This window comes from Microcebus murinus, chromosome 23 (genome assembly GCF_040939455.1).
Source record: "Microcebus murinus isolate Inina chromosome 23, M.murinus_Inina_mat1.0, whole genome shotgun sequence".
Taxonomy (NCBI): domain Eukaryota; kingdom Metazoa; phylum Chordata; class Mammalia; order Primates; family Cheirogaleidae; genus Microcebus; species Microcebus murinus.
This window is the reverse complement of record NC_134126.1, coordinates 10,656,364-10,944,721: the sequence shown is the minus strand read 5'-3', so window position 1 is coordinate 10,944,721 and position 288,358 is coordinate 10,656,364. Positions and strand designations below refer to the sequence as shown.

The 288,358-nt window shown below is 37.0% G+C and overlaps 1 protein-coding gene across 1 annotated transcript; it reads left to right on the top strand.

Annotated features, from left to right (window-relative positions):
- Positions 1-71,720: 71,720 nt before the first annotated feature.
- PLA2G4A (phospholipase A2 group IVA) lies at positions 71,721-205,033 on the top strand. Its single transcript, XM_012736544.3, has 18 exons — positions 71,721-71,816; positions 96,961-97,063; positions 111,163-111,244; positions 131,852-132,000; positions 132,637-132,750; positions 143,070-143,107; positions 147,232-147,373; positions 157,936-158,072; positions 164,913-165,135; positions 165,847-165,961; positions 172,427-172,564; positions 172,654-172,746; positions 176,667-176,738; positions 181,499-181,741; positions 187,055-187,239; positions 195,581-195,776; positions 197,291-197,448; positions 204,441-205,033. The coding sequence occupies exons 2-18, from the start codon at positions 97,031-97,033 to the stop codon at positions 204,570-204,572; spliced, it is 2,250 nt and encodes a 749-aa protein (XP_012591998.1). The 5' UTR covers positions 71,721-71,816; positions 96,961-97,030; the 3' UTR covers positions 204,573-205,033.
- Positions 205,034-288,358: the final 83,325 nt, after the last annotated feature.

Sequence of the window (288,358 nt, the reverse complement as noted above, 5' to 3'; positions counted from 1 at the left end):
CCCTCTTATCAATATCTATTTCTTTTTCTTCTTTTAAATGGAATCTAGATTTTTTTTTCAGGTATCAGATAAGAAAGTCTACACACATTCTAGGAAAGACTCCCCAGTTTCCACTACCAGTGATTGATTTAAGAGGGCACATGTGATCTAGTGCTTGCCGATAAGACACAGGAAGAACTCTGTTAGAGGGCTATGGAAAGATCTCTCAGCCCTTGAATGAGTTGTATGAGGATGTGATGTTTAAAACTCTGATAGTCATAAGTAGAAAGCAGAGGCATTATAACATCGTGATTAGGGGCAGGAACTCTGAAGTCTGATGTTAAAGATCCAGTACCCCAACGTGCTATCTTACAACTTGGGTAAATTACTAATTTTTCTGTGCTGACATTTACCCATCTATAAGCTTGAAAAGATAATAATAGTAGTAACCACCTGGGAGGGTTATATGATGTTTAAATGGTTGATTTTTCCAAAGCATTGAGCTTGCTATAGGATAAATGTTTGTTAAATACACTTGAGAACAAAACCCAATAGGGTGAGATGTACACAGAGGAAAAGAGCTTGGGTTCTGGAAGCCCCATTGAACTATTGAACTGACTACTTTCAGATAACTTGATTTGTGGATAATAAGTCCTTACTTCTAAAGCTATTTTGTCATAGGATATTCTTTTATTTTTAATAAAAAGCATCCTAATAATACTTCTCACCAACTTTTCTTTTTTATGTTTTTAGTATTTAGTTCTTTCTTTGTCATATTTGAAGATGCCTCAAGTATTGTCTATCTCTTGGCTTATAAAGGATTTATAACTGTTCTGTTGTTTGGTCCACTCCCGAGTTATCCCAAGTTTCATGGCTCCAATTAGTATATAATGATGACTCCAAAATGTAAATGTAAAATAGAGATCTCACTTCTCTACAAGGACAGTCATTAGATAGGAGCCACCTCAAATTCCTAATTATGTATATATATATATATATATAAGTTACCTTAAACTTATAAATTTTCCATCATATCAGTGGAAAAGATAACGACCTGACATTTGCTTCCTCAAATGATTGCTGTATTTATATAGATGTCTCAGAGGCAACTCAAATTCAACATTTTAAAAACTAAGCTCACTGTTTCTCCTGTCAACTCCAAAGCCAGTATTCCATCCATACTTCCTTTCTTGGTACATGCATTAGTTTAGGCATCATCCTAATTCCTTCTCTCCTTCGCCTGTCTACTAATATGTCTAAATCAATCATTTGGTCTTGTCAAAAAGTTCTAGAAGCAGCACAGAGACTAGTGTGGCTAGAGCAAAGTGAGCAAAGGGGAGAGATGGGAAGGAGATTAGGTCAGAGAGGTGAGGTAGGACCCTATCACAAAGGCTGTTTTAGCCTCTGGTTTTTCTCTTGATGAAATGAGAAGCCATAGGGATGGGGGGGCACAGAAACAATGGCATAACATGGTCTGGCTTTTTTGTTGGTAATAGACAGATTGTGGAGAAGGACAAAAGCGAGCTGGCAAATTAATACACTATTAAAATAATGTAGATGAACCGTGAAGGCGGCTTGTGCTAGGGTTGTTGCAGTGATGTTGGTGACAAGTGATTCCATTTTGGATATAGTTTAAGAAAGAGTTCATGTGATTTGTTATGGATTCATGTGAGATGAAAGAAAGAATCAAAGCTTTTGGTCCTGAGCAACTGGAAGTACAGAGTTACCATCAACTGACATCAGGAAAGACACAGAAAGAGCAGATTTAGGAGGGTGAGTTAGAAGTTTATTTTTGAATATGTTTATGTTTGTGGTGTCTATTAGTAATCCAAGTAGAGAGTTTGAGTAGGCTGTTCAGTAGATAATTCTGCATCCAAGAGAGATTGACCTGGAAATTATCAGCACGTAGATGACATACAAGACCATGAAACTGGTTGTATAACCAAGGAATTGAGAGCTGAGAGGAAGGAGAAGCAGTCCCAGAACTAAGCCCAGAGGTACTCCAATATTCCTCAGAGAACTGTCTGGAGACTGAGAGAGACAGGAGGAAAGCCAGGAGTGTATAATGTTCTAGAAGCCAAGTGAAGAAAGCTTTACAAAGATGAGGAAGCAAGCAACTACATCAAGCCTGTTGATAGCTAGCTCAAATAAGATGAAGATTGAGAATTGACCATCAGACTTAGCACCACGGAGGACTATGGCGATCTATGCTAGACTCTATTTACTTTAAGGTCTCTGCTTAAACTTCACCTCCTCTGGGAAGTCTTCCGTGACTGTACAAAGAAGGAATTAAGTCCTGAATTATTGGCTTCACCACATCCACCCTCTCCACCCCAAAATGGCACAAAGAAACAGCTACCATACCCTGCAAACCTTTTGGTGTAAAAGAGGTGATAATGGACTGGGGTGGGAACAGGTCATGAAGATCTGTCTAAAAAAGTCCCTTTTAGGTGAGTTTGTACACACCATCAAGCAATCAGCCTCTCATCAATTAGGGTTAGGAAACCAAGGTTCAATTCTCAGGAAGTCAGGATTTCATTCATTTACTCAATATGAATTTACAAAGTGCCTACACATTGTCAGCTTCCACTTGTAGCCATTTCTAGATAAAAAAAAAAAAAAAGAAACCTGGCATCTGTAGAGGAGGCCAAGTTTTCTCCAAGTCTACAGCTGAAAAGACCTTTTTTGGAATCGGGTTTCTTTTGTACCTCTGAAAGGGTAACACCTTAAAGCTGCATCCTCTTTAACCTGGAGGTTTAACATGATATTAGCAATACTTGCATCCCAGACATACAACATTAAAAGATACACTAAATTCTGAAGGTAGCTATGCTGCAAAGTAGTTTAAAATTAAACAATTATACAGTATTCATTTATGCTTGAAATTCCACCCCTCAATGTGCACCATATCATGCCTTTCATTTTACACTCCTCCTAAGGTTTTAGAATTGTCCCTTTACTTTTCTTTCTCCTCTAAACAATATACACCTCAAGGGCAAAGACTTGAGCATGATTACCATTGTACTTTGTATACCATCTGCCAAAAAGTAAGGATGCTATTTGCCAAGTGAAATTTAATTGAACTGACTATCATTTGTGCCAGAAGTCCACCCCTGCCAGGTCAAAAAGAAAGGGGGGCGGTGTTGGTTATCAGGGAGTAGCCAGGTCTACCAAGTGTCGTGATGCATACTTGATGACAAAGACGAATGTTGATTTACCTTAGATTCAGAGAAGCTTGTTAGAACAATCCAAAATGAGCTTCCAATGGAATATCTAGAATATCTAGGTGTGTCAGTTACCTGAGGGCAGGAGAACAGCCCAGAGTCAGCCAAGCAAATTAGTGAGTAGTTGTCATTAGTCAGCCATGCCCACCTCAACAAAACCTTATCAATGGATAGTTTGTAATTTTCCTAAAGCTTTCAGGGGACAGCTGGGAACAAAGGGAATGCAATGTGCATAGCTCAATTATACACATCTACTAATGGAAAAGTTGGCCAATGGATACTAAATTGTTTTGCTGGAATGAAAGATTATGAATTGGTTTCCTTATTATTTCTAAAGATTTATATAATTTTTCTATATTTATCTTGAGGGTGGAAATATTCCTAAAAGTAGTCTGTAAGACTAATTATAATAGTAATTAAATTAGTAATTACATAATAAAGTTATTGATAATTACATGATTAAATAGCAATTATAGTAGGTCATTTTAAGAAAAGTAAATGATATACATTAATGATGAATACTACTATAATTCTATAGGTTTTATTTATAGGATTGTGGAAGACTAGTTAAATTTCTTTCTATAGGTAAGAGTAGACCTCTAATTTTTAACTTTTATATAATAAGTAAATTTTATATTAGGAGTAGGGCATGCCTTACTAATTACTAAGTTACTCTCTTAAAAAAGCATCTTCAACATACTGAGTTTACATTACATATCTACAAATACACCAATATCTCTCTAATACTATATTATATATATACACATAATATAATATCATATATGTATTTATAAATATAAAATATTGGAGATATATTGGTATAATTAAAATTAAAATTAATTAATCCAATTAATCTATAATTAATCGAATTAAAATTAGAACTATAAAACTCTTGCTAGTTTCATTATAACTATACAGTATAACATGAATGACAAAACATAGAAGTAAAAGATTTCTAACACTGCTTAGGAATGGTTTAAAGTAGACTAGGAAGAGAAATAAGTAAAAGTAAAGTGGTAAAGTAGTAAAGTAAAATGATTCTTTTTTTAATTTAATTTTTTATAGCATCTCTATAAAAAATTAAATTAAAAGAAAAGAATCATAGGTCTCACTATGTCACTCGGGCTAGTTTCAAACTCCTGGCTTCAAGCAATCCTCCCACCTTACCTCCAAAATTGCTTGGATTACAAGCATGATCCACCACACCCTGCCTGATTCATTTTTTAAAAACCAAATTTTCAGAAATTATTCATCTCAATGAGTACTAGTCTATTCAAGGTAGTAACTTTGTTAGCTACTTTGTTATTAGTAACTTTGTTAGTTAGTCCATTGTTTGTTCAACAATTTCTGACCTCTTTGGGAATTTTGAGTAGTGGCAATGTCATTTTATTAAATGTCCAATATACTAAGGGTATTAATTTACTAGAAAATATTTATTTGAATGCATTGATAAAGAGGTAAATGGTTAAAAGTTCATTTACCTCTTTATAGTTATGTAGAATTCTTTTAGTATCTCTGCAGTGGGGTCTTACCTGAAGAACATAATCTCTGATCATTCTACTTGCATTAGATTGAGTAGCTTTATGGATAGAATTCACTTTAAGACTTATATTCCTTGTATTACCTTTCCTTACTCACCTCTCCTCTTTTCTAGAACTTGTGCCACAGCACAGTGAATTGGAAGATACAAGAATAATGACATCCACAAACCAGAAACAAACAAAACAAATACACCCACAATAATACAAAGTGAGACCTTATCAGAGTTTAAGCCAACCCACATAAAATAGCTTCTCCCTATACTCACTCCTGCTTTGTTATCCATAGAGTATGTTTTAGACTTACCCCTATCAAAATTATCTCATGTATTGATTTATTTGCTTGTTGTCTATCTGTGTGGTCATCCTACTCTTCTTTTACCCAGGAGTTGTTTTTTCTAAAAGCAGATGATCTATCTTGGCAACTTGTCTTATTCTTGGCTCTATGCTTTGTGTCCAGAATAATGCCTAATATATCCTAAGTGTTCAGTGAACATGAGTTGAATGAATGAGGAAATAAATGAATACTCAAATGACAAACAAAATAAAATGCTGCTGGGCATAGTGGTGCAGGCCTGTAGTCCCAGTTACTCCTACTTGAAGGCCTGAGGCAACAGCACTGCTTGAGACCAGAAGTTCTGGGCTGTAGTGAGCTGTGCCAATTGGAAATCTGCCCTAAGTTCAGCTTCAGTACGGTGACTTCCTGGAGCTGGGGACCACCAGGTTGCCTAAGGAGAGGTCAACTCGCCCAGGTGTGAAATTAGCAGGTGAAAACTTCCATGCTGATCAGAAGTGGCACCACGCCTGTGAATAGCTACTGTACTCCAGCCAGGGAAACTCAGGGACACCCAGTCTCTGAGAGGAAAAAAAAAATGCTTGATACATTATTGCTTCTTCAAAATGATACTGTAGCTTCTAAAACAATACAAATAATACTAGAGAGCAATACAATTTTATAGTCACTTAGTAACCTCAAGGATTTTTTAAAAAATATATCAGCTGCCGCTTACTTTTCCCTCTGTCTCTGCTTCCAGGTACCTCCCCAATTCCATTTTAAACACATTCTGTAATAAAAGCATCTTTAAAATACTGAAGTTTACATTAAACAGCTGTACACTTAGACCAATAGCTCACCTTTCTCCCTCACTTTCTCTTTCCTCTCTCCCTTCCTTCCATTCCTACCTTCTCTCTTGAATCAATCATCTCTCTTCCATAGCAGGCAACATTTTTAAGAAAGTTCCATCAGCTTAGAGGAAATGGATTCCAACTTCATACTGGAGAAAAAGATTAATAACTTCATTTTTGTTGCCTATGCTTGCTACAGAAATATTGGGCAACCGTTTCTGTATAAGCTTTTCAAAAGAGTACTGAATCCTCCTCTTTCTTCTTGAACAATAGGATATATTTAGGGACTTGCTTCCAAAGAACAGAGTGGAGAAAATTGGCAAAAGCTATCTTAACCAGCCATCGTGGTTAACTTCCCCAGTGATATAATGTTGATACTACCTACCTGTGATATGATATGATGAGAATGGCATTTTGCCTCTGCGATATTCTTCCCCAAAACCACAGCCCCAGTTTAACAATGAGAAAAATATCTGAAAAACACAGAATGCAGCTCATTCTGCAAAATATCCAACCAGTACTCTTCAAATCTGTCAAGGTCATCAAAAACAAAGAAAGGCAAGAGATTATCACAGACCAGAAAAGGCTAAGTAGACATGACGACCAAACGTACTGTGGTGCCCTGGGTGGGATCCTGGAACAAAAAAAGGACATTAGGAGAAAACTAGTGAAATCCAAATGAAGTCTGGAGTTTACTGAACAGTAATGTCCTAATGTTAGTTTATTGTGATATATATACTATGGTTATGTAACATGTTAACAATAAGGGAAAGTGGATGTACAAAGATAGTACAGAAACTCTCTGTACTATCTTTGCAACTTTTCTATAAATCCATAGAACTCTTCTGATATAAAATTTTGTTTTTTTAAAAAAAGCAGTTACTAAATTCTAGTGTGATGTCTCCTAAAACTTTGCATAGATATTTTTAAAAATATTACATTTCTTTATAATCCTATTTCTATGGTAATCATAATTTCAAAGTCTGATTTTTTTTGGTGGCATAATAAGTAATGTAAGAATCTGGTACAGATATTTCAGCAAATGAACTTAATCATCAGCAAATTTAAAAATTCTACAAGAGTTGTCATTTTCACTATCCCAGGTTGTGTATATTTAGCTAGGGACTATTTGTCTAGGGACTAGAAAAATAGTCTAGGGACTATCTAGACAAATGTCCCTAGTTTAATATGTTATTTGAATATCTCTTTGATAGGTTAATTTCTAATGTACAATGTTAAGCCAATATCTACATTTATTGGTAGAAAAAGGGGAAATACAGTTGACCTTTGGACAAGAGGGAGGTTAGGGACACAGACCTCTTGCATAGTTGAAAATCTACACATAACTTTTGACTTCCCAAAAGCTTTAATATTAATACTAGTATACTGTTAACCGGAAGCTTTAGCTGTAACACAGTCAATTAACACACATTTTGAATGTTATATGTATTATATACTCTATTCTTATAATAAATAAAGCTGGAGAAAAGAAAATCTTAAGGAAGAGGAAATGTATTTACTATTCATTAAGTGGAGGTAAATCATCATGAAGGTCTTCATCCTCATCAACTTAAGGATGAGTAGGTTGAGAAGAAGGAGAGGAAGGATAAGTCTCGCTGTCCCAGGGGTGGCAGAGGTAGAAGAAGTGGAAGAGGTGGAAAGAGAGGCAGGAGAGGGAAATACACTCCATGAAACTTTTATTTAAAAAAATCTTCAATTCAAACGTGTATTGCTTAAGGGTCGACTGGTATTAACTTTTCTTTATTCACTTTTCTGTTGTTTGATTTGCCACATGAACTTGTATTCTTAATAGAATTTTTTTAATAAAAAAAGTAGTAATGAATGATTATCAATCCAGACAAAATTTACTGGTCATCAATGGACATTTTCATGTTGTTAGAGTAACCACAGTCTGTTTTACAGGAAATTACATAAGAATAAATATTGTAGATGTAAAAAAAAAAAGAACAATTGTTTGAAATGGACACTTACAGAGCTCCATTTGTGAATTAATTGAGTAGATTTATAGTGTCCTAGGATGGCACACGTTAATAAGGTTTTGAACTTCAATTTTGGCCTTAGTTAATAAGTAATTTTTTTCGCTACGTCAGTTCTGTTTTATATTTTTCCATTAGCATGAGCCTTCAGAGGAACAATTATTTATGGTTTTGAAAATTGCTGGATTGCTACTATTTATATTCATTAACTGCTAAATACTCAGGGACTATGTGCCTCAGGGAACTGGGTAATTGTCCATGCTAACCCAGTACAGTGATAAAATGTTTAACAAATGAAACTTTCCACTTCTACTTCCCTTGTAGGAAGTTTATTAACATTTACAACCACCATGATGTTAGGAACCAACACTTATTAAAAACCACTTTGTGTAGAAGTACCGTCCGCTTCGTGCCAACTCTTGAGACTGAGGAGACTAGTTGGCAGTAAGCATGAATGGGTTTTGCTCTCAGCTCTCGGAGTTACCTAGACTTTAATTCGGAAGTGACCACAACAAGAACTAGTTCATAGAGCTAAGGCAGCCTGTATTTTCCACACATTTCAGGACTGCTTGGGAATCTTGGTGAAAGGCTTTGCTCATTTCAAGACATTTCAGAAATGAAAGGTATTAAAGTGGCCAGGCTTTGATCTGAAAGTCATGTATGATATTGTGTCTTTTACAACAAAAAGTACAATGTGTTATCTTTATCTTTCTCTCATATAGCAGCTGTGTACACACTAGATGTAATATCTATTACCATCGATTTAAAGATTGCAGAAATTTGGGAAAAATCATTAAAGCTTTCTGAGTGTTTTACCTCATGTCTAGTAAATGGGGCAAACAATAAAAAATTTTCTAGGACACAGTAAGGAAAATAAAAGTCAATATATATTTAAATACTTTTTAAAATGTAAAGCCAGCCTGAGGAACATAGTGAGACCCAGTCTGTATTAAAAAAAAAAAAAAAAAAAAAAACAAACTTAGCCTGGTGTGGTGGCATGCTCCTGTTTTCCCAGGTACTTGGGAGGCTGAGGCAGGAGGATGGAGGATGGCTTGAGCAGTGAGCTGTAATTGCGCCACTACACCCTAGCCTGGGCGACAGGGCAAGCAAGACCTTGTCTCAAGAAGAAAAAAAAAAAAAATGTAAAACATGTGTTGGATTTTCTTCCTGATATTACTTAGTAGATACAGGAGAAAGATGAAAAAAGAAAGTGGCTTTTCATCTTCCTTTTTGACTACTTCCCCTTAACCCATGTGAATGCAGTACTAACAAAAAGATAGCAAAATTGTTTCAATCATGGACAAAATCGCCCATTGAGTTTCTTTCGAGAAAATTGAAACAAATGACTCAGTGGAAACTTCTGTGTTTTTGTTGTTTGCTTTGGTATATAAAAATTGTGGATTTGCAAAGACACTAGATTCTAAATATTTAACTTAATACAAGACATTTGATTAGTAATTCCATCCAATCACTTCTGAACATTTGGTGCCAAATTAGGCCTTTTATTACATAATCATTTCTCCATTTGGATCTCAGAGTATAAACCCAAACTCCTGTTTTGGGTGCGTTTGTGTGTGTTTGTATATGTCTGTGTGGGCTTGAGTGTTTTATAAATATTTGGTACTTAGCAGATTTTTTTTTCCCAACAGATGTTCATTGGCTATTTCCATGAATTTGTACTTATCATGATTCAACTAACTTTAAGAATAACATTTATATATGGAAAACAGATATATTTTTTATAAAAAGAAGTGGCTCACTACATTCCATTTGGCAAATTCTAGTATCATCATTCCTAATAAAAACTTATAGACTAGAGAGATTTATGAATATCACCATTCTGGTGATTTTATTTAACAAGAGTTTCAGATGAGTAACATTTTTGAATGCTATTAACTCACATTTTGCATCTGCATTCATTATGCAATATAAATGTATAGTTTTTTCCTTAAGTGAAAGATACTGTCCATCCACCAATTACAGACTGATTGAATGTCTATTTTCATGTTTTTCTGTGTTTGGCCTATCCAGGACGGATGAGGTATACACATCTTTCCTAGCTGGAGAACCACCCATTTCTTAGATATTTATTTCTAAACTAAAGAATAGAGAAGAGAAAGTTCAAAACATCACAGTCCAACAAAATATGTAGCTAAAATATGTATATAAAATACTGCAACAAAATAGTTCACAGTCATTAATAAATGTATATCCATTAACTGCTACGTTACCAAATTCATACCACTCAGCAGCACTGCAATGCTGACTAATAAAAACATCAGCATTTTTAGTAAGCATTATGGTATTCTCTGATCTGGCATGGACATAATCAGGTGTTCACATGCCCTGGGTGCGTGCTAATAGGTGCCTCCCAAATTCTTTCTCCACTTTTACTTCCCCCGGGAAAATATCAGTTAAAGTTTGGAAATGTAGAAGGCAGCAATGTAATTTGAATTTTAAATATCTTTGTCTCTTCATAAACTGACATTCATCTGTTGATCCTCATTTGATAAGTAAGTTGAATTATGACTTTCAGCTGGTCATGTGTGGTATCAAACTCCTGCTTTAGTTTAAATTACAACTTAAAACTAGGGACTGGTTGAGAAAACTGACTACACAGCACATTGAACACTTCAAGCAATGTATTGATTCCCTAAGATCTACTGAATAGTACGTGTCCAGGCTGAATCAAGAAATGTGATATTCTAATATAAACGTCATGGAACTGCTTTTAGTCACTGAGCATTGGAATTCAGGCCCACCCTGTTCTCCTCTCTCTGACCACAGCAGAACAATAGAAAACATGATTCCCGCCCTTTGCTAACATCATATACACATGGATAAAACAGGAAAATATTTAAGATTGAAATTATAAATTTCTTTTTTAAGACAACCAGAGTTTAAGAAGTTAAAAGCTGTGTGTAGGGAGAGTATCAAAAAAAAAAAGTTTACTGAAAAAGTTAGACCTATAAGGGGCCTAAAGAATGAGTAAATATTAGTCAATTGTTCTCAACTCTGGCATTAGAATAGCCTAAGGGCCTAAGGATCCTTTAAAAACTGTCTTATAAAAATATCCTTGGCCCCACCCTCAGAAATTCTGATTTAATTGGTCTGGGGTGGGGCTCAGGATATTTTTATAAAGCTCCTAGGTGATTTTAATGTGCTGGCAGGTTGAGAACCTTGGATTAGGACAATGAAGAAGAAATAGGGAAGAGGGAAAGTAAAAGCTCAAGAACATATGGCAATTCATTCACAGTTGACTTACTCAATAAAAACATTTATTGAGTATCTATTTGATGCTAGTCATTGAACTACGTGGTGGGTCAAACTATAGTGACTGAGAAATGACCCTTGAAGTTTTCCATATAATAAAGAGATTCATACATAAACACATAAATACAATGCAATATGATACTTATACACACACACACACACACACATTTCTCTTGTGCTTCACAGAACATTACAGGAGAATGATTATGGTGTTTTATTGTTGCTTAGAGCACCTGAAGAGCTTTAAAAAGCACTGATGTTTGGGTCCCACAGCAAGAGCTTCTGATTTGATTGATTTTGGAATCAGAAAAAGAAAGAAAGAAAGAAAGAAAGAAAGAAAGAAAGAAAGAAAGAAAGAAAGAAAGAAAGAAAGAGAGAGAGAAAGAGAGAGAGAGAGAGAGAGAAAGAAAGAAAGAAAGAGAGAGAGAGAGAGAGAAAGAAAGAAAGAAAGAAAGAAAGAAAGAAAGAAAGAAAGAAAGAAAGAAAGAAAGAGAGGGGGGAGGGAGGGAGGAAGGAAGGAAGGAAGGAGAAAGGAAAGGAAAGGAAAGAAAAAAAGAAAGAAAAGGAAAAAAAGAAAGGATAGAAAGGAAAGAAAGAAAGAAAAGAAAAGAAAAGAAAAGAAAAGAGAAAAGAAAAGAAAAGAACCCCAAACCCCAAACCTCTCTAGGTTATTCCAATGCACAGTGCTGGAATAGAGGGATTTGCCTGACAGCAGTGAAAGGTGTATTTGAGAGTCAGGTGAGATTTCCAGACAAAACAAGACTTCTAAGCAGAAGATCTAAGGATCACTACACTTGAATGCATGGCTTTCTTTCCTTGAAGTTCTCTGCGATCCAATGAGAGAGAAATTTTTAGGAGTATTCTTTGGCAACAGAATGACAACTAGACCATGGGAGGGGATTTCCAAAGGTGATTTGTGTATTAGGCACAGTAGCTACAGTGCTTAGGGCCCCAAGAAAACGTTTTAATGTTCTTCAAAATCAGAAAAAAACCCAAAAAACTTCTGAGTAGAAGAAAATGTTTTACATGTATAATATTAGCATATTGGTCTTTTTTACCAAAGGAATAGTAAAATATAATTTTTACTGTTTTTTTTTTTTATAGGGGAGGGGCCCCCAAAGGCAAAAGTGCTCAGGTCCACTGGAAGTCATAGTTCAGCCCTGGGCTAAAGGAGAACCTAGTCCCAGCTAATTTTAATATCTATCAGATCCATTACATATACAAGTAAGCAAGCATTTAATTTTCTATTCCCTTGAATTGTTCCCACCTTGATTTGCAGACCTGGAATTCAAGGGCCAAGTCTTTTATCTTATTATAGTACCTAGTTCCACGGTAGAGAGAACTGATTGAATGAAATGAAAAGTCTGGTTTCAAGAAGGTATACTTTCCCAGAACGCAGGGTGCTCCTTTTGCCTGGAGAGCCCTTACCCACTTTGTCCAGCTAGAGAACTCCTAGCTATCCTTTAAAACTTACCTAAAATTTTTGAGCTCTGTCTGCGACTTTCTCCTCTCCTGCCACTTGCCTAATCACTGTGACTTATCAATCCATCACCATTTTGTTCATCCATTGTTACTGCTCACTCACCACGCATTATGGCTAATTAAGTGTGGGTCAGTCTCTTCCCACATGACCCCCAACATCCCTGGTTCATTAACTCCTGTGTTCTCAGGCTCTATCATAATTTCTAACATATAATAGGTGCCTCAAAATATTTACTAGTTAATGTGGTAGATCAATATGCTATTAAATGTTTTTTATACCCCACAAATTTGGACTATTCATTGGAGGAAAGTCCAGTAACTGAATTAAAGTTCTAGATAACAACTTCTTTTTTTAGCCAAATGAAGTTAGATTACTTCTCAAACAATTCATGTTTCAAGTAAGCTATGACACAAATACGTGAAGAATGTTAATTGAAACCTTGCAGTTCTTGATAGACTTCAAAGAATTTATTTTCTTTAACATTTACAATCAGAGGTTCCAAAATAGAAAGGCCTCAGCAAGAAAACATAAATTTCTTGAACTTTTGTTTTGAACAAGATTTTGGACTTTGTACCCTGTGATGTTTTTATTTTTCTGCCAGAGCTAGAAAAGAGGGATCAGTGTTGGTCACACATCTAAAGAAACTTGAAGAATGTAAACTAATCATCCTAAAATCAATGATAACCTTTTGTTCATAAACGTTTGCTTAAACAGATCCATCTGTTCACATTTAAAATGTGCTTTCTTTATCTTAAGTATGATCAGACTGAAGGTCTGGTTGCTTATTTGTATTTTCCAAGAAGCACAAAGTTCCAGAGCACTATTTCAGCTGGGGCATTTGTGTAAAGTCTGGTTCAATTAAAGAAAGAGGAGTATTGGAGTTATTTTTAATCTGTAGGTTAATTGTTTTTAATCTAGTCCCTAAAAAGCAATTGCATTGGTTGTAAAATAGTTCATCGCACTTGAATCTTAATGTCAAGTATGTTCATTTCACCTCTCTGGATATCATACTACTGCTTTTTACAGTGCATACATAGCTTTGGTCAAAAATGATCTCCCCCAAAAAGTAGAAACTAAACTGAGATTGAGAAGGGAGGAGAATGTGTTCACCTGAGTTGAAAGTTTTGTGGGTTGCTGTGGAAAGGGTTGGAGGAGGAAATAATGGAAGAATAGATCAAATAATGGAAGAAAAGGATCATAAAATGAAGAGATGGAGAAAATAGGAAAGATTTGGATGATCCAAAGGAAATACACTTGGACACTGACTAAGTGTGACAGGCATGTGTGTCATCATGGAATTAGTGGACCTTAAGGCTCCAGTGGAAATTTAATATCACACCCGATCTAGCTCTTTGAATGGCAAGGTTTTTTAGGTGGAGTTGGAGTAGAGCGCCTAAAGATATTTTCTGAAGTGAGCTCCAGAGAAGGTGTAAACAGTGACATGACAACGAGAGGTTTACAGGCTGGTAGTAGTGACGGCATGGAAAACTGATCATGCAGAATGATAAATGACCCCAACAGAGGCAGGGGAAGAGTCGGAGCCCAAAACAAGATGCATCGGGCAGTGTTGCGTGGTCAGTGATATGAGAAATTGGGGCACACTCGATGACAAGTGGGGACTTATTAACCTTCTGAGTAGGGAATGAAACGGATCCCAAACCACAGAAACTTGGAGCTCATGAAGACCTGCGAGAGAATTACACCAACTGTGTCATTGTTCAGGTGACAGACTCCAAGTTGTCCCAAAGTGATCGTACTCCTTCAATGAGGGCCCCAGCTCCAAAGCTCCACGGCTTCTGTAGTGGTTAACAGCACAGCTCTTAACTGCTCTCCACAGCGCGACCACTCGCGATGGAATTTGAATCCTATTACTTACTAAGTTACTTATGGCTCTGCGTCCCACTTTCTTCCAACAGTAGAGCAGGGACGACATATTAGCGCCCACCTTTGTGTTGTGAGAGTTAAATAAGTCAACACGACTAAAAGTCGTTGACTTTTAGTTGACTAAAAGAACAGTAGCTGGTATGGAATAACTGCTCAATAGACGATAACTATGCTTATTTACAGTTGCAGAGGCCGGGATAGCTATATACAGACTTATCTCTAGATTTCTAGTCTTTCCCACTGTAGCCTCATTGGTATCTACACATCAGTTAAGTAGCAGAATTTCAAGCCTTCATCTTATTTTTGCTGTTTTGCTTGTTTGGGGCTGTTTTCTGGTTTAATTATATAACTTTATTAACTCATTTATTTAAAATAATTAAATATTTATTCTAAAGAAGATCATAGATGCTATTATATTTGTATCATTGACAAAACCAACCAAAGTAACCAATGTACTGAAATCGGTGGATGTTCAAAGGCCTTGACTACTCGGCTTTATTCCTTGGGAAGCTTCTGGCTTCTGGCAGCAGTGGGCCCCCTGCCAGGGCAGCCCGGGCTCAGCATCTCCTCTGAAGAGGCGGAGTCTAGCTGAGAAGAGCCGCTCTGCCGGCTCCTGTCTCTTGGGCTCAGAATTGCCTGCCCTTTTAGGAAATGAACCAGGTGAAGAATATTGGCTCCAGACCTGGGCTGTATTGGAGAAGGGATCCCTCCACTCAAACAGGCACCACGTGCTTCCAAACACACAGACTCACACTGGACATCTGTGAGCTGAATGAACTGTGTGAGGGAATTGTCGTTAAGAACTCATTACTATAATTTGCATATCGACTGGGTGCCAATAAAAAAATAGATTGCACGAAGTGAGTAATTTATGGAGAGTTTAATAAAGTGACTCTTTACAAATATGTGAGAAATGTTTTAACAAAGCAAGTAAAAGTTAGTGCAATATCCTGGGAAAACTTTACCATCCTTAGGCCTGAGGGAAAGAGTAAGGAATGGAAGAATTGCCAGGACTCAGGGAGAGAGTTTTTAGAGAGCGCCTTCAAGAGGCTCTGTGGCTTTCATCAAAGGAATTCTGTCACCTTGGGGCAAATTAGCAGGGAAAAATCCCGAGAGAAAGCTATGCTAAGCTCCTTTTCCTCATGCCCTTTATATCTCTGCCATTGCCTCCCCTGGGCTGGATCCAGCAGTCGCTATGGGTCAAATTCCCCGGGGTGAAGTAGGATATAGATTGTATCTACAGGGCCACATTCCAACTCCTTTTGCTCTTCATCATCAATTCTTGTCTGGGTGAAAAATTTGCATCCTCCACACATAGGATAGACAAAGTCCTGTTGACTGCTGTGCCATTGTGGGATAATGTCCATTTTGTCATATTTTCACCTAAAGCCCCAAATATTAGTCACAACCAGTGCTGTTCAAATAAAGTATCAGAAAAAATAGGAGTGAGTGGCAGCGAAGAAACAATTGTCATAAAACATAACTACCATTCTTGTTTCTGTAGCTCGCCACAAACCTTAAGCTGATTCATTATTGCTTCCTTCTTCCACCACTTATTCCTGCTGCCGGCACCTCAGCTGGTCAGGATACTTCCCTTGGTGGGCTACTCAAGCCTTCTTTCTGGAAGGATCTGGGTTGTTGGTGGTCCTATCTTTATTAGGGTCCCATGGTTTCCACTGTATTTCTGGTGGGAGCCATCCTTCCTTATGGATTAGGACTGACAAACCTACTGAGATGTTTTCTGAGTGAAAGGTGCATGAGATAAAGCTAGAATATTCTTGGGCATAAGCCCGTTGTGCACTTTCTTTATTGTTAAAATGTGTTTTCTGGTTTTTAAGTGATAACTCCCCCAACAATCAATAAGGTGTTAGATAAGACATTCTCTAAATTCACAATTATACTAGCAGAAATGCTGCAAGAAGGGAAAACACTCTTTTCCAGGAATAAGTATTTGTGTCTCCATGAGAGGAGGGGTCCAATATAGGTAATCTGCCGCCATGTAACCGGACGATCACATGGTGAATGGTGCCATACAGAAGCCTTGACATTGGTCTCTGCTGTTGGCAAGTTGGGCACTCAACAACGATAGCTAGATTGACCTTCATGAGTGGAAGTCCACATCGTTGACCCTATTCATAATTTTCATCCCTGCCATGCTGGCCACTTTGGACACAGACACTTTGAGTGAAAATTGGTGTTGTGGAAAGAAACAAACTGCAATCACATTAAGGACCATTCTTCTGGTGGGCCTGTACCCGGGACACAAACATTCTCGCACTCTGTGCTTACCTAAGATGTCTATTCTCAAACCTCATTTTCTGACCTTCTTATGACAAACTTGCATTTATTTTATTGTACACAAATTGTGCTTTGGTAAAGCTGTTTCAAAGTTTTAAAAGACATGCCATGCAGACACTACCTCCAGATCTAAATCCAGTATTTCCAGCTAATGTTAGCTCTTCTCCATCCGGTCTAGCTGTGCACCCTCAACTCCCTGAACAAACAAGTTACATGCAGTATGTATGTATGTATCATGGCGGATATGGGAAAGTATAATCAGATATGAAAATTCCCACTCAGTAAAGAAAAGCATGAAAGTCCATAAAAATTGTGAAACCTTGCTGTGCAAGCATTGTGAAAGCCCCCTACCCGAGGGTCAAGAATTTCCTAGATTCGAAGCCGATTTTACTAATGGTAGAGCAGGCTCTGCCTTTGTAGAAGGTATTCCTTGTGCATTCTCCTCCCTGGCCACCTCTGAAAGGAGTGCTGGAGGCTGTGCCCGTCCCACAGTGCGGCATGAGGTGCAACTCTGGATACCTGAAGATTACTGTAGACATCGATCAATTAGACGCATTTTTAGTCTGGGTGCATGGTTCTTGGCTATGCAAATCCTTAAGAAGGTAGGCTTCTAACCTGTTTGCTTCCAGTCGGTACCTATGCCAGTTACATTTCTAGTCCGAATTGCTAGCTTTGTGTCTTTGCTTCCTGGCCCTATTCCTTTCTCTTGCAACTTAATGGCAACAATCTAAAGAATATGAAGCTTTGGTGGGGTAGGGTGAGGAGGACGGTTGGTTTAGCTTTGCTTTTGCTTTTTGTTTTCAAGCAGTGCTGAATCTTACTGTACCTTTGTAACAAAAATCTTTCCAAACTTAGTTTCCATTGCTTGGGTTCTAGAAACACCTGGTTTTCCAATACTTTGAGATTCCATATAATGGTACTTTATTCCTCTTCATATCTGCTTGCTAAACAGCTACTTCTTGCCTGAGTTCATTTTTCTCTTAATAACATGCTACATGTGGCCATTAATGACTGGCACACTTTTATTTTATTCTTTTTGGTTGTTTTTGTTTTTGAGACAGGGTCTTGCTCTGTCACCCTAGGCTGGAGTGCAGTGGCATGATCATAGCTCACTGAAGCTGCAACTCCTGGACTTAAGTGATCCTCCTGTCTCAGGTTCCCAAATAGCTGGGACTTTAGGTGCACACCACCATGTCTGGCTAATTTACAAAAAATTATTTTGTAGAGACAGTGTCTTTCTATGTTGCCCAGGCTCAACAAACTTTAACTTTCCATACTCAAGCTCCACTGTAGTCACAAGTCTACCTGGGACCTTATCACAGACAATGGCTTTACCAGGTGTTTAGATGCTTAACCTCTCTAGCTCACGCCACACGGATGAGGTTCTCTTGTGGCACTCATATCTAACACCAATTTCTACATTAGTTGAGGATGCTAGAGGCTACAAAAGATAAACCTCGAAATCTCATGGACTTTAGTTTGTTTCTTGCTCATGTAGAGACGGATCTGTGACAGGGGTAGCGATCCTAAGTCACAGGCCTATTATGTCTCCCTGGGCATTGGCATCCCCTGGATTATAGGATGAGCACAAAATTTCTGCCCACATTTAACAACCAGACTGGGCTTGGCATTGCAAGGGGTTAAAATGAAAGCAAACAAACAAAACCAAAAAAAATCCCAAACCAGAAACTGAGTTATATGGTCACATTTAATTGAAAAGGTGTCTGAAAAATTAGTTTAGCTATAGATTAAAAAAAAAAAAAAAGTTAGTTTCTGTCAAATAATCTAATGGTCTGGTAGTAAATTAGACTCTTGTTTAATGATATTCCTCCTAAAACACAATGAAATGAAGTTGTGTTGGAGTATGCATGAGCTAAAGCAAAATCAGAAAAATTAAACTCAATGAGAATGAAAATTAAAGTGAAAGAGCTTGGCCTCTTGCAGGGATGATTTGCAAATATTTTGGGCATGAATTTTCTAAATTCATTCAAGGTGAAAAAAAGTATTAGCAGGAAGATGTGAATGTAATACAGATCATGCAATAGAAAATGCACTATATTCTATGGTTTGATAACTGCTTCAAAATGGATTTAAATAATAAAAATGTGTCAGTGTTTGTATAATTCTAGAAAAAGGCAATGAGAAGCCAGCTGTATCTGATGGTTACAAATGTTCCCATCACTTAGAAGAATATGTTTTCTATGGTTAAAAAGGGATAATTCTCTGTTTTATTATAATGTGGGGTTAATATTCTTCAGGTCCATTTTACTATATCTTTATTCTTACTAGAATTCTGATTATTAATTTTAATAGATATTTGGGTCATGACATTGACTATTTACCATAAGCCAGTCAACTATTCTATGCTCTTTGAAAGTTAATTTATTTTTCTAACAACTCTTAGTTTTCCATTTCGCTGATGAAGAAGCTTAGAATCATACTGATAAAATGACTTTGCATTTCAGGCTACTGGAAACTCAGGAAACAAGTTGCACAGTTGGATTTCAGGTAGATTTATCTAACTCCAAATCCCATGATCTTTGCTAATACATTATGTTTCTTTTTGTGGGAAATAGATACTGCTGTCGGATATCTGTTGGATAGTGGAAAGTTGTATCTTCAATGAAAACAAATGGATCTATATTCTGGTTGTATATATCTTATGTGAGTTTCGATGGTTTTTGTAGTGTACCCTCTATCTTTCAGATGGAAAAAAAAAATCCAGTATCATGCATCCATTGTTGGTGTAATTTATATTGTTATTAATAAGATACTGAAACTTCTGCCTACTAAATACCAGGCATTACTCATTTTTGCTTAAGAAATATCCCACAGATGGTCCCAATTTTAATCTGTTCTCCTAGACCTGACAGTACGTCCCAAATCACCTGTTTCAAGAGTATTAGGTATACCTCTCGTCATTAGGAATGAGTCACTGATCTGATCTTTGGTACTTTAAGGTAAAATGATTAAATCTCTCAGGGCCACAAAATACCAGGACTGATTTAAATGAAACATGCAACTGTTTACATAAATTTGTTTTTGTTTGGGTCTTGGTCATTTCATTTTACTCAAATATGAAAATCCTTATAACCCTAATAATAAACTCTATCCTGATACTCTCCTGGAGTTGTTCTTCCCGGGCCAAGTTAGCTCTGGCCTGTCAAAAGTGGCACCAGATACTTCTATATAAAGCAAATTTCATACCTCCAATATCCTGAAATTTAACAGAAAGTATAGGCCATTGATGTTCTTTTTAAATATGGCTCATGTTTATTCCTATGAGATTTTTACAGAACCCTATTCTATTTGGATAGGACCCTTTAATCTGTGTGCTGTCTCCCTCTGGCTGTGGCATAAATATTTCTGATCATTCTATGAATTGCTTGAAAACAATATTTAAAAGTTTGCCTTGTAATACCGTGTGAAACTGTATAATAACCAAACAATGTAAATGGAAGGATAAAGATTCAGAAATCAGTTAAGTAAATGATTGGGATTTCTGCTTTATTTTATTTCTTACCTGTTATAGATTCAGATCTAGAAATTCTATAGTTATATCTGGAAACAAGGCCCATTAATTCAACCAGTCATCTGCTAGTAGTCACTGAATTTCTGACTGCCCTGGAGATCACAGTCCAGTACGGCAAGCAGAAAGGTTGACAAAGGAAACAATCAGAATGCAAATTGACAACTTTTAATCAGACAATTGTGCTAAAGTGATCACGGTTAACCCTCTATTTTCTATTCTGCTCATCTGACTGATGGGTGCTTGTGCAGTGACATCTATGTATTTCTCTTTTGCAAAAATAGCTCACAGGTAGAAAAATTGCAGCACAGTATTATTCATTCACATTTACTCATATTTAAAGCCAATTTAGACTAGCTTTGATATCAAGGAAATTCACTCATCTATATTATTCCATAGCAACCCGACATTAAAGAAAATATTGAACTGAGAAGTTTGTGCACACAAATAACCTGGACTCCACATTAGGGAATCCTACAAAATTCCAGAAACATGAGCTGCTAGTGTAGTAACTATAACAGTGTTATCAAATACAAAACATACAAGGCGTTCTTTTCCAAAGTGAGTCTGCAAACACTGGGATTTCCTACCTAAGGCTGTTTTCACTGGAGAGAGCTTCAGTGGGGTGAAAAGTTTAAACACTTAAGGAGCAATACTGAACGGGAGTTTGAAGTCTCACTATCACGTCTTCTGTTTTTGTTTTCTTACTGTGACTGACTCATCTTATGACTGGGATGACTCATTTGGCATCTGGATGCCTCAGTTTACAAACCAAACTTGTGAGAAGACACAGCCCAGATTTTGAATGATATCTTTGTTTACTTTTGAGATTCACCACTGGAGGGTAGGAACTGAAAACCCATATTAAACAAGACACCGATTTTTATTTTGCTTAATTCCACTTATAAGAAATGCTTAGAGAGGGCGAAACTATAGAGACAGAAAGCACCTCAGCAGTTGTCTGGTTGTCTGGGGCTGGGGGTGGAGCGAGGAGTGACTGTTGCAAAGGGAGAGTCGGACCCTTAGAGGGGACCGTGGTGACGGTGGCACTATACAACCACGTAAACGCACTAAAAGCCACGGACTCTATAGCAACAGCGGGTGGGTATTGTGATATCTAAATGATACCTCAACAAACGGGTGACTCTCCTGTGGCTGCCACTGCACTGGGAGTAAAGGCACTGTCCCCAGCATGGCCCCTGGCTCTGTCCCTGCCTCTCTGCTCTCTCTGCCTTCTCCCCTTGCTCACCACTCAGCCACCTCCTACCTCAGGGCCTTTGCACTGGCTGTTCCCTTTCCCTGGACTGCTCATGCCCATGTGTGCACATGACTCCCTTCCTCCCTCCTTCAGATCCGTTTTCGGATGCCGCCTCCTCGCAGAGGCCTTTGCAGACCACCTATTTAAATTGCAGTCCCTCTCCCCAGCTGTATTTCTCTTCATGGCACTTGTCACTGACCCACTGTGCATGTGGCTCCTTTGTCTTATTCCGTTTGCCCCTGGCCACCTTCCACCCCGTGACGCATGGCAACTAGAACTTGAGCTGCAGGAGGGGAGGGGCTGACTTGTTCACAGGTGCGTCCAGCGTTAGTGCAGGGCCTGGAGCGCAGCAGGGGCTCAGACTGAAGGGGTGAGGGGCACAGCCGCGGGCGCTGTGTCCGGGCCCTGGATGTCGGAGGGGCAGGCTGGCCGGGGCACGAGGCCGGGCCCAGGGGCCGCCTGCTGTGTGCTGGTGCTTATGGGGTGGGGGAAGGGAGAGGGCCGTGGGCACAGACGTCACTCGGACACTATTTCTGCTCTTGCACCTGCATGTCCAATCTCACATAGAATCCCCAGAACATTCCCCAAGGGGCCTGGGAGAAAGCTGGGACCATGAGGCTGCACAGGGGGACAGGAGTGACCAGGCTTCCTGGCACGTCCACAGTGAATGCCCGGATCTGCTAGGATTTCTAAACCTCTGCACTGCTGATGTTGTCAGGTTGGATAGTTCGTCAGGTAGCAGAGAATTCCACCTTGGCAGGGATGTTTCGAGATCCATTCATTCCACGATTGCTGAGCACATGCTCTGCGCCTGGCCCTGAGCTGGGTGGTGCCGGAGACACTGCAGTGACCAGGAAAGCCCTAGCTCTGGCCTCCTGGGGCTCTCAGCCCAGTGGGGGAGACAGACAGGTCTGTCCCCAGACAGAGACAACCCAGAGTGGGCAGGGCTGGGCCGGGAAATCCTGGGGGAGCGCAGGGGGGGCACCTGACCAGCCCGAGAGGCTTGGAAAGGGCCTCCCAGGGGAGGGGACAGCTGAGCTCTGCAAGACTCGGCCGGGATGAACCAGGTGGGGAGGAGAGGAGCACGAGCCGAGGCTACCAGGGGAGAGACCGAGGGGACACTCCGGCAAATAAGAGGTTGGGAGGGGTGCATCCTACTCTAGTCAGGCCGTTCTTGAGCTGAGGTGATTTTGTGACCTTCCCACCTCCCACCGGGGACATCTGGCAGTGTCTGGAGACCTTGGTTGTCACAGCTGAGGAGGAGCCCATGCTGATGACATCGCATGCGTAGAGGCCAGGGCGGCCCCCACAGTGACGAACTGTCCAACCTAACACGTCAACAGTGCAGAGGTTTAGAAATCCTAGCCTAGGCTGAAGAAAGAGTGTGCAAAGTCTTCATCGGGAAAGAATTCGTACTTTATCCTGAAGGCAAAGAGATAAGTTTTGAAAGTTTCTAAGCAGGGACGGGACAGGGGAAGATCTGGGTGTGTCTGGAAGCTGAGAGCTATCAGGGCGATTTGAGCCCTCGTCTCTCTCACCACCCCTGAAGGAAGAATCAACAGGAGCTCAGAGAGGGAGAGGGCTCCTTCCCAGGGCTGGGAGGGCCCTGAAGTCAGGGACAGGGTCTGCATTTTCAATCTAACCCAACAAGCATTCCCGAGGCCAGGCCCTGCCGGGGGAGGCCGGGAGATTCGGACCAGGTGTGTTGGCCTCGTCACACAAATCTTATCCTGGCGTCCTCCCAGTGGTTATGATTCGGATCCCTCAGTCCCTGGCACAGACTTTTGTCATCACCCTGGTCTCCTTTCCAACGCCACTCATGACAGGGACATGGCTGGAGCCATCTCTGCGGCCCTCCTGTCCAGCCCTTCATTGGCCACTAGAGAAATGAAGGCCCAGAGAGGGAAAGGAACTCACCCGAGGTCACTCAGAGTCAGCTTCATTGTCCCCTCTTGACCAGTGCTCCTCTCCCCTGTGCTGCCTCCCGAGTGCCAGCACCATCCTGGCGAGTGGTCCCCAGCCCCTTGCTGTCACTCATCCATTCCTCCAACGCCTGGTGTGCTCTGCAAGTGCAGTTCAGGTCAGGAGTCATCAGCACATGCAGCGATCCCCCCCACCTAGGATCAGTTTATGCTAAAAACACACCCATCCCAGCTCTAGCCACCCTGGGGCAGCCATGTCTGCTGACTTCTACATGGAATGGTTCCCAAACCTAACCTGGGTGATCTTCTGCAAGCTCCTTAGCCTCACTGTTCCTTGGATTCCCATCTGTAAAATGGGTCTGTAGACTTCCACAGCCCGTCTCCTTATGCAGGCAGATTGCCTGACATTCCCAGAGCTAGAAAACTCCCAATAAATCACTGTCCATACCCCAGGCACTGGGAGCAAGACTCTGAATGCCAGACTACCCTAGGAACTATCTTGGAGCCTGGAATTGCAGAGTCGAGAACCCAGGGTGCCTGGGTACAAGTCTGTAGCTGTCTGTGCCACTGTCTCCTTCATTCAAGCAAAGAGCCTGGTGGCAGCTGGCACAAGCATGCAGGGTCACCAGTGCACAAAGGGGTTCTGTTCCCAGCACCATCCTGCCTGCCCTGGGCAGGGTACTCAAAGTTCTTCCAGGAAGGAACCACCAAGGCACTGGATTCTGCTCAAAGGGGCGGGACTCCCCTGTGGGAGGCCCCCCAGGTTGAGCAGAACCCCTGGCTTTTACAGTGGCCTGGGTACCTGAGCAGAACCGCCTCCACACTGCCACCATGATCTGGATTTTTCTATATGTTATTTTTAATTAGCCTGAGGCGCTCACTGCACTTTTAGACACTGGAGCATGGTTGCGTTGCCATTCTAAATCTCCCAAATTTCTCTCAAAAATGAGTAGACAGCTACATATAAGGATAAATCTCAGGATTATAAATAAATAGCATTAGTAATTTGCCTTTCCGGTTAGATGATTTTCCACATTATATACCACTGAATTTTCAAAAATAATCTCCATTAAAAATAAAGTTGTTTTTAGTCTTTATGAAATTTTTATGATGCCGTTTGTTGAAAATAAGTTATTTCCTCTACACTTGTGACTCCGTGAATAATAGATTTGGTACTAGACCATTTTTCAGAAGGTCCTCATCTGTATCCTAATCTAAAATATAACTTTATCTTTGTTCTCTACTATTAATAAAGCACCTTATAAATAATTCTGACTTGAGCCTTATACTCCCCTGTCAAAATGCAGAGTAGACATTATTTCTCCCCTTTGAAATACCAAGAAATTCAAACTCATAAAGTTTTGCATGTTCAAACAATTCACAATAGTGGAGCTAAGACTCCAAGTCTAGGCTTCTGTTAGGTGTTGATAAAATCAAATGGTTAAGATCTTGACTTCTGCACTAAGAAGAAAATGGATTCAAATACTGATTCTGCCATTTGCTTTAGGGCACTGGACAAGTTATTTAATCTTTTTGCCACTCACTTATCTATAAAATAGGGATAATAATTGTGTCTACTTCATAGTTTGGTTTTTAAAATTAAATAAATACCTATGTAAAGTATTTAATATAGTGCCTGGCATATAATAAGTACTAAATACATGAGTGCTATTGTAATTAGCCTGGTGCTTTCTATAGAGGCAGTCTCAAGAAAGTGGTAAGAAGCTTGGCTTTGGAACTAGATGATTTTGGATTTCAGCTTTATCACATGACCTTTATGACTTCTTAACTGTAACCTCTTCTATCTATAGCTTTGTCATCTATAAAAACTTAAGTAACATTATGAAGATTAAAGTCCTGACCTATAAATGGAGAGATTTAATAAATATTAAATTCTTTTCTTTCACCGTGAAGCTTATACAAAAAATTTGATTTACAAAGTATGTATTTTTAAACCATGTATTTTGCCACTTGCTTACATAAGTCATCTTATTCAGCAATATTACTAGCACCTAGTATGGCGGCTGCATTTTATTGGGCACCCAAAAAATTTATAGGAAGGGGAATTCTCTGCAGCTTAGGATGGTTAGAGAGGACTTTATGAAGCTGATGGGACTTAAGGGGACCTTGAGTATCATTTAGACAAATGGCTTCCATGTGAGAGTAGAGAATGATATTTAGACCTGATCATGATAAGCAGCCCAGACAACCTAAACTTTATGTGTCGGGAAGAGTGCCGTGCTGGTTCTAGAAATGATATCCTTCAAGTCTGACCAGAAGATATTTGGAGTTCCAAGGCACAAATGATATATATCCTGGAAGGAGCTCGGGAAAGGTGAGTGTAACATAGTGGTTTTTATAAATGGAAAAGACAAGTCAAAATTCTCTTCCCCGCCTCTCGAAGGCAATGGCAGAATGGTTCATTAGGCTGTGTTCACAATTCTGATTTAATAAAATCAGTTTCCCTTCTATATATTTTCCAAACTTTGATTCTAACTTTCCCATTTGGATCTGAATCATCCCAGTACTTTTAATGATACTCTACATATATATATATTTTTTTAAAAAAAAAAAAGCTTTGGAAATATATTTCTGTCTTGTAACTATAGGTTACAACACTGTCAGAAGATAATTTTTTTTAATAACAGGAAAAAGTGCAAAGACATCAGTGCTCGCTTTAATCCATATATTGCCACTGGGCCATGCTGGGCTCTTAGTTGAGGTGGTGAAAAAAGGGCTGTGGAAATTTCACTGAGTTTTTTTCTCCATAGAATTCTTTGACTAGAGTTGGAAAGGGCAGCTGGGCAGGGCAGGCTGTGTTTGGCAGGTGTTAAAATTATGAAGGACGCGTAAACTGTACATATCACCAGAGGTTTGTCAAGGGTGTGGGTCCAGGTGTCCTGTTTTGAAATTTTTTTTTTTTTGAGGCTACCTCCTACTGAGTTAGAGGACAATGATTTATTTCTCGGTGTACTATGCATGCTTGAACTGGAACAGAATGAGGTTGACCTAAGAGCTTCGGATTACATTTTGACTACCTGTTAAAATGACTTTACGTCTTCATGAACCCTTTTACTTCCTTATTTCTGTTGTGAAAATCTCTCCTTTCTGTTTTCAATGACCATGCTCTGGGGCTTGTCACCACGCAGCTCTGCTATACTTGAGATCTTAAACTCAGCCATTCTACTCTCTGGCCATGATCTCTTAGCCAGTTACACCCTCACCATCTGCCTTACCTCATGAGAACTTGTAATTCCAGAACCCCTATCTTTTGTCCTTACCTATCAGGTTTTTTCCCAATAATTTACTACATTCCCTTCTAGCTGTGATTCTCCAGCTCATTATTCTAACCACTCCTTTCTTCAGCCATCCAGATTCCACTCTACTGCTACAGCTGCCTCGTAAAACCCCACACCGCTGACTCCAGTGTTTCCACCACTGCACGAGAGTTGATAAGCGCCACTGGAGACAGTGTGGGGACATCACCAACCGGTGCTACAACGTTTGTTTTGCTTTTCAATCTCTAACCACCGCAGGCACAATTGTGCCTAGTATTCCATCACATTCCTGAGCAGCTCACTCTCTCCTTCTGAGAAGATATTACCTTAGACCTGTTACAGAAAAGTAAATTTCCACCCAATACCTCCCCAACTTACCCCTGTTCTTGGAAGAACACCTTAATGCCTAAGTCTTAGAGAAAATGTAAACCATCAAATAAGAGTCCGCTTAACATCCATTTCCAAAACTAAAGATTCACCTGCATCTGTCCTCCCTTTCCTCTTCTTTCATGTCCTATAAAAGCAGCATGTCCCTAAACTCCTGAACTCCCTACCTGAGCCTTCTGCATTTCTATCCCATCTGACCTCACAAGGGCTTTTCCTGTTAATGAGCCCATCTCGCTCCTTCAGCCTCAGAATGTAGAATCACATGCTGTATCTGCTCCTTCCCTTGAACACTATCCTTGCTTCGATATCCTCTATCTTAATAACAACAACAAAAACTGCCCTTGACCCCATATTTGCCGACATCTACCCTCCTTTATCTTTCCTATTAAGGCCAACCCTTTGAATAAGTCATCTACTCTCACTTCCCCACTTCTCTTTACTCCTCATACTTCTCTGTGTGTCTGTTTTTCTGTATATCCACAAGTCTACTGTTCTCACTAAGGGTTATGCCAACTTCTTATGATAAAAGCTAATGGGTAATTGTTATTCCTTATACCTCTTTGCAGCATTTAACATTGTTCCTCAGTTTCTTTCTCTTGAAACCTTTCTTTTCTTGGTGTCTGTGACTTTCCTTGGTGTCTTTTTTTTTTTTTTCTCCATTTTTCCTTGCTAACTCCTCTTACTTAGTCCTTGTTGCTCGCTTCTCTTCCTTTGGCCATTTCTTAAATGGTGAGGTTTCTATGGGCTTTATTCTCAGCCTTCCTCTTTATTATATATACGCTCCCAGTCAATCTAATTAAGTTCCATGGCTTAATTTTATACCCATATGCTGATGAGTCTTAAATCTATATCTCCATTCCAGTGCCTCTTCTGAATGTTGATTCACACATGCAGCTGCTGTTGGATTTCCCACAGGTATATGTTTGTCTTTGCCTGCTTAGGTTGTTATAGCAAAATGCCACAGACTGGGTGAGTTTATTTTCTCACAGTTCTGGAGGCTGGGAGGCTGAGATTGGGTGCGGGCAAGGCTGAGTTCTGGTGAGTGCTCCCTTCTTAACTTGCAGGTGGCTGCCTTCTAACTGTCTCCTCCTATGGCAGAGAAAGGGAGATCTCTCTCTTTCTCTTTTTATAAGGCCAAGGTCCTATTGAATCAAGGCCCCACTCTTACGATCTCATTTAACCATAATTACCTCCATGAAGGCCCTATCTCCATATACTGTCACATTGGGGGTTAGGGCTTTAAAATATGAATTTGGTGTGGGGGGGGGGTGTAATTTAGTCCATAGCAATGTCCAAGACTGAACTCATTAGCTCTATACTAAAACCAGCTCCTTTTTCTGTGTTCCCCATTTCAGTGAATGGCACCAGAAATAGCATCATGTAGAAGTGTAGAAAACAGGACTTCCTTGGGCTCAAATTCAGGCTCTTATATTTTACTAATAATTTACCCTTGGGATTCAGTTTTTTCATCTGTAAGTGGGTCAATATGGTATCTATCTCATAAGAATATTGTCAGGATTAAGTAAGTTAGTATAATACTTAGAACAGTGCCAGGCACACAGATACAATTCTTAAAACCGTGCTCAGTAAACATCAGCTATTCCTAATGCCATCTACCTAATTAGTTAAAACAAATACCTGCAAGTCACCCTTAACCTTTACCTCTCCCTTCCCTTTGAGATTTATTAAATTTCCAGGTTCTTTCGTGTCTACCGGACCAGGTTCACACTCTCTATTCTCTATCCTGTTACCCAGGCGGGTAACTACTCTTCTGGATTACTATAAAAACACATTGACTAGTCTTCCTTTGGCCCATGGCTGACCTTCTTCCAACCTATTCTCTCATCCAGAGAGGTTTTCTAAAAATGCAAATCTCTTCACGTCAGTTCTCTGCCTAAATCCAATAAATGGCTTCCTGAAAACTTAATAATGGTTAACAAGGCCCTTCATGATCTTTCCATGCCTGCCTTTATATCTTTTTTACTCTTCACTGACCAGTTTTCATGGAATGGTATAGCCACATCAACTACTTTATTTACTCGAAGGCAGTACTTACCAAGAATCTTTCTTACTTCACAACACACAACAATCATGTCACACTGGGATAAACCAACCAATTTGCTAGTGTCTGAAGGTAATTAGCCTGAGACCTCACCTAATTCTCCAAGGATGATGGACTCATGTCTGTGGCTTGCTCACAACACAGCAAAGTAGCTAGGGCACATTAGCTCGTAAGCTCTGTCTGATATATTAGATGTTCCCAGTTGTAGATGGCCACCACCAGCTCCATGACTTTAACTATCCCTTTCTACAGCCATCCTAACCACTACCACAACTCCTCCGGAGAGCAAGCTAATCATTCCTAACCCTGTTTAGCGGTCACTTCCTCTAGAAGCCTTCATACACCCTTCACGTCCAGGTCAGCTGTTTCCAGTATGTTCTGAACGGCAGCTTGTAATGACCCTTTCGTGGCTTATATAAAAACTTGCTCCTGAGGAACTCTTCACACACATATATTGATAATATAATAATAGATAAATGCATAGGATCCAGTAAGACCATAGAAGAACATGAAGAATGATGACAACGATTCAATACTAATATAAAACGAATACTCAATAGTGCTTAAAATTCTTACCAATGTCATCACTTCCTGGGTTTAATTAGGTAGATTTTTCCTTGGCATAATAAACAACTGCCTTTTTAGCTAATGCCATGCCTATTTTAGGTTCTAGTATAAACTAGCAAGCTAATTGCTTTCCTGAAATAGGGAAGATGTAGTTGTAAATATGACTGGCTTTGGGCAGCAGAACCTGGAGTAAATCTAACTAAATGGTTAGATATTTACATAGTGAAGTTTTCTTGGATGGGAAATATTTAAATGGTCTCAAGTATCAGAATTTCCTATATATGTAAATTCCACTACATCCTCCAGAAACAATGTGTCTTAAATGCATGGTTAATTTACTCTTTTTTGGATCCTTGACTCAAGTATATTTCAAACCGTGTGAAAAACTGAGAATTACCATAACATTTAACATCTCAACTCTTGGAAATAACATTGATTCTACTAATTTCAAGGAGCTTTTAAAGATAACCTCAGTTTATTTAACATTTAGCCTAAATCCTGTTTCATCTTCAAACATAAATTAATCCCTTATTCTTCCTTTAAGCTAATTTATCTGATTTCCAGTTATGACCTATTTTTAAACATTTTTACACAAGACAAGAGGAATATATCAAATATAAGAAAAGTAGTTGCAGGAATTCAGAATTGGAAAGTAAATTCTTTAAAACAGGAAATTTGGGGGGTTTCCTGCTAATAATAATCAAAATTATATTATTAATTACTTATTACAAAAATGTCAAAGGGAAATTTCAGAAAATCTAATTTAGATAAGACATTACGGCCAGCTGAATCTTTAACAAAGTAGCTTTGAAACCTATTATTGTATTATAAATTTGATTTGTTTTTTTTTTTTTTTTTGGAAGGAGAGGGGATTGACCAGATGATATTTGAGGTTCTTCCAAAGTTGTATTCTTACTCTATTTCCTCTCCCTTTGCCTTCTTTGGATCAGCCTGGCCCCTTTTCCACTATATTTCCCTCTGTTTTGACTCTTGCTCCTTAGTTGTTGATCATTGAATTAAAAAAAAAAAACCCCAAATCCCTTGACCCTATCTCCTCCTCTGGCCACCAGCCTATTTTCCTTTTCTTTTTCTTAGCTACACTTATTCTAACGGCAACATTTTTTTTTTTTTGTCCTCTGTATTTCCTCAACTTTTAAAAAAATATTCTTCCACATGTTACAATCTGTCTTCCACCTATCTTTCAGCTGAAACTCTGTTCCGTGACATAACTGACAACCTTTCATTAATGTGTCTGGGCACTTTATCTCGGTCCTCCTGGGCTCTCAGCCACACAGCTGCTTCTGATAAGGTCTCTGCTGCTGAGTCTCTCTGCCTCTCAAGTGGTAAAACTGAGGCCATGCATTGTATCCAGGCCCCGCAATGAGAGGTAGGATAAGCGGTTGCTGTCAAAACAGAACTCTCAAATGCATGGAGGACTGTGGAATGGTCTGTCCTTAGGGCAACAGCTGCTAGCACTGTCTTGGCCTGCTCAGATTGATCACAAGTTCCCAAAGGAGAGAACTGAGAATAAGGAAAACAGGAGAGGCTGGCTGGGGGGAAGGGACACAGGAAATTGAGCAAATACTCATGATGTCATCCTCTGATCTATTACACTGTGAGCCAAGAGTATGTCCCTGCTCCAACAGAGTGCCACCGGACAAGGACACAAGCCCCTACAGTGGGCACCAGGAAACCATGGCCGTCATCCATGCCCCAAGGGTTTGAATTAGTTTCTTCAGTAACTTTTTTCCCATTGCCACAGACCTCCTTCCACCCATACCCACATTATTTTAAATTTCTGATCTAAATCTTTGCTGTAAGTTGCTCACTAACTATGGAGCATGTCCATTTGTATGTCTGATAGACCCCTCCAGGGAACCTGGCCGAAAGAGACTTTCTATACTCTGTTTCTGATGATGATGACATCGCTGACAAGGTTAATGAGGAACCTTTCCTGTTACCAATAATAATAATAATATAAATAAATAAAATAATAGTAAGCATGATATAGAATATAAATACACTGACATATGCCTCATGTATGTATACATGTATGCACACCCGTACACGACTGTGCTCAGAACAACTGAAAATCCCAAGTGCCAAAAATGAAGAGGTCAAGGGATTTTTTTTGTTTTTTAACTCGATGATGGGCAACTAAGGAGCAAGAGTCAAAACAGAGGGAAATATAGTGGCAAAGGGGCCAGGCTGATGGAAAGAAGGCAAAGGGAGAGGAAGAAGAGTAAGAATCCAACTTTGGGAGAACCTTAAGATCGGTAGGAACAAGCTCATGCCTCCTCACCATGGGCTCAGAGGATCTTGAACCCGAATATTTGCATTAATGTCTAAGCGGCTGTGGTTTTCATGTCTACGTGAAGAGAGCAGACATGGCGTCAGGCGAGCTGCCTGTATGTGAGCAGGACTTGGAAAAGGCCGGCTTCTAAATAAGGGGGATCAAAGCACTGAATGGGAAAAAAAATAGACACCTGGGAAATCAGTGCTTGAAGTTTGTTGCCTACATAGTTATGGAACCCAAATGGTGCAGTGATACCTTGCTAAATAATAAAAATAAAAAATGGTTCTACAACAATAAATAAGGAAAAATTGCAACATTTAAAAAACTTGGGGTGCTTTGGACTCCTTAGAAAACAATCCCTACTGGAGATGATTTTACAGTAAAAGTCACAAGCCACACATTGGTGGCTCAGGGGTTCAAGCTTCATCTGTCTTAGAATACCACCATCTTGGAGCTCTGTCTTCTAACTGTGTAGACAGGAACAAGAGTGGAGAAAGTACATATGCTCTGAATTGCTTCAGACTGGGAGTGACACATAACTTTCTCTCACCTTTGTCTGTAAGAATTTGTCAAATGACACCCCCTGGGTATGTGAGGCTGGGTTAATACGGTCTATCAGTGTACTCAGAAGAATGTAACAGCCTCGTGAACAATAATAATTATCTTTACCATATTGTCCTAGCAAATAGACTATTAGTAGTTATCGATTCTGTGTCAGATATTGACTCATCCAGCTTCTTCTCTTTCCCAGTGTCTTCCTGTTTGCTTACACTGTCATCATCTTGGAATACTGCAATAGTCTCCTGACTTGTCCTCCCACCACCTAGTTCTTCCTACCACTGTTATAATCCTTTGGTCGTAAATAACACTAGCAGTAGCTGACTTGACAAAAATTGGGAAATTATTATAGAAGGCTATATATTATCTTATGGATTCGATAGGCAATAATGAAGGTAGGCTTAGGAAAGACCTAGAAAAAGAGGTATGATGAGAGTACCAGGACTGCAGCCAATTACTGAGTTTTCATGGTTGACATTTATCTTATTTGGCCTCTATTCAAGAGAACTTTTCTTTCTTCCAATCCATAGTGTTGTTTCCATTTTTATGTTACATTAGTAGTCACTTGTTTTTCCTTTGATATGATACCTGTCATAGACAACTTGGTCTTGTAATTATTTTTTATGTCTCTCTTCTTTCTACAAGGGCAAGGCCCACCCTAGGTTATCTATTTCTTTCTATGGTCTACCGATCATAACTTGGTATCCTATGCAATGTAGGCAGAGCAAATACTCAATAATTATTCAACAAATCAGTAAATGGACAACATCATTATGCCATTTTACTCCTCTATGAGCATTATATCCACCAGCTCTGACCTAGAGAGTTCTTGTACTGTGTCAGAATACCAAGTCCTTCATCCTTTAAAACAGCATATCATGACATTTAAATCTCTAATAGAGGGAAAAGTGACGCTTTACTTTCTTGACTTAGGGTTACATAACCTACCTACATAATTTGGCTGTGGCATTGTGAACTGCCTACGTCATGTCCAGTGCTGGATCCCATAGCGAAGGTTTGTGTCTTCACCACATAAATGTCCGTAACTCAAGAGTTTGCAAAGTGCTTTTACATACATGAATTACTCTGATTCTTAAAAGTGTCTTGGAAAAAAATCAGATATTATTAATAAAATTTAGCTCAATATATCATTGTACTCTCTTTTGGAAATTACAAAACTATTTTACATGTATTAATGCATTTTTCCCTTACCATTCCATAGTCTAGATAGATAGGGACGAAACTAGTATTTTTCCCAAGACATTTTCCCATTGGTGTTCTCCCAAATCTCAAAGTTGGTACTTGATTTTTGATTCATACCTATTTGTTACAAAATCCCACATCTATATCATCGTTCCACATAGCTTTTAGTGAAACGATGCTGTCTAAACCAAAAACAAATGTCTTCAAGAAAAGATGGAACGTGATAAGGAGGCAGCATAGGGTGGTGGCAGCAAGGCTGAGACCTGAAGCCAGACTGCCTAGGACCAAGTGGAAGTCTACCGACTTCTTAGCTGTAGTGCTTTAACCAAGTTAACTTATCCATGAAAATGGATATAATAATAGTACCTATTTCAGAGTTTGTTGAAAGGATTATATTCGGTAATATATGAAAAAGTGCTTGATATGAAGGGCATATGGTAAGCACATAATGCTTTTGGAGAGGCCTCAGAGGCTGTCGGTGCAGAGCCCAGCTCCGGACTCAGGTCAGAAGGCTTTAAATCCCAGTTCTACCTTTTAATGCCTGTGTGACCTTAGGCAAGTCTCTGTACTTTGGTCTCTTCCTTTATTAAAATTGGGACAATAATTATACCTTTCTCATGGAATCGTTATGCAGAATACATGAGCCGATGCCTAAAAAATGCCCAGTAAAGTTTGTAATTGGAAATTACTTCTTGTTAGGGGTCACCCTCAAGATTTTTTTCAATATTGAATACTCACTGTACCAAAGTCTGATTAATTTTGTTGTTGTTTTCTTCAAGTTGGCAACTCAGTACCTATATATTCAAATAAACAATGGTTCCAAATAAATTTATCATTTTTATTGTTGACATTTATTAAATTTAATTTAAAGCTATTGAGCTTGCTTCAAGAAAGGAGAAGCAGCAAGAGGAAACCACCTAACTACTAAACTGGCATTGCATATGGAGCCCCTTGCCCACTCACCAGTTGGTATGTCTGTATTTCCAGGGACTGATTTTTTTTTATTGTTTTCTTCCCATTTGTTTATTTGTTTGTTTCTTGCTTTTATTATTCTTAGCCTCCATTTCCTGGTGATGAGATACTTTCCTATTCCTGAAACTGCTGTTTGGGTCTTTGGGGCCTCAGGTAGATGCAGCTTGGTACACCCCCGTTTCATTCAAACTGTTGCAGATCTGGTCCCTTGCTTCTTTTACAGTCTCTCGCAGTGAGACAGGTAGGTGGACACAGATGTGGTTCTTCGTGAGGGCCAACTTCCTGGCTCAGCGAGAGCCACTACCTCCCTGTGTGCTCACATGGCCTCTTCTTTGTGCACAGGCAGAGAAAGTTCTCTGGCTCTTCCTCTCTTTATAAAGGCACAAATCCCAACATGAGGGTTCCATCCCCATGACCTGCTCTAAACCTAATTATCTCCCACATGTTACAGCTCCAAATATCATTACATTGGGGATCAGGGTTTCCACATATGAATTTTAGGGGAGATATAAGCATTCATTGCATAACAGATAGATGATTGGTAGATGGATAGATATATAGATAAACATATTTTCAGCTCTGTTAAGCTATTTATGACAATTCAGCACACTTTCCTTTTTCCAAATAGCTTTCCAACTTAAAATATACATTTAAGATTTCCATTTCACCTAATGCTTTTTGTTTATGTGGAGTATTGATCTCCAAAGTACATGTCTATTTATGTACAACGGTTGCTTTTTGAGGAATGATTCTTCCAGAGATTTAGGTAAGTGAAATTACATTTTCGTTGTGTAAATTACTTTTGAAACTAGGTCTTCTTTTCTTTTATTTTTCCTTCCTCCCTCCTTTCTCCCCACTCCCTTCACTGCAGTCATGCTGGCTGGCTTTTTGTTCCTTGAACAAACCTTAGACCTCTGCTGGTTAATCCCCTTGCATCCCTTAAACCCTTGCTCAACTTTTTATCGCTGAATGTACTTGAGATTTTTCCGGGGATATTGTTTAAAATTACAACCCTCCACATCACACTTGTGATCACCCTTACACACTCAGTTCTAAATTTTTTCCATTGTACTCCTTATCCTTTTTGAAGCTCCAAACTGTGTGACAAAACATGGCGACTTGGCATGCTGAGCACTTTGCAGTACAGAAAATTTCGAGGCTGCAGAAGCAGCCCCAGAACCAAGGCCCTCTGACCTCCTCCTGCCCTTCTGCGTCTCTCCCCTCATTTTCCCCTGAACTGAGACATAGAAACCAAACTTCTTCTTCCCCAAGGCGGGTCAGAGACACTAGAACCTCTTTCCCCCAAAGCAAGCCATAAAAACTGAAATTATTATGTAATCTTCCCATACCTTTCTGTCTAGGAATTGGTGATAAAAAAAAAAAAAATCTCCCATCTATCTTTGTCAGATATTAGGTCATAAGACCCTCATTCCAGAGGGGTCCTGCCCCATACCCGGGAGGAAGAAATGCTATAACCAAGAAGTCAAGAAGAATCTGAACAGACAGGCCTTGCTGGGTTTCTCTACTCAACTTATTAGTATTACATCATACCCTTTTTGGTTCAAATTTTTATATGGCTGTCTATTCTTCATCAAACCTAAACATAAAAGTGTATCTTTAGGTTTTCATTCTGAAGGCTCTCATGTCATGTAAAATTTTTATTTAATACATTTGTTATGCTTTTCTCTTATTAACCTGTCTTTTATCATAGGTATCCTAGCCATGAGCCTTATGATGGGGAGAAAAGATATCACATCTTTTCATTTCCCAATTTTCTACATACTAAAGAAATACTTGTTATATCTGTGGTTATTGTCTATCTTTTCCCATCTAAATGAAAGAGCCATAAGGGCAAGAATCTTTGTTTTGCTCACTACTGTATCCCAAGCATCTAGAATAGTACCTAGCTTGTGGTAAGCACTCAGTAAACTTTTGTTGAATAAATGGGTAGAAAAAACATGATCAAAGCAAGCAGTATTCTGCTATTCTAAACTGTATAAATATACATCTCTATGTTCACAAATGAATTGTGTGAAATCACTGTACTTCTTTTGCTAAGTGTTAAAGTTGAAGGCACATATTATTCACTTTGCCTTGTTCTAAATGAATTGACATTTCTTTTCAGAAAAGATGTAGCTAAAATAAAAAATGATATTGTCACTTTTTAAAACAGTAGATGTGCAGAAAAAGAAAGTTCATCAAATTTATAATATTATTTACTTAGAAAAACAAAATAGATAGTTATCTTCCAAAGTAAAAAAAAAAAAAATTGCATTTCTAAACCAGGGGAAAGCTTTGTGAGGTTAAAAGAAAAAGATTATTGGAGATGGAGTCTGGGCACAGGTATTTTTTGTGCCACTTCATCTCTTGGCAACTTGCTCTTTAGCATTCTGTGCCTCAGTTGTACTACTCTTTGTTTACTGGCTTGCTAGACTTCCTCTCCACGGAGTTGAAACCGTGTAGAAGACCCTCATCTCATCCTCGCTGTTGGCAGGAGGAAGTGAAGAAGTGGTCTACGCCTCTCACCCTTTCCACTGGTGTTACTCTCGCTCCCCGTCCCCCATTCTCCGTAATGGGGTTCTCGCACTCTGTGATGTACCCCACTGCATTTCCAAATTCTGACACCTGTCAAGTGCTGAAATCACTTTGTGGCCGAGAACTTCTTTTGATCTTTCTAGTTACCCTCTCTGGACTGGTGCCTTTGCCTGAACCTAACAAAATGAATATAGTGAATTAGTTGCATTTGCTGAATTTCCAAGTTGCACTTCATCCTGTGGGTACCCAGCTCTGGGTGCTGCCTCACACGTAGGAACTGCACTCTTCTTCCCACATGTGATGCTCTCTTCTGTCTTCTTATCGCTTAACTCTTACCTTCTACCTGTTTTCCATCAATTTCAGTAGTTTTTTTCTGCCTCCCCAGGTGGACTTCCTACCTGCTTGCTCCCTCCTTCACTCTAGTATGTGGGTAGAATTACAGTTCTCAACCATTCAAAGAATGCTGCATCTGGCTATCTAGTTATCCATAGTGCGTTTCAAGATATGAGTTATCTAATCTCTATATCTTAAAAAGATCAAAATAAATAGAATAGATAATTTGCAGTCTTTTTCTATTCTACAGTGTTTATTATGTGAATTTGTAAGAATAAGTAGCCAAGCATGCAATCAACTTGTTTATTGCACCTATAAACAGGTAGGCTACACCCAAGCATGAGGAAAAGACACACTTTTGCTCAATACAGGGTGCGATGAAGATTCCATCCACCAGATTGTCTTACTTGAAAACCATTCATTATATTATTCAATAAATCAGTAGAAAATATAGAGATTGAAAATTATTATTGGAATACAAGGAAATTTGGAGTAAAAATACCCAGGGGAACTATTTGGGCAGCTCATTTGGAAGCGAAGAAGGAAAGGTTTTATCTTTGGAGACGCAAAGCAGTGACGCTCTCTCTGTATTGGAGTTGATTGTGCTCTCACCATACCCTGGCACTTTTCAAATCCTCTTTGGATCTGTTGCTGGCTGGGCAGAAGGGAGGCTCCTCTCACAAGCCTTGTTCTCCCGTGTAATCTCTCTCTGCCGTCCCTACTTGACAGTGAAGAGGCGGGCCCCTCAGCTAGTCACAGGCAGAGTTTCTAGAAGGCTTCTTGCCCTGCAAGTCTTCTAGAAGTGCTCTGAAGGCCTGCGTCAGGTGTGCAAGCATGAGTGGGCTCACTTGACATGTGAGCGGTGTGGACTAGGTGATCCATTGTCATTTCCAGTTACAATGTCTCTGATTAAACACATATATATATGCTTAGGTCCACAATATGTGCTTTCTTTAAAGCTTTTTACTGTGTTTTAGAACCCCAAATTGACTTTAACGTATACCTTATAATTGTCATGTAAATTTAAAAATATGCTATTTACATTACAGTCTCAGAAGAGAACTGCCACAATATGCATAACCAAAAATAGGATAAGGATATGCAATAAAAAATCCTTTACACAAAAAGGGAGCCCATGTAAAAATAAAATCCTTTACACAAAAATCAGTGCAGTTCTTGAAGTGGAGAGGCAGCTAACGTTGGTTGCCAGGTATTTCTTGCTCAATACTGGTTGCAGCCTGAACTCTGAGCTGACAGATTGCATCTTCTCCTGCGTTGCTTTCTGGGTGCTGGGGACACGCTCCCTATCTTAAAGGCTCTTAGGAACCACCTAAAGTGCTGGAAAACAGGCCGAGCCTTCAACGAAGGAAGGAGCGTGGCGAGGCTACTGCATACAAGTAGCATCTAGAAAGGAATCTTAAAGCCTGTTTAGTAAAAAATCCCTCCTTTTTTAGAAGAGGAAACTGAGATCAGAGAAGATGATGAGTTCCTCAAGATCCCATCAAAAGTATGTGGCAAACCCAAGAACAGAATCCTGCTTTCTGGGAACTAGGACTTCTCCCACTTCGCTGGTTTTCTTTACTCGCCTTCCATAAGGATTTCTCAGCTGGCTTCACAATTAGAAGACTGAGCTCTAGAATCAGCAACCATTTTTATCCATTTATCCAGATTTGTAGCCAGACTGGCATGGTGAAAACTGCATGGATTCTGCAGTAAAATCCCAACGCTTATACTTAGCAGCTTGTGAGCTTTGGTAAATAACTTTATCCCTAGAGGTTTAGTTTCATCATATATAAAATACATTAAAAATTATATGCTATAAATTGTATATATAAGTAATATATAAAAACTCCATTACTGAATACTCAGTATTCCCTTTGTTTCTCTTCATAAAGCTCCATGTCTTTAATCACAGCTTTTGAAACAAAAAGAAAAAAAAAATCAGCTAAATACTATTATGAATACATCATTTTAAATGGCTGCTTTGGGATATCAATTAAGGGAAATTACATATAATGATCATTTAAGCAATTAATGCTCATTTACATTTTAGGCTGGGTTGAAAGAAAGCATTCTACTTTAACTTTTACTGGAGATTGTAGTATCAGTGACCCTGAGTCTAGTTACAAAAGGCAGCTGGAATGGTACAAGATAAGAAAACAAGATATAGCCTGGATTTTTCTAATTATTTTGATAAGCTCATGTCTTTTGGAAGATCTGGTTCCATTCTCAGAAAAGAAAGAAAAAAATTAGCTAGTTTGAACTGGTCTTGCTTGCCTCCTGCCTACGAAACTCTTCTTAAGATTATTCCTTTATTTGAAAGGAACTTGCAGAATGTAATCCTTACCCTTTTCTGCCCAGTTTCTGCTTCTTACGAGACCAACCTGCTGCCTGTGCTCCTGTGGTCTTCATATTCTTTGCTCGATAAACTGGCCTTTCTTCTTTCTTCCACTTCTTCAGGAAATGTGTTAGCATTTCTCTGGAACTAACCAAAAATGAAATTCGACCCTGGCTTTTCAACCATACGTCATTCATATATCATCTTTTTCATGTCCTTTACAGCTATTAAGAAAATTTGGTTCTCCTACTCTGAAGTCCATTATAATTTGATGTCAGCTTTCAACCCTCTACTAAAACTATTCTTATTAAAAGTATTGAAGATAATAATATTGCCAAAGTAAATGATTTTTTCTAGTCCAGATAAAAAACTGGTTTCTCTTTATGCATTTGACACTTCTTGTTTGTCATTTTTTTTTTTTTTTTGAGACATTGTCTCACTCCATTGTCTGGGCTAGAATGCAGTGGTGTCATCACAGCTCACTGCCATCTCCAACACCTGGGCTAAGCAGTCATTCTGCCTCAGCCTCTGGAGTAGCTGGGACTATAGGTGCGTGGCACCACACCAAGCTACATTTTTTTTAAAAATAGAGATGGGGGTCTTGCTATGTTGCTCAGGTTGGTATTAAACTCCTGGCTTCAAGCAATCAATCCTTTTGCCTTGGCCTCTAGAATTGCTAGGATACAGGTGTGAGCCACTGCACCCAATGTGACACTGTTATAAAATAGAATCTCATTTTAGAAAATTTGAAAGTACAGGGAAGCAAAAGGAAACAAATAAAAGTCACCAACAGTGGGCCTAGGCAGTGGGCCTAGGACAAACTACTGAAAACAGCTGGGTGTGTACCCTTACACTACTAATTCATATGCTCACTATGAGCATACACACATGCATCCACATACATACACACATATATGTACACTCTCCCTCCTACACATGTGAAGTATGCTATTTATTCTATTTGGTAATCTTTTTCTTCATTAATGTATCATGAACATTGTTCTATGTCAAAATGCATATTTGTACTTTTGCCAATATTTCAGAAATTATTTTTAAATAAACTAATAACTTTTAGATGTGCATCTTACAAATCTTTTCTAACCAGTTGTATATCATTGAAAGAACAATCAAAAGAAAGCTCAAACAGCTTCATTAGTTTTACACCACATAGAATTTTAAGCAAAAGCATTACTAGAGATTAAAGAAGTTCACTTTATAAGGATCACGATGAATTTCCTGAGTTAACTCACCAGGGAAATTTAAAGTTTAATTTGCATGCAAGTAAAATTATAACCTTAAAATAGATAAAACGAACACATCAGAAATACAAGGAGAAACATTTTGAAATATCTCTTTTAGTAAATGGTAGAGCAAAGAGGCAACAAAACAAATTAGTATGGATAGAGAACACTGATTTGAATGATAAAGTTAAAAATTACCTAATGTACAAATGTGGAACACTGCACACAGCAATTTCAGGAAAACACATGCTTTTCAAGTATATACAAAACATTTACAAAAAATTTACTATATTCTGTGCCATAAAAAGAATCTCCAAAAATTTCAAATACAAAATTATATCCTCTAACCTCATGTTAACCTTGTTTTCTTATTATCAATATGAATGATAATTATAGAATCTCTGCATATTTAGAAATATATTTGGAAATATGGACAACTCCTTATGTATTTGACAATATCAATGAAAATCTCCACATATTTGGAAATATCAATAATAACTATTGATTCAGTGGTGCACGAGGAGAAATGATTGGCAAGCTTTTAGCTTCCTGGTTACAACGAAAATTCTACTTTAGTATCCTATTGTGTTTTGCATTATGTTTTCCATGTTATTATTTACTCGTATGAGATTGACTGAAACTACCAATAAGTAACCAGTAGTACTATAGAAACTGTTCCTTAGGGTAAGGGTGTACATAAATAACTCTGGGATTTACAATCCAAAACAATTTTTTTTTAATTTTACAGATATATTCCATAGGGAAAAGATAAGGAGTTTGCAAATTTCGTGTTATAATTTCTGGATATATACATTGATAAAAGAGACACTTTATTTTTTGTTACTGGGGTTCATCCGAGTGCAGTGGTGTTTACTCCTAATTGATTACAACTGGTTGCAGATTCCTTTGTTCTTTCTTCACTCCCACTGTTTCACTTGACCAGCTTTAAAAATAATAATAAAAAACAAAAAAAAATAATAATTTTTGTCACTGGGAAGCTTGAGTGTGGTAGCAAAGTGCTGACGTTCGAAACAATTTTCAGGAGGTACTTCCTGTCTTTAGTGTGCTGCTTAATATTGTTTAGGTTTTGAGCAAGTGAACAAACATCTGGAGACCTGGATTATTTTGGTTACCCAGTGAACAACCAGATAACTGAAGTGGATTCTAATATCTAACTCATTCAACATCCTGCGAGAATAAAATGTTGATGAATGGTTCTTGTCTTCTGGCAATTCTTGTACTTGCGAGTCTTTGAATAGAGTCTTTGAATACGTCACTGAATAAACTCAGGTGTAGCTGAACTGCACTAATGACCCTTATTAGCGATCTGGCTGAGGAGATTGGACTTGCCTGAAGCTTAATCTCTTAGGATTGATATGCTTGAGAGTCCTGGAACATGTTTTCCATTTAAAACTAAATACAATAATTGTTCTTTAATATTTATGTATCTGGGCAGCCAAAGCCTGATGGAACTGACTCCATGTGTTGACGGATAAGGTCGGGTGAAAGAAGAGCACTTCACAATTTGGCATCTCCCCCATGAACCCTTCCCTGTTCCACCCCTTTCCTCAGTCCATGGCACTCCTACATTTTGCACATGTTATTTGCTTTGCACTTATTAATACATTATATTTATTTTTATAAGTTTTATTGAGATATAATGCACGTACCATAAAATCCACTCATTTAAAATATACACTTCAGTGGTTTTTAATATATTCCTAGAAATATGCAACACAATTTAACTACAATTTAACTTTAGAACATTTTAAGTATTCATAAAAGAAATCCCATACCCACTAGTGGTAACTCTCCATTTTCCTCCTTTCCCCAGCCTCTAGCAACTACTAATCTAACTTTGGTCTCTATAGATTTGCCTGTTCTGGACATTTCACATAAATAGAAGTATATAATATGTGGTCATTTGGAACCAGATATTTTCACTTAATATTTCACTTAATATTCGCTTAATATTGTAGTGTGTATCAGTACTTCATTTCTTTTTATTCAACATTCCATTGCATTGATATGCCACATTTTGTTTCTCCATTTATCAGTTGATAGGCATTTGGGTTGTTTTCATTTTTTGGCTGTTATGAAGAATGCTACTACAACCATCCTATACAAGATTTTAGTGAATACATTATTTTTTTCTTTTGGGTTGATACTTAGGAGTGAAATTGCTGGTCATATGTTAAGTATATATTATATATAGACTATATTTATAAAAAAAAGATGGGGTCCTTCTCTGTTGTCCAGGCTGGTCTTGAACTCCTGGTCTTAAGTGACCCTCCAGCCTCACCCTCCCAAAGTTCTGGAATTACAGGTGAGAGCCACTGCATCCCACCTTTTTAACATTTTGAAGAACTGCCAAACTGTTTTTCAAAGTGACTGTATCACTTTACCTGTCCACCAGCAGTTATGTGTGGGTACCATTTCTCCACATCCTTGCCAACAATTTTTATTAGCTATCATTTTGATTAGAATCATCCTATTGAATGTGAAGTAGTATCTTGTTATTTTGATTTGCATTTCCCTGATAACTAATATTTTGAGCATTTTATCATGAGCTTATTGGCCATTTGTATATTTTCTTTGGAGAAATGTCTATTCAAATTCTTTGTCCATTTTCAGATTAGATTATTTGACTTTTATTATTAAATTGTAAGACTTCCTCATATGTTCTGGGCACAAATCCCTTATAGATATATGATTTGTGAATAAACACATTATATGTTAAACATTCTCTCTGCTCACAGTTATGATCTCTTGGGTCATAACACTTTTTTTTTTTTTTTTTACTTTTCCACATTCTCCACGTATGTGTGATAAGCAATTGTTGACGGCGCCTGGCTGTAGGAAATTTTATCAGTGTCAGAAGCCAAATGTTGATTTAGACAAAGGGTACTAGTATAGTACTCTTTTGAACTTTAATATTTGCTATTTTGGAAGGATTCTTTTATGCTGCATACACTACCTCAATTTGCAGACTTTTTTTTAAACAGCTGCTAGAGCTCTAGAGTCTATGCATATGTGTGTCTGCGATCATCTGTCAGTGCATCAGGAGCTGCCACTTAGTGAGTGTCTTTCCCTCTGCCACTGCCTCTACCCAATCCTCAAACCCTTTCACCTAAACGATGTTTAAAACCTCACCGTTATTATGCCATTTCTTTATACTAAAGTTTATATTTCTTGATGCAAATACTTCTAGGAATAGTCATTCATAAAAACCTAATCCTTCAAATACACCTTCGTGTGGCTATGTGAATCAGGCAATTTCCTAACAGAGATGTTTGACAACAAAAGTGTAAAAAAACGATATTTTAAAGATGAAGAAGCCGGATTAGTGAAGACAGCAGCATGCATGTAGAAAAGTAATGAGAGGTGCAGGAGACTGGGACAAGTTTCGCAGGGAATCTTGCCTGAAACCAGGGCTTTCCATTTTGCACATAGAACACTTCCCTCAAGTCGTTTAATCTTTTTGGCACTTAAAGATTTCAATAGTCCAGGATCCTCAATGTTCAATTGTTAGAAGAGAGATGAACTAGAATAGGAAGTAAATAAAAGATATTAATCTGGGGACATTGATTATATTACTGCTCAATAATTAAAATAATGCCCAAAGAATGCCAGTAATTATCATGCTGGGAGATTCAGAAATCACCTACTTCCTTTTCAACTCTCAAAGTTCATCTTAGCCACTGAGTAAATCATACATTTTTATTTTTTATAAAGTTGAATAAAGTTCCAGCCCTCCTTTTAAAAAGACTACTGTTTGTTTCAGGGTTGTCTTATATATTTTTTCATTCATCTCTTTCCCTTCCCTCCCCCTTTCTTCCTCCTTCTCTCCTGAACCAATTTTACTCTTACAATCATGAGAGAAATTACTTGTCTACTTATAGACTCTCGTTCAGTTTCTCTGCCCACATTTCGCCCCTCTCTACTAAGAATCTGTGAAGGACAGTAATAGAACACTTTTGATCTATGATCTACTCCAGCGTTTCCCTTTGCAAAACACAACAACTATTCTCATTCGATGTATCGTCATGTCACAATCTGAAGGTGCTCTCTAATGAGTTTGTAATACTTTAGCATGATCCATATATAGATAGATATTCTAGAAATAGAACATGATTGATGGAAATGTTTTTTAAATTACAGGAAAATTGTGACTATGATATCATGAAACACTGCATGGTATTCAAAGCTTAGCAGAGTATATTATCAGGGGAGACTTTGATCAATATATCTGCAAATCTTTGCCATGTATCAAAGCATGACAACTTTTCACTGTAGCTGCTGCTACTGTTATTAAGTTATTGCTTTGAGGAGGGAATTAGACTGGAGGGAACATGCACAGATTAATTGTACAGTTGTATGTACAGATAAGATGCCATCATTATGTTGCCCTAATTCTCATTCATGTCCTCCAGCTACGCTCCACACTGGTTTTATGATTTCTGATGTCCATATTGGAGTATTTACACTTTAAGCTGATTCAATCTGAAAATGTCATCACACCTATTATACTCAATTGAAAAACACTTAAAAAATTATCTCTCATCTTTTTCTTGCTCTCCTCAGATCAGCTTTTATCTACATGGTGACTTTTAACTTGTGTTTTTTAGGCCAGTAGTACCTTGATGGGAGATACGTAGTGCACAGCTTTTAATGTGATGAAATTTGGACAAGATATCATATCTTACCTACTTCTTTACAAACCCCTTTCCTCATTAACTCTGCTTTAAAGCAGACACTATCTATTTCAAGATAGGATTAGAAACTGAACGCAAAGAATAAATTTCTTAGAGTCCCATTGCATTGACTTTGGTCTTTTAGAGATTTGGAAAGATATTTGATTCTTGAAGTAGTGGCCTGAATAATTCAGACCTTGCAGACTATCGAATTATTTTATTTAAGTAATATTTGTTAAACATATTATTTTTTAAGATGTAAGGTGATTTATTAAGCTCTACAAAGATAAAAAAAACCTTTCAAATGTTATATTTTAATATAAAAATTAATATGCCATAATTATTAAAATTATTTATTACAACTTTTTTCTTGGATGCCATTGCAGATTCTGAACATGTCCCTATGTTGAACAATGAAATAAAATAAAAAGAAATATACATAAATGAGAAAAATTATGGAACATGGCAGGTGCAACAAAAAATAATTTTTAAATATCCAATCTTAAATACAAACATATCGGGGATCAGTGATCAATGATTTGAATTTATATAATTTATCATTTTTTTCTTCTGTTTACTGTTCTAGTAATATAATAAAAAACCTGAATGGAGAGGAAGTCATTATAGGCAAAACACATGCAAGAAATAATTAAAGTACCTCCATGACCTTTTTGAAACCAGTTATGACTTTTCTTTCTCATTTGGGGTTCTGAGAGACAGGTCTTTTATCTTTTCTAATAGAAATGTTATAAAGGATAAATAATGTTATAAATGTTATTATATAATTACGACCAGTGGCAATATATAATACTCCTCTTTTTCGATGTAAAAAATAATTGTCACCTAGCAAATGGCCAAGAGCATTGAAGTATTTTTGAAAGCTCATTAGAGACCTCATTCAGAACAATGGAGCCACATCACAATTATTCTGAGTGAGAGAGGTTTTACTATTCAATGTGTATGTCAAAGTCCTAGATCCCCATAACAGGATATTGCAACTCAAACAATTCCCGTGGGGAAAGGGAAATGATCATGTTGTTACTCTTTAACCATAGACAAGCTTTGAAATAACTTAATAGGCTATTCAGAAACCTAATGAACTATGCTGTAAATACTATTGAAACTTCAGTTTAAGGCAGGACATGGTTATTAGGCAGTCATTTTCTCAAGGACATACAAAGTTATTCGCACTATTGTCTCTTGATTATCCACATCCTGAACCCCCTTCAGTTTTTTTTTTTAAAACCAATATACACATGAACACATGTAACAGTAGTGATTTTTAGTGCAATATAAGTGCTTTGAGATAGCTATGTTCCTGTAATGTGAACATCAGTTGCTCACTATGTAAGCCTTCTTTAACAATATAATCAATTTGTCATTGAAACTCCACCGAGCACTTAACAAAAAGAATGGGAACAGTGCAGGCTTTCTTCCCATTTTTGCCCCTCAAATAGTGCTTTTTCTCTATTTTTTTTTTTAGGTTTAAAAAACTGCAGTCATTTCTTTTGTATTTATCCCCAGCTAAGCATTTTAAATTTTTTCTTATTTTTTTTAACAACTAAATGGGAAAAATTTTCTATAGCCTTTTGTTCCCCACTGTTTACCTCTGTCTCCCTAGTGTACTCAGAGAATCTTGGTATCTCTAGCTACAACTGTGTGAGCCTTTAACAGCTTTCTATGTGCCAAGCCAAGACACCACGGTATAGTGGGAAGTGTATCTCTTAACACATGATTCAAATTTCACAAAGGAAAACCTTGCCTATTTGTCCATAACACAACCACTTTTCTTAAAGTTCCTATATAATTACATGTTCCTTTTCATGCTACTTGGTATGAGAAGAATTCTATGATTTTCTTTTTCTTTTTAAGCTGGTATTTTTCTGTTTCTTTTGAAAAGCATGAGAAACCTGAGTCAATCCTACTTAAAAGTGGGATGATTTTTTTGACAATGATTAATAAATAAGGGCATGTTTTAAAAAATGTAAGCTAAGAATTTTAAATATTTTTATATGATAATATATTCGTTTGCTATAGACTTCTGGGAAGGTAGTTCTGAAAATCAAAATAAAACACTGAGTGGCGGAAACTGAAGTGAGAAGGGTCACAGTTGCTGTGGATGAGTTTCACTTGGTTGCTTTGTTCATTGAAAGATCTTCTGTACCTGTAGGAGCTTATTGGATGACAACAAGAAGGCTGGTGAAGTGACACCCCCTGCTGACTTGTGAGAGAATGCTGTGTCATTACCCTTGAACATTTACTCTGACAGGCCAAGTCTCCAGGCCTTTTCCATCAGTCATTAAGTTTATTGATGAGGCCAGGTGCAGTGGCTCATGTCTGTAATCCCAGTGCTTTGGGAGGCCAAGGCAAGAGATTCGCTTGAGGCCAAGAGTTCGAGATCAGCCTGAGTGAGACCCAACTCTGAAAAAAATTAATAAAGTCAGCCAAGCATAATGGTGTCCACCTGTAGTCCCAACTACACGGGATGATCGCTTAAGCCCAGGAGTTTGAAGCTACAGTGAACTGTGATCACGCCACTGCATTCCAGGCTAGGTAACAGAGTGAGACTCTGTTTCACAAAAAAAGAAAAAAGATGATTAATGACATATTATGTTTCCTTGCCTAAATTACAAAGAAAATTGGGAATTTTAGGAAAGCTTAGAAGTTGGTTTGAGAGTTTGACTCAGTCTTTTCCTTTATTCTTAGTTTCTATAACATCAAAACTGTTTAGTAATTTAATTAATTCTAGCAATGAATGTACTGTCTTGGAGTTATATTGTCAGTCTTGGATTATCCTAAATCATTTGAGCCAATTTTACTTATTTTTTGAGACAGGGTTTCACTCAGTCGCCCTGGTTCGAGTCCAGTGGTGAGATCAAAGCTCACTGCAGCCTCAAACTCCTGGGCTTAAGCAATTCTCCTGCCTTGGCTTCACCGGTAGCTAGGGAGGGCAGCAACACACCTGGGTAATTTTTCTAATTTTTTCAGAGGTGGGATCTTGCTGTTGCTCTGGCTGGTCTCAATCTCCTGGACTCAATTATTCCTCCCACCTCAACCTCCCAAAGTACTAGGATTGGAGGCATGAACCACTGAGCCTGGCCTGAGCCAATTTTATTACAGCAATTTTGCAGATATAGAAACTAAGCTTAGTAAACAAGATGGATAAAATGATATATGCTAAATCTAGAGGAACTACTTTTTTGTTTGTTGAGTTTTTATTTATTGGTTAGATTAGTGGGATTGGTACACACTGATATCTCTGTAGGATCTAAGATCTCTTTGCTATTTTTCCACTGCCTATAAAGTGGTACCAAAGCCCACTACTGAATACCAATACTTTTTGGAATATGAAATACTTCTCTTTTTCTTTTCTTTCTTTTCTTTTTTTTTTAGACAGAGTTTCACTCTGTTGCCCTGGGTAGAGTGCAGTGGTATCATCATAGCTCACTGCAACCTCCAACTCTTGGGCTGAAGCGATCCTCCTACCTCAGCCTCCTGAGTAGCTGGGACTACAGGTGCATGGCAAGGATGCCCTGCTAATTTTTCTATTTTTAGTAGATACAGGGTCTCACTCTTGCTCAGGCTGTCACAAACTGCTGGCCTCAAGCAATCCTCATGCTTCAGCCTCCCAGTGTGCGAGAATTGCAGGTATGAGCTAGCACACCCAGCTAATACTTCTCTTTTTCCATGGCATACATGTGTGAGGTTGGATTTTCTGAATTATATACTTCAACCAAAACAATATATTGAAATTCACTGAATACAGAAGCAGTACAAGCATCCAGCTATCTTCTATTCAGCCAGACATGAAAAGATTTGAAAAAATGTCCAATAATATCATTCTTGCTACTGAATCTTTTTGTTTAGAAGATAGTTATTTTCATAAAAATATTAAGGTTAATAGACAATGGATTTATTATTATTTAACAATGAATATATAGATAATTGTTTTAAACATTTCTGTTTTGATATCAAATGTAGTAGGTATCAACAGCTATAACCCATATAATCAAAAGCTCTTTTCAGTTCTCAATAATTTGATTTCTATAACATGATTACTGAGACCAAGAGTTTGAGAACCACTGGTGTAGAATAAATGCCTATCGTGTATTCCTTTAGACCGTATAATCTCTAAGCCTATTATTCTAGAAGATAGGATAAGGGCTACAATTATGTGCAGAAAATGAACTGGAATATAGCAATAATATGAAGTTGAGAAATTGATTCTAGAAACTAAAAAGGAGAGAGGGATGACTGATTGTGACTAAAGGTATATGCTAATTATAAATAAAATGTTAATTTTATTTATGTTAATTATATATTATATTTATATATTATATATTATATAATATATTATAAATATATTATATTTATATTATATAATTATAAATAAAATGTTAATTTTATTTATTTATTAAAATGTTAATAAATGTTAATATGTTAATTATAAATAAAATATCTTTATTAAGAGGTTATGATTCAGTTTTAGCTAGAAAGTTGTCAAGTTACTGTTTACTGGCCTTGTCAAAATAAATAAATGGGATCTGATCAAATAAAAAAGCTTCTGCACAGCCAAGGAAACTATCATGGGAGCAAACAGAATGGGAGGAAATATTCACATGCTGCACATCTGATAAAGGGACGATGACTAGAATCTATATAGATCTCACGAAAATGAACAAGAAAAAAATCAACCCCAAATGTTGCCGTAGATGCGGAGAGATAGGAACACTCCTACACTGCTAGTGAGACTGCAAACCAGTACAACCTCTGTGGAAAGTAATATGGAGATACCTTAAAGAGGTACATGTATATCTACCATTTGATCCAGCAATCCCATTACTGGGCATCTACTCAAAGGAGAAAAAAGACATTCTATAAAAAAGACACTTGCACTAGAATGTTTATAGCAGCACAATTCACAATTGCAAAGATGTGGCAACAGCTCAAATCTCCATCAATACATGAGTGGATAAATAAAATGCGGTCTATGTATATGGTGGAGTTCTACTCAGTCACAACAAACAGTGGTGAACCAGAACCTCTTGTGTTATCCTGGATAGAGCTGGAGCCCATTCTACTGAGTGAAGTATCCCAAGAACGGAAAAACAAGCACCACACGCACTCGCCAGCAAACTGGTACTAACTGACCAACACACACGTGCACATACGGCGGTGACACTCCGCAGGCGGCCGGCAGGGGAGGGGAGGAGAGGCCGGGTGTGCTCACACCCAGCAGATGTGGTGCGCTGTCTGCGGGATGGGCACGCTCGCTTGTCAAGGGGCAAAGACAATTTAAGGAACCAAAGCGTCTGTACCCCTTGTCATACTCTCAAGTAAAAATAAAATAAAATAACATTTTTAAAAAGACAGGATACAGGTCAAACAAAAATAGAAACAAAACAAAAAACAAACAAACAAAAACCCTCCTGGGCTCAAGGGATTGATTCCTCCTGCCTCTCAGCCTCCAGAACAGCTGGGACGACTCCACTCACGCTGGCTAATTTACTCTATTTTGAGTAGAGACGGGGTCTCGCTCTTGCTCGGGCTGGTTTCGAACTCCTGAGCTGGAGGGATCCTCCCGCCTCGGCCTCCCAGAGTGCTAGGATTACAGGCTGAGCCCCCGCGCCAGGTGTTTCACATTTATTCCTCTCTTCTCTCCCCCCACTGCTCTCCCCCGTCTGCTCGGCCGCACCCAGCACCTGGACTTCCACAGCGGCTCCTCAGCCGTCTCTGCGCCTGCGCGGGAAAAGTCTGCCCGCGTGGGGATCCGATCTCGCCACCTCCGGATCGAAGCCCTGCGGAGGCTCACCGTTACCTTGGGAGTGAAGTCCCTCAGCCCAGCATCCGGGGACCTTGCGCGCTCTGTTACCTGTCCCCAGACCTTCCGCCACCGCCGCCCAGGTCCCCCGCTGCCCCGCCTGAGCCGCGCTCCGCTTCTGCCGCCCCGCACGCGAGAGCGCCCCCCTCCCACCGCCCCGCACGCGAGAGCGCCCCCCCGCCGCCCCGCACGCGAGAGCGCCCCCCTCCCACCGCCCCGCACGCGAGAGCCCTCCGCCGCCCCGCACGCGAGAGCGCCCCTCCCGCCGCCCCGCACGCGAGAGCGCCCCTCCCGCCGCCCCGCGCGTGAGAGCGCCCCCCCCGCCGCCCCGCGCGCGAGAGCGCCCCCCCCGCCGCCCCGCACGCGAGAGCGCCCCCCGCCGCCCCGCACGCGAGAGCGCCCCCCCCGCCGCCCCGCACGCGAGAGCGCCCCCCGCCGCCCCGCACGCGAGAGCGCCCCCCGCCGCCCCGCACGCGAGAGCGCCCCCCCCGCCGCCCCGCACGCGAGAGCGCCCCCCGCCGCCCCGCACGCGAGAGCGCCCCCCCCGCCGCCCCGCACGCGAGAGCGCCCCCCCCGCCGCCCCGCACGCGAGAGCGCCCCCCCGCCGCCCCGCACGCGAGAGCGCCCCCCCCGCCGCCCCGCACGCGAGAGCGCCCCTCCCGCCGCCCCGCACGCGAGAGCGCCCCTCCCGCCGCCCCGCACGCGAGAGCGCCCCTTGTGCTTCTGTCCCGTTGTCACCCCGCGTTCAAAGCTCCAGGCCCGACTTTTCTTTGAAATGCTCTTCCATTTCCTATAGTATTTTGCAATAACAATCACAGTAAGCAGCGTGAACAGTGTGCTTGCTCTTTGCCCCGCACGTTCTAGCACTGAACACCTGTCACTATCTCGTGTCCTAGGGTAGGCGACATCGGTAAGTTGAGGCAGGAAGAATGCACTTCCTTTCACCGTGGGGACGCAGTGCGCTGAGCAACGTGCCCTGGGGGCGGAAGGCTGGTTTCAAGCTCCGGTCACGGTGAGGGAATTTGGACAAGTCACATCACCATTGTGTGTTTGATTTTCTCATCCGTGAATGGGGATGACAGTAGCACCCACCTCACAGGATCCATGCGGGGTCGAATAAGAAAACGTCCCTTGTATGCGGTAAAACTCGGTGTGTTAGACCAGGGTCTCCAGAGGAACAAAACCAGCAGGACATGCAGTCGCCCTCCGCGTCCCTGGACTCAACCGACCAGGGATCAAAAATATATTAAAAGAAATTGTGCCCGTACTGCACGCACAGACTATCTTCTTGTCGCTGTTCCCTAAACAATACAGAATAGCAGCTGTTTGCATGGCATCCGCATCGTATTCGCTATATAAGTAATCTAGAGGTGATTTGCAGTAGGCAGGAAGATGCGTGCATGCTGTGCCCAGATTCTACACTGTGCGTGTCAGCAGCTTGAGCATAACAAAAAGGTTGGTATCCGTGGGAGGCTCTGAAACCGACCTCGCCCCATGGTACCGAGGGATGACAGTAGGTAGATACATGAAAGAGATTTGTGATGAGAATTGGCTCGCGTAAGTATGGGGGCCGTGAAGTCCCACAACAGACCGTGTGCACCCTGGAGAACCAGGACAGCGGCCGGGCCACCGAGCAAGACCACAGGCCTGAGCAGCGCGAGTCTAGGGTGTAATTCCCAGTCCAAGGATGAAGGCCTGGGACCTGAGGGGTTACTGGGGAGGTTCCAGAGGAACTGAGGGGTTCCGGAGTCCAAAAGCCCAAGAATGTGGATTTCTGAGGTCCCAGGGCAGGAGAAAATAAACGTCTCAGCTCTAGGAGAAGCAGCAAATTCACCCTTCCTCCACCTTTTTCTGTTGTTTTTGTTCAATTTTGGGCCTCAAAAGATTGGATGATAACCCACCCACAGGGGTGAGCAAGGACCTTTTTTACTCAGGGTATTGATTCAAATGCCAATCTTTTCCAGAAACAGCCTCACAGGCACGCTCAGACATAATGTGTTACCAGCTACCTGGGTGTCCCTTCACCCAGACTGACATAGAAAACTTACCATCCTACTCCATAGGAATGTTTATGATTACTGTTGTTATTATGGTGTTTTCATTTCATAGATTTATGCGTGTGTATATTTTTACTTGCCCAATTAGTTTAAAAACTACTGGAAGGGAAGTGTTGAGTAATTATTTCCTTTTCAATTTTCCTGGGGAACTAGAATGTAATAAATTTAAATGAGGCGTCTTGCACGTATACATGAATTTTTACAGAAAGAAAAACGAGGAGGACTGTGGTAACCCGCAAGTAGTTTTCACTTGTTTTCTTAAGAAAAAGAAAATATGGTGTGGTGAGTTAGCAATGCAGCGACTAATGCTCCTTTAACTGAAGGATTGTCTCATTGTGACGAAAATAGTCTACTACTGGAATCTTTTGAACCACAAGAATTTTTAAAAGATTCCAAGATAAATTATTTGTAACTCTTGAATTGAGAATGAGGCCAAAATTCTGCAGGGAAGGAATAACGCAAAAAAAGAGGAGACTTAAGTCTGAAACAACATGAAAAATAAGCCTGTATTAGAAATGAAGTTTAGCTAAATTCTGGGAAGGGAGTTTACCTATTACACACACACACACACACACAAAGTTATTAAAAAGATTAAAGCTGAAGTCATCTCTACAGTAAAGCTATTAATATTCAATCGACTGAAGGATTAGAAGCTCATATAAAAGATTATGAGACTATAAGGAAACCAGGGTGAGATTAATATATTTCCAGGATGATAAGAAATGCTATTAAATTTCCAATAGCAAAATACCGACTTGAGTCAGCATGTATTGTAACTATAATTAAATTCTTATTCAATGAGAATATGTAAGGTTAAAAGTAGGCTGGCAAGAAAAGGAGGCCAGCACCATGCGTGCGTGTGTACACAGGAGGAGAGAAGCACAGCAAGTCAGCCCCAGAGATGGGAGAATGGATGAGCATGATGCAGCCAGAGAGGGCACCTAAGAGTGTGACGTCCTACCTGTCTCCTTTTCACTACCTTTCTCCAGACATCGTACCTGGACCGACTTTCCCCTGGGTGCTGTGCTTGGTTCTGCTTCAGATTCTAGAACCAAATCAAGGGCAATGTAATGAAGCCCTAAGTTAATAGTTTGCTGGCCCTGCCTCAAGTGCAAGATTTTACTAATCCCTCTCTGACATGGAGCCTTACCTAGGTCTCACGTTTGGCCTCTTACATGATGGAATTGATTCAGTCCCTATTTTGTTTCCTTGTTCCTTTGTTCTTAAGCCCTGGCTGGTTAATCATCCTGCTCATAAACCGATCACTTTTCACCTTTTTCCTTTGTTGCCACAATATAGAACCAATTGTTCTTTGTGCTTTGTTACCCACTGTAGGAAAATAGGTTACCATGCTTTAAACCATGGAAGTTGAAAAAGCACATCATAGATTATAAATCAAATTTTCTTCCCAATGAGGAAAGAATGGAATTCTGTAAGAATAAGTGCAAGGAAGTTAAGAAAAGTGTTGTACCTTTTACTTTTTAAAAATGAAGCACAAGACTCACCAGCAAACCTGATCCATTGGTGATATTTAGCCACTCCGAATAGTTTCAATAACAATCAAAATTGTATAATGTCAGTAAAATTTGGGATACGATTTTATTTGAAAGTCTTTACTTTTTATTTCCTGAGGAGAAATCATGACACTCTAATGAAAGATAATGAGAAAAAGAAATAAATGATAATCTCTAATTTAAAACCCTTGCGGTATACCTAGGGAAAATACATAGATACATTTAGTAGCATAAAAATATTAAGATCAATACTGTCAAACCTGCAATTTGGTGCAGCTTAAATAAACTGATAAAGAACATGATGACAAGGGACTCTCATTTGTAAGTGATTAGAGAGGACATTGAGGATAGTGAAATATTTAATCAGAACCTTAAGGCGATGACGGCAATAAATTCTAATTCTATGGCTAAGTCTAGGTAATGACCCATGTTAAGACGCAAGGTCAAATATTGGTAAATTAGTTGAAGGATGACAATTAAATGTTGCTAGCTAGGGTGTCAAATTTCTGATTAATAAAATATGAGTTAAGGGTTGGCACGGGGAAGATAGTAACCTTCAATTAGAGGCTTATGTGGATCTAGGGAATTGTGTGACCCCCAGTGGGCAGGTCTTGAGATTTTAAAACTAAGAGGCTAGTGAAAACAGCAATCTAGTGGTCCTGAGGATTTTATGGACAGCAGGAATTCATGGTGAGGAGTCAGCTGCCAGAGTAGAGATAATCCTTCCTTCCTTCATCCATTAATCTAATGTTTATTGATCATTTATTATGTTCCAAGAAATGTTCTAGGCACTGTGGATCTGTGGATGCCAAAGGGAACAAAACAGACGAGGCCCTAAACTTTATGGAACTTATATCCTAGTTTGGCAAGTCAGGAAATAAACAGATAACAAATAAACAAATGAGAAAATTACCAGGTGACAATTGCAATGCAAAAAAAGTGAATAGTATGGAAGAGAGGGACTGAATTGTCCTTTTAAATCTGAGGGTGGGGAAGGGAGAGGAGAGAAGGGTTCTTTGAAGAGGTGACATTTAAACTAAGACCTGGAGTCATACACCCAGGGGCGTGTGGCTAGGAAGAGCCTGGTCTGATGGAGCAGTTCCCAGGAGACAGACTGAATTCCAACCCCTGAGGGGCCAGTGTGGTCAAGAAAGAGCAGGCAAGAAACAGTGTCTAAGAAAGCAAGATGGTAAGGAGCCTGTGAGGAAGGACCTCAGGAACTTAAACCACAGTTCTGAGGTATGTAGACGCGGAGAGCCAGCTCAGAGAGGAGTGGGGCCAGTGGCCAGGGTGTGGGCACAGTGGCGGGGGCTGAGTCACAGATAAATTGGGCAAAGTTAGAATTTAATACACAGTTTGCTTTAAGTAAGGTAACCAGAAATTAACTCGGAACGGAGGCAGTGTTTTCTGGTGTAGGTCTTCATAACAATAATCATTGTTATATAATCTGTTCATCCACCTGCAACAGCATTCTGTCTCCTCTCTTTGCTGTCATAGCTTTCACTCACTTTTGCCTGCTGATCGTAATCAAGTACCCCATCCTCCCTGGCCTGACTCCCAAATCTTGGTAGCTTAGAAATCTTACTCAGTAATCCCCTAACACGATGTTCTCCCAGAGCATAGCAGCTATGCTTTGTATTTGTATTTTTTTTTTTTTTTTTTTTTTTCAGGAAGAGTCTCACTTTGTTGCCCAGGCTAGAGTGAGTGCCGTGGCGTCAGCCTGGCTCACAGCAACCTCAGTCTCCTGGGCTCAGCTATCCTCCTGCTTCAGCCTCCCGAGTAGCTGGGACTACAGGCATGTGCCACCATGCTCGGCTAATTTTTTGTATATATATATTTTTAGTTGGTCAATTCATTTCTTTCTATTTTTGGTAGAGACGGGGTCTCGCTCAGGCTGGTTTCGAACTCCTGACCTTGAGCAATCCGCCCGCCTCGGCCTCTCAAAGTGCTAGGATTACAGATGTGAGCCACTGCTCCCGGCATATTTGTGTTTTTATATGTTGTTACTATGTGGGGTTTTTCAGGGTGAGGGACTATATCTTACTGAATGAAGCACAAGTAGGTGATGGCTTTCTCCAGTCCTCTGTGAAATCAGGCAGGGTAAATACATAAAATAACAGTAATTAAAATATGCAAGTATGTCTAATACAGGCCAAGTCCTTTATTTGCGTTATGTCTGTTAATTCTCACAGCAAGTCAATATGGTAGAAAGTGAAATCATATACCCTTTAGAAATGAAGAAACTGCAGTTCAGAATCTATAAAGAGTAGCAGCGAGGTCAAACACCTAGAAGATGGACAAGACTTGGATCCATGTTGGGTTCTTCCCACTGCCCGCACATTCTGTCCAGTTTGCCCAGCACAGAGTGGAAGGCTTTGGGCCCGCAGATGTGTATGCAGAAAGGAAAATTTCCTGATGGAGAGAAGTTTCTAATAGCTATGAGTTTTTTTGATTTTTTTTTTTTTTTTTTAGGCAATGAAGAACCAGTTAAACTTTTGGGGGAGATAGGATAGATGTAATATGTTATGATGAAAATAATCCTTGAGATAATTATTCTTCCTACTCTGGCGACTCCGTACAGGTTGAATTACAGAGAGACCAGTTAGGAATTGATGACAGTTCTCCAGTTGTAGATTTATCAAGAATTAGGGTGATGGCACCAGAAATAGAAGAGGAAGAAAAATGGTTCGAGAGCTACTGAGTAGAATAAAATGACAGAATTTACAGCGTTGTGAGATGGGAGGTAACAGGGAGAGAATTCATTCAAATGTACCTTCGGGATTATGAGCCTACAGATCTTAAGAGCATTAGGGAATTTGGGGTGGCATCTAATTTCAGGAAGGTGCTAAATGCAGGTTAACATTAATGCGTAACAATTTTTAGGGAGTCTAACGTCAGCTTAAATTGTGGAATGGTGAATGCCGATCAGCGCACAATGCATGTCCCGGTTCCTCACCTCACCAATAAGCTGGTAAGAGTTTTATTAGGTGATCTCAAGGCTCTTGTCCTCTCTAAAGTTGAAAAATTATTGTGCATTGGAGCGGTTTCCTTCTTTTATCTAACTCTCCCTTTACTTCCCTCTTTTTGTTTCAACATGATGGCCCTGAAAGTGATCATTATCTGGGTGTGCAAATATGTATAAAAAGCAGCATATAATTAGAAACTTTTTTTTCCAGAATTTGTACATACAAAGTGCAGTTTTTGGTTTGCAGGGCTTGGAAATATTTGTGACTTTGACTCTTGGCTTTAATAAGCATTGCCCAACATAACCACCTGATTTGTTTTTTTAATTGTTTAGGATGCGCTGATGAGTTTTCTATTGTGGTTTCCTCTGGAACACCATTTGACAAAATTCTTCTATTTACTCTAATTCTTCTTCTATTTACTCAATCATTTCACTGTGGCCCACCCTTTATTAATGGCCAGGAAACCCTGCTGTCTTTAATGATCCAGTTTGGGTATGTTGCAGAGTCTTAAAAATTCATTCTACACCTCAAGGTGAGAAAGAGCAACACACCAGTTTATGTTAATTATGATCCAGAATCCAAGCATCATATTTAGCCTGAACCCGGGAGCATAATTTGGTAACACAAAGGAGAAGACTGGAGAAAAACAAATTATTACCATATACTAAATACAGAGCAATGATAACTTGAAAATTGTAGTGCCAGTTCCTCACATTGCTTTTTGAATTCATTGAGATGAATTGTTGACTCTAATAGCAAGAATTTAAAAATGACAGGAGAAAAGGGCTTAGAAAGGTAAGTAAAGAGAATTCATTCGTTTGAAAATATTTATTGAACCCCAATGATTAACACATGCAGGTATCGTGTTAGACATTGCCTGTACAACAGAACACAAAAGAGACAGTCTTGCCCTCTCAGAGCTTCCAACCTAGAACATGAAACTGGTAGGGAACGTGGGCATTGCATAAATGATTAGAAGTTTTAAGAAGGAGAATTGCGGGTGAAATGGAAGGAAAGAGAGAGAAACCCTGCTTTGGGAGGAAGGAGGGGAGTGTTGACACGGTAAGATCTTTTAGGAGGAAGTGACCTTTTCATTGAAAATTGAAAGTGAAGTTGGTGTTGGCAAGGCAGAGCTATTGGGCAAGGAACAGGCCATATATGAAGGTAATTAGACAGGAACATATTGAGACCATATTATAGGGGATAAGTAGTGTCAACAGAAAAAAGCCAAACTCTGCAAAATAATTTTAAAGAGATTTATTCTGAGCCAAATTTGAGAACTGTGACCTAGAGCCACTGCCAAGAGGTCTTGGGCAAGTGGACTTGTGGCTGGGTTACAGTTTAGTTTTTATACATTTCAGAGACAGGGGTTACAGGTAAAGTCATCAATCAATACGTGGGAGGCATACATTGGTTTGGCCCAAAAAGGTGGGACATCTCGAAGGCGGGGGGGGGGGGGGGGGGGGGGGGGGGGGGGGAGTGGTTACAGGTTATAGGTGGGTTTAAAGATTCTTTGGATTGTAATTGGCTAAAGACATGAAGCTTTGTCTAAAGGCTTGGAATGTTTTAACATAAACTGTTTACCAGAGATAAGCCACCATTTGTTGCATAAATTGAGGACCTGCAGGTTTGTCTGGCATGCCCTTAGGCCTCTTAATGGGTTACAAAGGAAGTCTCCAAGGAGGGGGGCATGATAAGGCTTGTCTGACCTCTCTCCTCCTCTTTCCTCCTGGCAGGCAATTTTGCTTTAGGATATTCCTTTGGCCACGATGGGGTCCATTTGGGGGCAGGGGGATGAGGGGTTTGAACATTTTAGTTCACAGTAGCATCACAGAGAAAATGGGGAACCACTGAAGGGAAGTGACAGGAGAACATTTGTGTACTAACATGATCTCAGTCTTGCTGGCTGCTGTTACAGAAAGCCGTGGAGGAGAGTGTGTGGAAGCGTAGAGCACATATGTGTGTGTGCATATCTGCTTCTAGAAACCTGGGCAATAAGGAAAAGCTATCTGGTGGGTTGTATTAACTGAAGAGAGAGCAAGAGGAAGTTTGGGATAATGATTTATTGTATTATTATGCAGCCTGGCGAGTCTATTTTCATGATTATCCTACTCATTATGAGATTGCAAACACTTTTATTGCAGAAAGGGTTTAAGAGAGCAGAGTTTCCGAGCAAGATATTAAACCATGAGTCTCAGATTTCGGACATCAGGGATCAGAAAATCTCTTCCCCTATCCCCTACCAAAAACCAAAACCAAAACAGAAAAAAATCACCCAAATACAAATTTGAAATGCTATTTTAACAAGAAAGTTTAAGAAGGACATAATCTCACAATAAATGGTAAGCCTTCTAATTCCTCTGAAAGGACAATTAATAACATTATTGTGTATATAATTTTTCTTATTTTTCTAGTTTGTACACAAACCTGTAATAATAACAATGGCCTAGAGCAGCAGTCTGCAACCTTTTTGGCACCAGGGACTGGTTTCGTGGAAGACAATTTTTCCATGGATGGGGGAGGGAGGATGGTTTTGGGATGATTCATGCGCATTACACTTATTGTGCACTTTATTTCAGTTATTACTACATTGTCACTTGCCGCTCACTGATAGAGTGTGGATATGAGTCTGCAAGCAATGGATTTATTATGGTGTCTGTGCAGTCAGACCTCTCTGCTGATGACAATCTGTATTTGCAGCTGCTCCCCAGCGCTAGCATCACAGCCTCAGCTCCACCTTGGATCATCAGGCATCAGATTCTCACAAGGAGCCGCAACCTAGATCCCTCGCATGCAGTTTACAGTAGGGTTCGAGCTCCTATGAGAATCTAATGCCACCCTGATCTGACAGGAGATGGAGCTCAGGTGGCAACGCAAGCAATGGGGAGCGGCTGAAAATACAGACGAAGCTTCCCTTGCTGACCCGCTGCTCACCTCCTGCTGTGTGGCCGGGTTCCTAGCAGGACACAGACTGGTACCAAGCAGCAGCCTAGGGTTGGGGAATGTAGGCCTAGAGATTGAGTTTTGTAAGCCCAGCTCTAGCTATAGCACAGACAAGATGAAAACTGGTACTGCCTTTACCTGTGAACCCAACATACCCTAGGTCACTTAAGAGTTTGAAATATACCTTCATTCCACAGCTGTGCCTTTAGGACAGACTAGAACAAGGCTTAACCTTTCTATTAACAAGGGAGCATTAGTAGTTGCTTATCCATTGGAAGAGGGCTTTGTCTGGGAATATTCCTTTGCGTGATGGTTACTAGATTTGTCAATATACCCATGCAGAATGTCTCCATGACCATGTTGAAGAGTCATTGTGTTTTTCACAAAGGATGCTGAATGTGGCCTCAGAATAGGAAGAGAAACTGAAAACATCCTATTTTAAGGCTTCCCTGACTTGCGGTATTTTTCTAAGGAACATCCACATAAAATAAACTGGCTGTGTTTATATTCATTTAGATTGAAACTATTGAGAAAATAGAGATCAAATAGACATCTTGGAAAACATGTTTATTCCATACAGTAGGCATTACATTTTTGTCTTTACAAATAAAAGTAAAAGGAATTAGTAAGTGATGAAAAAAGTTAATGAGTAATGACTCCTTTTTAACTTTATTCCTCATTGGTACATCTGGTGGAAGAGAGCTTTGGACGCAGGAAAATATAATGTCCATCTCTGTCTTAGGCAGGTTTAAGAAGGTTTGTGAGTTTAGCACCAAGCTGAAGAGTAAGACAAGTACGCCTCTCACTAGAGTGCCAATTAGAGCTTTTGCAGAAACTTAAACTTGCTTCCCTCGTCATTCATTACTATTTTAGAGCAGAATGAATACTATTATTATTAGTAGGGTAATTCCTACTTATACAAAATGGTGAAATAAACAAACAAAAAGTCATAGGCTTTGAAATCAGGAAAACTTGAGTTTGCATCTCTAACATTTAGTAAGTTAACTTAGTCAATTTAATCAATTCGTGCGTTGGTTTTTTTCATTTATAAAATGTGGATTATACTCTGCTGCAGTGCAGTTGAAAATTAAATGAGATAGAATGAAAATGTTTTCTGGACATTTAATAAATGGTTGCTGCTCTCCTCTCACGTTCATTCTCCCTGTTCTAGCACCCAATCCTCCCTTTCTGCCTATGTTCCTCTGGATGTCCAGAATTTTCTCCATCTGGCTGGCCAGACAGTTTTCCACAAGGAGATGTATTAATATTAACGTTAGTGCATTACTTCTCACATCAAAACTTGCCCCTTCAATTAACTGTGGGTTTGAACTCAGATTTAATTACAAAAATGTTTATCAAAATTTTGTTTGTAATAATGAAAAATTTGAAAGCAGCATGGCATTTTAAAATAAATTATGCTTTAATAAATTATGATGTAGCCATACACAGTAATATTATACAACCATTAAAAATATCTTATTGGGGTTGAGTGCGGTGGCTCACACCTGTATTCCTAGCACTCTAGGAGGCAGAGGCAGGTGGATCGCTCAAGGTCAGGAGTTTGAGACCAGCCTGAGCAAGAGCGAGGCCCCGTTTCTACTAAAATAGAAAGAAATTAATTGGCCAACGAAAAATACATAGAAAAAAATTAGCCGGCTATGGTGGCACATGTCTGTAGTCCCAGCAACTTGGGAGGCTGAGGCAGGAGGATTTCTTAAGCTTGAGGTTGCTGTGAGCTAGGCTGACACCACGGCACTCTAGCCTGGGCAACAGATTGAGACCCTGTCTCAAAAAAAAAAAAAAAATCTTATTGGTATGGAGAGATATTTTAAACATGCTGTGAATAGGGAAAAAATAGAGATTACAAAATAGTGTATAATCCTATTAAAATTATATCCACAAACAAAATAAACAAAACAAAATGATAGGCCACAAAATACTAACCATTGTTATATTTGAGTGGTGGAATGTGTGATTTTTAAAATTCTTTCTCTCTTGTATCACTTCATACTATATGGCTCGTGTCACACAAGATGAAGAAATGCCATATTTTTTTATTTTAACAAGTCAAAGTTAAACTGTTCCTAACCCCCATCTGGCTACAAAGTTTAATTTCAGGCATAATTGAAACCTCTTTCCCCATCACATTCTCCACGTTGTGCAAATGTCCTATAGACTTTGTAAAGTCCCAAACATTTGAATAGAATCTTCTGGTTTTGATGTATACTAGTTACCACTGATAGACCCACGCCCAAGCCACATTGTACCTTGAAATTTCAGAGCTATTCTCTTGCCTCTACACTAAGCTTGAGTCTTGGGAACTCCTGAAAATATAATCCAGTGTTACCATGGACACCACGCATTTTGTAATCCCAAACTTCTTCATTCCTCCTCAAATTGTTTTTCAAATTTTCATATGGCAAAATTGTTTCCTAGTAAGAATAAACTGGGTTTCCTGTTCAAGCATTAGTTTATGAAATAAGAGGCAATTTGAAAATTAAATCTTAATAAATCTTATTGAAGGCATACTTAATATGTGTTGCTATGCTACACATATGTATTACTATGTATTACGTATTGCTATCTAATACTGTATACTACTTACTATGTATAAGGTACTAAATCTCTAATTCTAAAGTAAGTTTCTGAATCATCAATCTCATACAAATTTTCTTCTCCTACCATGTGGCTGGGTAGCCATTTCCCAGAAGTCTTGGCTACCTGTTGTTAATGTGAGGCTTGGAGGTGCCAATACTATAAATACCTAAATCACCTGGATCCTTTTCTTCTTGTCTGGGTGTTTGCTGCTTCTCCTAATCCTCTGTAAGAATTTAGCTATGCAAACATAATGGAGAGGAATGATAGAGGGAAGAGGGGAGGAGAGGGCAGTAATGTGTTGTACCTGCTGGTGTAGTCATACAAACTAAGAAGATTCTTTGCCAATGAACATAAGGTCATGATTTGGAATGGAGGAGGAAAAGACACCCATAGCCATGAGAACTGAAAACCAAACAATGACACATGTATTTTTAAAATGTTTAACAATGAATTTGTTACTTTTCTAATATAAATTTTTAAAAAACAAATGTTATCAGGAAACAGAACAAAGTGTGTGCAGATGAAAACTTATTTTATTTTTCATTTTCTGTTTACTTGGAAACCTTTTTTTCTGACTTCTAAGGCTCAATTAATTTATCTGGAAGCAGACAATGGGAAATGGCTATATAAAGAGATAAGTAAGTTGAAGTCAAAGGTGTGGTTTGAACTCCAGCTCTGATGTTCAATCTTGGGTAAATCACCTACCCTCTGAAAGCCCATGGTTTCCTATCTCACAGTGGAACGATGGCCCTGTAGGCTGTGACAATGCTGTCAGGACCTCACCTACACCCCCAGCTCATCCCGGAGCTCACACACAGCTCGAGGGTCTGACTCCCATACGCCGGGACACTCTCTCCAGAAGCACTCGTGTCTGCTTCTCTGAGGACTTGGAAGCAGAGGACATATTTTATAATTCCAAGTCTCCTTTTTTTCACCAAATTGTTTTTCACAATTTTCAGGTAGCAAAACTGATTCCAATTAAGACTAAACTGGTTCACTTGTTAGGGCATAAATTCATGAGGTAAGCAGCAACTTGAAAATTAAATATTAAATCATAATAAAATATTATTAAGTACATGCTGTGTATAAGACATTAAGTTCCTAATTCTAAATTGAGTCTCTGAATCTTCAGTCTCATACAGATTATCTTCTCCTACCATGTGGTCCTGTTTATTCATGTAGTTGACTTTTTGACTTTTGTTTAATGATCTTAACCCTCCATTTCCATCTTTTCCACATTGCTCGGCCTCCTCCTGTTCGGGCCCAGAGCACCACACCTGCTTGACACAGTGATCACCTTGCTTTCCCCTGCCCCATAGCACCGCTTCCATTCTGCAATTTAACCTGCTGGCTTCCTGAACACTAGTTTAATAACATCACACCTTCCTAAGATCCAAGAAACCAGCAACCATCTTCTGCAAACAATCAACTACTAAAATCAAAGCAAAACAGTGCAATTAGCCACTACTATCTTTGATAACTGGCAAGTTTCATTTGCAGTGCAGGAAAATGTTTAAAATCCTCTGTTAGTAAAGACTTTTTAAAGTTTAATCCCTTAATGTACATTTGTAAAGTTATTTCCAACTGCCCTCCCCACAAACTCTCTTATTATAGAATCGCCTTTGAACCATTAATTCCTGCCTTTATTTTTGCCATTTTAACTTATCAAAAATACCTACCAAATTCTAATCCTAGCTTCATGGCCCAGTTTGGATTTCAGATTTAATTGAACTCTTCTTTGTCTCTCTTCCCTCACTCCAGCACTTGCTGTTCCAGGCACTCGTGATGGCATGCTGCCATGTGTATCTCTAATGTTGCATTGGTCAGTACAGAGTCCTGTGTGCAGACTTGCTGCTGCTTCTGCCTGGAACATTCCTGCCACACTGACTTCATGTCTGGTTGGCTTATTCTCATCTTTCATATCTCAGCGGAAGTGTGTCCTCAGAGAGGCCTCTTCTGGACACGATGGTTTTTTAAAAAAACATTATTTTACCTTGTTCTTTGTCTCCCTTGTCTACTAGGATATGGACCTTGTCCTGTTTTCTGTCTCTTCAGTGCCTAACAACACCCTAGGGATGTGTTAAGTAGGAAAGACTTCTGAGGAATGGCTATGTGAAGCCCATTGTAAGGTTGGACTATGTTTTCAGGAGTTCCCAGGAACCAGTAGAGGCAGCGGAAGAGCTGCTTTCAAGGGATGGAGCGACTTGGCCAATAGCCTGTTAGTGGTAACCAGTGTTTACTGAATTTATTTTTTGCTTCTCCAAGTACTTTAGACATTTTTTATCCTCCTATTGTAGGCAATTAAAAATGAATGTGAATAAATGATCAAATGAATAATCATAACTATTGGGTGAATGGAGAATATTTATTAAACAAATATTACATCCAAAGTGGATGCTGTGTAAGAGTTGGTGGAACATTCTAAAATAAATGGCCATAACTTAAACCATGCTCCCTACATTTATTGCAAATATTAGAATGGCTGTTAAAGAAAATGGAATTATCTAGAAAGCCAAATGGGAGAAAGATTGCTTTCCTAGAGCTATGACTTAGAGCAAAAATAGTTATAACCTCTTTTTTCTATTTTAGTGAAAAAATTACAATATTACTTGACATTGCAGTGCTTTTTTTAAACCAGAGCAAGTTTTTATAAGCAAAAATAAATCTGCAATTTTTTAGGATATTAGTCTTTTATTTTTCATTCTATTCTTGAACTGGCTTACTATTTTCTGGAATGTAAAAATATCTCAGTAGATGTTTTAGTCAGGGTTCTCTAGAGAAACAGAACCAGTAAGATGTGTACAGATATATATATATATAAAATAAGATACATTATATGTATATAATAATAAGATTTATTATGGGGATTTGTTTGTGTGATTATGGAGGCTGAAAGGTCCCACGATATGCTGGTTTGGCTTCACGTTGGAGAACCAGGCCAGCTGCTGACGTAATGCACTCTGAGCCCAAAGGCCGAGCTCCAGGAGAGCCAGGGGTATAATTCCCAGTCCAAGTAGCCGCAGCCTGAGAACTGGGGGCACCTTCTGTAAGTCTCAGATTCCAAAGGCTTCAATATCTGAAGGCAAGAGAAAATAAACTTCTTAACCCAAAAAGAGAGCAATAGAATTTGCCATTCCTCTGCTTCGTTGTTCTATCCAGGCCCTCAACAGATTGGATGACGCTGGCCCTGCGTTGGTGGGGTGGGGGATCTTCTTTACTCTACTGATTCCAATGCTAATCTCTCCCTGAAACATCCTCATCAACATACCCAGAAATAATGTTGTAGGAGCTCGCAGGGCACCTCTTAGACCAGTCAAATTGACACGTAAAATTGAACCATCCCAGCAGGGTATTAATTAAGAAATATTTAGAATATTTATTGTAACATCAATGTTTTCCTTCATAGTCCCATCTTTATGAGCAATTTGGTTGGATCATTTTGCTAATTTGGAATGAATTTGATTAGAGTGAATATTTGTGTTTCTTTTTTTGATAGCAGCTTTTGGAATTTTGTTGTCGTTGTGAAGTATCTCAAATTCAACTTCATGTTTAAAGGTAAACTTGGGATAAATTATGGAATTTAAGGTCAGATTATAAATGTGATGAAATTAAATTCTAGCACATGATTACCTTTATTATTCAGGTGAATCTTAAGAGCTTCTTGCTTTGCTTCATTGTGCTTCCAATCAGAGAAAGAAGATGTATATTTGGAGAATGAAGGAAGACAGATTTCCTAAAGAGAAATCCTCGAACCTGGCAATGTATTTAAAAAATCAAATAGCGAAAGTGCTTTAAGTTGCTTAGTCACTTGTTTTATAAATATAGGAATGGTGCTACTTATCTTGGCCCCAGACAACCAAATGTTCTATTAAAAACCTCCTACTGACATCTATTAGAGCTCAGTCACAAGCAAAGAAACACTGTAAATTCACTTAGCAGTTATTCTTCTTACTCGGGATTACTTCAGAGCAAAGGACACAGGCTCAGTCTTTCTCATTGTCGTCAGTACATTCAAATTCCAAGAGCACAAGTATTTTTAAAACCCTGTATAGTGCCTGCGTGCAAGTGAGCCTCTGAGATGAGTAATTGAGCTCATCCATTCCTACAGAATTACTAAAACTAGACATGCATTTGCTTTACCAAATGTAGAGGGCTTTTGGAGAGCAGAAAACACCTTGTAAAATTATTACCACAAGTAGATAAAGTGAATTAGGACAACCCAGCTTCGTCAAATGTTTCTGAACATGACTTGTCTGTAGCCAAAATTTTCTACTGTGTATTAAGTCATATTTATTGTTAAATGGTAGGAATATTTCTGTTTGTACAATGCAAATTTGTAATCTGTGATAAAATCTGAAGGAATTCTGATTTAATTTTTACTTTAACTGCAAAAGAAAACAAATATTTGTAAAGCATAGCTGGACATGTTTAGGCAGTGGAGAAAACTGGGTGGTGTGGGTAGGGCAGTGGGATGATCTGATGTCCTGTAGGAAGGGGCATCTCTTACCCAACTGGTTTTAAGGCAGGAAAAGAGATGCAGGGGTACAGATCATTGGTAGCATATGGAAGTCACAGTAAGGCAAGAGTATAAATTAGTATTTTGACAGGAAAAAGGGCAGGACAATGCGGTTATAAAAAATTTGAAGATAGAAGCCAGAAGATAAATAAAGCAGTGGGGTTGGGGGGAGAAGGGGCAAGACAGGGGCCATTGCTACTGTGGTAAAGAACAGTGGGGGCTCCCCAGCCTGGGGGCTTTTGGGATAACTGGGTTCCGTTTTCTATTAGTAGCTCCACTACCGCTGGTGTCTGCCAGTCAGGGATTTGGTTGACTTGGGGACAAGGCTAAAAGGATGATCACACAAAACTTGCAGTAAGAGAGACTATGATATCCTGGAAAACTTGTGGACTTTGGCATTGGACAGACTTAGATTAAAATCCTAGCCTCCTTAGTTAATATCAGGATTCAAAAGAAAGAAAATAACTCTAATTTCATGAATATAGTTAGTGATACAGCAAATGTAGTGCTAGTAAAGAGTACCTGGCCCATTATAGGCTATCTATAAAGAATAACAATCAGGTTACTAGTGCTTTATTTGTTACAGTCCTCTTAATATATTTAAAAAATTAAGGAAGAAAGAGTTTAATAAAGCAGCAATTTGCTTAATGTGTTCAAATAAAAAATAACCACTCTTTAGGTCCAAAGAGCTTTGCTAGTGCATGAGTAACTACTAGTAAATGTTTAGTTATTGGAATACAGTTCTTATTATTCATAAATACTTTCTCCCAAGAGCTGTGCTTTCATCATGTTACCTAGTTTTTAAATTCATGGTAAATACATTTTAATTAGGATCCATTTCACCCTTACCTCTGGTTAGCTTTGTATTTCCAGGAATTTTATTAGTGTGTGTGTTGGGAGGCATTAAAAACAAACAAACAAACAATAACAACCTTTCTCTTCCTTAATAATGCTGGAGATGGCAGTGGCGAGTAGAGTGTTATTTGGGTGCCAGGTTTAAGATATCTTTGACCCCAATATCATGGACAACAAATTCAACATCCATTGAGCTCCAAACGTGTTATGAAGTTCAGGTGGGAACAAGGATTACTAAAATGAAAAAGACTTGTCTCCTGCCCTCATGAAACGAAATACATATACACAGTCTGCACTGCCAACTATAATACACGATTGCTGCTGAGGTTCATGAAGGTCCCAGATGACTGATCTCCGTTGATGAACAAGTGAAGGGTCTTCGAACCTAATTGATCCTACAGGCTGAGGCAGGATGTGGGGGACAAGTTCTCTCTTACCTCAGGGGGAAGCAGGTACTTGAGGTTTATTAAACCAGTAGGCCAATGTTGAGAATATTTTTTGATTTTTGGCGGGAATAGGACAAAGTGAAGACGGCACATCCGAATTTGTGCCTTCTACCTGAGGGGCTATGTGAGCGATAAGATCACAAGTAGGGTGCCAAAATGCATGCGACACGGAGACCACAGAACCACAAAATAGGGCGATGGGATGTGGTCACCAGTTCCAGAGAGGGTGATTACATACCTGCGGCTGCTTTTATTCACTTTAAGTGTGGGAACAGTCAGCTTCGTTGAGCAAGCCTGGAGAAGGCAACCATCTCCCCATATTGTTTAACCTTGACCATAACATATACTGACATTTTCTTTAAAAGCGTTTAACCATCTTTTCTTTTCTTTTCTTTTCTTTTCTTTTCTTTTCTTTTCTTTTCTTTTCTTTTCTTTTCTTTTCTTTTCTTTTCTTTTCTTTTCTTTTCTTTTCTTTTGAGACAGAGTCTCGCTTTGTTACCCAGGGTAGAGTGAGTGCCATGGCATCAGCCTAGCTCACAGCAACCTCAAACTCCTGGGCTCGAGCAATCCTCCTGCCTCAGCCTCCCGAGTAGCTGGGACTACAGGCATGCGCCACCATGCCAGGCTAATTTATTTTTTCTATATATAGTAGTTGGCCAATTAATTTCTTTCTATTTATAGTAGAGACGGGGTCTCGCTCTTGCTCAGGCTGGTTTCGAACTCCTGACCTCGAGCAATCCGCCTGCCTCGGCCTCCCAGAGTGCTAGGATTACAGGTGTGAGCCACCACACCCGGCTGATTTTTTCTTAATCATTAACATGTGACACACTAGTATTAGATAGCATCTCCGAATACTGAGAGCTGCTATAACTTTTTATTATCAAACTGACTAGCGCAAGGTGCAGCTGCTTTTCAAGGGAGTTTTTCTCCATCAGTATTAGGATGACAGTGACTAGAAGTACAGATTCTGTCTTTTGCCCATTGTACCTAGGAGGGAAGATGAAAAATAGCAGGGTACTCTCTACTCCTCTATTTAACAGACACCACCTTTTAAGAAAGAGAAAAAGCTTTACCCCACGACAGACACTCTTTTAGGAAGGAGAGAATTTATAACATGCGAGGTAAAATTTATGGGAGAAAATAAAAACAAAAAAAAAGTTGAATCCTGGGCTACAGAAAGCAGATAATCCAGAAGATTTAATAACAGGGGTTTGCAGAAATTATATTCCTTGCAAATGTTATAAGAGATTGATTATAGACAAAAATAGAAGATACTGTGTTTGAAAAACAAGATGCAGTAAATGAACATATCAATCTTTAAAGACATGAATGTATTCTTAATGGAATTTGGAGAAATTTAAACAGTGCACCTTCTTTGTCACAGAATTATCAGGTATTTGAATTTACATTGAAAATTTGGAATTCAACCTGATTTGATTCCCTCCTAAATCTCAACATTTGCATTACATCATTTAGTATGCCTTTAATCTTAAATGTACAAAGAAATGATCATAAACATAGGTGTTTTGAGCTTGGAGAGGGAGTATTTGAACAGATTTGATTTTTAGAGTGGTCTTATATAGTATTCATATTTAACTTGACATATTTTATGTTGTGGGTTTGTTGTACATTTTGTCTTTTTAAAGAAGACAAAAATGCTCTAGGTTATTCGTTATTCACTGTCTTTTCAATTTTGTTCTTACTTGTTTGGAAGAAAGGAGGAAGTAGTGACTACTTAAGGGTAAGAAGTAGTTCCAGACACACAAACCCACACACACACACACACACACACACACACACACACGCACACGCACACCCAGCAGCCACGGAATTTAGGACTGGTTAATTTATATATTATCTAAAAATGTTTTCTGACTTTAAATCCCTGGTACTGATAACTAGACATTTGTATCTAAAATACTAGCTTCTAAGAAAAGAGTGCTTTCCCTTTCTTCCTCTTTAATTCCACTTTAAGACATCGTCACTAACTCAAGGAGCCCAGCCCACATTTGAGCCCCTCCCACCCAGGATAAAACTTAGTCTCTAAGTTCTGAGCTGAAAAAGGATCCTGACAAAGCTAGAGAGCCATAGAGGAGCCTGAAGATTCTCATGTAACTCTGGGAACTGTAAGCAATATATTTACTCTTCCCCTGCTCCACTTCTCTTTCCCCCTCTCCCAGCTTTTACTCTCTAGTGTCACTTGGAAGGACGGACAGACGGACGGAGGGAAAACCTCACTGCTTTAAAAAGTCTGCAAGTCCTCTCTGCCGTTAGAAATGCAACACAGATTAGGGACCTCAGTTTCCTTCTAACCAATGAGACTTTGCTTTCCTGGGTGTAAAGGCACCGTGGAGTCAAACGAGAAGGTTTTTCCTTCGGTTGGAGCCTGCCAAAGTTAGCATTTAAAAGGGCGCTTTTTAGCATTCCACGTGACGCCAGCCTTGGTGAATGATCACTGATCCCCAAGCTTGAGCAGCAGCGTGCTGTGTGACAGCCCTAGCTGTCTTTAGAGACAGACGGTTGAATCATTTAAGTTTTAATTAAAAAAAAAAAAAGTTAGTCATTTCTATTACTTAAGCAGTGCTTTCCTGGGCATTCAATGTATTGCAGTGTTATGCAAACAAAAGACTACATTTAAAGCATTAATTGTGAGCTGACTGGTATTCTAATTCACATTTCCCCTGAGTTATTTGGCATGCCAGGAGAATAAAGCTCAATACTAGATACTTGAAAAGATTTGATCAAATTATATAATTACATTTTGAGTGTACTATTTTCGTAATTTTGTTTCAGAGGAGGCAGGAGAAAAAGGCATTTGGTTTTGAAATAACAGTGGCTTATTGTATCAATGTCTCCTACGATTTATAATCATTTGAGTCTTAAAGATAATTATTTTCACCTCAACAACTAGAACAAGAAATTCTCCTCATACTAGTTGGTGATGTAAACGTTTATTCAGCTAAAGCAGTGCAGAGTATTTGGATGGGATCAATCTAAAGTTACATTTGCAAATATAGTTTGAGTTAAAGGAGGATTTGTATTTTGTTTTGTTTCTGTTTGTTGCATAAATTTGGAATTGTAGCCCAAAAGACATTTGCAGCTAATCATGGTGAAATAAACTCTGAGTCTTAAAATTACATCTTAGAGATCCTTAGATCTTACCAGTCAAGTCAGATGTTGCGATAAGCAGTAGGTATTTGCTTCTTTCATCGAGAGCAGGAAGAGTTAAATTTTAAATTAAGCAATACTTGTGAAATGCATAGAGAAGTGTTTAATCTGCATTTGCTCAAAACAGTTTTACAAACTTCCTGTATGGGAGGCATAGTCTATGGGACTAGACACTGTTTCTTTTTGCCATTGTAAGTTACTTTTGAAGTATTTTGCATTTATGTTTAGTTAGGGAAAGAAAAATTACCACATGGATTTTTTTTACCCACTGATAAGGTTCATTTCATAGAGGTAATTTGTCCTGCATTTTTAACCTATCATTATCTTTCCCAGTGCTGCTACTTAGAACACAGTCATAAAACTGAATCATCTACGTATTAAAAAATATGTTCCAGGAATAAAAAGGAAGAAGACAGAATTAGTTGTAGTTCCTTTTCCTTTTACATGCCTTTCAGTTTTTTTCCTTTCTTGCTTGCAGATTTTATAGCTTTAGTGACAACTATGGACCCCTCCCCAGAAACAAATTTGAAAACACTGTTAGAAGTTCTCAAATCCCCAAAGACAATTCATGTCACATAAAAATGCAGTATTTCTTAGAAATTTAGAGTTTTCAAGTAGTATCAAATGGTTAATTAGCAAACAATTTTACTTGTAAGTAAGGAACTGCCTACCAGTGGGTATTGCAGCGCCCATATTGTCACTTATTCCTTGGTGCTCTGGAACTCCGAGCAACTTGGTGTAATGGAAAAAACTGCTTGCCTGGAAACCAAGTGACCTAGATTATAGACTCAACATCAATATAATTAGGTGTACAATATTAGCCTTGTCATTTTTCTATTATATCTGTTATTTTTTATTGCTCGGTGCTGTATATAGAAAATAATAGGAAAATAAGATGCAAGTTATTTTCGATTGGATTGTGGGGTGTCTATATTTGCTACTTTTATTCCAAAATTGCTAATGATACTTCCCAGATTGTGTATTTATAATAGAATTTATTACAAAGATAATCATGCTCACCTTAAATTTTGTTAAATATAGAAAATTGCAAAGAATAAAAGGAAAAGATTACCTATTTTGCTCCCGCCAAGTGGTAACTACTTTTAAAATGTCATCCTTCCATTTACTCCATCTGTGAATATTTTTTGAGTGCCCAGTATGTATCAGCACAGAGATAGACAAAACATTCGTGGATATATCTCTGTTTATACTTCTAGACATTTTCCTATACATACACTCACATGTAGATTTACAAAATTATGATTATACTGTTCAAACTGTTTTATAAAGTGCTTTTCTTTCATTCAAAAAATTTTCTGTTATAACATGTTTTTAAATAATTGTGTATTATTATGCATTCATTAATATCTTAAAGAAATATTAAGTCCCTACTATGTGTCAAGCACTGCACAATAATGGCAGTCTATCCATGAGCAAAGACTATATGTGGTTTTTACCACATGTAATTTTTAATCTGCAGATATGATGTATAGGCCAGTCATAAATTGTTGGATATTTAGCTTGGTTTTCCGCTATTATCAATAATGTTTCATCTAGAACCTCTTATATAAAAGTTTATACACATTTTTATGTATTTCCTTAGGATATATTCTTTAATGTATATTTTCCAGGTTCTAAGAAAAATTCTACTACCTACAACTTGTGATATCATAAGCCAATTATTTTCCCTTCTTAAAATGCTGTTTTCTCAGTTGTAAAGTAGGAGTAATACAAATTGAGTATTTTGGGGATTCTTAAAAATATTTAGCCAAAATATCATGGAATGTTAGATATTATTTTTGACACTTTGCTCTTAAGAAAGATTGTATCCATTTATAAACAGCATAAGAGAATAGAGTCTAAGTCAACTCTGGGTGTTATTATCAAACAGTGCGAACTACAATAAATCCAATAACTTAGACAGTATATGAAAACGGTATCTTGTTTAAATTTACGTTTCTTTCAAAAATGAGGTTGAACGACTTTCACCCTTGCCACTTACGTATCTATGTTTGTGAATTGCCTCTTTGAATGTGATTTTTAAAATAAATTCTGTTTTAATTTTTAATATGGTAAATATGAATAGACGGTCCTCAATATTTTTGAAGAATGTTAAAGGGTCTTAACAATATAGATGAAATTTTGAACTGGAAATAGAAATTCTATAAACACTGTTTTTCTCATTTTTGGAGGATTATTTTCAGCGTTTCCTAAAGTTCTTCCCTAAAAAATGGTGAGAATGCATAGAAAATGAAGGCAAATAATTTTTTATCCTTAGAGACTCCTGTTTTATAAAAAATGGGAAAATTAAAGAGGGTTTGGAGAAGATGACCAAAACCCTAGTAGTATCTCCCACAGAGTCTCGGATACCCTGACCTGCAAAATGTCCAGACACAAGAGTTAGGACCAAGGGTTAGGTGATTATGTTTGTAAAAAGTTTTGTGAGAAAAATAATATCCATGTTTGCCAACAACCAATTTTGAGAAAATGAGCTCACCATAAGCAGATTTGTAAAGGTGCCCTACAATTCCCATCACTTATTTAATGAATTCAAATGACTTTAGAGAAACCCAGTAAACACCTGTGAGTGTGGCCTTCATCTCTCTTCCACTCTCTTTCAGCACATGCGATTGAATCGGCTACTCCCCTTTCCCCAGTCTTCCTCCACATTTGCTTGACTTCTGGAGGCTGCAGGGAAATTTAGGTATTTTAGGTAACAGTATGTTTTGAATTAGAAAGCAAATGTCCATAGTATGTGAAATTTCCATATTCTTCTATAGTACAAAAAAGTCATGTATTTGTAATATTCAGCTTATACTTGCTTAGTTTTTCATTTTGTTATTATTTAATTTATGAGCTTTTTTTCTTATTACCCATTTTGAAAAAAAATCAGAGGCTCCCAAATACCTTTTATTTTGTAACATTTTCTGGTTGATAAAAGATTGCTGAAGAACTTCATTTATTTCTGTAATAACTGTATGAGTTAGCAGAACAGGTATTACTGTTCACATTTTACTGATGTGAAAAGTCAATTGGCTTTTTTCATGTCCAAGTCTTTTATTTATTTATTTTTTGAGACAGAGTCTCACTCTGTTGCCCAGGCTAGAGTGCCGTGGTGTTAGCCTAGCTCACAGCAACCTCAAACTCATGGGCTCAAGTGATCCTCCTGCCTCAGCCTCCCGAGTTGCTGGGACTATAGACATGTGCCACCATGCCCAGCTAATGTTTATATATATATATACTTTTAGTTGTCCAGCTGATTTCTTTCAATTTTTTTAGTAGAGACGGGGTCTCGCTCTTACTCAGGCTGGTCTCAAACTCCTGACCTCAAGCTATCCTCCCGCCTTAGCCTCCCAGAGTGCTGGGATTACAGGCGTGAGCCACTACACCCAGCCTATGTCCAAGTCTTAAATTCTATTTTGATAAGTTTAAAGGCTTTGACTGATTAATTGATCGGTTTATATTTTTAATTTTGATATGTATTATTTGACATTTCAACCTCTTCCTGTTGGGGTTAACATCAGAACAATTGTAAGGGTTCAGAAAGTTCACTGTTACAGTGCATGTTTCTATAATAACTCAATTGCTCTGCCTTTATAACTTGGTTACTGATAAACGTAATAGAGGAAGTTGTGTAAACACTTAAGAATGATTGAAAAAGTCCTGTATGTTTTGTAATATGTTGGAACTACATAGTACTTTATACAGACATATGCTGCTTTAAGAAAATAAAATATATGACATTTTATCCAAAAATACAAAACAGGAGTAATTTTATAAGTTATATAAGAAGCACTGATTTTACCAAAGGTTTTACTTCCAGATTGGTAATAGAGAATTATCTTAGAATAATCTAATTTACAGAGCCTACGGCTCTTTCTGGCTTTTTTTAAACCTGGGCGTTGGCATAAAGCATGTGTATCAAAATGACTCCTCTGAACTTGGATTTATCATTTGTAGAGAAAAATCATTATTATTTGACTTTTTCAAACAATCCAGCAATTTATAGTAAAGCAGATACTCATTCTTCAGGGGTAAAAACCAATTTTAGTTATACACTTGGCTTACTAAGCATGTGTATGATGTGATAATGAATACTACATAGTACATTAGATTCCACTGCTAGATATAACTGTGCTACTAGAAACGTTAGGTCAGAAAATGGCTTTCTGAGTTTCAGTCAGAAAATTGATACACTTCCTATTTGCCCACGGCTTTGACAAGATAAGTGAGTTGAGTGCAGTACTCAGGCTCACCATAAGTGGCCTGAGATGTTAACCCCTTTTGGAAATAGGTTTTCTTGCTAAATCCTTGAATTTGTAATTATAGATGAGACAGTGCCTGGCTGGGATAGTCTAGGAGCAGATAAATGGTGTCTTAAGTTTTTTTTCAGGCTTTGCTTTTTTTGTTTATTTATTGAAAAAAAAGACAGTTCATTTTGTGGGCTTTTTAGCATGTATTTGATGCAACATTATAAACGTATTGAGAAAAATAAGTTAGAGTAATTATGTAAAATTTTATAGAAAAGCAAATTGGGAAAAAGTGCCTAAAGATACACGCAGTTATGGGATGATTCTGTATGGACTCCTGCATTTATAATTACGATTTCTTAATATCCATTAGTCACTTGTTCTATCTACCACAAACCTCAAACAGGTATCAACTTCTTCTTCATTCAAATGTCATGAAGAAGAGGGCTATGAATTTAAAATTGGCTGAGTTCATGATCGTAGATCTCAAAGAGATGACATTCGGGCATTTCTGTAATTCATGGCACAGTCTTCTAAATCACTATTTTCAATGAACAATGGTAATCATGTGCAGATAATAACTTTAAAATATTGTTATATCCTTGATTCTTAGAAGAAGATGCTACCAACATACTTCAGGAAAATTTGTTACAGTAAAATTTTTAATTTAAAGATGGTTCGTGCTTCATTAAAGATTTAAATGCAAAGCTATTAGATGCTTACTTATAATCTATGACTTGGTACTTGTTTCTTGAGCTGGTGACAACCAGGGATTTATATTTAAAATATACAATATGTACATGGGTTGTTTTCCTCATCTTTAAGCACTGCTTGTAATGATGCTTCTGTTGTGAATGAAAAGCAATAAAAGAATCAACTTTGTGAGAATCACTGTTTTCAGAAATTCTTACTATCTACTTAAAATACATTTTAGATTGACAAAAAAATCGATTTGGTTAATTACCCTGTGTATGGATATGCATTAATAAGATATTAATTAATAATAGTTCTATGCATTATCAATACGAATTAATTAATGTTCATTGCGAATTAATTGTTTAATACATAATTTATCATATTTTGATGTGTATTAATAATATTAATTGATACACATTAATGTGTATAATAAGGTAATTAAATGTAGCAATTTAGATAGTTTGTACTCTTCTTTTTCACATACAAATTTTACATTCTGGGTCAAAAAATGAGGATGCTAACATCAACTAGAAATTGTTGGTCACTGAACTGTATGCATTTATTCCTTCATTAAGTCAGGAAGTTTTAATTAGTACCAAGAACATATTGGGCTTCAATGATAGAGAACAGCAGGAGAAAATGGAGGGTGGGAAGGGCTTGTTGAGACAGAAAATTGAAGCCGAATTTGCTGGCTGAGAAGCCATGTGTGGGAGGGAGTGGAGGAAAGTCAGGGGTCCAGATGGGGGCTCCAGGCAGAGGATGGTGTTTGTAAATGAGCCTGCAAAGAAGCAATGGAGAAATTCGATGGGAAACCAGGGATTTAGGGTGATGTCATAGGGGGCAAAGAAGGGATAGTGGTTCCTGAGAAAGAGGTTGAGTAAATTGAGGACAGAAATGTTACCACTGCATCTGGAGGTCGTTAGTGATCTTGATAGGGGCAGTTTCAGTGGAGGGGTGGGGGAAGACGTGAGGAGGAAGCGGAGGTGGGTGGGGGTGCGTGGATACAGGTTGAGCAAACAGCCCTCCCTTTAGAGGAGCCTGGCAGTGAAATACAGCACCCAAGTGGGGACACAGCAGGAAAAGGAATATGGAGTGGACAGTGAATATGGAGTTTGCCAAGGAGATTATCCAGCTGAAAGTAAAGTGTGATGATTCCGGAAGGCATGGCCATCAGAGGAAAGTCCTGGAGAAGGAGACAGGGACTTTGCATGCATAGAGCCATGTGTGCTGTAACAGGAGGAAGAATGCTGCCCCAGTGGTGACAGGAAGAAGGGAACCCAAGTGCACGTGTGAGTGAGTTTGTGGATTTGGTGGTGGGAAGATGAGAGACTTCCCTCTGGTGCTTTCTGCTTCCTCAGTGAAGGAAGATGAGGTCACCTCGCAAGCGTGAGCCAGGGTTGGGGGTGGGGTGAGAGACTGGAGGGGGAGAAGGGAACACTTCCCCAGTCACTTCCTCCAGTGCCCGTGCAAGTCACTGGAGAAACTTACAAAGATGCCCGGTGGTGTTGACAGCCTCTTTGGGTTTTGAGAATTTGAACCTAAAGTAAAACCAGCCTGCCAGGTGGTATGAGTTTTCTGCAGCCATGTTTAAATGCTAGGCCCACAGAAGCTAGATGGTTGAGTTCTTTTAGAATGGGAGTTTTTAAAGAAAGAAAGAAGCAGGTAATCCTGAAAATGAACAATCAGTGAACTAAGCAAAACAAAAACAACAACAAAAACCCTTGCCCCAAATACCCATCCCAATCTAAAATGCATAGGAATTCATGAGCTTCTAGAACACAGATCCCTTTATCTAAGGTAATTATTACACTAACTACTGGGAATTCGTCACAAATTGGCTGATTTCCAGCTCTAATAGGTAGGAATGTTGCCTTTGTTCTTCTCAGAATCTTGTTGGCTTTATTACCTAGCCTAGCCGGTTGCTAAGGCTCTTTCTACACTTCAATAACTCTTAGTTACCTGTTCTAGGAGCCAACATTCTGAAATCTTTTTTCTTCATGTCCTATTTGGTAGAACTCTTGCTGTTGTCTTTTTAAGTTCTGAACGTCTAACAGTTTGTCTCTTAGCCTTTAGTGGACCCCTAGCTAAGTTCTTTCATCTGGGTTGTAGTGCACCCCTCAACTTTTGTATCCTTCCCCAGGTTCCTGGGGGCACGTTAGTGCTCCCTCAAAATAAAGCTTTCTAGAATTTGAACCATTGCAATGCTACAGTGTAGAGATGTCTAAACCATGTAGCCATGACAATAGGCCATCAAAAAAGAGGAACATTCACAGCCCTATCAGAATGTACTGTCTTCACCCTGACATAAATCCTTCATTTTGCATTTAAAAGTCAGTTCCTTTTCTTTTCCAGTCTTTAGAGTCTTAGAGAACAGCTGACTACCATAATCAAAATGGTATTTTTTTTCAAGGACTAAGATATTATTGAGTTATTGACTCTCATGTTTTCTCGAAGTTAAAAAACAAAACAAAACACAAACTCTTGTTCATTTAAAAGTTCCTTAGCAATTTCTCATATATCCTCTTAACGTGTTAGTGCTTAAGTTTAACACTATTTGAAGGCCAGGCTCCCCCATGTATGGAAGCAGCGGGTCTGCGTGGGTCACGCTGGGCAGCGCGAGGGGAGGCGGAGCTCTCTGTGGTCACTTGCACTGGGGTTTGCTTCCGGCTCCCGGCCCAGCTGCTCTGCCTGGTCTCAGGGGCTGCTGCTTTCGCCTCCTTCCCTCCCTACCTCCAGGACACATGTCATGTCTGTGCGTCTTTCCTGGTTCTGCTCATGTGTGTTTGGCCATGCTTTGGCTACACTCATCTCATTTCCTCCTGTCCAATTTTTCATCTGCAAAATGAAGGGGAGACTGTAACGTTGTTTTTGTTAATTTTGTATTTTCTAAAAACCCCATTGAAGCATTCTATCTCATCAGCAGAAGCTCAACAGAAACCTTACAGACTTTATGGGTGTGTTTGGCACAGCTCTCCAGCTTGTTGATCAAAGGTTGAGGAAATATGAATTTCATTTTGGGATAAATGATGATAGTTCTAAGTAATTCATTTCAATGCATGTTCACCCATGTTAACACCTAAATAGTCAGGGTGTGTCACATGTTCATCATGATGCTGGGAGAGGTAGGTAGTACAAAAATAACTTAATTTTTTTTTTTTTATCATTTTACCCTTCATAGTGCTTTAAGTTCTTCTGTACTAAAAAGTTTTATATCTTTAGATCTATATTGGTGTACTCCATAGACGTAGAAGGAGACAATGTATTATAAGGCTTCAAAGCATACATAAATAATTGAAGGGTCTACAGACTGCCATCACTCCATGTATTTTAACATAATTGGTTTTCTTTATAAACCAGTGTTTTTATTTAATGAGTTTTAAAATGTTATATTGTATCAAGGGCTTCCTGGGCTTCACTAGACTGCCAGAGGAGTTCATGGCACAAAAAAATGGTTAAGAGCCTTGAGGGTACTCTCCTCAAATGCATACTTTTCTATTTACAGAGTTCTTAATCCTGCAGAAGGCTGGGGTTCTTGTTCATTTCAAAAGTTAATTGCCATTTGTAGTATCTAGAAGCACATTTCTTAAACGTCTTATGACCCGAGAACAGAATGGTGAGCCTGAATTCCTATTACATGTCACACAATCCAGGACTTGCAGAATGCTGGTCCCACGTTTAGTGGTTTAACTTTGCAATAACACCTGAAGCAGGTGACTAGACAGCTCCTGCGATGATAATATATTTTCCCATCCATTTGTTCCACTTAGAGATCATAATAAACATTCTGTATTTTAAACTAAATGATCAACCTCACTAGCTGCCTAAAATAGTTACTGTGCTAGTTGAAAAGCAAAGCAAGCCCAGAATTCTGATAACTTCATCCAGTAATAAGATGGCCCTTATGAAACATTTAAACCAGTTTGATGGTTTTTCCTGGGGCCTTTCCCAAAGATAAGGCTTTCTCTGCTGTGGAAATCTTCAGTATGTCATGAAAAAGGCAGCAATTAAAGAGGGAGTGGAACCTTTAACAAGGTACAAGTACTCCCTAGGGGAGCATATTTGTAAAATGACCAGTCTGGAAGGAGAAAGCTGTTCCCAAAACACACTTATTTTCCCAGCATTTTGTGCTGCCTTGTTAGTTATATTTACAAAGTGTTAACACTGATTGTATCACCATTATCAGTTTCTTTTAAGTAGAAGACAGAACACTGTTATTCTACATTTTCTGAAGATGAACGTCATGTGTTTAACACCTGTCAATATTATTTTGTAATGTCTGAGTGGGAAGAGGCACTCTTTAAGCAATCTGTCTCACCTTTGTAAGTAAACAACTTAAAATTATGATTCAAACCTAGAAAATTATCAGAGATGAAAGGTAGTTTTTTTTTTTAAAGCCTATTGGACCAGTCACAGGGAGAAATTTAGTTATTCGTTTCCCTCAAATTTATATCTTGAGTTTTCTCTACACTACCAAACAATAACTTGATAGCTTAAAATTTTGGCCAAACTAATATTTAGAAATATATCCTTTTAGTTTTGGCTGTATTTTCTTTTTAGCCCTAGTGTGTGGTGGTGGGGTGGGGGAGGGGGGATGCCAGTAGGGTATAAAGAAAAAGAACCTGGTGGAAAATAAAGAGGTATGTCCAGTTGTTTCCCCAGTTGGGTAAACCTGGCCAGGTTTGTTTACATCTTCAGCCTCCACTTACAAAGTGTGAAGTGAAGTACTTTCTTCATTGGTGATTATGAATACTTCCTCCAACTCCAAAATTTCTTGACCTTAAAATAGAGCCAGAATGGCCACTTGTTTTGGGCCACCCAGAGGTGAAACGGTGGTGGAAAATAACAGCAAACCTGAATGCTGAAGGAACAATAACTAGAAAACTGGCTTGGAGTGAGGAGACATTCTTGTGTTTGTACTGTTGTGTGGGAAACTGGGCTGGCCAGTCTTCTTACCCTTAAGATGGATAGGTTTGCCTGGCTTAGTACTTCCCAAGTGTCAAGTGGTAAAAGAAATGACATTGTGCACTGTTTTATGTACACAGAATGTGTGCGTATGGGGGGTGGGGTGGGAGCGGGCATTTTAAATCATACAGGGAGGGAGAGGGTGCTAGCCCTCTCCTTTGTTACCTCCACAGTCCTAGTCTAGATGCCCGTCATACACACTTGACGCTTGACATCTCTGGCTGGTTGTGTCCCTTCCTCCTCAGGCTCAGCTTTTTTTTTTGTTCCCCACCATGGGCTTCTTTGTAGAACTGCTGTGTTTCTGTTATTGAAGTTTGTTATGGGCTGAATTGTGTCTCCTTCAAATGCATGCCTTGAAACCCCAACCCCTAGTGCCTCAGAGCGTGAGTGTGCTCGGAGACAGGCTCTTTACAGAGGAGGTTAAGTTAAAGTGAGGCTGAGGCTGGTAGGGTGGGCCTTTATCCAGCCTGACTGGTGTCCCCCAGGGGCACAGGTGCATGGGGACAGAGTGTGTGAGGACACAGAGAGCAGGAGAGAGGCCTGTGAAGAACACAAAGCTGTGGCACTTTGATCTTGGACTTCCAACCTCCAGACTGCAAGAAAATAAATTTCTGTCATTTAAGCCACTAAGTCTGTGGTATTTTGTTGTGGCAACCCTAGCACACTAATACAAAATGCCACTGTTACCATGCCACCTCCCCGCTGAGGCTCTCTAATGACTTTATTGGTTCTTGTATAATGTTTTACAGTCTCTGTATGGCCTTTAGGGTCTTTTGTAGAGTGAAAAAATGACACAGAAAGAAAGAGGATTCTAGAGCCTTCTTAGTTCCTGTTAACCCAGATGACCTGGGAAGTTTCTTATTCTTCCTGAGAGACAGTTATTCTCGTGTGTTAATAGAGACTGGGGGTGGGAGTCGGCCTGTAGTTTGGGTTGTCAATTAGACAAATCACTTAACCTTTTTACACCTGTTTTTGTTTTTAAATCACAAAATAGGAGATAATAATCCCTATTTTGTCATAAAAATTAAAGAGATGTTATGTGGTATATGTGTATCACTTAACAAAGTACCTGGTAGCTGGGGAATGTTTACCAAGTGTGAATTTTAAAAATTAAGTCTTCAAATCAGCGATTGCTAAGATATCTTCCAGTTTGTCATTCTGAGCTGTACGCCTAGGGTGTATTTCCCTTGATTGTTTCTCAACACGAGACTCTGTCTATGACACTGCCAGTTTCCCTGGGACACGATGCAAATTCTCAGTGTTGTCGATTCACCCTTTGGTCAGCGGCAACCGAGTGATCACTCTGGGTCCAGTAGGAGTACAAGGAGGAGATGGAACGTCTCTCATGTCGCTCCCAGCTAGAGGGGGCTGACCCTGCGTGTGAGGGTAATCGAGGATACACTGTGGTAAGAGATGTCAAGGGGAAGTATGAGGGTCCTGTCTTAGTGGACAGATTAAGAGATGGCCTACTTTAGAGCGTGTGAATTTATGCAGGGCCCCGAATGACAGGTAGACATTGTCCTGCAGGGGTGGGGACAGAAGAAGCGGCAGCGAGAGTGTGGGGTGGGTGGAGCTTCTCCAACCTTCATGGCCTTTTCCTAGAGGAGATGTTTCCATTTTCCCTTTTCAGACACCTTTCACATTTTCAAATATCAGCTCAGTTATTTATCATTTTTCTGAAGCCTTTTCTATATCAAACCACTGGAAACTCTCCCTTCTCTGAAACTCGAATAGGTATTTCATATATATTTGTCTATTTAAATAATGAGCTTTCAATAATGCAAATTTGAGAGATTAATAAGGAGTGTTAGAAACCTAGGAATAAAAATGGAGAGAAAAATCAATTCAAAAGGAATAGTCTGGACATGATTCGCACGGCAGCAGGGGTCTCACTATGGGATGTGGTAGCAGGTTTTGCACCACTGGGTTCCTGGCTCAGGAAACAGGCCTAGTTAATGAATGTGTGTCTTTGTGTTTGGAGGCATGCTTTTATATTGTCTTGGGAACACAGACGTTCTCTTACCAGGTGTTCTATAGTAAACTGAGAATGTGTCTTGCAAGATGTTTTTAATATAAAGCAGCTAATTTACCTATCTTTATTCCGATTGTTTCTTCACTTCTTTGTGTGGGTGATATCAAAGTCTTTGCTTAGCCTGAGTTTAAAAAATAAGCACCAGAAAATTAATTTAGAATTTAAAACTTGAGTAATGCTTTAGCTTTATACATCTATATAAGACTGACAATGATGGAAACATAACAACACACTGCCCCTTTTCGGTTTTAGAATACGTTTCTATATCCAGCAGAATGGAGACAGCTTTGAATTTGGCAGTAGACAAGTATCCCAGTGTTTTTTTTATTTTGTTAAATTTTGCTGGATCAGAAACAGCAATATTTCTTTATTTCTATGAAAAACTCATTGCTGGGTATGGAAAAGTACAGGGTCTTTATAAAAGTTGCTCAATGAATTTGGCTACTTGATTTCTTAGAAACTTTCATAGAGCTAAATAAGTCACATCAAGTTAAGGCAGTTTGGGGAAAAGTATTAATATCAGTTTTATAAACAACAATAATAAATGGTTACTTTGTATATTTATGGCCTGCTGGGTACTGTGCTTGGTGATTTATATATATTTTCTCCTTTCATCCTTCCACTGCCTCTGTGAGGAATTGGGGCCTTTTTCCCCAGTTACAGATAAGGAAACTAAAGATCAAGATCCCCCAGATAAAGGATGGGACAGGCTTGAACTTAGATCATCTGGCTCCAGTGGAGATGTTGTCACTACTTAAATGGTGAAGCTCTTATTAAATATTATCGACTCTGCTCTGCACAATGAAAGGGAGGGAAAGAGAAAAGTGTCCTTTGTGTTCCTATCCTTCTTTCCTCCAGATGCCACAAGTCTAGTAATAACCCCTTCTTTTCCTCTTGTCATGTCATGCTACGCAGAGAGAGAGAAGTGACAAAACACTCAAGTCTGGGTTTTGGTTCTGTTCATTTTCCTGAGAAGGCCATCTTGCCCTGACAACATGGCAAGAAGGATCTTGGACAAACCACTCACTGAAAGCCAACAGTTGCATTGCACGGGCAAGCGTGTGTTGGAAGAATAGCCAAATTTCCCTCCTACTGATGTTAAGGAAGGAAGTTTCTAATTATAGGACATGGAAACAAAAAGGGAAAGAAAGAAAGAAAGAAAAAAGAAACTGCGAGCTTCATATCTCTTCCTTCAGACATAAAAGACTGCATACACTCACCAAGAGTGAGTGTAAGTTGTAAGAAAAAAAACCCACCAAAAACCTGCTAATTTATGAGTATTCGTGATTCTCATTGTGCAACCTAGTTGCAGTAAGATTTCCAGGACTGAGCCAATTGTGGGAGGAAAACCATTTTCCTAGTGTTTCATGTAGCTAGTTGGACAGAAATGCCTTAATTCCACAGAAACTTGAAATATCTGCTGCCAGTATTAACAATTACAGGGAGAAAAAAGGATGGATGGGTGCCTACTCCTGACTGGAATTGAAAATGCAATCACTGTCTGACAATGATAACCAGTGATTTTTGTCCTAAAGAAAGTGAACTGGCCGGGTGCGGTGGCTCACGCCTGTCATCCTAGCACTCTGGAGACTGGGGCAGGTGGATCCTTTGAGCTCAGGAGTTGGAGACCAGCCTGAGCAAGAGTGAGATCCCATCTCTACGAAAAACATAGAAAGAAATTAGCTGGACAACTAAAACATATATATATATATATACACACACACATAGATACATAAAAAATTGGTTGGGCATGGTGGCGCATGCTTATAGTCCCAGCTACTTGGGAGGCTGAGGCAGGAGGATTGCTTGAGCCCAGGAATGTGAGGTTGCTGTGAGCTAGGCTGATGCCACGGCACTCTAGCCTAAGCAACAGAGTGAGACTCTGTCTCAAAAAAAAAAAAAAAAAAGAAAGTGAATTTATTCCAGTGATTTCTCCATAGGACTGCTTTTTCTGCTTTGTTGTTTCCTTTGAACATAGCTTTGGAATAAAAATAGATATAAAAATAGATATAAGTTAGATCTACCAATGTGTATTAAATTTTTTTAAAGAAACTTTTTGATTTTGAAATAATTTAAGATAAGAAATTGCAAAAGTATTACAGTTCCCATATACCCTTCGCTTAGCTTCCCTTAATGTATTAATGTAATAATATCTTACAAAAGCCATAGTACATTACCAAAACCAAGAAATTGACATTGATACATTGCTATTAATTAAACTACAGACCTTATTTGAATTTCAACAGTCTTTTGTATGTATTCTGTTTTATCCAGTCTTGACAACCTGTGCCTGTTTTCTGACTGGTGTGTTATCACTCACATTTAATGTTACTAGACTGTATGGTTGGATTTCCAACTGACGTTTTGCTCTCTGTTTTCTATGTCTCTTTTCTCTTTTATTCCTTATATTAAATAGATATTTTCTAGTGGTCCATTTTAATTCCTTTGTTGATATTTTAATTATATTTTTGAGTGATTTTCTTAGCGGTTGCTCTAGGAATTAAACTATGTACCTTAATTTGGTACAATCTACTTCATATCGATAATAACTTGATTCCAGAAAAGTACAGAAACTTTGCTCCAATATAGTTCCAATCCCTTTCTACTCCTTTGTGCTGTTTTTGTCATCTATGTTATGTCTGTGTATAAGCCCAGTAATGTGATATTGTAATTTATTGCTTTATAAATTCTGTATCTTTTAAAGAAGTTTAGAGAAGAAAAAATATTTACGAAATAATTTATATTAACCTATATATTTACTATTTCTGCTACTCTTCATTTCTTCCTATAGATTCAATTATCTTCCAGTGTCATTTCCTTGCTCCAGGATAGTTCCACTCCTTCTTCTCCTATTGTGCTATATTTTTCATATATATATATATATATATGTATATATATATCGCATCTTTAATTAAGCACAATAAAATTTTATAATTATTCTCTTATGCAATTGACTTACACATCAGTTGAAAGAACAGAGAATATATATATTACATATGTTACATATCTAGACACATTGTCTCTTAAAATTGTCTATATACTCACCTTTATAGGTGTTTTCTCTTTCTTTATGTGGATTTTGCTTACTACGTGGTGTCACTTCCTTTCAGCCTGAAGAATTTTCTGTACCATTTCTTATAATGTTTGTCTCCCAGCAACAAATTCTCTGTCTTTATTGATGTGACAATGTCTTTATTTCTCCTTCATTTTTAAAGGCTGGTTTTGCTGGATGTAGTATTGTTTTACAGTTTTATTCTTTCGGCACCTTAAATACACCATCCCACTCCTTTTGGCTCAGATGAGGAGTTGTCCGTAAATGTTGTTTTGGTTGCCTTGTATGTGATGAGCCATTATTCTCTTGCAGCTAAGATTTTCTTTTGGTTTTCATTTTTCAACAGATAAGCTATGATGTGTCTAGGTGTAGATCTCTCTGTATTGATCGAGCTTCTTTGATGTATTTTTAATGAAATTTGGGTATTTTCAACCATTATCTCTTTAATTTCTTTTTTTCTCCTCTTTTTTCTTTTTCCTCTCCTTCTGGGATTTCCATTAGTGTATTTAATGTCCCATTAGTATACTTGATTGAATAATCTCTATTGGTGTATCTTTACATCCACTGATTCTTCTGCCATCTAAAATATGCTGTTGACTCCCTCTAGTTAATTTTTCATTTCAATTACTGAGCTTTTAACTTCAGAATTTCTATTTTGTTCTTTTTTCTCTTTATTGATATCTCTTTATTGGTATCCTATATTTGATATGTTTTTGTGTCATACTTTCTTTGATTATTTTAAAGGATGGTTTTCTTTAGTGCTTTGAACATATACATAATAGATGCTTTGAAATATTTTCAGTTAAGTTCTTAATCTACAATGCCTCAGAGATAGTTACTGTTGACTGCTTTTTTCTTGCACATGGCTCACACTTTTTTTTATTGTTGCTTTGGAAAACTGAAAATTTTAGATTATATATTAGTTATAAATTTTATATTGTGGTAATTTTGGATTTTGATCTTTCCTTTTGGGAAGTTATTGTTGCTGTTTTTGTTTTTTTTTCTTTTAATGACTTTCTTCAACTTGTTCTCAGGGACCTTCCCTTTTAGTGTTCAGTCTCTGATGTGAGTACTCAGTTGTTTTTTGTTTGTTTGCTCTTATTCTTGTTTTTATGTTTAAGCCTAGTTTCCTAATGGTCATATCTGGAGCAGCATAGCTTAGGCTATAGACCAAAAGTTTTACTTAAGCACCTTAAGTGAGTGTGTCTTGCACTCTGCCATTTCGTCTGCAGTTGGCTTAGGGAATGCTTTCAACACTGAGGGAGTTTACAAGTCCTCCCTGGTTTTTACTTTCTGCATTCCTGAGGCCTCACATCTATACACAGCCTTTCAGACCAACAGGAATAAGTGAGGCCTTAGCAAAGCTCTCTGCGCTTGGCTCTTTTTCTAGATCTTGCTTTTGAATTTCTGGCTGGTCTGCTTTTTGTTGCTTGTGCCAACCAGTATGGACCCAATGGTAGCATTCAGCTTCCCTGATTGTTTGCTACTGTGATCTCTATTTGACAACACCCTCTGGCATGGAATTTTCCATGCTGTGCTCCACATATAGTTATCTTCCACTCAAACCAGCAAGGCTGCCCTGCCCTACCAGTTAGAACTTCCATGCTGTGGAACTGGGGCAGGTAGAAGAAACTCTTTGCTGAAATGTCACAGATTCTCATTGTTCTTATTGAGATTTAGTAGATTTTTAAAAAATAAATGCTTTTGATTTGTTATAAGTCCCTTTGGTTAGTTTTCAGAGTTGTAAAAGGATTGTTTGTGATAATTCTGCACAGTTTTTCAGAGCTTTTTGGGAAGAAAATTTCCAAAGTTCCTCATTCTCCTATTTGGAGAGTTGGTCCACTTATGTATTGCACTTTCAAGTAGAAGCTTTGACCAAGACCCTAAGATATAAAATACTAAAATGGGTTGTGAAACAGCCTACCGTTTATATTTTCTTTAAAAGCAGATGAACAAGAAGAGTATATAAATCTAAATCTTACTTCACAGTTATGAAAACATTGAAATAGTAGAGATGTGAGGAGGGATTTGGAAGAGTTTTGTTGTTGTTGTTGATATTTTTTTGTTTGCTTTGGAGACCACTGTTGTGAGAACAGCCCCTCTTCTTTTGAGGAGGAGATCTGGAAGGAATGTGCCTCCTAATCCCCAATCAAGAGAGTGGTCTTTAAGCAGACCACTCAAACAGCTCATCAGAGGGTTTAATATTTGTCTCCTGCAGTAGGCTGTGGTCTAGTCATGCCTACGAAATCTAAAGGGACATGGGTAGCAGAACAGAGAGTTTTATTTGGGAAGTAATCACATTCTCAGAGTCTGTTGAAAGAAAGAAAACGCAAGTATTTTCTGTGGATTAAAGAGAACCCCGGGAAGGGGCCTTAAATCACATACATGGGGTTTTCCTGAAGAAGTGAAAGAACCTCAGAAAAAGCAAACTGGAAGTGGACCACAGGGTGCATTGGGGCCCTAGAAGAAAACACAGGTTCTTAGCTAGAATAGAGATATGTTTGCACATGTACAGGTACACAAGGAAGAAATTCCAAAAATAAAGAATCTCAGAAGAATTCACAGAAGGCATTCATGAAAGAAACTCAGCTTTAATTTGTACCAGGCCCAGAGATCACAAAGTCAGCTTATAAAAGTACTAGTGAAATAATAGCTTTCCTTATCTCTCCCGCTTCATTTTTCTCTAACGATGAGAGGTTAAAAATCAGAGTTATAAAGCTTAGAAAGTATTAGACTCTAGGCAGGGGAGGAAGGAAGAAGCCAATGACTTCACTCTTTTCTTCCTATAACAGCCTCTGGATTGAGTAGGAGAGAGACTTCGACCCTAAATGGACCTGGCATTTTAATTTCTAAATTCTTCTTCTTCTTTTTTTATATCTAAGCGTTAACACAGAATTTTTGAGGCTGAGTGAGGTTTCTTCAAGGCAGGAGGAGAATTATCTCTAAAGGGAATTAAGGAACAAAAGAAATTTGCTCTAAGATTAAATGCCATGAGTCATATTTGTTTAACATCTAGTTATCTTCAAGTTCCTAACCTAGTGGTTTTACACACGTTCATGTGTGCACGCAAGCAGAGACACAGAGAGAGAGGGAAAGAGTGAGAAAGAAGGAACTAGACCATAGTTAGCTGTCTTAACCCTATTTCTTGCTTTTGGCTTTACTACCAGGGGAGTCTAAATCCGAGTCTTGCTGTAGGCTGACATAGTGGCTAATAGCTAGATGGTGAACAGGGTGGTTATGAATTAAGTTGCTGGAAATGAGAAGAGGAACTAAAGTTGCTGACACCGAACTTTGGGCCCAGAAACAGATTTCCTCTAAACATTTGTGTCCTAATCTCACTGGTTCTGGAATTTCACTTGTTCTGCTTTTTTCTTTTTTCCTTTATAAGTAGAGATTGATATTTAGCATCCTTTGCCATTAAGAAGAGTTAGGACTAAAAAAGAGGGACATCCAAAGAGAGTGGAGCACTATTCTGTGAATTTCCTTCATGCATAAACCTGGCATTACTTTGAGTGATATCATCCATGTGTTCATCCGTCCATCCATTCATTGAACACATCTTTATCCTGAGCCTACTGTATACTTCAGCCTCTGTGCTAGTCACTAAGGAAAACTCTGTGAACAAGACAAATATGGTCTCTGCCTTTATGCATCTTTAGTTCTCTCAGGGATGGCAGACATTGTGTAAGTGGAATGAAAGGCATGGAGGAGGGGTCCAGAGTGCAAGTGGAACCAGTCATAGGCAACCAAACATACTCTGAAGGTCCCGGAAGGCTTCTCTGTGCACTCATTTAAGCTGAGTCCTGAAGAATGGGTCAGATTTTTAGCTGGTTGGACAGGAGTTTTCTACAGGCCCTACATGATCGTGCCTGGCTCGTATTCCCAACTTCCCAGGTTCACGTTTGCTCTCCATGCGCCAGCCACTTGCTTTCTCTCAGTTCCTCCTCCTGCCTGCCTGACCCATTGTATTCTAATCGCCCTCTCTCCTCACCCTCCGTGGCTAGCTCCTTTTTCAGTGCCCAGCCTCCACTTACTCTTTGTTTCTGTCTTTTGCTTGTTTCCATCATTTTATACGACTCAGTTTCTAATTGTTTCATTTATTTCTTGGATTTCTTATTCTCTGATTATCCTTTAGACATGTAAGCTCCAACAGGGAAGGGGATGTGTCTAACTCATCACTTTTGCCCCTCCAGTCCCTGGGACCAGACCTGACACGTAGCAGTTATGCCTTAAATGTTTGTGAATAAATGGATAAATAGAAGGGGTATGCTACGGCCCTGAGTGCAAGAGAGCTTGACACATTTGAAGGAAGGAAAGCGAACCAGTATGGCTGTAGCATGGAATGAAAAAAGGAGAGTAGTGGCATGAGCTGAGGATGTGAGTAGAAATGCAGTCTCACAGTCTTTTAGACCAGTATTTTTCAAATTGCTCTTAGTGAGTCATGAAATCAATTCAGTGAGCTGCTACCAGCATTTAAACAAATGAAATAGACTAAAAGCAGGGCACATGGTACCCAGTAAAAGTATCACATCAAGCTTGCTTCCATGTTTTACATATATGCGTGTATATCTATTTGTGTATAATGTGGGGGTGGGAAAAGATTTTCCTGCTTTAGTTTGTAGTAAATAGGTATAAAATCTACAGTTGTAGATCACATGAAGGATTTCTGATTTTTTACTAAGGGAATAGGAACTCATGAAAATATTTTCACAGAAAAGTAAGTTTCAAGATTTCTTTCCAACTGGAGACATTAGTTAGTGAAAGGGCTGCTTCTTTTAGCAACCTGTGTGCATGAAGAATGAGGCTAGGCTGCGTTTATAGCCACTCCTGAACTACTTCATTGTTTCTTAAAGGCAGGAACTACGCTTTATGCACCACTGCATTCCCAGTGCCTAGCAGAGACTAGGTAGGCAGAAAACACATTTTGAATGAATGAAAACATTTTATAAAGCTACTGTTTGTGAATCAAATGGTTATAGAACCCAGCAGATGCTTGTCTGATATGCCAATGCCATTATTACTATTTGTAACACAGTAAACTTTGTTGAGAATAACTACCAGATTAATAATGATATTATTATATAATTATTACATTATATAATAATAATATTGTTATAATATATGACAATTACATATAAAAATATATAATAATCATATTATAATAGTTACATTATATATATATATATATTTTTTTTTTTTTTTTTGAGACAGAGTCTCACTTTGTTGCCCAGGCTAGAGTGAGTGCCGTGGCATAAGCCTAGCTCACAGCAACCTCAATCTCCTGGGCTCAAGCAATCCTACTGCCTCAGCCTCCCAAGTAGCTGGGACTACAGGCATGCGCCACCATGCCCAGCTAGTTTTTTCTATATATATTAGTTGGCCGATTAATTTCTTTCTATTTAGAGTAGAGATGGGTCTCACTCTTGCTCAGGCTGGTTTTGAACTCCTGACCTGGAACAATCCTCCCGCCTCGGCCTCCCAGAGTGCTAGGATTACAGGCGTGAGCCACCGCGCCCGGCCAATATTTTTATTCATTAATAATTAATACTATGATTAATATCTGTTTGCTTTTTGAAGTTCCACTATGGAAAGGGTGAAGTATAAAGTCTATAGGGCCACAAAGTTTCATAGCTCACACCTGTCTGGTTCACCATTTGCTTCCAGGCACCTAGTATCGTGCAAGGTATGATGTAGGAATTTGTTAAAGACAAACTCATCAAAATTTTTTGATTTTCTACAGTTGCAAGAATAATCACAACAGATAGTACATATTTCAAATAAATATATAATGATATCAGTGATCAAGCTATGTATGTAATCTTTATCTTAAGAGGAAAACTTAAATGTGTTGAGTATCTATCACGGGCTAGGCACATTTTGCAGTAGTGCTATTCCGATTCATGAGAGTGTAGCCTGGGTCTTATAATGTGGAACTGGAACTCAGAGTAGAGCTTTTCAGATCCCATATCCAATGGTATTTTTACCAAATTATGCAGCTTCAGTAAAGAAAATAATATGATTTGCCCTTAGGCATTAGATCCTTGATAGCACTGGCCTCGCATTGCCCTACCTGTGTGGATGGTTCAGCTTCTGGAGAGAGTTCCTCTCTCCCAGGAAGTACTCCTGCAGCAGTTTAAAGGCCTCATGCTATGGGGCCCAGGAGCTTTATGTGGCCTATTCTATGCTTGGAAGGATTTATATTAAGAAATTACTTCATATCTGAAGGGTAATGATATCAGGGAAATATGGTTGGTTAGGGTGAGAATGAGACAGGGGAATTTTTATGCTGTATCATCCATAAAAATATATTCCACCAGCAGCAGCTGGGAAGTATTAGCTGTATTCTGACTTGGGAACTGATGTAGCCATACCTTGAATTTAATCAGCACAAAAACATCAGCAATACCGGTAGATGAAGTCATTGCTAGTCATTTTAAATGAGATTTAAATAGAAACAGCTCAGAAAATGTTGATAACGAGAAGTGCTAAATAGTTAGGATTATACCACCTGAAATAGATATATATTTCTTATATCATAAATTCAAATACAAAAAAAAATCAGAGTCACAAGTTACTCTATTGTAGTTTTGTCTGTGTCTTTTTATTATGTCATTTCTTCAATATAAAATGTAGTTTCACAAGTACTTAGAGCCTAATCAAAGGCACTGTATAGTATAGTAGTAAATGGATAATCATGTTTTTATGATGTATGTAACATGTAGATAATTAGGCAGAAATAATAAGAGGGAAAAGAGAAACTCATGTCAGTATTAATTAATAGAGTAAGATGGTGTAGAAGAGATAGCTAGAGGTGGGGATAATATAATTTATGAGTAAATGAAAAGTGAACTTTTCTTGACTTGATTAAAATGCTTTAGCGGGCTTGAAAATTGTCCCTTGTATAATTATATTCTCTCGTTTATTCTTCACTTATTAATTCATTTAAGAAATATGTATTAAATGTCCATGTGTGCCTACATAGAGGATGGGAATGGGGATTTCATAATGAATAAAACACACAAAAAATCTGCGTTCATGAAGTTTCTATTCTAATGAAGAAGGGAGGAGAGAGACAAACACAACAGTAACTACATAGTAGATGTTAGGTGGCCATAAAACAGGAAAGCAGGGGTTCTACTGATTTTAAATAATATGGTCAGGGAAGGCTTAACTGGAAGATGATATTGGAATAAAAACCTAAAAGTTGCTGACTATAACAGGCAGATCTAACCAGAAATGTGATAGCTGAGTGTGTTAGTCTGTTTTGTGCTGCTATAGTGAATACCACAAAATGGGTAATTTATAAAGAACAGAAATTTGTTAGCTCATAGTCTGGAAGCTGGGAAGTTTAAGGTCAAGGTGTTGGCAGGTTTGTTGTCTGGTGAGGCCATTCTTTTCTTCCAAGATAGCCATCGTCCAGAGAGGAGCAAGGTTGGATCCAAAATATGGTGGAAGGTGGAAGGGCCAAAAGAGAGAACCCATTCCCGTGAGCCCTGTTTATAAAGGCATCAAACCCACCCATGAGTGGAGCCCCATGGCCTAACCACCTCTTAAATACCCTACCTCCCAATGCCATTTCATGGGCAATTGAACTTCAACATGAGTTTTAGAGAGGACAAACATTCAAGCCATAGCCCCGAAACATATGATAATTGGCTAATGTTATCAGCAGCAAACTTTTGTATTAGGTTTAAAATGAGCAAATGCAAAACAAAAACTATTATAGTTTAAATGATGATAAAATTAGAATGATGGTTTGGTCTCATCTTGATTTAAAAAGCTGTATACATTTTCAGCCTAATGAAAATTCATGATGAGAAGATAAAAATAATCATGCCTTAGAGTTTCACAAGTAAGTGATTAAAGTAAATCAATGTTTTACTTTAAAAATAACTATTTTTCCTTCCTGGTAAAAATAATGATGATTGATGGTCTAGAATGAAGAAAAGAGGAGATTCTATTTTCTATAATTTAAAAATAAGGGACTATAAGTGATTTTTAGCTTTCTTTATTACTTTCTGTTTTTCACATTGAAAAATGATGAAATGAGTTTAAAAAAACAAGGGCATATCAGGAGATCCCATTTTTATAAAAAGAAAAAAAACCAAATTCAACTTCTCTTTTTCCCTTTTACTCTAAATACATAAATATGCATTGAAAGAGCCTGGAAAAATACACATCAAAATGAAAATGGTGATTATACTTTATTGACATCAGCAATTTGTGTTTGTGACAATGAGCATGGGTCATTTTTATGATTTTTTTAAAAAGTTGATGTTTAAAAAGAATCATTTATTAAAACATATTGATTTATTTTGAAATAAAAACATTTTAGAAGTTACATATTGGATATAAATATTAAAGATATCTGAAAAGATTTTCCAAAGTAGATGTGACTTATAGAATGATGAAATATGTGTGTGTTGTTTTATAAAATCTCAAGGAAAAAATATATGATGAAATAACAAGGGTGTTCATTGAAGAGGTTTCTTTTTAAAAAATTTTTAAGTAAAATGGTGTAATTGTAGAAGAAAAAAGGAAAGAAAAGAGTGTTTTTTCCATTAAAATATTTTCATTTAACTGCTTCTAAGGTAAAGTGGTACCTTAGAATGAACAAATGTTTCTTTTAAATTGTCATTACCAAAGTTCAAATTCAGCGTGAATGTATTTTTTAAAGTCTCAGCAAATAGCTAAGGTGAAAAATCTTCCTTTCTTATTGTGAATTTGTGTAACGCTGACCCAACTGAGAAAACAATGAAGCGACATGCTTTTTACTTATAAACAGTACAAATTAGTTTTAATTTTCCGTAATTTCAATGCATTTCTCATAAAATACTTGGCAAATGACAAAAAAATATACAAACTTTGCAGTTTCCTAATAATAGCTCACAAAATAAATTTGAACAAATAAATATGGAAATTAAACAGTATCATCAAAATATACTTACCCTTTCCCTAAGTTCTGTGTGATGCCCGTTAATATACACAGTTAGGGAAGTCAATCCATCTGGCTCCCTTGGGTCCATAAGTCCTAAGCATATTCATCACCACTTAAATCCTGGAACTGCATCCAAGAGGAAGCTTAACAATAGTGATTGTTTATTTTGTAGGTTTTAAGGAAGCTAGAGTGCCAGAGAAGATCTTTGAAGTGTGAAAAGACTTCCTGTAATTGAAACGAAAATGTCATTTATAGATCCTTATCAGCACATTATAGTAAGTCATTTACTGTTTATGGATTCTTTCTGGGAGTGGGGAATATGTGTTTCTGTGTATTGTGGGTTTTTGTAGTAAAGTGAAACTTTATGACAATCCCTGGATTTGTTATTAAACTCATATGAACTTAATGTGGCATCTATAGGGTACAGTACATAATAAAACTAATTCATCTCTTTTTTTTAATTACTGTAAGTTTACAGTAAAGGGATTTGGAGGGAAAAAATTCCAAAACATCTGTAACAAAAATGAACTTTCATGGAACAACTAAAATGTAGTTATTATCACTTAGCAATTATTAGCCTGCATAGTTTATACCCTTCACGTGACTTGGTTGAGAGAAGAATAAAAGAAAAAAAAATTTCCGAGTTCAAGGTTATATTTTGGTATGCATTTCTAGGGTAATTAATTCTGTAAACTTTCCCTTTGTTAGATATGTTTAAATAGACTCTTTACACATTAATTTTTAGTGAAGAGTTAAGTAATTGAAGTTATAGCATGGAATTTTCCAAACTGCATTGGAAATATACATTCTATCTTCTGATCAAAAACAGAGGAGAGATTTCTCTGCTGAATTCAACACTTGAAACCCAGTTAGGTTTCTATGAACTGGATTTTATGGATATTAAGGAATAATCCACAGCCTCATTTCTACTTAAAATGAAACACTGCTCTTTTGCCTTGCATCCTTTTCTAGCTACCATCCTCTTCCGTGCCCTTCCCAGATAGCAAGGTTTAAATATTACAATTCTTTGTAGTGTCCTATTCTCCTCCATTCACAACTTGAATCATTGAACTGGACTCTACGCTTCCACTTCACAAAAAGGTCTAATCAATGACTTCTTTGGTACTAAATCCAATGGAGTCTTTAGTTCCATCCCTTCTAGCCCACTGTGCCAGTCATTCCTGTCTTCGTGAAACTCTTCTCAGATTTCTCTGGTTGTGTTTCTTCTGTTTTCTTGTTGGTTACTTCACAGTTTTCTTTTGCAAACTTCTCTTTCTGTTTTTCTATTTTTTAAAATATTGAGGCATAACATACACACCTTGAATAAATCTTAGTTGTTAAAATTGATGGATTTTTACATATGAAACTATCACCCAGATAAAAATACCCAGTCAATAAATCCCTCCAAAGGTAACCAATATTTTACCTCAATTATCATGGGTAAGTTTTGCTTGTTTTGAGCTTTATATAAATGAAATGTCTGCATTCAACATTATATATATGAGATTCATTCATGTTGTGAGTAGCAGAATTTCACACTTTTACCTTGCCATGTGGTATTTCATTATTCAAATTTACCACAAGCTATTTATCTAATTTACTCATAAACTATCATATGTTCCTTGAATGGCAATGGTGATTTGCTGTAAACCAGGCAATGATATATGTGTGATTTCATGTCTATTCTGTTTTATTGGTTTAATAATAGTCTATGTTTTCATCTATATCAATCTATCTTAATTTCTGTAGCTTTAAAATGTGACTTTACATATAGTAACCTAAAGTCTTTTCTTCTTTAAGATTATCTTTGCTATCTTTAATCTTTTGCATTTCCATATAAATTTTGGAATCAGTTTTTCAATTTGCACACATAAAGACATACACACAGAAACTCAAAACTGCCCAGATTTTGATTGGTATTATAATGATTCTATAGATTAATTAGGGGAGAGATGACATGATAACTATCTTGAGTCTTCTAATCCATTCACAGCTCGTGAATCTAATCCAAAACTAAATGTTACTTAAATCATCTTTAATTCTCTTGATAATGTACTGTAGTTTTCAGTAAGAAGTATTTATATATATATATATATATATATTTCTTGATATTTGATGTTTTAATGTAATTATAAAGGTGTTTATAAATTTCATATTCCAATTAGTTGCTCCATTTATATGGAAATACAATTTATACTGGGTATAAAAAAATACCCATCTCAGGATATACCTTGCTGAATTTCTATTAATTCTAATAGTTTTTTTGTAGATTATTTTGGATTTTTAATTAAAACATTCCTGTTATCTGTAAATAATGCCAGTTTTAATTCTTCCTTTTAAATTTATAAATATTTATTTATCTTTCCAGCTCTACCGATTGTAGGCTACGTGCGTTAGGTATATCCCATAAGTTTGGGAATGTCATATTTTCATAATTACTCAGTTAAAATATTTTCTGACTTTTACTTTGATTTATTCTTGGTGCATGGGTTACATAGTATGTGTTACTTAATTTTCAAACACTTGGTAATTCTTTTAGTTGTCTTTGTTATTGATATTTAATCTAAATTCCACTGTGTTCTGAAAATATACTCTGTATCATTTCTTGTTGATTGTAATATATTTATACACAGTTATGGTCTGTTTTGCTAACTGTTTCACATGCAACAATATGTTTCATATTCAACTTTTGTTTCATGAATTTTGAAGTTATGTTATCAGGTGCAAATTCCAAATTGTATATATTTCTGTTGAATTAATGTTTTATCATTATGATAGGTCTGTTTTTATCTATAATAACTTTGTTTTACATTTTATTTTGCTTTTTATTAATAGAATCCCTTCCAGTTTCTTTGGTTAGTGTATGTATCCTTTCACTCTTAACCTACATTTTCCTTATACTTAAAATGTGATCCTTGTAAAAAGCATATAATCAGGTTTTTAAAAAAAATTGTATTAGATAATCTTCATTTTATGAACCAATATCCTGTTTTCCTTTCACGATTATGGATTTCTATAGCTGAATTAAAAATGAAGTTGGGTTCTTTTAAATTGCTTTTTCAAATGAATGAACTGTTTCTATATCTTATGTACATATTAATCTTTTATTTCTCACCCCATCACCTCAAGAGAAGTGGGTAGTTTCTGTAACTCTCAGAGAATTTAATCAAAGTGTTCCTTCTGAAACTTAACATGGAGTCTTGACATTTGGAACTGAGAAGAAGGAAGATAAGGTTACATTTAGGCTTTCAATTCATTCTACCTCTAAATCTATTTCAATTTTTTATTGAGCACTTATCACCACTTATTGAAAACCACTGTGCACCACTTGTTGACAGGCACTGGGGATGCAAAGGTGAATGAGACAGGGTCCCTGACTTGGTTGAGCTTATGTCTAGCAGAAAAGATGAAGAATTTATTTATAAAAATTACCATACAATAATTACCATGATGTAAAATAATGCAAGCCCATAATGTAAGGGCACTGATGGGAGACAATGAAGATTGCTCTGGAATAATCAATACTAGGAATAATCAATACTAGGAATCCTTCTGGGAAGAATTCTTAGAGGAAATGACATGTAAGCATAGACCTGAAGATTTGGTAGGAGTTAGGTCAAGAAAGAGAAAATGACTTTTCTGGATTAGGGAGAAAAAAGCTTCTGTGAAGTAGTCTGCAAGTGAGAAAGTACAGGATTTAAGGAAACTAAAAAGTGCAGTATGGTTGCAGCATAATCCATGTCAAAGGACGTTGTTGTTTGGAATGACCAAGCTGTCCTGCCTGATCTGACCAGACCTTCTCACTGGCTGCTGCTGCCCCCCAGTCCCTTATCAGATGACCCGTGAACTGGCCATTCAGTTTCTTCTTTTAACACAGCAGAGTTTATTTAAAAATCAGACTCAATATCTTAAGCCTCAGAACTGGCACCTTTTCTTGCAAATATTGTTAACTACAGCAAAATATTTAGGCTAAACCAAGTACTTATGTAACATTTTGATCTGATAAAGCATGAAAAAAACCCACACATCTGTATCACGTTTTTCTTCATCTTCTCCAACATGACACTTAGACACTCAATGAGGATTCCGATTTTTAGCACTTTTAAATGAAGAAATCCTAAGAGCTTTGTAGTTGTTTTCATCATTCTTGTTCTTGCTGTGTGTATACAAAAAAGAGAACTGTGGATGCACATGTATGTGTGCGAATTGCTTAATGACAAAATTCCCTGCTCTGGTTTATTTTTCAAATACATAAGTGGACACACTCAACACAGAATAATATTAGTAATAAAGGAAGATGGAGGGAGATCAAGCCAGCTCACTGGTAATGATCAGATGATGCCAAGCAGGCTAGCATAGTTTGGCTGCCTCCAGGCACAGAACTCTGGGCTCATTTTTACCACGCCTGTGATGAAGGAACATGTTAGGTAGGGAATCCCGTGGGCTGATGCAGCAATCTGCAGCCAGCAAGCTCTTTTGCTTCCAATCTTTTAAGGAGGTGGTAGAAAATGGAGTGATAAATACCGGTGTGTGACAGAATTTAGTGCCCCCATGTCTTGAGCTGTGGGGAGGTACATTTCAATCTTATGCATATTTGTGCCTTCAGAATTCATTGACTTTTTTTTTTTTTTTGACCAGAGAGGCATCAACTTTATAAGGAGAGGTCAAATATAAAATAGTTATAAAAATTTCCATCTTTTTACTCCAAAAATATGAGTCATATCCTTGAACTAAAAAAAAAAAAAAAAAAAAAAAAAAGGATCCACTCCTCTTTCTTCCATCTATGGGCAGTGAGTGGGGGTCCACTGCCTATAGTCACAGAAACTAAGGTGGTCTTCTTCACATGAGCGACCGTCAACAATATGAATAGGCCAGCATTATTTCCTGCTAAAATACAAGAGCTTTTCAAAAATATCATTCTAGAATGACTGGAAATTTTACCAAAGATATAGAAAACTATTATTTCAGATTATTACAGTAACATAGGAAAAACACCACTGGAGAAGTAATCAAAGAACTAGTGTTCTAGTGGCAGTTCTAGCCTTACCAGTTATGTGGTCATAAACACGTAGACTCTTGAGTTTTAGCTGCCTCATGTAGAACACAACGGACGAATGATGCCTGGTGTGCCTGCCTCACAGAGCTTTTGTTATGTGTACAACATTATTCTTTTGAAACTTAACAAAGTAAGATATTTTCTTACTTCAGTGAGATGCTGCTACTGAGAAATCAGAAATATAAAAGTGATGAAACTTTTATTACAAAAGTGCAGCACTGTGCATGAGTGCTGCACTGTGCTGCCCTCATTATCAAATGAGTTTTATGGCAAATAGTTCAATTTTTGTGAGCACTAACAAAATCTAGAAAAGTGAAGAAGGGGAAGGGTAGCGTATTAGGGTTTTCCAGAGAAACAACCAACAGGAGATGTGAATGAGTGAACGAGTTATGAGGAGCTGGATCACACAATTATGGAAGGTGAGAAGTCCCAGAGTCTGCCATCTTGAGCTGGAGAACCAGTAGAGCTGGTGTTGCAATTTGGTCTTAGCCTGAAGGCCCGAGCACCAGGTGAGCTGTCGGTATAATTACCAGTCCAAGGGCAAGAGGAGATGAGATGAGATGGAACAGTGAGGCAGGAAAAAGGGAGTGACTTTCTCCTTCTTCATTTCAGGGCCTCCACAGATTGGCTGATGCGTGGCCATGTTGAGCAGGGCGATCTGCTTTACCCTGCCCGCAGACTCACTTGGGAACAATCTCACAGACACACATGGCCCACTCAAGCTGATGCAGAAAGCTAATCATCACAGCTTGTGATGAGCTTCTGACCTCTCCTTGATACCAGCCATGCCCTGCCACGAGCCTCTTTTTGGAGGCAAAAGTGCACAAATTTAAAGTTATGTTCATGTTTCTGCTGCTTTGCCACAGAACATAGATCAGAAGGCCCTAGAAAGTCTCCAAGTTTCTTTTTCAGTTCTCAAATTTCCATTTGGTTCTTTAAAAAATCATCTTCAGCTATTTTTCATAGTTTGCAGTTCCACATAGTAGTATTTCAACTTGACTTCTGCTTCCTTGAACATTGTAGCTGGTTTGTGGATGGGTTTGTTTTTGTGGCTGTTGGTTAATTCTGCTCGTTGGCTGTCTCGGTGTCCTGTCTCCTTAGGTTCCCAGTTATCTTTCATTTTGTGCTGAACATTATAATGAAAAATAGAAACGATCTTTTAGAGAGAACTTACTTTACTTCTGTCAGTTTTCTGGAGAAAGTAGCAGTTTAGGACAACTGTAATCCCAGCTGCAGGTTGGTGGTTTTCTGAGCAGCTCGGATTACAGTAAAATGGGCCGCCAGTCCATGGGAGGGCTGTTCGTACTTATTCCTATGTTGCGGTCTCTAGGGTTTTCAGCTGAAAACACGAGTGTGGTTTACTAGGGTCCTCAGCCTTACGACACTCGTAATCCCTCAAGACTGCCCGCCTCCCGGCGCCCGCCCCTGCTGGAACAGCAGATGCCACCACCGTGGCGACACGGAGTTTACCTCTCTGGGCTGTTGCTCTCACCTTGGTCTCTGCTCTCTGTCCGGGTAGCAGGTGCTTTCCCATCTTGTTAGCTCTTTGTTACTTTCAGGAAAATGTTTATTTTTTTTAAAGCTGTATCCAGTTTTTAGTTATTTTCAGTGGAAGTTGGTCACCCAGGTTGTTATTATTACAAATGGAACTCTCCAGTGACTTTTTTAACACTCAGACAGTGGTATCTCCGGATAATCTTAAGAAGATAGATGATCAGCCCATTTTAAAAGATTCCCACAGATGATAAGGTCATGCCCCCAAGTTGACATTCAGTATCGCCCTATGTGGAATTCTCACGTTGCAGTCTGGATTTCTGCCGGGGCACCCCTGAGAAATCCTGGCGTTGGCCAGACTGTTGGTTCTGTCACTAGTGGCAGTTCTTCCTACATCCAGAATGTGGATCTTCACTGCTTAGTTATATGAGATGAATAAAGGAAGGATTGCTCACTGCCAAAGTCTGTGTGACGACAGTAAGAAAAACCTCATTTTATTTGCTTTTTGTTCTACTTCCTGGAATTAGGAGAAGTGTTCTTAGTTCTTTATATATAGTCAGATAATTCACAGAAAAATATTATAAAGCTGGTAATATTATGGTTGCCATTTTACAGATAGAGAAACCAAGGCAGAAAACTGAGATAGAAAATGTAAGGCACATTATCGTAAGTGCCCTTCTGACTGACGTTTGTGTCTTTTGGTTATGAACCTTTCATTTAGTGCTTGGTGAAAAGAACAAGTGAGGCAAAGAGGTTTTTAAGAAGTCCCTTAAATGGGGATAAAATATCCAAAATGGCATCTGTAAGCATTTCCATATTTTTGAGTCTGTTGGGCCTACTAGTTGTAAGGTTCACATCTGAAAATCATCAGTGCGAAGACATCTTAGATCTGAAGGAATACGATATATCATCTAGGCCAGGTATTCTAAGCCAAATAAATATGACTGTTCCCCAAAGTGTCTTTAAGACTGTGGGAAAACATTTCAAATGCACAGGAAGGTTAGGGTGTGCCTGTTTTTCCCTCAGCCATTGTTACTCCAGGAGAGTATAGATTTTTTTCAGGAGTATTGAGGTAGGAAAAGATTGGCATTCAAACCTATTTTGTGATGTTAGGGCTATTTAATTACCATTGGACTAGAATCACTATTACAATTCAGGTGCTAGAGATTGCAGTAACTGTTTCATTTTAAGTAGCTTGAGGATAAATTGATCATGAATATATCATTAAATATTTTAGAACCAAGCTATAACCATCAAATATTTTCTGGTTGTCACTGCTGGAGCAGTGTCTGTAATCTTGTTCTTTTTTATGGATATCTCACTTTTTAAAATATTGTTTTTAATTGACACAGTAACTGTACATATTTATGGGGTATAGTGTGATGTTTTGATACATGTATCCATTGTGTAATAATCAAATCAAGGTATTTAGCATACCACTACCTCATACATTTATCATTGTTTTATGGTGAGAACATTTAAAATCCTCTCTACTAGCTATTTGGAAATATACAATATAATAGTATTAACTGTAGTCACCCTACTGTGCAATAGAACACCACAACTTATTCCTGCTTTCTAACTGTAACTTTGTACCCATTGATCAATCTGCCCCATCTCCACCTCTTCCCTGCCTTCCTCAGCCTCTGGTGAGCACTATTCTACTCTCTACTTCTATGAGATCAGCTTATTTAGATCACAAATGAGTGAGGTAATATGACATTTATCTTTCTCTGCCTGGCTTATTTCACTTGACATAATGTCCTTCAGGTTCATCCATATTGCCACAAATGACAGGATTTCATTCTTTTTTTTTTTTTTATGGCTGAATGGTATTCAGCCTTAATTTTTCATTTAGTGAAATGAAAACTTTTTGTTATTCATTCATCCATTGATAGACACTTAGATTGATTCCAATTCTTGGCTATTGTCAATGATGCTGCAATAAAGGTGGAAGTGCAATTATCTCCTCAACATAATAATTGCATTTCCTTTGGATATATACACAGTAGTGGAATTGCTGGATCATATGGTAGTACCATTTTTAATTTTTTGAGGAATCTCCTTACTGTTATCCATAATGGCTGTATTAATTTACATTTATACCAACAATGTATAAGTGTTCCTCTTTCTCCATGTCCATTTGTCATTTTCTCTGTTTTTGATAATAGCCATTCTAATTGGGGTGAGGTGACATCTCATTGTGGTTTTGATTGCATTTCCCTAATGATGGTGAGCACTTTTTCATATACTTGCTGGCCATTTATATGTCTTCTTTTGAGAAATATCTATTCAGATCTTTTCCCCTTTTAAAAATCAGATTATTATTATTATTTTTTTGCTGTTGAGTTGTTCGAGTTCTGTATATATTCTGGATATCAGTTCCTGTAATCTTGATTAAAATAGAACTTAAAATCTTTCCATATCTTCTCATTGAGTGAAAATATTCTCTATATTTACTTTAATTTTAAATATAATTACATGTATAATGCAATATGTCACCAAATTTGATTTATATACATATTGTACAAGAAGCAAATTTCCTACTAAAGGGGATAAGAATCGCAAGTCATTTTTCTGAATATGATTTTCTTTTAATGGTGACTGCTAGAGCTAACAAGATTCTGTTGCCAAATTGGGTATTAGAATACTAGGATGATTTGTGCACATGACCAACTCATGACTGAGAATTCCTAAAGCAAGGTTAGGTAGCCCTATAAACTATAAATAGATAATGCTGATCATTCTTTAAAAATGTGGGAGAATAACAGCACAATGTCTGTGCTTCTGAATTGTATTAGAATGAAACTTCATACCAGGAAGTGAAACTAAAAATAAGTATCTTATTGAAAAAAAAATCATGATTTATGAATGACATCAGTGCAGCAATATTTTTAAAATCATTTTTGAGATGTTTTAAATTGCCTTGTGCTGATTGTGTTGATCACAATATCTGGGTTCAGTAAGAAGATTTGATAGTCTTCATCATACTACCAGTTTTTTAGTTTGGGTTAAAGTTAGGCAAAATTAGCTTAAACAGAGAAAAGCTATTTGTATACAGAATCTCTTTTCCATCAGATTTCTTTTATGATTGTTTTGTTGGTTCTTGTCATGCAACAGGAGAATTTTAAACAGATTAGGAAAATCATCAAATTGATTTGGTACAAACTGGTTCTTTTTTCAATGCCAGTCATTTTAGTCACACAAATCAATATAATCCTTGAGAATGAATTTAATACAGTAGCTGTTTTCTTAATGATTGGGGAGTTATAATTGTGAAAAGAAAAAGAGTCTTGGTTTTCACTGTGGAAAAGATTATGGGTAAAAAAGATACTCAACATAGAGTAAATCAAGACCTAAAGTCAAGGCTTAATCTTGGTGACTAAGTCAGTAGATTGAATTTAGATTTGACATCTCAATTGAAATATGACATCTCTTTTTGCCAGCTACTAACTAGCATTGTCCTGAGTCATTAGTTTCCCTTGGAGAACACTGGTTGTGGATTCAATAATATCATTTCTTCTGGCACCATCCCTAAGACGTAATCAAAAGTCTCCTATCCAGGTTGGAACCTAGCCCAGTCTGGTATTGGCCCCAGGAAACAGGGCAAAGGATTTTCAAAGGACTATTTGGATAATCATTTATTGAAAACGAACATCTTTTTCCAAGAATATGTACTTACTTTATAAATGCTCTTTTATTAATTTTTATAGCTCGTAGGAAGAGATGGGCACAAATTTTGACATTTTTGCATTGAGAATAATTTGCAGGTGATCTGAATGCTTATGCTTCCAAAACTAAGGTAAAAATCAAGAAATTGATCAATGTATTCTTATTTCTGTCAGCAGTACAAGAGTACTTTAGTCACTATGGTTTAATCAGAATTGAAACTGATGAAAATAAAGGCCAACTAATGAAGAGAGGTGAAAAGATGTAGAGAAAATAACCCAATTACTAGAAAACCTTTAAATCAACTATAGATATCATAGATAAAGACTAGATTGTAACTATCTATACAATAAATGGAAATAGCCTTTATTACTATTAAATGTATTGATATTAGTATTATATTATTATTCTTGGTGTGAAGAACAGATTGTATAAAGAGTAAAGGCACTGAAACCGCAAAACTGGATTGTAATTAAAGTTTACTATTTACATCCTATGAGTTACTGGGAATTTATTTGGCCTCTCAAATTTTCATTTTCCTCATTTATAAATATAAATAATAATAACACCTATTTTATTTTTTGGGTTTTTTTATTTTAGAATGTTACAGGGGTGCAAACATTTTGGTTACATAAATTGCATTTGTACCATTTGAGTCAAAGTTATAAGTGTGCCCATCCCCCAGAAGGAATAACACCTATTTTATAGGGTTATTGGGAAGATTAAATGAGAGTTTGCATTTAGTAGAATGTATAAAATATTCACAATCAGTAAGTCCTTATATAATAATAATAATATCATCTTTTTGTAGATGTTATTAAACATTTGGCTTTGCAACAAATCTAAAAATTAAGTATTAAATAACAGATAAAAATATTGCTCATAATTTTTATGTTACAAAGAAGTTTTTAGGTATTTGAACATCCATGTCATAGTAGAAATTCTAGAATATGGAGGAAGAATATAGATAATTTGGGGAGGGAAACATCATTATACATAATATATTAATAATAATTATTATTGATAAGGTCTCTTTAGTGGCAGAATATCTGTCCATTTATTTAGTTCTTCTTTAATTTCTTTCATCTGAGATTTCTAGTTTTTCTCATATAAGTCTTATGCATACTTTGTTAGATTTATAACTAAGTATTTAATTTTGGGGGTGCTAATATAAATGGTATTGTGTTGTCTAATTTTAAATTCAATTTTTAAATCTCTGATATAGTAAAGCAACTGACTTTTGTATATTAACTTTATCTCCTACAACCTTGCTATAATCATTTATCAGTTCCAAGAGTTTTTTTGGTAATTGATTCTATTGAATTTTCTACATAGACAATCATGTCATCTATGAACAAAGTTTTATTTCTTCTTTACGAGTCTGTATTCCTTTTATATCCTTTTCTTATCTTACAGCATTAGACTTCCAGGACAATGTTGAAAAGCAGTTGAGAGGGAACATCCTTGCCTTGTTCCTGATCTTTGCAGGAAAGCTTCTTGTTTCTCTCCATTAAGTATGACATTAACTATAGGCTTATTGTAGATGTTCTTCATCAAGTTGAGGACATTCCCTTCTGTTCCTAGCTTGCCAAAAGTTTTTATCATGAGTGGATGTTGGATTTGGTCAAATACTTTTTTGAATTGTTGATATTATCATCCGATTTTTCTTCTTTAGCTTGTTGATCTGATGGATTACAATAATTGACTTCTGAATGTTGAACCATCCTTGCATAACTGGAATAAATATCACTTGGTCATGGTATATAATTCTTTTATATTTTATGGGGCTCAATTTGCTAATATTTTGTTAAGATCTTTTGCACCTATGTTCATGAGAGAGATTGGTTTGTTGTTTCTTTTATTTGTTATATCCTTGTTTGGTTTTGGAATTGGTGTAATGGTGGCCTCCTACATGAGTTAGGAAATATTTCCTCAGTTTCTATATTCTGGAAGAGATTGTATAGAATTGATATTATTTTTCCTTAAATGTGTGATCAAATTTATCAGTGAACCCATGTGACCCTAGTGCTTTTGGTTTCAGAAGACTATTAATTATTGACTCAATTTCTTTACTAGATATGGGCCTATTCAGATTGTCTGTTTCTTCTTGTGTGAGTTTTGGCAGATTGTGACTTTCAAGGAATTGATCTATTTAATTTATGTTATCAAATTTGTGGGCATAGAATTATTCATAGTGTTTTTTTTATTATCCTTTTAGTATCCATGGGATCTGTAGTGATGTCCCCTATTTCATATCTGATATTTATAGTTTGTTTCTTTTCTCTTTTTTTCTTAGTTAGCCTTGATTTTTTTTAAAGAACTGACTTTTTTGATTTCATTGATTTTCTCTATTTATGTTCTGTTTCTAATTTTATTGATTTCTGCTCTAATTTTTACTATTTTTCTTCTGCTTACCTTGGATTTAATTTGCTCTTCTTTTTCTAGTTTCCTAAGATAAAAGCTTAGATGATTGATTTTAGATCTTTCATTTTCAAATGGAAGTCTCAAGAGAAATTTGAAAATATTTGGAACTAAATGAAAATACAACATATCAAAATTTGTAGTATGCAATAAAAGCAGTGCTTAGTGGGACATTTATAGAATTGGATGCACATATTAGAAAAGAAAGATCTAAAATCAATCATCTAAGCTTTTATTTTTATATATTACCTCAATGGTTCAGAAGATTTGATGGTTAATATAAATATTCAAAGCAATTTTCACCCCTTGTAGCCTGGCCCATTATTTATATTTGGCATATTTTTAACCAGGCATATTTAACATAAAATATAGATGAGGTCTACATAGAAAACACATATCTCAATGGATTAAACATGTGGAGATTATAGTTTTAGATAGCAATTATTCAAAGTTATTATCATTGTTTATATACCTGCTTTTTTTGTGGTAATAGGGATGGATGTATGTGTGGTTTTTAGTTATAGTAAAAGGCAATACACTTTTTTTAGAAAGCATATATTTTTTCATGATTGATAATTTTATTTGTATATAATACAATTTTGTCTACTGAGAACTGTTTTGGATGTTGAAGATATTTCTTTTTAAAAATAAAGTTGAATAGCATCATCTTGAAGGATTTTCATTCTTCTCTGCCTATTTAAACAGGGTATGCTCATTATAGACTTCATCTCTTCTTTGATGTTCTTATAAATCTGAATATTATTTATTGATAGAGAGTGATTTCTTCTGAAACTATTGAGTGCTATTTTTCCCCTTACATCATACTACTGCTGATCCTTATGAATCTATCTATACTTTTGACATTGTTTTTCTGCCTCCCTGCTTTTAGATTGTCATTACTCATCTCTCAGCTTTGTTAGTATCTTAGCATATTTTTAATTAATTATGGACTATTTAGCGAGTTAAATCTAATAAAATTAAGTGAGCTGGCCTCTCTTACGATTGAAATAAAAAGTGCTTGATAAAGCTAAAGACTTTGTAATCTTTTCAGTTGCTCTGAGAACTTTGGCGAGTTCCTGCTTCCCCATTCTGTTTTAGTGACTAGGATTGTTTGATAACTAATTTCCATTTAGGTGAAGTGTTTCCACCTTCCACCTGTTGATACTTTTTATGTGTATGCAAACTATTAGGCTCATAGAAACTTCTAACATTGTTGCATATTATTTATAACAAATGGAATCAAATTAATGTATGTAGTTTTCTGGTTATTGTCTTGTGTCCAGAGGGTTTTGAAAACTTCTGGAACTGTCATGCAGAAAAAGAGTGTTAATTGATTGAGTCATTGAACAGCAACAATAAAAACAAACCCAAAACAAGCTGGTCTGAGTTCACCTTTGTAAACCGCGGCCTCCTAGTCAATCAATACAAAGCCTGATTGTGCTCCTGGAATACTTGCTGCCCTAATTTACATTTTTTTCCAAGTGCTTGGTAAACCTGACAGCAAAGGAGTGCTAATAGTTCAGCTGTAGTGACATTTTAAAGCATGCTCTAAACGTCTCAATGATTCTGTGGTGGGAGAGAAGACAGTCAAAAAAGGAGAAGCCTTTGGATCAAAGAATGTTTCTGGTATGCATGTTATTTCTTTTCAAGTGGAATGTTTTTAATTAGTCTCAAAGAAACAATGAGATTGTACAATGGAAGCTAATTTTAAATTTACTATCATTTTATTTCTAGGTGGAGCACCAGTATTCCCACAAGTTTACGGTGGTGGTGTTACGTGCCACCAAAGTGACAAAGGGAGCCTTTGGTGACATGCGTAAGTGCCCTTCTTTGCTTCGCTGTTGAAAATGTGTAATTAGGGCTCACCTTCAGTTGCTTGAGTTCCTTGAAAAGCCAGGGGCTCCGTCTTCTTCAAACGTTGTTGTCTTTGTCTGAATCTTTAAATATGATAGATAGCACTTGGAACAGTTCTGTGATGCTGGTATCTGTCACAATAGCATCTCACCTTGGCTTCACATTAGCTGAGAGCACGTGGAGTCAGACAAAGTGACCCTCTTGTGATGTACGCTTCTTTGGCATTTGAAGACATTTTGTTGAATTCTATTTTGGAAAGAGTGCTGAGTCAAGACTTTAAAGAAGCTGCCTCTTTGAAACTGAAGTTTCTCTTTCTTATACTCTGTATGGAATAGCTATAGTCACTGGTGTAGGATAGCCTGAAATGATGGGACCACAGCCTGAGAATAATGCTGAATTAACTTGTTGGTAGTATCTTCTTCATGCTTTTAAAAGTAGTTTTCCTGATGACTCTTACCATTCAAATGGCTGGGGTTCGTTCAGGTGCGAATACAAAAAATAATGGGTACAAAGAAGTATTATGATGATGAATTTGGTAAAGTCTTAGATTGTTGCCAAAATACAGGAATAGGTGATTTAACTCTCAGAACAGGTTTAAGAGAAAGAAAAGACATTGCAATTTATCAGTCTGGGAAACAGAGCAGGCTTTCCTGCAGAAGTGACATTTAGGCTGGTACCTGAAGGAAAAGTATGTTGGTGATGAGAGCAAGAAGTCCTAGGCAGAGAAAGCAACAAGTTCAAAGGCAAAGGAAGAACAGGGTGCTTGTGAGGAGCCAGGATGCTCCAGTATTAATAGACGATAGACAGCGGTGGAGGTTGAAGGGCAGATGAGACTAGGATGACAGGCGAGAGTAGCACAAGGACAAGATTTTATCATAGCTGCAATGAGAAGAACTTTATGGCATTTAAGTAGTAAATCACAGAATTGAATTTTCATTTTTAAAAACGTTCTGGCTTTAGTGTATCAAGTATGTTGCAGAGGCATGTGGAAGATAGTTTTTTGTTGTATTCTTTTTTCAGACTAGGAGGGTCTTGAGCTTATTGAAATGACAATGAAAAGGCCAGTAGAGAGAGAAGTTAATTACTAAGAAAAGAAAGAATGTGGCTCTGTGGCCATGCCTACCGTGAATGAAGAGTGTCCAGGAAGTAGATAAATGTCAGAAGTAAGGAGAGGATTGTGATGACAAGATTTTTGGGAGAACAGTGGTTTTCATGAGAGGGGAGGGAAGGGGACCAATGGCCATTTCTTCAAAACAAGTCTGGATTAGAGGTTTACATTCTAAATTTTATCTCAGACTTTCAGTCTAACCAGTCTAATCACTCCTTTACCAATGTTTTTCTTAAGTCATTCTTATTTTGATTTTTATTATTATTATTTTTTTTGCATTTTTATCATTTTAAGTTGAGAGTTTACTGGAAGAAAGGTTCCTGTGAAAGAGAAGCCTCATTAGGAACCATATTTAAAAGACTGGCATCCACCATACGATTTAGAAAAAGCCCAGGCCTCACACCCAGAGAGACTGTACTGCTAGTTGGAAAAGCCTCTCTTAATTCAACTCAGTGCTGTCAGGAGCCTGCCAGGTATGCAAAACACAGAGCTAATTTGACTTTTAAAAAATACAGTTATTGTCTCTTGGATAAAGGAGCAGCACCCTTCTCTGTCAATGCAGAGTTCTGTGCTGCGGAGACCTTGGGTGTCCCTGTGCTGCTATGAGTCTCACAGCAGTTCCAGCTCTGCGCTCTGTCAGTTTCTTTCAGCTGGTTGTGGATCTGAGTCCTCAGCCACCTTCACCACGGCCCCGGGCACTTTGGCAGTGATTATTTATTACAATTAGGAGAGGGAAGAAAGTCATACTGCAAGTGCAATTTTAAAGCTCTGTGAGTCAACCTTGGTAACATTCCTAAATAATGAACATGAGATCTTACTTCATCTCGTGAAACAGAAAACAGGTACCCCTTGGATTCCCACAGTATATGCAGCACGGGTTAGACCCCAGTTTTGAGAAACTCCCTTTTTAAAGAATTTTCATGGTGAGGGACCCATTGAAGGAATAGCTCCCGGAGATCAGTGGCTGTAGGCTAAAGGACAATGTTATGGCATTCTGTTAAAATTCTCGTTCAGCATTTCTGACTTGATTTTTTAAAATTTATTAATTTTTTTTTTGGGGGGGAAGGAGTTGTTGCCAACCCTTTATATCACTTTGTTGATTTTGTAGGAAGTCAGGAAGAGATTTAAAAAAAAAAGAATAAAAAGGAGTTTTAGGGAAAGGAATAAGCTTAGTATGAAAAGGTGAAGGGATGGCGTACATGCCAAACACCTTATTTTTGAGAAGTTGTAGGAGGTTCCAGAGAGAAAAGTCACTCCTCTCACTTTTCTGAGAGGAATTTTGATGCTATTGCTTGGTGAGCTTGATCTGCACAAGTTACCGGGTCAGATGAATTTGGGATAGTTGTACATAGCAGTCCTTTAAAGATAGACAAGAAGAGACCTATAGATCTTATAAAAGATGTCCTAAGATCTGTGAAGACCAGAATTACGGGACTCTACAGCCTCTTCTGTTGTTTATAGTGTCTGCATTTATTTAAAAAGGTAAATTTCCACAAAGCTCTACATGTTGGTAAAGGAGAATGACTATTGGAGTTTTCTGCCTCCCTGTACACGTGGGGACTTCCTCAAAGAAGCCACACAGATCAAAAACCAAATAGCTAATTCCTGGCAAAACATCTCTACCTGCTTTTTTAAAACAGCATACTGATATTATACGTATTTTTTATTTTGTCCTTTCACAAATCATCCTACCCTAACTAGTTACATTTAGAAATGCTCTTCTGCACTGTTAAAACGTCAGCATGAGATCAGCAGCACCCCGTGAACTATCTTCTGAGGGGTCAGAGCTGCCATTTTAATTCGTAACACCTCATTCATTTCCTTGTTTTCACCTGTGGGCGTTGGCTAGCCAAGAGCAAGACAGCAGCCAGTCCCTTCCCAGATGTGGTCGCTAATCTCAGTGTTTCCCGAATGTATCACGGGTACCCAGTGCTCCTGTGCTGACCCCTTCTGCATCCTTGTGCTCACAGTTCATACAGAGGAGGCAGTCTGAAGTTCAAGTTTGCACCTGATTCAAAGTCGTTGCTGTATTCTTATTTTTTTTAAAAAAAGTTGTTTGCATTTACTTTGATAATATTAATATAACTCCTACTTTTAAAGCTACAGAAAGTCGTAGTAGATGTGATGTGTACCACACAGCACCTCGTCATTGTGTCAGGTGCTAACTGCTGAGGGGATGTGTGTCAGACTCCGAGTTCTGTGTTGTCCCTCTCCTCTTGTAACAGAAGATATATGTGTGCAGAACGGCCAGGGCGACAGTCAAATTTCAGTTGATAATAGAGTTTTCTTTGTGCTTGTATGTAACAGAACCACAACCCTAGCCACAAACCTCATTTGCTAACCAAATGAAAGAGCTGACACCAATGAAGTTGCTGCCTAAACTGAGTTTCTGCTCCTTTTAAAACGTGTTGGGAAAAACACAGACCACGCGTGACAATGGAGGGCTGGTCTCAGAATTCAGAATACACACAGCCATGTTTTATTCCCTAAGAGGAAGTCAGATAATAGATTCTATAGTGTTTTTTAGATGACAAAATACCATACAAACATTAGATTTTCAGAATATCCTAATTATGTATATGTACTTAGGCTTCTTTTCTTGTCTGGTTCCTTTATTAGATACTTAGTTCTCTTTACAGAATGAGCGTCATAAACATTAGTGCTTCTAAGGACAGTTGTAGGATTATAGGTGGTTCTATCTTTCCTTAAGTATTCAGGAGACAGTGGAGCTTAGTGATCACATTTAAACTTTAAGAAAAAATAAATGTCTTTGGGAGAATTATAAACACATGCATTTGAGATAATTGTTATAAGACTGTATTGATTAATATCTTTAAGTACTCTTTTAAAATTTTTTTTAAAAAACTTATGATTACACGCACACTTAGGACCCTGCCTCTTCTAGAGTGCAGAATCCATGGCCATCCTGTAGTCACTGTGCCATGCACTACGCACAAAAGGCATGGGTTTCTAACACTTGTAAAAACTCAAAAATCCTAAACCTGTAAAAGTTTAAAGAAAGGTAGCCCTCTTGCCTTCAGTCTTACCTCTCCAAAGCAGCAGCCTCAATTGCCTCACCTGTAGGGCCTAATCCACTTAATCCTCTTCAAAGGACCCAACTTTCCACACAAAGTGTTAATCATTCCCTGGGAAAAGGAGCTTAGAACTTATTCTTCCTATTTGTAAATGTTGGGATGAGGTTGGGTATGTGTGTAGAGAAATATTATCTAATTAAATTTTTTTAATTTAATTAAAATTAAATTTTGATTAAACACTCTCAGCCAGGGTAGAGTGCAGGGATGTCATCATAGCTCACTGCAACCTCAAACTCCTGGGCTCAAGAGATCTTTCTGCCTCAGCCTCCTGAGTAACTGGGACTACAGGTGCATGCCATGATGTCCAGCTAGGTTTTGTATTCTTGGCAGAGACAGGTCTTGCCCTGGCTCAGGCTGGTCTTGAACTCCTGAGCTCAAGTGATCCTCCTGCGTCTGCCTCCCAAAGTACTAGAATTATAGGCGTGAGCCACCACACCTGGCCCTATTAATATTTGAGAGTCTTTTTTAACAGCAAGTATGTACAGACATTACTGTGAAAATGCATTATCCCTTTCTGGTAGCCATTTTTGAATTTCCTGGTGAACAAAAGGTCCAGGGAGGAGGCAGAGCGTGTACCCTCCCAGAGGCTGGGTACTCTCTAGCCCCACGTCCTTCTGCAGATTTCCTCTCTCCACCTTGCTCTATCTTGGGCATGTTGTCAGAACTCAGTGCGTCGACATATGTAAAGTACTTATATACCTAACACATAGTAAGTTCTCAATAAATATTACCTATCGTTAAAATTATTTTAAATATCAACATAAAAATACATTTATTTCTTCAATATCATCTTTGTGTGAACCAAAGAATATTTTTTGAGGTGGTTCACTTGGATACTTTTCCGTTTTTTACTTTGGAGACAAGAAATGTCCATCCTGAGTTTCCATGTTGACCAGATTATTGGATCCTTCTTTCTCAGCTTGAGAGAAACCGATGGTGGAATGGTATTTCCATTGTTAAGCCTTTTCTAAAAATACCTGGGCACAGTTCACTCTTGTGCTCCGTTGGCAGCTCTCTGGACTTTTGTTTAACACACAGGAGTGTCGTTATGCTCTTGTAAGATCAGGGCCTGTGGCTTATTCACTTTTTGAAATACGAGTGCTCTGAGTCTGGCATAGTAGTGAGATCTCAGGGATTATTGGATGAATGAATAGAATACATAAAAATGTGTCCTTGTTACTTTCTTCTTGGATAGTGCTTCCTTTTTTTTGCCTCACTAGAGAGAGTATTTGAAAAATAATTTTATATTACCTCATTTTTTTTTATAGATTATAAATGCCTCTGTTATTCTATCCACAGCTCACTAGATGGGTTCAATGTACAGGAAACTTTACAACACCTTTGAATTAGCTTAACTAATTCTGTCTTAGATTAATTATGCAGTTTCAAATCTTATTTTTCATAAATGGCATTACTGTGGGCCTATAGCTACTTGATACCCTAAGATATATCTTTTTTGATTTAAACATTTCCCTAGTATCAGCCCTTAGGTTATGATTGAATATCAGTTTTAGTTTATTAATTGTTTTGGAATGTTTTTGAGTATCCGCCCAAGATTTTAAAAACTCTAAGTGCAATGAAGTTATTTCCCAATGGTCTTTTCATGGAAGATAATTTTAAGATAAGCGAAGTGTTTCGTAATACACGTCTCTCTCACATCTCTTATCTTGTATTTTCTATGTAGTGGAGAAATATAATGCGTTAGGAAACGATTACTGTTCCTCATTCATTTAGAACGTCAGGTAGTTTATAAAGTTGTCAAATGATTTTCTTTTTGTTTCTTTGAGACAGAATCTCACTCTGTCACCCTGGCTAGAGTGCAGTGGCGTCATCATAGCTTACTGCAGCCTCACACTCCTGACCTCAAGCCATCCCCCGCCCCCTCCTTCCCCCCCCAACATGCACACCCCCCCCCCAGCCTCCCAGTATGCTAGGATTACAGGAGTGAAGCACTGTGCCCCACCAAAGTTGTCAAATGATATTTTGAGAGCAGTTAGTCCTTTTCCTCTCTAAATTTCAATAGTTTTTTTTGTTTGTATGCATGTATTCATGTGTTTTAGGTCTGATGAATAGTGGATAATACTATTCTATGATATTATAATAACATCCATTGGTCTTTAGGTGGATTTCAATAGAGAGAATTATATTTCACTAGTATATTTGTCAGCAATGCTTTGTGATATAATAAAAGTACAATCCTATCAAAATGAAGAATATATTACCAATACTAATAGGACATCATCGACATGTTCTTTTTTTTTATAAGACCTATCAGTGACTCATTTTATTTATTATATATTTCTCATACATGAGCTTCTTCATATTAAAATACTTTTCATATTTTTTATTTGTATACTTTAACATGTTAAAAATTGTACCAAGTAAAGGAAAAGCTTACTTAGCTTATTTTTAAAAACTTTATTTATTTATTTAAAAATTTTTTTTTATTTCAGTATATTAGGGGGCTATAGGTTACGTATATTGTCTTGCCCTGCCAGAGTCTGAGCTTCAAGAGTGTCCCTCCCCCAGACGGTGCACACTGCACTCGTTAGGTGTGACTATATCCATTCCCTCCTCCTTCCATCTGTCCGACACCCAGTGAATGTTAATACTATAATACTATAAGTCCATTTAAGTGTTGATCAGTTAAAACCAATTCGATTGTGAGTACGTGTGGTGCTTGTTTTTCCATTCTTGTGATATACTTCACTTAGTAGAATGGGCTCCAGCTCTATCCAGGATAATACAAGAGGTGATAGATCACCATTGTTTTTTGTGGCTGGGTAGAACTCCATGGTATACATATACCACATTTTATTAACCCATTCGTGTATTGATGGCCAATGAGGTTATAAAAGCTGAGTAATCTCCAGCTTTCTTTTCATATCTTAAGTAAATTCTTTTTGCCAAAAGCCATATATCATTCCTATAGTGATAGGGTGTGATTAAAATCTAATAAAATTAAATAAAAATAGGTTAAATGTTTCTTAACTTTCCAAGGAAACATATATTCTTAAAGTTTTTATGTCAAATAGAATACCTCTACCACAATAAAAATTTAAGCATTTATGTGAAAACATTTATCAATATTATTTTAGTATGTCTTAATATTTTAAAGTTTTTCTGAAAAATAAAAATTGTGCAATGTAGAGACTGAAATGCTTGGTTTAACTGAGCTGAGGTGTAGCCTAAGGATCTTTGTGAATTTACTGACTCCTGGGAAGCACTTTTTGCTTCTGACTTCTCTCTTGATATATCAGTATATTTTAATTAAATAATTTAAATAAAATTCCAGAAAAAAATATTTTTAATTGGTGTATAAGGATAATTCAGGGGCCAGGCATGGTGGCTCCTGCCTGTAATCCTAGCACTCTAGGAGGCGGAGGCGGGAGGATCCCCCAAGGTCAGGAGTTCGAGACCAGCCTGAGCAAGAATGAGACCCCATCTCTACTAAAAATAGGAAAAAATTAATTGGCCAACTAAAAATATATAGAAGAAATTAGCCAGTCATGGTGGTACATGCCTGTAGTCCCAGCTACTCGGAGGCTGAGGTAGGAGGATTGCTTGAGCCCAGGAATTTGAGGTTGCTGTGAACTAGGCTGATGCCACGGCACCTTAGCCCAGGCAATAGAGTGAGACTGTCTCAAAAAAAAAAAAAAAAAGGATAATGTAAATCTCCAGATGCAAAATGAGATAACAACTTGGAGACTTAAAACTTTGGAAAAGAAATGTTAAAGAAATATAACTCAGTGTTTATTCCAACAATTTATTAATGTCCTCATCAATAAATGCTGATTATATGCCATCCATTTAGTTCTCATTCCGTGCCTTGAAGAAGAACAAGAAAAAATAAGCATAATGCTTATAGGAGATAACTTTATTGAGTATATATTTGATACTAGAGAGGAAGTACTGCTTAGTGGTTAGAGCAGGGAGTCTGGAACTGGCTTGCTTGGGTTCAAATGTCCCTTCTACTCTTTGTTAGCCCTGAGGATTTGGGCAAGTTACTTAGCTATTCTATGTCTCAGTCTCCTCATATTAAGTGAGGTTAATAATCATAGCTTTTAAAATAAGGATTAAATGAAATTATGGCATAGTGTACACAATATAAGTGTTTGTTAAATGAACAGAAATGCTAAGCAGAGTTCTTAGGACTTGACAACATATTTCAGTTATTCATTTCAGTGACACTATGAGATATATGCTGTCGTCATTTTAATTTTACCAGTGAAGAAATTTAGTTAAGTATATTAGTTATACTTATAGTCCAGGATCACAGAACTGTTATGTTTTGTGGCTAGAACTCAAACTTGTCTCACTCCAGAGTTTACTTGTGTGGAGCTTTGCCTTTGATCAATTTGTGGTCTAGTTGGGAAGATAAAATGGGCTTAAACAACACTTTGGAAAAGTGTTGGCAATAAAAGAAGACTTTGCAGGTTGAATGGAGATTGGATTGGGTTTTATAACTTAAGTAGACTTTTAATATGTAGAATGATGTGGGGGAATTTCAACTTGGAAAACAATCATAAGGAAAGTTTTTAAAAGTGGGATTGAAATAATAATATCTAATATATTATTTAGGGAACTTAGTTATTTTGGTTTTTTTTACGATTTATGCTAGTGAATAAATATCTGGTAGCAAGAATTATGCCTTGTTTCAGTACAGTGGTTCTAAGCAGAAAGTGATTTTGCCCCCAGAACACATTGGGCAAGATCTAGAAACATTTTTGGTTGTCAAAACTGGAGCTTCTTAAAGGCATCTACAGGTAGAAGCCAGGGACAGCACCCTAGTGTGAAGAATTATCTGGCCCCAAATGTCAATAGTGTTAAGGTTGAGAACCCCTTTTTTAATGAAAAAGAAGAATTATTCTTGCTTACAGTAGAGTGGAATTCATATATAGCTAAATCCATATAGCCAAAATGAATAATATGAATAAATTAATATGCTTTATAATGCTACCTAAGAACTTCTGGAGAATTATTCTTTCTATTCGGTCTAAATAGATTCCAAAAAATATCCCTAGATTATAAACATTGAAAATATTCTAAGCATAGATACTGATTACAAAGATATTTTTGTTTCCTTCCAAGAAGCTATCATAGAGATTTCAGTAAAATGCCAATGCAGGCAGCAACAAAAGTTTTAGTTCTGTTTTAAATCTAAATTTAGCTTTCTTTGGGCTGTTTTGGCATGTATTTTTCTCTATTTTTCCATATATATCAATATGCTTTGAAATAAATCATTGTAACTATAGGCAGATGACAGTCTGTCTCATTAATGTTTTAATACTCAAACAATTGCCAGTGCAGTTGTTCCGAGTCGGTTGTGAGTGGATGCTGTTGAGCTATCTTCCTGACACATTGGGCAATGTCCAGAGATGCCAGTCTAGATATCACTGCTGTTGAGCTATCTTCCTGACATCCGTTTGGCTGATGGTACTTTCTGATAGTTTTATGTCTCTTCACAAAAGGAAGCATGTGATCCTAAAAAGCACTGTTATTCATTTTGAGGCTATGGAAAAAGGGAAATGAATGATGGAGTTCAAATTAGAGACTCTGCCTGATAAAAAGGATTTCAAAATGGTGTTAATAAAACTGCATTGTGATTTCAAATGGGGGAAAAGTATTCTGTTTACTTGAGTTCCTGAGTTCCTAGAGAGTTCTTAGAGAATGTTGAAGTTGTTTTAAAGGTTTTTCTCTTCTCTCCCAAATATCTATACAATAATTTTCAAAGTTGTTTACTAAATCACATTGACTTTTTCAGGAACTTTTCTAGCTTCAGTATTTCCCACAATCTCCATGGATTGCCTTTCAGCACCTACAGCCATAACAATTCCAATTTTGAGCCCTTTCCGAAGCTACCTGTCAACAAGTTCCCTGGCACTCTACTTACTCTTTGGAGTTATTATTATGGGGGCTCCGCTGAAATTCAGGATTTTTTAAAATCAATATTTGGACATAACGATTAATATGAATATACTTATAAGAAATGACTGAATTGATTTACATTAACATATAAATAAATGGATTGGGACAAAACACCAGGAGGGTTGAGACATATTACCATGGTACCAAAGAGTAAAAGGAAATTAGAGGGAAGACTATTGTGCCTATGATAAAGGTCACCTCTTCCCCGGTATTGCTCAGGGTTAGTGCATCAGCTATTCCTTTAGTAATATGTATCATGTTCTCATAATGTTACAGACTTCTTATTAGACTCTGGGTTACCATAGTGAATAGAAAGGATATGATTTCTGCCATCATGGAGTTTATAGTTTAATAGAGGCAAAAAGAATTAATAGTTATTATTATTAGTATGTTGACAAAGCATGAACTTTGACTTCATAAAGACTGAGTTAAAATCCTTTCTCCGATTGACCTTGTTCAACTCACTGAATGCCTCTGGGTCTCAATTTCTTCCTCTGTGCTGGGAATAATAATATGTAATTAGCAAGTTGAAGCTTTATGTGGAATTATTTTTAATGCAGATGTATATGGATGAAGCCTCTAGGGAACATGATTTATAGTCGCCAGTTTTCCCTGATAAGAAAAGGAAAGCATGAACTAGATAAGGGAAGAGTGGAGAGAACATCTCATTCCCTGTCCCTTAACTGTACAGTCTTTGACCCTTATCTTGGGTAGTCTTAGGACAAGAACAGCAACTTGGAAAACTTTCAGCTATCAGCTAAAACGTCAAAAGAAAAATGTAACAATATGTACAAGAAAAAGTATAGCAATGTTCTTTCAGGCAGAATGAGCGTTTCTGCCATCAATACGCTTGTGTGGAATGTTTGGAATGTGTAGATTCCAAAGAAGCTTCTTGGCCTAGCTGTTGACTTGCTGGAGTGGTTGATGTTCCTGTGTGTGGTTTGTGGGGGGCACTGAGTGGAAGGAGGACCTGGTGTTGGGTGGTGGGGCCCTTGTTAAGTCTTACTCACCATGTTTGGGCCTGGCATCATAGGTGAGTGAAGGTCAAAAGTGTGTTTCAGAAAGATAATCGTGGTGGCAATATGGAGGGTGGCTTGAAAATAAAGAATTCCTTCTACTAAGAATTCTTTATTTTCAAGCCACCCATTCTACTAAGTGAAGTATCCCAAGAATGGAAAAGTAAGCACCACATGTACTCACCAGCAAATTGGTTTCACTGATCAACACCTAAGTGCACATAAAGGAATAACATTTATCGGGCATCGAGCAGATGGGAGGGGGGTGGGGGAATGGGTACACACATACATAATGAATGTGATGTGCACTATCTGGGGGATGGGCACGCTTGAAGCTCTGACTGGGGGGAGCATGGCAAGGGCAACATATGTAACCCAAACATTTGTACCCCCATAATATGCTGGAAAAAAAAGAAAGAAAAAAAAAGAATTTTGAGATTATGATAAAAGTATAGACGAGGTGGTACTTAGCCAAACTGGGGCTGTGATGTTTTGAGTGGAATTAAGGAGCCAGAAGTGAGATGCATTTTAAAGGGGAAAAAGCTAAAACTTGGTGATGAGAGGTAGGAGGAGAAGAGAAAACTCTCACGTTTCTAGCTCAGACACCTAGAAATGATGGTACCATTATATAAAATAGGTGTGCATATTGAATGTGTTTAAGACTATATAAATAACTGTGTTAATTTCTTTACAACTTAATTTTGACTATATGAGCAATACAATTTTTAAAGGCCTTACTTCCTTTTGAAAGATTCTAATAGAGATTTGTAAGAGATGGAAGAGAAAGCCCAGTTTGGTGGAGAGTTGAGGAGAAAAAAGCTAGTGAAAAATACAGAGAAGAAATATTTAGAGATAGGTAGCAAATAAAAAAATAATGATATCTTGGGCACAAAAGGAGATAATTGTACCAAGGATATTGCATGTATGCCAAATAAAGTGAAAATTGAGAAAAAGCTCATTGAATTTGACATTGAAGTTATAATAGGGAGAATTAACTGATTGGGGTAATAGAGAAAGGGAGAGGATAGTATGTTGGAAACTTATGGGAGAAGGGGATTTAGAAGCAATAAATATAGACTACATTTATTTTCCAAAATCTTTGATGGAAGAATAGGTCTGGCAGAATTGGCAGAATTAATGAAATTTTGTTCAATTTTTAGCATGCTGTATGTTTCTTTATATTTGTAAGTTGAGAGAAAGTAACTAAAGCAGAGCTAATATTTACAGATTAAATTGAGGGCTGGGATAAGTAAATAAAACTCTCTGAGAGTAGGTGGGGCAGTATGCGGTTAAGAGAATAGTGCATGGAGACTTTATTCTAGGGAGTCGAATTTAAGTATGAATAGGTACTTTTTAAAAATTACAAATATATTTTTCAAGTTGTGAGATATAGAGAAGGAAAATTGAAAGATTATATCTGATTCTCCGGTTTCGTTTTCCCAGCGAAGTGTGAGTCAGAGCTGTGTCCTCAAAGGAGAAGTAGAAAGGAGCTGATAGGTGACTTGGCAAAAGGAGTAAACATTTGGGCAGCCGTTTGAAGAATGGAAAAAACAAAAAAAGAACAGGGATTAGTGTATTTTCGGCCATTAAGAACCAGCTGTTTATTGGGGTATGCTGAAGTAACTAATAACAGAACATTCATTTTCCCTAAGAACAACTTAGAAAACACATATTAATTTTTTTTTTAATTGACTGAAGGAATGAAAAGCTGCTGAGTGAACAGAGACTTGAGGGACCAGGATCTCAGAGAGAAGAGGAGCCATTGAAATAGGCCCAGGGTTCTGAAAGGCTGAATGAATGGGGCCTAATAAACACCCTGTGACCCTCCTCTAGGAACCATTGAGTGGAAGTGAACAAGAGCTAGACTAACCATACAAAGATTTAAGTCAATTCAGTATTTTTTTTAATTAGATAGAGGAGATCTGTCCTACTCTCTCTGCCTTCCAGACAATAATGTGGGTCCTTTGTGGAGGTAGATCTAATTCCTCCATAATTTTTTTTATAAAAAGTTCTGGCATTCAGTTGAGAATTCACAAGTATACCAAAAAAAAAATCAAGAAAAAATACATAGATCATAAGTATTGGATATGGACTTTAAAATAACTAAGAATAATAAGTTTAAGAAGGTAGATGCTAACATGGAGGATTTTACCAGGGAAACAGATATATAGAAAATGATCAAATAGAAAATTTACAGCTGAAAAACATAATAACTGAAATTAAAAACTCAGAAGATGGGTTTATCATAGCTTGGACACAGTTGAAGAGGGAATTAGTGAACTGAAAAATAGGTGCGTAGAATATATCAATCCATGATATATGCCATGGACTCGAGAATAAATTCAAAGAGTACCAATCTTAGGCATATTGTAATAAAACTACTGAAAACTAAAGATAAGGAAAAAAATCATAAAAGCATAAGAGAAAAAAGACATTTCAAAAAGCAAAAGGGCAAGAGTGGATTTCTCAACAGAACAGATATGAACCATAAAATATTAGTATGACATCTTTAAAGTGCAAAAGTAAAGTAACTGCCAAGATAATCTTAGAAAAGTTGAACAAGGTAGATGATTTATACTACCTGATATTACAATTTATTATAAAACAATGATAACTAAGACAGTTTGGTTAGTGCAAGCTTAAGTGAACAGACTAATGGTCTAGTAGACTAATGGAAGCCCAGAAAGACTTAACACTTACATGACCACATGATTAATGCAAAGTTTATATTGTAATGCAAGGGTTAAGGAAAACATTCCCTTTAAATGATGCTGGGTCTGTTGGTTATACATAGAAAAAAAATACTTACAACCCCCACCTCATACCATACACAGAATGTAATTCAGTGGATTTTAGATCTAAAGGGAAAAGGTAAAGCAAATGAGATTTCTGAAGAAATCAATAGAGATTATTTTATGACTGAGTAACTAAGGCTTTCTTAAAATATAAAAGGCATGATTCATAAGGAAACAGATGTATGTATTAGACTAAAATTAGACATTTATGTTTGTCAAAAGATGCCGTTAAAGCAGTAAAAAGATAGACCCCAGATTGGGAAAATATATTTGCAATACATGTCTGTTTGTCAAAGGATTCATATGCAGAATATGTAAAGTATTCTATAAATCAATATAAAATATAGGCAACAAAACAGAGAAAAAAATGAGTGAAAGATTTGATTATTCCCTTCACTCAAGAGAATATCCAACTGATCAGTAAACATATGAAGTATTCAACTTCATAAAAGAAGTCTGAATTAAATACAGCAGATGTTAAAAAAATTTACAAAACTTACAAAATATTAAGTTTTGGGAAGGATGTGCTGCCATGGTAACTGTTAACATTAGGGTGCATGATGCATAAAAATTCTATGTCCAAGTAATTCTATTCTTAAGACTTTCACAACAGAAACATTTATGTATTTGCTCTAAAAGCCATGCACAGAAATGTTCACAGCAGCACTGTTGGCAATAGGCCAAATTGGAAACAATCCAAATGTCCATTAATGGTGAAATGAATAAATATTTTATGGACTAGCCATACAATGGTATATTTTACATTAATAATAGTGAACGGATTGTTCTACACATGTTAATATGGATGAGGTTTTCAAACTTAATGGTGAGCTAATGAAGCCAGACCAAGAAGTACACTGTGTGATTGACTTTACTTATATAAAGATAAAAAACAGGCAAAAATATTCTATGGTGATAGAAGGCAGGGTGGTGGTCACTCTTGTTGAGGAGGCTGAGGGTGGCTTCCAAAGTGCTGGGAATGTTCTATATCTTGATCTGGGTGGTGGCGTCATGGGTGAGTTTAGTTTATAAACATTTAGCAAGCTATACAGTTGCGGTCTACTGACTTTTCTGCATGTATATTATGCTTCAGATAAAACATTTACATAAAAATGATCTAACCTTTTGTTGAAATTCATACATCTGTGGTGGGACCATCACTTTCCTAGGGTTTATGCCAGCAACTCAGCTAGCTTAGTACCTAGGTATTAGAAAGGTTGTTGGTAATCATAAAAGCTGCTCTAAGATCTGCATGAATAATTATCATTTTCACTAAATCATAAATGTTTCAAAGGAATGACTACATTTGAGAATAGCATTCAGAGGCATTTCTTTCAACAATTATTATTATTTAATTTTTGGTCTTACAGTTTCTACTTTGGTGATCATTGAAGCATAATGCTTGAATATCAGACCATCACCTTGAACAGATTGCCAGCTAGCACACCCACATTTCCTTTATTCTTGGATTTATTCTCACGTGGTCCCTTGAACATGTATTTTATGTCTGGAGAGAAACAGAAGTGAATGATTGGATTGCACTTAATCTGGTCTGTGGGCAGAATAATGATTTTACATAAGGCCAGCACGTATGTTGCCTTCTCAATGCCAAAATGTTTCAACTTTTTCTGTGAAAGTTATTATGTTATTGCTCTTTCGTTCATTTTAATATTATGCCTTCCACCTCTGCTTTTCAAAATGTGTGCATAAAAATCACATGATCAAGTTGTCAAAAATGCAGATTTCCAAGCCCATGATGGAGAATCTGATTGAAGATGGAAGGGGTCAGCATTTTATTTTTTATTTCGGCATATTATGGAGATACAGATTTTAAGCTTTCAATAAATGCCCTTTCCCCCCTCCCCCCACAAGTCTGAGTTTCCAGCATGACCATCCCCCAGATGGTGCACATCTCACTCATTATGTATGTATATACCCACCCTCCTCCCCCCTCCCACCTGCCCAAAACCCTATTACTGTAGTACCTATGTGTCCACTTAGGTGCTGCTCAGTTAATACCAGTTTGCTGGTGAGTATATGTGGTGCTTGTTTTTCCATTTTGGGATACTTCACTTAGTAGTATGGGTTCCAGCTCTAACCAGGAAAATATAAGATGTGCTATGTCACCATTGTTTCTTAGAGCTGAATAGTACTCCATGGTATACATATACCACATTTTATTAATCCATTCTTGGATTGATGGGCACTTGGGCTGTTTCCACATTTTAACAAGGACTCCCCATGGTTCTGTGAAGGTACTTTAGTGGACTATGTTCAAAGAAACACTGTTTTAAGCTAACTCCTATTGGTCCATAGCTATTCAGAATGGTGATATTTTGACTGTGCATTTAGGGGGACTTTTCCTTTTGGGAGTATTTTTTTATTTTTGCTGTTTATCACAAGAATCATAACAGAATACTCATTATTTTTATTTCAAGCAAGGGGTTTAAGTTGCTACTGTGTGGAGTGGAAATGAGAAAGCAAATGGAGAATATCAAATCAGGAGTAGGGAGTTTAGAAGCTGCCATTGGTTACTTTCATGAATCCCATAATATTAATATATTACTTGGACAAAGCCAAACTGACAGATGGACCTGTTATTACTTTGGGCAGGCTCTCCTTAAACTACTAAAGTTCATGAGTAAGTTTTACAATCCTGGAATTCCGAAGCTATTTCTGGGTACATGTAGTTTCATGTCACCTTTATGAGAACAGAAAAGATCTGTATCCCACACATCTGACATTTTTGTTTGTCAAGATTTAGATAAAAGGATGAGATGTAAGAGAATTTCTGCCCACTTGTTTTGTACATCTTTGCTTCACCACCTGTTTGGCTGAAAATAATCAAGGAGAGGCTGAGTCAGTGACTGAACACTCAGTTGCCCTCTAGGCATTAATTCACAAAGCCATGAAATAGAGGTACTGTACACAGGAGAAAAACATTCTACATTTGACTTTTTAAAAAATTAATTTCTAGGAACTTTTGTAAAGCACTGGACTAAGGTTTTGCACCAAAATGGCCTGTTTCCCTTTTCAAAGCTTCCAATTCTGTTTGCTACCATGTCAGTGATTACAGATTATGCAAAGCGGGTGAGCTCAGATATGATTATTGCAATCCAGTTTCAAACTAGCCTCTTAAAACTTTCATCCAGTCTCCCACTGCTGTTGATGTTTCTTAGCTTGCATAGATCAGCATTGTTGATACAGATTGCGATATCAGAGTTTGCAGCTGTCGGTGGTTTTCCACTGTCCGGCACCCTTTGACATCTTAACTTTGAAGTGTCTTGCTAAGGAAATAAGAGAAGGAACTAGAAGAACTGCTGCTCTTGGCAAATATTGTAGAATATCCACTTTATTTATAAGCAGAAAGAAATAATAATAATTCAAAGTGACAGCTATTAAATTGGATTTCAATTTTTAAAAAGGTCCACTGATGTTTTAACATATAAAAGAGGAATAGGCATCTCGTTTTTACAGTATTTTTAAAATAGTTTTGTGAGAGTTAGTTTGTTAAAGCACACGATCCATTTAGACTCTAAGATGTCTGAGAAGATTGTTAGATCACTAACTCGTGCTGCTTCAATTCAACCTTTCATTTTCCTATCTGGTTCCTTCTGCGGGATTTCATTCACTTGAAGCTTTCTCTTTCTTGTTTGCTCCAAGAAGACCTCTCCTTCCTCTTTCTAAAGAGGAATTCATATGAAGATCAAGCTTCAAAAGGCAATTTCCCCGCCTACGATTTGACCTTATTTATGTGTAATAATCTGGGTGACTTAGCTACTAGTCACTGGCAGTGTGTATTTGGTTTTCTCCCATTCACCTTGCCTCTAAAATTAGGCTATTAGCATTTGACTCACTTCCATAATTTAAAACTGCAGCTTATGATTTGGCTTCCTGTCAAAGCCAAACTGCTTCTTGACATGCAGTTCCTGGCATTTGGTGGACACTGCAATATTTGTTGAATGAATGAATGATGTTTACCATCTGCATACTTCCCCATCCCATGTACTTTTCCTATTCTAGATTGGTTTTTGTTTGGTTTTGTCTTTTCTAATATTTATGGAAAACAGATTAAAAAAAAAAAAAGAGCATTGGCCCAATGAGAATGAACTGGTCCTATCGAATGATAAGGGGTTACATTTTTTGACATTTAATTTGAAGTGTCAACTGAATATTCTCCTTAAAAATCACATATTTACTTCCACTCAAAAGAAGAAAAATATTTTTTTCTTTCTAAGTGTCCACCACATGCTATTTTAAACATGTAGTTCTACTTCCGGTTTGCAATCCTGAGTACTGGTGATACAGCAGAAACGTGATGGCAAAGGAGCAGTCACCCACTGGCTGAGAATGTGCAAGAGTCACCTCCTAGCTTGTCCTTTTCTTCCTTGGCCCATTTCCCCTTCCCCTTCCTTCCCACTTGGTCTTTTTGTTTTCTAATTTGTCTTTCAAGGTGTTGAGAGATATAAGCGCTGAATTGGAAACTACAGTAACTGCCTATTTTCTTCTCTCTAATATAGCATATCAAAAGTGTGACCAGATGACCTACATCAGTATCACCTAGACTGTTTGTTTAAAAATGCAGACCCCCCAGTCCCACTACAGATCTGCTGATTATAGGTCTTAAAAGATGAGGGTCCAGGTCTGCGTGTTTATAAGAACCCCAGGCATTTGTACTGCATGTTCACTTTTGAAACCATTGCCTTTGACTAATGATGCATAAGCTCCTAGCTAAAAAATTGAATAAAAGGCAATCCCAAATGCTGATGCCTCATTTGTAAATCTTCCCACTTTACAGTAAAAACAAAATGCGTGATTAAAAAATACCTTCCCTGTTATTTAAACAAAAATAAAATCCTAGTACGGTTCATTTCTGAAGGGTTCAAGAAACCTGTTTTACCTGTTGTGAGCAGCATCCTCTTTAACTGTTATGAACAGCAAGAAAATTCACTATATATTACCATAGAAATGGATTTTTAATGAAGAAAATGCATTTCAGAGAAAAAAAATCTGATCACCAAGCATGGACCTAGGAGCAATGTTTATCAATTAAGTGAAGGGCATTGATTACATTATTTGATGACCACAGTTGTTGGTGAAGGACAAGATCTATTTTTTAAGTTTTCTTTGAAAACCAATCAATGGATTAGAAACTATTATTTTTGCTTTTCCTTTATTTTCAAATTTTTGTTTGTTTTTGTGTGGACCTCTGTACCTCCTTCTTTCCCTATACCCCCACTCTTGCTCTCACTTTCTCTGTTTCCCTCCCTCCCTTCTCTGCTCCAAAACTCTAAGTCCAGCTCCTCTGTCCACAGTAATCCACACCTTATGATCCCATCCTTTTCGTTTAGGGACATAATGTCATTAAGGGAATGATTCTTGTAGTCAGAAGACGCTGGTTCAAGATCTTGCTCTGATACTTATTAGACATGAGCTATGGGACAGATTGCTTAACATCTCTCAGTTCCTATGGCTTCAATACCAAAATAAAGTACTTGCCTTACAGTGGTATTGTGAGATTTACATGAGACTGACATGCGTTAAGTGCTTAACATAGATCCTAGTAGGCATTATTTAGATATCATTTTTGTAGTTATTAATTATAATGTCCACATGGGAAAGGATGGGTTAAAGAGAGAAGTCAGGACCTTAAATTAAGAGGCCTTAAATATTGTGATAGCTGCTTTCTGTTGCTAGGATATGAAAATGTAAAGATGAGTAAGATACAATCTTTCCCCTGAAGTTGTTTATGGTACTGTAGGAAGACAGATAGCTGTGTAATTTCTTCCACAAAATAAATATGTTTATGCGATGCTGTAAGATAAAGGATTCAGTAGAATCACTGGAGGGAGTGATCAATATTTGTACTGTTTGAGTGACTCACTTTGTTGTTAAGTGTATATATAGTGAGAGGAAATGTAAATATTTTCTTCATTTGTGGTTGTTTCTTTTTATTTAAATGAGCACACATATCATGTCCTGACTCAAGCAAGCCATTATGTGAAATATAAAAAGCTGCCACTTTCTGGAGACACATCACTTTCATCTGATTGGGTATTACCATAATAAATCTATATGACCATCAATGTGAATGCCACCCCTTATAGTTGTTCAGTGTACAACCTGTGCAACCATACAAGGCAACCCTATAATAATAGGTGATATTTTCTCACAATGACTTTCATTATTTTGTTTGATAAATAGACTAACCAGGATGATTTTTCTAACATAGAAAAGTACCATGATATTGAACGCGTGATCTTGGCACCATCACAGTCCTAGGGTGAAAATCATGCTGTAGTTAGCTGGGTGAGATTGTGATCATCTTCTAGTAGCTGGACTGAGATATGGACTTCACTGAGATATGAACCTGCCCTCCATGTGGATGGAGGAATTCTGAATAAATCACCTAATAAATTACTTAATCTCACAGGACCATTATGAAGGACAGGGGCAATAATATGTAAAAAGTATATAGCTATGATGTTCTTGTATTGCTTATCTTGTCTCAGATAGTGATGAATACATCACTATCATTGAAAATAAGCTGGCAACATATATTAATAAAAACAAATTAGGAAATGTGAATCACATTGCCTCATTCTCATTTGCGTTTACTGTCCACAGTTGATACTCCAGACCCCTATGTGGAACTTTTCATCTCTACAACCCCTGACAGCAGAAAAAGAACAAGACACTTCAATAATGATATAAACCCTGTGTGGAATGAGACCTTTGAATTTATTTTGGATCCTAATCAGGAAAATATTTTGGAGGTAAGTGAATCATTTGGGGGTTATTGGATGGTCATAATTCATGTTGAGAGAGATGTTTGGGTTTGTTCTCTTCCTGCTGTCTTTCTCCGATTAGCTGTAGCTGGAGTCAGGCTGAGCAGCATGGTGGACTGGCATCTGATATGCATGCCAAGTGACATGAGTGTCCAGTGGGACATGCAGGAGTTAGGTGGGTTTGGGAAGACTTCTATCCTACCCATGTGCTTTGGGGAAAACATTTTCTGTTGTAAAGGGGAGAATCTCTGTACAACAGAACAAAAATATTTTCAATTGCTTTAAAAATAAAATAGATTTCTCCCCAAATAGTGGAATTGATTGTCTACATTAATTTCTTTCTTACATTCCAAAATACAGAGGGGATAAGGTTTCATTTTTGAAAGCATAATAATTGAATGTATCAATCAGGAAAATGTGAAAAATAATTATTATCTTTTAGCAAATGTAGTATTAGAAAGGGAAAGATACAAAGTATTATTACTAGTTGGATGCAGAGGAACTCAAATGATGGTTAAATATCATTTGAGAACTTAAATTTTATAAGTATGGTGGAGATTTTAGATAATATTTCCAAAGATCTGTGAGAAATTTTATCCTCGTGCTCTGTGTTTTACCCTCTAGATCACGTTAATGGATGCCAATTACGTCATGGATGAAACTCTAGGGACAGCAACATTTCCTGTATCTTCGATGAAAGTTGGGGAGAAGAAAGAAGTCCCCTTTATTTTCAATCAAGTGAGTAACACTGCAGAATTATGTCTCAACCTTATGTTAGATAAAATCTATTTATTCTGGAAAGTTGGGTTTAACTCTCGGAAAATTGTATTTATTTATTTATAGAATATTTTGTTTTATAAAGAGAAGTTCCCTTTTCCTTTTTCTTTTTGTCTTAATTTTTTAAATTATTCTGATATCTATTAATATAAACTTTGGTTGAGGTATTACACTAAATACTACTGAAACATTAATCTCATTTATTGCTCCAAGTGATAACAGTGGGATTAAGCAATGCCTTTGGACTCCATTGGCAAGTAGGTCTAATGCAAAAAATTGGGGACGGATACAGGGAGATGTGAAATCTGAGGAGAGAGAGGGAGAGAGAGAGAGAGAGAATATGAGAGAACAGGTAAGCAAACTCAAAGAAAAAATGTTGGGAAATTCAAATTCAAATTCACTCCAAATTACATATTTAGTAATATGTTTCTCTGGAGGAATATTTCTGTCACAAATAATCCTCAAATAATTAGGACTACAGCAGTGAAAGATCAGAAAGAATGGTCCTGAGGTTACTGTTATCTTTGTATTTCCAGGTTTATTGCATTTCTGAAAATTCGATGGTTTATTTAGGAATAATAAAACCTTAGGTAAATTATTTGTGCAGAGTAAACTCATTGGATTTTGAATTTTATGAGAGAGTAATTTGATAGTTTACAGTGAGAAATGTAATAACTAGTGGGCCAGTATCTGTAAGGCTGGTTAATATATTAATTTATTCTTGTTGGGAGGTACAATGTGCTTTTGCTCATCCTTAGAATGACTTTTCAAATCCCTCCACTCCCCCTCACCTTCTCCGCGTTGCCTTTCCTGTTAGCATCACAAATGACCTCTTCCTCCTTTCAGTACCCATGAGAATTATCTGAGAATTATTGGTGGTGTCCATTGGGAGTAAATTACTTACATTGTTTAATTTTTTGCCTTTCCCCTGTAAATTAAAACCCTATAGGTCAAGAAATTGAGATACTGATTAACTGTGCCTACAGAGTTAATACATAGCTTACATTTATTGAATAAATATATACCTATTTAGGAATCAGCTTCAGCCCAAAAGGCTTCTGGATTAATTGATGCAATCAGAGTGGCCTAGGTACCTTGAGGACACTCTGGTTCATGCACTTTCTGGTGGTCTTTTTAGCTGCTCTGGGAAACATGTCATCCATCCTGTGCCAAGAGATACACTACCCACATTTCTGTTGACCCCTTTTAAAGCTATTTCATTCGTACCTTTTATAAAAAATTTATTGAGCATCTACTATGTACTGGCCATTGTGTTTTGTGCAAGGAATGTAAAAGTAATGTATAGGAAGTTGTCTCGATTATCTTCATCTGGGGTGGAAGTGAGGTAGGGGGTGAAATGAAAAGCAGAAGTAGGAAGATATATACATGTGATATAAAGAAATCACTGGACAGTGAGTTAAGGGAGACATATATAGAGGACAGTGGGAAGACAGAATAAAGGCATGTGTTGTGATGTGAGAGGAGGCAGTGGCTGATTTTGAACAGATTGAACAGTGAACTGTGGTTAACACTTTGGCATTTAAAGCCAGGCTAATTGGTTTTAAAATCCCACATCTGTCCCTTACCATCTATTTCATCCTGGGAAAATCACTTAACTCCTCTGTGTTTCAGTTTACTTATCTGTAAAATGGGGATAATATCTTATAAGGAAGTCATTACTATTAAAAAATTGGTTTCATTTATATATAATATATACATATATAGTGATATATGGTATAATGTATATTACATATGAACAATTTAATGATATTTTGATACTTCATATTATTTAGATAGTTATATATTAATCATATACTTTATTATATATTAAATATATAATGATAATTGATTAAAATATATAAATACTATATATACCTATATGTATGAACATACATATAGTGCTTCAAATACATTAAGCACTATATAAACGCTTCTTGTCATTGCTGTTATTATTATAATTTGAGGAATGAGTAGGATTTCAGCAGGCAGAGAAATAGTTATGAGCATTCTGGACAGAAGAAATTGCAAAAGCCTGTAGTCCTGAAAGGAGGAAGCAAGCTGGGGCATGGCGAGTCAAGCAGCCTGGCAGGTCCACGTTGACGAGCAGTGGGAGAAAGGGCTCAGAGGCAGTCAAGGGCTAAAACCCACAGCCCTGACCTACTGCATGGTGCTGAGATGGGACTTCAGTATCTTTCAAGGACTTTGTAAGCATGGATTGAGCTTTCCAACGTAATATTTTTTTTCTCCTACACTTCAGTTCATGATACAAAGGCTGCTTTGTAAGAGAAGGTGTTATGGACAAGGTTTATTTCCTCCCTTGTCTTTTCCTACGGTTAGGTATGCAGCCCCCAGGCTCTCAAAAAGGCTTTCCACATTCCTGAATTTAAAGTAGCTTATGTCATTATTTTCTTTAGTGTGCCTAAGAAAACAGTTGTCCACACAGCTTTTCCTCATGATTCTGTTCTCAAGAGTCCTTTGCAGTTTTGATGTGAAGGACGATCCTTTGAGTTGAAGGAAACGCAGTGGGAGTTGGGAGAGAGGCGAGTGTGACTGGCGGCTGAGCAGAGAGTCGCTGGCTGCTCCCCAGAACACGCGGGAGTGCCCCCTGCAAGCCACACGGCCCCTCCTCTGCACCGAGCCCGTCTTTCTGAGGGGAGGGTGGTCTTCTTTCTACAGCGTTCTCCGAGGCTGGGAGAGAGAACAGGTGGTGAGGGAATGACGGGGGAGAAGAGACTTAAACAGACCTTCCAGGAGGTGATGGCCATCTGGGATAGGAACAGGAGCACTTGGATTTGGAAAGAAAAAAATTGCTCCAAGCCAAGATATGATTAGCGAAAACTCCTTTCAAGTCTTGTCCTCCAAAAGTTAATGCTGAGGCAACACAGGGTGATTTCCGCGGCCAGGAGACGGCTGGAGAAACGCCGTCAGCCTCCAGCAGAGCTGGGGTTCTCCCACTCTCGGTAGAAACTGGGAATTGGGAGAATTCTGGGAATTCTCCCTCCAGAATGTTTGAATTGTCATGCTTTATTTTTGGAGTCTTATTTTCTTCATCCCCCAAACGAAGGTTTAGAGAAAATTATCTCTAAGTTCATTTCTGATTTATAAAAGCTTGTGACCTGGAAAGAATGCTTTGTTTTCATTTGGCCATCTTCACCCAAAGGCTTTCGATTCTTCCCCTTTTAAAGACATGGAAGCTGAATAATAATCATAATAATGCAAGAATAAAAATCTTTCATTCATATCATATTACATAATTTAAAAACACTAACCTGTAATAGATTGTGTTATTTATGGGATATATGAGAGAGTGTAAGGCTTTACTGTACTCTTAAAGCTTATTACACATTAAGAATGCTGCCAAAAAGTTCCATTTTCAAGGAACTAAGAATCCATTTGCAAAGCATTAATATTCAAACTGATAAGTAATATAATAAATGGTATCATGAGGCATCTACTCATTGATTTAATTACTTAAGTAGTTATGAAACACCTGTTACGTTCTAGGCAATATTCTAGATAAGGGGCAAACAGCAGAGAATGTGACATAATATCCTGGTTCCCAGGGAGCTTGCATTATTCTGGGGAAGCGGATAGGCAACAATGAGCAAAATAACCAACACAACATCAGCTAGTAATAAATACAGTAAAGAAAAGAAAATAAAGGGATGTGATGTAGAATACTTGTGGGGCAACCAAAGTTTGTATAGTCAGAGAAGATCTCTAAAGCATTATCGTCCTTTCTCCAACTTTTATTATAAAAATGTTCAAACATAAAAAATGGAATGATTTGTACAGAGAACACCCTATAACTGCCACTTAGATTCTATAACTGGCATTTACCAAACACTATTTGCTTTGCTGTTCATTAATTAAACCATCTTACTTTTTTGACGCCTTTAAAAGCAAGTTGCAGACAACAGTATCCTTTATCCCTAAACATTTCAGCATATTATTAACTATAGTTTAGTATTTATGTATGATAATTTTAAGTGTCAAATGCACAGTATATGCAATATATACAGTGACAGTTATAAGAAGAACTCATTCATTCATTCATTCATTTTATAAATAACCACTTAGCATCCACTGTGTGGCAGACACTCCAGGGGTCCTCAAACTTTTTAAACAGGGGGCCAGTTCACTGTCCCTCAGACCGTTGGAGGGCCGAGGCACACATTCCACACATGTGCACTGTGGGCCCGGGACAGGACGAGTCGGCTGCTAAGCAGGACAGGCAGCGGCGGCAAAAACACCTGGCTGGTTGGATAAATGTCCTCGGCAGGCCGCATGTGGCCGTAGTTTCAGGACACCTGCTTTAGGCAGTGCCTATTCAGCAGTGAATGAAACAAACAAGAATTCCTACCCTCATGGAACTTACATTCTACTTAGTAAGATAGACAGAAAGCAAGGTAAGTAAGTGAAAGACGCTTCTGCTAGATAGTGACAATGGCAAATGCTAACTAAACCAGGGAAGGAGATTGGGGAGTAAGTGCATGCACGTGAAGGGAGTCCCAAAGGCAGTTCCAGAAATGTGGCTGAGAAAGGCATCTCTGAGGATATCGGAGGGCAGAAGTTGCTCAAGTAAAAGGCCCTGAAGCAGGGTGTGTCTGGCACGCTGAGTAGCAGCAAGGAGGAGAGCGTGGCTGGAGCACAGAGAGAAAGTAGTAGGGAGCGTGGCAGGACATGAGGTCAGAGGGGCGAAGGCAGGGCTGGGGGTGCCAGTCATTGTGGGTGACAGTGGGCATCGTGGCTCGGGTTTGTCCTCATGGAAAGGGTGTGTTGGGGGTAGTTGGTTCACTGAAGGGGTGGAAGGAAAGTAGTCCCAGTCTAGAGAACAGTCTGATCCCAGGTATTGTGGACTAGAAAGGGCAGGGCTTATTCAGGAAATGGTTTCTAGACGAGTCTGGTGGGAGCAGAGCGCTGGCTCATGAAGGAAGAACAGGTACATGGGGATCCGAGCACAGCCGAGTCCCACTGTGAGATGCAGCAATTTGGATGTTATCTCCCTGATAGCTGTGAGTCATGGAAAATTTGTGACCAGGTAATGGGGAATTGACAGCAAACTTATGGCTGTTTCCTCAGAAACATTAGCAAGCACTAAAGGAGTAGCTGATACTGAAAACAGGTCGATGCAGCTCACAGCAGATTGGGTGGAAAGTGAGCAGCATGGGGAGTGTGGGGTAACTTGAGGAAGGAATCGTGGCAGCTTCCATGTGTCAATTACAGTTGAATGAAATGATTTCTTGGGAGCAGCGAGGATCTGTGGAGGTTGGAAAACAGGAGTTTGGGTGGATTCAGCTCTCCCTTAGACTATGACTTATCACTCAACTAATTATTTTAGAACTTACTCTTTGGGGGAAGAAAGTCAATCTTAGAACTGCATCCACAGTTTTTGGTTTCTAGTGGGCATTTCTGAAATCTGGGTTGGATTTCAGAAGTTTAGAGAGCATCAGAGTTTTGTTATGTGAGAGAAGCTGGCACAACCTGCTGCTTTCGACCCCAGGCTCAGAGTCAGACAGCCACTGCCTGGGATGGAAACATGTCCATTGATGTTGGACATGTTATTATTTTTCTCTCTTTGCTATGCATCCTCATCTGTCTGTAAAACAGGTTTACACGTAGTACCTACCTCCTAAGGTTGTGGCTATGGTTGAATAGGTTAGTATATGGAAAGTATTAAAACAGTGCCTAGCCTGGTAAGCACTAAGTAAATATTAAATATTCTCACTATAATTATAACTGACTAGATTTAACTAAACATGTGTCACGTGCTTTATGAAATTGATTTAACTGAGTAATTAAACTGACTTATTTGTGAATGTAGTGATCATTTGTTTCAAGACAGTTCAGAATGTTCTAGTCAGTCATTTACTGAATATATCAAATGTGACTTTGGGTTATAGTGGCCCATTTTAAAGTGGAAGGATATAGAATCTTGAGAATTTAGTGTGTTTTATGTAAACAAAGTATGCCACTTCAAAAGAACCATGAAAATGCTAAGGCTTTGAAGCAAGATAGAGAAGATCATGCTTCCTTATTTCTCTGGATGAAATTTGTTTTGGCCAATACTTTGAGGAATGTTGACTCTAAGTTTATACTGTGTTTTAATTTGCCGTCTTTATTTAGAAGTTAGTATTATTGTTTAAAAATAGCTATGTCTCATGGCTCCTGTGGCATCTATCTAATTTTGGCTATATGCTTGCTTTGACTGTTGCTGATTCATGATCTCAACTATAGAAGAGATAGTGTCAAAGCTTTTAAGAAATGGGAATTTTGGCGGTGAGTTCAGAGTGTGATTAGCCTCAGGATGATTTCGTTGGAAAACTGTGTATTGATGTGTGAAGACAAAGACTACAATTTAAGTAAGTTAATGATACAAAGTGGCGTTTGGACAGAAAACAAGAGAACTATATAATTTTGTGAGGAATTTGGGAGATCTTTGGCTAAGATGTGAAGGCCATCACGCATGGAAGCAGGACAGAGTTTGAATATGGGTCAAACAATTCCTGGCTTCGACCAGAGAATGCATTTTTATTTTGAGTTACTAGCAATTGAAAGTTAAGTGAATCTTTTTTAACAGTTCTACAATTTATAACTTCAAAATTTTAGGGATTTTTAGAAAGCTCTTGCATCTTTGGGGTTCTTCTGTTGGATGGTAAGTTCTGTCAGGGAGTAGAACATGTTCAACTTATTTCCCGTTACATATCCAGCCTGGCACCCATTGGACACTTGAATCACTTCGGATGCATTAATAAATGAATGCTCTTTTAGGAGCTGTTGAAAACCTGGAAAGTAAAATACAGGTACATACAAATAAAGCAGAAAATATTATATAGTCTCTTGAAAAATACAGACAATTACTGAATCAACATGGTGATTAATTGTTGTTTGTTTCTACCTAGGGGAAAAAAGAAAGAGTAAATTGACCCAAGAGGGGTCAGAATTTAAAGTAATGTTTTATTAAAAGTAACTGTTATGAATATTGGAGTACATAAGAGAAATCATGGCATATTTGAAGAACTCTTTCCTAATAGGATAGATTTTCAAGTTTAAAGTTATTCGTATGTGCATCCTTTTTTGTAATTTTAGATCCCTTCCTATTGCCAGTCCCTGTGCTTGTTGCTTTAGCTTCATTATTTCAAAAGGACCCTGGGAAGTTTTTAAGAGAATTAATGGGTTAGATACTTTCAGAATTATTTTAAAGTCTGAAATGGCTTTTTGTTTTTGTAATTTCTCTCTTTCGATTCCTCTCCCCTTCCCCAACTGAGAATCTCCCTTTGTAAGCCCCTAAAATTGCTTTCCACTGTAGAATTCGAAGAAAGGATTGTTGCTTTTCACAAGAATATAGGATGTGCACAGCCTACTTCTTCCTAGAAGAGGTGGAGTTCTTCCCATTTGTTCTGGCTCCCAGCTAAGTGCTGAGGGCTTGGGGAAAGCCTGGGAGATTTGGCCACCCTTCTCTCTAATTGCCCTGATAATGAAGCAGTGTGGAGCCCGCGATGCAGGCGTGCTTTGTGCGGTGTGTGGGAAGAAGTTTATAGCAGTTGTTTAATTCCTCACAGGAAGTACATATTTTTGTGGCTGTTTTATCTGAAGGACATGTTCCAGGTAAAAGGTGCAGAGAGATTGTAAATGTAAGGCTTCGTAGCAAGTCTGAACATAGTGGGAGAGTTTCAAATTTCTTCCTGATTGTGGAGGAAATTGGGCAATGTGTGGAAGTGAGGATTTTTTTTTTAGAGTCTCGCTCTGTCACCTAGGCTGCAGTGCAGTGGCGTCATCATAGCTCACTGCAATCTCAGACTCCTGAACTCAGTGATCCTCTTGTCTCAGTCTCCCAAGTAGCTGAGACTATAGACACATGCCATCACACCCAGCTAATTTGTCTATTTGTCTGTAGAAACAGGGTCTTGCTCTTGCTTAAGCTGGTCTCTAACCCCTGGCCTTAGGCGATCCTCCCCCCTCGGCCTCCCAGAGTGCTAGGATTTCAGGCGTGAGCCACCATAGCTGGTCTGGAAGTGAGGATTCTAACCCATGTGACAATCACCATGGCAACACATCCTATAAATTTCAAAATGACAGAAAAACCCTATGTGTATCTTGTTTTATTCTGCCTTTCTTTAGAGAGTTATGTCAGGCTATCTAGGATCATGAATATCTTAGCCAAGAAATGTTGATAGATGTAGAAGGGGTATTCTTATGGAAAAGAAAAATATGATTACAAATATAGCACGGTTCACTTTCCTTTTATTAATATTTATTCAGTTGCGAAGACAAATAGGCATGGGACATATGCAAGCACAGGATATTTTAATATATAATTCATAAATTGCTTAGGGATCTGCCAGTTGGGAAGCCAGCTTTTTCTTGAACACTTTCTGTCATGGGGTGGCCCATTGGACTGGGGACCCTCTTCCAACTTTGACTCTTTCGTTTTGTTAGAAAATTCTGTATTGACTTCTAGTATTGTTCATATCATTTCCATCCCCCTGTGATGGTTTTGCCTTCTGGAGATAAAAACATTAAGTTCAGTACCATTTTAATGGCAGCTTTCATGTATTTCGTTTTTGTAAAATCAACAGACCAGGTTTTACCCATGTCCTATTTTCTTGCTAAGCATCCACAGTAATTTCACTCAATATAAATTGTTTTCCAAGCCTTCTTTGGTAAAGACTCCAGGTGAAATTGTGAAACAGACTAGACATAATGTTCTGGGATGTGGACTGAGCAGCCCTTCCATTGTCAGACTAGACAGCGGTTGCCTTAATTGTGTTGTAGCCGATCACACTCTTGCCATTGTTTAACTACGTACTATTCAGGTGAGCGTGTATTATGCCATCTGCCCTGGAACTCTTAATTATTTTATTAACTTTAAAAGTCATACTTACATGCTGCATTGATGAATAGAGATTCATAGAATTCCAGACAGTGGGATTGCTTTCTGGGTTAGACCCTCCCCTGCATTTATCTTGAGGAGCAATGAGATGTTTCTTGACAAGAAAGAATTGCCTGATGTGCTCCTCCTGCACACACGGACACTACTGGACAAATATTTATCGATTGTTGTATGCCAAATACTGTGCAATGAACTTTTGATAGAGACCTGTATAAGGCAGAGCTTGCAGTTTAGTGGGGGAGGCAGATTTTTGTAGGGTTGATATCAGTACCTTTTACTTACTCATAAAATTCAGTACTGAGTGAGGATCATCTCTGAACTTATTTTAACCTTTCAGAAAGCTCCTTCTGGTTTGTTTTACTCTATACCCTGAAACTCAAAAGATAATAAATCTAATAATGTATAGCATTTTATGTTGGTTCTAAAAATATCCTCTTCATATTTCAAGAGACATGTCCTAGTCTTGTATTTGAAGTTATTGAACAAGTTGGTTCTATCTATGTGTTTATGGTAACCCATATAATAAAAATAATAGCACATCTTACAGTTGTAGGGCAGCTTTCAAAGAATTCTCTCATTTGGCTCTCATGACAATCTAATGGTGCATTATTTGTAATTAAAGCCAGGGATAGTATTGAGAAGGTCTTACTGTACAACAGATTTATAATCTCTGGAAAGACATCTCTTTCTTAATACCATTTTGCTCTGTGGAGATTAGTCACTCTCCTTTCCTTTAGAACAAAATTGTCTCATTGGCAGCATATACAGTCTTTTAATAGGTTTGGTTGGTTCAAATAGTGTTGAAAAAATTAAAACTGCAGCTCCCAAATCTCGTTAGTAGATGTTTCTGGAGCTCACTACTGTTGGCAGGGCCCTGGGTCCTGCTGTCTACTGCGAGTGGCTGTTCTGTTTCCAGCCAATGCGGCCTGCACCTGTCATAGATGCATACACACGAACTTCCCCCAGGCTTTGCTTAACCTCTGGGCCATGACAGCCTCTGATTTGGGGGCCAGAGGAATCTCCTGAATAACAGACAGAACACCCCAGTAGTTTTTGTATCTTAGGCAGTTTTGATGTCCTGCAAATAGGAATTATGGAACTGAACTACTTTATTTTAGTGAGGAAGGAGAACAACCAGACAGAGACAATTCTTCTGTTAGCTAAAATGACTTATTGAGTAACTTAGATCGTAAAACTAGCAAAAAGGTGATTTATTGAAAAGCACCTGCAGTTTAGAGTCTTCGTGGAGCAGTGTTAACTTTTATTTTTAGGTTAAAAATAATCTGGCTCTCAAAATTTATTTTAACTTCATTTCCATTATATAAAACACATATCCATTTTATGTCCTGCTCTAATTACTATATCTTTATTAATATATCTTTTTTAGGTCACTGAAATGATTCTGGAAATGTCTCTTGAAGTTTGGTAAGTGCATTTATTTAGTTTGTTGAAAAATATTGTGAGTGATATACTGATTTATTTTCATTGTTAAAGAATATACCTTAAATATATAAAATTATTCCGACAGCTTTAAATATATAGAGGTATATTAAACTTACTTTCCTTTAGTTGTTGTTAATAGCTACAAAATTTAAAAAAATATTCTTATAGCCTAATATTCTTTGCTTAATTTTCTAGTAGCTTAGTGGTTACATAATAGATGTCAGAATAAGTGCTTTATGAAAAGGCCCTTCCTCTAGTCTTGTATCAATTTCCATAGAAATGAATGCAGTTATTTCAGCCTATTTTCCATTGTTGATTCAGTTAGATATCCAACAACATAAAAGTGAAGATAAACAGGAAACTATAAGAATTTTTTTTGTAGAGGAAAAACTGAAAATTGAGAGTGATTTTGTTCAGAGTGATGAGCAGGACTACAAATGATAAAGTTCTACAAAGCATGTTGCTCTTTCGAAGTGGCCTCCAAAAATGTGTGTTGGGGAATCGTTTACTTTTTTTCAAATGGTAACTTAGGAGAGGCAGGTGTGATCTTTTGATCTCCTTGATCTCCTTGATCTACCTGATCTCTGATCTAACAGTGAGTTCGGTAGATCCCGCCTCCCTCAGACTCACTGCCATCTCTTTATTTTTATTTTACTTTTAAAATTTTTTTTGTTAAAAGGGTTGGAGAACACCTGCCTATGTGGAACTACTCACCTCTGCAAAGAGGTTGTTAGAACACTGTCGAAGGAACCGCTGAGCTAAAGCCAGCCCAGCTGCCATCTCTTCACACTTCCCTGTTGATGTTGAAGTTACTAAAGTTACTACTAGATATTTTGTACAAAAACCAAACAAATTAATTTAACATTTTCGTATCTTGTGATTTGCCAAATATACGAAGATGGGTGCACTGGGTTTAGGCAGTTCTTGCTCTTCTTTTGATCTCTGGAGTGTGTTGATTTGACTTCATAAGTGATTGGCAGAAATTTCCACAACCTCTTAATATATGTCACCAAATATCACAGGTACAAGTTATTATATTGCATTAAGTTGGCCCTTGCTTAAAAGTGGTATATTTTAGCATGAGATTAGAAATACTTTTATTTGACTGACTATGGAAGTAATTCTATTTGTTTAATGAGAAATAGTCTTCACTGAGATAATTAGGATCATATTTTTATAGTATTAAAAACTCTTCTTTTATATGTTAATTTATGTCAACTCCAGAAATAGAAATGTTTTCTTCAAAGAAAAACTTAATGTATTCAAAGACAAATTTTCCATGTAATGCCTTCCATTAAATATAGCATAATATATAAAAGGAATTAATTAGGAAGCTATAGATAATACAAAAAAGAAGAAATAAATAAACCATAATTATATTACCATATTTATAAAATTACTATTTTTAAATTTTCTTACAGAATTTTTTTTACTGATACCTTCTAAACATCTAGGTCATTAATGTTAATAGATTTTTTAAAATCATGATTCTTTTCAAAACATAGCATATTACAGCATAGTATATTACAAAGAATATGGGTTCTAGAATAAGAAGTCCTAGATTTAAATCTACAGCGTGCTAATTATGTCAATGTTGAAAGATTTCTAATTACATTTTTACTCATTGGTAAAACAGGAAAAGAATATAAGCATATCTATTGTGATTAAATGAGATATTCTTTCTAAAGAGTACATGCTGTAGGAAACTTTCATACAGGTATACCACATGTCATAATGGTACTGTTTGTAATAGTTTACAAAAATTGAAATAACTTCATTGTTCCTGTATAAATTATGAGATATTCATATAATGGAAATATTCCACAGTAGTAAAATAAATTATTTCTATTTATGTAAGCACAGATGATTCTCAAAAGCAAAATGTTCAATGGAAAAAAATACTGTGCATTGATAGCATTTGTGACAAAAGTAAAAACCTGCAAAATGACCCTCTATGTTATTTAAGGACATACATGTATACTGTACAATTAGAAAGAAACACATTAGAATGATAAAGATAAAATTTAAGGCAGTGGTTTCCTTTGAGGACTAGAAAAGAAATAAAGTTGAGGACAATTTACAGAGGCAATACAGTGAGATTTTTATTTCTTAAAGTGACTACAAGATACCTAACCTAATATATGATAATAAGTAATAGCACTAGAAAAAGGGTGTAGCCAAGACTAGACTTAAAAATTACTAATTTACTCTCTTACTCTATTCCTCCCCTTGTTACATCATTTTCAAAATAATCAAATTTAATAACTGCATAACCCAATAATTTTATGCACTATAATTTAATTACCATTTCCTTACTGTTGGAAAATAATGCTAAACAATATTTTAAAGATCTATGGTTACTTCCCCTAAAGTAACTATCCAGAAATAGAATTACTAGGTCATAGGGAATGTATATTTTAATTATTTTTGATGCTTATCACTTTATTACTTTTCAAATGTGTTTCGCAAACTTATATTACCAAAATGAATGTATAAGAATAACTGTGATTTCATCTCTTTTAGTACTGTAAAATATTTAAAATATTTTTTAGAACATTAATTAATAACTCATTTAAATTTGCCAGTGAAATTAAATATTTATTTATTTATTTATTTATTTATTTATTTATTTTTTTTGAGACAGAGTTTCGCTTTGTTGACCAGGCTAGAGTGAGTGCCGTGGCGTCAGCCTAGCTCACAGCAACCTCAAACTCCTGGGCTCAAGCGATCCTCCTGCCTCAGCCTCCCGAGTAGCTGGGACTACAGGCATGTGCCACCATGCCCGGCTAATTTTTTATATATATATCAGTTGGCCAATTAATTTCTTTCTATTTATAGTAGAGACGGGGTCTCACTCTTGCTCAGGCTGGTTTTGAACTCCTGTAAATATTTATTTTTATATTTTAATAATTAACTATACTTCCTCTTTTGTGAGTTACCTATATTTGTGATTTGGGAATTAATAATTAAAATATTATTTGTAATGATCAAACATTACTATAGTGACATAGCTCAGAGGTTCTGCAGTGTCTTCTCTTATTCTGAGGAAGAAATGTACTGAACTAACAGAAATGACTCTTAAACTAATTCACTCTTAGGGGATAGAGTTTTTTAGGAATTGTAAAGAGACAATATTTTATTAGTGATACATTGGCTTCTACATTTTGAATTTATACACATCCCAATATAGGTTGCTAGATTTTTTAAGTACTTTTAAATTTAGTAGTTGGTATTTAGAATTCAGTGTTAGGACCTGTCTTATTTGTGAGGCATTATTGCATGGTGAAAGTACATCACATATTTACTATGTGATCCTATCCTCCTAGAGCTTCAGATTTCTGATTTGTAGAGCTGCAATATATAGTGATATATTGTGTAATAATGTGTAATGTTTACTCCCATTGTTGTTGCATTGGTACACACCTAAGTGGTTTCTGACATAGTGTAGGTTTCTGAGAAATTGCTCCTGCCATTATTATATATACAAAGGAAGTGTATATATAATTTAAGGGTTCCAAAATCCTCTAGTTGTATCTCATTTGTGGTTATGTCAACTTCTGCTATTAGAAGTTGTTTTCTTTGTCAGAGTGGGACATCCATTAGACTTTGTCAGAGTGGGGCATCCATTAGACTTTGTCAGAGTGGGGCATCCATTAGACAAGGCAGTTTATTAAGACCACTTCTGCACGTATGTTCCTCAGAACACAGACTCTTTGCAGTGTTAGTAAGTGTTACGAGGGTGGAGCGACAAGGGAGAAATTCTTGGTCAAGTAAGTCTGAGGGCGACTTTGCCAAATAAATATAAACGGGGTTCTACAGTGAAGCACTTCCCAAAGTTATTATTGTCATACTATACAATGTATCAGGGGCTGTTTGTTTATCTAAAATATGACATACTCCTTTTTCTCTGAAAACATGCCTTGTCACCTGCTGCTTTAAGATAGCTGTCACAGTATACACTTGCTTTAGGTCCCTTCCTGGGAGATGGCTTGAGGTGAGGAGTCAGCATGTGTCAGTGCAGCTGCTGAGGACCTGAGGGAGCTGGATGGGTGTCAAACAACACCCTGGGAATGCTGGCTCATGGCTTTCTCTGTTTTGTGTTACAGCTCATGCCCAGACCTACGGTTTAGCATGGCCCTGTGTGATCAGGAGAAAGTTTTCAGACAACATAGAAAACAAAACATAAAGGAGAACATGAAGAAATTCTTGGGTCCGAAGAATAGTGAAGGATTGCATTCTACACGTGATGTGAGTCTGCCGTTTGTTCAGTATTAGTATAAATTAAAAATAATTTTGCTGGATCACTTTCTCTAAAGATTTTACCCAAATAAGGCAGTATTGAGTTTGAGCATTATTCCTTTAGCTGTTTAAGGTGAGGTAAGCAGTGAATAAATGACAAATCTTTGAGGAAGGTCATCCCAAATGCTGACTATATTTGGTAATATTTATCAGATATAGTTTTTTATATTTGTTTTTGCTTTATAGTTTAGAGCAGTGTTAGGTTCGTAGCAAAATTTGGCAGAAAGCACAAAGAGTTCCCATATACCTCCTGCCTCCACACAACCTCCCAGTATTAGTCAGAGTTCTCTAGAGAAACAGAACCAAAAGGATATATATATATATATGGTGTATATGAGGAGATTTATTATGGGAGTTGACTCATGAGTATGGAGGTGGAGAAATCCCATGATACGCCAACTGCAAGCTGAAGAACCAGGAAAGCTGATGACACAATTTAGTCCAAGGCAAAGGCATAAGAAGAGCTCGGGGAGAAGGTATAACTCCCACTCTGAGACCAAAGGCTTGAGAACTTGGGGCCGTTGGAAGGGGGTGGGTGCCGACAGAAATCTCAGAGTTTGAGGGTCTGAGAGCCAATGTCCAATGGATGCCCCGGCTCCAGGAGAGAGAGAGAATTTGCCCTTCTTCCATGTTTTTGTTCCACTCAGGCCCTCAAAGGATTGAATGATGCCCACCCGTATTGGTGAGGGTGAATCTTCTTTATTCAGTGTACTGATTCAAGTGCTAATCTCTTTGGAAAACACCCTCATACACACTCCCAGAAATAATGTTTTACTAGCTTTCTGGGTATCCTTTAACCTAGTCACATTGGCAAATAAAATTAACCATCACAATCTTTGACTATCAGCATCCCATACCAGAGTGGTGCTTTTGTTACAAGGATGAGCCTACGTTGACACATCATTGTCACCCTAAGGCCACAGTTTACATTAGGGCTTACTCTTGGTGTTGTACATTCTATGGATTTGGACAGATGTATAATGACATGTATTCACCATAATAGTATCATACAGAGTAGTTTCACTGCCCTAAAAATCCTCTGTGCTCAACCTAATCATCTCTCCTCCCTAACCCCTGGCAACCACTGATTTTTTTACTGACTCCATAGCTTTGTCTTTTCCAGAATGTCATATGGTTGGAATGATACAGTATGTAGCCTTTTCAGATTGTTGTCTTTCACTTAGTAATATGAATTAAGATTCCTTCACGTCTTTTCCTAGCTTGATAGTTCATTTTGTTTTAGTGCTGGATAATATTCCACCATTTGTATGTGCCACAATTTAGGTATTTTTTGATATAGTTTTTAAAATAGGATCGCTTCTCGGCCTTTTGGCTAAGATCAAGTGTAAAATAGGAATACTTATGTGCCAATAAGATGTTTATTTTATTAATATGAAAAATTTAGTCTGAGATGTAAAAGGATGAATACTAATTAATTAATTTTTAGTATAGACAAATATTAAACCATGAAAATCATTATGGAACAAGAAGAAATACTATAAATCATTTTAATGATAATGTAATTAACAAGTATAGGTAAATACAACAGTGGAGATAAAAGGAAATGTACTAAATTCTTCATATTTCATAGCAGAGAGTTAAAAGATACTATCCAAAATTGACCAAATGGTTAAAAACAATGTCTTCCCCATTTTAAAGTTTTTCCTAATCCTAAATATAAAGACATTAAAATAAAAATATATTGTAAACAAAAATTGAAAATATAATCCTTCAATTGTACTTTATCTTTTTTCTTCTTTTAAATTCTAGTAAAATATAACATCATTTATTATTCAATAACATTTTATAATCTACTTTTTGGCTGTCTATCCATTCATTTTTTTCCTTCATCCATCCATCTATCCATCCATCCATCATCTAATCTACCTGTCTACTTCTGTCTCTTTCTTTCTGAAATCTACAAAGATAAATTGTTACAGTGATGCTCATCAAATGATAAAATGGTGAAGTTTCTTGTTAGTGCCCTATTAGGTAAGTTTTTACTTATTTTCTTTGCGCTTTTCTGTTAATTGAATATTTTAAGTGAGCATAACTTATTTTCATAAAATAATATTTGGATTAAATACATAAGGAAACGCATATGTGCACACTCTCATAGATTCACACACACATCAGGGATTCAAGATTGTTGCAAATTAAGGACAGAATGTAATTGGAAATGAGACATAAATTCTGAGTAAGGAAGCCAAATGAGCACCCTGGTCCTCCATGTGACTGCAGATTGCCAAATGTGATTTTAGGTGGGCATGGGGGTGAAAACCCAACCTGCTGATGCTAGAGTAGCCTTTGTTGTTACAGGAACAGACTGCAAGATAAGATGCTGCTTATGGGGAATTTTTGCTAAAAAGAAACCAAGGGGAGAAGTGAAACCTCCATTTAAGTTTCTATTAAAAACATTTTAGAGAGAGAGAGAGAGAGAGAGAGAGAGACTTCCATCCTGCATGTTGCCTGTCACCACAACAGATTGCTGGTAGAACTTGAGGTTGTTTATCATGTCAGATTAATTAGTCTTTGAAGAATCTTCCTTCTCTACATATTACTCAGACATTTTTAGCTTTTCTGAAGATTTTTCTTATTGTGTGTGTGTGTTTTCTTTGAATACAAATAGTAAACTTTTCAACAGCAATTCTACTTTTTTCTTTTTGTCCTCATCCTTATTTGGTACTGTTTTACCCTTGAAGCAGAGAAATGATATTTTGAGTTCTTTTCGTTCCCATCATTTGTCATTTAATGAGACACCGTGTGAGCTACTGGAGAAGAATAAAGCTGAGATGGTTAACACTGAACAGTGACTTTCTGTAGTGAGTTTAAAGCCTAGTTTGGGAGGAAGATATTTTAAACCAATGACTTGTTAAGTCCTCAACAAAGAGGTGTGAATGGAGGGATGGAAACTGCTTGCAGGAGGGTGACTCACTCTCTTTCTCTGCAGGGGAGATTATGGGAAGTTCTCTTAGAGTGGATGACTGTTGGCCAAGTCTTGAAGTGTGAGCTTGGCTAGAAGAAAAGGGAGGAAATTGATACCTCTGTTCATTCTCGGTCACCATGCTCATTTGGGAGACTCTGCCTTTGCAACCTCAGGGTTTCTCTGTCTAGTTTCCTTCTAGTTATTCGCAAGAATTATTTTCTTAGTTCTTAACAGCTGATCTCCCCCTGCTCCCACTCCCTTACTGATAGATTTGCCTCTGACTCAGAAGTGAAAAGTTATGAGATAACAGATCCTTCATTTCTTGCAGTAGGATTGACGTACTGCATAACCAATGCTGATCCTTCACAGCTTCCCTCCTAGTTCAGTGGGGAAAATATTCCCTTTTCTGTTGAATAAAAATCCCCATCAGATATAGATCACAGGTCTTCTTAGCAGGCCCAGTATCTCTGTTGTTCATTTCTTCTCAGGCACTCTCCACCTGTGTCCGCCTCTACTTCCGTGTGGATATTTCCCATAAAAATATAAACATGCTCTAAACTCCATTAGAAAAAGAAAGAAAAAGGAACAGAAAAATCTCCCTAAATTCTACATTCCATTCTCCATTCTGCTCTATTTCTCTCCTTACCTTCACAAACTTCTCCAGAATTTTCTATGCAAGCTCATTCTATGTCCTTACTTTCCTGAGGCTTCTGCCTTTATTATTCTATTGTAGCTGCTATGCTAGTCATATGCATTAATAAATGCAAAGGATCTTGTTCTTGCCCTGTCTTATCCAACCTTGCAACTGCAAATGACAATGTTTCCTTACTTTTTGAAACATTGTCTACCCTTCACTTTCTGTCTTCTCCTGGTTTCCATCATGCTGCTTCCGTTTTCTTTACCGGATCTTCTTCTGAGCAGTCTTTAAATCTACTAGTTTCTCAAGACCCAGCTCTAGGCCCTCTTTCTCCTTATTTTATACTCTTAAGAAATTTATCTCCCACTCATGATGTCACGCAACACCTAAGTGCTGAGGACTTTCACACGTATATCAACAACTTAGAACCTCCCTTTTGAGTTTCAGACCTGAATATCTATACCTTTACTTGATTTCTTCACTTGTATACATCCCAACATCTCAGACTCAGCATGTCAAAATCTGAACACACACAATCTTGTCTTTTTTTAATAGTTCTACTTGTGCCTGTCCTCACTCTTCCCATTTTCTGCTCACAATGAATTCAGAGTGATCTTTTCAAAACACACATCTGATTATATCAATTCCAAGCTTAAAATCCTTCTGCTGCTCTTACGATCTCAGGCCCACAGCATCTCTCCAGCTTCATTGTTGCCGATTGATCCCAAATTCATACACTCGTCCCAGTAAGTGCCTCTTAGTTCCATGTCTCTACACAACTTTTCCCCAATTGCAGCTCTTCTGTGCATCGTTCCTTCCTGCTGTGATATGCTTTCCCTGTACCATTCTTCTTTCCACCCCACCCCTTTGTCAGGTGACTAACTAACCTCCCATTCTTTAATCAGCACATAGATCCTTTATTCTGAGACTCTTCCTCGTCATCTCCCTCATCTTCTCCCTTCCTCCCCCCAAGTCTATGCTAGATCTCTCAGTCATATTCTTTTATGGAACATCTATGTACAGTATCTTCTCAACATCTACCATGATTGTACTTTAAAAATACTTGTACAAATATTTGTTTAATGACTGTTTTTTTCCCATTAGAATGTAAGTGTTATGAGGATGAGGACAGTGTGTGTGTTATGCATTTCTAGGTTCCAAGCATCTGGCATAGCTAGATGGTAGATCTACAGATTTACATAGTATGCTAGATCCTCCTTAAATATTTCATTGTATGAGTGAGGACACAGATTTGGGCGGTGGTTTGGCATTGCATCCATGGTACGAATTGGCTAGAGAGAGAATCAGGGTCTTAACACAGAGGAATACCAGTATTAGGTTGTTTGGGAGAAGACACAGGTTAAGGAGAGAGTTCGATGAGATTGTGGTTTACACTGTTGAATTAGAAATGTATGTGGGACATATTGGCACAGATGTCCAGTTGGCATTTGCTTTCAGGTTCTTCTTTTCAAAAAGTAAGTTGCTGCTGCCACCCCTAGTCACTCTCCTTTTGTGGAAAGGAGTGGTAAGTCTTCCTGGGAAAAGAAAACTTGGCTTAATATTTGTACAAATGACAGCATATTAACTTTTCTGCAACAGATGGGGAATGAGGTAATTATGCTTTTTTTCTCTGGAATAGCCCTCAAAAATATCAAATTCATGTGTTTGGAAGTCATTTCTAGAATTGCAACTTTTGTTTTTGCTATTTTTGTCTAATTTTTTTCTCTTGGCAGAAATAATTCATTTGGATATATCGGTACCACCCATTCCCATAGAAAAAGTAACATTTTTCTAGTTTTTGCTAATCCTTGGGTTTCTTAAGCTCACACTTCCCTTGTTCCCTGCCAACATCATGACTTTCTGCTCAGTACAGGCCAGTTGGCCTCCTTAAGGTGTGGAAGAGTGGGCTCTTGTGGCAGTTTGTGCAAAGAAAGGGACTTTCTTCTTCATAGTTTTTAATAAACAGGCAGCATCCAGTTTAGAGCCTTAATGTTGACTTAAAATGTTGAATGAATTTGGGTACATTGTTTTACTCTGTGCTTCACTTGTAAATGGAGATAATGTCTCTTATTGGGGTAAGAGGATGGGTACTAACACTTGCGAAGCATCCAGCAAAATATGTAGGGGATACATAGTAGTTTCTCAATAAAACAGTTTGCGTCATGCATATTATTGGGTGCTACTCTTCTGTAGCATAGCACCCTGGGGCAATAATTGTTGAATTTAATAAGGCCTTAGTTTTCCTGCCTGGATGATGAACTAGTCAAATAGTTGAGGTTTCTAACAGCCCAAGAGTTTATTTTCTTAAGGTCTAAGATTTATTTTTAAGAAAATTACTGATTTTAATTATTTGGATGAAAGTTTTTCTGAAATGTATAATTCCTTGCTCAGATGGAACTGATTAGGGTATGCTCATGTCTGCTTCCTTTGCAATCAATCACTACTTTTCCATGATCTATGTGTCCACTTGAAGTAATTTCTTCGTACTGCCTTTTTTCCCTTCAACTTTGTTGCTTAGATTTCAAATCTGATGACCAAGCTTGTTGTCAGAAGTGTCTCTAATTAGTGTAATTTTTCCATGAGTAAAGCACTGAGATCGTTCCTGAACAAGATAAGTAAGACTTTGTGTATGGGGATTTTTGACATATTTTGATTGTTCCGGGGCCACTGTTTTATATTTTCCTGTTCTAAAGTTCTTTTTGGTCAGATGAAGTTTCCAGACTACACTTCCCCTATGTGAAGTGAAATGTCATGGTGCAGTATCTATGTCCCCTAAAAACTGACTATAGCAGAGCAAAGTTGGTTGGGGGACTGAAGTTTGGAATTAGATTAGTGGGGAAATGAGAAAAGGAAAATATCTTGCCTTTCACCAGAGTATAAAAGAGAAAAATGCTTCTTTTTAAGAAAGAGTAGAAGGACTGTATTTCAGTTTAAACAAATAGATACCTTTGGATGAAAATAGAAGTACAACATGGACCTTAAATAATTCATTCTCTGAGTGCTACACTGTACTTGAGTTTGTCATATTGTCAAGACTAGAGAGAAGAGAGAACATCTAGTCAGGCCAGGGAGGCTGAGCAAAACAGTTTCTGCAGGAGGTAATGGAAACCAACCTTGAGTTGTTAATAAGAATGATTATTCATTTGTTTATGCTGATTCCTTCATCTAGAAGATGTGTCCTCTTATTTCTACCTTCATTCTGACAATGGCACTCTGTACTGTCAATTCTTAATCCCCTTTGGGATTGTAAACTTTGACGGGCAGACGGGGGAGGACTCCCATAGTGGAGTGCAGGAAGATGAACTGAGCGGGTGTGGGCATCCAACAGTCAGGTTTCAGGACTCAGAGGTAAACAGCCAATGGACAAAGCAGAGCTGGAAACTGGTCTAGAAAACAGATATCCAAGAGGCCCAGACTACACTCAGCGGGGTGGTGTATTATGAGGGCCCTAGGGGCGCTTGACTGCTGAGGAATACAGAGCTGTTAGGGAAGCATTACTGGGGAGAGGCAGAAAAAAACCACGTGCCGGGAGCAGTGAAAGGGAAGGCATATGGGGACAAGTGCTAGATTTTCTGCAGGTGGTGTTGCTTACTTGAGTACGCAGATTGCCTTCCATAATGTGAGTGGGCTTCCTCCCATCAGCTCAAGGCTGGAAGAGAACAAAAGACTAGCCTCCCTGGGCAGGTGGGTATTAATCTACCCTCAGACTTCTTTAGATTTCTTCTTCACCATTGGCTGTCCTGGGTCTGGAGCTTGCTGGCCCACATTATGCATCTAGACTTGCCAGTCTCTATAATGGTGTGAACCAACTCATGGTAATAAATCTCTTTCTGTGCCTAGATACGCACACATGCACATACGTCCTATTGCTTCGGTGTCTTTGAAGAGCCCTGACTAATTCAGGGGTCAGGGGGACAGTGAGACGAATGTCTATATAGAATTACCAGATCTTAAGATCTATGAAAAAGTAAAAAATCCTTGAGCACTTCTGGATTTTCTTTCGCGAGGAGGAAATGAATATCTGTAAGCCTATGATAACTAAATCAAAGCCACAGGGTTTTCGATAAATGAAAACTCATTTCCTGCAATCATATGAGACAAGTATGAGAACTATTTATTGGCATCATTTATACCCAAATACTAGTGACATTAAGTCTAAATATAACCTAAAACCTTCTCAAAAACACTTGTTTGATTCTTTTATAATTAGAGCCAGGTCTAACAGCTGCAGCTTATAACTCCCCAGCTATTTCGTCAAACATTATTTCAGAATGACCAAAGCTACTAAGACATCCAAACTAGTCTTCGTTCATTGCATAAAATCGTGTTGATACTATATGAAGTGCTAGTTGAATCTGAAATATAGTTTGACTAAGTATCCAATGGGTTCTCTTAATAAAGGTTACTCCTTTCTTTCTGAGCAATGACAAAGAAGAAAAAGCCACAAGCTTTGGTGCCAGTCACACCTCAGGTCAAACCCTGGTTGTACTAGTTGTTAGTTATCTGTCCATAGGCGAGGTAGTACCTGTGCTTAACTCCTCATCTGAGAAATGGACATAAAAATTACTTTCTTTTGAGAGTTGGAAAGGGTAAATGATATAAATTATGTGCAATGTACCTGAGAGTGTGAGGCACTTAGTATATTCTTGATAAGTCTAATTTCTCTTTCTTTTTTTAATAGTTCATAAGCAGTTATAATTTTGTAGTTTCATAATTTATATTTCTGTATGAGTTATAGAATCTAGAATGTTGCCAGTTGCAAGAAGCTTCTAGATCAATAGTTCTCTCTAATATTTTTATGTATAAGTAAACTGAGCCCACAGAGGATTCTCTTTGCCTCACGGTACAGAGCACAGTTGCAGGAAAGCGGCGGATATTTGTTTTCAGAGACAAAGTGGAGCATAGTGAAATAAGAGCTTTGTTTATCTGACCGATTCAATTTTGAATCCAAACACCACTTTCTAGCATAGTGACATTGGAAACATTATCTTTGTTGTGTCTCAATTACTTTAAAAAGTGGGTAATAATAATATATATCTAATAGAGGTGTGAAAATTAAATGATACACATATGATGCATACACACAGATTAATTCACACTTAATAAATGAAGGTAATGATAATCTGCACATTTATTTGATCATTCAGTTTTTATGTACAAATATCTGGCATTTTCTTTTACCTGATAGCAACCCAAGTATCTGAATTAAAAGTCTTACCTGGAAACCTTTTTTAAGAATTACTTTAAAGCAATAATGGGAGCAATGGGTTACATAGCACATGAATTCCAATTTAATTAGGAGGCTGTTTCCAGAAGATTCTGAACAACGTACACATGAAGAAGGACATCTGGGGAGTTGTTTTCTCAGGATTAATGAAGGTTTTTTGTTCATTTTTCTAACTTCTCTTATTAAATCTCCCTCTGAATAACTATACAAGCTGTTTGCTCTATGTTGAAATGAACAGTATGATCTATTGCTAAAAACATTTTTACTCTATTCTAAACTACCTGATTTGTATTGAGTTTGTTATTTTTCACAATACAATGTTACAATTAACAAAACTGACAGACTCATATGCCCCCAAATGATTTTTGAATATAAACAATCTACCTTCTCCTACCATATCAACCTTGAAATTTTTCCTTTAAAACCCTTCATAATACTATTTTTCCAAACTCCCTAGTATACTCCTTTTACAATAATAAGACTGGTTTCTTATGTCAGTGCTGAGCACACAGAAGTGATAAATGTTTGCTATTATTATTGTTATGTTGCCTATAAACTTAATCTCTTTTCAAGGCCTAATTCAAATCCCTCCTCTTTGTTCTAACTTCTTATCTGGCTTCTTTACAACTGTTGCAACTAATACTATTTTGTGCTCCATTCACCCACTTTATGTACCAATTTCCTTTCCTATCTTAGCTTTATTTCCTCCTCCAGACAAGCTTTTAAGAACTTATATATTTTACTTGATTTACAACTTTAAAATCTCTGTTTGAGAGCACGATGTTCATCCATACATACACAGGTTCAAAGCCATTTAAATTCCTCCTTGGCACTGGTAGAGTGTGTTTTCATTATGAGGTCTCCAGTTTGCATCTAGTTTGATGCCTAGTGTCTTTTGATTTGAGGCCACTTGGCATTAGAGAAGAGCTCTGGATTAGGAATTTAGTCTTAGGTGTCCTACTCTTTGCTGCCCTAACTTTAATAAGACTTAACCTCTACAGGTTTCTCTTTCCATGTTTAAGAGTTAAATAATCTTTTTGGTCCTTCGAGTTGTAAAATAGTCATTCCATTAACATATACACATTATGTTGCTAAGTGGACACTCAGGGATGTACACACATTGATGTTGTGTGTTCAGCATTTCTAGAATTGAGTTCCCTGTTTCTTCCTGAGCCTGGCTTTGCACTTTGGGACCCTTGTTCTTGATAATGAAAGCATCATCTGTTTACGAGCAAAGCTAGAAACCCTACCACTCCTTCCTCTATTTTACTTACTGCTAGCGTCAGATCAGTAACCAACTACAAACTACCAGTTAACAAATCTTATATAAGTAACATCATCATTTAGAACTTCCATCTGCAAAAGGAGCAAGTGCTCCCCTTTGCTCTCCTTATAGGGTATGTGAAAGAAACAAATAAAACAATGCCCCTGAAAACAATTCAAAAATTGCAAAAGGTTGAACAAAAGTAGAACATTATTGTTATTATTATTGTTATAAAATAGAGTAAGCTGTTCATTTTAATAATATCTGCTTTTAATAGACATTGATTCTTGATTTTCCTTTATGAAAAATGATTTTCTTCGTTAAAAAAATTAGACATTACTAAAGTAGGAGTGAACTTGCGCTTCTTTATGACAAAATGTGGATAGATAGATGATATAAAAATTGAGATTAAAGGGCGATGCATTTTATGTACGATCTCCGTGTCGCGTCGTTTCAGGTGCCTGTGGTGGCCATACTGGGTTCGGGTGGAGGTTTCCGAGCCATGGTGGGATTTTCCGGCGTGATGAAGGCGCTGTATGAATCGGGAATTTTGGATTGTGCTACCTATGTTGCTGGTCTTTCTGGCTCCACATGGTCTGTATACATTTTAATTTTAGTTTTATCATTCTAAATGTTGAGAATTTATCTAATTAAAACATTCGAAGTGCAAAGGGGTTTTAGAAAATTGAAAATTAAGTTTGCAGATTTAAAACTTGGGGAAAAAAATTAAGTTTGCAGCCTGATGCCATAATCTGCTTAAAATTGTTTTTAAAGGCAAATCCACATCTATTAATAACTTTCTCCATAAATTTACCACTTTTAAGCCACTTTGTAAATAAAAATGTAGTTGAAACAGAAAATAAAAAATAGACCAATTGAAAATAATTCTAGATATATATATATATAGCAGAAGAGGAATAACATACTCCACCCATAATTAATTTAATCTTCCTATAATTTGCTGATTTGTAGTCCTTCGGTGAACATGTCTAAGTCTACATGATTCACTAGGTATTCATTTTCCTCTTTAGGGCAAATAGAATAAAATGCAATAAATATACTATAGCATACAGAAGAAGGCAAACAACTTTTAAATGCAGGAATGCAATAAATTTCACTGATATATATCTAACTAAACATGAAATTAGTCTTTTAAATGTATTTAAGCTCAGCTAAGTTTAGATGGAGAGTCAAAACATCCATATATATAATACCTGCACTGTGTAGATTTGCTTCTTCACAAATACATTTATAAAATATTTTCTAAGATGATACTATATATTAATACTTTTTGGTTTGCCTACCTAACATAAGCACCTTGAAAATCAAATAAAATTCCTTGCTCATATGTCTCAATTAATAGGGCCACTTTATTACAAAAGATCTATCTGTGATTTCCAAGGCTTTTTTAGTCATCCAGCTATGGCAAGCTCAATCTGTCATAATATTGTGTTATATATGTCTAGCATTTTCAAGATTCTGTGTCATTTTACCTTCTGAGATGGATATATGTTTCTTCGTTTTTCAGTTAAAGAAAACTTGACTCAGAAGCCAACTGACTTGTCCATCATCGCTAGCGGAATGTAGAAATTCTGGCTTTTGATCCCTTGTTCTAAGATTCTTTCTATTCAACCATAATCTTTTCTTGGACATCTATATATTTTATATATAGTTTTGTATTTAAATAACTTATAGTTTCTTAAATATTTTGAATCAAATTCTTTGGCTAATGAACAAAAACTTAGAGCCATGGCTGCCACCTTCTTGGTATTACCCTCAAAATGATTTATCTTTTCTGAAAGAAGGGTGTAGCCCATCATGATTCTTTCCCTTGAAGGAAGGAGCAGGCACCTGCCTGTTTCATGAGTAATGTGATGGAAAAACTTGGACCCTTACATTATTTCGCCTACTCAATCATTTTGTTATTATTCTTCAAGTGGTTTCTTTCTCTGTACTCACTGTTTATTATAGATCCCTATTGTCCAGCACTGACTAATACACTGCAAGACGCATACTTTCTTAAACTCAACTAATAAAGAAAGACTAGTCCTTGGAAACTGATTTAGGGATATAATTGTGTGTGTGCAAACTTGATGAGAGCTGCCGCCATTTCTTTGGTTGTAGATTTGGGGCAATATAGTCTTACATTCTCCTGTCAGGGTTCTGAAAACAAGTCCTGTAAAATGTAATTAAAAGAATCTTAAATGTGCACACACATTTATATATATATAAACTTTGTCTTTCAAAGTCTTATTTCCTTGAAGATTAGCCACCTTTTTAAAAATTCCGTGTTCTTAAAAGCTATTCACTTTTAAAATCCTTACAATAGATTTTCACTCACAGACCACTTAATTTCCAAAGTTCTTATTTTACTTGACTTCTTTGGGGCTGGAGTGGGGGAGGAGGTTGAGACATTTCACACAGTGACTTGTCCTTATTTCAAATTGCTCCTGTCATGCCATTTTGGTTGGATTTCATCCTGCGTGGTTGCTCTCTCCTCCACGCATGGTCTTTCCTACTTCCACTATTTTTCTCCTTAATGTGGGCTTCCTCCAAGCCTTCCCTTTCGCTCTATTACATGCACACATCCTCCCTTGATAATTCCGCCAACTTCTACCACTTCAGCTATCACCACCAAGAATTTAATTCATGGAACCCTAGAACATATCCAAACTTAATAGGCAAAGGAAAGAAAAAACCTAATGGATACTACAAAGAAGCCGTCAGAGAGGGGAACCAAGCAAAAATGAGTTCCAGAGGGCAAGGTGAAGAGTGCTAAGAGAAGTGGGTGATTTAGTCATGTTGAAAATCTGTGAGAAGCTTAGCATAGGACTGGGTTTGGCTAGTGGTTTTAATAAAAACCACTAGTCAAAGTAAATAAAGGATACTTTTGAACATGAAATTACAAAACAAAAAGAAGTGAACAGAAGGGAAAAGTTCAAAAGGTAGGAATGTGAACCTCCTTCGAAAGAGCTGTCTGTTATTTCAAGCAGTTTGAAAGGGAAGGAATGAGCAGAGTTATTGTTTGAAGGGAATATAATAATGTAAAGCGCAGGGAAGAAGGTTTTTTTAAAGAATTTATGAAATTTGAATATTATTTTTAGAAGTCTGAGGTGAAGGAAACGGTGTAGAGGGATAGATGAGAGATAAAGAAATAGAAGGATCGTAGACAGGGAAAGATTCAGGCAGAGACAGGAGACGAAAGAAAGCACAGGTGAAGCCATTATCCATGGGAAGATGAGATGCTCCCTGAGACAGAAGAAAAGGAGGTCAGGATGATTCATGCTAATGCTTCTCTCTTAAAAAGTATCGGTGAGAAGGCAAAAAGTTCAAAGGAAGGAATTCGGAAAGGCTTGGAAAAACAAATTACACTTCTGTATTATGTAACTTTTTATATTCTCTTCTGATATGTAGCCATTATTTGGCACAAATGAGGTAATACGGAAATATCTGGAGAAGCCCTAGACCTCCCAGAAAGTTTTCTGTGATCACAAAAGAGAATTTCAGTTATAACAAAGCTTCCTTTATGACTACTACTACCTTTATGGTAATTATTTCTGAAATTACTTATGGGTGATACTTGTGATTCATTAAATATAAGTATAAACCAACCTGGAGACATGAAATGTGTGAACTAGGGAGTTACAACAGTAATCCTATGTTCTCTTACTCAGAATTAGCTCCACTCTTCCTCAGTAAAGCTGCTCTCTTGTACTTCCTTAGGAGCTATTAGATCTTGATGCCCATGTTTGTATGGCATTACCATCTAAAGAGAAATGAGAACAGCTAGACAGTAGAGCCCAATTCATTCAACTGGCTAAAATAGAATTTGAGAATGAGAACTTTGAGTTAAATAGTATGAAGAATTTCTGGAACATTGAAAAAAAAAACCAATTTTAACAGAAATTGTCATATAAGGTGTGACAGGCTCAAAGATCAAGATATACATTAGAGAAAATTTGTTGTTTGAAGTGGGGGCTAAGTTAGTCTTGCTCCCTAATGAATTTATCTTACCTAGCATAGTGCTTGGCTGGCCTTAAGTAATAGTTGCTTAATGACTAAATAAATGCATAATACATGGATTTATGGGAAAAAATTAATCTAGGTATTTCTTTAGACTTTCAGGATATTTCCTTCATAAATGTTGAGAGTATTCCTAAGTCATTCCAAATTTTAGTTACATGTGAGAATCACTTCACTACTGTACTTTTTTAAGAACAAAAATTCTAAATGTTTACCCTGGAAGATTCTAATCCTAAGTGGATAGGCACTGATAATTTTAAAACATTGACCATATGGTTTGGGAACAGGGATTGGTTAGTATGATCGGAAAAATTTTGTTGATAAAGAGATGAAAGTCAAGGCTTAACTATAGAGTTGGAAGCTGGATATTTGTGTGCTTTAGATAGTGCTATGTCCAAAGAAGCCAGGTATATCTCAATCCTACACTGATACAACCAAGGAAGCAAAAAGCAAAGAAAGCAATTTAAGCTTAAATGGCTGAACAGAAAAACTAGTGATTGCCTAGTACTCCATCTTTAGCAAAACCAAAGCCTAAGTCTTCCATGTAACTGCAATGACACCATGAAAAGGCTATCCAATTCATTTTGTGAATTCCAAGGAATATGTGTTCATAAATGCTGAACAAGCAGAGAACATTAACTCAAGGTCAATAGTGATGGTATTCTAGGTCTTTCTTTCTCTCACTAGGATTCATATTCCCAAGCCAACTACTTCATGAGAGGGGAAAAAAGAGAGAGAGGAAGAAAGAGGGAGACATAGAATACAAGTGAATGAGTTTACTTTAAACTTCAGAGAGAAGAAATAGACTGTAGCCATTCTACATGGAACAAAAAGAGGGAACTGGCTGGCATCCATGTACATTTTTGCCCCTTAAAATTATCTATTTCTGAAACTGTGGAATAGATTCCTAGATTTTGAGCAGCTCCCAACCCCAAAGGAAGGATTTCCCTAATTTACGTTCAGTCAGTGGTTAACATTGGGAGAAAAGGAAGAGAAATGAAGAGAAAGGCCTTCATTCAGGTCTTACTAGAGATAATCCACTGCACAGAAGTACTTTTTAGAATCATAAGTTGATTCATTGAAGACCAACTAAATATAGATGAAGAAAGGAAGTCTAAGCATAATTTAAATAAAATAAAATAATTACATCATTCTATGAATAGTAGGAAATGACAATTTCCAACGGCAGAATGATCATTAATCACTAAATTAATTTCTACTGACATTAAAGCTTTGTTTGGTTCTTTTGCTTGTATTTACCCTGCCTCATTGTGGAAAGGATTTAATGTATCTTATTATGAAATAAAACTGGATTGCATACATTAAAGTTAGAAATGGAAAAAAATATAGTTAGAATTAGATTAAAAATTCATGTTGTAACCTGTAGCTTTGAGAGGCATGTGACACAGTTTTGGATTTAAGCTTTCTAGGATTCAAGGCAAAATGCGAATTATGTACAGTTATATAATACACATTTTGATAAATTAAGGGAGGGCTGATGACCCTTAGAGGAATTATTCCTGGTAACAAGACCAGTCAAGAATTTCTTTTTAGTGTTCTCCTAAAAAGTGAACCGTATCCTGAATATTTCCAGAATTGACCACCTTAGAGACTCAAAAGGATGTTTTTTTCCCTATTTCATGATGTCCTTAACTATAAATTAATGTTGTTACAACAATGTATGCATTTATGCACAGTATGACAAGGTCCAGAGAATCAGATCTTGGTTGATCTGGATGAATCATGTTGTAGACTTTGGAGTAGCTATGGAAATGAATGGATGGACTCCCTATCGTGCGAGCATTCTAAGCTTTATTTTTATAGATTTTTTGGTGATTATGCTAGGCTTGAGTTCAGAGTAAGTCTATTTGATTTATCTTTACCACATGTTGTGGTAAAGTTCCCGTGTGTTGTGGGAAATATTACGAATTCAATTTGTAATCTCTCAAGGTGTTTTTGTTTTGCTTAGCATGTGTTCCATTGTAGGTCTGCAACTCACCATTTTTTTTATTAACATGTTGTTATTCTCAATTTGTCTCCAAGGAACTCTGAATCCGACAAGAAATTCTAATTTATTGTGAAGTGAGAATAGTTTGGTCTCTATGAACTGAAATCTTGTCTAATAGTTTTAAGAAATAAACCCTAACAGAGGACAGAATAAATTCCAGTTCTGCTGTTATTAATTGGGGAATGTGAGAATTAATTAAATTCACCAATTCTTTTTTTTTTTAAATTTTTAAAATAGAAGATTTGAAACCTATTTTGTGTCTTTAGGATGACAGCTTATGAACCATTAGCCAACACAGAGCCTAGGACATAGCAGGTACCCACAAAGAGTTTTCTCACCTCCCTGAAGGGAAAATAAACCATTATGATAAACAGTTTTATTTTAATCTCAAGGAGACAAGAGATTAAAACATGTACTAATTTCTCTTTGGTTGGATGAAGTGGTAGAGTATTTATAGCATTCATTTTATTTTGTTCCGTCAGTCTAGTAAGCTATGCTTGTCATATGCCAGGCCTTAGCTGATTACTTTCTACAAAAGATTAATCAATAAAGTTCATTTTCTAATGAGGTCACAATTTAAAATTGAGGGAGACAAACAAGTAAACAGGTAATTAATATTCAGTATGAGGTCTACAATATTAGAGGCATTGGTTCACAAAAAGGAGGCTAAATTGAATGTTTATTGTCTTAGATATCAAAAACCAAGGCTCATGGTGATTTTTGATTTCACCAGAAGTGGCCAAATGGCTAAGAGGCTTCACAAGAAAGCATTTACCTTAAAAACATTATTCCTCTCCAGGATTTTGCCTTCAGATTCATATGCTCAGAATCTGAATGCTTCAGATTTTGTCAGACCTACAGTTGGTAAAGTTTGGGATTTTGTCTAGTTGGCCAATGGACAATAATAATAATTTAAAGAAAAGCCTTTGTCAGGATGATTAGGCATTTACCATAGTTGAAACAGCACATTTTCTACCTGTAGGTAATCTTCACAGAAAGTCAGATTATCAGATTGCTTGATTAGTCTTGCATCCAGACAAGTCAGTTTATTTCCATGACTCAGTTGTGTTGTGTCGTACATCTCTAATAGTCTGATAGGGATATCTATTCCTGGCAGAGTAGATAGGGGACAGTAGGCCTAATAGGGCATCATCTCCTCTGGACTGTGCATGGAAGTCCAGTGTTTCCTCTGAGACCTCTCCTTTACTTCGTTTTCATTGTAAAACAGTTCCTTTCAGATTAATGCATTCTTCCTTAAATCGGTTAATATCTTCAATCAGATAACAAAGTTAACCAAATATATGCACCATTCTTTCTTTATCTATGACAGAGAATATCTGGGTTTTGGAGACCATTATGTAAAGCACTTTATCTTTACTGAGTATGTCTTGTTTTCTTTACAGGTACATGTCAACCTTGTATTCTCACCCTGATTTTCCAGAGAAAGGGCCAGAGGAGATTAATGAAGAACTAATGAAAAATGTTAGCCACAACCCACTTTTACTTCTCACACCACAGAAAATTAAAAGATATGTTGAGTCTTTATGGAAGAAGAAAAGCTCTGGACAACCTGTCACCTTTACTGATGTATTTGGCATGCTAATAGGAGAAACACTAATTCATAATGTAAGCTATAGTTCAGTCTACAGTACTTTTAGTGCAAGTAGACAATGCATATAATAATCTTTTCAGTAAAAGAAAATATGATGCATTTTGTAAAAGTCATGCAACTCAGTCTTTCAACTCTGAGGACTGAGCACATTCTCCTGGCCAGATGTAACTCTTGTGTATTTCAAACTATTGCTTACCAATTTATTCAAACTGTGTATCAGTTTGGATGTGTCAGAAACCTTAACTACCCATTCTGCCCAAGAGTGGTAATAGTTTTAGATGAGGAAGTGAATACAAGCAATATGTTAAAAGTAAAGGAAGAATGGAGGTAACCTGGAAAGAGTCAGAAAAGGACGTGGATCACGTGGAACAAACCTACGTGGAACATGATGACAGTGTGACCTTTCATCTGAAGATAAAGAGGAGATAGAGAAGAGCTACCCTGAGAGTCTGGAAGCTAAATTTTTTCCAGGCTTCATATAGTTGCCAAATCATTTTCCAGTTCAAATGTAAACGTAGCCCCTAGAGTTTTGATTGTTTTCAAAATGAAGATGATTATTTCCATAGAGCTTCCTTATCGTTTAGTCAGGACCCAGGGATTTCTAGAAATAATAAGACTTATTTTTATTATAAAAATTTTAAGTATTTTATTGGAAGTACTATTTTACGTAGCTTTTTCTCTGTATCGTTTATATATTTAAAGTCAGTTCTTTCTTCTATGGACAGAGAATGAACACTACCTTGAGTAGTCTGAAGGAGAAAGTCAATACTGCACAATGCCCTCTACCTCTTTTCACCTGTCTTCATGTCAAACCTGATGTTTCAGAGCTGATGTTTGCAGGTATGTCATTTCCTAGCTCAAAATATTTCCTGGAGACTTTGAACTGTGGTTTCCAATGATTTCCTTTAGAGGGAGATCATAAGCAATTTCAGTTGCCTATTTTAATACATTTTCTGTAGCATAAGAACATTTGAAACTATAAGAAAATATTAAGCTACATTTTATGGTTGTAAATAATATTCCCTGAAACTAGTGACTAATGACTCTTCATTGAAGTTAGTGAAATAAAAATAAATCATGAATATAATCAGTGACTCAATTTTAATTACCCATTTCTTAATAACATTTGACAAAATAATATGCCTAGTGCCTTTAGATAATTCATAGTCTTTTAATTGCTAGCTATATTTTCTTTAAGGGTAATATGTTGTACAGTAATAGCCTCTCAGTATCTGCAGGGCATTGGTTCTAGGATGCTAGGTGGACTCCAAAATCTGTGGATGCTCAAATTGCTTTTATAAAATGGCGTAGTCATAGTATATAACCTACACTTATCTTCTTGCATGCTTTAAGTCTGCGGCCCCCAACCCTGTGGCATGTTAGGGACTGGGCCTCAGAGCTCCTCTGCAGACCCCCACCCTTGCCCCCTATCTGTGGAAAAATTGCCTTCCATGGAACTTAAGAACTGGGGGCCACATAGCAGGAGGTGAGTGGTGGGCAAGCTAAGGAAGCCTCTTGGCATTTACAGCCACGCCCATGGCCCCATCACTGCCTGAGGCCCAGCTCCCCCCTCCCACTGTCCGGGGAAAAATTGTCTTCCATGAAACTGGTCCCTGGTGCCAAAAAGGCTGGGAACTGCTGCTTTAAATCACCTCTAGATTACTTATAATGCCTAATACTATGTAAACGCTATGTAAATGGTTGTCGTACTGTATTGTTTAGGGAATAATGACAAGAAAAAAAAGTCTGTACATGTTTGGTACAGACTCAAGATAGTAGACCTAACTACATATGACATGTCAGCAGCAATGTAACATGTTCTGGAATTGGTTTTGGAATATTTCTGACTTGTGGTTGATTGAATCTGTGGAACTCACATATATGGAGAACCAACTGTATGTTTGCCATTCAAAGCACTATCCTTATTTTTATAATTCAGCACCTAAAAAGTACTAGTCTATATTTATGGCAGCTGATAAGCAAAAGGCCTCATTTTGTTAAATCTCAGGGGTAAACGTTTATTTCTTCCCAAGCTATGCTTCTTGGGTGCTCTGGAAGTGCATGACATCGTAATTCTGGAGGCTCTGTTGGTCTGAATGCAGTGGCGCTTCTGGCCATGGCCACTGTGGTTCATTCTATGTTTAGGAAAAGTATCTCAGTGACTTCAGTCACATCATCAACTTAAAAAACCCTCATGAATGATGTATGATTAGCAGATTTGTATCTAGAATCCTTTTATAACGTTTCTGTTTCACTTTCTTAACCACCTGCTCTCCAACATGAAATTTGAATCGTTTATAAAAATTGGTGCACGTAAGATTCATTCATTCAACAAGTATTTGCTAAAATATTGAGTACATAGATTATCATACTTACAGTTCGGAAAGCACTCATCACGTTTTTTATTCCATGTTTACTACAATCTGGGGAGATAGATATCTTTATCTTTGATTCATAGAAGAAAAAGCAGAATCTCAGAAAGATTAAATGATTTATTTGCACATTGCCACATAAACAGTAAGTAGCAGAGCTGAGAATTGGTCTCAAAAATCCTTTGTTCCTTTTATTGGCTTCTCTGATTACTGACCATGTAGCATATAGCCTTCCAGGAACTAAAGGGGAACTCCTCTCCTTCGCTACAGTATTTTGTCCCTGTTCTATAAAACTTTATAACCTTGACAATTATAATAATTATTAAAGAAGTTAAGGCACAAAAGAGTACAGAAATGTTACTATACAACAAGCTATGTGACCTCTTTTAGCCTCAGCTTTTTCGTCTATTAAATTAGGATGAGACTCTCCTTACAGTGTTTTGCCAAACAAATGAGATAAGTATGTAAAATACTTAAAATACCAGCAGACCCAAATTAAGTTTCTAGTAAATCTTAACAATTTAGAGTATTTTATAAAAGCTATATAAGAGAAGTGAGAGGTCTAGATCTTAAAGATGAATAGGATTTGAATATGAAAACATTCAAATATTAATTACTCAAATATTAATGACTGGATTGTCAAGGATGGGAGGGAAGTATGCAGTAGGAGTCTAGGATAAACACATTGCTTAACAGCAGTAAGGGACTATGCCTTTGATTGTGATGGAGTTCATAATAGAGAGTTGAGACTTTATTGTATAAGAAAAGTAAGTGCCATAATGAAAATTGCTTTTTTCCCCCCATAGCTATTCTTTTATGAAGTCTTGAAATTTTTGAAAGTGTTTGGTATATAGCACTAACAGGATAGTCAGATCTCTGCATGGCCTCAGATCTCTTCATGGCCAAATAAATCATCTTTTACTCAGAAAGAGGTATGGTATGGTGAAAAGAGCACTAGATTCTAATTTGGAAACCTTTTCCTACTTCTAAGTTGAAAGACCTCAGGCTGGCCATTTAACCCGGGATTCTTATTTCCTCATTATTTTATGACAGATATATTAGCTGTAAATTTATTTTACAGAGCTATTGAGACAATCATATGAGATATGCATAAGACTAAAAACTGTAAGGACACATAAAAATATAATAGTCATTATTATTGGTATGATTGTTATTGCATTTCACAATGGCCACTTTTTAGTTTGGACTTTTAGTCCATAGCCATTTTCAAGAGAAAGCCTAACCAAAATAATTAATGAATAAATAATTTTTTTGGTGAATGCTTTGGATTTATACAGAGTGAGAAAAGACAGTTTTATCTCCAGTTAGGAGTCTTTCAACTTGGATGTGTATGATTTTAACAACTGCTTTAACTGCAGTCCCACTATTGAGAGGAAGGATGCACCACTAATCTTCATTATTAAGCTTCTGTGATAAGAAGCTTTGAGCTGTATCTACCAATAGAATTGAACAAAGCCATGAAACATGAGTTATATGGATATCATACCCACATAAGACCTTCTAAGATCTATGCCATGAGGATCCAAGTAGCTTTACTTGAGTTATTGAGAAAAAAAAATGAAGACATATCTGTACGTTATTCCTTTACATTTTGCTTCGATTTAAAACTGGCTATTTAGAGAAAAAAATTTGAAATATTCTCTGAATTATATTTTAAAAAATCAAATAACCAAATTTGCTGACAGAAGTTTTATCAATAACTTTGCTTCAATAATATCAGAGAACATTTTTCTTCCCCCTTGCAATAATTTTAAGTACCTATTCCTTTAAAACTTTCTTGGAAATTTTCAACAAATAAACATTAGTATTTAGACTGTTAAATATTTTTGGCTCCTCCACTTCACTATATTACTGAGAGGATTTAAAACTTTCATTTAAAAATTTTTATTGGTGAATAAATTGCATTCACTGACCATAACTTACAGTCCTGAACTCAGCATCATGCTAAATTTTTTGACAGAAACTAGAGGAGTAAAAATATACTACTTTTCCTCAAGAAAGTTATAATTCCATTTAAAGAGACAAAAATAAAGCATGCAAAAATTAATATCCTACACCTCGAATAAGATGTAGGGCTGCATAAGGGTGAGATATCATAGAGATTTAGTATAGTCATAAGAAAGATTTTATGGGGGTGATGGAATTTGGATTCAAGCTGAGCTTGGAAAGATCTATCAAGTGGAAGTGAAAAGACATCTTTGTGTGGAAACAAGATGTGAAAATGCCCAGAAAGGAAGACACAGATATGTCTGGAGCACCACTGACAAGAAAATAGCCCAGGACTTGTGCACACATTGGTGGAGAATAGGTGGTATGTCGGAGAAACCACTAGTGCCAGATTATTGAAAGATTTGAATTCCAGACAGAGTGTTTCCCATTTAATTTTGGTAATGGGGAAATAATTAATGCTTTTGGGCAGGCAATAAAATTATTTCAGTAGTGTTTTTGAGAAAAATACTTTGGTGACTCTCATAGAGGTAGATTGAAAAAGAAAAAATATCGGAAGCAAAGGTATCACTGTGTGAAAAGGCCCAGCAGCTAGGGACGTACTGATAAGGGAAGGAAAGGGTAGGTGGTGACAGGATGGGCCCCAGCATTAATAAAGAAAATATCACTAGAAAAGTTGGAACCAGGAAGTTGTCATGCTTTAATTCTCAAGATAGGGGTATGATATTCCGAGATAGGAAATTACGTATACACATACGAGAATTTTCCTAACAGCTCCTGATTCATCGCTAGTCATGTCTTACTAATGCCACGTAAATTATTAGAAAACACAGCACTTTCTGATGAAGAGTATATGTGCCGTTTGGCTTTAATTTGAAATAAATTACAATGTTATCTCATCAAAATTGTGATCTCATAACTTCCTTCACGAAAATAGAATGTTCTGGTCTACCATTGAATAAACAATCTACAATTCCTTTTCAAACCATTGATGACAGGTTTTAGGAATTTAGAATAATTTAGATGTTTAAAGATGTAAAGCTGCTCATATTGTATATTACCTAATACCTTAGTGGGGTCTTAAATCAAACAGAGTGATAATTCTCCAATAGGATATACCCTAGTATAAGTGAGACAAATAAAGTATAAAAAGAGTCCCCAAGCCCATCATTTCAAGACTAGATTCTCTCTAAATGAGTTCAGATCAGGTTTTACCACCAAACATATATAAAAAAAAAAAAAAAGCTTGTGGGTTTTGGAATTATTTGGATTTTGGATTGTTGGATAAGAGATTATTAACATAATTTCAGAAAGGAAAAAACTGAAAAAAAAAAATAAAGCGGGGCTGAGGGTTATGGGCTGAGCAGTGGTGGATAGCATTGAGATTTTAGGATCATCAGCAAAACCCTTGCATGAGAGAGTAGGTAGGAGCAGGCCTTATAATTAAGAGGGGAATAGCAAGTATAAGGCACTGGGATGGAAATGAACTTGACCTCTCTAAGCAATAGCAAGAAAGTCTGTGCAGCTGAGGTGGACTTAGCAAGATGAAATGCGATAGGAGATTGCTTAGGAGATGGGGTCAGACAGGGAGTGATCTGGACTATCTTGGAGCCTTTTAGGCCGTGTTTTCATTTTCACTATCATGGAATGCCAGTAGAAAGCTTTCGGCTGGTGTTGGTGTGCTGTGATTTGTATTTTTTAAAATTCACTTTGGCTATGAGGTATCAAAAAGATAGCAGGGGAGCAGAGTAGAGGCCTTTTAGGAGGCTGTTGTGCTGATTCAGGGGAGGAAGTGTGGAAGTTTGCATGAGTGTGGTCATGATGGGCAAATGGACCAGTGGCCGGGTTCTGAGCATACCTGCTGAAAGAGCCTGTAGTGCTTCATTTTTCAGATGTGAGCTATAAAGGAAAGAGAAATGTCAAGGGTAATCCTGAAGTCTGAATAGTGGTATCCATAGTAGTACCATTTACCAACAAGAGAAAGATTGATGCAGTTGCAAGTGCGAGAAATGGTAGTCAGAAACCAGGAGTCTTCTTGTTGAATACATTAAGATTCAGATAATTACTAGATATAGCCATGGGAATCCATGATATATAAAGTATTTATTGGGCAATTAAAATGTGCCATGCCCTCTTCTAATCTTCTTACATTTCTTGACTCATTGAATCCTCAAAACAATCCTACAAACTACCTACTGATTTTATTGACATTTATAGATTAGTGACCTAAGACACAGACAAGATAAATACCCAGGTAAGTAAACACAGTTAGTAAACAGCAAATCTCACACAGTGTGACTCCAGAGCTTCTGTTCTTAGATAGTATATTTTACTGGTGCTATTACCTCGTATTTCTCGAACTCCTGACCTCAAGTGATCCTCCCGCCTTGGCTTCCCAGAGTGCTAGGATTACAGGTGTGAGCTACCATGCCTAGCCTTAACTACCTTGTATTTCTAAGACATCAAGCATAAAAACTTTGCATTGTAGTCTTGTGAGTTAGAATAAATGGTTAATAAGCAAAATTAAGTGAAGATAGAAAAAAAAAGCCAATGTTAGAAAAAATTGTATTCTACTTTAATAGACTGCTTCCATTGTTAAAAAGAGTTAGTTTCTTCTATCTCCTCCATGGAGTTTTTATCTGATTAGCAGTTTTCAGTTTTCTATTCTTTAGAATAAAGATGACCTTTATGAAAGATGTTTCAGTTTTTAAATGGAAAAGTGTATTTTCAATTTGTGCAATTAGAAAGGATCTTTTTTTATTGTCTCATCTTATGATGTATAAACATTTTTTCCCTCAATTTCTGCATATCACGATAAACATAATAGGCATTTGGTTAATGTTTTTATATTAATATATTAAATAAATGAATGAGAATAACCATAGTATTATTGAAGTGATTATCTTTCTACATCTCTGTAGCATTTTCTTATTAATGGATTGTCTTGTGTTTAATATGCTTTCAGATTGGGTTGAATTTAGTCCATATGAAATTGGTATGGCTAAATATGGTACTTTTATGGCTCCTGACTTATTTGGAAGCAAATTTTTTATGGGAACAGTTGTGAAGAAATATGAAGAAAACCCCTTGCATTTCTTAATGGGTAAGTGGTCAAAATCTTATCACTAGTTTGTTTGACTATTTTAAATCCTGGCGCATTTTAAATTATTCTCTGTTTCTACTTTATTTTAGGTGTTTGGGGCAGTGCCTTTTCTATATTGTTCAACAGAGTCTTGGGAGTTTCTGGTTCACAAAATAAAGGTTCCACAATGGAGGAAGAATTAGGTATTGTGAAAATATGTTTACATTGAAAAAATTATGCTACATTGTTAAATTTTGTTAACATATATAGAGACAAAATTAAATCTTCATAAGGATTGTAACTATTCTAAATTTATCAATAATTTGGTTGAACCAGCCTAAATATTTTCTAAAAATCATATATAAATTACTTCTTAAGTATTATTTTCAAATTGAGGTTATAGAATTAATAAAAAAACATTGATTCCTAAGAATAATTTTTAATAAGGATACCTCCATTCCTTTTTGTCATTGTATTTATAAACATACTATTTCTTTTATTAAGAAGCCCTTTTATTAAATAAGGGTAGTTTTTAAAGATTAGATTTATCAAAAGTTAGATATAGCATGACATTTAAGAATAAATTCACACTTGTCACAGTTCATTCACCCCTTAAATACTAACTCACTAGAATTCTGTTAGCATCTCATAGCTAAATTATACCAAAAAGAAGGAGGGAAACAAATCATGTCTAATAAAGTAAAACTAATGATTTTCACTAACTCTAACCCATTTGTCCATAATAAATTTAAAAATATTCACAAAAATTGAAAAAGTAGACAAACTTAATTGCAGACCAGTGGTTTTGGTTCATTATAAGAATAATACACTGGTGGCTGGTGCTTGTAATTCCAGCTACTTGGGAAGCTGAGGCGGGAGAATCGCGTAAACCCAGGAGTTCAAGGCTGCAATGAACTGTGATTGTGCCACTCCCGCCTGGGCAGCAAAGTGAGACCCTGCCTCTAAAAAATAATAATGATAATAACAGAATAGTGCCATAGAAATATGTTTTCTTAAATGAATAAATTTGACTTAAAGCAGATAAAACAAAACATATATTCGGTATCTCCCCAAAGCCTTGCCATCTGTATTTTAATCCACACTCATTTTTGTTATGGCTGTTTTGACTGATAGTGTAAAGAAGCAGTGGAATGCTAAGTCTGAATTTGGGGCCAGGTCAGCAGGGACCAGGGAGAAGGGGGCTACAGACTGTCAGTACAACTGCCTGCTGTCTCTTTTCTGTCTGGAAAGTATCGCAGATCTATTTGAGAACAGAAAAGTTGACAGAATAACATTAATAACTTTTTCAGTAATCAATTCACTTGAAGAATGAATATATGTAAAAAGCCCACTGCAAGATTTTTAAACGAACTGCCCTTGGTTATCCTAGGCAATGGCAGTGGATTTAATTAGGCTTTATGTGCAGAAGAGAATACAATTGTAACAATTTGAACACTGTAAATTTGCTTCTGAGCAGTATTACAATGTTTCCCCGAAAATAAGACCTACCCATAAAATAAACCCTAGCAGGATTTCTAAGCATTTGCACAATAGAAGCCCTACCCCGAAAATAAGCCCTAGTGATGGGCGTGGCTACGCAGCGCATCTGCACAACCCGTGCATTTCCTTGCAGAGCAGTAAAGAAAATGATCAGCCCTCCTCATCTGCCCCATCGTGACAGCTACTATCCCAGAGGTGACCAGAAAGGTGCAGCCCCACCAACAAGGTCCGCTCCCCCTGTCAGGTCCCAGCCATCCTGTGCGTGCTGCAAGCTGAGGCTTTGAGGGGAAAATAACACATCCCCTGAAAATAAGCCCTAGGGTGTCTTCTTGAGGAAAAATAAATATAAGACCCTATCTTATTTTGGGGGAAACATGGTATCACTCCTGCAAGAGTTGATTTTAGTTATTCAATATTTTAGTTGATATTTATGTTCAGTGCAGCAAACTTCTATAGCTCTTAATATTTTCTTTGAGAGTGTCATTTGTATTTTTGGATTGTTCTAAATAAGTCATGGAGAAGTGATCTTTATAATTTCAGTGAAGCCAAAGATTTTAAAATAAAGACAAAAACAAACGAAAATGCACTTTGTGTTTGTACTTACTCCTGACCTCTGGTCGTCACCCAGTTAATGAGCTGACGAGGTAGGTGGCACTCTCGAGCCTTCTGTGACCTCAAATACAGGGTCTGTTCTCTTGATGATAACTAGAAGGCAAAGAGTACAGACACCCTAAGGTTTATTATTTTTTTCCTCGTAAGGAAGGAAGAGAATAAGACTGAAATAATATATCTGAAGCTGGGTGAGACAGTGGCTTAAGGCCAAGGACAAGGAGGAGGTTTATACTAAATATTTTTGAGAAGACTCTTTGTTGAGAAGTTCCCTTTGAGGCCAGCCGTCTGGCAGCTTATTTACTTGTTCTGTGTGTCAGGCTGAGGTGGAATATTGTGTATTTGTGACCTCCCGGTGAGCCGGAAACATGTTACCTCAGATTAAGTAAGGGTTTCCAGAAATGAAACCGGAGAGGTGACTGAGGGGACTCTGAGGACTCCTGGTGACTTTTTCATTCTTTGGCTGGGTGAAGTCTGCCTCTTAAAGGGGTATTCAGAAGTAGTGGGTTTTTTTTTGTTGTTGTTTTGTTTTGTTTTCTTCCTTCTGAAGAGAGACTTGAAGGTAAATTGGACCATCATCAGGTAACTCCAAATGAAATTGTTTGCTTTCTTAAGGAGGTTTGAATGTGAGCAATTCATGCTTTTGAAAACATGGAGCTACACATTATACTATAGAGATGGAAAATGTATTAATGTAAGTTCAGAATATTTAGCTATTCGTATCATAAAAGCTTCCTTATAAAGAAGACAATATTTTGGTGAACTGTTTTTCTTAAATCAGAATATCAAATGTGACCAACAAAAAAGAGAAAGAAAATGGTTAAGGAAAGAAAAGAAAATACAGGTAGGACCAGAAACACACTTAATGTATATGGCACTTGGAGTGGATCATTTCTTAACGTTACCTTCCTTATACAACAAAATTAATATCTATAATAGTCATGAAATGAAATGAATAGTAATAGCTTGTGAACATTTTATTTTATTGAATTTCATATGTATAGTGGTGCCAGTAAAAATTAAAAAAAATGTCAATCTATTGCCTCAAGCATTTACTAATCCTTCCATTACACATTCTTGATTATTTGTATACATGCCATTTATGTAGGTAAGATAAACATTTGAGAAATACCATGGAGAAACTAAATGTCATACCTATATTTCTTTGAGTTTAAAGCCCCCAAAATGATTCTATCTCTGAAATTTGTAATTTTGGAGTTAGTTTTTTTAAAATAAAAGAATTTTATTGACTAACAGAAGAAGAAAAAGAACTCACAGAAGAAAGTGGTTTTATATAGGTGTCCAAACATAGTTTGATTTCTTTTACAAATAGTGATGATGAGGAGGGTATACATATTTCATTGTTTAGTACATTTTAATTGAAAAAATACAGCTAGTTATTATGCTAGATTTTACTGCTGTCTTTGTTATAAGGATTTATGGTTGCTATTTTAGTTTTTATAAACTCTCTCTTAATATGTTCTGCAGGAAACACACATTCTTGACACCAAAAGGTAAATTTCATCAGACAATTTTCAGTATAAATTGAATTCAAAAGATAATTTATATTAGTAGCTTTCATTCAATTTTAGGGAACTTTTCTCTAGCTCCCCTGTAGATTTTGGTTGTATCCTCTATTTATCTTCATCTTCATAAACACCACTTAAAAACATTTAATTGAAAAATATATATATTTTTGCTATAACAAGGAGCTTCCTATAATCAAGTTGTTATTTTTGTCATAATTATGATAAACATATAAAAATTATCTCCTTTAAATCGTGAATGAATACATTTAAACTACTTTTTCACTTCCTGGGAAATTTCATTTTCCAATGAGAAATTTGAGAACAGTAGTAACTCTAACAAATCTAGATTGACTAAATAGATCTAAGTGTATACTAGTAGAGCTTTGTAGACTTCCTTCTGGGGTTTTGCTCAGGTTACTGCTTGATAATAAATTTAAATTTGAATTTTTACACCTAGATGCCTAATCGTTTTTTCTTTTCCACAGAAAATATTACAGCAAAGCATATTGTGAGTAACGATAGCTCAGACAGTGATGATGAGTCACAAGAACCCAAAGGTAAGGGAGCAGGAAACTTCTCTGGCCGAGATCCACCAGGGAAGGCTGTGAACGTTTTGTCTGAGTCTCTCACTCAAGATACTAATGGTAGTCCCCACTTACGGCACTGGAGTTGTAGGCTTGCAATTTTCTATTGAGAGAGAGGATTAAATGTTGCATATGTAATGAAACAGCACATATATATCTCTAACTTCTTCTTTTTAACACATCAAAAATATTATCAGTTAAACATATGAACAAATCCGAGATGGCAGAAATGCTAAATTCTGTTCTAAGTCTGATTTGGGCATTGGGCTTCTTACCGTGGATATTGTGATTGGGGAACATTTTTAGATGGTTTTAAAAATTAAATTTTATTATTAAGTAACATGTAAAAAATTGTCTCTTCACTCCATTCCTGAGGCTTATCTCGTGGCTGACACCTCACTTTTTGGGAAGGGATCAGGGATGAAGTGGTGGGAAATGATCAAGGACTTGTTGCATCTATTGCTTGTTAGTATAAATGAGTCCTTTTGCAATTGACAAGGCAGTTTTCAGTTTCTTGTGGATTCCCATGGTCAGCAATGGACTTGGGGCAGATCGGATTTGCAACAAGCATGAGGGTCATATTTGTTGCAAATGTTATATGGTAAAATGGGGAGATTTTACATTTTGACACAGTGTGTTGACATATTCACTGATTAAAATGTCCCCAATATTAAAAAAAAATTATCAAAAAATGAAGAGAAGACTGTAACTGGACAAATCTGTCCTATTATAGTATGTATGTGATCTAGATTTTAGAATATATTTAATACTTTATTGCCCAAAACTTAATGAATTTCACCAGGCAAGGTGTAGATATTGAAGAGCCAGTTTTATCTTTGTTTAATTGTCAGTAAAGTTAAAATTCTCTTTGTGGCTGGGTCCTGTGGCTCACGCCTTTAATCCTAGCACTCTGGAAGGCCAAGGTGGGAGGATCTCTTGAGCTCAGAAATTCTAGACTAGCCTGAGCAAGAGCGAAACCCCGTCTCTACTAAAGATAGAAAAAATTAGCCAGGCATGGTGGCACGTGCCTGTGGTCCCAGCTACTTGGAAGGTTAAGACAGGAGGATGGCTTGAGCCCAGGAGTTTGAGGTTGCTGTGAACTACGATGACACCACTGCACTCTAGCCTGGGTGACAGAGCCGGGCTCTGTCTTAAAAAAAAAAAAAAGTTCTCTTTTCATAGTTGTGCTATTACTTCCTCTTAAAATGAGTTTGTGCAAACTAGATAAAAGGTGACTTCTCTGGGGCATGCAGCTGCACAGGGCCACAGCGTGGTGGCTGTGCAGTATCTTGTGAACTTGAAAAAAGAGAATCCGTTCTCTGGGCAGGTGAAGCTTTTGTCTGGGCACAAGGTGTTCCAATGGAGCACAAGCTGGGTCTCAGTCCCCATTTGCCCTCTCTCCTGCTGCCGTCTGCAGCCCATAATTTACCTGATCAAATACAGCAGCCCTAGTCCTCATGAGGAACCCTGAAAAACTCCTGCCCTGGAAGGAAAATTAGTCTTAATTCTGACTCATTTATTTTTTAAATTTTAATGTTACATTTTAGTTGTTCAAGTCCTTTTTATGTTGAATTTCCATTTAATCAAGGAGGCTAGCCAGTACAAAAGAAATAGACCTCATATGCCTAGAATCTCTAGAATTAATTGTGTATTGATTTAGAGACTGCCAAGTAGATTTAACAATAGTTGTCAATTTTTATCGATGGGCAGTACATTTGATAACCTCTGCAGTGCTAGCTGGTTCCTAAGGCTGAAGGGTTCAAGGACCTTTTCAATATGGCTGCTTTGGGTTCAGTACCAGCCTTGATTAGAGTATGATATTTAGGATGGTTTTGAGGTTTTCTTTTTAGTTATCAATATTTATTTTTTCCTTTAATAGTTTTTTAGAGCAGTTTCTGGGGTCACGCAAAATAGAGTGGAAAATACAGGAGTTCTCTGTCTCCTGCCTGGTCATCCCTCCCTCTCCCAAACCCTGACAAGTCCTAATCTTGTTACTGTCTCCATAGTTTTGCCTTTTCTAGAATGTCAGATAATTGGAATCATACAGTATGTTGCCTTTTCAGGTGGGCTTCTTTCCCTTAGTAGTATGCATTTAAAGTTCTTCCATGACTTTGCATGGTTTGATAGCTCATTTCTTTTTATGGCTGAATAATATTCCATTGTCTGGACATAGCGTAGTTTACCCATTCACCTAGGAAGAATATCTTGGTGGCTTTCAAATTTTGGAAATTATTGACAAAGCCTATGTAAACATCTGTGTTCAAGTTTTTGTGTGAACATAAGTTTTCAATTCATTTGGCTAAATACCATGGAGCACAATTTCCGGTTCATATGGCAAGGGGATATTTAGTTTTGTAAGAAACTGCCAAACTGTCTTCCAAAGTGGCTCTACCATTTTGCATTCCCACCAGCAATGAATGATAATTCTTGTTGCTCCACATCCTTACCAGCATTTGATGTTGTCTGTGATTTGGATTTTGGCCACTCTAGTAGATATGTATTAATAGTAGTATCTCATTATTGTTTTAACTTACATTTCCCTGATGACATATGATGTGAAGCACCTTTCCATATGCATTTTGCCATCTGTATATCTTCTTTGGTGAGGTGTCTGCTCAGGTCTTTGGCCCATTTTTTATTTTATTTTGCCTTGTTTTAGAAATGGGATCTTGCTGTGTTGCCCAGGCTGGATTCCAACTCCTGGGCTCAAGCAATCCTCCCTCCTTAGTCTCCCGACTAGCTGGGATTACAGGCACACACCACTATGCCTGGCCCAAAGACATTTTAATTAGGTTTGTTTTCTTATTGTTGAATTTTAAGAGTTCTTTGTATGTTTTTTATTACAGTGCTTTATCAAATATGTCTTTTGCAAATAATTTCTCTGAGCCTGTAGCTTATCTTTTTATTCTGTTCAGCCTCCTTAATTTTCAGTCATATGATTTTGTGCAAGGCCTTTAGTCATTTTCAACTTTACTTTCTTCAGATATATCCTGGGATTCTTTACCTCCTCTCATATGATGTTTGCAATCATTAATTAGTAAATACATACAAAAAGGCTTTAAGTTGTAAACGGTGATATAAATAGAAATGTCCTATTAGTATTATAACTGATAAAGCAATATATATCATTTTTTTTTTTTTTGACTGCTGGGTTTGTCCTGCAAATGATGCCATTTTCAAATGTATCCCATAAGGAAGGTAAATCTTCTGCTGGTACAGAAGTAGGGAGTTTTAGGAGAAGAAGTAGAAGGAGAAAGAAAGAGAAAGGGGGAGGGGAGGGGAGGAGAGGGGAAGGAGTAGTAGGAGGAGAAGGTACCCCAAATCTGTAGAAATAATTGAGTACCTTAATCATATCCTGTGTAACTGGAGATAAAAATCATTCATTTGAATGCCTAATTTATTCTAGTGAAAGGTTTTCTTTGTCATATTTGGCAGTAGAAAACTGTGGGAGTAAAAAATAGTGTATTTGTCATCAAGTCGTCAAGATTGGTTACTAAAAGAAAGATCTCTTCCTTTACTCAACTTGGTTAAGTGAATTTTTGTGAAGATAAAAATCAGTATTTATTATGGTATTATGTATGCTTACTTTACATTTACTGGTAAGTATGAAGTTTGAATGTAGATTCTCTTTTCTCTCAACACATGCACACAGTCATACATATATATGCACATACAGTTACATATGCATGTATGTTTATATACAGAGCTTCCAGAAATCAGAACAGAGGGGGTTTGGGCAGGTGAAGTTATACTCTACCATAAAGGGTTCTTTGATTTTTATTATGAATAAATAATATTGATGATGGTGCTTATGCTGCTGCTACAGCTGTTTCTACTACTAGCTGTGATTTATTAAGAATTTAACATGGGCCAGGCAGTTTTCTAAGAGCTCTACATGGATGCACATACTCAGTTAATCCTCACAACAACATTAGGAGGTTTACTGATGAGGAAATAAAGAAAGAGAAGGGGTAACTAGTGAACAGTTAGAGGGGATAGGAACACAGGCAGTCTGATTGTGGAGCCAGTGCTCTAAATTACTACACAATGTAACTTTCCAGTAGTAGTGATGCATGCATAGATTTTAAGGAAACAGTCATTTAAAACTGCTTCTTTTGGATGATTGCCAAATTTTAAAAACATGTTTAGCATTAGTTTAAACTACAGGGTTTTAAATCCCCAAACTTTATAATCAAGGATGAAATGGCAGGTCATATAACCAACAGGTCATAAGGGTGTTTATTGAATAGCAAATGTATGTTGAATCCTTTAGTTTTCTTTCCTTGGTTTGCTTAATTCCTGGATGTTTACTAAACAGGACAAAAATTCTTAAGGAAACTTAAGAAATGTAGAAGATAGGACTAGCTACTGTGGATTTTCTGTGTGTGTATGTGTGTGTGTGAGACTGTGCATGAAGCCAGGGAAAAGGAAGAAAATGACTGAGAAAGGGAAAGAATGAGAAAATGAAAGAAGTTTACCTGGAAATCTAAGACTAACCCCAGTGGCACTATTGAGAATATAACCTTTACACTGACTATAGGTAAAAGGTAAACTAAGATTAAGAACAAAATGATTTATTGAAATATTTTCTACATTAATTTATACAAATAACATAGGTGAAATCAAAAGCCATAGAACTTCATTGTTCAATTTAACATTGAATTATCCAAAGAAGATCCTTTTGTAAAACATTCATTTTGGAGTCTGTATAAGGATCTTTTCTTTGTCCTTAGGCACTGAAAATGAAGATGCTGAAAGAGATTATCAAGATGATAATCAAGCAAGCTGGGTCCATCGTATGTTAATGGCCTTGGTGAGTGATTCGACTTTGTTCAATACCCGAGAAGGCCGTGCTGGGAAGGTGCACAACTTCATGCTCGGCTTGAATCTCAATTCATCATATCCACTGTCTCCTCTGAGAGATTTTAACACACAGGCATCTTTCGATGAAGATGAACTGGATACAGCTGTAGCAGGTAAGTACAAAAAATATAATCAGTGGAAATTAATTCAGAAGATCTTTATTCCTTCTCTGGGGAGAAGCATTTTAATTATTAACACTAATTCTTTTGTACTCAGTTACAACAACTTGCATTTAGTAGGTGAAGGGCTTCAAATTACTGGGTTTTTTTGTTGGGGGGGAGAAAAAATGACGTCGGATGGGAAATGGTCTAATCATGTCAGTATAGAGAATTTTCATCGAAATCTTGAGAGAGGCTTTAGATCCTCTCTGTATTGGTCAGGGTTCACTGGCAGCAGTAGGGAACTCTCTACCTTGTTTAACTGAAAGGGGTTTACACTAGGGAATTCAGTGCTTACAAAATTGTTGCCAAGGCATGGATGAGCAAGCCCTAGGCTGAGCTTCCAGGAATGACTCCAACAGCACTCCAGAATCATCCCCACGAATGCCTCAGTGACTATGCTTGGCAGTAAAACTACTAGAAACGTAGCCTCTGTCTCATTTCCTTTTTCATGTCTCACGTGGTGTGTTTCTCTTTGGCAGAGGCCAGGTCTCTGCAGAACTGGAGCTGCAAGGGAATCTGGCAAGCACGGTCCTTAGCCGATGCCCTAGTGCAGCGCTGGGGTTGGACTGGAGTTGAGTTAGCCAGTCTGCAGAGCCCATCAGGCAATTGAGTCTGTCCCTCCAGTTCTCAGAAAGGTTAGGTCACTTTCTTACTGACACCTGGCAAGAAGCTAGTCACGTTTAGGTTTGTCACTTAGCCACATCCTCAAGAATAATTCCCTTTATGCTTCAGCTCTATGTCTGCTATAGATTAAGAGTTGCATTTGCCTTGGTGACTAATGAACACATAATAATCTTTTTGTGATGGGCCTGTCATCTTAAGCATTTATACTTCAGCACCCCGTCATCTTTCCTTTAACTGTCCTAACATCATTCTTCAGTCATGTTTGTCTAAGGACATTGACTGGATGCTGTAAAAACTGAAATGGGGTATTTCAAAAAACAAAACAAAACAAAACAAAAAAAAAACAAAAAAACTTTCTACTGTCCTTTAAGAATTATACCTATAAAATATTTTTGAAAATTAGGATATAGCTTTAGATTTTGTTGCTTTTTGGTAATATTGTTTCTATCTGTTGCTTGACCTTAGGGGAATTATAGAAGCAAAAGTAACTTCTGTTGCCTAATAAAAAATGAGTACAAATTCATATTTTGAATGAGTTATATTTATGGTATCAAACTCTAAGATATGAGATAGGTCTGATTACATACCTCTAATCCAAACCCTTTTATGTTAACTATAATAAAAGTCTATTTGTGAGAAAGTCAATGCTTCTTTTCAAATCCATCCAAAACACAAATAAACTTAGCAACACATCAGTGACATTATTTTTCTTGTTTTGTGGCACAAGATTATACTTATTGCCTCTGTAATATCAATAAAATATGTTCCTCTAGAAACTTATGCTTTGTGGATAAATGATGATGGGCTTAAAAAATAACTTTTACAACATTGAGATGTATAAAGAATATTCAGCTATTTTGCTCTACAGGAAAGGAAGACCAAAGAAGATAATTCTGTCCTCTTTGTCTAAAGTTTCTCAACAGAGCTGGGATTGGGACACAGGTCTCTTGACATTGCTTCTAAGCCTTTCCCTTTCCCATAGCCCTTGGTTTTATTAGTCATTATCTTTCTGATGTAAAAATGGAAGTTTTGTTTGTATATACTTTATTCCATCTGTTTTCCATTACGTTACTACTTTGATTGCATCACCCAGCAGGGCTCCTTATGTAGTTTGCACGGCACGTGTTCTACATTCCACATTTTAACAACTTCCTGATAGTTTTGCAATATTTTCTGTAGACTTGGTGGCGTTAGGGTTGCCAGATAAAATACAGAATGCCCGATTAGATCCGAATTCCAAATAATATGTATATGTGTATATAAATAATATACATATAATCCTTACAATATTTGAGACCTACACTAAATTATTTGTTGATTATGTGAAATTCAGATTAAACTGGGCATCTTGTATTTTTATTAGCTAAATCCGGCAACTTTAGGAATTATGCCTCTTCATCTTTCTTATTTTCTTTCAAATTATTCTGCATTTTTCATCTTCTTTCTTTTGTTCATTCTCACAATCACACTGTATTTACAGAGTACTTATAATGTGCTTAGTCTTTGGGATGCAGTAGTCAATAAGACAGATGAAATCCTTGGCCTCATAAAGATGAAAAGCATTTCATGGGCCATCCTCCAAGTTTTGATTAATGGAAGGATTTATGTACCTTAGGTAACAATGATAGAAAAGTAGAGGAAAACTAAAACCCAGCAACCTGGATCCTAATGGAACTGTCGGTCAGCAAGGATATAACACTCTTAATTGAGGATGCAATCGCAAACTAAGAATGTGGGTTAAATGTGGGTGTGAGGGTTTGGAAAATAACAGTTGTACATCACCTTGTCTGATTGCTTTCTTTGGTTTCATGCCCTTTGAAAGAAGAATTATAGACAGTTTTCATAAAATAATAGGAAGAAATATAAAATAGCAATCATCCCCAAATATGGTGTTATATAGACTAAATATTCCTTTGTTGAGAGATTTTAAAGTGTTTTAACCTAAAATAATTTTTATTTTTTATTACATAGTATAATAGTTGTATATATATAAGAGTTGTTATATAATAGTTGTATATATTTATAGGTACATGTAATGTTTTGATACAGGCATACAATGTGAATTAATCAAATCAGGGTAATTGGGGTATCCAACACCTCAGTCATTTATGATTTCTTTGTATTAGGGACATTCCAATTCTACTCTTTTAGTTACTAAAATAGTTTTAAATGAATCATCTTTGGAAAGAACTTTCAATGTCATTTCTTAGAGTGTATCTCATTAAAATTACATTTTACTCATTTTATATTTTTCAATTAAAAATGTATGTAGGTTACTGATTTCAGTGAAAAAAATTCAGCCAGTTCAGCGACAAACTAATTAAACTTTATTGTTTACAGACCAATATTGCTAAAAATGATTGCATTTTAGACCTAGTTTACTGAATTGCTTAGTGCTTTTTCAGTCAAAACCTTTACTAAGTGAGACCCTATCTCCCTCTGGTTGTTTCCAAGTTTTAAAATAGCCATATGTCTGTATTGAAAGCTACAAGTTTTTTTTTTTTTTATTTCAGGATATTATGGGGGTACAAACGTTTTGGTTACATGTTATGACTGCCACACCCAAACCATGACTTGAGGTGTGCCTTTTCCCCCTACAAATTAAAATTTGAGTATCTTAGAATTGAAACAATCCCTCAAAATGGGAAAACTGTAGTACTTTTTTTACTTCACTTTTAAGACTATCTTTTGATAACAAGATAAATTATAAGATGGTGAAAATTCCTTTGTTAGTTTATTGCAAAATAGTTGTATACCTGTAGAAACAAATTTTGGAGAAGCTTTTCATTAGTTACATGACTTCTTTCCTGTTTACTTTTGTGTTGATGCTATTTACTGTTACATGCACCATCTGGAATAAGAAATCAAGACATGAGTTAATTTAGGCCAGAGTTCAAAACACAGACATCCAAATATTTGTACATTGTAAACTGAATCTGTGTGATGTATTAGTAAAATGATCATTACAAATATCCACAACTAAACTGCTTTGAGGAAATGTTACATAATTACAAAATAGGCTTATGTCTCTGTACCTATCAGAGAACCTGATTAACTCATTCACAAGTTTGAAAACCTTGTATGCTTTAAATTATGAGAGGATACTCTTCCATATGGCTTTTATCCCATACTCTATGACAGTTTAGTGGATGTTACATGATAAATTCAGTTCAAGTTCAAACAAATTTGGAAAAATTGGCAACTCTATCTCCCTCTTCAAATGTAATGGGATACCCTAATGAGTTTAAGTCCTACTTAAAGATGCCTTGAATATAGTACTTTAAAAGTAGAACAGCTTATGTTTGAATCTTAGCTGTGCTGTTTATTAGCAGGACAATCTTGAGCAGTTACTTAGCATAAGCCTCAGTTTGCTTATAAAATAAATATAATAGTAGTACCTATTTTATACGGTTATTAGAGGATTAAATAGCATCTCCATACTAAAGTGATGGTAGTGGAAACCATAGTAAGGAGACTAGTAATACACAATATAATTGGCTGTTACTTTAAGCCATTGGATCTTGTCTTACTCAGGATATGCTCCTATTTAATTATTATTTAACTTTTATTTTGTGTATGACACATCTGTTTATATCTTGCAAAACTATGCTCTTTGCTACACAATTAAGAAATACTGCTTACCATTTGTCTTTTTTTTTTTTTTTTTTACTATGGATAAACTTAATGGAAATTTGGCTGAGAAAAATAAGCCTGGTATAAAGTGACAAATACCACATGATCTCACATATTTGTGGAATCTAAAAAAGTCAAACTCAAAAGCAGAGAGTAGAGTGGTGGTTACCAGAGGTTGGCGTGGAGGAGAGGGGGTGGAGAATGCGAACAGGAAAGGGATAAAGGTCAAATGTCCCTTGGTCAAGGGATACAAAGTTTCCTGGAGGGAGACTTCTTCACCAGGAAGAAAAGGTTCTGGTGAACTGGCTCAGCATGGTGACTGTAGTTAATAACTTACTGTATATTTCAAGATGGCTAAAAGAGAAATGTACTCAGAACATAAGCTCTGTGAGAGCAGAGTGTGTATCTATGTTGTTCAGCACCTAGAATTGTGCCTGAGTGGTAGTAGACAACACGTGTTTGCTGAGTGTGTTGGCTGGATTATTGTCTTGGGCACACACTTCAGCTGGAGAGAGGCAGCCTGGAATGCGTTCAGAGTCTGCTACTCCTAGTGACGCCACTTTAGAGATGAATTTTAATTTGTTTCACTCTCCATTTGTAGATGTCCTTTACCTCACCTGTCTGTTGTAAGAATTAAGCAAGAGAATGTATGAGGAAATGTTTATGAACCAGTAAAGACTCTATAATGTTAGATAATACTATTAAAGTGGTCATAGCTTAGAGTTAATACCAGGACCTGAGCTTAGTACTTTCCATGCTTTGTCCAACTTAATCCTCGCAGCACCCTTATTTGATAATTACCTTCTGATGTTACAGATGAAGAAACTAAGACTTGAAGAAAATAATTCACTTAAAATTGCTAAAGTTGGTCCCATGCCCAGCTCTGTCTTCAAAGCCTGAGGGCCCAACCATATGAAATTCCGTCTCTCAGATTTTAAACAAGCCTTTTTATGTCATAAATAATGTCAAATGATCATTCGAATCATTCTTGGCTTTCTTTTGTTTAAGATCCTGATGAGTTTGAGCAAATATACGAGCCTCTGGATGTCAAAAGTAAAAAGATTCACGTAGTGGACAGTGGCCTCACATTTAACCTGCCATATCCCTTGATCCTGAGACCGCAGAGGGGGGTCGACCTTATCATCTCCTTTGACTTCTCTGCAAGACCAAGTGACTCCAGTCCTCCGTTCAAGGTAAAGATACTTTGTACGGCATTCTGTTCTCTCCCACATTCTCTTGCACGCTTCATAGATCTCTTAGTCCTTGTGAACCCAGTTTCTTATCCCTTTAGCCTGTTTTCTACATTTTTATTACTAATATTTCTAAAATGCAGATGTGATTCAGTCACTCCTCTGCTTGAAGAAACATTTAAATGATTCCAATGAGCTCAATAAAGTTCACAGTCCTGAGCAGGATGAGAACGATGCAACAGGTCCAAAGTTTAGAAAGGAAATTAGGCTGAGATTTGGGAGTTAGCAGGTAAAAGATATCTAAAACCATGTGTGGAGAGTTTTAGGTAGAAGAGAAGTATACTCAGAATAGTACTTTGAAGAACGATATCTAGGGGAAAGGAAGACAACAAAGGAAGTATGCAATGTTACAAAAACCAACTAAAAATATGTATAGTAACAACAAGAAGTCTTTGATGGGTAGAAACTGGAATGGAGTGGTTTCAGGGATGAGTGGAAATTTTTAAAAAATGAAGATAGTTCTGTAGACTGTTTAGGGAAGAAGGAGATGGATGGTACCTGTAAAAATGTAGGAGGAAGAAGAAAACCATGTGAGTGTGGTGGGGGGGGTAGATTGTTAATAGAGGAGATGAGCATGTTTGAATACCGATGTCTAGGAGTTATTAATGAAGAAGATATTATTGGAGCATAGAGAAATGAGACATATGATAAAGTCTGGGAAGGTTATAGGAGTGGGGGGATTAAAGACACACATGGAGAGTAGCGTGGAAATGTCCATATTGGGGCAAGAGCGAAGGGAGAATAATGGCTGTGGGTGGACACTCATTGTTGGGCATGGAGAAGGGAAGTTAGGGTAGAACTCACCTGATGACTTCTAACTTTTATAGGAATTAGGATCAGTGTCATCTTGTGAGAATGAGAAAAGGGAGGGTGTGGAGTGATTTAAAGATTGCCTCTGTGAAGAAATGAGAAAAAGTCCCAAATAGGGCAATGTAGAAAGTTTACTGGGCAGCCCTGTGGCATCACTCAAGTGAAACCATAAATGCTTTTGGTTTCCTCTGTCTGGAATACCCCCAACTTTCTTTAGACACATCACAGATGTTATCTTTCTTGACTTCTGCACATATAGTTACAGTACTCAGGACTTAGTGAATTCTTCTAATGATACAGCAGTTATCATGGTGTATTGCATGTATTTGCTTACATAGATACTGCTTCCACTGTGTGTGAACTCCTTGGGCCTATAATACTATTTTGCACATGCATTTGTTTGTGTTAATCATTTGGTCCTAATTGCCTTGTAAGTGCTGGCCAAAATGTGAGTATGTAGGACATTTTTTGTAAGTGAATGAATGAAATGCTCTAAGAGAGATGGAGTTATTATTCCCAATTTGTAGATTAAGAAATGGAAATTCATAGAGATTAATTGAAACAGTCCATCATCTCCTAACCAGGAAGAGTCGGTTATAACCCATGACCTCTGACAGCACATCTGGTTTCTTCTCTATCATATGATGATTAAATTGCTATCAACATTAATGGCAGTTATAATAATTACCCTTGAATATATAGAAAACCTCAGATTTTTGAAATTCTTTCATATTTTATCATTTTTGAATGAGATAGTGGTATTTAGACAAGGCAGTAAGGATTGGTGAGATAAGGCCTCATTAACAAATTAAATAAGATGTGTGACACAAGCACAGGTAGGACCTGGCTGGGGAAGGGCTAGCTAAGAAGTGGTCAGGCTTAGATCAGATTCCAGGCCTACAAAATGAGGATCTAATGCCCTTTACTAGCTGTCTGCTTTGTGCACCTTTTCATATGCCTTTTGTGTGCTGTGCTTTGCGCAGCAGTTAATGGGAAAACATAGTTCCTGACCTCTGTAACCTTTTGACTTTTTGGGGAGAAAGGCTTTTATACAGAAGATCTACTTATTGATTATTTGAGTTTGTGTAAGTATGGGTTTTCTAGCAGATTAGTATACAAATAGATTGGTGTATCCTGGTGTTGATGAACAGGGAAATACATGACATAGGATGAAAGCAGCACAGAGACGGCATTGAGCACATCTGAGAGACTGGAGTGATCTGATTAGACTGACAGATACTAAGCTCTGTTAGGAGGGCTTCAAGGGAGAAGTTAAGAGTGAATGATAGGGAATAGAGAACCAGTGGATGATTTCCAGCAGACAAATTATTTCATAAAATTGGAATTTTAGGATGATTAATTGGGCAGTGGAAAGTAGAATGAGTTGGAGAATGGAAGGCAAAGGATTGGAATTAGCCAACCATAGGATAATGAAGTACTGCGCCAGGGCGGGTGACTGGAAACACCAAGAGCAGAATTTGATGACCCATGAGCAATAGTGGGGAGGTGGGTTTCAATGGATGACTCTAAGATGATAGCTTACAGTCTGATTATGGTGGTAGAAGGTACTGTATTATTCATTTTACCAATGGGAGATTAAAATGTCAAAGTCATCATTGTATATATGAATCAGAGCCCCGCTGCCTCAATGAGTTCATATTGAGAGGACGTTTTAGAATATCACTTTGCACCTCTAAAAAAGAACCATTATACTTTGCAGTGCTCCTAAAATGTTGACTTATTATTTGTGATTAAGAAGAATGTATAGTTGTAAAATACATGGAAACTTGGGATATACAGCAAGTGCTTCTAAACAAAAGCTAGTATTTTGGTATTTTTTTCTAGTCTGTCTTTGTAGTGTGTGTGTGTGTGTGTGTGTGTGTGTGTGTGTGTGTGTGTGTGACTACCGGGGTCATATAGTTTTGTATTCTGCTTCTTTCTACTTACAACTATATTATAACCATTTTCCTATGCCATTAAATATTTTAAACATGATTATAAAGATATATAATACAATAAATGTAAAAGATGTTTATAAAAAGATGTATAGTATCTCTCTATATGAATATGCAAGAATTTAGCAGTGTTCTATTTTCAACTTTTAGACTATTGCTGCCTTGCCACATTTTTCCATAATCATTACCCTTATATATGAATCTTTAATCACATTTTTATTATTTCCTTAGGTTGGTGTCTAGACATGTATCACTTTATGACTTTTAATAAATATTCCCAGATTGCTTTCTGGAAAAGCTGCACCGATTTACATTACTATATCTGATTGTATATATGAGTCCCTGTTTTATATTCCTTTGCTGACAGGAAAAAAAATATTAAAAGGAATATAGAATTCAGAGTTTGCTACTAGATATTTTTTTCCCCTTTAATTTACTAAATTTTATGGAGAGTAATAGATTTAAGTTATTGTGCCATAAATTATATTATGCTATATTATGCTACCATATATTGGACATAAATATGGTTTGGTTTTTCAGTGCTCTTTTATGTGCTTCATGATCAGAAGCTAAAACCATGGGTTTATTTTCTTAAAAATTAAAGGAAATAAAAAAACAGAAAAGAGAAGGAGGCAAGGAGGGAAGGAGAGAAGGAAGAAAGAAGGACAATTTGAAATGAGGCAGTCTTCAGAAATGATAGGAATAATGTCTATAAATTAAATTTATCTTCCTATGTTTCACTCAGGGTTAAAACTCCACTTAAACTTATAATAAAGGACAAAGAACCTGTATTTTTCCACAGTGATCAGACTTATTTGTTGACATTAGGGCATGACGCATTTTAGAATCTCTTTATGTGGCTTATTTATAGTTGCTAGGTTGGCCCAGATCATGGCCAAATTAGTCCAAGACTTATTGGGGCTTTGTGAGCCCCAATCCACAATGGCTAATGAAGGAAACTGCATAGAATTAAATGTAGTACTTCCAGGTTTACCTTTTCTATTAGTTATCTTGAGTTGCTAAAACAAATCAACACAGACATGATGGCTTCCAACGACAGAAACCTATTCTCTCACAGTTGTGGAGACCAAAAGCTGAAATCAGCAGGGCTGCACTCTCTCCAAAGGTTCCGCCTTAGAGTCCTTCCTTGCCTTTTCCAGCTCTGGTGCCTCCAGGCATTCCTTGGCTTGTGGTTGCATCTCTCCAATCTCTGTCTCCATTTCTGCATGGCCTTCTCTTTTGCAAGTGTATCTTCTCTTCTATCTCTTATAAGAATAATTGTTATTAAATTCAGGGCCCATCCACATAATCCAGGATGATCTCACCTCAGGATCATTAACTAAATTGTATTTGCAAAGATTATTTTCCCAAATAAGAGCATATTCACAGGGCCAAAGGATTAAGGCATGGACTTATCTTTTAGGGGGCCACTAATCCATCTACTATATCCGTATTGGCCACTGAGGACCAGATGTCTTTTTTTTTTTTTTTTTTTGAGACAGAGTCTCACTTTGTTGCCCAGGCTAGAGTGAGTGCCATGGCGTCAGCCTGGCTCACAGCAACCTCAATCTCCGGGGCTCAGCGATCCTTCTGCGTCAGCCTCCCGAGTAGCTGGGACTACAGGCATGTGCCACCATGCCCGGCTAATTTTTTTTTTTTTGTATATATATTTTTAGTTGGTCAATTAATTTCTTTCTATTTTTGGTAGAGACGGGGTCTCGCTCAGGCTGGTTTCGAACTCCTGACCTTGAGCAATCCGCCCGCCTCGGCCTCCCAAAGTGCTAGGATTACAGGCGTGAGCCACTGCGCCCAGCCCGGACCAGATGTCTTGTGATGAGTAGATATACCCGACATTAATTTCTCTTTACATATTTTTGTGAGTTTATACTAACCTTTTTGTGAAGAACTTACAGGAACTACAAAAAGTACAACGTACTATGTAAATTCTATAGAATATTAGATATGGAAAATTACCTTCATGCCTATACTAGAATGTCTTTTATTGAAAGAAAGAGTGACCATAACCATAAAATAATGAATTCTCAATTGTCATTTCTATTTGATGTACCTTATGTTAGTAGCTTCAATATTTTTTTTAAGATTCTGGTGTTTATTTACATGCTTATATACCATCTCTCTTCCCAATCTTAAAAATAAGTTTTAAATAATGAGAAACATAGAATAGAAAACACATATTCTTGGTTCGCACAGAGCCAAAAAATTCTACTTCCTATAATGAAAAGCCAATTTATTATTTTACATATATGCATTTATGTTGATAAATATACTTTTCATATATTTAAAAATACATATTTACATATAAATAAACAAAATGGCATATATATGCTATTCATACTATGTTTTGAATATATTTCTGTTATCTAGAATTAATGTTTAGTTATAGTATTTATTTCTATGTTATTTATTTGTTTTCCTCCTTCAAGACATTTTAGTCAGCTTTCAGTACTCAACAACGAGCACACACATTTTACAAAGTATCACTTGATAAAAGAATACTTTGAAGGAGACTGTCACATTTTTATCTTCACAGAAAATCATTTTAGTTAGTACATTGTAAGTTTACCATAAACTAGTCTGTGGAAACGTGAAGTATCTGAGGTGTCAAACAACCACCAAAATGGGCAGTTATAGACAGAACACAGTTCTGGCACACTGCTATAATTTTCTGTTCACTGCTTGCTTTTAGAATCCTTTGAAAAAACTAGTGTGTTTTACTCAGAGTCTGTGTCATTGTTTCTCAAGTCTTTACAGAGTGAAATGAGACATCAGAGAGGAAATGGTTTCTCCATCTTGTAATCACTGTCTCTATCATCATCGGTTTTTAATCTTTTCCACATCAGGGTCCTGTGAGGAAAGGGAAAGTCTCCATCTCTTCCTGGTTTCAGCGTGAAGTGAGCTGTCTAAAAATAGCCTGGCTTCTACATCACGTAGTTCCCTTCCCTCTCTCTGCCCACGGCCACACATCATTGGTCATGCCTTTGAGTCATGTTTGTAAACACTAGAAAGCCCTTTTTTGCCTCTCCTCACGCAATTGCTCCACAATGTGAACTTTTGGTTTTATTTTGCTGTTGAATAATCACGAATGAATAATCGTGAATGGTGCTAGACAAGAAATAAACAAGCTGATTAATTCAACTGAATGGAGGGGGGGGTAGAGAGGTTTTCTCGAATTTCAAACAAAGTATTCATACCTATATAGAATTTTCAGTGCAACATATTCTATTTAGCTTCATAGTTTATGAAGCAAATGCTTTCCTGTACATTAAATCCTTTGTTTTCTGGGATTTTTTATTTCTTTGTAAATAGTACTGAGAAAGAGTTGATCAACTTGAAGTTCATGACATTGCAGAAGCATCAAGAGTCGTGAATGTTCAGTGAAAAGTGTATTTGTCTCTGAACTTAAGGACCTATGTTAAAGTGCTTGTTTTCTCAGAATCTAAATTACTGAGGTTTTTATACATTATCTCATTTAATCCTCACAGCAATCCTGTGAGAAAGGTAATAGCATTAGCTTTATTCTACAGTGGTAGAAAAAGAGTTGCTGAGAAATAAGAAACAGATGAAATAGAAATGAGATGGCACTGAGAGGCGGTTATTTCAGGGATAGTGAACAACCTAGTGCCTGTTCGCTTGTTATTTATTGTCCCTACTGTGCCATTAGGGAGCATCACTGTATACTGCAGCCCTCCAAAATAATTTGTTCCCTGCTGAGCCGTGGCGGTGAAGCGATTTGCCTCAAGTTACCCAGTCAGCAGCTTGAGGTGTGTGTATTTGAGCTGGGCCTTTCAGACTGCCCAGCCCAGGTGGGTAACCACCCAGCGTCTTCCCCGCCTGTATCATACCGACCTAGACTATCTGTTTGACTCTCCCATTGGTTTATAAACTCCCTGCCCTCAGGGACAGCCTCTCTCTATGCCTAGAACACAGCAGGTGCTCAATAATTGTTGGATTAATAAATACTCTGGGGAAATGGCCCAGGGTGTACTGCAAAATCTCAATCTGTACCTTTTTTCCTGGCATTTATCACAGTTTTAAACACAAAGGATTACTTGATTACCATCTCTTACCCCCCAGGCTACAAATCCCATATGTAACAAGAGCCATGAATGTTTTACTCACTGTTATATCCCCAACTCCAGCATGGAACCTAGATTGACCACTAATGATTATTATTGAATTGATCAATTGATGACAAGGATTGTCTAAAGTAACTTAAGATTCTAATGACAGCCCCCAAACCTTCTCTCTTTAGAAATTTCCCTAATACTGTTTCTATCTCTCTTTTCTTTTGTCCCTCCCTCCTTTTTCTTTCCATCTCTTTTGCTCTCTTTATTGGTATTTATTTATCAAACATGTGTTGAGCTCTTACTATGTAATAATCACTATTTTAAACACTATAAAAATATGTATTTAATTCCAACAGCAGTCTATGCGAGAGGGATTATTCATGTCTTCCATATTTTATCTTTGAGGATATCGAGTGCTGAGGCGTTGAATTAAGAAATATGCCCAAGGCCACAGAGCTGCATTTGGCCTCAGGCATCTGGCCACAGAGCCTGTGCTTTTACCACTCTGATACCCCGCTTCTTATTTATCCTACTTTCTCTGAAGCTGCATGCAAATGGAAATAAGGTCTATGCACTGCAACTTTACCTTTTGATTTATGTTCTCAGTTTACATTTAATTCTGGGAGCTCACCCACTGAGTTACTCAGCTTTGATGCAGAGAAAACCAACCAACCTCAAATCTCAACAGTGGACAACGGACATGCATTTCTTGGTCATGTTACATGTCAGCTGCTGTGGCTCTGTTCTGTGTGTCTCTTCAGTGTAGTGGGGATGTATAATCCTTTTACCAGGAAGAGAGCTAATATGTGGAAATAATAATATGATCTTCCATGGCCATTAACAAAACCCTTGGGACCCCTGTATGGTCTAATATTGACCATTACACATGTAATAGCAACAGGCTGAGGCCGGAAGCTCAACTTTTTTCATTATCAGATGCCAACAAAAGCTGATTCAGAGTAATTCAAATATTTTCACGTACATAAAATGAATGGATTTTTAATAGGTATTTTTTTTAACACTTTTGTGTAGATGATATAGGTAAAAATCCAGTAAAAGAATGTTCTTGATTCTGTGTCATCAGATTCTTTTCTTCTTAATCCTAAGGGTTAAAAAACATTTGCATGGTTAAAAATACTCTGGAACCATAATATTTTTTCTTTAGTTATTTCTTCAGCATAATTTCATTCAGTTTAATTTACCAGTATTTTCCAAATGCCTGCTGTGGAGCCAGCCCTGTGTCAAAAGTTGATATAACAGCAGGGGGATTTGTTTGGAGAGTATTTTTATATATTTTTTAAATTGATGGGCTTCTTGGCAACAGGGTCTTTATTCATCCTAGCAAAGAGCAAACTGCTGGCACATAGAAGGCACCTAATGCATATTGAATAATGGTCAGATCAGCTGAACAAATACATTTTTCCCTCACAGGAACTTCTACTTGCAGAAAAGTGGGCTAAAATGAACAAGCTCCCCTTTCCAAAGATTGATCCTAACGTATTTGATCGGGAAGGACTGAAGGAATGCTATGTCTTTAAACCCAAGAATCCTGATGTGGATAAAGATTGCCCAACCATCATCCACTTTGTTCTGGCCAACATCAACTTCAGAAAGTACAAGGCTCCAGGTATGTTGGGATATATTCATATTCCACAAAATAGAAATTTAATAGAGAAGCCAAATTGATAGTGAGGTATTTCATTCTGGCACTGCTGTACCAGCTGTTGCAATATCAAATGCCTCCCCACCTTGATAAATAGCTACTGTGCTGACCTCCAAGTACTGCTGTTCTTTCTTTCCACTGACTTGCTCACAGACCAGAAAGTGAATAGTTAACAACTAGCTTAGCAAATAATCTCGGGGGCTTTAGTCTAAGACCTTGAATTATGTTTGTTCTGATTGATTTTGAATCAAATATTTTGAGTATCATTCTTTTAAGAGAGCTTTTGTTTCAGAAAATTCATGCAAAAAATTCTGATCCTGGGAATTTTAGCTGACCACAAGATTAACATAATCTAACAGCACAACATGCCTAGCAATTTCATGTTGCCATGTTGCATTTCATAGGAAATGAGAATCAAGTTGAAGGCATTGTTGTTCCATTTTACTACATCCAGAGGAGTCTCTTGACTCTTCTGTATCCTGAAAATAATGGTTAAGAAAAGGAAGTCTAGAGATTGACAGGCAGGATGCTTACGGCTCTAAAAACCGTGTGATTTTAGGACCAGAAAATGTAGTTTTCCATTATGTGATGGAAAGACACAAAAAATAGAGAAGATGGGTGATGGTAATATGGAGAGGAAAATAGTCTTTTTCTAAGCTTCTCTGGAAGACGGAGGAAGGATCAGTAGGCTTGTAGGTTATTGTGAGGCATACTTTAGCATAGAAGAAAGAATAACTGGCTGGCATTGGTAGTTATCCAACAGTGGAGCACTTAAAGCATAGAGAATTTTCTATCACTCTGAATTCTCAAGGAAACACCCAATAAACAGTTGGCACATAGAGGGGATTTCTATGGCATGAAGACAATTACATAATGTTTTGGGTTTGGGTTGCCCCAGAAGCAGATTCTGAGAAAAGCACTCAAGTACAAATGGTTTATTTAGGTGAACTAGAGAACACTCCGGTTTATTAGTAAGGAAGTGGGGAAGGGCAGGAAGGCAGACAACAAAGCATGTGTTAATCAGTTGGCTGCCATGATGGGAACAAGGGGAACTTGACCCTGCTGGGAAAGTCTAGGAAATGGAATAGAATCTTTCCCTGGGATCATCCTTCCCACACACAGCCCAAAGGCAGGAGACCTTGGATATTTATATCCCAACTCCTTACAGTCTTTGGTTGACCGCTGGCTGGGGCAAAGTGTTATTTACCAGAATTTCCAGCCTGCTGCTAGTGGGCAAAGCAGCCGTCTACAATTGCAGGGTAGGGGAGACAGCCTTCTGGCACAAGCTGCAGACAGGGGCAGAGGGAAGTCATCCAGGCAGAACAAGCTGAAATGATGAAGTCCAGGGATACCTCAGATTCCATGGCTCTGTGGGGGCTCCCAATGCCATCTTTATGTCTGTTGTTTTATTCCCCGAGTTTTAGAGATATTTTGTAGTTTTCAATATAACACCAAGTTGTGATTGTTCCGGTATTTAGGTGTTCCAAGAGAAACTGAGGAAGAGAAAGAAATAGCTGACTTTGATATTTTTGATGACCCCGAATCACCATTTTCAACCTTCAATTTTCAATATCCAAATCAAGCATTCAAGAGGCTACATGATCTTATGTACTTCAATACCCTGAACAACATTGATGTAAGTATCTCCACTGACCATTGACAATGCCAAATTATTTCCATGCCACTTGAATATGACAAAACTTCTTTTTAATTAATTAAAAATAAAGTTTCTGAATGATAGCACCCCAAATAGGCCCGTTTACCTTTCATGAATTAGTTTACTAATCTGCAGAAGAACCCTACAAAACTCACAAATAAGAAAACTCATGCCTCCAAGTTGGCAAAGCCATATTCTTTGCTATTATTTTATTGAATATTTGGTTAATACTCAGCCACTTTAACAAAGTATTTAATGTATTCATCACATGATAAAATAAATTATAAGGAAGAAATATGATGAAAAGAAAATATACAAGTATGAAAGGGAATGTAATCAGAAGTGTAGTTGAGCTACAAAAATATCATGACATGAATTTTAGTGAATATATTTATGCTTTTAAATATTTTCTTTTTGTGGATCTTGGGAGTGTTGCCAAAGATAATAGCCTCCCCATTGTTAGCCCTTGAGATATCAAGTGTGCTTTGCTTTAGAAACTTTAGAAACAAGTCATTCTTCACTATTAATCATTCCAATCAGTAGTATATCTGCTTCCAAGATTCTGTGTCTATGTGAAGTCTTTAGTTTTTAACTCACCATTTATGAACACTATTGTATAATCAAAACAATTGGCTTGTGGTTCCAAATCATAGTCTCTCAAAAATCGTGATCAGTTGTGAAAGCTCAAGTTAATTGGCCCAATTGGATTTTGTTCATTAGGAAAAAGAAAAGAAAAAGAGAAAAAGAAAAAAATTAAATGGAGAGGAAAGGCATCATGTCTGATTTGCCAGTCTTCTGGGAAACTGTTTGAATGGTACAGAGGAATTCAAGAGTATGTGGATGAGTCTTCTGTGTATACGGGCTTTAATTATAGCTTGTGAGAGCTTATAGAACTCTGGCAAATACAGTTCATCTGTTTGTTTAGTTTGGCCTGAGACTACTAATGATATATTGTGTACAGTCATGACAGTTGCCTCATAATATGTTTGTTAATCAATATCCTCAATTTCTGTAAACATAAGAAATTTTGCCCAAAAGCTTCAGTTCCTACAACTCTAAAATTCTTTCTTTTAAACCTTCATTTAAAAATATGTGAAAATTCATGTAAAACATGCTTATCAAAATTTATATAATAATATCATTTTCTCAATGGATTTATTTCCATTTTTCAAAATCTTATAGGCAGTGGACATCTGAGAGCCACATGCTGCATTTTTATTTCTGTGGTGATTGTGAAAATTGAAAGAATATTAAGAGAAAATGAATATTTTAATCTATGATTTTTAGAGAATGAACAGAAATTTTTGAAATAGAGTTAGGATAGAGTTGAAATAGAGTTAGAGTTTTTGAAATAGTGTTTTATCAAACCTCATGCTATTAAAAGAGAAGAGAGCTAAGGGTTAATGTCACAGTAATCCTATTTTGTCAGTATGAGCCAATAAACTCAAAACTATATATATTCCTTGGAATAAAATGTATTAAACTTGACAAGTTATGCTCAAAAGGAAAAAATTAGATTGTAGGAATATATAAATGCTTTATTGGACTTGGAAGTATATATACACATACACATATATATGTTAAACAACTACATTTCTCTTACTGTTCTGGTTTATATAAAATCTGCTAAACTATTTGCTATAAGGAATGATATAGTTCTATTTATATATTTTACAAATATTCTTCAAAGTAGTTTGACATATAAATGAAAAAGTTAAAGCCTGAACAAAAATAGACTAAATCCCCAAATAACTGTCCTAACTTACAGCTCAGCAAATGTTAATTCTTCACAAGCCATTACTGAAGCCGTTTTTAACAGATTCTGCTGACATTTTTGGCACAGCATGGAGGGGCAAGGTCATGGGCTTTATATCATCTTTGAGTCCCAGGCAGGCCTCTTGTGTAACTTTGAATAGGCTACTTAAACTTTTGGAGCCTTGGTTTCCTTATCTCTCTAAACCAGGTGTGATAGAACCCATTCTAATTATAGTCGTGAGTGTTTAATAGGGTGATGCATAAAAGGTGCCCTGGAAACAGAAGCTGCTCACTAAAGGGGACCCTTACCTATGCATGTCCTTAGCCTGTACCCCTGAAAATCCATGGTAATGACACCCAAAGGCCTTTGTGAGTGCCCAGAATTAACAATATAGACAAGTTTGTACAGGTAATAATACCCACTTAGACAGTAAGTAAACGTTTTCTGAATAAATAAATACAGGCTTTCTCCTAAATTGTATGACCATTGAGACTCACATTCTAGTGATTTCTGTGTGTGTGTGTGTGTGTGTGTATGGTGGGGGTGTCTCATATCCAGGTAAAATTTTCAATTTGCACCGACATTTTATATCTCCCTTGGTGACTCCCCGCTCTTCCACTTTAACCAAGAAAACACTTGTTTTTTTCCGAATCAAACTTCTTGGTAAGTCGTGATATATATAAAGAGCAACTAAACTCTGCTGAGGTTAGGGTGCTGGAGAGTTCATTAGGCTTGATCATTAGCTAAATCTCTCATCCTCACCCTTTGAACAGTAGGATAGTGATTGACACTTTAGCAACACAGGCACGTGTCTACTGCCACGGACCATTAGAGTTACAGATAGTGGAAATTGTGAATATAAATTATTAGAACGGAACTCACTTCTGTGCTGATCCCATAAAAGAAGGTTTCAACTTTGTAGCTGTGAATACCGTGGCTGAAGGCTAGTTCTCCTCAATTCACACTCCGATCTGAATTTTGGCTCTGTGGAGGCCACGCTGTCTCAGGCAGCCACACGCTCCTGTTGCCTCATTTGTCCCAAGATCCTGGCGGGCCTGCTTTACTGAAGCTAAATTCCAGTTTATCTTAGGGGACTTCTGCTCTGTTTCTGCTCACTTCGTGACAGCAGCCTGGGTTTCTCATTAGCATCAGGTTTCTGCACTTACTCAATCTTCCCAAATTCCTTTCACTGCCTGGACATTGCCTCAATGCTTTTACAATTACAGTGGTATTTCAAGTTTTTTTTTTTTTTTTTTTTTTTTAAGAAACTTAATGTATAGTGGCTTGTATTGGTAGACATGTGGTATGTGGGAGACTCCAAGGTTTTGGAATCAGACCAAATGTGGTATTCAAATCCTCGCTTTGCTGCCTCTTGCCTAGGTGACACTGGGCATGTTATTAACCTTCCCAAATTTTACTGTCCTCATTTGTAAGGGCAAATAATGATACATATCTTGTGGGATTAGGATGAGGATTAAGTAAAATCATATAATTTCAGAGCTTAGCATTTAATAGACACTCAGTAAATTGAAGCAGCTGATATCATAATGACAATAATGATTATTCATGTTCATATCTTTTCTGGTTTTAATTATAAATTATAAACACTTTTACGACAGTGACTTGCTTTATTTGCCTTGTATCTTCTAGAGATATTGATCACAACTCCAGGCACCTAAAATAAATACGCAGTAAAATTTTCATGATGCATGTTTAAAATGTCATTGCCTTACTGGGGGTAGCAGGTGTTGGGTTGCAAGGCGCTGTTGGTTGGAGACAGAGTTTCTGACCCTGGGGAATCTGTCCACAGTGTGTGCCTGGCCATGTAGCATGGCTCTGCACTCTGCTCATAAGGCACCACTTTGATCTGGAGGAAATGTGCCTTCCAGCATCTTCTTTGTAGGACCTGATTGATTCAGCTATCACAGAAGAATATATTGTTTCCCAGCCTCACTCATTCAATTTATTAACTGAATAGTGAATTCTAAGAATTAACTGTCAATTAAAATGAGACAGCCATATCCAGAAATGCTAGTACTTAAGCCTTAATTTATTGACATTTCAACATTTTGATAAGAGTGTCTAGGTATAAGTCAAAGTTCTTATCTTTAAAAATAATATATAAAATATCTTTATAAAATATATATAAACACTATCTAAGATTATTCTTTGTATAATTCCTAGAAAGATTTAAATTTAACATATTGCCTTTTTGGATTCATCTAGTTATATATATGCCAAAAGGTCGTATAGGAACATCTAGTACGTATGTATGCTACATCATGTAGCATGCCAAATGGTTTGAATTTAATAATCTAGTACTGATTAACTTCTGTTCATATCACAGAATTTTAATTCCCAGGGCCTGGGTATTTTCTGCAGTAATTTCAAAAACCTGAAACCTGGTTAATGGTTTCATAGTGCTAATATGCCACCTAGTGGTGGGTTCAACGTGCACATTCAAATTGCATATAATTTGGGTTTTTTTCAGAGTTATAAATGTAAATGTTCATTTTCCTTGATCAGAATGGCTTGTTTACTAGGAACGCCAGCTGAGGTCCAATTATGGTAAATCCACTAGATCTTGATATTGCTATTGCTGATTTTTTCATGCTCATGAATTTGTTATAAAGAAATGACAGCAGTCATTATCAGTATAATTTCTCCTGTGATCTTTTCTATTTTAAAGCTTTTTGGGTGTTTGAAAAGTGGACAGTTGCTTTTTATTTTACTTGGGAACTTCTTTGCAGTGAGCGTTGATATTTCTCGGGTTACTATGAAGAAGGAGAAAACAACTGATAAACTTGCCAACATGGGTCCCTAGAAAGGCAGAGAGATCAATAAAAGAAGATGCAGCAGGACAGGACACTTTGAATAGCAAAGTTGATTTACTCACTTACACAATACAATAAGCTGACTCTTGGCTATGCACATGGTGTGTTTATTTCTTGCGAACTTTATAGCCTCACTTAATTTAGAGCGCCTCATTTAGAGCTCCTGATTTTTATCACATGTGATCAGTTTAAAAATAACAACAGTAATAGATGCTAGTTAACAGAATGTTTCCCACGTGCCGGGCATTGTGCAAAGCGCTCCATATAAATGATCTCCAATCCCCACAAAACCCCAAATTAGTGATATTACTTCTATTTTAAAGAAGAAGAATCAGGCTCAAGCACTTAAACTAATTCCCCTTCATCTCATACAGACAAGAGGCCCTTGGTCAAAGTCTTCTTTATACATCGGAATCATCTTCTGTCACACAGAATTAATTATGTCTCCCTTTTTCATGGAAAAAATGGGATCAACAAATATCTGCTTTACTTAAAAGACAGTAACATTTGAGCCCATTTTCCCCAGAAGATAATTATATGTATTATTTTTTAAAATAAAGCATATAAAAGAATCACATTCCTCTGATAACTCCCTCTTTCCAGAATATGAGTGCTGTTACAGTTACTATTGGGGGTGAGAGGCTTGCCTGTTGTGGCTGACACAAATTATCAGGATGTTAATTGCATGTTAGTGTCACTGTGGTGTCATATCTGTCTCCTCCACGCACTGAGCTGTGCTTGCCCAGTGAGCTTGCACAGGGGATGGGTAAACCTCCGTGCACGATCTCCAAGACCAAGCGGGCAACGACAGCTCTGAGTGGCAGGAGGCCGTGGGGTCCTAAACTGCTCAGACTTGCCAAGTGTTCCCACCATGGCAGAGGGCTGAGATGCCTGAATGTTGTGTAACAATCCCTGGGGTAGAGAACACAGGGAATCGTGGAATAACTCTGTGACTTGCCTCTATTGGTGCCCCCATATGTCTAGCTCATTGATCATTTAAGATAAAATCCTGTAGTCCTATCCTGGGCAATGGAATCGTGCCAACTTTAACAAGGTTCTAAAGCAGCAACAGAGACAAGATTCAGGCCTCTGTTCCAAAGCCCATTCCCATTGCTTTGCAATAACTGCTTCTACCAGATTCCAAATGGTTTCCTCTTTCCTCAAATTCCTAGCAGGCTAACTTCATACCTTAAACAGTATCTGATAATTCCAATGGCAATTTTCAGAGGTTGCAATTGCCTATATTTTTTCCTGACCACCATTAACTTGGGTATATGTCAAGATTATTCTGAATAAAAAATGGCAATGCATTTTTTTTTTATTTCGGCATATTATGGGGGAACAGATTTTAAGGTTTCAATAAATGCCCTCCCCCCCCCCACAAGTCTGAGTCTCCATCATGACCATCCCCCAGATGGTGCACATCTCACTCCTTATGTGTATATATATCCACTCCCCTCCCCCTCCCACCTGCCCAATACCCTATTACTGTAGTACCTATGTGTCCACTTAGGTGCTACTCAGTTAATACCAGTTTGCTGGAGAATATATCTGGTGCTTGTTTTTCCATTCTTGGGATGCTTCACTTAGTAGTATGGGTTCCAGCTCTAACCAGGAAAATATAAGATGTGCTATATCACCGTTGTTTCTTAGAGCTGAATAGTACTCCATGGTATACATATACCACATTTTATTAATCCATTCTTGGATTGATGGGTACTTGGGCTGTTTCCACAGCCTTGCAATTATGAATTGTGCTGCTATGAACATTCGAGTGCAGGTGTCTTTTTTGTAGAGTGTCATTGGATCATTTGGGTAGATGCCCAGCAGCAGTGCATTTTTATCAATGAAATCTCAGAGCAAGGTGTTTCCTAGATAGAGGGCACTCAGGTTTTATGGCTGTGTTCGTTCCGGTGAGGAAGCAGGGAAAGTCTTCAGCAATGCCTTCTCTCCCCAGCGGGGAAAGTTTGTACTTTTCTTTTGTTCTTTCATATCTACTTGCCCATTTGCCATAAAGAACATAAATTATAGATTTATTTTTGTTTCTTTCCTATTTTCACTTTCTCTGTGAAGGGCAGAACCAACATACGTTTACCATGCTACAAAAATTTCATTCCTGACTTTATCAGCACAAAGTCTGGAACACCCCAGAATACTTTTTCCTCTGGTGGGGGAAGGAAGAGTAGCTGGATATGAGCTTACAAAGAGTGTAATGGTGGGATGTTGAATTTAAACGTGCACGTACAACTCATAGATTTTTCTCCATACATATCAAAAAGAATAGTCTTATCAACAGATCAATTATGGTTTCGTTTTGGTGAAAAAATGCTTAAATGAGTTCATAGCAACACTAATTATACGTCTTCTGGCTCTACTTGTAGGTGATAAAAGATGCCATGATCGAGAGCATTGAATACAGGAGGCAGAACCCATCTCGTTGCTCTGTCTCCCTCAGTAATGTTGAGGCAAGGAGATTTTTCAACAAGGAGTTTCTAAGTAAACCCCCAGCATAGCGTGGGTACTGGAAAGAGCAGCGGTTTCTGACCCGGAAGTTTGGATTTCCATGACAACTGGATTTAAAAACGCAGCACACGTGGTTGTGCTGATCATAAGAGACGGGACACTGCTCAAAGTTGCAGTTACTGGGCTGCGTGGGAACAATGGTACTGCAAGTTTGTGAGGTTGACAAATGATGTCGATTACGTAAAGATATACTTAACTACATTTTCTGTCAGTGTGAATTCCCTGATGCAAATGTAGGGGCATATACTGTATTTTTAAACATTTCTCACCAACTTTTTTATGTGTGCTGTTTTTTAAAATGTGGTTTTCCTTTTAACATATTTAACAGTTTAATCTCAAAGAGTAAGACATCCCATTGTGTGTGAATGTTACTCACTGACTAGATTTATTCATTCCATGAGACAACACTAGTTTTTATTTATATTTGCATATATGAAATAAATACATAAATTTACAAATTTACATGAAATAACTGAATTTTTGTTGTTGTTATTGTTATTTTTTAGTGAGATACTGTACTGCCACTATGAAAGATTTTCAGATTCACTGCATCCAAACACAAAAGGTTTCAATCCTACACTCAAATGTGAAACTTTTCATTTTAAATCATAGTTGTTTTTATTAAAAAGGAAATATATAATTTGTTGAACAAGTGGTATATATTTATTAAATAAGTAGAAAAAATATGTCATCACTTCTAATGCCTCATTTCATTTTGCTGATACTATCCTGGACTACTTATCTATGAACCAGTGTAGCTAACCCCAGAGAATAATCCAGAAAAGAGGCAAGGGCTGTATCAGGCTTAATGAAGTGGCCTGCCTTTTGCATCTGCAAGGTTGGTGCTAGGACAGGCTGTGTCGCACCACTGTGGTTTCAGTGGCGGCTGAAGTGCAGTGGCTCAGGATTGATGCTCCAAAGCTAAGGTCTTCGTCTTTTTCCTTTGCTCTTTGCCATTTTCCTTTCCTAGAATTACCTTTCTTTAAGCCTTCTATTCACTTGTCTTATTTTTCTTTTTCACCCATTTCTGCCTATGAGGAAAGACATAAAATAGTAATAAAGAAGAAGGGAGACCTTGAAAATTTATTCTTTTGTTCGTTGATTTATGCATATGGCAAATGAACTCCTGCCACATGCCGTGAGGCATGCTGTAAGATCTGTGGGTACAACAGTGGCCGAAACTGGCAGAAGTGCCTGCCCTTGAGAACCCCGCATTCTAGTGAGGTGACCAGAGATGATCAACAAGACAAATAAGCATCTAGAATGCTGAAGAGTGATAAGTGCCAAGGAGAAAATTAAAGAAGAGGAAAGAAGGGCTGGGAAGTATTGGAGATGGGTGATTGTTCCTGGGGAAGGTTGCAGCATGAAGGTGGCATCAGAGTGAACAGGTGAAGAACTAAGGGAGCAAGAACTTTGAGTATCCCAGTGAAGAGCATTCCTGGCAGAAAGAATAGCAAATGCAAATGTCCTGAGGTAGAGCACCAAGCACGTTCTGGGAACAGGGAAGGGAACAATGTGCCCAGAATGGGAGGTATAAAAAATGTATCTTATTTAAAACTTGGAAATGTTGTTTAATTTATCCGTCCCAAACCCCTGTGAAGTAATAAGACTAGTGAGGTTAAGAAATTTGCCCAAGATCACGATTATGATTATGTCTTAACCAGAGCCCTATGCCCTTGACATTGTGGCCTGTACATCACAATCTGTGCTGCATCCTAGAAATAAATTAGACGAACACTTGAAAGACTAATGATTTTAAAGCTGGAACCATCTAGGACACCTGCTTTCCTTTTGGTCACGTGCTTTTAGGCTCCTTATCTAATTCAGCTTTGCCAAATTGTTCATTTGTGAATTTGCTAGAATCTCGATTATAGAAAAACACACATTTTGATGGCAAATATATACATTTACACATATATATATTTACAAATTAAATATATACTTTTTCGTTCCAAAGAATGACTGATAAGTGAGATATCCTGTTAGTCTTCCCAGAAATCATCAGCATGCCCTAGTAATTTCGGCTTGACCCTTTGGCTTCATTTATTTATTTTTATATTTTATTTTTTTGAGACAGAGTCTTACTCTGTTGCTGGGGCTAGAGAGCCATGGCATGAGCCTAGCTAACAGCAACCTCAAACTCCTGGGCTCAAGCAATACTCCTGCCTCAGCCTCCCGAGTAGCTGGGACTACAGGAATGCACCGCCATGCCCGGCTAAGTTTTTCTATGTATTTTTAGTTGGCCAATTAATTTCTTTCTATTTTTAGTAGAGACGGGGGTCTCACTCTTGCTCAGGCTGGTTTCGAACTCCTGACCTTGAGTGATCCTCCTGCCTCAGCCTCCCAGAGTGCTAGGATTACAGGCCTGAGCCACCGTGCCCGGCCCTCTTTGGCTTTTTGACACAAGCATAACCACTCCAATTTGCTGGTTGTTCATGCCCACGATGGGATCATACTTACTTCAGCCATGCACAAGCTGTCCAATTTCAGGGTTTTTCCTTTTTTATGATAAGCAATAAAAGCAACAAAATAAAAGCTGTGTGTGTGTCTGTGTGTCTCTCTCTCTCTGAATGTACATAATATAAATTCATCCTTTCTGAAAGATAAAATCTTAGACTTTTTTCCCCAATATTAAAAACACTTAAAAGTTTCAACAGTAGTTTTCCTTCCATTTCTTTTCTCCTTCCTTTCCTTTTACTCCCCAAATAATTGCATCCCAAAGCCACTGGGGGAAGTGGAGACAGGTAGGCAGTGTGGGGGTGGTCATGGAGCAACAGTGAGGCAGAATGGGACATTGAACCCTGAGCAGAGTCAGGAGGGTGTCTGTGCACAGGAAGGGGTGGACCGACATGGAGATAGATTGGTAGCATACGGGGGATTGATCAAATACTTCAATATATTAACTGTAATGTAATAGGATCCAGTTTCTCACTGAGAGTTCATCACTGGAAATGAATAAAACCACAAGGTTTCTGTTGTTTTAGATTGAAATTGGCGGTATTGGTATGAAGTATGCCATTGGTCTGTCAGTGACAGTGTTGGGTAGCAGTGATACGCCCAAAAGCCATGCGCACACCTGGTGCTCAGTACTTGTCTTTGAAGTCCCACCATTTACTACAAGAAAGTCAACCTCCTTGTATTGTAGAAGTGGCTGATTCCAGCACAGGAAATGTATCAGATGATTCTAGACCATTTTATTTTGCCAGAGAGAAAAGTGCTCCAGGGATGATAAGGGCATGTCAAAAAAGACACCTAACTCAGTTTGAGGCAACACCTTCTAGCTCTATTTGGGATGAATTAAACAGTAAATAAATGACAGTAACAGATTGTAACCCATTGAATACTATTGGAAACCATGACTCTAACTTGATGTAAATAGATAAATAAGTTGATAGATTAATAAGGAATCATATATTTGCATCATCTCAAAATACTTCCTTTTATAGAATAATTACAAAGGGGAAGAAAAGTAACTTTATAGTAGAAAAACCTGGCAGATTTAAGTAATCAAAATTAAGGTCATCAGTAACAGGACAAACTGAAATCTTGCACCATCTCGTAGAATGCAATAAGAGTGCGGCATCCCTTCTGTGACAGTCCTGCCATCACGTGTGTCACCTGAACCTAGTCAGGAAGGAGTAGCAGGAAAACCCAATTGGAGGACATGCCAAGCACAGCTGTCTGTAATCTTCAAAACTGTTCAGACCAGCAAGTCAAGGAAAGACTGAAGAACTTTTCTAGACTGAAGGATACTAAAGGGCTATGACAACTGAAAGCACCATGTGATTCTGAGCCAATTTCTTACCGTTATGGAAAGGATGTCAATGGGACAACTAGCAAAGTATGAACGGGATCTGAGCATTTGATCAAAGTAATGTGTCAACGTTAAAATCCCAGTTTTGATGGTTGTGCTGTGGTTACAGCGCAGTTTATCCTTATTTGTGGTAAGTACACGTTAGAGTATTCAGGGCGATAGGACGTCGTGTTGGCAACTGACTCCTAGATGGCTCAGAAAATAAAAAAAAAATATCTTCCTATTTATTGTACTTGCAATTTTTCTGAAAGCTTGACACTTGTTTCAAATTGTTAAAAATTGCTTAAAATTTCAGCAATAGAATCTTAGAGGATTCTCTCAAAAATTACAGGAGTTTACATCAATGGCTCCCTTTGCATATTCATGTTTTCTCCTTTTGACTCTTTTTTTAATAGTTGATTAATGCAAATCCTACTTTTTTTTCTACACTAAACAAAAGCCAAAGAAAGAAATCATCAGCTAAATATTTCATAGAATTGCTTTCACTAAATAGTTTAAGCATTAGTTTTGTGACACCCTAGTGGTTTTCATATTCTCTCTATTACTTTCATATCAAATTAAAAAATCCAATTAATGACACCCTTAGCTCATAAGCATAAGAGCACAACGAGTAACAGCCAATAATAAAATTTTTGGTGAATAGAAAAGTCGCTCTTTTGGCTGAACTATCTAAACAATACAGATCACCAAACATTGATTGCATCTCACATGTACAAGATGCCATCTTTGGTTCTGTCCAATCTCCTTTGGACCTGGTGGAGCACCATCTCCTAGTTGCTGCTAAAAGTCCATAGCTGCATCCTTCCCCTGAGAATTGCCCTTAGCTGATGAGCTATGTTTGGGTGGTTGTGTGCCCTCCTGGGGAAGCCTGCAACCAGTGACTAACTGATGTGGGGTCCTAAAAGCTCTGATGTCTGTAATGTGCATTTACTACATAGAAGGACAATTCTCTGATGTCTTTCATGCTCTAGAGCTCCCCCTGGAATCAGGCTGAGGTAAGACATCAGCTAATCCCATATCTTTGTCTAACATCTCTTCCTGCGTTATTCTTCTTTCTTCTCTCCTTTTCAGGGTCACCATAGCACTCTCCTGGAACATGCTATTTATACAAGAACCTTCATCTCCATCTCTTTTTCTAGACAACTTGACCTAAGGCAGAGACCAACAAGCATGATACCCCATTGTTGTTTCAAAGAGTTTACAAATTGATTCTTTAAACCTGAGATAATTAGGGACATTTTCATGGAGAATTGGCCTTTAGGTTGAGTATTAAAAGATAAGTAGTATTAAAAGATAAGTGAATCCTCTTTTGGAATGAGCTTGTTATCTCTCTGTTGTGGATTCTGTATCCTTCAATGCATTTTAATATTACTTTAGGATTTGTTTTGGCTTCACAATTCATTGACTTATATTAAGTTTAAGAACTCCTGAAAGTTCAAAGTATTTTGAAAAGTGATTTTTTAAATATGCTGCAAAAGGCCAAAACTGATCAGATGAAATTTAATAGAAACAACTGAAGAATGCTGCATGAAAATCCAACAAACCAACAGTAATGTGGGAAAGGAGATGTATAGCATTACAGTTATAAGGTAGATATTGTCTAGAATGTACATGAAAAAAATTACTCATGGAAGACTAGAAACAATGTCTTGAATCCACTTAAAACACTGTTATGAAAGTCTGTGTACTAGGTGTTTACATGGGAACCATTTCGCAACCCAGATGGTAGAGCTATCACAGTTGTCTTCAAATAGTCTCCCTTTGGAATGAAAAACATGTCCTGCGAGTTACCACTTTCCCCTCTAGAATTCCTGGCAGACATAGCCATTGAATCATTCCCTCTTCATTGGGGAATCTAGATGTCGTCTCGGATTCCTGCTCAGCCCAGTGCCAAGTCAGCCACACCACTTGAATGGAACTGGCACAGGAGTCATGAGCCCTTTGACGTACATTGCCTAACCTACCTTTCACCAAGCCCCATCCAGCCTCTCGACTGCTACTAGAATTTTCTTTCAAAAACACAAATTTGATTGTCATTCTCCTCTTCAAAAACATTTGATGTCTCTTCATCCACTCCAAGGAAACAGTCAAAACTCTAAAAAGACACATCTATCCTGCTTCTATCTATTTTTAAAAGTTATTTAATTTATTCTCACTTTCCCTCCCTTTTCCCATCACACTCATATCCCTCCTTACAGTTTATATTCCAGTTCACCACCCTGTATTTTTCTCTCTCATAACTCCTTGTCTTTGTATTTCCTGGTCAATCCATCAGCAATGCCTTTCTTGTCCTTGTCCTGTCATCTTAAAAACATGCCTCCATGAATCTACAAGACAGACATCCTTCTCAGGGGTCATTGGAACTTCACCTCCTTTGGTATATTGCTTCTTCACTTCTTGAGGCAAACTGAGGAGTTCATTTCTAGAAAAGGACGTGGCATACAATCAGTGATAATTCTTTTTGAGTTAATTAAATAAGAGTTTGAGAAAGCCTTTTAAATCAGTTGTGCGGTATGCTATAGTTTGGTTAGAAACAAAGGGGATTCTAGCCTCTTCTGTTGCCTTGGAGAGGGTAAATCCAACTTTATGGAGAGCGTCTATGAGCTAGGCTAAAGAAATCTGTCTTTCCTTCTGTGGTTTTTAACTTTCTCAGTTCCTGCAACATGTGCTATTTCTGTTTTCCACTGTTCACACTGTCATCTATAAGCAGCAAGAACACTACACCCAAACAGATGACCTCCTCCCATCCCCCACCCACAGCCCCGTAGTGAAAGTCTCTCAGTGAGACATACAGTCAGCTCATATGGTCAGCTTCCATGTCAGCTGGGTCATTGTTACAGATAGCGCCTGTGCTACTCTGCAGTTCTAAACCCATGCTTCTCACAAAATTCAACACAATCAAGGTCTAATTTATCAAAATGAGTTATTGGCAACACAATGAATGTTCCCTTTGTGTGAATTATAGCAGCTTTTGTTAATTGCCTGAAATCTGCAAACCTGCAGGAAACATTCACAATAAATTGATTTTTCCAGACATTGCCTCAGTAATAAATAAATCCTCCTGGTGATTAATAAGTACTCTTTGATTTTGTTCCCTTTTAATTAAAAAAACCTAAAGATACTCAAGAAAAATCTCAAAACTACATCTGCTAAAGTATCACACTAAGAAGACAAGCCAGAGCTGAGGCCCCAGAATTGTTCTCATTAGTATAATCTCCACGGTTGATATCCTTGTAGCTGCAAATAATAGAATCAGAATTTAGGGAAATTCAGCAAATAAAAGAAAATAGATTGTGCAACTAGAAATGAGTCTAGTTTCAGGTTTAGTTGGATCAGAAATATGCAACATGTTGTCAGTACCTCTGTCTTCTATTGGAATCTTTCTCACAAGCTCTCTACAGTTGGCAAAGAGCTGGCCACTAGCAAGAGCCCTCCTCTTGTTGCATCATTCCTGTATCATTCCTTTAACTTGTGGACGCAGAGAAAGAGAGACTCTTTCTTTCCTAGATTCTGCACATCAACTTTCAGGGCTGAACGCTGAAGTACAAGTTGAATACACCCACTTAGGATATGGGTCAACTGGGCTAAGTGTTCATAAGCACCTACGACTTGCCAGCTATTGTCCTAGGCACTGGGGACACAGTGTAAATGAGAGAAATGAAGCCCTTACCCTTCAGAGGTTTACATTCTTTTGGGGAAGATGGGAAGTAAACTAACCAGCCAACTAATCTCCAATAATAATTATAATAATAATTTTATATTATTATACAAATATACTTTGAAAGAAAATAAAGGAGATTACAGGGGTGGAAGATTATATGTTGTTCCAATGGTGGGGTCAGTGGCTATTTTAGGTAATGGGGTCAAAAAAGGACTTTTTTAAAAAAGGTGACATCTGAGTGGCAATGGCACACAGTTCCATGAATTGTGTTGTGACTTCTTGTTTACTCTAGAGGGAAATCCAGGAGGGACCATTTGTCTCCTGGGCTCTCAGAAAAATAACATTATAAGGAATTTCTCAGATGTCCAGGGTTGGGTGTGTAAAAAGGTAGTGTCATATGTAAGAAGTATGACTTTGTCTTCCTAGAGATGTGGCACCTTACCCAAGACGCTTGACTTCTTTGGGTTAAGCTATATGTGATTCCCAAGGTCCCTTTCTGCTCTAAAATTCGATGATTCTGAATTCATTCTCTAAGTAATTTATTTTCATATTTTCTTAACATTCAAGAATGTCAGAATGAATGATGCAAGGAGGATAAAATTGAATTGTAGATCCGTAATTTACATTAGCCAAATTATAGAAGGACATTATAAATAACCTTATCTAGAAAAGACTAAAGTTTTATTCTTTAATGACTCATGTGTCAATATTGTAAATCCTATTAAATAACTTTAAAAATGCTTAGTGACATAGAGTAATTATTTATTTTCTAGCTTCAGAGCAATCTGTGATTAGATTAGTTTAGATTAGCATCTGTTTGATTGGTAAACAGCCTCTAAGTGTAGTTGACATAACCTTGGCAGTCAGTGGAACAAATATTTAAAGAAAAACAATCGTAACAGTTTACTATTTTGTGCCTATGAGTACTAGTACTGTTTGATTCAATGAAACCAAAAGAAATACCTAAAAATAAAATTTTTACCTATGAGAAGTGCTTTCTTTTATTTATCAATTATATTTATAAAATAAAGATACTAAGAATAACAATAATATTAGCTAATATTTACGGTGCAGTTACTATATGGAAGGCAGTTTTCTAGGTGCTATACATATTTACTTACTTTAATCTTCTTAAAAAGCCTGTGAAATGCTGCTATTCCCCTATTTTACAGACGAAGGGACTGAGTACAGGAAGAGGAAACTGCCCCAGCTTGCATACCTGGTTGATGGCAGAACAAGGTTTGAAGTCTAGGTTTCCTGGATCATAAAATTCAAACCACATAAAACACTTTGTGTATTTTGATAAAAGATTCTTTATATATTTTCCCATGGAATGAGTTAGAAACTGCATGATTTATGTTGGTGCGAGTCTAGTTTAAGACAAACTGGGACATAAGTGACATACACCTACAGCCTCCTCCTCCCGTTTTGCTCTTTTCCTCTCTACCCTCTTGCCCACAGCCCACCCTCCTCCAGCAAGTCCCAGGACCCTTTGGCCCTATTCTACCATCCTCAGAATGTGTGAGCCCCAAATAAGCTAATATTAGTTGTTTACAACTTGGTATCGTCTTGAGAGCATGGTTTGTGCCTTTCAGGAGGACTTAGGTTTTATGCTGTATCTCTCAGAGAAACACAAAAAGCTTTCCATCTGCTAAAGAGATTTCAGATTGAAGCAAGTGGATGGGAGGGTCAGATTGAATTTCCAACTCTGAAATCACACTGTAGAAGCAAGCCCCTACACTGTCTACCTAAATGGTTTTCCATTGTAGAAAAGGGTAGTTAAGCTAATTATATGAAATATGTAAAATTATGAAGGGGCAAAAGATAGAACAACTAATTTGGAATCATTCCCCAGCATGATTGTGGGATGCAATATGTATCAAAAAGCTTTTGAAAAACGGAGTCAGGTTCTAATGGTTAAGCTCCTTTCCATGGTGACATGAAATATGAAATGTTGCCTTCAAGAAAACAGGGCTGCACAGCTTGCCAGCTAGATGAGTGCTTTCGGTTGAATAGAGTGCTGGATTGTCAAGCAAATGGCGCAAACTTCCGTTCCCTGAGCTACTGTGTGGGGCCTCAGATCTCCCTACCTGTCTTTCCACGTGCCAGGCAGGAGGGGAGATGTTGAGCCAGATCAACGCCAAGAGAGAGTAAAGTACCAGTCAGTTGTTGAAATGTTCAACTCTGGCTTGTGAGGTACCTGCTTCAGTATTTTCTGTGTATCGGCTTCCTTTCCTTTCTGAATACCATCTGCCCAAACCATGGGTTTTTGAGTGAGGAATCATTGCCATATTGCTGGACTTTGGGGGAAATAGGCAAACAATCGGCAAAGGTTCCACTGCCTTTCGCTCTTTTTCCTTTGTATGTTTCCTCTCCCCCTGCCCCTCCCCCTTCTTTTCCATCTCCCTGCCTCCCTTTTTCCTAACTAGGGCACTGGAGCCTAACTGCCTCTTTTTGAATTCCTGCTCTTGTACTTTCTTGATGCATGACTTTGGGCAAATTCTCCACATCTAACTTCTCTGTCCCTCAATACTGACCTCATAGGGTAGTTTGAAGTGATAAAAGAATTTAAAAAATGTGAAGCTCTTCAAATAATGCCTGAAACTAGTAGGCATCCAAATGTTAATCGTTATCTTCCTCCTCCTCATCAATCATTTTTTCCTTAAAAACCTACTGAGTCCTTACTTAAATGCTGTGCTAAATCATTAAGGTGAGAAAATGACTAAAACATTTAAATTGAGGACCTTCCTTCCTGGGGCCCAATTTTCAGTCTTTCTCCCAAGCCAGGGTGTGCTCCCATACTGCCCATTCCCTTAGAGCATTCCTACTCGATTCCTTACCAAATCACACTTGTTCTGTTTCTCCATTGTTTAGAAAATGCTCTCTGCCAAGTGGCAATACGTAGTTAAAACATGTGAATACATGCATGTAAAAGTTTTGGTTTGAATTCAGTAAATGTGCACTTGTTTCTAGAAGGAACCAATTTTGTGGTTGTGGTTTCATATATTCAGCCCTAATCTTAGGACTAAATACTTTCATTTAGTTTAGTATTCAATGACAAGCACATCTTAGTCTATTACTTATTTTGCCTTCATGATAATTGTTGTGTGAGGCTGGACAGCTCTTACAACTAGTTTTCTTTTGAAATTTACATAAAGTAGAAAATATTAGGTGAGAAAATATTTTCACTTGCTCTTCTTGATCTTTTCTTTTGAACTGTACTCGAAGTTCTTTTCGATAATCGTTTTGTTTGGAATTTAGGTGGATTTATTTTAGTTTCTATTAAATAATAGTTCTGGAAGCACCGCCATGCTTCAAGCCCTTTTTATCAGATTAAAGAAAAAGAAAGTTTACAATCCTGTGGTTGTTTTCTGTGTCCTTTGATAGGTTATTTATAGTTTTTGTATTTATAATGATCACAAATAACTATTGGCTTTCAGAAAACCATGTACATTGATACTCTCTTAGCTCACTTTAATTTAAGCACCCACAGATGAGAAAGTACATATTTTCATTTGTTTCTCTGTCTTTGATTTGTTCATTGACATGCAAGTAAAGGTCTGGGTTTCTGATCCAATGGTCTAAGACATGCTAGACACTGTTTGGGTTCATTCCTATTGGTGGCATTTACGTTGGAGAATTTTTGTTCCCCCTCTCATCTATTTAGACATCAGAGCATCCAATTCTGGTCTCTGTTTTACTCAATTCACAACAAGCAGCACTTAGGCAGAATGACTAATCTGGAAGCTATGAGAGGTTTTGTCCACTAAACAGAAGCAGTTCTGACTAAAGAGTAGAGCCGAGTGAGACAGAGATTACAAAGACCTGCTCTAAACACATATGTTTCATTGGAAGGCTAAATGAATGCTGTCTTCCTGTGTTTGGGAGTTTCTGCCTGCGAAAATTTTAAACAATTTATGAAAATAAATTACACTGGATGGTGGATTACGTAGACAAGTGGATTTACACGACTGATGATCTCTCAGTTACACATTTCAGACAAAGTAATTTCAGACATTTTCTAAAGTTGTGTTACATTCCATTTCACTCTAATTTTTTCCTTTGATTAGCAAATCAGTTTTGTGTAACATGCCAGTGAGTCAGTAGTCTTAGTATGAGGAGAGTCCTGCCAGGATGATGACAAATTGCTAACCATGTGCTAACAGGGTCATTGTGAGGATTCAAAGATATGAAACACGTAAAACATTTAGAACAGTGTCTGGTATAATTTTAAGCCCTCGCTTCTTGTTAGCTATTAATAGTCTGACTATTACTATTAGGAACTACTCTGGGCTCACTTTTCCTGGTAGTACTGCCTTGCAATTAGAGAAACAAAAACCAGTATGAACACAATAAAGGAACCCAATAAAAAAGATGGTTTTAACATTGACCTGCATAGCTCCCTGACATATAACAAGTTCTATCAAAACCATTAAAAAATCAATTTTAGATCACTTTGGATTAATTGTTCGTAAACAGTTTTTATGGTGACTATGTCAGACAAAAAGATGAGCAATCTGTATTATTTCTATATATAATATTATTAGACATCTTTTTCATCTTTTTGATGAGCAAAAGCAAAGCTCAATGAGGCTTTAAGTAAATTACCCAAGTTCACACAGCTAGAGAATGGTTGAAGTGGTTTTACTTTACCACAATGGCTTATAGAAAGTTTTAAAATAAGCTCTTTATTATGATATTTTGAGCTAAAAATTGCTTATTAATGTCCTTTTAGCTACTTTTGTGTGTGATATGACTGTTTAAACTATTGGTGATTTCTATTAAGTGCTTCATGAAATTCATGTTAATTTCTGTTTCCCAGGAGTCCAAATTGCACATTATTCTTCTCATTGCCTATTCAAACAGTTTACCCTTAATGGCAGGCGTAAAATAATAGGCCCTCAAAGATGTCTGTGTTCTATCCCTGGAACCTGTGAGTATACTACTTACGTGGGAAAAGAGACTTTGCAGATGGGATTAAATTAAGGCTCTTGAGATGAGAGATTATACTGGATTAGCAGGTGGGCCCAATGTAATCATAAGAGTCCTTATAATTGAAAGAGGAAGGCAGAAGGGCCAGAGAAGATGTGAGGACACAGCAGAGATCAGACTAATATGATCGGTTCAGCTTCAAAAATAGAGGAAGGGGCTGTGAGCCAAGGAATGCAGGTCACCACTAAGAAACTGGAAAAGACAAGGAAAAGGATTCTCCCCCTAGAGACTCTAGAAGAAATGCAGCCCTGCTGTCCTGTTGACTTTAGCCCTGTAATACCCATTTCTCATTTCCACATCTGTAAGATAATGTTTGCGTTGTTTTAAGCCAGCAAATTTGCAGTAATTTGTGACAGAAGCAACAGGAAACTAATACATCCTCTTTGCAGCATTTACAAAGTGTCCCTCCTTTTATTTTAATGCTCCTACAAGCGACCCAAATTTGCTGTTTAGCATCCCGATCAGGGTTCTGAACAATTTGTTTGCAATGATACACATGGGGTAATGAACACATTTCCATCAGTAACTTCAGAGGTTTGGGGAGAGTTGATTCAGCGTGTGTGTGTGTGTGTGTGTGTGTGTGTGTGTGTGTGTGTGTTTGTGTGTGTAGAAGGAGGGATGGGAGATGATGGGAACACAAACTTAGAGTGTGCTGGAGACCTTAAAGGGGGGGAAATGACTTCACTTTGAGAGTTCTCCAAGCAATTCTGAGGAGGTCCTAGGAGAGATTTGTCTCACCCATTGAAAATCATTGAGCTAATAATAGGACTAGCAACAACTGAGCAATTTCCGGCTAACTGCAGTTCTAAGACCTTTACTTATATGGACTCACTTATTCCCTACAAGAGCCCTGTGAGGTACATAGTATTGATGACATCTCCATTTTATGAATAAGGAAAACTGATACATAGCAACTTATATTTTACTTCATTAGACATTTTGTTTATAATAGAATTATTTACAATGAACTGGTTTCCTTATAAAATGCATAAATATTTATGATCACAGAATTATTTTTATGTTCAAATTTCAAGTTTTAAAAGCTTTTTTTCTACTATTTTTGTTGTCAAATTGCTGTTCAGTTACTGGGCTTCCATTTAGAAAATTAACTGGTAAGGTAGGTTATAAATGACTGTTTTAAGTACTTAGAGGCAGTTCTTCGTAACAAGTACAAGTCAGCATATAGATCTCATAGCATAGATCCCCAAAATTTATAAAGAACAAATGAATAATTTGTTTGGGTTATTTAATAATCTTTGAATTATTTTTAAAGGAGGGCACTTTCACTATTTTTAGCGTCCCTTCAAAATAGAACAGAATCTTAACAGCTTAACATATTTGAGTTATGATACACATCCCTTTAAATGAGAACTTACTTTGAGATGCATTTAACAAATAAACTATTATAATCACACCATACATAGATCGCACTTGAGCACATAGGCAAACTTGGAGAACTGTTCTTAAATCTTTAAAATTGGGCTATAATAATAGTAAAAGTAATCTTATCTCTAGCAATTTTGTACTAAAATCATTCTGATTTTTTGGGAAAGACTGAGAAAATCTTATACATGCTACCAGTTTGCTACATTTAATTGCGTGACTCTTTCCCATGTGCTTAAAACTTTCACATGAATGACAAAGCTCTTCCCATTTAGAATCTCCGGGGCTACAATTAGAGGCCAGATCAAAAGTATTAGCTTGGGTAGTGCTGTAATTTAGGGGGAAAAGGTATTTTGAAAACTACTCAGAGAATAGTTAAATACTATTTCTACAAAAAAAATGTGATTGATGCATCTTCCAACAGACACCCAGCTGCTTGTGCCCTGTCAGTGCCAGAGAACCAAGAACTTGACCATCAGGATGTGCTATATCTGACCCCATGACCTTTTCACCTTCATCTCAGTACAGCTCATAACATGCCCTTCTCTTCCTCTTCTTTAACCACTTCAGGACCTCGCTCATCAGCCTTGAAACCTTGCCTACAGCCGCCACTCATAGTCCCACCATAGTGTGTGCTGTGCATTGACAACGAGTCCCTTTTGCTCTCGTGTGATGAGGAAAGCTTGAAAGCACTGAAAGCTTGTTCTACTTACAGGCAGCTTTACTTGTGATGTAAATCAGAATAGGTAACATACATATATATGTTTTTCATTATGTTATTTTTAAATGTTCACAATTTTATTTTGATAAATGAAAAAATAGAAAAGTCATATCACGGCTGTCGGCTAAAGTCGCTGTGCACGTTCATCTGTGGCTGTCAAATATAGTTGACGCTTGTACGGAAGTGGTTAATCACTTTTGGGGGCGGGGGGCCGGGGGGACTGTGCATCAGGGCATTAACACATTAGTCAATGTATTTTAAGACATCACAGACTCTTGCAAATACCCCACCTTCTGTCATAGGTAAATATTATAAACTCTGGGTCACTAGGTTTGCTTTTCTTTTTAAAGATGGAGTCTCACTATGTTGCTCAGGCTGCACTGGAACTCCAGGCTGAAGCAATCCTCCCACCTTAGCCTCCTAAGTAGCTGGGATGACAGGCTACTGCAATAGTCTGGCTCAATAGCTTTTAATATGAAACTGTGGTGATTTGGGAATGTTAAAATGTACTTTAAAATGGACAGTGTAGAAGTTTTCCTGAATCCTGACAAAGAAAAGGTTCTGCTACCAACCCTCAAATTTAAATGTCAGTGATTTCACATCTAATAGCTCTTATTTTAGCTATTGAGCTGAATTTATGAACTGAATTTTTGAGGTATAAATATTCAAATAAAGTTGAACTTTGATCCTATTACATCACATATAACACACAATATAAATAAGATAAAGCCTATTAGAATAGTTTCTACATCAATTAGCTATTTCACGCATCTAAAAGATGAACTTGCTAGTAATAATTCACTCATACCAATTTTGATTACAACTTGAAGATATGAAAAAATAAACATTAACACTTTATCATATTTTATACATGTACTAAATTTCAGCAATATTTTAAGTTGAAATGTCATTATTTTCTTATCAGAAAAAAATAAAGAAAACAGGAAAAAATGTCAATTGCTGTTTCTAGAGGACAGAAACAAACATTTTCAGTCAATCAGGGGAATATTAATTGAGTGTCCACTCAATGTCGAAAACGTAGTGGATACTCACTATCTCCCTGATTGATCAATTAATAATGCTTGTTTTTGTCTATTAGCATTAGGCATTTTTTTTAAGTCACTGCAAAGAAGGTGTGAGCAAAATCTGTAACTGACTTTTTTTGTTTTTTGGCCAACTATGCTGTCTTATTGCCTAGAATTAGCATTAACTTTATTCGTAAGTAGAACAACACATTTAGCAGAGTTTTGCATGAGTAGTAGGATTGTTGATTTAGTGCTGTGCTAGGTCTAGGAGTTTTGATCTTAATTTTTTTTTTAATTACATGGCCCACTAACTACCATCAAATAACTCAAAGAATTTTTGAAAACAGAAGACATACACAAACTGAACATTTGGTTGATAAAAGGGGACATCAGATGACCAAGTGTCAAAATGCATGGTGTAGTGGCACTCTTAGTGACAGGTACCACAATGCAAAGCAACTACCTAGGTAAATCACTATTGCACTACAGAGTATCTATCTCTTCTTTTCCTTAAATAAAATGATATAATTCATCATTATTTTTATCTTGAATTCTAAACGCAAGTTCTAAATGCAATTTTAAGAAACTAAGTCTTTTCTACTTATAGTTTGATATTACAGAATAATTTACTTTTATTAATCATAATTAAATAATTTAATTTTTAATAATTTTACTTTTTTACAGTTCAGTAGAGAAGCCATGGCCTCATACAATATATAGAAAATATATTTCAAAGAATCCTCATCAAACTTACTAATACTTAGATTTAATTTTCCTCTGTAGGTTGGCTATAGCAATAATAAAAAGCAGCCCTGAAAATCTTATTTTATTTGTTCTAATTATTTTTTCTTCCAATCTATCATTCTTCACCCCGGTTTTATTTTGTGTTCTGAACTTTCCTCTTCCATTTTGTGGCCTTGGTGTAGACGGAGATTGGAAAGATCTGGCAGGAGGCAGAGATAATCTCTACTCTTTCATCTCCTCCAATAAGTGCTGTTCTCTTGGGTCCAGGAATGGCGGTAGCATTACACTGAAATGACCATCAGAGGCAGGATATGTTTACTCCCTCATGATTTAATGAGAAAGATCAATAAATACTTTGTGGCTCCACAGTTCCAGTCCCAGGATGAAAAGCAAATGACAAAGCCAATGTGTTGTCTGTTGGCCACTCTGCCACCTCAATGCAGAATCAAGAGCATTAAATCAGATGCCTGCAGCCTTACTCAGCCCCTTAAATAATGAGAGGCAATGTCACTTACTAAGTTTGAATTAATTTAACATCTACCTTGAATTGCCATATAATGTTACTATTACTCCAAACCCACAACCTTTTATCTTGCAATTGGTGTATAAAATGCCACATTATATTGCAAAATAATTTATTATTCCATTTTCACAAGGAGTTCAGATTGAGGTCAAACCCTATGGAGGCAAAATCAGTTATGTAAAACACAAACTACTCGTTCAGGTATTTTATTTAAATAGTTTTTGTTTACCCCATTCTCTATGTTACCTCTCATTTATGCATCTAGCTTTCTAGATACTATAAAGATGTAATATCTTCGAGTTTTATACCGGAAAAAGCAAAAGTGTTGGGAAAAGACAAACATTTTTTGAACCCTGCCTCTATTACCTACGTAGCTATCTGATGTTGAGCAAATTGGTTAAATTCTTTTAACTTCATTCCTAATTGGTAAAATGGCTCAATAAAACCTGCCTTATAAATTACTGTGAAAACTAAATGAGAGTGCATATTAAATACCTAGATTATAATGTGTATTCAGTAGTTTCCTCTTCTTTTTTTTTTATTTCAGAATATTACCCGTATACAAATGTTTTGGTTACAAAACATTGCTTTTGTACAGTTTGAGTCAAAGTTGTAGGTATGTCCACCACCCAGATAATGTGCATTGTACCCGTTAGGTGTGAATTTACCTATTCCTTCTTCTCCCCTCCCACTTGTTTGATTTCCATTGAATTTTACTACCATATGCACACATGGGTGTTGATCAATTAGTTACAATTTAGTAGTGAGTACATTTTTTTTTTCATTCTTGTGATACTTCACTTAAAGGAATGGTCTCCAGTTCGATTCAGGTTGTTACAAAAGGTATTAGTTCACCATTTTTTATGGATGAATAATACTCTCTGGTATATATATGCCACATTTTATTAATCCATTCATGTAGTGATGGGCACTTAGGTGGTTTCAACATCTTAGTGATTGTGAATTTTGCTGCTATAAACATTCAAGTGCAAGTGTCTTTTTTATTAAATGTCTTTTTATTTTTTTCATTTTTTTCCTGTACCCAGTCATGGGATTGCTGGATCAAATGGTAGGTCTCCTTTTAGCTCTTTGAGGAATCTCCATACTACTTTCCACAAAGGTTGTACTAGTTTTCAGTCCCACCAGCAGTGTATGAGTGTTCTTATCTTTCCACATCCACACCAGCATTTGTCGTTTGGGGACTTTTTGATAAAAACTATTCTTACCAGAGTTAAGTGATATCTCATTGTGGTATTGATTACAATTCCATTCATTAAAAATAATGGCATGCATAGAACTATAAGATAACCAGAGGATCTTTCATTTGAAATATATCTTTAATATTATCTGATCAACTTTAATGTCAATCTTCTTCATAGCATTATTAAAAAAATCTTACAGGACTGTCAAGTCTGTTTAACCAGACATCAAGGAGGCCATGGGTGGCATATTAGCCATAATATTTTCAGCTGAAAGCCTCAAATCAGCTTAAACAAAAAGAAATATATCACATTATGAAAAGGTCTTTGGTCAGGCACTTTGGTCGATTTAGTAGCTAAGGACTCAAAGTTTTACCATCTCTTTGCTTTGAAATCCTCTGTGAATTTTGCTTTCTGATTGGCTTCCTCATGAGGTCAAGATGCTTCAGCAGTGCCCAGCATTGCATGCGGACATGACTGTTTCCAGACAGAGAAAAGAGACCTGTCCTCAATGTCTATATACTTGTTTATTTAAGAACAAGGAACCCATTCCTGGAGATTCTGTTTCATTTTGATTGATGGGAAATGTCCATTTCTAAGCCAAATACTGGGAAAGCAAACACGTGAGATTACTGTGATTGTTTAGGATAATCATTTGAAGAGATTGTTTTTGAATCAAGCTTGTTTGTTATGTTTCTGTTCTTCAAAGCAATTTTCTTTCAATATAGGGTTTGCCAGTTCTCTTCTCTCAACATTTTTTTCTTCTTTGCTCCAGTTAAGAAAAGCAGAAGGTCCGTTAGAAAGGTAAAATCAAATCTGAATGATTATTGTTACAGAGATTCTACAGTGAACATGCACATAAATGTTATTGTGGAAACTAATCTGAGAGACGTTAGGAAAGAAGACCCACCGTACTGATCTTTGTAATTTATTCCTTTATTTTTAAAGTTTCATCTTTGAGCTCCCTCACCTTTAATTTGGAAAAACATTAAGATAGTCATTACAGTAAATTTTAGGCCTAACATTTCCCATCGAACTTCAAAAACCTATCTTTAAAATTATGCACATTCATCTTTGGTTTTGTAATCACATTTCTAATGCTAAGGGGAAGGACAGTAGGTAGAAATTTAGGTTTTAAAGAGGCAGAAGCATCTTTATATTTTAGATAGTCAGTGACAGGCAGCAGGGTGTGCTTGCTGCTCCTTTAATACATCACCTTGACATAACCAAATCCTGTTCTATTTCACGCCAAAGGCATCCCTTACTGGAAAAAATAAAGGCATAGCTTACACTTTAATGAAAGAATTGCTGCACTTTGATGTGGATCTCTACTCCTGGCTATGAAACAGATAGATTCTTCAATTTCCTGGAGAAGTAAGGAGGGGGATTCTGGTATTTGTTGCTTTTAAACAGAAGAAAAAGGAGAATTACTTGTGGAATATTTTTCTTTATGTTTATTTTAAAATGGTAGTGGTGATATTGGTTAATATAATGTGATCTTGAAATAAAAGGTTCTATTCACAATTGCATACATTACTGAAAGGACTTAGTTAAAATATTTCAACTATTATTTATATATATATATGTGTATATATTTTTAAAGTGGCAATTATTGCCAAGATGCTCTTAAAAGAAAGGCTACACAAAGCACCATATTTTTAAAATTTTAAGGGGATACAAATATTTTGGTTACATGGAGCAGAACAATATTGAGTGTTGAAATTGAAACAGCAATAAAAGACAGTCCAACAAAAAAAAGTTCTGGACCGGATGGTTTTACAGTCAAATTTTACCAGACCTCCAAAGAAGAATTGGCACCTGTATTACAGAAACTCTTTCACAACATCAAGGAAGGAAGGAATTCTCACCAGTTTGTTCTATGAAAGCAGTATCACCTTTATACCAAAGCCAGGAAGGGATACAACAAAATACGAAAACTACAGACCAATGTCCCTTATGAATATAGATGCAAAAATTCTCAATAAAATTCAAGCAAACTGAATTCAGCTGCACATCAAAAAAATAATACACCACAACCAACTGGGTTTCATCCCACATATGTAAGGATGGTTCAACATACTCAAATCTATAAATGTGACTCACCACATAAATAGCAGCAAAACAAAGACCATATGATCACCTCCTTAGATGCAGAGTAAGCATTTGACAAAATTCAGCACCCTTTTATGATAAGAACTCCCAACAAAATAGACATGGATGGAACATACCTCAAAATTATAAAAGCTATTTATGACAAACACATAGCCAACATCATACTGAACTGGAGAAAAATTGAAAGCATTCCTGCCTAGAACTTGAACCAAAGTTCGCCCTCTATCACAGCTTCTGTTCAACATAGTGCTGGAAGTCACAGCCAGAACAATCAGACAAGAGAACTAAATCAAGGACAAGTTTGATCTACTGGCATGTGTCTCTGGGGAGTGCCGGCAGACAGGGAACTCCCAGAGTGGGCACCCCTGGGTCCTCAAGGGGGAAGGTGTGGGCCCACTCTCTGTGGAAACCTCAGACTGAAGGACACCACAGCTGCTGAGAGGCAGCTGCTCCTGAAAGTCTCCATCTGCCCTCCTGGCTGCAGTGGGTGGAGAAGGGGCAGGGGAAGAAAAGAGTCTGAATGGCAAAGAGCTGGGACCCTGGTTCCTTTAGACCAGCTTGGGCTTGTAAATGTAGAAAAGCTTCCAAACAATTAGTAGGCTTGTGGGAAGGAGAAGTGGGGTTCTCCCCTTACCCTTCACTGGGCTCCAAGCCTCTCTGGGTTTGATCTCCACTAGTATCTTTTCTTCTTTTTATTTTTCCTGTTCTGCTTTATAACTTCCTTTTACGAAGTTGCCAGCATGCTTTGGCACTTCTTCCTCTGAACTACACCTGAGCTGTGCACATTCTCCTCTCTCACAAACCCTTTCTTCTTTCTGGGACGCTCCAGCAAGCAATGTGTCTAGTCAGCCATCTTGCCCTCGTCCCCGGAACACTATATTTTCCTCCACTAAAATGGTTAAAGACAGATTTGCATCTTTTGCCAGGTTAATCAGTGGAGTGAGCAATGACTGGGTGTCATCCTTCAGTTTTTTTTCCCTTTGTAATATGCAGTGACCCCCAAATCCTGGTTCTCAAGTTAAACCAAACACTTGGGTTTTCTCTGCAATTTTCTCTATCAACACTTGATTTAAACTAAAGAAAAGAAATAAGAAGGAAATAATAGAAGTTGGGCAATACTTAAGCATGTACATGCCAGTTGCATTTTAACGAATGCTTCTTTGATGACACTATAAAATTTGTCTCACAATATAAAGTGAGACTATTCATATCTCTTTTTTATATGCCAGTATTGTTTTTTAAAATCACAATTCAAAATGACATGAAATAAGACCTTTCTGTGTTAAGTGCCTAGGTGTCAAGAAATGTGAAGAGGCTGAAATATTACCTTTCTTTTAATCTAACAAGTTAGCCTACCCTAGTTTTATAGGTGCAAGCAGAATCCGTAAGACTCTGGGGTCAGAGAAAAAGGAGTTTATTACTCTTGGTACAGCAAGCAACATGAGTGTCATGTTCACACATGATCTCCCTCGCTGTCCAATTCCATGGAAGAGGTGATTTTAACAGGTCTGGGTGGATGATGTACACGCAGCCAGTTTGTATCACATTGGAGAACAACAAACTTAGGAAATGTTATCAGGAAGCTAATATGAAACCTACCTAATCTTTGCCCCAAAGGAAGGCTATGTCTTCATTATGCTCATAGGGGGAAAAGAAAATCTGCCTCTGTCCCAGAGGGAAATACTGTCACTATGTTTTAAGACTCTTTCTTCCACATTCTTGAAAAGATAGTCTAGAACAAAAGCTGTCACAAGGTATGTAAAAGTGTGACAGCCTCATGGAGAACTGTCACCCAACACTGGGAGATACACACATATACATATATACACACATACATATATCATATGTATAGTATTCATATATGTGGTATACAAATGTATGGCACATATAAACATACATATGGCACATATATAATTTAATTCTCCCCAAAATTCTATAAGCCAAGCTCATATTTCTTGTTTTAGATGTAAAGAAGCAATACTAGCTAAACATCTTGCTTAATTTCACAGAGATTGTAAGCGACAGATTCAGATTTTTTTCAGTGGCTCACTTTTACATTTATTACTCTCCCATGTTTATAATGGGGAAGGCTCTTTAAAATGTTCCTTTTGAGCCAACAGAACCCCCACGCCCCCATGCCCACGGGGGTGGGCAGCTGACACGTGTCCCTGTCGCAGCATCTCTGGAAAGCAGAAAGGACGGTTGGGCAGGAGGGGCCGCCCTTCAACCCCTTGTTCTACTCAACTTTCTGGTCAACTAATGCACTAATCGTCATGATAACTAGGGAGAAATGTATCTATTTTGTGTTTTGCGATATTGAATTCTACATAGAAAGAGGGCCCTTTGACTTGTTATATTACTTCCACCAAAATTTAAAAAATATTTTTGTTGTTGCTTTCCTCATTATTGGCCGTATTATAAACTATAACATGTGCAATACCATTCAAACAAGTATGTAAAATGGTGATCAATGAAGCAGTGTACTTTTTTTTTCTCTTTTCAATCAAACCAATTGTTAAATGTAATTATAATCTTAGAAGATACAGTTAAAAAGATGTTAAATTAAATTGAGCTCTGAAAATTGCCCATCTCATGATTCCTACTGATTGCGTCTTGGCATAATTCCACCAAGTTTCAATATGTAATTTAGGGATAATGTATAATTGGTATTGGACCCATTGCAGCTTCTCCACATTTAAATGAGAGGCCAATTTTATTAGTAATAACTATAATAACTCTGCTAAATAGATTGTATGACTTTGCCACTCATTAGGAAATTATTTTTCAGCAGGATCATCTTACTTTTATGTATTTAATTCAAATTTTAAGTAGGAAATCTATTAACAAGACAAGTGTTTACAAGGAGATACTTTTTACAGATATTATAGTTAGGTCCCAATTAGACAATTATTTCCTGTGGTGTCAAATAAGGGTTTATTTTTCATTGAGTCTTATTTTCAGGAAAACCTTATCCATAAGACACATTCAAAAGATATGAAATGATGTTTAGACCGATGATATCAAAATACTGGGGAAGTAGCATGGCACAAGTTTCATCACACAATGTTTTATTTATATGTTTTACAGGGAAAAATCTTTTTGTATTAAAAAATCACTACAAATATGTACACTAGACATTGGTATTCAGCAGTACTGGATAGTATTATCCACTAGTGCATTGAAATTGGTATACTTACCTAAATGGTAACAACTCTTAAAAGAAGCTTTCTAATGAAATAAATTTTGAGAAAAGCTGGTTAAGGTAAGCTATCATAGGAATTTATTGCATAGTAAATAAAGGCTCTGAGAAGTCTTGCAATAAATAAACTTGGTTTCACATTATCTTTCAGATTTGTTTGATCATAGACTCATCTTATTTTGTAACCTTTTTGATATTTGGGCAAGTCCTGAATACATTTTAATGATCTTTTGATTCCACTAGAATGCCAGAGATCATAATCTTAGTTGTCTTTGTGTTCTCCCATATTGGATAAAACCATTTCTTCGTGAGAAAATGCTCAATATTCTCTATTCCTATCAGTTTGCAGGCCTAATGTGTGCTGGAATAGAGACGAATGAAGAGCTCAGTGTGACAGATGGAAGAAGTGACACATGTTAGAGGGACTCCAGGGAATGAAGGATGCAGATTTAATTGTCATTGGGTCTGAGCTCTTACTTTCTATTTCTTGATTTCCTCATCTTTACAATTAGAATAATGCTGTCTTTTCATGCTTAGAATAAAGATTATCAAAAATACCAAGTTTGGGATTCTCCTCAAATGGCAACTATTATAATTGTTTATGATTTCAGCCATAATAAATTTAACTCTGATATGATATGGGATAATGTATATTTTTTTCTGAAAGATACCTTCCTCTTAGGATTTTTGTGATATTTACATGAAGAAGTGTCCTCAAGCCACTCAGCTCTGTATCTAGCATGCAGTACATATATACACATACTTTAATTCCTTTGGAAACTAGCACTAAATTTTCTTACATTTGTTCAGTTTATTCAGAAATACTTTTGAGCTGTCATGCGGCATATTTTTCTGTAATGACTGCAGATATATCAGCAAACAAAAAGGAAAATAATCCCTGCTTTCATACACTTTATACTTTAAATTGTAATCAAGTTCTTATACTTTTATTACAAGCAAAAAGAAAATCACAGAAAATTGGAAAAGCAACTTAACAATAACATATAAAAAAGACTTTAAAGCTATTACACTAAAAGTAAGCAAGACCTTATGTTTCTTAAAAGAAGCTTGATTCATTGCTTGTCAGAGATAGTGTGGAAATGGTGATTATCTATATGAATGCTGCTATAGTTCTGCTGTAGTTCTGCACTTCTGGTTGTAAGACAGAACTTTCTTTATATTTGTAAATTACTATATATTTATTTTTCTACCTAACGTTGCAGGCACATTTTTATTTGATCTTTGGATCTCTTCATAGAAGATTGGATATGTATGTTTAATTCTATTTTACAGGTTTGAAACCCAGGCTCAGAGAGGAGGTGCCTCTGCTAACACAGACAAGCATCTCAGCATTTGCAGATGGAGACTGAAAACTAGATCTGATTTCTGATCAAGGGTGTGTACCACTCCTACCTGAGAAAGGAAAATGATAATATTGCCCTTAGCAGGAAATTGTAGCAGCACATGACCGATGCTGATTTTCAGCATGCGTAACATCTAAACATTCTTCATAGAGATTATTTTTCTCTGAAAAGAGATAATTATATTTAAAGTGACATTTTGAGAATGAGAAACAGGTTAAGGTTGTATAGTCTTTGGTTCTATGCTGCTAACTATTCTAAATATAGGTTGCACCTTTATGTATTTTGAAGGAGCTCTAACAATTCATTATCTTTTTCCTTGAAAACGGATGCTACTATATCTATCCATGGTAAATCAGCAACAAATATGGGTATATTCTCGGTTTGGAATGGCATTCATACAGGAAAAGAATTTCTCAGCTAGATGATGGGAAAATACAACTTTGTGATTTATCTAGTTTGGGTAAAGTCAAAGTTTCTGTTTGGTGATTAAAGTTATAGCTCCTGTTGATGACTCAAGGCCAGGCTCAAATCCTAGCTCTACTAATGAATATTTTTTATCTTCTCTAACATAGTGTTCCTTTATTGACTTACCTTAATAGGAAAGCCTAATTTAATTAATTCCTAAGGAGACAGATGTGAGAAGAAACAGAGGGGGAATCTGTAGAATGTACCATGATTGGTTTTAGACCTGAGGGTAAAGGAAAGAAATCTGTTATCCAAAGTACCACGGTGGCAAAGTACAGGATTCTAGCTTACAAGATCTGTAAGAAAATCAACCAGACAACATCTTGTCAAAAGACAATGATAAGGCATTTATATACCGGGGATGATTTTCAATTATCAAATTAATAATCATTATTAGGAAGGAGTGGTTAGGGAAGGTAAGAATTACATGGAGTGTCTCATCCTCAAGGAAAGAATCTGAAAGTGCTGTTTGGGTTCTATTAGGCAATTCCAGAACATATGATTTTTAAGATGGGTTTGGAAGGCATGATTTTCCAGTGGTATGATAGTGGAATTGCCTTCTCAGGGGGACATTTTTTTAAAACTTAGCTTTATGAAAATTAATGTAGCAAAATTCAGCATAACATAATGGTCTCAGGAGCCAGGCTGCCTGGGTTCATAGCCTGGTTCTATCACTTCCTAATGATGTGATTGTGAACACATTGTTTAACTTCTAGATATTTCAGATTTTTCATCTGTAAAATAGAGATAATAATGGTCTTTACTTCATAGGGTTTTCTAATGATAATGTAAGATAAGGAATATTAAGAATTTAGTGTGGAACATAACATATGTTTAATGTATGCCAACCGTTATTACCTCTACATTAGGCAAGTATGCCTTAAAAAAACATAGCACTTTACAATTTTAAACCATTTTTACTGCCTCATTTAACCATCACATATCTTAAGGTAAGAAGTTCAGTGTGATCCTTTTCACTCACGAATTAGAGAGTTGAGAGTTAAAGAAATCTAGTGACTTGCCCTTCTCACATGGTTATAAATGATGGGCTGATTGGGTAGTGAAATGTCTAGTCTAATAGGTTTTCTACTTTAACATCTTTACTTGGTCATGTACTCATGATCCTCAGTGATGATTTTGCCATGGGATAAATATTTTACAAGGTTAACAGATGAATAGTATGGACAGCAAAGCCTATGGATTCAAAGGAGGATAGGCATGAATAACTAGACTAGAGAGCAGTGGGAACAATTCAAGGAATAAACACTACTCGAATTGGACCTCGATGATAGAATCTTAGGAGGCACAAGAAAGCCACTGCAATATGGCTGGTCCATTAATAAAGACTGAAAATGGATAATGAATGAATCAGCTAAAATTATAAAATATTTTTACATGTAATTTAAAAAATATAATAAAGGCTACTGTGCATTATCTAATGATTTAGTTCCCATATACCTAAATAGCACTACTTCTTTGTTTTGTTCTTAGGTTTGTAAGTTTAAAAGGAGAGAATCAGTCTATGTTCTAACATTTAAGTTGCTCCATTGCTCAGTATAAATTGCTTGCCTTCAACGATTATGGAAGATATTAGACACAGCAAGACGGAAAGAAAATTAAATCAGTTCTGCAAAAGGAAATGTTGTCTTTACTATAGCTTTTACTAATGCCACTTTGAAATATCTTGAATATCTGTTTTCCCATTCAATTATTAAAAACAATATGCTGGTGTGACTTAGGTCATTAATTTCAAATTTTGTTTCATGTTGTTTTTTATAGTGAGATGCCGATTTAATTATCTTGGATGATAACTTAGCCCTTCAATATTTTTCTTTTGACTCATTACACTCAACCAAAAGTTACAAATAATCAAATATAATTACTGAAATTATTTGTACATTTCAAAATAATTGAAAATGATGCAGTGATATCTGAAAATCCTGTGATTTAAATATAAAATCTTTGGGCTCCTATTAAAATTTTTGCATATCCCTAAGGTTACAGACATATAAACCTTTTAGAAAATGAGGTGCATTATATTAACAGAGAATAAAACACTTGGCAACATGCATCATGCTAATTTGGAAATATATGTGCAAATGGGTGTAATAAAATTTCCTGAAATGTTGGTTCAATTGAATTTTACTTGATGATAATATTATTATTATGAAAGAAATATTACTTAAAGTTTATGTTCTTGTTATGCTCAAAAACTGTTATGCTCAAAAACATATAAAAGTCAAAGCCTCTCTTTTTATTTCTAAAATAAAATCAGTATCTCCTGGAGAAGAATCATGATACTTTCATTTCTTCTATATATTTGCCGCTAGTTATCAGCTACCAGGATGTCAGAAGTAACATCCCAGGAGGATAAACACAATGATAAAGAGAACCATTTCTAACTCTGTTTAGATTGTGAGTCCTTTCCAGTCCCTGATGGAGCACTGGCCTCTCTTTTGCAATGGCAAAAGTTTGTGGCAGTGTAGTTTATCAGGGCAAGTGCTCTAGAGATCTCTCTGTTCTTGTCTTCCTTGTAGTGGGGAGTCTTAGCTGAGGGGATGTCTCTTGGTGGCGGGTCTGACATGGCTCAGAGGAAGCCACAGAGGAACTGGGATCCAGAGAACAGGTGCTAGAAAGAGCTGTCGAGCCAGGTTCCTAGCCCCAAGGTCTACAGTAGCACCTGAGACTTGAAGCTCAGGTTAAAGGCATGAGTAGATGTAGTTCTCCCACGAAGCTGGGGTCTATTGCTCTGGGGCAAACCCCAGTATCTCACACCCAGGGGTCTGGGATGTAGCTGTAGTTCTGACCCTGGGGGGCAGAGCACAGCATTCGCATGGCTCTGGGGGAAAGTGTGCTCCAGAGGTTCGAGCCCTGGTGATCAGGGCAGCATTGCAATTCAGAACCCAGAATCAACAGGACAGGAGGTGTCACACAGTGGAGACACTAGACCCTGCGATGGTAGGTCATGGCAGTAGCTCAGGCTCTTTGAAGCTGGTGCAATATCACCAAGGGCCCAGGAATGGCGAGATCCCACAGTGGCTTGGGCCTTGGGGGGTGAGGAACAGCATAGCAATGACTCTACTCTTCAGACAAGCAATTTAAGGAATGAATTAATTAAATTATACAGCACAGTTAACCATTTCTATTATTTTCTACTTCTATATTTTACTGAAATCTATTGCATTTTGATTAGTTTTTCATTTATATTTGACAACAATCCAATCCATTAAATTGTTTCATTTTACCGATTTAATGTAGTCATTTTAGTTTTTTAAATTATAATTTTAATTTTTTTCTGGTCATCATTTCCACCAAACCTATTTTCCCTGGATTAAATATTGAATATCTTCATTTTGCCATGAAGATTTAATTTGCTAAGCAAATTTAACTCTATGCAGTTTTAGCTATGTTGGTTCTATTATGCTTATTTCTACCAAGAATATTCACTATGCCTTTTTGTATATAACTGTGGTCAGCTCCGACATGAGAAAATTGCAAATAATACTGTGAAAGTCTGAAAGAGAAAAAGAGAGAGAGAGAGAGAGAGAGAGAGAGAGAGAGAGAGAGAGAGAGAGAGAAATTAAGAGATAAGCAAAGACAAAGAGAAAAAGTGAAGTGATCAAGAGACACACAGAGAGACACACACCCAGACACAGATGATGTCAGAAATTCAGGAGCCTAGTTTTCAAATGCCCAATAGAATAAAATCATCTTTAGGATCAAAATTCTTAGGGTCAAAATACTAGATGTCAATGCATCTACTTCAGGAGTACTAAAAAACATGTAATTCACACAGCAAAAAAAAAAAAAAAAAACAAAAACCAAAACAAAAAACTCTAGGTATACAAAATGGAGAACACAAGTTTATCTTTGAAAATGTGTCAATCTTTATATCTTAGACTAGCTAAAGAAAGTATTTTATATCATTGGAAATCATGAGGTGATATAATCAGAAATATAGTTTACATCAGGAAGTCAAAGTTTAACTTTTCATGGCCCCCATCAAAAGTCCCATGGAAGATACAGGAAATGCCATTGCTAAGAAAATTCTGCCAGGAACATCAGATTGTGGGATTCACAGAAAAACAGGGATTTCCACTGATTACTAAACAGTGAGAAGACCAAGCAAATTATATGACAGCTTGACGTGACTCAACATCCATTTAAAAAAAGCCATTCATTTAGGAATGAAACAAGATGATCGGCATTTGCTATATTGTTTTTTTCCTCATGCACACTCTTTTAAACTACATCCTCCCTCAGCTGTGTAGCATCTGAGGGAAAATCAATCTGGCTGTTGGGGGCTGATTCTGGTGTTATGCCTTATACTAATCATTCTCTATGGCCTGTAATGTACGTGTGCTGCATGACGTAGCCAGCATTTTCTCCAGACACGGTTACTGTCTTGGGACATAACAAGAGGCCTGAGTTTCTGCACAGAAGAAAATGTTGCCCCCACACAGAGGGCCCCTGTGGTGGGAGTCTGGAAGCCATAATGATAAGAAGAACATTCCCAAGGTCCGGCTCCGTATGATGGTTGGTAGTCAATGACGGGTAAGACTCCCCATGGGAGGGGCGACCTAAGACGGACACAACCGTGGGGATCGGCCGCTGGCTGGGAGAGAGCCGCTAGCTGGGAAAGAGCACGAGAAGTTCTTTTAAAGGCTGCATTGTTCAACATTGCTTATCTTGGCCTTGGCTTTTGAGTTATGTCTGGTGCTGAGTCCTCAAGTAACCGTTTTGAGGTCTGAGACCATGGGAAATTGTTCCCTTTTGAAATAACTCTGGAATTGACAGATATCGCTGCTATGCTCAGATGCTCACGTACAAGAAACTAACCTTGGGTCTGGGGGGTATAAAAATAAAGTGACCAGTGCATTGGTCACTTGAGTCATCGTCATGTCCATGTGTGTCTGTGTCATTATTTTATGTTCTGTGTCATCCCCCATCCTGTAATCGGGCCACGTCATTTGGCTAGCACCTTGCCAGTCTGAATGAAGAATTTTCTGTTTTTAAAATGTTAACAATTATTGTTGTAGCTGTTTGGATTTCAGGTATATCCCAGTTCATGTTGCTCCACTTAAGCTTCAACATGTCTTATGCTAGTATAAGCCCTGGAAGAAATATGTATTATTGGTTCTCACTATCGATATGTACACACTCTAAGGAGGAAGTTTTTATTTTTTAACAATCTCTAAATTTTGAGAGTAATTACAGAATGAATAGAATATTGTGGGAGTGGACACTTTTGATCCTTGAATACCTTATTTAATTGTTTTTATGCTTATTTTTAAAGTCTGAAAATGTTTATAATGAAAAAGTAATGATAGACCAAAAATAAAGTAATAATAAAAGAAACAACTTCTCTTCTGCCAGGTTCTAGTTTGAGAGCTCAATTTGCTACATGAATGTTACATAGGTAATTTCATGCCCAATTCTCTTGAACTTGTTTTATAGCAGAGAGGGATTTTAACGGTTTCTTCTTCTGTATATAATAAGCTGTAGGAGAAGCAAATCTGGTTAATTATCGTAAGATCTACTGCAGTGGTTTTGCAAATGACTATGGCACATTTGTCAATTTTCCAAACGATGGTACCTGCAACTTTCCTTCTCTGTCTTAAACTGTTTATGTCTATCAGGAATTCCTACAACTGGAACGGTCCAAAGTGCTACCTGTATAATGTCTTCATCGGTACCCACAAAACCTGCAAAACTCTTGAACTTGAGACATTTCTTTGGAAGACAAAGGTGTTCTTCATAGTAATTCAACTTTTCCTTCTTTTCAGTGACTGAAGGGAGGTATTTTGAAAATATGTTTCTGCATGTTTTTTTTTTCTCTCCTTTAAGACAAAACAAAAAGAAGAAAAAGAAAACCCAACCACATGGAAGTTTTACAGTTTTATGGTGCTATATTAGAAAGTTTCCCATGTGTAAGGGAGTATGACTCAGTTAAGAAACAAAGTCAAGTGTGAGTTATAGCAGGGGGAAGTAACCTTTAGTGTTTTTGTCCCTATCTCTGGCATGAATTCATGATTTAGTATCAGGAAATTCTTTCTTAGTTTCAATTTTCTAATTCCAGAAAGTGAAATGAGGATAAAGAAAATGGGGTATATATACAGAATGGAATACTATTCAGCCTTAAAAAGAAGGAAATGCTGTCATTTGTAACAACATGGATGAACCTAGAGGACAGTATGCTAAGTGTCATAGAAAGACAAATACCACATGATCTCACTTATATGTGGAATCTAAAACAGCTGAACAGTAGAAGGGTTTAGCAGGCGCTGGGGGTGTGGAGGGACAGTGAAATGGGGAGGTGTTGATCAAAGGGTACAAAATTTCAGTTAGGAGGAATAAATTCAAGAGATCTATTGTACAACGTAGTGACTATAGTTAATAACAATGTAACGTGTACTTGAAAATTGCTAAGAGAGTAGATTTTAAGTGTTCTCACCAAAATAAACGATAAGTATGTAAGGTAATACATGTATTAATTAGTTTGATTTAGCCATTCCACCATGTATAGATATTTTAAAACATCATGCAATAATTTCTAAAGTCCATTTTAGTCAACTTAATTCAATGTTATAATACCATAGTAGGCCCCCTTTATCCGTGCTTTTACTTTCCCTGGTTTCAGTTATGCTCAGTCAACTATCTTCCAAAAATATTAAATGGAAAATTCCAGAACTAAACAATTCATAAATTGTAAATTGTATGCCATTTGAAGTAACATGACAAAGTCTCCTGCTGTCACACTCTGTCCCACTCTGGACATGAATCTTCCCCTTGTCCAGCATATTCAGTCTTTATATGCTACCTGCCCATTAGTGACTTACTAGCTGTCCCAGTTATCAGACTGACTGTCCTGATATCACAGTGCTCATGTTCAAGTAGCCCTTATTTTATTTAATAATGGCCCCAAAGTGCAAGAGTAGTGATGCTGGCATATTGTTATAACTGTTCAGTTTTATTATTTTTGTTTTTAACCTTTTATTTTGACTAATTTATAAATTAAACTTTATCATATGTATAAGAATTAACAGTGTAAACAGGGTTTGGTACTATCCAGGCTTCAGGCATCCACTGGTGGCTTGGAACATATCTGCTATGGATAAGGGGCCAGTACTGTAGTCATGCTGCTGTTTCCAGGCAAAGCAGTCATGAATTTGGTGGCTGTTAGTTCAACTGATGCATATATAATATGTTCTCTAAGAAAATCAGAGACACAGCTAACACTAACATTTGGGTGGCAGAGTAACTTTCTTATAACCCGCAATGGCATGGCCATCACTATTGGGTGCCACAATTCTCTGATGTCCGTCTTGGTCTAGTTCCAGTTTGAAACTGTGAGGGATGGGGCATTCCTCATAATCTTCTTTGAAGGCCTTAATTAATCATATATAATTATTACAGCCAATAGAGCCTAAGTGGTAGCCATTTTTATCTTTTGAATAGGTTTAACACATTGCTACACTAGAAAAATGTTTTTCCTTGGTGCCACAGTGTTTTATTATTAAAATAGAATAAAAACTTCAAAAGCAAAATGATCCTTTCTAATTTAATGAAAAATGTTATTATTTTACTGTTTTCTGTGCTTTTTTAAATAGTAATATAAAAACTTGAAAATTAGTAATGTAAAAAGTAATGTGAAACTTGAAAAATATTGAAGTGTTTTTCTTGACTTGTTAGGCTTAAGTATAATTTAAAAGTAAAAATAAATAGAAAAACAAAATTTATTGACTCGTATTCATTTAATCCACTTTTTTAGAATTAAATTTTCCATATTAATTGTAACAATAAGAACACCAACAAATAAGATTTTAATTAATCAACTGCAGGGTTTTGCCCAGGTTTTGTTTCACGAGACCTGGGCTCCAAACTAGCATGAGTTATATACAACTCACATGGCAGTTAACGTGTTAACCTAGTATTCTAATATTAGACTATCAGGTTTTTGTTATACTGATGACAGAAAATAAGAAAAAGAAGAATGATTGAAAGATTATTATCTCAGGTATGGTGTGAATTGCTGACATTGCTATCGTGCTAAGAAACTAGAACAGAAAGACACCCAGTAGCAGCAGGGAACTTCTACAACTATGTTGACAACTTGCTACTTTGACAGTTTCTACGAGAGACCCAGCGGGGACCAAGGTAAGTGGGAAGGTGTCACTTTGACACTGCAGCTGCCCTGTTGGCAAGTAGAGCTCTATGTGACCCTTGGGATGGCAACATATATAATATTTCAAATGGGGACCACTTTACTACTATGTCAATACCTACAAGTCTTTAAAGAGTTGGCTGATGAAAATAAAGTCTTAATTCATTGTTTGGAAGAACTAAAATCACCACCTGTCTATAAATTTCTTTCTAGCTTTACCAGAAGCTGAGAGAGATTAAAACTGAAAGACAGATGTGTGGCCAGTTGGGTATGTCAGACTATTCCTTCGTTTTTGTGTCATACCTGTGTTTGTAGTTTTTGAAATCCATTTAAAATTAATGGACAAAGAAGGTGATTTACACTCAACTATTGAAAGATGTTAGATCAAAGCTGTGCAGTTAGTTTTGGCTAGTTGAGAGAGTATGACCATCTACAATTATCTGAAGCCCTAAATACTGAGGCAGGAGAAGAGGCATTTCACAGAGGAAAAAGGAGTACAATAATGAGAAATGAAACAACGCTTTGAGCCTAGCTGTTAGATCAGGAATAACTACATGACATTAGGAGCTCCTAAAAGATGGGGGTGTTTGTTCTCATGAAGAAAGCTGTGGAAACCTCACAATGACCAAGTTTGCCATTGAATTCAGGAGATGGAATGATAATATATTCGGTAATATAAGAAAAGCAGATTTGTAGATGATATGATAAAGAAGAGATTAATTATTTGATTATAAACTTTGACTGGTGTCTACTCTTGGCAAATACTGACGTCTGTCTTCTCACCTCTTCCTTTACGGTGTCCCTTTCCATCCTAGGACCCTAACAGCAGCAGCCTGTTCTCCCAAGCTGTCTCCACGATTGCGACATGTCATGGCCTCCCTTCCCCTAGGGTTTGCAATGACCATAGCTTTTCTGTTACCTTTTTGCTTCCGTCTAAAAAATTACAACTAATAGATGGTGAAGTGATTAATGATCAATAGTGCTTAATATATGATTTTGACACAAACCTCCTGCATACCAAACTAATGCCTAGAGTAATAATTCTCAGAAAGGAAACTGCAGACACTGCCAGGTCAGCAGTAACTGAAGATTTCCTGGCATCTTTCGGGCCAGAAGACCCTCCACAGGTGATCAATTCTACGTATCATTCCCTATAAGCGCTCAGTTGAGCTCAACTGTAGGCTAGAGAGGGACAGTTTTTACTGGTTGTGAGTTTCCTGCCTGACACACACTCTTTGGTGACAGCAGCTGAGGCACAAGGTCCTCATTTTCTGCCATACCCTTCCTCTCTCTTAATCATGAATTTAATATCTGGAAATGTTTAGATTAGAAGATATTTAGTTACAAGAGTAAAATTCTCAAGGGATGTGAAGAAAACTCCAGATAAAATTATTGTGTTGCATGTATTATGAGGGGAATGATCATAATATCTTATTTTCACAATGTGCTCTTATATCAAAGCCTATATAAACTTAAATTAATCATGTACTTCATTGACAAATGAATAAATTGATAATGACCCAATTTAAAACCTAGCTCTGAGGTGAGTTATATGAAATTATTCAAATGTTACTATTTGTTCTGCTAAAACCGAAAAACTAATTGCATCTCACAATCCCAAGGACATTTTAGTGTCCCTGTCCCCTCAACAGATATGGGCTTGACAATTGCACGCTCATTTTTAGTAGAGGTTGGCTTATACTAGAGGAGATGAAATTAACTGGAGAAGTTGATAATAGCAGCACACACGTTTGAGGTTTTCTAAAATAAGCTGGCATGTTAAAACAGTTGTAAAGTGATATTTTCTTTTTTGATTTAAATATTCATCAAAGAAAAATATGCCCGAAATGTTACAGGGCAAACAGTAATAGACAAGTGAGAATTATGAAAGTTGATTTAAAAGGCTAAATAAAATAACAACAATAGCTAAGGGATATGGAATTGTGAAAATACAAGAGACTTTTAGGATCCATCTAAACTTTATAAAACTTTAAAAATTTGCTACAGTGGAGATTCTGTACAAAGCTAAGGTTCAATTATTCCCAGGGAGATTGACTATAAGTATTCCAGAATTCAAGTTTAACCTTTAGCATCTATTTTACATAATTAAATCTTGTTACCTGAAAATTGCCAGTCAATTTTGAAAAGCTTTCCTAAGATTTTATTAGGTGAACAGGGTAGAAAGTCGAATGAGAACTGCTCAAGAATTGCCAACAAGCTTTCTTAGAGAAAGCTGCTGCAGTGAGTTTGGAATACATAATAAAATGTCGTAACTAAGTTCATTAACCGAAAGAATGTGTATTTACGTGGTCCTTCAAGAAGAGGAAAGAGGATATTTTAACTAGAGGGAAAGAACAATGTTAAATTTATGACTTATTAAGACCTGGTTGTAGTTTCTAGAGGAAGAAAGTTTTTTGCTTTTTTAAAAATATTAGATATTTATAAGTGTATTTCCTCTTTCTTAGACCCTGTATTAGTTTGCTAGCCCTACTATAACAAAATACCCAAAACAGGGTGGCTTACATGATAGAAATTTACTTTTTCACAGTTTTGGAGGCTGGAACTTCAATCTTAAGGGATCAGTAGGGGTGGTTTCTTCTGAGGCCTCTCTTCTTGGTCGGTAGACATCAAACTGAGTTCTGCTGTTTCCTCACACGGCCTTTGCTCCGTGCACAAGGGCATCCCTGTCTCTCTGTGTCCTTATCTCTTCTTATCAGGACACCAATAAGATTGGATAAGGGCCCACCCTAACAACCAAATTTTAACTTAATTACCTCTTTAAAAGTCCTATATCCAAATATAGTCACATTCTTTAGTACTAGGGGTTATGACTTCAACGTATAAATTTTAGAGGGGCTCTTCGTTTAGTAACTTGCACTCTGTCTAGTAACAAAGGGGAAAATAAAAATAATTTTAACCAGACCTAAGTGAAGATTGGATCTCTGACATATGCCACATTCAGAAGTACAGTTGTTAACAGACCTTCATTCGACTTACAAGGAAAAATTAGTTGTTTTGTTTGTCTTTCTTTCTTTCCTATAGTAGACTAATTCTGCCTCTTAATTCTTTTGAAGGCATTAAAATCTTCCCCTCAGGGAATGTAAACCTCCCCAAGACCTAGAGAAACCTAGAAACTGTAATGATTCTGATGCTGGTTTTAAGGAATCATTAGCAATCAGTGGTACAAGGAGGATGAGATAATAGTTGTTTGAGAACAAAAACAGCATGAGGATAAAACCTGGGGAGAGACTAGTCAAAGAGGGAGATGAAATACCAGAAACTCAGGTCTTATCCTAGGAGCTTGTCTAGGGTTGTGGGTGGTGGAGTGCTGTGCACACGGGGTTGGGGTAGTGGGCCTAGAAAAAGACTATTTTGGGAAACCTGACCATGTATGTCCTCACCAGTGTCTACTGATGAGTATCTGCAAAGTAGGCTGTGGTTTAAGTCATTTACAGGGACAGAAATTAGCATGCACATTTATTTTTCCTGTCTGTCCTATTCCTAAGTAAGTAAAACCACTCCCCATGAGAGAGGGTAGGGTGAACTGACACTTTAAATGTACAGGCTTACTCCCCTTGGAGATGTGGTCAACACAACAAAGCTGCACCCAAAGTGCTTGTGTTTCATGAGATGAGTCATTATGTTAGGTGGAGACAGGACAATGGAGAAAGGGAACTTGGCCCAACTTTGAGCTGTGACTTGTGATGAAAGGATAAGAACTAATATGTGGCCAGTGTGTCTTCACAGGGTGACTCCACTTTAGAACAATGTGTGTGTGTGTGTGTGTGTGTGTGTGTGAGTGTGTATGTGCATGCAATCTTACCTCCCATTTACCTATCTGCTATTTCAAATAGGGTTTGGAGTCCTATGACTTTGAGATCTCCAATAGTCACCGAGTTGCTGTTAGTGAGATGTTTCCAGTTTTGAAACAGATCTAGCTGTTCCTAGCATTTTATTTTGGCATTATACAACTGGGATTTAGGTTCATTAGGAGCCAAACGTCAGCAGTGCTAGAGATGGATTCCTCTAACTTATTAGCTGGATAATAACTAGGGTCCCCGATGACTTATCTTTCTTGTTTACCACAAATCTGAGATAGAAAAGCAGCCAAGAAATGCAGGTAAATTCAATGACATCAGCTCTGGTGGCATTTGGATGATGCTGACAAAATGGGAAATGTTGGTTTCATTATTTCTTTTGTGCTAGGGAAAAAATGTCTTAATATTCTTAACCTTTTGAGTAAATATTTCTAGTTGGGAGGTGAGCTTCAGAGAGGCTAAAAGGACATTGTGGCTCATCCAGCTCAACTTCAATTAGCTAAAGTTATTCTCAAAGCAGCTATGGAATTCCCCTCCCCTCGTCCTGCACTATGTAAATGCTAGCTGGAATGTTTTATACTGAAAAGTACATTTCCAAGAATATTTTCTTAGTATTTCCTGTCAGTGTTTCTGATAAGAGAACTATCTCAGTCTACTCTAAAACAGTAGGGGCCTGCCAAAATAGAGTGAAAGTAATTTTTTGAGCACAAGTTGAGAGCTATTAGCTTATGTTAAAAGGTTATAAGAAGAAGTAGATAGGAGTAGGCTGAGGTGGGACAAATGAGGAGAAAGAATCTGGAGGAGGAAGTGCTGCTGGTTCTCACAATTCAAGGAATACCATTAAATATTTGTGCGAATGTCTCTCTCTGGAACACAACTGCAAATAAGAACTGAGCATGGTGCCCCCTGGAGAGGTCAGTTAGAGTGGCCTGGGCATCTTGAGGCCTTGAAGGGGAAGTGATTTTTTCCATAACAAAATATGTAAATTCCTGTAGAAATGCATATATTTTCCATTAGTGTTTATTAGATGTAAAGAGATTCACCATATGGAGCATGCTCTGATATGGCCGTAGCTATTTTTCCTTCTGTTGTTAGTTATATATATTAAAAAAATAACTGATAGCCATGATTTAAGCCTTATGAAAGCAATCCATGTAACCAAAAACATTTGTACCCTCTTAATACTTTGAAATTTTAAAAAATTTATGTATCATGTTTGAAAAGTAACCTTTGGGGAATAGCGTCCTTGAAATTATCTAATGTTTCAGTAACAGAGAGTAAATGCTGGTAGTGAACAATCTTTTTGTCCTGCTCCTGAAACACAGACATAAGAAAATAAGTATTTGCTAAAAAAAGATCATTATGTTAAAGGTTCAGTCAATCAATAAACAAGTATATATTGTCTACCCCCTATGAAACTCAGTACAGTAAATTTTTTTCAGAAATTTCTTCCAAAATATAGAATTTTTTATTTGATGAATAGAAGGAACACAGTGCATATATAGGGCCAAAGAAATAAATTTTGACCATGAAAGAGTACAGTAGTAGAGAGAGTGTTAGGTTAAATGTAGCTCTCCAATATGCCAGTAGAAGCAAGAAGCTCTTTTATAGAAGTTGATGTTGAAAAAATTAATAAGTATTAATTATATTAGGTACATATAGTGGGGTTAATATCCATCTATCTGTCTTCTATGTCATCAATTCATGGAGAGCACTTATTAGTATTCAACTGGCAGATGGGCTAGCCTAAAGGGCACAATATGGCTTATTTTATATATCTGGTACTTTGGTAGGAACACTGGAAAGCAGGGCTCAGCTGGGATGGTTTTCCAGAGCACCTTCAAATGGTATCTTTGGCATAGTGGCCTCAGGATAGTCTAACTTCTTACATGGTGGCTCAAAACTTTCAGGGAAAATATTTCAAAAAAGCCAGGAGGAAACTCAAAGTCTATTTATATTTTAGCTTTAAAAATCTCATTTTTCACTTCCACTGCATTCTATTGATTAAGCTAGTCACTAAGGCCAAGTCAGATTAAAGGAGAGGAAATTTGGAACTCACTTCTCCATGAAAGAAATGCCAATGCCAAAATATTTACTGCTATCTTTAATTTGCCTCATAATGCTACCCATAAACAAAATTTAGTAGGAGTAGTAGACCAAAGCCCAAGATGTCTTTAACAAAATTAGCCACTTTTTTTCTATGTGCTATCAGAGATCTTATTCCCATAGCATACAAAAGTGAGTTTTGAATAGTCTATCTCATCTAAATTTTTTTAAAAAGTACTATCAGAAAATTTAGTTTACATTTCAATATTTATAGGATATTTGTCTCTCAGGCTTGAATAAGACCTTAAAATTAATCCTTAATTCCTGGATTAAATTATTACCTCAGTTAGCACTAACTTCAGGTACCAACTTTAAGAAAAGCAAAAGAAAACCAGCCAGCACTTGTGATGACTGCCAATTTTTTTCCTGTTTTCATTAAATGAAAATGTGCAAGGGCATGAGTCATAAACCACCACTACTTTTGACAGGTTTGCTTTAGGAATAGACATATTACAACTTCAGCAGTAGATCTTGAAATAGCCTGGGAACAGAGGCTGTGATCTGAAGTTTAAGAAGTTACTTCTGCAAAGCTTAGTTCTGATAGAATTGAGACCCAGTGGGGTGCTAACGTACCCTGCAGTCACTAGAAGGATAGTCACATTTTTGGAAACAGATGGTAGAACTAATGATAAGACTATATGAAAGCTCATCTATGATGAATAATGAGACAACGTTTTTAATGAAAAGAATAAAAAAAAACCCACATCCAATGATTAAGTGTAGCGTTTTTGGTTTTCTGAATGAGGCAGGAAAAAGAAAGAAAAAGGTAAAGGCAGAGATGCAGAGGTGGAGACACACAGGATATGGAGAAAACTGTGAACATAGGGTAGTACAGCTGCCTTCAATCCTCTTTGGAATGAGATGAGGAATAAATTTATTGATGAAAAAAATAAATTGTTTAACTCAGAAAGGCACAGAGAGAAATGTAGAGAAAGAAGAGTGGAGGCATATCCACTAAAGACATGCAAATGGGCAGATATTCCTCCACACACACATGTACACAAACCATACATATGAACGTAAAAGGACTCCCCTACTTTAGGCACTTTGTGGAATAAAGTAGGCTATTAATAAACAATTAAAAGTATTCCATTAATAGAGACTCAGAAACCCAGATAAAGACACACAGAGACACACCTCACAAACATGTCTGTACCACATTTTCTTATAATAACATACCAGTACCTGCCCTGGTGTCTTTCAGGAGTCTGCCATTAAAGCTATGTTTTATTTTAGCATCATGTGACAATATTATCCCCTAGCATTTTCATAATTAACTATATTAAACTCATCAGAGGATAGATTTTGGCTCAAGGAGAGGAGATTCCTTACTTCTGGCTTACTTTGTAAGTAATAACGTCACTGCCTATTACCGTTAGCTCATAATGACTTGAGTAGTTTAATATACCTTAAAAATTGCAAGAGTAGTTGTTAATGCCCTGTTTCAATAAAGTATTAATGATTATATAGGCAATAAGATGTTCACATAGTATCATTCCTTAAATTTCTTTTTTAGACACACCAAATAGTGTTAGCGTCAGAGAATATGGGAAATGAGTCATCATTCTATCAATAAACATAAATTTCACCTTTCTTGAAATTATACATTGCTTAAGGACTGATTTTAAGTACCACTGCTTTTTTTGAAAACTAAAAGTTAACTTCTTTTAACAGTGCTATATTATTTTTCTAGCCAATATTTTAAAATGTCTACGTTCTCTCTAATGTTAAAGAAAAAAACCATTGCTAATACATATCTTGCTCCATTGTTGAGATTCCTGACAGTCTTAGACATGTGAACTAATTACTCCTTATGATGGAGGTAATGGGCTAATGTAGATCATAAATCACGATCACTGAGAGAAAAAAGTATTAATACTTATTGTGCACAGAAAAGATTACATAGCTCATCAGAGGAGATTAATATTTTTCAATGCTTTTAAGACAGAAAAATAAAATTTCTTAGATCACTGAAAAAAAAAAGTGTGTATTTTTAAGGTGAATGCCAAAAATGTCAAATGAGATCAATGTAGATTTTATTAAAGCATTACAAATTATGAGAACATTTTTTAAAGCTCTATTTTCTCAACTTGTTACTAGATGACACATTGTCAAATAATACTATAAAATGTCAGATGATAATAAGACAAGAACTGTCATTTATTTGTGGTAAAAATGTAACTGAATTATAAAGAACTGCCAAAGACATGCGATTTATGATTTACTTATGAGCTATTATGCAGGGATGAAGTGCCAAGTTGCTCTTGGTAAGCAGCTTCTAAGGTGATCTCCAGTGGATTCTTACTTTGTGGTGTTCAGACACTTATGTATCTCCCTCCTGCGTGGAGAGAGATGTAAGAAACTGAGACGTCCTGACAGCAGCAGTGTGAGGCAGCCATCTTAGAGGCAGATCCTCCGGCCCAGACAGGCCTTCCATTGACTGTAACACTGGTCAGTATCTTGATTGCAGCCCATAAAATGCAGTGAGCCAGAAATAACTAGCTATGGCACTCTTAAATTCATGACCCAAAGAAACTGTGTGAGATTATACATGCATATTGTGTGTGTGTGTGTCAGTTGCTAAATTTTAGAGTAATTTCTTATGTTACATTTAAAACTAATATAAGTACACATTGATGCCCCATAGGACTAAATCCAACACTTAGTGGCTGGATACCATTGTGATAATTACTTGATTTTTCTGTGATTTATATATATATATATATATATGTATATATATATATACATATGTATTTATTTATATGCATATTCATTTGATATGAATGAAAAAGTTTTATATAGTATGTGTGTATTAGATAAATAAGACAGTATAATTAGATAATCTCTAGGAGCCCTTTTATAAAACAGCTGTGAATCTTTCTGAATCTATGAGACTGTGAGTGTTGTGTTAATCAGGTCTAGTGATCTGATTTGAATATTGAAGAATGACTGCTTGCTTATTCATTATAAGTTTTCTCATTTTAAACCTAAAATTACTTAAAAAGATGATAAACTATTTTAAAAAGTAGATTTAGTTAACAAGCTAACTCATGCTGGAATAATTTTATAATTGACAAGTTTATTATGGTAAATAAAATTGTATAATATATATAGCTTATGATAAGTGGTAAAGGAAAAATGATTAACGTAAGATATGAACCTTAAGTCTGGAGGCACATTTGCATCACCTGGAGAGCTTTTTATAAAAATACTGCTGTTGGGGCCCTACCTCAGACTGATGAAACCAGAATTTCTGATTTGGAATGAGGAGATCAGGAAAATTTTTATGCACTTCATAGATAATTCCAATTAACGGTCAATATGGAGAACTGCTGAGACATATAGGAAGTAGTCACTAGATTGAAGAGATTTTTTTCAGAGTGAGTCCATTGTGAAAAAAAAGATAAGGACACGCAGAAGCTCTACTGGGGACTTCCCCATGAGAGAAAGAACCTCCAGTTCTGGTCACTGAGAGCTCTTTAACAGAAGGCTGTTCAACTGCCCATCCTTGGAGAGGTCATATAACTAATTAGGTTCTTCTCAGCAAGAGTGGAGAAGAAAGTCTCAGGAGTTTTAGTACTCATCTGGCTTACATACTCGTATATTAAAGATTATAAATTAAACTGAGAAAACTCCAGGAATTGAATGTCTAGAAGGATGTATAATTTGTGCAGATAGGTGAAAGAGCATTGCCTGATTATTAGGATACTTAATATTAAAATAAAAGTAAAAAATATTTGGTTAGCTCTTATGGAGTAATTTGGAAAACTAACTTTCTTTTCTCTCTTCCTTCCTTCTTTTCTTCTTTTCTTTCTCTCTTTCTTTCTTCCTTTCCCTTATTTTCTAATCATGATGAAAAATGTATAGGTCAGCTCTTCAGGGCTGATGGTTCTCATCTCTAAAGACAACAGCGCCATTTGGCCCTAACCTTTACCATGTAGGTATAAAATCTTAGTAACTTTGCAAATACCATTAGAAATAACAACTTCACATAGCAAAAATAAAGCACACCACCATTTAAAAATTAAATAATATGTTGGAAAAATTTTTCAACGTAAAAAATAAAGAGCTCATAAATCAAAAGGAAACATGCAATACAATATGGGCAAAAGACATGAGTTGGCAATTAAGAAAATAAAAAATACAAATGGTCAATAAGTACATGAAAAGATGTTCACCCTCTTAAGTAAATAAAAGTTTACTAACTGTAGGATTAGCAGTGTTTAAAAATGACTATATTAATAATATGTCACTTCCATTCACTTTGGCAGTTAAGTGTTTCAGTTGAAGAACAATTTAGACTTCTGTAATCACTTTCAATATGTGTATTTAACCACGAAATTCTACTCTGGAAATTTATTTTTAAAATGTAAGTGGATATGTGTAAAAATAACTGTCCCCAAGGAATCTCATTTTATCATTGCTGAAATTCAGATTTGAAATGTTCCAAATGACATTAAAAAGGGGATTAATATTATATTTAGCACATCCATAAGACAGTATGAGAGTATAGCACATATATAAAACAATATAATATTTATCCATTAAAAATAATGTTATAGTAACTATTAATTGAACCTCTTATTAAAGGAAAAAAATCCAAGTTATATCCAAATCATGAATAGTAAGAGCCTGGATATATAATACAAATGGACAATGGCTAGACGATACATGGAAGTAGGATTCTGACCCACAACTTATGAGCAACCAACTTAGGAAGACAGACTTTTGCAGCAAATAGTTTGGAACAATGACAGCTTGGTTAATGACTACCAGATTATTTATTTATTTATTTAGCTTCTAGCTCAAAACCATCCAGAGAAAGTCAGCATGCTCTACTAACTAGTCAAACAATATGCCCGGCTTCTAGTTAGCCCTCATCTATCTTCCCCATGTCAATAATCTTCAATCAGAGCATACCTAAAACTTTTTTCCCCACTACAAAGCTTTTCCCACTACAAAGTCTCTGTCAAATGCAAGTGATGGTAGCTGAGTTCCTTGTAATAGTAAACTCTCATGTGTTTGTTCTGTGTTTGTTCTCATTTGGGTGGTCTTTGATTATTTTCACACTAGTATAACAGTATGTAAATTCTGTGGGTGTTTGTGCGAGCAAGATCTGTTTCTTAATGTATGGCTGAGGAAATATCTCGAAGTTAGCCACTGAGATATTAAGCTTGGTTATCACTGGGAGGTGATATGTAGGGCTATTTTTATTTCATAGTATTTTGCATTGGCATTTTTTTCTGGGAGCACATACAATTTATGCAAATAGCTAAAACCATTCTAAGTGCACAAATAAGTTTATCACTATGTTTCATATTATTAGAATAAAAATTAAATGTAAAACAAATACTTCTACCCATATATGATGAATGTAATGATGTTTGCTTGATCGGATTTCCCCTTTTGTCAATTATTCTTTACAAATAATTTTCTTATATTGAATACCTGAAAAGTTTTATTCTGATAGATATTCTTCAAATATGAAAAACAGAGTGAGCTGAGATATATTTTTAATTATAAAAATGATTAATGAGTGTTAACTACAAGGGGACTCCCTGATTCAATAGTCCTCATTATTCAGCCATAACTCAAATAACTATTATCATTCCAGAGTTAGAAAAAATCCCCCTTACATTAATAAATATAAATCTTTATGGTCATCAATTTCTCTTGATGTTTCTTTAACAAAGGCCAGAAATATTAGTTTTCTGAAGGGAGCATTGCTCATTTCTGTCAACATCTAATTATTTATCCTTTTAAGTTAAACAAAACCCTGGATATGACAAAGACCAAACTTTGAATAAATCTCCAAACTTAAATTATACAGTCAAGGGAGAAAAGGAAGTATAAATACAGGGCTAACTTCTCTCAGCTGAGCACAAGGCTGTTTTTCCTAATTAAAGGTGATGCTTCAGTGCCAGTCAAGGGAAGAAATATGCTTAATCTATTTCAAGGCAATGAATTTCTGCTCGTGCATTTAGCCTCCTTAATTCCTGATTTTCCTTTTGACCTTTTCATCTGTAGCAAGTGGGACAGCTATCAGGGCTGGGCAGTCACACGGGAAAGACAAACAGTCAACAAACAGATCTTACATTCTCTTCTGTGGCATTTTGTTTTGTTTTTTATATTGATAGCATTGCCATGAAGATCAAGCATATACCTGTATTCAACATATCTGGAAGGCAGGCCCCCTTTAGCCAAACATTATATACATAATAGTTACTGCTATGGTATCATGTTCTAAATTGTTTTGTAATCAACTCTGACACATGGAAAATATCACCTTTTCTCAGTACAGAACAAGACCTTATTTCCTTTATTGTCAAAATTATCATAAAATTTTAATTATAATTAATTAATATAGCATTTAATTATAATCAATTAATACTATATTATTTAATACTATAGGGATTCTCATTCCAGATTTCCAAGATCCCACAAATTTTGCTTACTCTGGTGCAAGAATCAGTCTTTCCCATGGCTTCCTCATGGCAGGGGGCTCAGCTGTGCCAATAAAATCACTGCCCACAAATACTGACCCTATTCGCCCTGTGCAGTCGGGCCGGCTCAGCTGCACTAAGCCTGAGTCCAGTTTCACAGCCATAACCAGGTTATGGAGTGAGTCAGTGGGAGACACCATCTGCCTCCAGAATCCTCTAAGATCTGCTTCAGTGGTATTGTGAAGTTATGCGATTTACCCATTTTAGAATTTCTTGCTCATTTCCTCAGGAATTTCAATATTCTGAAGGACAGCTCTCTATTCACAGGTTCTTGCATCCCTTTCAGCTCCCTGAACAGTGTTCACCATGTAATGAGGCTAATTACTTTAAATTGTTTAATTCTTTATTTTAGCACGTGTCCCGAAGCATAGTTTTGAACCTACATAACACATTTAATAGTTATTTCCATTGATAAAAAGGTGACCGAAAATGCACTAGACTTTCAAGTTTGTAGGAACATCTAGAAAATTACAGTAAGTTTATTCAATGTGAGCAGCTTGGTGTTTCTGAAGTTCACCTTTACTAAGTTGACCTGTTGTACTGTACTTATTTCAAGAATGAAAAGCCAATGCCTGAATATTCATCATGGGACCTGCACTCAGTTCTCAGGTCAGAAGATGCTACCTTCCCTGAAACCCTCCTCCAGGAATCTTGTCATATGTCCAACTCAGAACTTCCCTTCTTGATGGAGGATCAGTTCCAAGGACCAGATCAGGGAAGCAACTGCCCAAAGCTCTGCCCTGTGCCCTGTGGCACTAATGAGTCCTCCTCTGCCTGGTGTTAGAGATGAGTGAGAATTCTTCCATCCAGGTTAGCGCCCCCCCCCCCCTCGCCCCCCAGGCTTGCCTTAGAATGAAGAAACAGGGTGGAAGACACGGTAAGAACGAGAATAATAGGAAGAGACTTGAAGATAGGTGCGAGACTTTCTAAACATTAATTTTTTTAAACAATTTTTTTCCCTCTTCAATGTCTCAGCTATTTCACTGGAGAAATAGGCTGAGTAGGTTGTAATCGCCCCATCCCCTCCTTGGAATGAAAAGGCAGAAGTTTTTTTGGGTTTTTTGTCTGTTTGTTTTTTGTTTTTGTGCTGTCATGATATCTAGTGAGTTCTTTTGCAATTAAAGCTTGTCTTTCTTCACTTTTTAAATCTATTCTCTAGATGAAGGTAATCATTGGTTAATAATTTGAGTGAGTCTTTAATAGCAGTGGTTTTAGAAGACTTTTGTTGAATGTTTGTGCAGCTAAAATGGTTGCCATTAAAAATTCAGCAAATGTCTATGGAGACCCGGCCTTGACAAATATTATTCTTTGCCTTCATTCAAGGATGATGGAGAAACAAAACCAACCTACCCTCCTCCCTCCAAAAAAAAAGGCTCATATGGCTGCACATGACCAATGAGAGAGAAAAAAATATAGGACCCACTGGACAAGATTGGGACACAGACACCTGTGTATGGATACTCACTACCTCCTTGGTTTGGCCTCTTCACTAATGCACCCTTTTTGTTAAAGTATAACAAAACCCTGGTTATATTTGAAACTGGGTGAATTGGTCATTACTTTTGCTTTGGGTGTTGGGGGAAGGTGGTTTGCATTGTTGGGAGAGGGTGTCCACAAATCAGACTCTAGCACGAGGATGTAACTTACAAGCCACTCTGAGTTGGGGAGACCTGATAAGAACCGTTGTGACCCTCAGATGGGGACAGGCTGGAACAGGGATTTATTGGCTTCTGTGCCAGATCCAGTGAAGGATTTGATATCCTCTAGACCTCCAGGAAATTAAATAAGCTCAAAAATAACTAAAAATATGACTCACAATGTTTCTTGAAAACCTGAAACAATATAACCATTAAAACTTTCAAGAAATCCAGAATCTACTGCTTATTTGATTATCAAGCTCTTATTTCATATGGAGTCCAAAACTAAATTAACATTTTTATAGATGTATATGGAGGTAAACGTTTTTGTTTCTTTTTAGCTGAGGTCATTCTCTTTACACAATTCGAGGAACACACTTTAAAGGTTTCTGGATATCAGGATGGATGGGCATAAAGTATAAAGCACATGGAAATGGTTTAAAAAATTTTACTGTGATTCAACCCCGGGGATGATATAATATCTTGTCATCTTTCTCAGTAGATTAAAAAGAAAAATGGCTAAAGTTTTCTCTAATAAAATATTTCAAAAGAGTTTCATCCCATATTTCTGAAGTGTTAAAGCATATTATGTTATTCCTGGCAGAGAGATTCCTGAGACCCTTTTAACCACTCCTAGTCAGTCCAGTTTGTGACTTTTGTCACAATAGCTCAAGTATTGCTATTGGCCTGTGTCTATAGGCAACTCCCTGTTGAAACAGTCCACAGGCCAAATCTATTCATTGGTTTATTCCCAGGTAGATGCAGTAAATAAATGCATTATATCAAAATGACAGTATATCTCTCATGGGCTATCCTTGCTGGTATAGATATTTTCTGCTTTAAAAGCTAATAAAAGCTCTTCTATGACAAATACAAGATCTATTTAGAAATTAAACATACAGGAAGGGCGAATGTCTTTGAATTGTCAGTGAAAGGATTTAAGTTTAAAAACATTTTACTTCAGAAAAAAAATTTCCTGAGCTGTGTCAAAAATTAATTAGGAAAAAATAGTAACAACAAATCAAACTGAAAGATGGCAAGAAGATTTAGAACATAAAATTTAAAAACAAATCAGAGAGGAAGAATTACAAATTGCTGTCAGGATAGTATTTGTACTAATATGAGTTGACAGCCACTGGGGAAAAATAAAGCAACTTTTCAAATGAGAATTTTCACATAGATGTAATAATCTACTCATAACTAGTTTATCTTTCTCAATAAAAATGCAGACCTCCTATGTCTGGTAACAATACACTCTAAAGATATGTATTTTGAGATGAAAATAGATAAGAGAGTCTATGGGTCTACATCAAACTAAAAAGTTTTTGCACACTAAAGGAAATAATTAACAGAGTGAAAAGGCAACCTGCAGAATGGCAGAAAATATTTGCAACTCGTCTATCTCATAAGGGGTTAATTTCTAAAGTATATAAGAAAGTCCTATGACTCAAACCCCCCCAAACCCAAAAACCCCATTAAAATGGTTGAAAGACTTAAATTGATATTTCTCCAGAGAAGACACACAGAGAGTGGGTGCAAATATGAAAAGATGTTCAACCTCACTAATGATCAGGGAAATACGAATCAAAACGACACTCAGATATCACCTCACACCTGATAGAATGGCCATTATCAAAAAATCAAAAGACAACCAGTGTTGGTGAGGATGTGGAGAAATCTGAACACTTGTACGCTGGTGGTGGGAATGGAAAATGGTGCGGCCACTATGGAAAATAGTATGAAGCTTCCTCAAAGAATTGAAAATATGACCCAGCAATCACCCTTTTAGGCATTTATCCCAAATAATTGTAATCAGGATCTTGAAGAGATTGTAGTACTTCCAACGTTAACTGAAGCATTATTTACAAGAGCCAAGATGTGGAAACAACCTATCAACAACTGTCTGTTGATAGATCAACGGATAAAGAAAATGTAGTATATAAATACAAAGGCATATTATTCAACTGTGAAAGAGAGGAAATTTCTGTGACGTGAGACAATATGGATGAGCCCTAAGGACTTTATGCTGCATGAAATGAGCCAGTCACAGCAGGACCGATGCTCCATGATTCCACTTGCATGAGGGATCTAAAATAGTCAACAATCATACAAGCAGAGAGTGGAGCAGTGGCTGCCGGGGGCTGGGAAGAAGGGAAAAGTCGAGTTGCTAGTCAAAGGGCATGAAGTTTCAGTTAAACATGATGCTTAAGTTCTAGAGCTCTGCTGTTCGGCATTGTGTCTAAAGTCAACACTACTGTACTGGATACTTACAAAGTCATTAAGAGGGCAGATCTCATGTTAACTGTACTTAGAACAATAACATTTTTGAAAAAACTTTAAAAAGAAATATTATAGTCACCTTGACATGCATTTAGGGATACATATTTTGGTTCAAATATTATGTATTTATGTATCAGTTTTGCATCGTACATTCTCTTAATGAGAAATGACATTTAAACACAGTTTCTGGAAACAGCACTTCTGATGAGTCTGACAAGCCAGGGCTATGAAAGAAGAGCAAAAACAACACGCACTTGACTGTTCTGCCTTGGACTCACAAAGCTCAGCACAAAAGCACGTTTACCCTGTGACACTCCTTCCTCACCATTGCAGCAAGTTTGCACCTCAGCATATAAACCTAAACGCACAAAGAGAAATTATTTTTGCATAACTGATTTTTCCCTTTGCGTTTCCATACCACCAGGAGCAGCAGAGTTTTGTTATCAGTGAATCTCCTTCCCCTACACACCTATGTACTCTATCCCGAGTTGTACCCAATCTCTATGGGTTTATGTATTAGAGTTCTGCAGAGAAGCAGAACCAATAGGATGTAATATTTATATATATGTATACAGTTATCCCTCAGTATCCACGGGGGTTGGTTCCAAGACCTTCTGGCAATACCACAATCCAAGAATGCCCAAGTCCCTACTATACACTGGCATGGTATTTGCGTATAACCTATGCATATTCTCCCATATACATTACGTCATCTGTAGATTAATTATAACACCTAATACAATGTAAATTCTATGTAAATGTTATATTGTATCTTTTTAGGAAATAATGACAAGAAAAGAGTTTGTACGTGTTAAATAGAAACACAATTTTTTCCCAAGTATTTTCGTTCTGCAGTTGGTTGAATACACAGATGTAAAACCCATGAAAATGAAGGGTAGACTGTACGTGTTTGTGTGCTTCTGTGTGTGTGTGTGTGTTGTCCCTTCTCTAGCCATATGCTTCAATAGTAGTAAAAGCAAAGGAAACAAAAAGGAGAAAATACATTTTTCATTTATTTATTCCATGGATGAAACATACTATCTTAGAAAGTAGTGAGTTACCAAGGAGATGACCCCAAGTCTCTAAAGCATTACTTTCTCGGGTGGTTTCTAGATATTCGGAAGCTCTTTTGATCGTTACTGAGGCTTATTTGATATCTGCTTTCTTTTGTCCTGATCTCCCATGCCATGGTAGGAAGCAAGTCTCTCTAGTGTCTAAAATGCACTTCCCGTGTGTGATGCTTCTTGCAGGCTTCTGTGGTCCTGGGACTTTCCATTACTAAGCAAATGTAGAAGTTTTTAGGTGTCCACCAGATGTCACTGTTGACCAGAGAAATGTGACGAACTTGCTTCAGCTCTGAAACAGGTGTTTGTAGTGATTTGATTCCTAAAATAGAAATGGAAAAAGCCAGATAAAGACACAAGTAGATCTGCAGCACAATTAAATCTTAGGTAGGAAGAAACAATTTGCTTCAATTCAACTAAGAAATGATAATCCTTTAGGTGCATATACATTTCACTCACATTTTACCCCACAAAACCCTTTTAGGTAGCGAGGAGGGTGCTTCTCCTCAAGCCTGTTTAGTGGACAGACCACTGAAATTTTGCCACCTGGGCTCTACCTCAGGCTTTTCCATCAGAATATCAATGTCACCGGGCCAAGTTCCTTAATCAACTGGCCTTCGATTTCTTTACCTATAAAATAAGAATTAGAGATTCCTCCCAATTTAAAAATATTATAATCCCTCCTTTAAAATTTTCAGAAAAATGCCCTCTCAAGGTGACAATTGCTTCGGAGTTCTGCAGTGGACTCAGGTCCATTTTCACTCCTTAATGCAGACTGGGGTCCACTAGCACACGGAGCTTTTCCTGGGAGGCTCCTTTCTGCATAAATAAACAAGAGTCCCACTGAGTAAATTGCTTTCTGCAGCTATTTTTCTCTCTATACTCTTAACAATATTTACAAGTTAATAATAGAACTGTGTAGGATTTACTAAAATAATTTTCTTTTTTTGCTTTCAGATTTATCTATGCCTGGGGAAACTGATTTGGCTTATTTTTAAATAATTTTTTAATGAAACAAATATCTATGCATAGGTACATATACATATATGCATAATAAATGCAGACAAGTACTCTTCATCCGGCTTTACAAAATAGAATGTCTTTCGTATCTTATTACACAAAGAAATACAGTCCTTTATTTCATTGAAGTCATAGTAAAGACCTGATTTTTCTACGAACAAAAGGTTATTTCTTTTCAGATTTTAGCTTTTAGGAGCTTCATTCTCTTAGCTCACCCACAAGCCTCAGAAGACAGAGGCAATAATATGTTCCTTCGGGCTTCCATCCCATCATTACTCTCTCCTCAGAGAGGAAAAATCAAGTTAATACTTCAACTGCACTTCTTTCCTGCCTGTAACCTTTATTTATTTTAAATTATAGATTAAGCAGATTGTAAGTCTCATTAATGTTAAAATACAGATTATTTATTTAATCTCTGGGGGACCCTTTAGGAAGAGAATAGAACAAGTAGAAAAGAGTAAGGTTTTATAGTTACCCAGAGAGAAGAAGCCAATGAGAATTTTCTAAGGAAGTGGATATTTTCAGGTAAATTTCTGAACCTAGAGTGTCTGCGTATAACATTTGAATTTATCTGCCATGAAGTAAATCAGTGCAATTCTTCCACTGCACAGAAACTTTCAGTGGAGGCTCTTGTGTGTGAAGGTGATACTTTAGAGAGAAAAGGGATTAGGGCAGTATTGGAGCCGGACAAAAAATAGAGAGAGCTCAGTCAAAGAATCTGAGTAAGGAATTTGAGAAATAATTTAAACTCCCCACCTCTCAGTTTATTTAGGACTTTATGAGTCATTTAAATGCAAATATTACTAAAAGGTTATCCCAGGCTGGGCGCAGTGGCTCACGCCTGTAATCCTAGCACTCTGGGAGGCCGAGGCGGGCGGATTGCTCGAGGTCAGGAGTTCGAAACCAGCCTGAGCAAGAGCGAGACCCCGTCTATACTATAAACAGAAAGAAATTAATTGGCCAACTAATACATATAGAACAAATTGGCTGGGCATGATGGCGCATTCCTGTAGTCCCAGCTACTCGGAAGGCTGAGGCAGGAGGATTGCTTGAGCCCAGGAGTTTGAGGTTGCTGTGAGCTAGGGTGATGCCACAACACTCACTCCAGCCTGGGCAACAAAGCGAGACTCCGTCTCAAAAAAAAAAAAAAAGGTTATCCCTATTACACTGAAAGATTTGATATACCCAGAGAGCTGATAACCAAATTACATATATGCAAAAATATCACACATATTCATTGGAAATAGCAGAGTGTCTTCAAGTTCACACACATGAATGATAAGGTTCACTAATAAAAGCTTTTGATTCTCTAGGAAATTCATATTCTTTGAGCGTCTTTGTGATTCACTTACATTTCTTTCTATAGAACTTCTTGGCTATCCTGGAAGGTCAGGGACAATTCTCTGCTTGTTTAAGCCTGAAGAGAAGTAAAATAGTGCACTTTTCAGTTGCTGGCCACCATGGCAGCGTCAAAACCAATCATCTCTGCCATCCTTCCAAAGGGTTAAGGGAAAGCCCAGGCTCGAAAGGGAGTAGCAATTATGTACTGACTGGGAAAATTGCCAGTCATTGCTGGTCTCTGACCCTCTCTACAAGGTGCCCAGCTACTCTGCCTTTGAAATTTATACCTTAATCATACTTCACATTTGACAGTGTTTTGCATTTTTGAAAGCACATTTAAATACATCCTTCCCTTGGATATTGTCCCCACTGCAGACCTAGATTGCTAGGGCAGATATAATCAACTGTGTTTTGCACATGGGAATCTAGAATAAAAAAGGTAAAACTTGCTCAAGGTCACACAAAACTGAGGGAAAAACAGTATTTTCTCTCTCCAAGGCTGGTGAATATTCAGGCGCAGGAAGCTCCTTTCTGTCTCTAAACATAACCGTCACTTCATTGTTGATGGTACAACTCACTAAAGCCCAAATACCTCTCAGTCCCAAATTAGCACTATCACTGTTTCCCCCTCTGTATCTATTCTTGCTCTGTCCTTTTCCCTTTATTTCCTTGGAAATAAACTCCAGGGAAGTTAGAATAAAATGATGAATTAGTTGTTTCTGGAAAATGAATAGTGAAATTTGTGATGGGATTTTGAGCCCCACTTCCAAGTTGCTTCCTTAAATAGAAACTTCAGGATTATTATTCACAGAGTTGCATGAAGTATCACAAATCCAGATTCATGTGAAATGCTAACTTAGCATTTCCCCAGGTATGATATTAATGAGTGTTCTATTTAAATAAATGATTCCTTGTTCAAATTAGCCCAAGTCCTTTGTCAAAGGACCTGTACCAAGATCTCATATCTGTATATTTCTTGCTGATGAACAGGATGATTAAAGGAAACATTTCCCTAACATATTTTTTCACAGAAATTGTTTTACAGAGAATATTTTTGGCCAGATTATTCTGGGTGGGGAGCTATGTAACAGAAAAGAATTTGGGATGTCTCCAATGCCTTTTCTTAGCATCATTCTTTTTCTAAGAAGTCATCACAGCTTAATATATTTTAGAATAGTATTAAATCAAATAACAGTTTCATAAAATCTTCAGATAGATTCAATAAATTATTTTAATATTTAAAATACACAAAGACTTACTTTTTCTCAATTTATTAAAGAAAATAAAGTGAGGAATTTGAATTTGTACCGTGCATTTGTGCAAATCACAATGGCTCAAACTGTAAAAGCTGAGCATGGCAGGATTCTAGTACTCACTGAGGATGAGGAAGGTGATAAAATGGAACTGGGCAATTTTGCAGAAAATATATAATTTCCCCAGCTGTCCTAAGTGGAGAGGCTGCATCCTAAACAATCAGGAATCCTGATGGGCCTCTTAGCTCTGCCAGCTTCTCTGGTCTAGTTAAAATTTCCCTGTGTGTTCATGAGGCCGATTGGGAGCTTTTGTTTCTCTCTGTAGCTTGCCTTGCTCTGATTCTAGAAGCAAATTGAAGATGTTCATTCCCAGACAAAGCATGTCAGGTTGGATTGCAAGCTCACTTGTATCTTTGAAATGCAATGCTTTAAATCCTGCTTCTTCAGGACTCTGACATGTAGTTCTGTGTGAAAAACGAAATCACCGACATTTCACCAGCATCACATTTGGTGGTTGTTAGTTTGAATGATTCCAAACATTTTTCTAGGTCTTTGAAATTTTCACAGCATTTTCACTTAACTCAGAACTCTCATTTCCACTTCACAAGAAGTTGTGGACAAGGTGGGGGGTGATCATATCATTTTGACAAGAGATCCAATGACTTGTGCAAGAGGATGTAGGTGGTAACAGTTCAAGAGGGGCTGCATCCATGACCTCTCTCTCCCTGTTCAGTGTTTTAGTTTTTTCATTACATTCAACAACACATTTCTTGGAATAAGACTCCATTTCTAAGGTAACATCGTAATAAAATATTCTGATCATTAGCTTTGATAGCCATTGCACTAAACTCTGACTTAAATTAAAGGCAAAATAAACTGTATTTATATGTCTCTAGAACTGTGTTAAGAACTTTATATTAACCTTACATAACCATCAATGACATATGTATAATTTTCTTTACATATATTAACATACATTATATTTTTAAATTCAGGTATTATTATATACAATAACCTTAAATACTTGGTTTGAAATGTTTTGACAATTGTGTATTTCTGTATAACCATCACCCAAGACAAGATATAGAATGTGTTCATTTCCCCAGATGGTCACTCTGTGCTCCTTTGCAATCAATTTGCACTCCTCTCAACCCCAGAGGAACCATTTCTAATTTCTATTACCTTAGATGTTCTTGGTCTTCATATAATTATAACCATGGATTTTACGCTCTTTCGTGTCAGACTTCTTTCACTGGATATAATTACTTTTGACATTTTCCATGTTGTAATGTATATCAGTGGTTTGTTCCTTTTAATTGATGGGTAGTATTCCATTGTATTAATAGATCATAATCTACTCAATCTCCTAGTGATGAACATTTGGGTTACTTCCACTTTTGACAATTATGAATAGGCTTCTTCAAACAATTTTGTATCAGGATTTTGGGGGACATATGTTTTCATTTCTCTCCAGTGAATACCTGGGATTGGAATTTCTGGGTCATATGGTAGTTGTATGCTTAACCTTGTAAGACGATGATATTTCTCCATTTTGCATTTCAGAGTTCTGGTTGTTCTATATCCTCATTAAATTTGATGTTGTCAATCTATTTCATTCGATCCATTCTTTGGGTATAAAATGGTATCTTCTTGAGGTTTTAGTCTTTATTTCCCTGGTGATTAATGATGTTGAGTAAAGTTATAGGGTCTGGTGGAAGTCTGCTTCTCTTCTTTTGTTAAGTAAGTGTGTTTAAGACTTTAGCTTTTTTTCTAGTTTTTATTTATTGCTTTTTTAGAAGAGATTTTTATGTATTCTATATATGTATGATTTGTCAGATATGTACTGCAAATTTTTTTCTAATATGGGGCTTGCCTGTTCATTTTGTTAATAGTGTCTTTTGATGCAAAAAATGTAAAATTTAATAAAATCAAATTTATCTTTCTTTATTTTATGGTTAGTGGTTCTGCAATCTTGTTTTAAAAAATTCTTTTTCAACTCCATGGTTGTACAAATATCCTCCTAAGTATTCTTTTAGAAGCTTTATGGTTCTGCTATTTATCTTTAGGTAGGTTCGCGGTATATATTGAATTGTTTTTTGGGTATGGAATGAGGTAGGGCCAACTTTCTTTTTTTTCACATTAGGATATCTATTTATTCCAGTATTATTTGTCAAAATATACTTTCCCTATTGAATTATTTTTCTGCCTTTCTCACATATCAACTGAATTCATATGTTTGGCTCTCTTTATAGACTTTCTATTCTGTTTCATTGGTTTAGATCTGTTCATCCCTTTACCAATACCTGATTATTATAATATTGCAGTAACTCTTAACATCAGGAAGTAGTGTTAGTTCTCCAACTTTGTTATTATTTTGCAAAATTGTTTTAATGATTATAGATCCTTTGAACTTTCATATAAGTTTTATAATTGGCCTATGAATATCCCCCCAAAAATTATGTTGACATTTGAATTGGGATTGTGTTAAATGTACAGATAATATTGGAAAAGAATAGCTATCCTAATAGTATGGTGTTCTCCAATACATAAACAGTGAATATCTATCTATTTATGTCTTATTCAATTTCTCTCAGCATTTTTTCGTACTTTTCAGCCTCTACTTAAGTAGAGGCTTTTTAAATGTTACTGTAAATTATATATATTATTATATTTTATCTTCTAATTATTTGTTTCTAACATATAGAAATATAAATATTTTTGTGTATTGATCTTATACCTTATGACCTTGCTAAATTCACATTTTTTTTTGGAGTACATTCCAATTCCATGGAGTTTTTTTTTTTTTTTGCACACAATCATTTCATTTTTGAATAAATAGTTTTACTTCTTTTCCAATCTAATTGTCTTTAATTTTTTTTTCTTTCCTTATTGCACTTATAGGACTTGTCATACAATGTTTAATAGAAGTACTAATAACAAACATCCTTGTCTTGTTCCTGATCTTAGGAAAAATGCGTTCTAATGTTTCACTACTAATTATAATGTTACCTATCAATTTTTCATGGATGACCTTAAACATATTGAAGAAGTTCTCTTCTACTCTAATTTTTCTGAGCGATTTAAAAAAAATCTTGAATGAATGTTTATTAATTTTTAATGTGTGCCTTGTCCTTGTAATATTTATGTGATTTATCTCCTTTATTCTGTTAACATCATGACCTACAATTGACTATTTTTACATGTCAAAATAAGTTTTGCATTCCTGAGATAAACTCCATTTGAAGTTTATCTTTCTTACATGTTATTAGATTTCATTTGCTAATTTTCCTAAAGGTCTTACTTCTATGTCCATGAGCTCTAGAAAACTGATTCTATGTCTTTGTCATATCATTATCAGATTTTGCTAGCACAGTTATGCCCTGCACTCAAGAAGACCACATGACCCTGAGGAGGGGAACTCTTTCAGCTCCCATGCTCTGCTCCCCGCCTTTGGCACGTTCTCTCTGCACACTTGGGGAAGGTCTACAGGAAAGGGTTGGCCAGCAGACTTGCTCCGTGCCAGGGGACACTTGTTGAGGTAGCCTGTAAGAAAGCATTAAACACTGTTAGAAGTTTGACCATCTATAATCGTTTCTTTTTTTTTTTTTTTTTGCACTCTGCCTGGGATGAAAACACCTCTGCCCTCTCCAAGGAAAGGCCCGTCACTTTCTGGAATTTAGTTCATTTAGATTTTTTTTTTTTTTTTTTTTTTTTTTGCATTTCCAGTTCTTGTATGGCTTTTTATAAAACTATTATGTTGTGGTGTATCCAACTTATTCTCCCTGTTAAGGTAGAAGAGATGGTCTCATTGCTTTTCTACTTTTTGTCCCAAAGACTAATTCAGAATGTATTATTATAACGCCCCGTACTATGAATGAAAAAACAGAGCTCCAAAGTCTCACAGCTTGAAGTTGTTAAACTTGGATTTGGAATGTAGTTCTTATCTGACTCCATTCCCCATGTTATTAACAGGTCATCCAGAGTCAGGTTTCATCACTTCATATTCAGAGAAGAAAAAGAGTAAAGAATTGCAGATAGTCCCCAACTTACGATGGTTTAACTTGCAATTTTTTTGAATTTATGATGATGTGAAAGTGATTTCCATTTAGAACATCAATAAATTACATAAATACTGACCATTTTACTATAAAATAGGTTTTGTTTTAGATGATTTTGTCCAAGTGTACATTAATGTCATGTTCTGAGTACGTTTAAGGTAGGTTAGGCTAAGCTATGACATTCGGTAGGTTGGGTATACCTGTATTAAATGCATTTTCAACTTACAGTGTTTTCAATTAATGATGAGTTTATTGGGACATAATCCTATTATAAGTTGAGGAGCATCAGTACATTGTTTAGGGGTAAACCTCACACTATTTTTACTCTTTTCTGAAGCATAACTGTAAGGTCAGGCAAGAATTTTCTATATTAACTCTACTTGAACTAATATTCATTGATCTACTAAGAATTTGGAGGAGTATTCGCAGAAGAGTCACTACTTACTTTCTACTGGATACAAGTTTGTAGAAAAGTCAGCATGTGCTCTATATGCACCTGAGAATAAATTGAGCTTTCACTCAAAATGAAATAGAGGTCTCTGTACTGTAAATTTTGAAGGGAAGAAAATTTTTTCTATATATTCATTGGTGGGAAGTTACAACATCCAGGGCATGAGTTTGCATGTATTCATACAACTGGAACATTTTTGTTCAAATGTAATCAGAGTAAAATGCAACTCTGGCATATTTTAAGTGGAAAAAGTTAATTAACATTAAAAATAACATACTTCTATAAATGGAGAAAAGGTTTGTCTTCCTTGCCTTGCACTGCTGTCTCTGGCAGAAGGCAGGCAGGGGACCAGTATTTTCTTCTCATTATTGAGGACCCCCAAGTACTTTTGGCCAAAGTCACTGGGGCCCTTTCTTCTCTTCCTTCTAGTCAAATCACCAATTTTTCTCCTTTGCCTCAGGAAACAGGCTGACACCGATTTTCTATGTGAATTCTAAGAAAATTGTTTTGGTTTTCTGAGTTTCAGGGAAGACCTAGTTCTGGCTAGGTAGGAGCCTGGATAAATTTAGAGAATGCTAGGCAGCTGGGAGAATATAAAATTTACTTATGAAAAAGCTAAGAAATTTTAAAGAGAATTAATGCTATAAAAGTTTATCTTGCTTACAATTTGTCATATGATTAGGCTGTAATTGTGAACAGTTAAGGATTCTATATATTTTTATTAGCTATAATATATAACTTCCTTTCATTTTGAGTAATTACATAAGATTCTTTAAAATGTATTCCTCTATTTGTTCACGCAGCAATAATTCCTCACACACTACGTGCCAGGTCCTTTTGTCATGGGCCTCAAGATGCATGCTCTCTAGGAAGTAAACAAACACAAAGTCAAATCATATACACTACATGCTTTAGGAGCATAGAGGAAAAAAATAAATAGTTACATTTTCAGACAAAGAGATTAGAAAAAACTTTAAAGAAGTGAAAGTTGAATGGCATGTGAAACTAGAAGCCATTTATAGGGACACAGAGGCAGAAGCAATTTCCAGGCAAAGGGAGCAGGCCCTCGCCCCTTTGATGCCAGAGTAAAGATGCAGCTGAGCGAAGACCTTGGCGTGTGCAGAGAAATACACGTGGTAGTTCCCCGCGGCTCAGTGTGATGGACTTGAGGCTAGAAGGATACGAAAAAGTCAAGTAGTGAAGGAATTTCTAAGATTTGAATTGTATGCTGTAGGAAATAGAGCTTACTGGAGGAATATAAGCTGCTATTAGAGAAACCAAGATTCTCCAATAGAGTAGCAAAGAATATTCTTATAATATCTTTGCTAGGGCAATAGGGGTGGTCGCCCTAGATCCCAGCCTGGTGAGTTGGAGAGAAGTGATGGGGTGATGTTTGGTGACGCCCTTGCTCAAATTGACACTATTAGTGCTTATACTATTTTTATTTCCTTGATCTCTCTCTTCCTCCCTTTTGTTTTCTTTCCCTATCTCTACTCCATCTCTTTCTATTTCTACCTCTTTATTTTTGTTTTAAAAATTTGTACAAATTTATGGGGTCCACATGAAATTTTGTTACATGTATATAATGTATAGTGATCAAGTCAGAGTTTTTAGGGTGCCCACCTCTTGAGTGCAATATATTTTTGATTAACTATAGTCTTTATATATCTCCATCTAGCTCTTTAAAGAGAGGGAGACTTCACAGGCTGGCCCAGCTTTGCAGACATGGCTTTGGAGACCAGACCCTTCTTGGAACAGTCCTGGCAGATAAAATTGTGCTAATTTTGATCATTTAAATTTAGGTTCTTTCTTCAACATGACTCATACCAAAGACAAAAGCTGTAGATGCAAATAGAACAAAGAATTTGGGCTCAGATTTTAGAAGAAAGGGCATACCAGCCCATTTCTAGCTGTGCAACACTTTAGAGCTTTGGATGTAGTTATTATTATAACTATTATAATGTTATTATATATATAATATATTATATACAATATAGATAATATTATATACAAAATAGATAATATTATCTATTATAATGTTTTCTTTATTATTTACTAATGTGAAAACATAAAGCCATTTCATTTTTGGTTAATTTTAGGTAGTATACAAAGAAAACAAAGGTGTTAGGATTACATTCAAGCTGGAAGAAATAAAATAACTTCATCCTTTGACATTGAAAATTAACTAAGGAAACAGAATACCTGCTGCAGTTACATTTCTATTGCTGGGAACATCTCCAGAACCCTCAGGAAAAACACGAACATGAAAATCCACCTCTTTCATAACAGTCACTGTTTCTTTCTTACAGCTCATTTACTCTCTTCTGCTTCTGCTGTCATCTACGATCTCCTTTACATAAACTTTTTGGAGGCTCATCAATTAATTTCCTAATTTTAAAATATTTTAGTAAAATTTAAGTCTTACAACAATAAAAAAATAAACACCAGCAAGGCTGAATATTGGCTCTACTTGCTACAAAAGCAGCATGAGCTAGACCAGGGTTTCATGTCACAGGTAGGCAGACCCAAAGTGTTATTCTCCTCTGGGATTTGATTTGTTTTTATATCTTTCTAGTTTTTCTTTTTTTGCATTTCATTTTCACAACCAATTGAGGTTATATATTCAAAGATAACCTGGGCCCTTCTAGGCCTTTTGGGGATGGAACTGTTAGTCATGGAGTAGTAGGAAAGATATTCGAATATTAGACACTTTATTTAGTACTGGAAAACCCTGGTGCTTTGGCAATACCCATGTAAAAATGTAAGAGCAAATAACTTTCTAGGCTGGGCGCGGTGTGTCATGCCTGTAATCTTAGCACTTTGGGAGGCTGAGGCTGGAGGATTGATTGAGGCCAGGAGTTCAAGACCAACCTGAACAAAAGTGAGACCCTATCTCTACAAAAAATAGAAAAATTAGCTGGATGTGGTGGCACATGCCTGCAGTCCCAGCTACTTGGGAGCCTGAGGATTGCTTGAACCCAGGAGTTTGAGGTTTCAGTGAGCTATGATGATACCACTGTCCTCTAGCCTGGGCAATAGAATGAGACTCTGTCTTGAAAACAAAACAAAATAAACAAAAAAATAACTTTCTGAGACTGGTTGACCAGCTCAGGAAAATAAACCCAGGGAATATTACATACTAGAATATGTTTTTTAAAATCCTGACTCTTTTATATTTACATCTCCTTTTATCTCTTTCTTTTTCTCTCTTTGCTCTCAAAAGACTCTGTAGTGTATATCTGAAATATACCAGTTAGTATGAACATGATTGGAGTTGGTTGGCAGGATATTAGATAAGACATAACAGCACATGAATTCTCTTTTTTTAATATGTCAGGTTAATGTATCTATTAGGAAGGACAATATAGGGTAGGAAATTCTTACAAATTAATTAGTGTAATATTATTTAAAATGAGTCATCACCTGATTGGTCTCTTCTATTTTTTCATGCAAATGACATTTTCTATTTTTTAATGTTATTTTGGTTTATTCAAGGAGATTTGAAAAGAGTAGAATTACCAATAAGATCAGAGAATAACAAAATTGGTTTTAGAAGGGAGTAAATTTAAAAGAGGGAGGAACATCAGAAATCTAAAAATAGAAAAACAGAACGCTACATTATGAGTGGGGGAGTCTATACCCTGAGGCAGAAAACGCTAAGGAGTGCAAAAAATTGAGTGTATCTTCAGAATGATAGACAAAACACACCAAAAAACTGGCAATAATATTTTATAGTTGCATGTAGTGAGTTTCCTTTCATAGGGCTCTAAAGATGTTTTGGATGGGCCACTAAACTTAGTGCAGGGATTTCAGTGAGAGAAAAAATGGAGATAAATTAGATAGGGCTCGTGAGCAGAAAGATAGATAAAGGACTGTGGAGTTTACCCATTAGGAAACATAATTGAGTGAAAAATATGGTTTGACTCACCACTAATGGAAGATACAGCCTCTAAGAATTTGATAAATGTGAGTAACCCAGATGCATGGAATTTAATGAGTGTGTGTTATGAGCACTACTGGGTGAGCAGGCTTCTCATCTCGTGGTCATTGAAGAAGCCCGAACTAACAGCATTGCTCATTGCATATAGGACCTTAGGCTTTTGTGAAGATGACCAGAGACTTTAAGGCTAGATCTGTAGCCTCAGAAGAGAGAGAGAGTCCCTTGAAGACCATGGCATCCTAGTTAGAGCAGACTCCTAGCTATGCTCAGAGTGCAGTGGACTTTCTGCATGGGCGTATGGGTACTGGGTGAGGGACAGCCCGCAGAATCTCTCCAAGAGTGTTGTGTTCCCCATTGCAGGGAGTTGTCAACCTGAGGGTAACGTTGTGAAGACCAGAGAGCTGCAAGAAACCCTGTCATCTTTTTCTATATTGCTTGGCAAGATAGCAACGCCAGAAACAAGGCCCTTGGCTTCTAGCCGAGCTGTGGTTTCCTGTGGGGACCATCACAGAGCAGAGAATTTCAAACTCTCAGTAATGAGAGCAAAAGAAGTTGTGTCAGTAGCGACGGTGGCAGAGATAATAGGGACACGAGCTCCTACCAATGTGGAGGAAGCTACAACTCAGACATGTGGTGTGACGTGGGAGGGATACTTACTGATTATGAGACAGGACACCCTAATAGTGTGTAGGTCCCTGACTGTCCTAGAACCAGAGAAAGTTTAGGAGCAAACTGTATTGTCAGCGGTGCAAAACTGCTCTTCCCCAAGGTATTGAAGACTGCCAGTTGTAGTTTGCAGTAGACGGCAATGGAAGCTATTTTTGAGTGGTGAGACTGTACTTTAGGTGTTAGGAAGAGTAACACAAAAGGTTTCAGAAAACTTTACTGAGTCAGTAGGGCAGAGATGCCACTGTCTGACCTTCATGAGAATCAAGTACACAACTTGGCTTGGGCTTTCTATGTCCACACATGCCTGAACTAGGCCTTTGTCTTAAAGGAGACAATTCCATCCAATTTCAGGTTTATAAGTAAATAATGACAAAAGGCTTCTTTACTAGCTTTATACAATCTGATGAACACAGAGTGCTTGCAAAAACATGCAATTGTCTGAAATGGGGTGCATTCAAGGACATTAGGGATATCTTTATGTCATATCTATAGATGTATTTTTAACTGTTTCATCTTATTTCATTTTATCAGACTCAGTAGTTATATTCTTGTGTAAGGACCACAATAGTAATAATGATTGCTTTTATATATTCTCACCTATAATTCCGTTTCTTGATGTATGTGTATGCATACTTGCATAACGTGATATTAATAGTAATGTTTTATACATAGAAATTACATTTACCACTACAAAATAGTACTTATCACAGACTTTATTCATTTTTACTTATAACTCCAAATTATGTGCTTATTTGCATATACGGGTCTGTGATTATTGTGATATAAAGAGTGATGATTTACACACTGAAAAGGCTGAAAAGTGATATAACTAAAGACAATATTAATATAAAATATAAAAACAAATACTTATGTAGTATTTTGCAATTTTACGTGCATTGATGTTTGCCTGTGCACAACCAGGCAGCCCAAGAATTTGGAAGTCCTTCTAGGGATCTAGTCTATACTACTTAAGTATAGGTCATCACTTACCCACGCACATCAGCAAAGAGAAAACACACTATTCTTCTAAGTGAAGAAGGCATTAGACACTTGTAGTTTGTAGAATGATTTTTGAAAGCTCATTGCAGGAGGGCAAGGTGAGAATAGGATATTTAGTGCACTCTTTTGGAAACCAAAAATGGGGCTGGGGATGGAAGCATAAAGGTTATATATTTTAAACATTTTTCCCCAAAAGTAGAATATATGAAAGTATAAAAGGCGATGAAAGTATGAAGCTCAGCTCCTCACAGATGTGCCAGTTCGGCTCAGATGATTAAAGGATTTTGATGACTGATATGAGGCTTACAGAACACTTCCTGGTTCTGGCACTTTCTGTGGAGACTTTCTCTGGAAACTATCTTGAAATCTAAAAATACTTCGTGAGAAAAACAAGGGAAAGTTTCAAGATCTTCAATAATGTGGCTTTACAGGTACTAGCGTATAAATAATATTTCGGATGGAGTATTTGCTATGTTGAAAATAGATTATTATTAAGTTATCCTCATGGATAATGGGAAAGATTGAAACCATTATAGACCAGTGTGTTTAAAGACAATTCAGCTATTTTAGCTGACCTTAGCAAGACAATGGCAAGATGAGTTTAGAGGCACCATGTCTTTTTTTATGTGATACTCAGGGAGAGGAGTGAACTCTGAGGAAAAATTCATCTTTGGCTGGAAAGGGATTCACTCTTGGCAGTGAACCAGCACCTTGGATCAAAGAAAACTAGATCACGCCAAGAAAAAAAGAATTGCGTCTTCTAAAGGGCTCTGCGACATTAGCTTCATTGCTTTGTTCATTTTGCCAAGAAAGGGGGATAAAGAAAACATGTTGGTAATAGTCAATTTGGGATGATGTAAATATAGATATTTTTTATATTATTTTCAATACTTCTTTATATTTTCAAGATTATAAAAGTATAAGATATGTGGTGGAGTAAATGGATTTGTTAAATAAGATTTTCTTATAACTTTCATCTTCATTGTTAAGGTGCATGTTTGAGTGCAGAAAATGATAGTATAAGCAAATACCACAAAGAAAGCCATAGCTAAGGATGTGTATAACATTTTAATTATGTTCTCTGCCACTCACACTGATAGCTAAGCATTTATGATTTCTACTTTTCCTATCTGGTCCCTATATTTATCTTAGCACGTTATAATTAAATTGCACTGAAGTCAGAGAGAGCTCCGGGACTGGGTCCCATATGCTGGGCAGCGTATGTGACTGGGGCTGGGACAGGTGGGCGACAGGATGGCCCAGTGGGCACAGACGGGGAGCTGGAGCCAGCTCGCTTGGCTCTGAAGCTTGGCGTGGCTCCCGGCTAGCCGTGTTGTTGGGGACAGTTATTTCATATCCTCAACTCCTCATCCGTGCAATGTGGAGGTAGAACTAGCACATGCCTTCTACGTGGTGAAGCTTAAATTCTCATGAAGAGTAAATGTGTTCATATGAACTTAACACTAAGGAAAGGGCTGGACTCCCTGGGAGCACTCGATCAATGTTCATATTAATATCAGTGTGGATCAGAGACTCCCGCTCTCAAGGAGATGCATCTAACAGCTCTCATGTCTCACGGTCATTTCTACATAGAAAAAAATTACATTTATTTAAATGAACTAAAAAATCTCAGGGCAAATCTTTCCTTGATACACTTTCTCCAGAGACTTAGAGAACATAGTGGTTGAAAATGAAAAAAAAAATGATAAACGTGGAGCTCAAGATCATAAAGGAATTAAAGACATTAAAGAACATTAAGAAATGTACTAATCTGAAACGTGTCAGAGAGTATTAGCATCATGTACTAAGAAAAGGACTAAGTTTATGCAGTGAATATTAATTAAGCATTTAAAAGAGTTTTATACTCTTCAGAAGGGATGTCCACAAGGAAGAACCGGCCATGCTTCTTTCTAGCGTTGTTTAAAAGTAGGAAAGGAAAAAATCAAAAGGTATTTGAATGGAGAAGAGAGGAGAGAAATAAAAACATTTTCATCGGTCTTGATGTAAGGGGGCAAACTGAAAAAAATGTTTAAATAAATTAATAACACTCTCCACCCTTCCTGCCACACAACACACACAACTGTAAAGCGTAGCAGTCCCTTTGGATGTGATCTATTCTGGGTATAAATCACTGAATCAACAAATCACATCTTTTAAAAAAACTTACAGAGACAAAATAGTCTTGAAGTACATTTTAGTTTCCCCATTCATCAGGCTTCTAACGTTCTACTGTTAACTGCAAACTCCAATCTACAGGAAAGGCAAATAGAGCCGGTTCTAGGTGCAGATGCACCTGTGAATGCTTTGTGCAGTAATGACCTTGGGCAAGCACATCCACCCTAAAAGGGGAAGCAGCAACTTCTGGCCAATATTCAGGCTTAATGTCCCAGAAATTGAGATTCTTATTTGAAATCTTATGATTTTAAAGCCTTACTAAAAAATGAGTTAAACACCATTTTGCCTGAAGTTTTTGATTTTTCTTTTCTTTTTTTTTACAACTGCCCCAGTGTAATAAAATTCCATGAATGTGATTTTCCAATGATGGCTGGGTACATCCCAAAGAATGTCCATTTGTATCACTTTGTAGGTAAACTAGATGGCTTGCTATTTCCTAATTATGCCCAGTCCTGTCCTATATCTGATCTTTTTCTCTCATTATCAGATATTTTCCTATGTTCAGTCTCTGTCTAATTTCCAGCTCCACAAATGCTGTGATCACCTGAAACTCGATGCAGTTACTTCCACTTGAGAACAACTTTTCTAACTCTAAATCTTCATAGCATTTTATTTATGTCTCTTATTATAGCTATTATACAAATTTCTACCTTGTGCTATAAGTACTTTCATGAGGATCATATCCTAGTCTTTCTTGTCTGAGCAAAATGATGCTTACATTGTGTACGCTACGTGGTAGTAACCACTGCTTTCGTTTTGGTATATTTTCTCCCATATTTCTTCAGGGAAATGAGGCAAAATAATTTATTAAGATCAAAAGTGGCTCTACCAATTTATCCATGTACCAGGAGTCTGAGAAGATGCCTATTCAACCATTCCTTTAACAGCATTAAGTATTTTCATTGTTATTTAGTCTTTGGTAATTTAATAGGAAAAACACAGTATCTTGACACTTTGATTTTTTTAAAGAATAATTGTCCGATTTATTCAGGTTTGTGCTATATCCAGGCAATAGCTAAGGACATTTTCATGATACAGCATATGATAATATTACATAATAGCAATATCGATTTTAATTCATTTAATCCTTTAGAAACCCCTACCATGTATGTACTATTACTATCTTGATGTTACAGAAGATAAAACTGAGATGCCAAAAAGGTTAGACAGTTTGCTTGCAATTACACAGCTACTAAGAGGCAGAGTCAGGACTAAAACGCCTTTGGTTTGGTGCTGTGGAGCACCTCAGCATGACACTTCTTAGGTCTGTGTTGTTTTGTGGAGGTCACTTTCAAACAATGGCTTCTTATCACATGTAGCCCACAGGTGGTGCTTTAAAAACTCACAACATCAATTGCAATTTCTCTCCAGCTTTCTAGAGAAATTAGGTTTATCTAAAATTTCTGTTGGGCTGGGCACAGTGGCTCACACCTGTAATCTGAGCAATCTGAGAGGCCGAGGAGGGAGGATTGCTTGAGGCCAGGAGTTCGAGACCAGCCTGAGCAAGAGTGAGACTCTGTCTTTACTAAAAATAGAAATCAGCTGGACATCATGGCACACACCTGTAGTTCCAGCTACTGGGGAGGCTGAGGCAGGAGGATCACGTGAGTCCAGGAGTTTGAGGTTGCAGTGAGCTGCATACAATGACGCCACGGCACTCTACACAGGGTGACAGAATGTCTCAAAAAAATTCTATTCAAGCAATTTATGAGACAGAGATCTATTATTTTTCAGAGTAATAAAATAATTTTTAAAAATAATTTGGGCTTGGATTTAGAAGGTTCTAAGGTACCTTGGAATAGTAATTAATGCGGTATTTCACTGACATTTTTTCCCCTTTACAGTAGATCTGAGCCCAGACACCTTCTCAGAATAGAATCATAAAGATAAATTTTACTTTAAAGTAGGCATTATATGCATAATATAGATGAACAAGTAGACACCTCAATAAGATCTTAAAGTCAATATGGCAGGAATTTTACATTATCACTTCTTAGGAAATTACCACTTCTTAGAAAATTCCTTTGTTTGTATACTTCTGAATTCGCTTGGATACTCTCATATGTCTGGCTCTGCTTTTTGCTTCTTGGAATAAATATTATGCTGCTATTCTTAACAGATTTGGAAAACACATTGTGATGAATTATTAAATGCATTTAGTAGAAATAAAGGAAATACTGGTAAGGTGGAGAGATCTCAGGAGGCTTCCTTGTAGTTCCTTTGTGCCCCCCAACATGAAAGGAACAAAGGCGCAGTGCAAGCTGACTCAAAAGAGCTATTCACAAGACAACATCTGTCTCTGTAATAGTAAAACATTCCATATTTTACCTACTAACTTCTCTGATAAGTCATCTTTTCCCAGGCAGACTCTCAAGTGTGTCATCTTTTATGACATGTGGGTCAGTCATAACACTCCTTTGCATTGGAGTTTCTCATCTTTTATTACCATGTGCTCCAGGCACATACCCGTCTCTCCACCCCACCAGGACATCTCCTCTTGTCTATGTGTCTGGTATGTGACAGTCTTTCCCTTTAATGTGTTTAGGGAGGAACATTTCTTTTTGACATAAATTCCATTTGTGACATTTTTCTGTCCTTGGGGCAGCCACATTTCAATTTTTTTCAGGGCTGAGTATTTTTATTGTGGATGTTACTTTTTTTTAACTTTTGTTTGTCAATTGCATGTTATTTTACTGTTATAAATATCATCAGTAAGCTTTCATTTCATTTTTGCATGCTGAATTTTGTATTGAGACAGCTGACAAAAATTTTGCTTTGTATTTTTGGGTAGGGTGCTGAAGGATTGGTAGAGGAAATGGGGTGTCTCCTTTTAACACCAGGTAGAGATTTTTTTGTTCCCAATCATGCCAAAGCAATCTTCCCTCATTGCATTTTGACTCTTAGCCTCAATATCATTTTCTAGAAAACTACTGTTTACTATGAGTAATCTCATGATGGGAAGGGAAATAGAAAAGGGATAAATGCGTGTATGTGGCTATATGTGTATATGTATGTGTAAGTGGGTTTATCCAGTAAAGATTAGGAGAGGGAGAAGGAGGAAAGATCATTTTAATACCTAAGATGTGATAAATATGCTAATATGTGTTTCATAAATTAATATTAATTAAATTCATACTCAGTGTAGTAGAATAGATGAAAGCAAAGTCTCTGAAGCTAAAATGTTTGGATTGGTATCCCAACTTCACCACTTACTAGCCACAAAACCTTAGCGACATCTGTTAACCTCACTGTGACTCAATTTCCTTGTTTGTAAAATGTAAACACTATCATTCGTTGAGATTGTTGTTATGGAGTTGAAACAGGTTAAAAATGAATAGCTTGCACTGCGTTTTGGTCATGTTAGTGCTTGGCATTTGCTTTAGAATCTTTGTCCTTAAAGTATCTATTCAGCACCTATTTCTAAAGATGGAATAAATAGTTCATGGGAAAAAGTTAGGAAATTTCTCTATAAAATACCCAATTAGTGACCAGTGATGGAATAAAGACCAAAATCCATGTTTTACTTAAGATATATGTTTGGCTGCTGTAAGAGAGACCTAATATATACCATGCTAAAAGATGATAGACATTTTAGTTCTTTGAGGAAAGTTGACCTTCCATTTGATCCAGTAATCCCACTGCTGGATATTTACCCAAAGGAAAAGAAGTCATTTTATGAAAAAGACACCTGTACTCAACTGTTTATTGCAGCACAATTCACAATTGCAAATATGTGGAATCAACACAAATGCTCACCAATTCATGAGTGGATTAATAAAATGTGGTATATGTATACCATGGTATATTATTCAGCCATGAAAAAGATGACTTAATGCTTTTTGCAACAATCTAGATGGAAATGGAAACCATTATCCCAAGTGAAGTATCCAAAATATGGAAAAGCAAATACCACATGTACTTATTATGAAATGAGAACTAATCGATGAGCTCATATGTGCATAGAGGGAAGTATAACTCAATGGAAATAAAGTTAGAGTTTATTAGAAATAAAGTTAGGGGAGAGAGGGAGGACGAAATAGGTGAAAACCTACCTAACGGGTACAATGAACACTATTTGGGTGACAGACACTTATAATCATGACTCAAGCATTATAAAAGTTATCCATGTAGCCAAAAAGATTTGTAACCCCATAATACTTTGTAATAATAATAATAAAAAAGATGATAGACATTTTAGATCTTCTATAAAAGTCAGCTGGGGCAGGTGTGCTGGCTCTTGCCTGTAATCCCAGCATTTGGGGAGGCTGAGGCAGGAGGACTGCTAGAATCCAGGAGTTCCAGAACTGCCTGAGCAACATAGTGAGACCTCATCTCTACATACACAAAAAAATCAGCTGGGGGGTAGGGAGGTGGGGCACACCTGTAGTCCCACATACTTGGGAGGCTGAGGCAGAATCACTTGATCCCAGGAATTTGAGGTTACAGTGAGCTATAATTGGACCACAGCACTCTCAGCTTAGAAACCCTGTCTCTGAAACAAAAAGAAAAGGAAGCTAGTTTGGGGGACCAGTAAGGTTTCGGTGACCTGCCATTCTGTCTTCTTGCTCCAACATTCTTAAGGTTTGTTCGTGTTTGCACAATCCAGGATGGCTCGGGTAAGAAGGGGTGGCATGCTCCTTCCTTTAATAGTTCTCAAGTCTGCTTGCACATCAGAATCATTAGGGGGATGTAAGATTTATCGATCTCCAGTCCCGACGTCTCAGAGATTCAATTGATCTGATAGAAGGTCAAATCATTTTTTCCATTTGTCTGTCTCTAGGAAGATGTTTTAACTGCCTCGCATTTACCCCACTGGCGAGGAAAGGATTCCTGCCCTAGGTTATGAGGCTGGCAAACACACAACACCTGACATGGGGTGGATGAGCTTAACAGCTGTTTCCTATTCGCATGTACTCAAAGCCCTGGAGGAGGAGGACGCCACAGGCTACACAGGGCCAGATGGTGGTGTCCTCAGGAAGAGAGTGAATAACAGAGCCTACGGGGGACAAGCTTTGTGGCATCCAGAGGGCAGGATGGTCCCTGATTCCCAGGAGGGGATGTGGTTGGTGTGTTTGAATATTCTGCAGGCAGGTAGGAAATTGAATTCCGCTACTCAGGGATGAGCAGGAACTGTGCCTGGTCCCTCTGATAAGGGAGGATGTTCTGTGAGGGCAACTTGTCCACAGAAGCAGAGTGGGAAGGCAAACTAGTAGTTAGGCCATTTGAGGTTCTCCCAACTTACGAGATGTCAAAACAGCCATGATATTGAGTCTTAATTTTAGGCTTCACACCACCACGCCAGTCCATGATGGATTTTCCAGCTTGGCTAGCAGTTTTCCTCCACATGGTGATTCAGGGATCCAGTTTCCTTCTGTTTTCAGATCCTCCGTCTTCTAGGGTCTTGGCATCATTTACTTCCAATCAGCTGAGGACAACACAGGCAGAGGCAACAAAGGCAAAAGACAACATAGAATAGGCCACATTTATTTTGTAAAAGCCTCAAAGTAGAAGTATCAAACTTCACCTTCTACTCTATAACCACACCTGTGAGCAGGGAGATTTGGGAGATAAGTCAGTTTTCCCAGTCTAACGGCTATCACTTTAGAGGGGGAGACGGGGTGAAATCAGCAGCTGTTCATCATTACCTTGGGTATCTCTACTACGGTTCCGGGTGTACTTTTCAAATTAGTTTATGTTATTTTACTTTTCACTCACCATTGCCCAGAGTTTAACTCTTTATCTGTTTTGTGATTTATTTTTAGCATTTGTGTCCTCGGAATCCATAATTCTATTTCCTGTTTTTCCCACATGATTAGTAGTACTTTTCTTCCAGGCTCAGCTAACTAGACTTTCTTTCCTTATAAAATCTTTCCAACTACTCTAGACTAAATTTTGCATTATATCCATCTCTTTTACTCTTATTTTAAATGATTTGATAATAATAGTCATCATAAGAATGTATGATTTTTGTTACATTGCTTTATTATAAAAACATTTCATTCCTTTGTTAGTTTTCCATTTTTCATATTTATTTGACTCTCAGTTAGATCACAAGTACCTAAAAGTTAAGCACATTATCTTCTGCTTAGTTTCACCTGTTGGCCTTTTCACAGAATAGGTGAGGTTACACATTTGATATACATATACACTCATGCCAATAACAGATATATTCAACTGGCATATTTAATGTACACAACTTTTGGGCTATATTTAAAGGACAATTTTATTTTGATCTCTCACTGTTCATTTAAATTTTATCCAGCAGGAAATTTTTTTCCCTGACACTAAATGAGAACTGTAATAGATATATGGCTTTTATGATCAATCTTGAATATTAATAATAGAAAATCATAAAGTTATTTTTACCCACACTCTCAAATTAAAAAAAAATAGAATTTCCAATCCAATATGTCAATATTCAATCTTTATTCAAATATGACACATGTTCCTTTTTTCCCAGTAATCATTTATGAGGAAAGGCAGAGGAATTCCTCTTTCTTTCTGTTTCTCTGGCTATGACGCCTCTGTCTGCCATCATTGCATCTTGTTCCCCACCTCTGCTAAAGAAATATTATTCAAAGAATCCTTATATTTAGGTAAGTCTCTATAGCTCTCTTTCTGTACAGATAAAGTGTTTCCTATTTTGCCTTGTTATATTACATAGTAATGTTCCCTTTATACTATTATTCCTTAATTTACTTATTTTTTCCTTCTCCTACATGCTCTCAGAACTGTTTTCTAAAAGTTTCACTCCCTCCTCAGAAAAACATTGCATTACCTAAGCCTTAAAGGGTTCTTTCCTCCTTCCCAGTGAATGTTTTAGGAAAGTGATATTTTCTTCCTTCCTTTTACATGTTTGGGGCATCAGATTTTCCCATGCCTTCATCATTGCATTTCTCACATAGTATATCTAAAGATCAAAGTGTTTTCTTATATAAGCCCAATGTCTTCTTTGTTCTACATACTATATACCTTGCCTACTTTCCAACAATTTTACCAATACCCTGTGTTCCTGTTTTTTGAATGATGTACAAAACTTTATCTCTACTTTTTGTTCCCACATCTAGTGTCTTTCTTTCCCTGGCCACCTTCATCTGGGTCCCCAGGGGACCGTGCTTCCCTCTCTAAGGCCATTCTGCAGGATCGCTGGCATTTAGGGTTTGGGCCCCACAGACAAATTCTTCCCTTTATTTCTCAGCAGAGGATTCTCTGTTAAATCTATTACAGTTCAGAAGATTATTTTCTGTTCTCATTGTATGAAGCTGTTACTTTTTCTTCTATTTGTCCCAAGTTGCATAGTTTTTTCCTCCTGCCTGACAGATGAATTGTCATTTCTTTTATGTTAAATAAGATTTATCATCACTTCTATCTATTATTCATCAGCTCCATATTTCACATTTCTGTCTACAGTTTGGATTCCTCCTTGGAACTTGAGGCTATTTTACTCACCCTTGAGTGGTTAAGAGTTTGTAAGCATTTCATTTCTTCTGCTATCTTATAAAACTTCTTTTTTTATCTGGCACATCAAGCAGAATACATTATATTCTCCCATTCCAATAGCCAATAGCCACTTTGCTATTCTTTGTTATCTTGGCAGTGTATCACTGTTTCTTTTCTATAACACAGAGATATTATTAATATATTTTACTAAAGATAAATCTGCATAGGTATAATTTTCTCATACACAGTCTTCATAATTTCTATGCATAAGTTTTAGATTTTTTTGCCCATTAAAACATAAGTGAATCACAACTTTTGACACAATTTGAGTAATCTGATTATTCACATTTAATAGGTAATTATTGTACTATTAGGTAATTATTGCTATTCGTATCTCTAGACATATTAATGTCTATAATATATTTTATCTTTTGTCACTGTTTTCTATATTATTTTTCTTTCTTTATATTTTTAGTATAACCACATTTCTCCCAGATTGCTTTTGTACAATTAATCTGTGCCATATAGACCCTAAAAAAATATCATTATCTGACCATGCATAGTATTTTACTAAATGTTGAGATAAGGAAGGTTAATAATAAATAGTCTTTGACCTCAAGAAAATCACAATCTAGAAGAGGAAGCATATGTTTAAACTAATAATTAAATTCCAGAGTAATTCACAGTAATAAAAGCATATAATTAGACAGAGAAGAGAATTATGAACATTGAAGATATAAAGGAATACTTCATAGAGGCAGGTAACTCTCAGGAGCTCTGTTAAGGCCAATAGTAGGTTATCATATAGACAAGGAAGGAAGATATTCCTTATAGATGGAATGGCATGCACAAAGTATGGAATTATGGCAAAACAAGGTCTTTGGAGGCTTGCTAGTAATTCAATGTTGCAGGCAGATGTGAGTGAATTTCAAGAGATGAGGGTAGAAAGGCAGATAAGTGGAGGTCATGAAACATCTTGCCTGCCATTCTGGGTAGAGAGTGTAGACTTTATAAGTGAGAAGAAACCACTAAAGGCAAATAAGCAAGGAGATGTTGGTCAGATAGAACAAGACTTCGTCTCTGTGAAGAATGGGTTTTAAGGCTAAGCAAGACAAAATTCAACAAGGTCAGCTGTGAGGCTATTGTCTAGGAGAGAGATATAGGGGGTGATGAGAAAGAAAAGGCTTGTCCCTGAATAGACACGGGCCTGCGCAGGAGAAGAGGGTATAGGATGACAGGATGATTTCTGGGCCTGGGGCTGAACTACCACTCAAGGCAGGTGCGAGGAGCAAGAGCAGCACACTCCTCCACGTCAGCCTCACTTGTTCTTTGTACTGGAAATGCAGAGCTCTATTCTGTCAGAAAGCTCGATCTTTTCAACTTTCTGCTTTTTTAGGCCATTCCCATTCAAATTTGTAGCTTAACACGGCATTTTTTATGTAAGAAATACAGGCTCACGTTCCTCAGAGGCGGCCAGGAACAATCCAGGGTAGCAAGTGGTGGATCTTGGAATGGCAGTAGCTGCCATTCACAGCATGGAGTGGCTCACAGAGTGACTGCTCATGTAGTCACCTCATGCAAGGATTGGTCCAGAGAATCAAAATTTCGATAACATGGGATGAGCATGATTTGTTACATTTATGTCCCCAAAGTTGAATCAGTGTGATTTTATATTAAGCAATTTTATTAACATTTTAGGCAAGTAATTGAATCTGTTTCTCAGATATGCCTAGGTACTCTGTGAGGGTAAGTAGTATGTCAACCCAGAAATATTTCATAAAACTAGTTTCCTGCTGACACTTATACCTGATTGCACTGAAATAAATTTTATATTTTTCCCCATTTGAAATCCTTAAATATTATCTTTTCCAAAAGTAGTTTCTGGGTTACCATGTCCTAGAAGAACTGAATAATATTCATACTCAGTGGGGAGGCACCATCTGTTCACTCCCATATCTCATTTTTCTCCCTTAGTAAATCTCATGGGTATTGCATTTCTACCTAGACACTGGAAGTACTTTTAGTTATCTGCCAAAGTCCTCCAGATGTTTTAAACATTCTTCCAATGTATTCCAGAGTTTTATTTTGTGGTTTTCTTCTCTTCCCCCTAGTAAGCATTTTTCTTTTCTTTCTTTATTTTTCTTTCCTGTTTCTTTCTTTCTTTCTTTCCTTTTTGAACCATGTTCCTCATGGTTATTTTTCTCATCTTTCCTTATAGGTGTTCAAAACACTCAGCTGGATTAGAATTCCTATGTCACATCCATATCATCAATGCACAATGTATGTCAGATTTCCTTCTCATTATAATCGTTATTTTCATTTTTGACATACTCTTCAAAGCTTCATTTGTAAATTCCCTAAAACTGTTTACGTTTCTGTCAAGGAGCACAAAGTGCTTCGCTGTTTTCTAGTAAAACTCCAGAATATTTACTCTTCTTTCAATGTTCCCAGGAGCACCATCCCTGATCATAGCACTTATCAGAGGCATCCGTCCCTCCACCTCACCCTCGCCCCCTGCCCGCCCTGCAAACGCATCACTGTGGATTCCAGATACACCTTCCCCCATATGCTTCATCTGTTCCCAGTGTGGTCCAGATGCTTTGTATTTCCTTCCAGGGAAACACAGGATCTTTATAAGCCGTCCCGGGTGAGTCGTCTTTCTGCCTCTGTGCCCAAGTCTGTTGTATTTTTCCCCAATGTGCCACAGGTGCATATGGCTCTTATTTCTTCCCAACACAGATGTCTAATACCTTCACCTTCTGTTCTTCTGTCATCGCTGTTTTATTTGCCCCTAGTACACCTTCTTACCTCACGTGAAGCCAAGCTGTGTTATCTTTTCTCATAGCAAGCACCTATCAATATCACTTGCTTTAGGAGAGCAAGTTGCTTCTCTTGCTTTAGACAAACAAGAGACATTTCTATGTCTCCTCGTTTAGGTGTGTCTGACTTTTTATCTAATGCATATAATGTGGATTTTACTCTTTGGTCTTGCAAGTATTTCTCATAATCTCTACCATTCCAACGGGAATGTGTGATGTGCCATTCTTCTGAAACAGAATCTGCGGTCATCATTTGCATTTCATTTATATTCTTTATTGCATTAGGAAATACTTGTTCAAAGTTTGCTAAGAGCAAGGCCTAGAGCTAAGGTTCATGCTTATTAGAATGAAGAAGACATAGTTAATGTGCTAATTACTATGTACAGTCTAATCTCATCTCTAAGCTTTTGGAGAAATGGGCAAATTTCTTATATAATATTTTGTCTGCAAGATCACACAAAACAGAACTCTATATGTCTATCATTTCCATAAATGCTATAGTGATGTCTCATCGCAAACTAGCTATTGTGACTTTTGCTTGAAGTGCCCCCATTTGGTAGAACTGAGTTGTCTTCCCTCCCTGGGTTCAGTGACGACCTGGCCCATCAATGTCCCCTAATTCAGTTTGTTCTCCCGTCAGCGGAATGTAGCAATGCTGTAGTGATACAGACTCTCATCTACGTTGAGCCTATTTGTTTGGTCTGCTCAGAGTCTTGCTTGTAGTTTTTCCTTAAGTAACCAAAAGGTTTACTTTTTATTCTCCATGATGTGCCTTGTGGATAACTGTGTAATTATGAAATATAAATTATGTTCATTAACTGTTCTGTGTCTCAGTCAGGTCTTCCACCCACGTGCTTCAGCTCATCATCATTATACTTGGGAACATGCGACTTCTCTCCCCAGTGCAGAAAGCATGTCTGAGCAATTGTTTTTATTCCCTATAGTGCTGCAAGGGGAAGTATTTTTCTTCTTAAATATTAAGGCATTATGGAGACTTGCTCCCACATCAGCGTTTTTCCATTTATTTGGTTTTGAGCTGACAAAACCAACTAAACACCTAAATTATCTTCATTCTGTTCCACTGCTTAATTATCCTTTGTTCTTCAGAGCATGAAACCTTTAGTCTTTTTCTATTTGAAGACTAAATTAGTACATGGTTCATGTTTTCCATATTCGTTCTCCAAATATTTATTAAGTACATACTGTGTGCCAGGCCTGATAATACAGAAGTGAACAAAAATTCCTGCCTTTGTAAATCTTGTATCTTAGACACAGAGAGAACAAATAATAAGCAAAATGCAGTTTACAGTGTTGACAGTAGTAAGTGCTTATGGAGAAAACGGCCCAGCAAGGAACAGTGATAAGAAAAGTGTGGGTGTGTGTAATGGGACATGTGTGTTGGATGTGGAGAGACACTGGGATTTGATCAGGGGTCCAGGGAAGGCCTCCTTAAAAAGCTGACAGCTGAGGAGTGAGAGAGTCAGCTAGGTCAGTATCTGAATGAAGACTATCGCAGGTGATGGGAACCCTAACCTGGAAATACAACTTGGACTTGGGGTGCTTAGGGAACTTGGAGGACACTCTGAGGGTTCGAGTTCAGTTAGTGAGGAGGAGAGTGTTAGGAGGTGAGGTTAGAGAGATTATGGGGTTCAGATGAAGGAACGCCTTGTAAGACATTTTAAGTTTCGCAAAATGTATATGGTGAGAACCTTGCCCCAATGCAATCTTTATTCCTCATGGGGCCCAGAAATATTACTGCCTCTTTCCTTTTTCTAAGGGCCACTGACTTTTTCCTGATAGTTTCTTCTCCATTCTCTTGCCCTCTCTCTTCCCTCTTGCTTCCTCTTTACCTAACTTCCTACCTTCCTTCTTTCAATCCTACCCTGTGTCATCCCTTCCTTCATTCATTCCTTCTTTCCTTTTTCCCTCCTTTCCTTCCTTTTTTCTTCCTCTCTTTTTTCCCCATGAGATTCCTGTTTTTTCAGTCACAATTTATCCCAACAACATAGCACCTTAGCCCTGTTTATAAACATTTCCTTCCATCTGTTAAGATGGGTCTTGAAGATTATATCAATTTTTCTAAGGACAATGCATTACTTACTCATTCTTGAGTCACATGAGCACATGGACACTCAAACATTTGCTGTAGGACTGACAAGAATGGACCTTTCCATACATTTCAGGACCATCCTCTGATTTCCAGCTGTTTCCGCTCTTCCTTGGCTCCCTAACTGCTTAGGTGCACAAATAGATCCAATTCTCTCCTTGTGCACTTTAGGTTCTATTTATTCATTTTTTTTTTTATGTTGGCTTCTCCAGAAACACATACTTTTCTTCTCATGTGAAGTTGACTTCTCAGAAAGTCAACTTTTACCTCTGAAGCTGCCAGAGGTAGCCTGTCTCTGCTTGCTCACCGCCATAGCTTGCCTTTGTTTCCCTTTGTCACTGTTTTCACCTCAGGAGCACCACAGACTGTGCATGGCTGACGTCACACACATCCTCAGTCCTTTGCTTGTCTCTGTTGGCTCTCCAACAAAGGACAAGGGGAGTGTGGAGCCCTAGACTGACAGATCTGGGGAGGATTCTGTGTGGTCCGACCTTGCTTGGTGCATGAAGAAACAGTGCTTTCCTCTCTGCTCCACACACAAACAGGCAGAGCGTGTGGACGCGAAGTTGTGCTCTCACTTTGCTCATGTGCATTTACGTTAGCTGCGATTTATTCCTCGAGGGAAGAGGAACAGTGATGTGATTGCAAACTCATCCTAGGTGCATTGCCACGCGACCGTTCTCATTTTCTCCTAGCCAAAATATATTTAAAAAACCCAATTCCTCTGTAAAAACTTTGTGGATAAGCCCAGGCCTTCACACTTGCCCTGCTTTGAACTGCTTTATGTCTCGTGGTCAATGCCACTTTCTTGACACTAAACCAATATTGTCTAATATATATGTACGCATTTTATTTATATTTGTACTCTCTTGTTTCTTCTAGATTAATAATTCCTAGGGACAGAGTTTATCTCTCTCTCTTTCCTTTCGTACCCACCATACCACTTAAGGCAATGCTCTTCTAAAAGTAAGTGCTAAATAGCACATTTTGAAAATGTTCACATAACATCATCATTTTGCTAAACTTTAAATCCTTCTATTTACCCTTATTCACCCCTCTGGGAACTCCTGCCATTCCAGCTTCATGTCCAGTACTACATGGGCTCCCTTCCCTTCCTTTTTTTTGGGATGAATATTCATCACTGCTGACCCAGGGAAATCAAATTTGATCTCATTTCATTTTCTATGTATTTACTTTTCTTGACTCATTCCCCAGACAGTTGTTTCTCTTCGTAACTAAATTCAACCAACTTGTTTATTCATGACTTTTCCAGTCACTGGCTTACCTTTCCTCATCCACACCATCCGACACAGATAGATGTAGCTTTTGCGGCTCATGGGCTTTGATTTTCTGCAAACATCAATTTCATAATTGTTCAATCTTAATCATAAAAAATGATTCTTATTCAATAACATTTTAACATCCAATACAAAATTGAGATTTACTTCTTGTAAACAGTTTGGTAAAATCACTCATTAAAATAGCCTGACCTGCGATACAATTTCCTGGAGTTAACTGTAGTGCGTATGCATGTATATGTGTATATGTGTATGTGTCGAGTTTGTTTCTTTTGATATGTGTATAATATACATACTGTTTTCTAACTAATTTTTCCATGAAATTAAATCATATTCTACTATAGCATTTTTTCTTATATTGTCATGTCACCAAAATACTGTTTGTTTATTGGATTAAATATTTTAAAACTATATACATAAGATAAAATAAAAATTGCTTATAACCAACTACCTAGCAGGTCACTATTTATGTTTTCAACCAGGCAACATATTGCAAACCGTATTATATATCATTACATATTTCCCACTTCATTTTTAACATCTGGACAATCTTTTTTCCTTTGTGTTTGAGTAATTCGTTTTATCAACTTTGATTATTAAGTATTAGTTTCTAGTGTTTTTCTTTTACAATTCTGCAATTAGATTAATTGAAGAAAATTTTTGTTTCACATTCCTTGTTTTTTTACTAAGGATAACTTCCTATCATGAATTGAATTGCTGGGCTATGATATGTGTTGTCAAATTGTCTTCCAGATAGCAATACATCCACTTAATGTCACTCAGGTGTATATGTAAGTGCCCATTTATAAGCGATCTTGATATTACAGAATTTTTCTTTTTTTATTTTTATTTTTTCCTTATTAATGGGCATAATAGGCAATCATATTATTTTGTAACTTTATATTTCTCAAAATAACATTGGAGTTAAACTTTTTAAAAGGAGTCTAGGCTATTTGTGTTTATGCTTTTGTAAATTTTCTGTTCTCATTGATTAGAGTATTTTTATTTAATTTATTTTGGAGAGATGCCTCTATATTAAAATTGGTTACCCTTTGTCATGTAAGCTGTAAATAGCTTTCCTAGTTTGTTGTAAATTTGCCTCTTCTATTTCTTCATGATGATTTTTGGTGTACAAGTATTTTATTTAGTCAGTTTATGGATTTATTGTTATATACAGGTCCAGAAAAATGTTCTATACCTGAGACTAGATAAACATTCATTATATTTTCTTTTAACTTTATTTTTTGTATTTAAATATTTACAATACTTAGCAGTGTATTATGTGTATGATGTGAAATAGGGAAAGTTTTGTTTTTCTTGAGATGCTCTATATTATATTTTTTTATAATTTATTATTCTTTATAGATTTAAAGTTTATTTTGTAGAATACTTACATGTACAAAATACTTTCAAGTTGACATAGCTTCACTCCCTCCTCCCGCTTTTTAAATTTTTTGCATATTTAATTTAATTAAACTGTTTTCACTTGATTCTTGACTGGGTTTATTTTTCCCTATCCAAGATTTAGACACATTATGCTTACGGTGTTTATATTGGAAAAACCTTCCTTTTCCTGTTCTCCTGTCCACCCTTTGCCATCTTATCTTTAAGTTTCAGAGGGGCATTATTCCTGTTTGAATTTTGAAGATATCTTGATTTTTTACCATCATAATCTAATAAGGACTTGCATTCTGTATGACTTATTTCATTTCAACATATCCTTACGATCTTCCCTTTCCCTCCAAATGTCACAAGATGAGTTTTCTTAAATTCATTTTGTTTCAGCTACATCATTTTCTCATTTCCCTTGTAATCCGGAAGCATTATTCTGACTTATTCTGAATCTCAGAGTATTGTTTTGTTTTGTTTTTGCCTTGGCCACCTGTCCTTGTCTCTGTCATCTGCACATTCTTTGAATCCAGTGCATCGTGTAGCCTCTCTGGGACTCTTAACGCAGCTTCAATTCCCTGCCTTATCCATGTTACTTCTCTTATGGTCTCTTTCCCTGACTTTATATGAATCGTATTTCTTTGCATGAGCTTCGTAGTAACTACGTGCTTGTTTTGAGCAGTACAAATACTGTATTTTTGCCTGCAGAAAATTTATTCCCTTTGTATGGCACCTATTCTTCAAGTCTTTATTTTTGACTATTATGGGTACATATTGGATGTATATATTTATAAGGTACATATGGTGTTTTGAAAGAGGCATACAATGTGAATTAATCAAATCAGGGTTATTGGGGTACCCATCTTCTTTGTGTATCTCAGATGCTTCACTTCTTAACATCTACCCTGTGTATCTCAAGAATCATGTTCCTTTATCCTAAGTTCCTCACCAGATTGAAAACAGTTGTTTTTTTGTCCTTCCTCAGGTAAGTTTGCTTTTATTTTTTACACCTTGAGAGATATGGATGTTTTTTCTTCTTTATACAGTTGTCCTTATATTTTATCTCACCCTTCAGTAAATGATTTGTTTTTGCCTTTAGTTTCTTGTTTTCTTTCTCTTTAGCTTACTTTTTCCCCCATATTATGAACTCTCTCGTATTTCACACCTCAATTTTCTTTTTTATTCAGTGCCTTTTGTCACCTTTGTATCTGAGGAGCATTATGTTATTCTGTAATCCTTCAAGTGTTGTTGAGAAAAAGTTAATCTTTGCTTTTGACAAATGATTCACTTTTCGTTTTAGAACCACAGTAAATACTCCTTTTTATATTCAGCTTTTAAAGTGATGCTCTATCTGCTCTTCTTTTTGTATCCCATATTCTTTTATTTTGCTTCAATTTTAGTTTTGTGGAGATGTCATCCTTTGTTTTCTTCTATTATTTATGGATTTTATGTTTTTCTCTTTTAAGTGCTTGAAATATATTTGTCTTCTAATAGATTCTGAGTATATTATTTTCTTACTCCTAAGTACTAAATTGAATTGGTGATTTTTTAAAAAATCATTTATTCAATGAATATTTACAGAAAAGTTATTTACTTTCAATACATCAAGAAGTATGGATACACATTAAGTGTTGGGAGAAGATCGGTCTGGACTAGATCAGCCAGAGAAGATTTTAGAAAGATTAAGGATTTGAGGAAACCTTAAAGGATTGATGGGTTTGGGATCATTTAGAAAGATTAGAAAAGGGCAAGCACCAGGCAGTGTATGTCCCAAACCGTTAGAGAGCTACAAGCTTTCTTCTGTTACCACCATTCTTTTTAATTTATAAATCATTGCCATGTTTTTACTTTTAGTCTATTATGTTGAATTCATCACCACCCAATCTGTAAGGCATGGAATAGAGTTCAGTAAAATGCTATGTGGTAGAGCAGATATAAAAAATAATGACTTCCAAGGAGCTTTTAGCCTCATGTAGAAGCAAATAATTGAACTTCTAATTTTGAGTAGATTTAGAATATATTAAAGTGATACATTGTATGATG

What these genes read in the sequence shown, in the direction of transcription:
- PLA2G4A (XM_012736544.3), top strand. Translation starts at nt 97,031, where the DNA reads ATGTCATTTATAGATCCTTATCAGCACATTATA. An exon ending in ATCAGGAAAATATTTTGGAG is followed by an intron (nt 132,001 to 132,636) that starts GTAAGTGAATCA and finishes TTTACCCTCTAG; the next exon opens with ATCACGTTAATGGATGCCAA. An exon ending in CCCCTTGCATTTCTTAATGG is followed by an intron (nt 172,565 to 172,653) that starts GTAAGTGGTCAA and finishes ACTTTATTTTAG; the next exon opens with GTGTTTGGGGCAGTGCCTTT.